This window comes from Pygocentrus nattereri, chromosome 4 (genome assembly GCF_015220715.1).
Source record: "Pygocentrus nattereri isolate fPygNat1 chromosome 4, fPygNat1.pri, whole genome shotgun sequence".
Lineage (NCBI taxonomy): Eukaryota > Metazoa > Chordata > Actinopteri > Characiformes > Serrasalmidae > Pygocentrus > Pygocentrus nattereri.
The window spans coordinates 42,203,426-42,491,783 of record NC_051214.1 but is presented as its reverse complement, the minus strand read 5'-3'; the positions used below and the strand labels follow the sequence as shown (position 1 = coordinate 42,491,783).

The 288,358-nt window shown below is 39.7% G+C and overlaps 1 protein-coding gene across 1 annotated transcript; it reads left to right on the top strand.

Annotated features, from left to right (window-relative positions):
• The first annotated feature begins 104,860 nt into the window (after positions 1 to 104,860).
• On the top strand, positions 104,861 to 265,419 carry man1a1 (mannosidase, alpha, class 1A, member 1). The gene is made up of 12 exons (XM_017692516.2): positions 104,861 to 105,598; positions 144,146 to 144,242; positions 165,921 to 166,036; positions 177,812 to 177,892; positions 217,145 to 217,239; positions 234,699 to 234,822; positions 236,966 to 237,059; positions 246,262 to 246,377; positions 249,764 to 249,983; positions 253,082 to 253,254; positions 256,235 to 256,350; positions 262,546 to 265,419. Exons 1-12 carry the CDS (start codon positions 105,086 to 105,088, stop codon positions 262,667 to 262,669), a joined length of 1,869 nt encoding a protein of 622 aa, XP_017548005.1. The 5' UTR covers positions 104,861 to 105,085; the 3' UTR covers positions 262,670 to 265,419.
• The last annotated feature ends 22,939 nt before the right edge of the window (positions 265,420 to 288,358 follow it).

Genomic DNA, 288,358 nt, shown 5'->3' with positions numbered 1-288,358 from the left:
AGAGGAAAAAGTACAGAAAACTAGGAAATAAAACAATTCCCAACAAGGGTTAAAGTCAGGACATGTTAAATCTCAACACATTGTGCACCATTTTGCTACGGTTTCCAGGTTAAATGACGTTTCACCAAAACAATGCAAAACAGTGTGCAACAGGCTTTGCGGTGTCACCCAATCAGCTGTGCCGTGTATATAAACCCCACTGTATTACAAAGGCAGTACACACAGTGGATTCTAATAAAGTCCTCTACAAATGTGGCCGCTGCAGTTTGGTGTACGCAACAATCAAAAATGTCAGAAGGCGCATTTTGTAGCATTAAAAACGTACGTAAACCCATTTCATCAGGCTCCAAAAATCCCACAAGATACCCATGAATGACCTTCTTAGCTGCTATAGTTGCAATGCTTGCGTAACACAAGACAGTGTTCAACGCATGACCATTTCTGTTTAAACACACATTTGGCTATGTTTTGTTTTGGCTGAATGCAGCCCACGGAAGGAACAGGACAAACACAAGAGGTATAAATACTGGAGGAAACAAGCAAGGAACATCTAGGAACCATTACAAGGCTGGACAATGGACCAAAACAAAAACAGAAGCACATGGCTAGAGACAGGGAAGGTAAACAAGAAGGGAAATCAGACAAAGATAAGCACAAGGCCAGACAGGCTGTTACATTACTACATTTAAGTGAATATGGAAATTATGTAGTTGTGAGAGTGAGGAGTTAAGAAGTTTTGGGGGTTAATTTATCGTATTTATTGTTGCTAGTTTAATTTTTTGTTTGCACACGATGTCTGCACGCTCACACACTGTACTTTGTGTTCCTTGTTGCACCGTGTTGTTCCTGGAGGAACGTAATTTCACTCCAATGTGTACTTGTACATAGATGGAATGACAATAAAAGCCTCCTGACTTGCAGTTTTTTGTGCAGTTTTTATTTATTTATTTATTTTTTATTGCCAGTTATATTTACCAGTCTGTCACTAAGCCATGATAAATCGCCTGATGTTTAAAAGCATGCTGCTGGAGCGCACCACGCTGAGAGGAATTGAACTAAGTCTATTCCTGTTGATGTACAGTTTTTCTCATGACTCATTTTTCCCACTGCCTCGCCAAGCTGCCCACCTACACATGTTCAGTGATGACGGCTTCCCCTCTCTGCCACAAAGAAATGACGGAGTGATGGCTCTGAGCCATCAAACGCCTCAATTACAATTAAGAGAAGCCGCGTTAGAGAGATGTACAATGTGTGGCAACCAGTAGACTAGAGCACTAGTTGAACTTTATCTCAACAACTTTGAGTAGTTCTACCATAGCGAATGATGAGAACTTATGTAATCAACAATACCATAATCAGTATTCTTCCCTGCCTCTGATAGCGCACTTAATCAGCACTGTTGCTCTCTCATTAGTTCTCAGAAGCTTGAAGAGTCTGCACTCCCACTCCAGCTCCACAAACGCTCCATCTTCATCTTCACTGCCTGTGTTTCTCCAAGGCTGAGTACAAATCAGAGGAGCAGAAATGTCCTCAAAACTTGCACTAAAGCTGTTTTTTTTCTTAGAGCTGTTCTGTATTAGCCATATTCACACAACATGTTAGGTCATGCTCAGTGAGGGACTGCAGATTGAAGGTGCTAAATTGTCTTGAAACATTAAAATTCACAGGCTAACACAAATACAATCTAACTATTTTGGCAAGCTACTTGACTAAGTCAACTCTCGTAGAGTTCACTCAGTTGCTATAAGCTCTTGGACAAAAAGTTAGTCACCTTCTGTGTCTAAGGTGAGAGTAACTTCAGTCTTCTGCTTTTCGTTGCACAATAATCATCAGGCCGCACCAGCGGGGTGAGCAACAGGATTCATAGATTGAAAGGAGGTGGTACAGTGCAGTAATTGTCTCATTCAATGCGTGAAAAATGGATTGCAAAGCAGATGGTAACCATTGGCAAAAAGGAGTGATTGCATTTGGGCAAATGCAAACCTAACCTTTGTCTACTGACACTAAAATCCAACGACTTTTCGTCTGCATAATTCAAGGATTAAACAAAGTTTAATGTAAAATGGTAGAGAAACTTCACAATTTCTTTACAGTGGTTGTGGAACCAGGGGTTCCATGTAATGCAAATAGAAGACTGAATTCAGACAGATACATTTATTATACAGTTTTAAAAGCATAATGCTCAATTTTAGTTATTTGCAAGGCCTCTTTCTGATATGCAGACACTGGCAGGTAATGATTATTTATTACTTTGTTGTGTAGTCCTAACAGTTGCAGCCTTTGTCTTTCTGTTGCAATCTACAAGCTGGTGGCTGTGGACTCTTAATTTATTCTTTGCTGACTTTTACTTGGCAGGGTCATTCCCCTGATTGATTTTACAGTGGATGTGATTCATTTGTAATGACAGAGTTAATTCACAGTGAATTTGGCAAAAGACTGACTCCAGCAAACCAAACTATTGCATCTACTCGTATCATACATCTTTGTTGATTTTCATGCACTAGAAAGCAAACTGGATGCACATCATACACAGATTCTTCAAATCCAATAAATAATTCTAAATGTGATATATGAGATTCCACTTGCGCTGGACTATTGATTAAGCACCAAATGGACCACAGCATCAGCGCGGAAAAGTTCTTGAAATAAAATTTGAGGCATCAGGCAAGAAGGATTGGTTACCCTCAGAAAGCTGCAAAAGATTTCTTATGCCTTTCTATGTGGTAGGAAAAAGCCAAGAGTGCTTAAAAGCAGAGAGAAGAAAGCCTTCAGCTTCCAATCTGCTTCACAGCCACCTGGGAGAAGAGCATCGTACAAAGGGAGCAAAGACGTCAAAAATTTAGGTCAACATTTTTAGCAAATCGCTCTATAAAAACAGCTTGATGCAAACTCTGAATGTGCCCCGTGTAAAAAGACATGAAAAAAGTGATTTGCGTGGTTATAATTACCAAAATATTTGGTGGCACTGCAGACTGATTTATGCCCTTTTTTCCCCTGATAGTCAGAGCACTAAATCAAACTGTGTGTCTGGCTGCTTCTGTCTTGTTGTACATAGTAAAAGGGTGACAAAGTGCCAGAGTTGCTGAGAGATTTCTGGCTCCTGGGCCACTGAGCTGTGCCACTGTGTGGCTGAACCAAATTACACTAGCAGCTCCATTTATCGTACCAACACAGACATCAGGCTGAGAGATTACCCAGAGATAGCTCTGTTCTCTCTGCTTTGTGGCCTGGTGGCTTCACTAATCCCCTGTTCATCCTGCTGTTATTAAGTTGTCCTTGCGGTATGCTTGGTGGCATCCTCCTGATATTCAGCTATACCGTATATTTTAATATATGCCCATGCAGATTTTTCTTGGTCTAAAAGTTCTTAAACTACAAGTTCAATTTTATTCCTACTGTAAGTGCAATAATTTGCAACTATTACAATAATTGTTAGTGTGAATAGGCTGTGAATGTTTTAGTCACTAAGGCTGCTGTTAAATGCAGAAAGTTATCAGTGTGAGGTATGTGAAGGGGGTGGAGTTAAAAAAGGGAGGAATTATGTGGAAGAAGCAGCCGAGAGTTGTTATAGTTTTCTCTCAGTCCTGCAGCAATGAGTATCCATGACTCAAAAGGAGAAACTCCCTGTGAGCATGAGGAAGAGCCACTTAGAAGAACCAAGATTTAGCAAAAACATTTCATAAGAGCACGAGGAAGAACCAGAACTTGAAGAAGAAGAAGAACTTGAGTGCACAAAAAAGAACCAAAGAGAGGAACCAGTACTCGAAAGGGAAACCTCCCTAAGAGTGTGAAGAACAACCTCAAAGGAACCAAGATGCAAAATAAAATAAAAAAATACTCCCAAAAAAGCATGAAGAAGAAACATACAGAGGAACCAAGACTCAAAATGAGAACCTCCTTATAGGCACGAGGAAGGAACACTGAGAAGAACCGAGTTCTCAAAAGAAAAAAATCCATAAGACCAAGTGGAAGACCCACTGAGATGATCCAGAAATCATAAGGAGGACCTTTGATATGAGGCAAGATTACAGATTCCATAAAAATAGACAAAAGCACAAACGTGTTAAACCAAAGAAGCAAACTTCAGTCATCAAACTTGTCTTGACTGATCAACTTAATTCAGGGTAAGGGGTAAACTGTGTAATTGCAATGCTGGGCCAAGCTGTCGCTTAGAGTGATGAGTGTCAATGGTGTTGGGTGCAGTGAGTTAACTATGATGTGGAAGTCTGGGAGCCTGGGTGGCACAGGAGAGTGAAAAAATGTGGGGCAAGGCGGGTAAAACAGGAGTGATTAGAACTGCCACATCAATAGGAAGTGGCAGAGGGCCTATAGGTTTCCAGCCCTTCGTTCTCAGCCTCATTAGCACTGCAGCAGTGAGCCTTTAGCTCCAACATTCTGCTGGAGCTTCACACTCCCTTCACATTCCGATCTAGCAGCTTTAGAAAATGAGGTAATGTAACTTTAAACACCATTTAAACAACATCAGATAACTGCAGGCTTCTTATGCTTGTTCCTGCACCACTTTATGCATTTGTTAGATAACAGTGTATAGCGTCAGAAACCATACAGGCAAGTCTATCTGAGATTACTTAACAACTCAACATACTGAGGCAAGTGTCTGATGATTTAGGAATGCGCTTTGCGCGGTATTCGGATAAAAGCTTCCATGACTTGTTACCTACCTTAGCCTTGTAGCCCCAGTGTAAAACCCAAGAAGCAAACTTCAGACACCAAACCTGTCTTAGCGTGCTTTTATTAACCCAACCATCACTATAATTTGCAGCCTTTCCATCTTTCGTAATCTCTGTTGATAAACTCTCTTTATAGTTGGCTATAGAAGTGGCTCAGAAATTAATCTCTGGCCATTGTCTGCTGTTGTATCTAAAACACTGACAAAAAATTCTGAAATGTCATATGACTAATGAAAAAAAATCATTTTGTTCAGTTTAGCTCTGATGCTCTTGTGGCAGCATTTAGGTTTGTATGATTAAGAACGTAAATTCTCATGATAATCTTCAGAGTAGTTCACCTCTAAAGCATTTATGGTCTTTAAACCTTGAACATCATACGCTGCTTATTTTGGCAGAAATGCATCTCTCAGTGTGTGTAGCTTTTACAGTCTGACAGTAATAATTGTGGAGTGATTTTAACCCAGTATGAATCTGCAGTGTGCATAGTTTCTATTGTCTTATAGTAATAGCTGTGGAGTATGTCACGATTGGCCCCTCCCAGAGTGTCCAGTCTGGAGTTTACAGAGTTTTTGCAGTCTGACAGGAATTATTGTGGATAGTGAAGGGCCAGCTCTTTCAGTAATATTAGTCCTCTTCCAATCCATCTCATGCTAATGTAATAAAAGAGTGTGCTGATAGACACAGACATACACTGTGTTGTAACAGTCATTGAGAACGTCTTGTAGTGTTACACTGAAGTAAACATTCTGGATTTCAGTTGGAATCTGGATAAATTACACAAATATTTCATCCCAAACCAAGCAGTCAGTTAATGCAATAATCATGTTACAGATTGTCAACTGGTAAACTAAATCCAGCTCAAAGTTTGTTTTAGCTATCACAGCAAACATTTGCAGCTTCAGTGAAAGTTTCAAACTCCCAAAAAGAGCTCTCTTCTACTTCACTCTGTATGCAGTAAAATCTGCAGTGTTAAATAAGGAAACTACAGAGCTAATTTGCACCCACTCACCTCAGAATGTAGATTTTAGCGTGTACTGCTTTAAATAATAAATGAATCCACATGATACTGATCCTCTCCAAACAGCTTATTAGTTTGAGCCATTTCTGAGGCCTCTTTTGCACAGCGTGTTACATAAAACTCCACCCAGCACTGACATTTATATCACACTGCTGAGGCAAAATATTATAGTCCACGAAGAGTAAACAGATACATTTTACAGTATCAATATCCACTACCACTCTTCCACACTCCCTCTTCCAGCACCACTTCCTCATTGAGAGTTCAGAGACAGTAAGAGAGCGAGCATGAGGCAGAACTGATAGCGTGCTGCCTGTAATCTGTATTCCGTAGACTGCTGGAGAATGAGGAGTGTGTTCCTCAGATTGAAACAGTGTAGATAAATCTCAGTGGATTCTCCAGCAGAGTGTGTCAGTCTCTCAGCACGACTCCCTCTGTCTCTGGAATGCAAGCAGCTTTCACTCATACACTGCACCTGCTTTTCAGCTGTAAGCAGCCTGCAATCAATGTCACCCCAGCAATCTTCAGAACGTAGAGAGCACACGGGGTGAAAAAAAGTGATATAAAAGCATAGCGTAATTTGTTATTACAACCTCAGTTCCAAAAACGTTGGGACAGTGTGTGAAATGCAGATAAAAACAGAAAACAGTCGTTAGCAAATTTTGCTTGACCTGTATTAAATTGAAAACAGTACAAAAGCACAGTGTTTTGTTTCACCTCATGAGCTTAATTGTTCCTTGTAAGTACGCACTCATTTCAAATTTGGGACCGAAGCATGTTTACCAATGTGTTACATCACCTTTCCTTTTATCAGCACTTAATTGTTTTGGGAACTAAATAAACCAACTGATCCAATTTTAGAAGTCTCGAGCTGTGCCAAAAGGGACTTTCCCAAACTGTTCCCACACAGTGGGAAGCACACAATTGTCCAAAATGTTCTGGTCTGCTGAAGCATTAAGATTTCCCTTCACTGGAACTGAGGGGCTGAGGCCAACCCCTGAAAAACAGCCCCATAGTATTATCCCTCCTCCACTAAACTTTACAGTTGGTAAAATGCAGTGAGGCAGGTAATGTTCTTCTGGCATTCATCAAACCCAGACTCATCCATCAGACTACCAGATAGAGAAGTGTGAGTCGTCCCTACACAGAATACGTTTCCACTGCTCCAGAGTCCAGTGGTGGCGTGCTCCATCTGACACTTTGTGCTTGGTGATGTAAGGTTTCATGCAGCTGCTCAGCCATGGAAATCCATGCCATGAAGCTCCAGGAGCATAGTTTGTGTGCTGATGTAAATGCCAGAGGAGGTTTACTGAGTTAGCAGAACATGACCTGCTCTGTAACTTTACATGGTCTGACACTTCGTGGTGGAGTTTCTATTTTCCCTACATGCTTTCACTTTTCAATAATAGCACTCACAGTTAATTGTAGAAGATCTAGGAGGGAGGAAATTTTGCAAACTGAATTGCTGAAATGGCGGCATCCTAGCACCATTGAATTCAGTGAGCTCTTTAGAACAACACATTCTTTCACAAATGTTTGTAAAGGCAGACTGCAGGGCTAGGTGCTTAATTATTTTCACCTGTGCCAATGGAAACATGATATTATTGGTTAATAATGTTTTTTCTCCCTGATGCAGTCATGTAATCATTGTTTTAGACACATGTTACAAGGTTACTATGCAAGATTACAGGGAAAAACAAGATATTTTTTCTAATGATTTGATTAATTATGTTTGGTATGTTCAGCAACATGAACTGACAGGGTCCATGTTGACTTCAAATAAATATTTCACACAGTATATCACAAAACAACAATAATAGCTACTGTTAGGGTTAATGTCTGACTTCTGATGATTAATCTGTTGTTTTAAGCATTTCATAATCATTACATGATTTATGAGATCATTCACCCCTTGATACATGAATCAAATGAACCAAAAGAATCCCGGTTGTATTAAAATGACTCCTAATAGGACATTGTGTCATTGTGTTTCACCACAATTCAACCCTGCATTTCTACTCACAGCAAACTTGTTTACTTCCTCATCCATCATGCTTTTGTTGAGGAATGGCTGCAGGAGTTGTCTGGCTCTTTGCTGCATTGATTGAACACAGTGGGAGCAGCTGCAGGCCGTACAATCTGACAGGCGGAAACAGTGTTCTGCCGTTAAAGACAACCTCTGCTTCTCTGCTTCCGGTCAGAGCGTGGGATCAACATACTGTCCATGGCCTCAGCGGTCTCAATAGCTTGTCATAGCACAACACAGTGGATGCCCACCCAAGAAAAAAAAAAAAAAAAAAGACATTTTGTACTCTTCTCCTCACAATAAAATCATTAGTCTCACTAGCTTCTCCAAGCGAAGCCCCTTGCGCTGCTGGGCTGTCTGATGCAATACACTGGACGTCCAAGACGAGAGAAAATGTTTTTTCTCTCTCTGCTTCACTTTCTTTCTCACAAATATATATTATATTATTTTCTCTGAAAAAATATATTATAACAAAAGTGGAGGTGAGTTAGTATGTTTAAAAGCAGTAATATAAGAAAACACTTTATTGTTGTCATCTGAGGTTCACTTATAACATTTAGTCCAGTATGAATCTGCAGTGTGTGTAATTTCTATTGTGTCAGTAATAGTTGTGGAGTGATTGTAATCCAGTATGAATCTGCAGTGTGTGTAGTTTCTATTGTGTCATAGTAATAATTGTGGAGTGATTGTAATCCGGTATGAATCTGCAGTGTGTGTAGTTTCTATTGTGTCAGTAATAGTTGTGGAGTGATTGTAATCCAGTATGAATCTGCAGTGTGTGTAGTTTCTATTGTGTCATAGTAATAATTGTGGAGTGATTGTAATCCGGTATGAATCTGCAGTGTGTGTAGTTTCTATTGTCTCATAGTAGTAGTTGTGGAGTGATTGTAATCCAGTATGAATCTGCAGTGTGTGTAGTTTCTATTGTGTCAGTAATAGTTGTGGAGTGAATGTAATCCGGTATGAATCTGCAGTGTGTGAAGTTTCTATTGTCTCATAGTAATAATTGTGGAGTGAATGTAATCCGGTATGAATCTGCAGTGTGTGTAGTTTCTATTGTCTCATAGTAATAGTTGTGGAGTGAATGTAATCCAGTATGAATCTGCAGTGTGTGTAGTTTCTATTGTGTCAGTAATAGTTGTGGAGTGATTGTAATCCAGTATGAATCTGCAGTGTGTGTAGTTTCTATTGTGTCAGTAATAGTTGTGGAGTGATTGTAATCCAGTATGAATCTGCAGTGTGTGTAGTTTCTATTGTCTCATAGTAATAGTTGTGGAGTGATTGTAATCCGGTATGAATCTGCAGTGTGTGTAGTTTCTATTGTGTCAGTAATGGTTGTGGAGTGATTGTAATCCAGTATGAATCTGCAGTGTGTGTAGTTTCTATTGTCTCATAGTAATAGTTGTGGAGTGATTGTAATCCAGTATGAATATGCAGTGTGTGTAGTTTTTACAGTCTCACAGTAATAATTGTGGAGTGATTTTAATCTAGTATGACATATATAATCTAATCTAGTATGTAATCTAGTATGATATAATTTATATAATATAAATAATATAATATAAAAATACACTTTATTATCAAATTCAAAATTGTTGTCATTTGAAGTTCCCTCATAACGTTTATGTGGGTTTATGCATCAAAAAGTCATACTGCACCTTTACATGACAATTTTCCAACTGTTTTTCTTCCTTAGTATTAAACAGGCTACTTAAGTTGCTGTACATTTAAGACTGATATATGTAAATGACCTCTGGTCTGATTAGTTGCTCCATCTGAGCTGAAGCAATCCTTATAACATCAGTGTGACTGGGTGGTGCTAAACTGCTATAGGCTTAATAGGCAGATATATGTAAATGTGTTGGCTTTCATGATATCATTGAAACAGTGAATTCAAAATGGGCTGTTTTAGCAGCTTAGTTCCAGTATATGGACTGGGGAGTGAATGATATGTTTTCAAACTTTTTCAATGTTTACATACTTAATCAAACCCTTTTATTTCAAGAAAATGAAGGAAATTCATTTTCCATGATATAGCCCCTTTAATTACTAGTACTAGTCAGTTCAGATGGCTGAAAAGACGTAAAAAATATTTTAAAAAGTGATTTTGTATTTAGCTTATTGCCATGTTGCTTCATTAACTAATCATAGAAATACCCATACATTTTAAGAAATACATTAGGTAAAACAGCAGTTTTACAAGTGCAGTGAAATTGCACTTTAAAAACATTTTAAAATTCCTGACAAAGAAATCATCTTTATTTAAAAGCTAATAGTCTCAGGTAATAATACAGTTCAGTTTTAAGCTAAATGGTTTATGAAGGGATTCATTAAAAAACTGCCAATCACAAGGTAAAAGTAGGCTGCATGTATTAAACTCAGCATGGGAAAGCGAATGTATACCACTGTTAGCGCGATGCTAACATAACACTGCAAATCCCATAGTAACTTAATTCACAAAACTAGTTGAAATTTCCAGCAGTGCTAAATTCTTACAAAGAAAAGTTTGTTCAGTAAAGTCTGCTCTATAATGGCATTTAAGACAAATAAACCCAAACTTACTAAACTTCCATACTTTATTTATGCAGAGTGTTCTAAGTACGCTAGCATGCTAGCTATGCTAATGTTAACTGACTTAACCAGTACGTGAGTATAAGCTTGTGGCATTTATTCTGGTTTACAGATATTAATGCAGCTCAGTATCTCTTTAATCATTGAATTAATTGAAAACTAATGAACAAAATGAAACACCGGTGAACACGATGATCCTCTGCTGCTTCAGAACAGCATTTCTGCTGTGTAGTTTTACAGTAAAGCTGACAATACTGTAAGTTCTGATGTATTATTACAATATTGCAACAGTTATATAGTAGCAGCCATACAACAAGGTTTTTCCTACAGTATAATCTCTACTGAATTCAACCCAGGATACTGCATTAAACTGTGAAATACATTTAAAGTATCGTATTTGTTTTATAGTATAAATTACAGAAATTCTAGTATCTAAAGGCTTGAAATTTTGTGGCTTGAAAAAAGATCATGTTTAAAATAGTAAATACATTATATATAAAAAAGATATTCAAATTATTTGGGCAAGCATTGGAAAATATGACTTTGTTTTTACAAAAGATTACTTGTGTCAATATAGTGTGAGCTGGCCAGAGCAACACAGACGCTTATCCAAAAAGAGGAAAAAACTTTTCGAAAAATGTTTCAACTTTTTTCTCACTTAAAAGTAAAGAGAATAACAGCAGTGAAGGCTGGTTAGGATGCTTGAACAGCCTTTCAAGAGTAATACTGAGCAGCAATCAGTTCACATATATGAAATGTTCTTGAGCAAAACAGCTGAATTGGTTATGTACAATGTTACACTGCATTCAACCAAAGAATGTGTTTCAGTACTCAGAGCAGTGACTCATCCAGTGACACCTTTGGATACAGACTAGAAAAAGAAGCAAAATCGTTTGCCATTGCCTCTAAGGAACTGATTGTGTATGCTATTTACCTCCTTCTGTTGCAGTGTACAGCTTTCTATAGGTGCATGTAAAAGCACCCTTGTAAAGATGAGACTTCTTTCTTTTTCCGTTTCTCTTTTGCATCAAAGAAAGACTCTGATTAAACTGCAGAATGTGCAGGAGCCCACCCCCCCCCTCCCCCTTTACCGCGTGCAAACTAATTAATCTTTTTGCTAGCTGGTCACCCAAGGCCATGCACTACATTAAATATGACTAGAGAAGAAGGTAGTGAGCAGGAAAGGAAGAAACTGACTAATTATGGTAAATTCTCTTCTACACTGAATGATTCGTGGTCTGGGGCTGCAGAGAAATAAGCTGGTTCCCACTTTGTTTCCACATAACGGAATGTATGTGACACGTCTCCGTCTTACTGCTATGAAAATGTGCCACTTCTAATAAAAACAAAAAAGGTCTTGCTGAAAGGAATTTCTTGAAATGCGAATCAACACATAACCAAGCAAAGTCATTCTGAGTGCTCCAGGGGTTTCATTTTCTAAATCCCCACCGAGAACTCATTAATCCAACACGCAAGTCCAAATGGCTCAAAGCAACCAGCTTCATGCTAACATGAAATTTGAACATGTGCACCTGAAAAGCGACATTTTCAAGGCTTGTGTGAGTTGTAGTAGGACTGTTGTGACATCCTGCGCTTCCCTCGTTTACCTTCCATTGTGTCTGTGGCCATGTGTTTTTGTTTTGGTTTTCCTGCTCCACCCATCTACCTTCTCCAGCGCCGGTGTCTTGTCTGCCCCAACTTCTAATTATTTCCATATGTTTCTTGTTCGTTTTCCCTATCGTTTTATTTATTTATTTATTTATTTGATGGGGACAGTGCACATAAACATTGTTACATAAAATGTCATGTATATATGGCTTGTAGCTGAAGCTAAGCCTGTGCCTAGTCATTGTCTTAACTAGTGTAGTGTGCTTGTTTACCTGGCTCTTCTACGTTCGCACGTCCATGTTATGTTCGGTTTTCTTGTTGTGCTAGTCTCTTAGCTTAGCCTGATCTAATGATGGGAGAAATATGGCTTTCTGAAGCTTTGAACCAATTGAACCAATCAATTCTAAGAATGATTCGTTGTTTCAACATTTGTATATGTAAGCTGTGTCTTCAAATGGATGCTGCAAAGTGTTTGTAGGACTGGGGCCTTTTAGAGGTTTTGTTGATTTGTTTGTTTGTTTGTTTATAATATATATTGATGAGAGAGCAGTTTCTTTTCTTTGTCAGTGCACTCCCATTTCTTTGTTTGTTCCTTGTCAAAAATTATTCTCACTGTTTGAGCTGTGATAAATCAAACCTCTTGCACTTGTATCTTCTGTATGCTCTATGGTCCTAAAGAAGATGGTTCTTCAAGCATTCTTTAGTAAAGAAAGTGGTTCTATATAGAACACCCGAAAAACCATTTGCATGATTAAAGGGCTCTCTGCTTTATGACAAGGTTCTTTACATTGATGCGCGTGTTTTGTGTATGGTTCTGTATACAACCTTTTTGAGAAGGGCTTTATGTAGCACAAAAGGGGTTTTACTATTGTTACAATGTCAAGCTTGACACAAAAGAAAAACCTGTTTTGGAGCTATACAGAACCCGTTTCAAAAAGGTTGAATATAGAACCATCTACAAAACATTCTCCATCGATCTGCAGAACCCTTTAATGATGCAAAGAAGCTTTTATTCATACAAAGGGTCCTTTAAGCGTTCAGAGCTCTATATAGAACCATTTTCTTTACTAAAGAACCCTCAAAGAACCATCTTTTTATTGCTAAATTTCCTTCTGGATCAATAAAGTATCTATCTATCTATCTACCTATCTATCTATCTATCTATCTATCTGTCTATCTGTCTGTCTGTCTGTCTGTCTGTCTGTATGTCTGTCTGTCTATCTATCTATCTATCTATCTATCTATCTATCTATCTATCTATCTATCTATCTATCTATCTATCTATCATGTTCATGTAATTTCATGTTTTCATAATTCTTATTTCTTGTTTAAGTATTGTGTTTTTAAACCAGTTTTTATTAATTATGGTCATGTATACCATGACAAGTAACTGTAAAAAGTTTTACTGGATTAAATGAAATATTACCTAAATAATGTCTGAGGGTGTAGTCAATTAAATGATGATATTGGCAGATATTTGCTTTGAAAATGTCTAGCATCGGACAGATATTTAGATCTTACCGTTTCAGGTTGTTTTTTGTTGATGATGATACTGGGCTAATATATTAAAATATCTGCAATGTATTAATTTTACTGTGTTTGTAATCTTACAGAAACAAATGTATTATTTCTCTGTAACACTAATCCGAGTAGACTTAATCCTAATGTTAATGTACCGGTATATGCAGATATTTATGTGAAAAATACTGAACCTTGACATCGGCCGACAATTCCTATACAGTATATCCCTAATTTCAATCTGCTTCTATAATCTGTATATACATGCATTTGTATCCAGCGTATTGTCCAGTTTCTTTCTTTTTTTATTTGACAAGTACCTCTAAGTACAGTCAATTGAGAGAGTGCATGCATTTTTATGTAATTTCAGTGGGTGGGATTTTTTTCTTAGATTTTTTACTGAAATAACATCACTAGTATATTCATTGCAAGATGTATGCTGTGAGATGTGCTGGAGTTGGAGCGGAGGTCAGGTTTGGCTAAGTCCAATCATTCTTCAGGATTCATATAGTGTCCTGCCCTTCAGTCCATGACCACATGTGCATCCTACGCTGTCTGAGCATGATCCTCAAAGCCATGTTCCATGATCCAGCCTACTTATAGCCTAATCTTCCACAGATAAGGTGCCAGTGGAAAAGCTTTAGAAATAAGCTATATGGTTGATTTCCATTATAAATAAATCCACAAAAAAATAGAAATACGTTGCATTCACATTCTGACACGTTATACCTGAGGTATGTTTATTTCTGTGTTCTTCTTTATTCCTCCCACTCTGGTGGAAATGGGGAGAGAAGGATAATCAGAGCAGAAGAGGTTGCCAGACTAGGAATTAAAGCAGATTGGACTCTGGTGGCATAGGACCCTCAACAATGGAGCACGTAGAGAACCGCACTCCCACTTTTATTGAGGAGGGAAGAAATTAAATCTAGTGTGTATTCTTTATTTTGGCAAAATAGTCATAACCATTAGTGTTAGATTGTTTTGGCCGTAAACAATTACAGGAGTTAAGTCAGTAAGCTATCTAGTCATTGTTGAGATAATGTTAGGTAAAGGTGAAGGCCTTCAATACCTGGATCACTACCTGGACCAGGTGTGTTAGACTAGTTTTGGAGCTAAACTCTGCAGAGTGGTGGATCTCCAGGACCAGGACTGAAAATCTCTGATCTGATGGTAACGTGAGCTACCCCACCATCACTTTCTTGCTGGAAAAAAACAACTGAAATTGTTTTATGCTGGTCTACATGGTATTATGTTGGTTTATCTGGCCTTGTGCTGGTTTAGCTAGTCACCCAGCATGCTACCAACATATCATCACTGTAAAAAAAAAAATCGAAATATCTTCAAAACGACAAAAACATCCTCACTTTAAACATGAGTAGATGTAAAGAGACTTTATTCCAAACACTTCTGTTTTTTTTTGTTGTTGTTGAATTGCTATGCTGGTCTGTGGCTGGTTTTTCTAGCAGGGTTGCTCACTAGCTAGTTGGTTAACAGTCATCCAGTCTGTGGCATTTCTACTCAAGCTTTGCCCAGTCTAGCAATTGCAGCTGTTCCCCTGGATGCCACTGCCATTAGAGGATAGTGTACCATGTTTATTACAATACTGTCCAAACAAATCAAACCATGTCGTTTAAATACACTGATTAATCAGCTGAGCAGGTAAATGTGCATAATTTGCTGATTTGCACGTGTGAACAAACATCCATGGAAATATTGTACAAAATATCATTCAATCCATAAGCTTCTTATGGGGAAACATTACCATTGGAGAGGTTCAGGTGTTTGATTTATTTATTTTTTTGTTATGTTATGAATCGCTATGGCTATATTTAAGTGAAGTAACTGTGCAGTCTTGCCTCATATCATGTAAATGGTAAAACATGCCGGTAATCCTTGTCTATGAATGAGCGTTATATGAGTGTTATTTGTTTGTTTTCAATGGGGCCCTGTTGGCAACATCCTGTATAAATAAAAATAATGCATAGCCACAACTTAGCAAGGTGTGAGAACAAGATGATTAAGTCATAGCCATGATTTAGTGAGACGTGGGAATGAAATCTTAATGCAGGGCCATGACTTAGTAAGGTATGGGACTGAGATACTTAAGCCTTGACCACAGCTAAGTAAGGCATGATCTCATTTCCATGCCTTACTAATTTGTGCCCATTAGGATAACATTTCCATACGTTAATACGTCGTGACTGCATATTATATTTATTTATACAGGATTTCACCAGCAGAGCTCCATAGTTTTCCATTGATTACTATTGGCTCACATTTCCAGGCTTCCTGGGGTAAAGTTGGCCTATATGAGGTGATTATACGTTAATATTAGATGTGTTTTGATAGATGTGAAGCCAAGCTCAATATGTAATACACTGTATGCATTTGCAGTGGCACAGAGAGGTATAGCCTGTACAGTGTGACTCTATTTACCCCTCTGGCACCCTCTTCATACAGAACAATCACTGTATCACAATAAATGAAGCAAGCAGCTGACAATCCTCCAAGATAGTGGCTGCACTGTCATTTTGTAGTGATATATTTTTCCCCACTTCCTCCATCGCTGTCATTCCTTGGGAAATCAAACAGAGATGCAGGGGTGTCGTCAGAGTTATTGGTGCGTCTGCATTCGACTCAGGCTGTTTATGGATCAGCTTACAGCAGACAGAGGGCAGCTGTCACACAGCCATGCAGAGTGATGAGCCGTTCATGCTAAGCTGGCCGTCCTCTGTACCAGTAGTTTGCAAATGAAGAAAATAATGAATTCCATTAGGATTTTTAAATGGCTTTTCAGCAGGCGGTGGGTGTACGTGCACCGATGCACATTCCTGGCTTTTAATTAAAACTCAGTGATTATGTCCACAGAACCAAACCAATGCCAAAATGTTTACCCTTATATTTTAAATCCAAAAGATGTCTAATAGAAGCAAGGTCACACCAGGGATAGAGTCCCATGCCTCTTTCTGAATCCTGTCACACTTAACCGGCTTTAAGCAAGAGCCCATCTCCTAAGCAGGCCACAAATTTCAGCTCATCATGCCTTCTTGGCCCTAAATTGGCCAGAAGGCACGTGCGCTCCCTCATATTATTTTCGAAAATTTCATGGTCTCATTTTGGATGCTAATATTGTTGAACGGTGTCAAAGCAGAAAATTATAAGAATAATGATGATCATACTGCTAAGTCACTTACCTCTGACACAGCATTAGTCAGATCCATTTAATCTATGCTGGATTTTAAAGTCATAGTTTATGCTGAACTTAAATGTTACAACTGCTTTACAAACCACTTTGCTGTCCTCAGTCAGTTTGCTTTGTCAGACTCATCAATATTGAGCTCTCTGAAAAACTATGGCAAAATATGCCAGATGCCTTTAATAATCCAGCTGTGGTTTCATGAATGCAACATACAAAATGAAGACAAATACAACCAATTTCTAATATTAAGCAAGTTTTTAGTCACATACATTTAATTTATGACCATTCATGGCCAAATGTATGTAGACATCCATTCTCATCAGTGGGCTCAGCTATTTTAGCATGCCACTGCTGTCAGAACAGAACCTTGTATCTTCAAAATGCAAAAAAACTTTACAGGAGAAGCAAAAAACATACTTTACTTTTAATGAAACCTATGTTAACTAAAACAATTGTTCATCAGGAGCTTCATGGATTGGGTTTCTATGGCACAGCAGCAGTAAGCATGTCTAATATCCCTGTGCCAAGCATCGGCTGGAGGAGCACACCACCACTGGAGATTGCAGAGTGCCAACAGTAAAGTTTGGCAGAGGAGGAATAATTGCCTAGGACTGTTTTTCATTGGAACACGGACTATGAGCCAGGCCTTAACCTAATCTCACTAATGCTCTTGTGGCTGAGGCTTGCCCAGTTGCATTCTCTTGAGTGATGGCTCTCCATCCAATACCTTTGGGAGGAGTTGGAGTGAAGTTGATGATCCAGAACTAATCATTGAACATTAGTAACTGACCTCACTAATCACATCCCCAGAGCTATGTTCTAAAATCTAGGATAAAGACTTTTAGAAAGAGAGAAGGCTGTTACTGCAGCAGTGGGAGGGGGGCATACTCTACATTAATGCCCATGATTTTGGAATGAGATGCTGAATTTTTTGACGTCATTTGAAAATGCATATTGGCCTTTATATTGTGTGTAAATTTCATGAAGGATGGACCAAAATAAATGGCCAAAAATTACTTGAAAAGAAGTCTGGTTCCATTGACTTCTCCTTCTCCTGTAAAACTACCATTTTGGAGATACAAGGTTTTGTTCTGGCAGCAGTGATATAGTTATTATCAACAACATATTAATCCTCTAAGTAGTAACTTTACAGGAGAAGCAAAAAACATTCAAAACTGTCATTGGAAGGTAAATGGATTTTATTCCAGGCAGTTTTGGACCATTTCAGTTGGTCCATTCATCATGATATGTTCTTACAATGTACAGGGAAGTTGGTATTTTCAAGCACTTTAATAAAAAAAATGAAAAATAAAAAAAAAGATACAAGGTTTTGTCCTGACAGCGATGCTATGTGGACGTAATACTTGTGTGTCCACATACTTTCTTTACCATATGTTGTGTTTTATGATCCTAAAAGTTACAACAAACCTTTTTGAACAGAAATTTCAGAAAAATATATTTACAAGGTAACACTGTGGAGCAGTAGGCCTACTCTGTACTAAAACATGGTACTCAATGGTAAAGCAAGAAATCTTTTTCACCTCATCTCCTACAGAAAAGGCTCACCATCTGACACAAAGCACTATCAGGGCCAAATGCTGCCTGAAAGGGAATTACAGTGAAGACGAGTGACAACAGGGAGAGAGCTGGGCTATAATGAAATTTCAAATGGAGCATTGTCCCTTTCAGGGCAGTCAGAGTCAGAGCTGAGATTGAAAGGCAGTTTGTGTTTAGAGTGTTTTGGTAGAAATCTCCATCTCTTCCTCTGTGTCCTGCTGTGCTAAAAACAAGTGTGTTGACCTCAGGCCCCTTGAGTGTGATTCCTCCTGATGTGACATGCCTGTCACTCTGCATTTACTCCTCTGTCTGCCTTGCTAAACATCCCTCTTGCATATCTCTGTTTGACTGACACCTTCCAGGTTCACAGACGTGGTGTGATAGATTGATTTCTGAGCTTGTCCTCACCAAGGCCAGTTGTTTGACCTTCTGTTTAAGTTATCTTATGATGATAGTTTTGCAGTGCTGTTACTAAAATGACAAAACAATGTCAAGAAAGGTTAAGGTTGGGGTTTAGGGCCAAGTCCTTCCTTCCTTACCCTTTTTCTGCTTTTAAAAATCAAGCATGAAGTCATGCAGTCTCTACAGATAAACACAGGCAGTACAATAGGTTGTATTGAGGAGTCCTATGACTTCCATAATACTGCCAGAGGATACAATTTGTCCAACAAGTCAATTTGTCACATTTCTGCCATGCTAAAGCTGCCCTGGTCAACTGTAAGTGCAGTTGTTGTGACCTGGAATCATATAGGAGCAAAGAAAGTCCTGCTGTGAAGTGGTGGGCTCTCTTAACTGGGCCACAACATGTAAAGCAGGGGTTCCCACATATTTTGCTTTTGGGGGTCAAGTGCAATGTTTTCTGGTTAAACAATATACAACTGAAGAAATTATATTGTTTTCAAACTGAGATTTTATTAATGTATTTAATAACATTTCACTATATTTTGTTACTAAAATACCTTAAAAGTACGGAGCCCTGATGATGACATCCTGTATAAATAAAAATAATGTGTGGCCACGACTTATCAATGCCTGGGAACAAGATGCTAATGTATGGCCGTGACTTAGTAAGGCATGGGAATGAGATGATTCAGTCGTGGCCATGACTTAGTAAGGCGTAGGAACGAGATCACGGCTTACTAAGTCATGGCCACGCATTAGGATATCGTTCCAACTCACTCGTAGCCACAACTTAATTATCTCATTCCCAAGCCATACTAAGTTGTGTCCACGCATTATTTTTATTCATACAGGATGTCACCAGCGGGGCTCCATACACTTACAGTTTACAATTACAAGTACAATTTTAAAGGAAAATGAGTTTAAGAAATCATACATAGTATAAAGTAATGTTTTGTATGTCTTTAAGGTAAATTTTTAGACCTAGGCAAATCCCCTCAATGATTGATTTTGGGCAGCCCTAAAGTAAAAGGGAATGCCTGAGACAGATTTGGTCTAAATTTACTTTTTTAATCAATTCATGGCTAAGGGATACGTTTAGGGTACTGTAGAGCAAAACAGTCCCACAGCAAACTTTTTTACAAGACATTTGGGGCAGTCATGGGCTGGAGGTTAGGGAACCAGCCTTGTGGCCTGAAGGTTGCCGATTCGATCCCCAGAGCCAACAGCACATGACTTAGGTGTCGTTGAGCAAGACACCTAACCCCCAACTGCTCCCTGGGCACTGTGGATTGGGCCTCCGGCAAGTGTGCTCACTGCCCCCTAGTGTGTGAGTGCTCACTATAGTGTATGTGGTGTCTCACTTCATGGATGGGTTAAATGCGGAGGTGAAATTTCCCTGCTGTGGGACTAATACGGGTCTCTTAATTAATTTACACCTTTTAGACGATCATAAACAATTACATATAAAAACACAGGAGAGGATAGCATCACTGGTCAATTTGGATAGTAAATAAACTGACTATATTTGTGTTGTAGACATGGTGGCTCTTGAAAAGAAACCACAGTAAAGAAATGTGAGTCTTTAAGTTTCTCTACAATTAACCATATACATCAAATTACATTATTTACTTATCTTCACCACTAGGTTACATAGTAACTCTGCAGTTATCTTTACATTTGTATAAAACTTTACATTATTTGAAGGTTCTTTAGGCCTTTCAAAGGTTCTTCACACTCACAAACCTTTTTTTCAAACATTTTTCCTTAAAAAACTGACAGTGGTTGTTTTGTGTGGTGTGCAGTGGTTCAAAGAACACTGTGGTTTGTTCACCATGTTTTCTTTATTCTTTGACAAGAAAACAGATTTAAATCTGCTAATACATAATGTTAGCCAAATTTAAAGGTAATAAATGTAATTTGTTACATAACTGTGTAATTACATGTGCAATTATTACATAATGTACATCAAGTGCATATTACTAGACTTGTAAGGGCTACAATGCACATAATTATCTCAACATCAATGCTAAATATGCCTGAAACAGGCAGTACGGTGCTATATTGTGATGAAGATACCTATTTCCAGGCACATTGTTCCTCTTTTGCAAATGGCAGAGCAAAAATGAGTAGGAGGATTAGAGACAGGCTGTAATATGAAGAGTTTAACAGGGTGATGATGACAATGGTTTAATTTCTAGCCCAGCACAGCACTCACTTCCAAGGGGAAATTAGATGCCTCTTTATTCCACTCAGAAGCTCAGACAGCCTTTTTGTTTTCCTCAAATTTCCTCAAACTGTCAAATTTACATTTAAAGTCAAACACTTAGAGAAGACTTTCTGTTGTGTTTAAAACGCTTCCTTATATCTCCGACTGATTTGGTGGAAATATCAGCACTGCCTGGAAAAAGGACAAAGCTTGACTTTGAATATTTCATGTCTTGCTGGGGGTTTGCCCACTGGCACTTCTTTAGACATTTATCAATTTTGTTCTGTTGATGAGTTCATTTAAACAGAAAATGGAAATCAGCATGTCACTGATAATCCCCGAGGTAGTGCGCCATCAAATGCTCGAGCAATTAAAATAAATGGAATTCGGACTGGCCAGGAAGCTGAGGCTGTGCAGTGATAATTAGACTGATTGAAGGTGAATTTTTTTATGAAAATAAGCCTCTGGAAGTGATAAAGGCACTCTGCTAAATCTGCTGACGCCACTGCATTAGGAAGCTTCATTTTGATTGTATGCTTTTACAGGAATATGCTGTTTTTAATAGTTGTTTTCTTCAGGCTTTAGTGTTTCATCTTTTAGTGGTCAGAAAATTAATATTCAGCAGAGGTAGACTTACAAAGTGTGAAAGATTTACACACAACTTTCTCCTTCTCTTTGTGTCCCTAATGACAAAGTAATAGGCCACATTACAGAAGCTAAAGGCATCAATGAATTTCCCCCATCTAAATATCTCAGTCTATTACAAAATGCATGCAATTTAGTCTTATCTGTAACTTGGTTTGAGTTCAGAAGAAGCAAAAATGATTAAGAATCTTTTAGCACCTCATTCGCTCCATTCAGTGGGCCTATATTACCACCACCCCCCTCCCCCCACTGGCTAAATGAAGTTAAGGCATACCTCATATAGCAGCCTGTCAATTACAGTCAAGGCAGCACACTAAGTATCTACCTCACATTCAGCTGCTACAGCCTGAGCAGACATCAAACATTCATGTGCATTGCAGGGCAGACTAATGAATATATACATCATCAAAGGTGCCCATTTCTACAATTTAAAGGGGAATTCCACCAATTTCTGCATAACTCAGAAGAGTCATTCAGAGTGGTTTGAGGTGAAATGGTTTATTGTAGAGAAGCTTAGAGGCTCAGCACAAATATAGTCATTCTTTTCATATTCCAGCACCACTAGTGAACCTGAAATTGTCTTCTGAGCTTTCATATATAATGTTGATGATGGTAAATAGTCTATTCCACATTTCTAAGATATTTGTAAGTAGAAGAAAAGTTATTTTACTTCTAAATTTGAATTTGTGTGGGAGGAGTGGCCATGTGGGTACCACTGCGGCAGCAGTGAGAGACTTAAAAGCATAAGTAGTTGTGACTGTGGGGACATATATATATATATATATATATATATATATATATATATATATATATATATATATATATATGTGAGTGTGTGTGTGTGTGTGTTGTTGGTGATGTTCTGTGCAGGGTGTAGCTGATGGGTTTAATGGTCATCATGGACAGGACATGTGTGGTTACCCTGTTCATGGCTGTTCAGTAGCACTTAGGGGCAGGTTTCCCCTGCTGCTGTGTTAATAAAAGGGCACTTGTTGGAAGCGTTATCTTTCCCACGTCTGCTTCTGCTACACTGAAGCCACAGTATGTAAGAATGAAATGTACGCTTGTATTTAAAGTTTGCATTTTGCTTAAAGGTATAACTATTCAGAGTAGGTTAAATTACATTTATGGCATTTACACGTGCTGTAAATCGAGGCTGTAATCAAACCACAGTAGAATAAACATTCTGCCTAATTAGCTTTTACATTCGCATGCCAGGGAGCAGGGCATCAGTTGGCACGTTCTGTGTGTTAGCTCACTCTAGTCATAGATACAAAGGTATGTTTTTCTAACAACCTCAATACAGACAATTATTTCCAGAGGTTGCAAGTAGGTTGTGGAACAGGGGAACAACATACGAAACATATGTTGATTCATTCATGATTTTGAGTGTGTTGTGTTTTCATCATACAGAGCAGCAGATGGTGAAGCGGCTGGTGAGAACGCAAATAAGCATCTGTTTGTTTCCTCACAGATTCAGACAAGAATTAGTGTGTATGAGCTCAGAGTGTTGCAAAATTACAGTACATCTAAAGAAGGTCACACAACTGTATGAGAAATCCAAAGCAGTACAAGTACAAGGTGTGTTTCTAAAAAGGCGGCTAGTGAGAGGAAGAACAAGGTAGGTGTTTCTAGTAAATTGGCCAGTGAGTTGAAGTAAAATGTGAGTGAGTTGGCCAGTGAATTGAAATACAAGTTGTTTCTAATAAAGTGGTCAGTGAGTGAAAGTACAAGTAGCAGGGATGGGTCGAGGTTCACTACTTTGTGAACAATTGCGTGAGCAAATAGTCCAACAGTTTAAGAACAACGTTTCTCAACATGCAATTGCAAGGAATTTAGGGATTTCATCATCTACAGTCCATAATATCATCAAAAGATTCAGAGAATCTGGAGAAATCTCTGCAAGTAAGCGGCAAGGCAGAAAACCAACATTGAGTGCCCGTGACCTTCGATCCCTCAGGCGGTACTGCATTAAAAAACGACATCATTCTGTAACGGATATTATCATATGGGCTCAGGAACACTTCAGAAAACACAGTTCGTCGCTCCATCTACAAGTGCAAGTTAAAACTTCATTGGAATTGGGGTTGTATTGTGATATTACATTTATCACCCACCCTTATTCCACACTCTAAGAGTTCAGGTAAATGATCTCTGCAGGCAAAGAACATTCACCCTCCAGAACATTCACACGCTGCTCTACTTATACGATCAGTGTGGATCCTAAAGGTGCAGTCAGAGTGTAAAACAACATAAGGTCAGTAATAATAGCCCAATAATGGGGAGAAATCAGCAGTGTACCACTTTAAGTCAAGGTTGTTATAAGTTTCCTGTGGAGCACATGAGGATGCAACCCCTGCTGTCTGTATGTAGCACAGTCGTTACCTGACCATTCCAGCTCAAAAAAAGAAACCTCCTGCAGCTGCTGAAGTTACCGAAAAGAGGCCCACAATGCATTCTGAGTCCTATTCAGGTGTCTCCTCTGAATATAAACAAGCGTATCTAGACACACTTGAGCAGCCACACACTTCTCCTGTCAAAGCCTACACCTTCGCTTTTGCTTATTTTGGTTTGTCTCATGAAGATATCTCCCCCAGCGAGGGCCTGCACTGTTTCCCCCTAATGAAGATGGCCTCTTCATCACCATGTGTGATTGCTCTATGGTGCATTCTGCCTGATTGGTAATGGAATTGACTGTGACAGCATTTTGACTGGCCGGATAATTACGGCGCTCAGCACTCTACGCACGGAATCCAGTCCCTTCACGCTGGCCTAGCCGCCTCCAGTCTCACACGCCACAGTGCCCTGGACGAGCTTAAGGCAGCATGAGAGTCCCCTAGACACAGCTCCAAGGGCCGTGTAATTGATTGGCCACAGCTTTATCAAACATTAATAATTCCAGTGATTCATTCTATTAGCGGTGCAGATGCTCGCTATAATAGCAGCAGACGTTTTCACAGCCAGGCAGGAGACTTCAACCCAACATGCCTTTACCCAGGAGAGGTAAACGTGCTTTTGTGAACATGTGGTCATGAGAGGGATGGGGCCTTTATGTATTGATACTCCCTTAGACTTGTGTTTATGTAATATAGAGTCTGAAAATCTTAAATGCTCCACTTTAGAAACAGTTAAAGACTGTCGTATATCTGTTGATGCACATTTTGTCTTAATCCTCCTCTAGCCCTTCGTCGGTGGTCAGTTTCTGACCACAGAGCCACTCCATTTGGGCAAAAGTCAGGCTGATAAATTCAAGCAACAGATAAATGCAGCAACCAAAAGTTTACAATCAGTAATCAAAGCATGCAGTTTAAATAGTTATTATGCAGTTTAAATTAGCTACTGCTAGGATGTTGCTATATGCTATGGTGTTTCAGTTGGATGCCAGGGGATTGTTAAGTGGTTGCTATGGTTTCAGGTGGTTGCAAAGGTGTTTTTGTGCAGCCTTTTTCATATTCTGCATGGTTGCTAGGTTGTTTTATAGCAGCTGCTGTAGTATCTCAGGTGGTTGCTAGGGTCTTGGTAGGGGATTGCTGTAACATTTTAGGTAGTTGCTAGATAGCTGTTTCCGTTGTTTGCCGAGGTGGTGCTACACAGTTGCTATGGTAGTTTAGATGGTTGCTAGGGTGTTGCTAAGTGTCTGATATGGTCTTTCTTTACTTTTGACTACATACTGTACTAGGGGTGCAACGATTATTCTACTTAGTCAACTAAAATCGACGTCCAAATTAGTTGGCGACTAATTAGGCAGTCGATTTGCTAATGACGTCATGACGCGTCCTTCTGGCGCTCACTGGAGCGTTAACAACAGCGCGATGGCAGCCTCAAGAACAAAATCCTCAAAAGTGCGGGAGCTAAACTCAGAAAAAAAAGGTTGTAGTGGTTCTGTCTGGAGAGCCGAGCTTAGCTGACACGGAGCACATCCTCCACGACGGAGCGTCCGAAGAGGAAACTTGTCTCACTAGGATGCCCCGCGTCCCAAACCGCATACTAGCTCACTAAATCGTGTGTAAACCAGCGCACATACCATTAGGAGTGCACTCGTTAGTGTAGTATGTGAAGTACAGAAGTGTGTGGTTTGGGACGCGGCGATAATTGTGCTAGCGAGCTAGTTCGCTAATGCTAATGTTAACTTCCGTCCTGCTTCGTGTTCTGAGCTGTAACGTTTGTAAATGCTGATCTCTGGGATCGTTAATGGAGCTGGAACAGAGACGCAAGTGGCTGTTTCACAGCGACCCTGTTCACTTTCCAGATAACGTTTAGTATTAAACACTGCAGCGGCGTCTTAAAGCCGAGGCCGTTTGGCTCCATTCGCTAACCGTTTGAAGAAAGTAGTCCGTGAACGCTCAGTGTAGCTGGACCAAGGGTTACCGCTGAAAGTAAGTGTTTACAGAAAATCGTTCAGAACGGTTCATAGAGAAGTTGGCCTCAAACATTCGCCGCTTTCCCCTCCGCTATCAGAGACTCTCACAGGAGCACAGAGATGCTGCCTTACCACCGTCTCATTAAAGACCTGTGACTGTAGGGTTTCAGCAGTGTAGACAGACGGCAGACTGCACTGACTGCACTGTTTACATTTAACATTTAAATTAACATTTAGATCGATTTTTTTATTTACTCGGTTAAAGGAAAACTGGTTTAGTTTTGTTATATTTTTTGCTGATACTTTGCACATCCTTGGTATTAAATTTTGACAGGAAAAATATATTGTAGTTTATTTTTTTTGTCTTTTGTATTGGCAGGAAAGTTTATTAAAACAGTGAATTCTTGAATGTTATTCATCTTTATTGTCTTCATGGTTTGGTCGTCAACAAATGCATGAAACAACCTCAAGCTAAATGTAAAAAGCTGATAGCTACACAAAAGTATTTTGGTAATGTAGTCATTAATCGGAATAATCGATTATTCGCTTCAGTAATCGACAGATTATTCGACCAACAAATTAGTTGTTTGTTGCAGCCCTATACTGTACAATGACTGACATTTATATAAGAAGAATAGTTTGAATAATTTGAATAGGCGCCGTACTGAAACCATACTTCCAATCGCAATTAGTCTGAACGTTTGGGTGCTTGTTCAGTGTCAATATTGAATGGGTTGGCAGACAAATATTTCGCAAGAAAAATAATAAGAAGAAGTATATTTATAGATATCAACAGGTTCCACATTACGCAATAACTAACAAATATCACCTACAATGTACATATATGGCAGGTGTACCTAATAAACTGGCAGCCCATCGTATGGTGTTACATGAAGCCAACTCAAGATTGTATGTCCAACTTGTTCATCCAGCATTTTGCTTCTGAAATCAAGGGTTTAATAGGGAGTTTGCCCGCTTTTGCTGCAGTAACAGCCTCTCCTCTTCTGGGAAGGCTTCACATTAGATTGGAACATTGGTGTGAGGATTTCATTGCATTCAGCCACAAGAGCATTGGTAAGGTCAGGTACTGATGTTGAATTATTAGTTCCGGATGACTCCAACTCATCCCAAAGGTATTGGATGGACCTCTGTCACTTCAGAGAATGCAGGTCCACTGTTCAACAGTCCAGTGTCTATCATCATGAGCTAAGCCTCATGTGTGGCTGCTCTAGAGGGGCTTATTCTATTGGTCAGTGCTTTTCTATGGAGATTATACAAGTTGTGTGTGCAATTGTGTCAGCAGTGGGTCCACCTGAAAGTAGCTGAATTCACTAAAAAGAACTTCTGGACCTCCCATGTATATTCCTAGAAGTCATTTCTGAACTTTGGAAACTAACAAAAGCCTGTGTTGCTGAGAGTCCTCAAAACAAAAGGCAGAAAAAAGAGAGAATGCAGGGTGCAGCATGAGCCGATTGTACCTCTGTCAGTCTCTGATCGCAAGAGGAGGGCCTGTGTGAGCTCAAAGGCCCTGTCTTTTTCCACCATGTCTGCTGTGTCATTAAAGTCTGTGCAGAGTGACAGAAGGAATCAGCGCCTCTGCAGTCCCGTGACATATACAGCTTATTGTTCCACAGCACTTCTCTGCGTGAAGTCCTTGCCTTGAAAAAAACTTCAAGATGTCCCAAAACTTTGTGACTGATACACAGTGATCTGCTCCTACCACACAGTGACTGCTCAATAAGTCTAGACAGATAGCGGTGACAGAAACTAGCCAAGTCTTCCTCCTATAGAACATCACAGACAAGCTGATCATGAATACATGAACACTCAGAAAAACAGCTTTTGTTTTTATTTAGTATTTTTGCTGTTTAATTTCAAGAACTTGTCAGTCACTCATAGCTTATCTGAGCTACACTACACCCTTATAATGGTTCCTTTTTGATTCTTAGATTTAATAAATGGTTGTTGGGGGAAAAAACTATCCATCCATCCATCCATCCATCCATCCATCCATTTTCTAAGCCATTTCTCCCATAGGGTCACGGGGGGGAGCTGGAGCCTATTCCAGCAGTCATTGGGCAGAAGGCAGGATACACCCTGGACAGGTTGCCAGTCCATCGCAGGGCAGACAGTCACTCACACACTCACACCTAGGGGCAATTTAGCATGTCCAATTGGCCTGACTGCATGTCTTTGGACTGTGGGAGGAAACTGGAGAACCCGGAGGAAACCCACGCAGACACGGGGAGAACATGCAAACTCCACACAGAGAGGACCCCGGTCACCCGGCAGGGGAATCGAACCCAGGCCCTCCTCGAGGCGACAGTGCTACCCACTGCGCCACCGTGCCGCCCCTAGGGAGGGGGAGGGGAAAAAAAAAAAAAAAAACAACCTATAACTTATATTGAAGTTCTTTAAACTTTAAAAAGGTTCTTCACAATTAATGTTTCTCTTAGGAACTATCCACTGAAAGGTTCTAGAAGGTACCAAAGGTTGTTCTATGACATCCAAAGAACCCTAGCACCTTTTTTAAGCATATACGCATAAAAAGTACAGATTCAAGAAGATCTTCCTTCCACTGCAAGTGTAAACATCGCTATCTGTGGTAAACGTACCTACTCTCCTTCACACTTAAAAAGGGTGGTTCTTCAAGGGCTCTTTAGTGAAGGCAATAGTTTTATTTAGAACCGTAAGTTCTATATAGAACCGTTTCATGCTTGAATGGCTTGACATTGTAACCATATATTTTTGGTGCTAGCACCACATACATACAGCACTAAAGAACCATTTCATTTCAGCATGAAATGGTTCTATGTAGACCTCATATTCTAAAAAGGACCCTTGCATTCACCAAAGAATCCATCTTTGTTAAGTGAGTCCAGTGGCACTGCAGTAGTCTCTAAAGTAAAATGTTCCAGTTTAAAGACCAGAAAAACACTTCTGATGATGTCACTTGAGAGGGAAAGGATCTTTTGAAAAAATACAACTACTCTGGGTGGGTTTTTTGTTGGTGGGCTGTTTTAATATATTGTTTTTATTTTTTACCATTTGTTGAAGGCAAATGATTCCCCAGCCAGGTGACCGGGGTTCTTTCTGTGTGGAGTTTGCATGTTTTCCTCATGTCTACATGGGTTCATCTGGGTGTTCTGGTTTCCTCCCACACTCCAAAGGTATGCATTCAGGTGAACTTGAGATGCTAAATTGCCCCTAGGTGTGAGTATCTCTGTGAATGCCCTGTAGTGGACAGGTGACCTTGTCCAGGGTTTTTCCTGCTGTCCACCCAATGAGCGCTGGGATAGGCTGTAGCTCCACCCTGCGACCCAAGAGAATAAGCAGCTTAGATAATGTGCATGTGTGAGTGCAAATGATAGCCAGAAAGCTATAATAATGATCTTATACCATCTTACGTTAAATATATTACATCATGTGTCTTCTTATTGCAGTCAGACTGTGGCAACTGTCTTCAAATTATCATTAAAATGGCAAAAATGTCATGTGAGGAGAACAACAGCTAAAAGCTAAAGTTATCCAGGTAGCTATCTGGCCATCTAGATATCTTACCTCAGTTTCTTTCCTCTGGCTGAAAAGGTAAAAACTTTTCTCTGGTATCTCTTTTGTGCTGAATAAAAAGACACATTTATTTTCTTTAAAGGTTTGTTCTACAGCTGGGGTAGGGGCCACACTGATGCGAGCTTGGTTGTAGACATTAGCCTACAGCTCTGTGGCTGGGCCAGTCAGCACTGGTCGACATGTTAGCTGTTCCAATAGTTGTGTGATGTACTTGCTTAAGGCACGCTGGATATTGTAGCGAGAAAAAACTGATGAATGAAAACATGAAAACTAAATAAAATCAGTCAAGTTCAGTCAAACTCCTGAGCAACAAGCAAAACAACACAACATACTTAGTGATGTCTGGTTTAACCAAAGCAGCTTGTTCTAAACTCCTTAACAATCAGTTAAGAGTCTACATTAATAAACATTTAACAGTCTGTTTTCAAACCTTTGATCTTTTACTGTATTTTGCTCTCTTTTAAAAGTTCTCCCCTTTTGTCCTACTTGTGCTGGAGAGCGGGACCCTCACCAGCTAAAAACACTAAAAAAAAAAAAAACCTCTAAGCCAGCCGGGCGCGGTCCAAGGTGCCGAACACTCTGTACGTAGTGCTGTAAGGTGGTATTAAAATGGCTTATTAACTCCCTTGTTTTGACATTCTATTAGATGACTAACACAACTGTCTAAAGATTTCCCCACTGTATCCTCTCTCTTTGGCTGAGATCTCTTCATCACCCCATTGCCCTGTGAGACAGGCTCCATTGCTGTCATGATTTACTTCCCTCATGGGAAATCCTTCATCAGCCTCAAGACACACAGCTTTACTCTGCAAGTGGAGACTGAAACTGAATGTACATGGTCAATCTTGTAACAGAAGTTTGTTTTTAAGTGCTTTTGTGAGCCAGAATGTTTTGCTGCTTTGATGGTTCTTAGTGTAAGTCAAGGCTTTTCAATTTTTGATTTATTGTGCATGAAAGTGCAGACTATATAGAATGTATAGTATATAGACGTTACATTCGGTTTGTTTTGTTGTTCTCATAACATGACCTTTTTACTAGTTTTTTGATAATCTTGATAATCAAATGAGCAATCAGGCTGTTACTCTGCTTGTATCCTTCTCCTGATATATCACTAGAACAGCCTTCCTGCATCTCTGCAATATCGCTAAATTAAGAAATGCATTATCCCTACAGGACGCAGAAAAGCTAGTTCATGCATTTATCACTTCAAGGCTAGATTATTGTAATGTCCTGCTGCCTGGATGTCCCAGCAAAAGCCTTAACAAGCTTCAGCTAGTCCAGAACGCTGCAGCCAGAGTCCTCACAAGAACCAGAAAGTTCCACCATATTAGTCCAGTTTTATCAACCCTACACTGGTTTCCAATTAAATTTCACATTGATTATAAAATTCTATTACTGACCTATAAAGCTCTAAACGGACTCAGTACCTGAGTGACCTTCTCTCCTACTATGAACCATCACGCCTACTTAGATCACAAGGTGCTGCTCACTACTGGTACCTAGAATTAATAAAGTTACATCAGGGGGGAGAGCTTTCTCATACCAAGCCCCCCAGCTCTGGAATTATCTTCCTGTTAATGTTCGGGACTCAGACACAGCCTCAGTCTTTAAGTCTAGGCTAAAAACTTACTTGTACAGTCAAGCCTTTGGTGATCAGTCTTCCCTGTCAGGTCTAGACCTGCTGGAGTCTCTGCTGCTCTGTTTTACTGTAATCTGTGGTCAGCCACTCTTTACAGAACTGACTCTGTTTTTCTTTCCTTTCTCTGCCGAGCTGATCAGCTGCCCATCCTGTGCGTCTGATGCTGTTGCCTCTTCTGCCTTGATTGGTGCCGCTGCTCACCAGCCTTCTGGACCGGTTTGACCACCACTGAGCTTCTTGCTTTACAGCGCTGTGCAGTCCTCACCCTCAGATCTTCTCTTTCCCACTTTACTATAAAACTTCATACTAATAATGTTTGCTGTCCGGTGTCGACCTTAGGAGGATGGGTTCCCCTTCTGAGTCTTGGTTCCTCTCAAGGTTTCTTCCTCTTTTAGGGAGTTTTTCCACCGTCACCGCTGGCTTGCTCATGGGGGCTCGGACCCGGATTTTCTTTTCTTTTCTTTTCTCTTCTCCCTGTAATACTGATTGTTCTGTAAAGCTGCTTTGTGACAACACCTGTTGTAAAAAGCGCTATGTAAATAAATTTTGCTTGCTTTTTGCTTGCTTGCTCCTGCTGCCCCCTGTTAGCGATTCTGCCAGCAGAATGGTAATATCTCTACATATGTTAATATAATAAAATCAAACTGTTTTTAAACTTATTTCTGTTATCAGGTTAACTAGGACACTGTTGTCTCTCTGTGTGTGAAATGTTGTGATTCTATGTTGAGCTGCTAGTGAGCAACGATGGGGTCGAAGGGGGAGCGATGAAAACACCCTGCTGTGAAAAAAAAATTCTCCACATAGACGCCCATGCTGAGATAAAATGAAGAACTGCAGCTTTCTTTTTTATTGTTTAACTGCCACAATTAAAACAAAAGCATTTAAACACAATAGAAACACTTTTGTAGATTCTACAAAGACTAAAAAAATCCAGCCCTTTTTAGGTTTTGTAAATCATAATACATTTCCATTAAAATATACTCCATCAACATTAGGAAGACCGAATGTATAATTCAGCTGAGGGGCCTCCAAAACAAGCAGAAAACAAGCACTGCCTATTAAATGTGACTCTCTGGAGGATATAGAGTGAAACTCTGGATCTGTGTTCTCTGAAGTGATGGCGCGCAATTCGATACCTTAAAGTGATCCAGAATTAATCATGCAAAATCAGTACCTGACCTCACTAATGCACTTGTGCCTCAACATGATCAAATTCTCACAGCAATGTATTAAAAAAAACTTAATGCAAAGCCTTCTCAGAAGAGTTAAGGCTGATACTGCAGCAAAAAGGGGACCATATTAATACCCTTGATTTCAGCAGAACAGTTGGATGAGCTGGTTTCCGCAAACGTTTGGACATTATATATATACATTAATAAGCTACAATTAACAACTCATACGAGTGCCATACCCACTATCGTGTCTGCTACCCCTGTTTGGCTGCTTTATATAAGACTTGTTTTGAAGCCTAACCTGAAATAACCCAACGAACAGGCTGAAAAAATGATCCAGTTAACTTTGCAATTATCTTATTTATATAAACAGATTGCTGTTTACTTTAAGACCTCATATATATGCAGAAACAAACCAGCATTAATAAGCATAGGGAGGTATCTGACCTTCTTCTGGGCATCCTGTCCGCATGCTAAATGCCTCTGGGCGTGTATCTGCGGTAAAGGTCATTCCTCCCAACCCATTTTGTGATCAGCCTTAAAAGCAGAGGCTCTCTCCCCGGATGTGCGGGACAGGACATCTCTCTTATCAGAGTGAGATGGCATGTGCCAAAGGTGCTGACCTTTGGCGAGAGCTAAATGGCTCAATCCAGTCCCCAATTAGAGAAGCAGAGAGAGAACAGGGAGTGTGTGCAAAGCCATCTCAGCAATCTAATCAATGGACTCCAGCAGCTTGTATGCTTCTCCCCTGAGGTGGGCAATATAAAGACATGATATCGACTCTTTTCTGAGCAAATCATAGATTTTGTCAATGCTTAAATAATAGAACACTAAAAAAGTGCATGTTGCATTGAAAAGTAGGGCTGGCCTAAATAATTTGAATATTGAATAAAGTGTTTGTTTTTTACATTGGTATGCATTTCCCTATGTAGTATTTTAAAGCTTTGTATTTAAAAAAAAATACATCACTGAAAGCCTAAACTATAACATATTTTATCAACAAAAGCTTTCAAATTACACTTTACCTTAAATAATTTTTAGCTTGTTTGGTTGAATTTGTTATAAATTCATGAGTGCATCTTCGCATCATTCCTGAATGTGTGAGAAATAGTCCAATTGATCCTGAGCTGTGCCTTATTTTCTCAGTTCACTCCAATCACTACTGAGCAATCATGGCTATCTGCTATTTCCTCTAGCCTTCGGTTTTTCAGTGCCAGTGTTTGAATTAGAAGCTCCAGCGGCAGTCAAGACATGTGCCTTGGGCTCATTTAAAAATGTAATGCAGTTTCTGATAGAGTGCACACTTACAAAAGATGGTTCTTCTAGGGGTATTTAGTAAACATACCAGTTCTATCTAGAACCATTACCATTCAAAGAACTCATTGCATAATTAAAGGGTTCTTTGCATCATGAAAGAGTTCTTCAGATGGCAGACTACAGAGTGCTGTAGTCTGCTGTGGTTCTATGTAGAACATTTTTTAAAAGAGTTCTATAAAGCACCAAAAAGGGTTCTGCAATTTTTATGATGTCAAGCTTGTTACAAAAGAAGTACCCTTTTTGATGCTTCATAGAACCCTTGTCATCAATCTGAAGAAAGATTTCACCAATCAAAGAACCCTTTAATCATGTAAAGGGTTCTTTAAATGTTCATGGTTCTACATAGAATCATTTTCATTACTTAAGAAATCTTGAAAACCCTTTTTAAGTATGCAGAGTATGTCATTTTCTACCCATTTCTAAAGTCTGCAAATTTGGTACTGTTTTACATCCATCCATCCATTTTCTAAGCCGCTTCTCCCTCAGGGTCGCGGGGGGAGCTGGAGCCTATCCCAGCAGTCACCGGGCGGAAGGCAGGATACACCCTGGACAGGTCGCCAGTGCGTCGCAGGGCAGACAGACACTCACACCTAGGGGCAATTTAGCATGTCCAATTGGCCTGACTGCATGTCTTTGGACTGTGGGAGGAAACCGGAGAACCCGGAGGAAACCCACGCAGACACGGGGAGAACATGCAAACTCCACACAGAGAGGACCCCGGTCACCCGGCAGGGGAATCAAACCCAGACCCTCCTCGCTGTGAGGCGACAGCGCTACCCACCACGCCACCGTGCCACCCTACTCTTTTACAACAAAAGCTAAAATAGGCTGTCAAAATATTAAAGCAAGGTCCAATCTGATGCATCAAAGGCATCATCAAAGGTAAGACTCAAATGGTCCGTAAACGTTTTTCATTCTCCTCATGGATAATTAGGCTTAGTTTTATCATTTTGCTCAGGTGTCAGATTTTAACTTGGTTATTTCTCATTTATAGGCCGAAAGCTGTGACTGTGCTGAGAAAATGCAAGATTTATAGTGAAGGATGATGCAGTGCTACCTTCAAGTCAATCCTACATGCTTTTTGAGACGTATACAGTGTTGCTATCATTTTGTATCATCATAGGATGGAAGCATTGGATTAGATATGAAGATGAATGCACAGCTGTCAGCAGTAGGCTACAACCTGATATCATGGCATTGCAGGACATGGAAGTGCATTTGGAAACTGCATATACCAAGCTGTTCTAGGCACTTTTCACCGGCATATGCAAAAATGTATTTCTGCCAATGCTACTGCTTACCAAAGCTGATTTTCAGCTCATTTGCATTATCACCGGGTATATTCTATTAATACGTTGTTGCTGCCTACTGTATATTCAAAAGGACCCACTCTTATTTTTATTCATGGTACAGAGGTTGGATGTGTTAATGGTTTTAGATACCTAGGTATTGAGATATCACAGGATTTGTTATGATTTAATAAATAATAATACTGTTCTATTTAAAAAACAGCAACAATTTTGATTTTTTTTTAAAGTTCGCTATGGAGTTAACTTTCATGCTTTGAGCATTATATCAGATCCAAGACATCCAGCAAATTGTTTGTCCCTTTATGGACAGATTTTCAGTGTAATAGACTTTGAGGAGGCTGTGCAGGAGTTCTTAACCAAGTACAGTACACATTCTTAATAATGCAGCTGCAAAGCAATGGGTTACAGCATAACCCTTTCAGTATGCTTTTTAAGGAGCCTGCTAATTTGCTCCATATCCCATTAGGGTTTGTAATGTTGTTTAAGTGCTAAGCTAGCAGTGGAGCATTGTACAGTCTATGGTAGCTCTTAAGTAACTATGGATATCTTTTTTGTCATTAAATTGGGATTGATTGATTCCTCTGTCCATTCCTAATAACGTTGTTAGTAATCTAAGGTTTAAGGCCTTCACTTCAACTCCTGAAAGCCTAAGCAAAGGGGGAGCATGCTTGGCTGTATGTATCCAGATACCACTGACAAAAAACCTTATTTGGACTATTTTCAAACGAGCAGTTCAAAATTTTAAGATTATAATAGATTGAATGCAAGAATAATGAATTTTATTCATTATTTGAAATTACAAAAGTATTTTTAAATTTCTCTGTAGGCCTAATAGTCCCTGAGGATCTCTCTGGTGAAAATTCTTCAGGTATTGTGACATTTATTCGTTTGTCAAACCACCACCACTTCTGGCTCTGAACATTGAGGGTGTAGTTTTCTTTTCTTCTCTTCTCAGTCTTCACCATCTTTTCTCCTCACTCTAATTTATGTTAGAATGGCACAGTCTTCCACCCGGGTGATGGTAATGAGCAAGCCTTAGGGATAGAAGGGCAAATTGCTGTGGCCTGGCAGACGTGATGTAATCACTTGAAGCTCTTGAGGGTGGAGAAGATGCGTAATGGATTGTCATATACAGGATTGTGGGACATACATGTCTTTCAAAGGTCATTAATTTCTTTTCACTGTGTCATAAATGATTAATCAAACACAATGTGTCATCTCTACAGACATTTCTTCTTTTATCAAATATTTGTTGTCCTTTTAATGAATGTCAAAACAAATGCAATCCAAACAGTGAAATAACATACAACCCCAACTCCAAAAATTTGTAATGCTGTGTAAAATGTGAAAATGTAAATAAAACCAGAATGCCATGATTTGCAAATCTCATAGGCCCATATTTTATTCACAATAGACCATAGAACACATATCAGGTATTGAAAGTGAGACATTTTACTATTACATAAAAAACATTAACTCATTTAGAATGTGAGGGCAGCAGTGCATCTCTACAAAGTTGGGACAGGGGCAACAAAAGGCTGGAAAAGCAAGTGGTACTAATAAACAACAGCTGGAGGAGTAGTGTGCAACTCACTCATATGACTGGGTATAAAAGAGCGTTTTAAAGAGTCTCAGAAGCAAAGATGGGCAGAGTTTCACGAATCTGCAAAAATCATGTCTAAAAATTATGGAACAATTTCAGAAAAATGTTCTTCAATGTAAAATTACAAAGACTTTGGATTTTCCACCATCTACAGTACATAACAGCTTCAGGTCAGTATGTAATCCACATAGGAAAGTTAAATCTTTATGGTGCAAAGAAGAAACCATATGTCAACACAATCCAGAAACGCTGCTGGCCTCTCTGGACCAAAGCTCATTTAAAATGGACTGAGGCAAAATAGAAAACTGTCCTGTGGTCAGATGAATCAAATTTTGAAATTCTTTTTGGAAACCACAGATGCTGTGTCCTGCAGTCTCAAGAGGAGAGGGACCATCCAGCTTGTTGTCAGTGCACGGTTCAAAGGCTTGCATCTCTGATACTATAGGGTTGCATTAGTGCTTATGGCATGGGCAGCTTACATGTCTGGAAAGTCACCAGCAATGCTGATCAGTGTGTAGAGGTTTCAGAAAAACATATGCTCCCATTCAGACAACATCTCTTTCAAGAAAGGACTTGCATATTTCAGCAAAACAATGCTTAATCTCATACTGTATCCATCACAACAGCATTTCTTCACAGAAGAAGAGTCCGGGTGCTGAAGAAAGACCCAGGATTGTTGTACAGCTAGAATCCTACATCAGGCAAGAACAGGACAACATTCCTCTCCCAAAACTCCAGCAACTGGTCTCCTCACTTCCTAGACGTTTACATAGCGTTGTTATAAGAAGAGCAGATGCTATACAATGGTAGACATGGCCCTGTCCCAACTTTTTTGAGATGTGTTGCTGCCATCAAGTTGTAAATGAGTTAATGTTTTCCATGAAATAGTAAAATATCTCACTTTCAATATCTGATATGTGTTCTATGTTCTATTGTGAGTAAAATATGGGTCTATGGCATTTGTAAATCATTGCATTGTTTTTATTTACATTTTACACAGCATCCCTTTTTTGCAATTGGAGTTGTAACAGCAATTACAAAAGTAGCAAATATACAAACAAAAAAATCTAATCACAGGGATTGGGATGGCTATGAGTTTTTAAGTTGTGAATCATTATATTAGGGCAGCAGTAGTGGACACAGATGTCTGCTCTATTGTAGGATGTTCTATGGAAAACAAATTGCATAATAGGCTTTTCAGAACAGTTGTAATACCAGCAAATAGCAGCCTGTGCTGAACAAATTTAAAGGTTAATACAGAGGTTAATGGCTGAGTAGTTTAAATTGAATTTAATTTAATTGATATTCAGAAAATACAGTGATGCACTAGGATCACATTTTTGAGTAAGACTTAATGCATTTTATAATACATGTAAGGTGTGCCCTGAGACACATGCATGATTCTATAAGCAATGAAGTGATACAGTTGGAAAAGAAATACTTTTTCATTAATATAAAACTACTTTTGTTGCAGATACACACATAATTGTTCTATCAACATGCTGCCAGTCTCACTTTATTCTTTTATACTAATTTGCAGGAAACTGTAAATAAAAGTAAATAAAGGTTATATGTGTTCAGAAAGATTAATAGACCTGCAGATTATTTCAAAATTTACCCAATTTTCTGCTTTCTTTTAGACGACCAGCTCAAACATATTTGTATTCCGAATTTGTCCTTATTTAGTTTAGAACTGGAGCTGTGAGGCAAACTTTGATGACATACTCTAGAAGCCAAGTCTCCCAAATAGCCCAAATTATTTCATCAAAAATTTTCATTCCCAAAATGTCTCTCAACCCACTCAAATTGCATTCAGGTCTTCATTAAGGTCTGGCAGACAATGTGGTTTAGAGAACAGTATGACTTACAGTGAACTATAAAGATCAACAAAACTTCACTGCTACAGGCAGCTATTTCAGATAAGACCAGAGTGGCTATTCAGAAAGCAAACCAGATCTTAGATCAGATCCCTCCACATTTATGATGCCCATTGTCACAAATACAGATTCTAGATCAGCACTCCTGCTCCTGAGTTGCATTGTGTTGCCTAGTTTGCAGTCATACTGTGCTCTAAAACATACCAAGTCTGTAAGACCTTAAAGAAGACATGGTTGCACTATGAGTTGGTTCAGAAATGTTTTTGGGGGCTGTATTCACAGAATAGATTTTGGTTATTTGGGTGACTATTGAGTTCTAGGGTTTGTTAGCAGTGGTAGCCTCACTGCTCCAGATCTAAACTAAAAAAAAGTTAGATTTAGACTGCAAACATGTCAAAGCTGATCAAACACATCTTGGGCAAGAAGAAAAGTGTGCAAAATACTGTATCACTGCTTTAACCACTTAAATGGCCATAGCCCACCAGCAGGCCTAAAGTTTTATTACACAATTCTATAACCTGAGAATAGCAGAAGCAGTCCCTGTAGTTACTGGAGAATAAGCCTTAGTATGTAATAAGCCTAGGATTTTAAGAGGTTAATACACTATTTCAACTCAGTATGGATTTGTTAATTAAATGTTTAGTTTGATCTGATGTGTTACAGTCAAGTCAGAGATCACAAGTTTAATCCCAGCAATGCCATATTCATCTGTGATTGGAAGTCCAAGGAAGGATAATTGGTGTTGCTCTGTCTGGGTGGGTAGGATGGTCTGCCTCCTCCATCACTCCAAACTTGGATGTTTGTTAGCTGATGCAACAGATTTGGCAGTTAGTGTTCTCCTCCAAGTGCAGAGATCTATACAATGATGTTGCATTAGCAGCAGTTTGTAAAGACACACTAGCCCTCACTCTCCCTGTTTGGTAGCATCGTATGATAGCAGGAAAGCTGGGGTACTCCAGAACCAAGGTTGAGACCTGCTGTTGTATGGCATCACTCTAAAGAACCCTTTTTTGTGTCTCTACTGTTAATTCAATTCAATTCAACTTTATTGTCATTATACAATACAGGGTAGTACAGTATAACAAAACACTATCGGGCTACTTTTCCAGTGCAGTAATAAAAGATGCACAGTAAACAGTGCAAAGACAAAAGACAGTAAAAGACAGACAAAATGTGCAGTCAGTAGGTACAGGTGTCAAACGTAGACAACATGTGCATAGGCAAGTGTTATAGGTGTATTGGACATATAGACAGTTAGCGCATAGTCAGATATTCAAGTGTATCAGGTATATAGACAGAAATGTGCTGGTGAATTGCAGTACAGTACAGTAAATGCAGAAGTACTATTTGTAAAGAGATGTAAACAGTGATCTGTATATAAAGTGTACATTGCAGGTAGAGAGTAGCAGTATAATGTCCAGGTAACATCTTAAATAAACAGTAACAGTATAAATATATAAATATACTAGAGATAAGGTTTAGTCAGAGGTGAAGTACACAGCATACAGTCCTCTGAGCTACTGGAGCTCAGTGTGTAGTGTGCTGGGTGATCAGGCTGATCATTAACAGACTGTAGTGTTGTTGTTAAGCACAGGTTGATGCTGCCAGTGTGACCAGTTTGACAGTTAACCATATACAGTCAATTTTCAATGCAGAAAACACATCTGCCCTGTTAGCAAATAGTATTTATTCCATTATGGTGTGGCCGGATGCAGCACATTTCTCCAGAACATTATGAATGGATGATCATAAAAACGGAAGAAGAGCCTGACGAGCCAATATGTGACAATCAAGAGTACTGATGGAATGTAGAGGAGAAGAAGCTGGTGCCACATATCTCCAGCAAGCTTGCAAAAGTGTGACATGTCTCTGATAAGGTGTGTGCAATGTGTGAGGGGGAGCTAAAGCATCACACAAAGCTGGTAATAAGCTACAAATATTGGTAGAACGACAGCTGGGTAGCATCTGCACAAGGATACAGCTGCATGAGGCTACAGTAAAAGCCCTTTCCTTCAGCTCTGCTTGTGTTCTTTCCTTTAGATCTGAATTTGAACAGCAGGTGAAAAATCTACTCATCAATCAGTTTTCATGCACTTGTGAAGAGACGTAACTGTGGCATCCTTCTTGTTTTCCACCAATCAGCAAACTTCTTCACTTGTACATAACCACAGGCACTTAAGACCTTGCTCAAAAGAGACCACCTGCCTATATATTTAGCATCCCTTTGATGGTGAGCACAGATTTGGTCTGACATAGTAATGAAAGAGAAACATGGGGATCATCATAAAGAGGAACCAAAGGCATATTTTAACAACGTTAGTCAATGCCATATGGTCCCTGTTTCCATCCAATTAGTTGGATGCAGTGGTAAAAGGAACTTCCATATGTGGCAATTACTGAGATTTCAATGGGTCTCAGAGCAGTGGCTTATGCAAATCTAGCCAGAGATAAGACATTACAAACCCAGTCCCAGGCTCTGTACTGTGCTCTCTTTATTAAGTCATACAAAGCATCTGAGCTCAGACTAGTTTAGGTGACTCACTGGATGTGGTCCTACTTTGGCTAGTAAAATCCACTGATCTCAGATTAATAGAACTGTTGCAGACACTGTGGCCTAATACAGGGTAACGTGTAACATGCATTTAGTTAAACAGGTTTAAGTACAGCATGCTTCTGATCAGTTTTTCATGTTACCAGAGCCATGTGCTTTATAAATCTTGACAGAAACCTGACAGACATTTCTCAAGATTTACACTGGAAACTGTTTTTGTACAATAAAAACCATATAAGTTACAGAATGCAAACTTATATTTTAATCACTCACTTGTCTGTAACATTTTGACAGTTATAATCAACCCACAGCAAGAACGGCTCCCAAGTGGTACAGCTAAAGAGAGTTCGATCCCCAGCTTTGCCATATCTATCTTTGGCCAGGAGTCCAAGAGAGCATAACTGGTTCTTGCCAGTTAGCCCCCCAGCTTGGCAGCATCGTATGATGCGGGTGACACCTAGCTAGCAGGTGTAAATTGGCCACATCTAAATTGGAAGGAAAAATGGGTGAAATGGAGCAAGAACAAGCCAGGCTAAAGCACAGCATCCATATGGTGGGGTTAGTTGTAACAACTAAAGGCCTATTTAATCCTGGCAACTGTTTACTCTGAAGGTTGGAGTGCATAGCAATGCAGACAACAATCTCACCTAGCTTGTAGCTAATGAAAAGGCAAAGAGAAAGACTTAAAACAAACATCGGTAAGTTACAGACACTTATCTGTGTTTAGAACCTCTCCAGCTGGTTTCCTCATACGTTTGTTCTGCAACAAGAAACTGTCAAACACAAAAAAAATAGTTTGCATTATATTTTAGCCTATATTAGCACATTAGCACATACTGAGACATTTACAGCTAAGGTGGTAAAAAGGACATAAAATGTCTCCCAAGGTGGTCTGATTTTTGTTAAAAGCACAAAATGACTCTTCTTCCTATTTGGGTTGCCAAATCCTGGTATTGGAAATGGTACCTATGTAATTTTCCCCAAACAATAAAAATAAATGTCTAGTTTCCATTTCTAGAGTTAATAGTATTACACTAATAAAGTGGGCTCATTCAGTTTAACAATGCCACCCAATAGGACAATAATTGCTCTGCTTTCTGAAAGATCTCTTCAGATATTCCATTCCCCTTCTAATGAACCACTTCATTTTCCAGCTCAAACAGAACTTAGCAAAGTAAACAATGAGATCTGTCCATACTCCCTTCCCCACCCCCAAATGAATTCAGAGTAGTTTTCAGAGTTGTTTATTACTAGAAGGAACATTGTAGTTGCACTCTAGATGTGATTTTAATTAAACAGCTATATTATGATGTTTGCTGTTCTATGCTGTAGCAGTGTGTGAAGTAACTGTGTTTACATCAATTTGTCAGGCTGTCTTACAACTAGCCCCTCAGGTAAAATGTCACATGTAAACTTTCAGCAGAATCTTTTACAAACAATAGGTGCTCAAAAACAAGGTTTTTGATTCTATTTGTAGTGTAGATACCAGCAGATACCACACAAGAACTGGTGCTGTTTAGCAATCACTGATGATTTTCACATTCAGCAATTCTTCAGTAGTCCACTGACGACTTGCATGCCAGGATATTTCGTTTTAATTAGGTTCCTGTTTGGTTTAGTTTAACTTCATTTGCTCATCAGTTATTGGCAAAGTTTCCACTAAATTGTTTTCAATGAAACTGCATGTATTTTGTCAGTTTTAAGTGTTTTAATGTGGCCAACTGCTAGGCTAGGCTATTAAAATTCATGGCAAGTTAGCTCATATTCCATCAGTTATGCAGTTATTAAAAGTTATCCTCAAATGCCGTTCATATAACCTTTATTTGATTATTTACAAGTGGTAACTTATATTCATAATGATTTAAAGGTCAGGACATATATTGCTTGTCATCCGTTGCTGAAGCCCAAGGATCCTGAATAATTCAAAGCCTCTGATTGGCCAATTTTGAAATTACATTCATTTATTTCCCCTTAACTCACTACACAAACTACACAAACACTACACATAAATATCTCTATATGCATGTCATTTCAACCAGTAACTGATGATTGGCATATTTATTCAAAACATCAGTTCTGATGCTGTTTGGTGGCTGAATTAAATGCATTTGACTTACTTAACCAGGTATTTACAGCAAGATATGTGAGGGCAGAGCTCTAAACAAAATACTCAAAAAGCAAGGAAATAACAAATTAACAAATTCCCATTTTTTTTTTTGATTTGTCACATTTAGTATCAGTAAATTTACTCTTCACAAACTGTTTTCAGCTAAAAAAATGCGAGGTGAGATATGACTAGGCTGGTAATGCAAGCTAAGGTGAAAAAGACAATGTCCACTTTAAATGAACTGCTGTAGCGTAAATGTCAAGCCTTGACTGACTGCAGCTTTTAGTGGTCTGGTTCTGGGTTTAACCTAAAGCAGTAATGAAGAGATGATGAATGGCAGTGCAGGAAATTGCTGCCTGGTGATGGTGGCGTGTGCAGTTCAAGGTTTTAATTTTTAATTATTTTTTGGATGCTGTGTGTCATTCAGTGTGCAGTAACATTAAGCATGTGTTCTGCTGTTTATAGTCATGCTTACTAGATCTAGAGTAATTTGTCCAGATCAGTCAGGAGGGAATTCAGTTATGTTGAGTTGTACTGATTATATTGATTTTTACCTACACCCATAGGGCCCATGACCACCTGTAGCCTCAGGGCCCACCAGCAGGTTAAAGCACCCCTGATTGTGATAAAACCCAGAAACTGGCATCTCTCAGCTTTGCTGCTCCAGCTGTGGTGCTCTGGTTTATGTTGAAAAACAGGATACATGGCTTGAAGTTAAGTGAAAAAAACATGCTGTTTGCAGCCATCCTATTTTATTTAAGGCTATTTGAGAATATGTGCTAGGTATGCACATATGCCATGCACGGCACCAGAAATTTCTAGCAGAAACATCTTGCCCTATGTTCAAGTTTTCATAAACAACCCAGGACTCCTTCAGCAATTGTAGTCCTGTTTAAATAGACCTCACTGTAATGCAGGGATGTGGGAGTAGCTAAGTAGCGTGCTACTTATGGTTGCTAACTGCAATTTTTGTAGCTTATAATTTTATGAAATGTAACTAATAGCTTTAGTGCATACAAATTTTTGTGTAGCTATAGACTAAAGGCAATCCACACAAAATATGAACCATACAAGATGGTCATTAACTGGGCTGGTGGTGATTGTGCAATCCTGACTGAGCCAAGGACAGCTTGAGCAAACAGACACATGCTGATAACCCCTTACCAGTTGGCTTAGCTCAGGGGTCGCAACTGAAATGTTATGAAGAGCCATTTTGTCCTTTCAACAAAAATGAAACCATCTTGTGGGTTGGGATAGTGTAGCAGGTAACACCTCTGCCTTCTACGCTGTAGGCTGGGGTTCAATTCCATTGCTTGGACAAGCCCCCTACATTATACCAATAAGAGTCCTTGGGCAAGACTCCTAACACCGCCTTTGCCTACCTGTGTAAAATGATCAAATTGTAAGTCGCTCTGGATAAGAACGTCAGCCAAATGCCATAAATATAAATCTTGGGACCCACAACATTTTATGTCCATTTCAGCACGTTGGCCTTAAATATGTCTCAGTGTGTGTTACTGTACTTGTTCAGGCTACAAATATAATATAAACAGAAACACAAACAAGCTTTAAGCTTTAGCTCAGCTGTAGCCTCTTTTCTCACACATCAGGAAAGCTTCTGGTTGACTTGTCACGTTCCACCTTAAATGGTGCCTGAGGCACCTGATTGTACTGCTGCGCCATTTAAGGTAGAATGGGAGAACAGTAATGAGAAGCCGTTGAAAGAGAAGTGACTGCAGCCTTGGTGAGTTGTTGCAGATTAAGCATATCAGTAAACCAGCTGAGTGCTTATAAATGCAAATAAGTCCATTCATGTCCAAATTATTGATGTTCATCTTAAATCTTTCTTTTTGCTGTTTCGTTATCTACATTGCTGTGTGTCCAGCAGTCTGTGCATCAGTCTTCAGCATTGAAGGTTGGTGAACTAGCAGTTGCCTCCAGTGTAAACTGTGTTAAAACTGTGTGTTATAATGATTTTACAGCAAAGGAGGAATATTTTCCCTAACAATCTAGATCTGCTGTGGAGCTGCAACAGCTCCAAGGTCACTGATGAGAATTTTGAGGCTAAAGTGTTGCTTGTGTTTAATGAAGGACTCTGAATGTCATGTCTGTACAGATCTTGCTGAAATGTATAAATTGGAGCAGATTTATTTCAGCAGTTGACAACGCTTTGCACAAAATTTTTTGTTTGTATACTGTTATTTTTGTAGATTTTTGCTAAGAGAAACTTGGAATGATTGGCTTTGCCTTCACTTAGCCTAATTGTACGTTGGATATCACGCCTTTGGTTGTGTAAGTTTGATTGTTGATTAAGTGAAGTGAAACTTTATTAATCCAACAAACAGGGAAATTCCACCTCTGCGTTTAACCCATCCGTGAAGTGAAACATCACATATAGACTAGTGAATAGACACACACACTAGAGGGCAGCAAGCACACTTGCCCAGAGCGGTGGGCAGCCCTCTCCACGGTGGCCGGGGAGCAATTGGGGGTGAGGTGTCTTGTTCAGTCATGGCCTGTCAGCCAAGGGGATCGAACCGGCAACCTTCCAGTCACAGGGCCAGTTCCCTAACCTCTAGCCCTCTAACACTTTTTTGGTGATCTTTAAATATATTTGCAGCTTTTCAATTGTATGTCTTGTTCACACCATCAGTTGGGCTTGTCAGGTGAAGATTCACAAACATTCCGACAATTGCACTTTGAAAGGAGCTAAATAGCACACTGCTTTTCAAAAACTAGATAAAAAGTACAACCCCAATTCCAATGAAGTTGGGATGTTGTGTAAAACAGAATACGATGATTTGCAAATCCTTTTCAACCTGTATTCAATTGAATACACTATAAAGACAAGATATTTAATGTTCAAACGGATAAACTTTATTGTTTTTTGCAAATATTCACTCATTTTGAATTTGATGCCTGCAACATATTCCAAAGAAGTTGGGACAGGGGCAACAAAAGACTGGGAAAGTTGAGGAATGCTCAAAAAACACCTGTTTGGAACATTCCACAGGTGAACAGGTTAAATGGAAACAGGTGAGTGTCATGATTGGGTATAAAGGGAGCATCCCTGAAAGGCTCAGGCGTTCGCAAGCAAGGACGGGGCGAGGTTCACCACTTGTGAACAACTGCGTGAGCAAATAATCCAACAGTTTAAGAACAACGTTTCTCAACGTGCAATTGCAAGGAATTTAGGGATTTCATCATCTACAGTCCATAATATCATCAAAAGATTCAGAGAATCTGGAGAAATCTCTGCAAGTAAGCGGCAAGGCAGAAAACCAACATTGAATGCCCGTGACCTTTGATCCCTCAGGCGGTACTGCATTAAAAACTGACATCATGTAACGGATATTCCCACATGGGCTCAGGAACACTTCAGAAAACCATTGTCAGTGAACACAGTTCGTCGCTCCATCTACAAGTGCAAGTTAAAACTCTGCCATGCAAAGCGAAAGCCATATATCAACAACACCCAGAAACGCTGCTGGCTTCTCTGGGCCCGAGCTCATCTGAGATGGACTGACGCAAAGTGGAAAAGTGTCCTGTGGTCTGACGAGTCCACATTTCAAATTGTTTTTGGAAATCATGGACGTCGTGTCCTCCGGGCCAAAGAGGAGAAGGACTGTCTGGATTGTTATCACCGCAAAGTTCAAAAGCCAGCATCTCTGATGGTGTGGGGGTGTGTTAGTGCCCATGGCATGGGTAACCTGCACATCTGTGAAGGCACCATCAATGCTGAAAGGTACATACAGGTTTTGGGGCAACATATGCTGCCATCCAAGCAACGTCTTTTTCAGGGACGTCCTGCTTATTTCAGCAAGACAATGCCAAGCCACATTCTGCACGTGTTACAACAGCGTGGCTTCATAGTAAAAGAGTGCGGGTACTAGACTGGCCTGCCTGTAGTCCAGACCTGTCTCCCATTGAAAATGTGTGGCGCATTATGAAGCGCAAAATATGACAACGGAGACCCCGGACTGTTGAGCAACTGAAGTTATACATCGAGCAAGAATGAGAAAGAATTCCACCTACAAAGCTTCAACAATTACTGTCCTCAGGTCCCAAATGCTTATTGAGTGTTGTTAAAAGGAAAGGTGACGTAACACAGTGGTAAACATGCCCCTGTCCCAACTTCTTTGGAACTTGTTGCAGGCATCAAATTCAAAATGAGTAAATATTTGCAAAAAACAATAAAGTTTATCTGTTTGAACATTAAATATCTTGTCTTAGTAGTGTATTCAATTGAATATAGGTTGAAAATGATTTACAAATCATCATATTCTGTTTTTATTTATGTTTTACACAACGTCCCAACTTCATCAGAATTGGGGTTGTAGACACTTTTTGAAAAGTACAACTTTTTCTGGAAAAGTAGCTAAATTGTAGCTAGATATAAAATTTGGGAAAGTAGCTAACTACTAATTTTTCAGCAGCTTACTGCTAATATGGCACTCAAATTAACACAATGCCTAAATACTCACGTTCATAACAATGAGCTTCAACAAACACTAAAATGACACGTAAAGTCTGTTGAATTTAGGCTTTTTGGGTAGACGATGGGAATGACGGAACAGCTCTGTGTGGGCCAGTTAAGGCACTGAGTGCTGCAGCGCTTGCCAGCTTTACTCTGTGAGTTTGCGTGGTCTACCGCTTCATGGCTGAGCTGTTATTTTTCTGAGGTGCTTCCATTTCACAATAATAGCACAAGCAGTTAACAGGAGCAAATCTATCAGGACAAAATTTCACAAACTGACTTGTGGCAGAGGTGGCATCCTATGACAGTGTCATGTTTAAAGTCACTGAGCTCCTCAGTACGACACATTCTACTGCCAGTGTTTGTATATCGAGATTACATAATTACAGGCATAATTTTATCCACCTGTTAGCAATAGGTGTAGTTGAAACACCTGAACTCAATAATTAGGAGGGATGACCCGATACTTTTGTCCATATTTAGTATGTAAACCTCTGCTTGAGGATGTTTCGATCTGGACTATCTGAAGTAATTTGGGGAAGATTACTCAAGTCCTTTATCCCGTACAACTTGGCCAGTCAAATCACACACAGATTACATTACCAGACCTCCTCTGGTAGAAATAATCCAGCTCAAATAGGGCTTCAGTGTGATTGTATAAAATAAGGTGATGACAGATCAGGTAGAAGAATCAAGCACCTGGTCTATGCTTGCAAATGGACCTGATCTAGACTGACTGTTTTATCTCCCCTGCTGTCATGCTTCAGAGCAATGTGCATGGTCTAAAAGCACTGAAGAGGGCAATAAACAGGCAGCACCTGCACTCTGCTGAGTTTCAACTCTAAACGCAAGTGAGCTTGAGGATCATTTCATGCTATTCACAGCGATAAGTGATCAGCCAACAGCCCTCTTCACTGCAGCCAGGCTGAGTTTCAACGAAGCTAACAAATCAGTGAGACTGTCTACACCATTGCATCTAGGAATTTATTCGTATTGGAAAACAAATCCCTAAAGAACAGAGGCATGACCTGAAAAAACAGGATGAGCCCTGCAGCTGTGATTCATAACCATGACCTGCCATCGCGGACGTGTCCTCCACTGGCGTTCTCCCCTCCCCTGTGTACAAACACCTGCTTCTAATCAGGACCATGGCTGCATTCCAATCTGCATACTCTAGTCTGCCTTTGCTGATGTGCTCCAAATCATTTTGCATCAATTCATGAATTCAAATCAGGTGGATGGCAGCAAAATTATAGTGGGCAAAAATGCCCACTTGGCTCAATTTTTCATTCCTAGAATTCCATTTGCCATCAAGTGGAGGAAAATAGTAGCTGTGCTTGCTCAAATGTTCAATGTTTAATGTAATACACCACTCTGAGTGCTAATAGCACCCCCTTGTGGGAAACTTTCAGATTGCTAAACATGAGTGTTGCAACTCAGGTTCATGAGGGGCTTTCTACGTATTGTAGAGACCTGCACTTCCATTTCCTCTGAAATTAACAGTATTAAAAGCTAGTTTGTCCCTCTTTTCTGTCTCTACTCTTCTGAGAAGGCTTTACACTAGATGCTGCAACATTGCTGTGGGGATTTGATTGCATTTAGCCACAAGAACATTAGTGAGGTCAGTCACTGGTCCTGGATAATTAGTTCTTCATCACAAAGGCCACTCCAGCTTATCCCAAAGGTATTGGGTGGAGCTCCATCACTCCAAAGAACACAGTTCCACTGCTCTACAGCCCAGTGCCTGGAGGCTTTATACTCTTCTACCCCCCTAGCTCTGGGCACGGTGGGCTCATGTGCAGCATCTCCAGAGCATCCCATTCTATTGGCAATTCTTTTCTGTGGAGATTATATAATATGCTTGTGCAATACATTTCCTGAGTATGATTCTTAGGTTAATCCCAGAGACTACCAGTAGCCTGAACTGAAACTTTGACAAGCATAGCAACAGTAACAAACATACACTGGACTTGCAAACTTTCCACAATTTCCAGCTGGCAAAATCTTTTTCAAAAAACAGAGTCACAGAAATACGGTTATTGCTCCCATTTGGGTTGTGGGAACATGTTTCACACAAGTGCCAGTTTATTTTCATCCAGCAAATTAAATAAACTATGAGACATGACAAGACAGGATTTAGTGCCTTTTTCATTTTCACATGCTGCATGCAACCAGACACAGTACAAATTGTACCAAATCCATCAATCATTGCGAAACATACAACAGCTGGGACTTGTCAAGACTATCAACCACACTGTGTGTTGTTTCTCATGAAGAGAGGACCCTTTTGGAGAGATGTCAAAACGACAATATAAGAATTCAAAAGGTTGCTCCCAGGGGGCCACAGTTCGTGTGTGCTATAATGTAAATTTTAAAGGAGCTTACTTACTGAACTATTTCCCCACTGAGAAACCACATATTAGAATTGCACTGCTGTTCATGTGTGGCAAGACGTTGGCAAAAGCAGAAGGGTTTATTTCTCAAACTGACTAACTATCCATCTATCTATCTATCTATCTATCTATCTATCTATCTATCTATCTATCTATCTATCTATCTATCTATCTATCTATCTATCTACATGGTCAAAAGTATGTTTACACCCCTTCTAATTAGTAGGTTTGTCTATTCGGCCAGATCTTTTGCTAACAAGTGCATAAAATCAAGAATACAGCTGTGCTACCTCCAAATTCAAACACTGACAGTAGAATAGGTCCTACTGAGGGGCTCAATAACTCTCAGCCTGGCATTGTCAAGGAATGAGTGTGTCAGGTTTCTGTCGTGCTAGAGTTACCCAGATATAATCTAAGTTCTAATCTAAATCTAAGTGGAAACATCTAGGACAGGCATGTCTTACTGGGGGCCTTCTGGGCCAAAGTGCTTTGGAGATTAGCATTTACCCTCATCTAACACTCTGATTTCAGTTCATGAAGGCCTTGCTAATGAGCTGAATCAGGTGTGTTTAATGAGGTGGTGTTCTAAAGCTTGCAGTGTTTTGGCCTGCGAGGACTGGATCCTTACACATGGGATCAAGGAGTAGCAACAGCTCAGTCTAGCCACACAAGCTCATAGAGCCAAGTGATGAAGCATGTAGTGCAAAAAATGATCTGTCCTTGGTTGAAATGTTCAATACTGAGTTCCAAATTACTTCTGGAAGCAATGCCAGCATAAGAATTGTTCATTGTGAGCTTCATGGATTAGATTTCCATGGAAGAGCAGCCACACAAGCTTAATATTACCATGCCGAACTAGAGTCGCAAGGCTGTATAAATAAGGAGCAATATAAATGTGTTCTCTGGAATGATGAATTACACTTCACTATCTGACAGTCTGTCAGACTTATCTGAGTTTGGCAGATGCCTGAAAAACATTATCTGACTGATTGCAGTGCCAGCTGTAAAAGTTTAGTGGAGGAGGAATAATGGTTGAGGGCTGTTTTTCATGATTTTGATCTAGTGAAGAGAAATCTGAATGTTACCTCATACTGTAACATCCTGTCACTCTCTGTTTCTGCCTTTGTTTTCTCGCCATGTGCCTTTGTTTTCTTGTTTACCTGTGCCATGTGCTTTTGTTTATGTCTACTATGTGCCTTTGTTTTCTAGTGCCATGTGCTTTTGTGTTTGCTCCTCCACTGTTCTGCCCTGGCTTCAGCCTTCATCTGTCCCTTGTTTCCTGGGCCCGCCCTCTCATAAGTATCAGGTGTTCCTTGTCTTCTGTGTTAGTATATACATCCCTGTATTTCCTTTGTTCCCCAGCCAGCAATGTTGCATGTTCCTGGTTTATGTTTAGCATCTCAGTGTTATTGTTTCCCTGCTTGTGCTTTCTTTGTGTTAGTCTAGACTGTTTCATAGTTTATGTTCATGTTCATGTTCTTAGTAGTTCCCTTTGTTAGTGTGTTTTGGTGTGTTGTCCATGGATCCCAGTACAAGTTATCTGCCTGATTTTTATCTGGATTATCCATGTAAGGACTTTATAGTATCAAAACAAAGCTGTAGCAATAAACCCTTTCAAAACAGATATGTTAAAAGCTACACTTACTGTCTTATTCTTCAATACAGTTTATGTTCCAATGGCTGCCAATTCATGGCTACCAATTCACTCATTTTGGTCTGGTTTGGTTTTACCCGAAAACTATTTTGGGCCTACTGGCTGAGGAATGTTACACCACAACTAACAGTATGCCTCCACTTGCAACTTCACTTTGCCGCATCCCATTAATTTCAATGAACTGCCCTGCTGCCTCACACAGCTCATGATGAGTTGTGAAGCAGTATAATGTATGACCTAAAGATTTCAACTTAATGCAAAGGAGTGAGGACACTGCCGATCAGGCAAGAGGCAAGATACACTAGACTTCGTCATGGACAGCAAACATAAAACTTTCTCAAAGAGTAGTGAGTAGATGTTTGATTGAATTGTTTCTCAAGGTTACTACTCATGCATAAATCTCTGTGGCATGGCCATCAGTCACAGGTGTGTTCTTTGGATCCATGACAGTTTTACATAATGATGAAAGTGTCTGGTTTTATACTTATTCATTGACAGTGAAGATCTGGAGGGAATACATTTCTCTGGATGTAGTTTACATGGTTTCAGCAGGAAAGCAAAATTGAAATCAAACAGATCTCATAGCTTTCTGAGCTTGACTGAGCTGACTTTCTAGCTTGTGCAGACAACTGACACATTCTGAAATTCCTAAAAACACTAAAACGTCTGTTTCAGTGCAACAGCAAGCAGCGTATTAGATGTTTACTGCCCTACATATGATCAAGACAGTTTAATCCTTTCCATAACTGTACAGAAACTGCCACCAGTGGCAAGCAGAGAGATCTGTCTGACCAAAAAAAAAAAAAGTGCAAGTGGACATGGAGTATTAGAGGTTTTTTAATCCTTAGACCACACCTAAAGAGTTTTCCCAGGGCCACCAGCCGGGTTGCTTTACACTTTGGCTAAGGAATCTTCCCAGGCCTGCAGGTGAGAGCCTTATACTGTGACTGATGAGTATGTCTATTAGTAAAGAGTCTATTGTATTAGTGTAAAGAAGACACAGCCAAGTTCACAGAGTACATGTTTTACTACAGTCTGTTTTTTTTTTTTAATGGACGCTGGGCAGCAGTTGCCCACTGCTGTGTGTCCTCTATACTTGAGTTGATGTTTGATTTAATTGTTTCTCAAGGTTACTACTCATGTGTAAATCTCTGTGGCATGGCCATCAGTCACAGGTGTGTTTAGGTGAGTGGTCAGAAAGGTGCTGAGAGTAATGCAGCTGGGAGCAGAAACCCTGTCCTGATCCAGAGAGCTGAAGCAGGAACGATGGCCAACTGCGTATAAAGATGAGTGATGTGTGGAGCAGACGCGGGTGTTTTACTGCCTGTACCAGCACTCCATTTAAGTGCACATCAAATTCACTGCCAGCTATAACTGACCCCTGTAACCACCACAGTACACTCTGCTGTTTGCCTGCACTGCAGAAAGAATAGACTCAGGTTAAAGTACACAAAACTGACACTTTTTTATAACATGCATCTTTAGTCAATCACTTAGAGGAATCACACAAACACATTTTATAGTTTTACAGTGATTTCATTGTCTTTTCACATAAAAGCAGCTGCTTTATGGAAATGGTTCTCAACCCAGTTCTCATTGTCCCAGGCCAATGCATGTTTACACTGACAATGCACTGTAACACAGGGGAGCGATGATGAGGCGGACGCATGTGCGAAGAGAAGCAAGATGTATTATGGGCAAATCCAAACTCGGAGTCCAAACATAAATAAACAAGATAATACAGGATAGAACAAAGACCACAAGACAATACACAACATGAGAATACAAAGATCAGCAAACTCACAGGGGAAAACACAAGGCTTGAATACAGGTTAACGAGACACAGGTGAAAATAATCGAGGGTGGAGTTTGAAAACAAGAGGGCAGGACCCGGAAGAACTCAATGAAAACAAAAGCACATGGACAGGACTGGGAGGGGCCAATCCTAATCATGGTACAATTCTACAAACTCAAAAGTCTTCTTAAAGAAAACAAGCATTTTAAATGTTATTTGTCATTTGTCAACGTTGCATTCCTATTTTTGGTGTTTTCATTTATCTATGTTCTCTAATTTCAATACCCAGCATACATTATGTCATAGAACCATGCCCCCCCCACACACAGAGCAATAAAGAAAACCGCTAATGTGGAGTCTAACAAATAGAGCTACTTCCCAGTGATAAATCAATTTGTTTGGTTTTCTTTGCTATAGCCAGCTAGTAAGGGAAAAAGTTTTTAAAAACAGTTACTCCCACCTTCAAAATACATCATCAGAGGCGTCTCCCCTAGTTTTTTGAAAATCTTGTTGAAAATCTTGTTGAAAATCTTGTTGAAAAGACTATTGCCGCACCGCTGTAGGAGGAAAGTAGGTATATTTACAACAGAAATAGCAATGGTTACATTTTTCATTTTGGCTAGTGTGGACCAAAAATGTGGACCATCTAGGGGACCCTGAGTTAAGGTTTGAGAATCTCTGATTTGGTGTCTGTGGTTTCCATAAAATTTTGATTTATCTGACCACAGAACAGTTTTCCATTTTGTCTGAGTCTGTTTTAAATGAGATTTGGCCCAGAGAAGATGCCATTGTTTCTGGATTGTGTTGACATATGGCTTCTTCTTTGCATGATACAGCTTTAACTTGCCTTTGTGGATTACACGCCGACCTGTGTTCACAGACAGTGATTTCTGGAATTGTTTCTGAGCTCATGCAGACTCCAGTACAGAATGATGCCTGTTTTAAATGCAGTGCCACCTGAGGGATTGCGAGCATCTAATATTGACTGTCAGCCCTGTCCTTCACGTACAGGGTTTCTCCAGATTCTCTGAATCTTTTGATGATGTTATGTAGTGTAGATTGTGGCATATCCAAAGTCTTTGTAATTTTATACTGAGGAAGAATTTTCTGAATTGTTCCACAATTTTTAGATGCAGTTTTTCACAGGTTGGTGAACATCTGTCCAGCTTTGCTTCTGAAAGACTCTGCCTCTAAAATGTTCTTTTTATACCCAGTCATTTGAGTTAGTTGCAAATTGCTCCTCCAGCTGTTTTTTATTACCACTTTTCCAGTTTTTATTGATTTTTTTTCTACCAAGTGGTGAATGCACACTGATTGTTATTATAATCAATATTAAAATGGATCCCACCATCAGCCACTTTAGATCAATGGTAGCAACTGATGTTTTCTCATCAGGCTACCAAAATAAGCTTCCAATAAAAGTTTCAGTTTCTCTTCTTTGTTTTGACACATGCTCGGTGCTGCTGTAGGGTTCAGAGCCTGTTGTAGCTGCTCTCGCGGCGATGTTTGATATTGTTTCTGGAAAAGGTGCATTTATATGTACTTAGTAGGTTCTCTTTTGTCTGTGCTGTGATCTGTCGAGCAGAGTATCATTAATAAAACATCAGCTCGCTCCATTACTTCAGCATGACAGAAGAGAGTGTAGCTATTGATCTATGTTTAGGATGAGTGACATTTCTTGAAGGATCCACATCTCTGTCTGCCTCTCACTGCTCGTATCTTTTTCAGCTTTGCTGCTCACTAAACTGTTCTCTCTCTTTCTGCTGTAGAACACGCAAAGCAAACTATAAATGTTACATCAAAGTGCATATCTGTAGTAATTTAGGGGTTAACCAGGAGAACCACCTCAAGTCGCGCAGCCCTGGTTTGCATCTTATTCTCATTTCCTGGATGTAACTGTTACATTCAGGTGCCAGTGCAGGTGTTTGCACGTAACTGCTGCACTATTTATGGTGGAATGGGGAGTCGAATTGAAGCTAACATCAGACTTGAGAGATTAACATATCAAATTCAGTGCAATGGTGTGAATCTGGTGCTGGCTGACACTACAGGCTGAGCTCATTACTGTTTTGCATTACTGATGTGGCACTTTTTCATACATGATTCTTCTGAAGATGGACAGCAGGAACGGCAAAAAACCTAAGCAGAACTGAGATTTTACAAACAGACATGATTCTCTAGTGGAGAATCACTGCATGGGCTCAGGAACACCTTGAAAACCACTGTCTGTGTACACTGTACATCAGTGCATCCACAAATGCAGGTTAAAACTCTACCATGCAAAGAAGAGACCATATATAAACAGAATCCAGAAACACAGCTGCTTTCTCTGGTCCTGAGCTCATTTAAAATGGACTGAGGCAAAGTGGTCCAATGAATCAAAATTTGAACTGTTCTTTGGAAATCATGGACACCACATCCTCCAAGCTAAAGAGTTTTGTTATCAGTGATGGTATGGAGGTACATGAGTGTACGTAGCATGGGTGAGTTACACATTACCATTAGTGCTGAATGATATATACAGGTTTTGGAGTGACATATGCTGCCATTCAAATGACGTCTTCTTCAGTAGAGGCCTTAGTTCTTTCAGCAAGACAATTTTTCCTTCATTACAACAGCATGGCTCACAGTGGCGTCAGGTTCGATAGACATTCAAACGACAAACCCTTCATTATAGAAAAACCTTTAGTCTGATGGACAGGAAACAAAAATTCACTACTAATGACTCAAGATTCATAGCTCAGTAACTTGAGGTTCGACTTAAACTCGCTCCCTAGAGACTCAAGAGTGGATTCCGATTCACACTTCAGAGACTCAAGACTGAATTCAGACTATGACCCCAGAAACTCGAGACTTGACTGTGACTCAAACTTCAGAGACTGGAGAGTCAACTCAGACTTGAACCCCAGAGACTTAAGTCTTGTCTTCACCTCAAACCTCTGAGTCTCAAGACTTGAATCAAACTCAAATCCCAGATACTCGAGACTCACACCCAAGTGAATTGAGACTCGACTGAGACTCAAACCTTTAGAGACTCACCCCTTGACTCAGACTCACTCCCCAGAGACTTGACTTGATTCAGACTCAATCCCTGAGATTCAAGACTCGAGGCTAGACTTGCACCCCAGTGACTTGAATTCAGACCTCAGAGACTTGAGATACGACTCAACCTTAGAAACCAGCAGCAGACCCAAAGTTTTATTACACTCTTCTATAACTTAAGAATAGCTTAGCAAGTTTGCATTTAAATCTCCATGTTGAGCCTTAGTATGTAATAAGCCTGGGATTTTAAGGGATTAAACCTCAGTGACTCAAGACTTGATTTAGACCTTCACCCCAGAGTCTTGAGAAGGGTTTCAAACCTGCTCTCAGCTACCCAAGACTCGACTGATTTGCACCTCTGAGAATTGAGACTAGACTCACAGCCACATGAAGTGACTTGGGAATGTCTATGATGTGTCCAGGATAATGAACTGAGCTGTAATGATGTGCTAAAATGATGGAAAAAGCTGTAGAGCATCATTAACAAAGTTAATGAAAAATGAATACTCAGATTGCCTCATATACCTTGTCAAAAGAAGATAACGCAATCTATTTACAGCCGAGTGCATATGATTAAGGAACTTCCTAATGCTCCCACAATATTTATTCAGCATATTGAAAAAAGCTCTAATATCTTTTGATGTGCAGTTTGTACTCATTCACATTGCTTAAAATATTATTTCTTTTTTATTCTCAGATAATTTATTAATAGCTGACAAAAAAATCAATATCTGAGAATGACAAAAATGTGTAAAACTAACCAGAATGACTTTTAATTGAAATGTGTTATCACTGAGAAGTAACTGAAGTGAAAGAGCAAAAAAGTAGAAATAAAAGTAAGGGCATGCAGGGCTTTTAATTACACTTAAAAGTCTGAGTTTATGTTGCTTTGCTAATGAGCATGGGCACTAGGCCTGACTTAATATACAGTTAATGTAGACATTGATGCAAGCAGGAGCAGAGATGTCATATGTGTTGTTTTGTGCATCGCACAACTCACACCCACCAAATGAGTCACTCAGACCTAAATTCTATTAAATTCTATTACCTGCCTGCTCTTCCAGCAGCTTCTCTCTGTGCTTCTGTGGAAGTCTGTCAACAACTGGATTCTCTGTAACTCCACAGTCTGAAAATAAACACATTTCAGGCATTTTCAGTCCTGTTCAGAAATCCATGCAGCAAATACAAAGAGCTTTCAATAAGAGGAGAAACTAATGATTATTTTAGAAGGGATTCATCTATCAACTATTTCCTGATTAATCGACTAATAGAATCTTTATGGCTTATGCAGATGTCTCTCACTTCACCCTATCAGAGCACCATTATTCAAAGTTCTGTCTGTGCCACAGGCTACTTTATAGTTTAACAAAGCAATATAACCCATTTCCCTCTACACTTCCTTTAGTGCACTGTAATCTGTCAGATCACTGTTGTCCTCATATCTCCGAAATGGTAACTTTAACTTTACAGGAGATGGAAAAAACCTACTCTAATTCTAATGTAAGTCAATGGAATCAGACTTTATTTCTAAGTCATTTTGGGCCGTTTCTTTTGGTCCATTCATGATGACATTTGTACACAATGTAAAGGAAAATCTGTAATTTTCAAATTATGTCAAAAATTGAGATACAAGGTCTTCTTCTGACAACAGCGATACCATCAGACATCAAGGATTTAATAGTATCAGGTATACTAGAACATTATAGTGTATAGTAGAATAATTAGACCTTGTGGCAGGAAGCCTCCACCCCAGACAAGGGGCAAAAGGCCTCCATGATCATGCTACCCCAAAATATTATTAAGTTAGATCATAATTAAAACAAAGTTCACTGAAGGTATTTGCTGATGCAGATCTAAGACCACATGCCAGACTGTTTAGAATGAAAAAGAAAACAATTAGAACAAGAATTAGACCAAGAACTTTCAAATCTGATCTAAATAACGCAGGAACCAGAACAGTCCTTTTAAAATAGGGCTCATATGTGCTCCCTTGTTTTTACTAGATATGTGCTGCTACATTTCATACAAGTTAATGTGCCTCAACCCAATCTTCATAACATCACTGCCATTTTCGACATGATTTTGCAGCAAACGCAATGGTGGACACGAACGAGAATAAATCATTAGATGATAGAGTTTCCAGTGGGTCACGTGGTCTAGCCTTAGCTTGTATAGGGAACAAAACTCCAGTTTAGCCTCTGAATTTCAGTTTACCTGGTAACATGATGTGCCCTTCAGTACGAATGTTTGAATCAGTTTTTGGTTAAGCTTTTGAAAAATAATGCAGTTTATAGGCTACATGGGTGACATTTAAAATTAAAGCACAAATTAAAGAGCTTTCTGACCTTAATCACACAAATGATATAAAACTGATATGAAGGAGAGGTCATGTTACATAGATGTCTCTGATTGGTCTATATAATATAGCCACTTAACACAAATTAACACTGTGTTTCTATGCTCTTTGTTTATTTGATCAGCTCTACTTACTATACAGGAGCACTTTGTAGTTCTACAATTACAGACTGTAGTCCATCTGTTTCTCTGCATACACTCAAGGGGTCACACTGTTTTACTGTACACTCTCTCTTAGCCCCCTTTTACCCTGTTCTTTAATGGCCAAGACCCCCACAGGACTACCATAGAGCAGGTACTATTTGGGTGGTGGATCATTCTCAGCACTGCAGTAACACTGATGTGGTGGTGGTGGTGTGTTAGTGTGTGTTGTTCTGATATAAGTGGATCAGACACTGCACTGCAGTGTCCACTCACTGTTCACTCTATTAGACACTCCTACCTTGTTGGTCCACCTTGTAGATGTAAAGTCAGAGATGATAGCTCATCTGCTGCTGCACAGTTTGTGTTGGTCATCCTGTAGTTCTTCATCAGTGTTCACAGGACGCTGTACACAAGAAGTTGTTGGCTTAATTTTTGGTTGGTGGACTATACTCAGTCCAGCAGTGACACTGAGGTGTTGTTATTCAATGCCTGTGCATCTCTTATGAAGGCCCTATGCAAATTAAGTTACAGAGTCTAAACTAGTTAGCACTAACAGACATTACAAGATAGATTAACTGCCCATCAATCAAGGAACATATATGACTATGTTTTATTGGCATCATAAATTTGATACGATTGAATGCTTAGAAAGCTCTGCTTTTATATGTAATGAGAAACTCTTTAACTTAAATTCTTTCCATTACTCTGTGCACCAGAATAATTAAAGAAATAAATCAAAATGAAAACTGATGCAGCTGGGTGTCTGTGCATCTGCACCATGTATGCCCCCCTGTATAAAAACAAGTCATTTTAAGAGCATTCTGTTCACAGTTTGCTTGTTCAAACAGCTGTATTTAATTACAGAAAGGCAAAATCTTCACAGCTGAAACAGAAAAAAAGAACAGAAAAAATTACATATGAAATGAAGCGACTGGTACTGTATAATGTGGCTGATTCATGAGCGTCTCTGAGCATAACGTAATTTGTAGTTTTATTAGTCCCAGCTGCCTCTGGATTGCTCTCCTGCTGTTTCAAGGCTGCAAATCAGAAGAGACGACGGCATTGAGCTGCGGCGTATGACATGGGGTCACACTGTTTTACTGTACACTCTCTCTTGCTCTCTCCTTCTCTCTCTCTCTCTCCCTGTCTCTCTGTGCCTCTGCCTCCCACTGCAGACAATCCATCGCAGCTCTGACAAGAAAATTATTTCTAGTTATTTTCATCCTTTTGGGGAAAATGTCTCCTACTGATGCGCCTAGGCAATTCATGAGGAGATCACATTTTATGCCCAATGTTTCGCAACGGGTTCTGACTGCATCGTGCAGGCTTTCCACTGTGTTCTATGCCCAGCGGCACACACTCTTTCATAGCTGAGTGAATGTGGCTTAAAGATTTGGCTGATGTACCTGTTGGCAGTAGGGGGTGATGATGTCGTCATAGCTGGCACTGTCAGAGAAAGTAAGAGATAGAGAGATCATGAGGTTAGGTTCAGCAGACTGAACCTCATAGCCTCTGGGACTGCAAGGAGGAAGAGCAGCTGATGATCAAGACAGAAAGCAGATTGGGGCAGAGCAGAGCCTGACCGCACCACTAGAGCTGGGGAAGGGAGTTGGGCAGCTGGACACAAGCAGCCTTCAGCCAAGGCTGCAGACCAGAGGTTCCTGCCATCTGTTCGCAGCAATGTGGGTCACTTCAGTCCCTGTATTCAAAGATGGACTTGGCAGCATGAAACACACAGGAGACCTCAAGTGGGCCTGGACTCGAACCTTTCAGTACACCAATATGTCGACTCAGGGACGCCATCCACTCAAACTTGGCCTAAAAGAATTTCATGAGCCCTTAAGTGGACCTAGATGAAGCCATCTAGGACATAGTCTTTTTGGGAACCACCAGAAAGTCCTAATTTTTACTTGCTATGCCAGACATGCCTCAGCAATGTCATGAAAAACTAAAATTCACACTTGCGGTTTTGTGTACTCATATGCCTGTTCGTGTGCTTTCCAAGTGTGCCCCATTTCTCAAATGTACAAAAGTGTGGTGTGCATTGTAATGGTATTGGACTAAATACATAGTCTACAGTTCAACATGTTGGCTATGTGGTGACATTGTTACAGAAATTTTATAGAAAGACATCAGCAAATGCCTGTTCCAGAAATATATGTATCGCCACACTTGTGGTCTTAATTTGGCCTAAAAAAGAAAAAGTACACCAGGAAACCTCAAACAGACCTATATGGGAACCTTATGGAACTCAGGCAAACCATCCACAATACAAGCTCTCATACTTGGCTCAAAATAAGTAATAATGAGAGAACCTAAATGGACCTAGACAACGCCATCTACAACAGGGTTTCCAATTCTCTCATATTGACGGTGACATGTGGGTGCGCTCATGTACTTTCCAGTAAGTGTCCAAGTGTGTGTAGCATTTCTCAAATGTGGAAAAAAGAATGCATTAAACATGGTCTTTCCTCAGCACCTCATTGAAGCAGTACTGGACTACACAAATATCCCACTGTTGAACATATCGGTGACATTTGAACACATTTAGTCAGAAATCTTGGGAAAGAACATTTAGCAGCTGCCTGTCCTACAAAGATACTGTACATATCAGCATATTCACAGTATTAACAAATGCTGTGGGAAATTTGGAAATATGCCACATTAGTGTATGCTAAGAGGGGAATGACTTTTCAAAATGTCTGCATAATTCAACAGCAGAGATATGAACAAAGTCAAGTGGTGCACTGCAGAGAAACTTACCCTCTCAGACTTCTTTATAATGGTGCAGATAAGAACCAGGCCTCAATATCTGCAACCAAATACATCAGATTATTTACCATTGAAAATGATCTGCAAGCCTATATGTGCCTTCTGAGCTTTTATATATAATGTAGATAATGGTAAAATAGTGGTAAATCTGAAAAAAAAATGATTTGGGATTATTTTACCTTTCATCACTCTGCTGTACGTCTCCGCCATTAAACGATTTTTTAAATAGAATTTTTGATACAAACCGAATGGCAAACATAGCATTAAATACTTCAGGCTTAAGGCACTGTAGTCATCATGATTTCATGTAGTAACTTTCTTTGAGGGAGGTTTTAGAGGCAGTAAGCTTCAGATAGGTGATTTCTACCATTTCACATCAAACTACTCTGACCATACACTTTGTGTACAACTTAAGTTAATTATGCAGAAATTTAACCAGAACCACAAGAAACTGGAACAGAACAAAGTGATCAAGTTGAGGTCCTTGATTACTGGAAATCTTTGATCTACAAGAGAAAAGCCCAGAACCTCAATTGGACTTAGACTGGAATCTAATATTGTTCCATTTTGAGACGCCATATACAGCAAGAGAGTCTTAACTTGACCCAGAAGTAACACTACAGAATAGCCTGTTGCAAAGTCTGCCGAAGCTTTGCTCTCATTTCTTTCTGGCCGCCAGTTTAGTTTGGAGCCAGTGCTCACCTTCATGAGCCAAAACTCAGCTTTAGCCCAAGCAGCCTGCTGATTTCTGCCTCCATTCAATTAGCCTCATTTCAGCTCATCAGTCAAAATGGCCTCAGAGATCCAACCTGCTGTCACTGCCAGCCTCCTTCTACAGCACTGACCCAGTCATATCAGAGGAGAGCACTAAGACGGACGCTGCCCCCGTTTCAGAAACAATTTATAAAGTAAACTTTGTATTCTCTAATGGATGATAAACAAAACTTTGTAGGTCTTCCTCAGTGTCTACAAGTGTGCCACATACAGTCAGCTCCATAGTTATTTTCACCCTTGTTGAAGGTGGCTAAAAAAGGTCATAAAAATGTGGTTAATAAGCTCTGACACTGACAGGATAGGGAAATCTAAACTTTGATTGAAGTCAGTTTGGTATAAGAAAACCAAAACCCTTATCAAATCAAGAGTGATTAGGGACTCTTAAATGGTCATCTATGACTTTCAGGTATGAATATGAAGTTCCACAGGGGGCAAAAGTGTTAAGTTGGTTATCAGGCTAGCTAAAAAAATGTAAGTTAATTAAACATCTATTAGCACATTAACAGATCAAGAATTTGTGCCTTATGTTCTGTCAACCTATTTGAACTTCAATTAGTTGAGTAAGGCAGCCTAATAACTAGCATTTCAAGTCAAAACCTGAAAATTGTTTCACAGTATGTTTAGGATCAGAGAATTGGCAAATTTAATTGGCCTTCATGAGTCAATGGGAACGGTGATGTCACGATTGGCCCCTCCCAGTCCTGTCCATGTGCTCATGTTGTGTTTACTTCCCAGTCCTGTCCTTGTGCTTTGTTTTGGTTTTCAGTCCTGCCCTCTTGTTTCATGACTCCACCCCTGATTGTCTCCACCTGTTTCCACCTGTCCCTCATTTACTCTCATGTATTTAAGCCCTGTGTTGTCCCCTGTCTGGTTGCAGGTCTTTGTTTGAATTGTTGTTTGTTGATGTATGTATTGTTTGATGTGCTGTTTGGGATGTTTGTATGTACTGTTTGAAGTTTTACATTTTGGCATTGTTTTGATTCTGTGTTTCTGTTCGTCATGTCTGACTTTTGAACTCTCCGTGTTGGCCACCTGACCCTGGACTGTCATGACCATGGATTTGCCCTCAATAAAAGCCACTTATCTCAGCATATGCATCTGCCTCCTTGCTCCCCGGCGTTACAGGCTAAAAAAATATTTAATATATATTTTTTTTTTTTCGATTTTTTTTTTTTTTTCGATTTCAAAATCAGGTAAAAGATACATGCATGAAAATGTCCAGATTCACTGTTGGGGCATTACTTAACCATTTTAAAACAGCCAGAATTGTAATGCACCTCGCTGAATGATGATGCATGTTATTTTACCACCACACACAGCGAGGGGGATGGTTAGAGGCAGAGGTTATTCCTAGGATCATGGTTGGAGATTTGAAAAAAATGGTAGCATTTTGGGGCCTCCAAAATTACAGTTATCCATGCCAACAAGCTTCTTGGCAAGCATGCCTGTAGAACAACTTTTCTTTCATAAATATAAACATTAGCACCTGGGGTTTGCTAGACACTAATGGAAATTTCATTGGAACTGGTATCTGTGGTTAGATGAAAAGTAGAGCTTTTTGGCAGCAAACTCTCAAGGTAGATTTGGTGTGAAAAGAAACGGTTATACAAAAATGAACCTCATCCCCACTGTTAAGTTTGGTGGAGGATCTGTGATGTTTTCTACCAAAAGGCCCTGAAAACTTTGAGCTCATTCATCAATAGCTTCCTAAGTTTTTTCTTGAGAAAGAGCCCAAGAAAAAGTCTACATCAGATTCATGATGCGTTCTTAAACTGCAGAGTTGCTCTCATCTTTGTGCTCTTGAGTGTGTGTAGATTCTGCTCCTACCTAAGAACAAATCCTAACTAAGAAAACTTTGGTAAATGTCAGAATCTTCATAAAACTGCATAAGTGGGTTTTAAGAAGAAATGTCTTCTTAAGAATGGTTGGTGAATGAGGCTCATTGTTAGGATACACAGCAACATGGACTCCATACCAGGAGATTTTAAATTTAAATCTAGCTACCAAATAGGTGAAACTGGGTTCTGTGGTTGGATCATCTGACAAATACATCCACACAAAAATGGCGCAGGTGACCACAAAATCAAACTTTTGACATGGCCTCTCCAGTCCACTGACTTCTACCCTTTTGAATATGATGGTGAGCAGAAGAGGACAGTCCTAAAGAGAAGACCTAGGACCCTGTAGGATCTGTAGATGTCTGAATTTCAGACATTTGTTACTCCACACTCAGGAGAAGATTCTGTTATATTTGCACAAAGTAAAAGATGCAGGAGTGGCACCAATTCTGTCAAACAAAGTTTTTGATTTTGTAAATTCTATTTATTTCAAATGAAGTATACATTTTGAGATTGAGATTGAGCTAATTAACCACGTGAACATTGTTATAACATATTTTCTTCCATCTTTACCAAAGGTTAAAATACTTCTGGAGCCCAGGTGACCTTTTAAACACTGGGCTTATTGCATACCTTATGCTTAAGAAAGCCTGAGCTGAAGCTTCAAAATGAAAAACAAGTAATTCTTAATTCTGCAAATAACCAGAAATATAGCCAAAAATACAGTGAACTAAATACAAACACTGATATTTACACAAAACACTTCAGTGATTTTTCTTCATAAAGACCCGTTGGGCGTGCTGTCTAGACCCAGAATGCTCTCTATCACTGTCTCATTACAGAACCAGGGAAGAAACGCAGTTCAGTCCTGCCATCACTTTATTATTGGATTATATTGGAAAATCCCTGACTAGACTGTCGAAAAGAAGATTATTCACACATGATTCAGAACAATGATGAGTGAATCAGAGCATTGTGCCGATGACAGAGATTTATGACACACCAGGATCCCCCTGTGATCACAGTAGTCTATAATAATGTTGAGTTAGCAATGACTGGTCCCAATAAACCCCACTGAGACAGATGATTTTCTCTTGAGTAAACCCTGCGGAGTTCCTCGTCAATCTTAGTTTGACCGGTGGTGACAGATAGAGTTGACAGCACTGCTCTGTCAACAGCTTCACACATGTTGCTTAGAATATCTGAACACTGTGTCTTCAATTCTCATAGAAGCTCCCAAGAGCTTTGGTTAAGCAAGGTAGAACCGATTACTGCATATTCACCTCCAAGTCCAAGCTCACAGTGTTTAATCCTTCAGCTCAGCTTTAAGAGATATTACATCTTTGCTTCTAAAGCCTCTAGTACAGACATGCGGATTCTGTTTATCTGCCATTAGAGACTAAAACTGTGTTACAGTCTATGATTCTCCAATAAAACAGCAATATTTATTGCGAGACAATAATGTGAAGGAGCAGCGGCAACAGCTGGGTCCAGGCGTAACCCAAACACATTCTGAGGGGAAAAAGATTGTGTCGGCCATCCATGAAATCCAATCTGAAAGGTGTTTTTTTTCGTGGAGGACAAGATAAAAAGGTGATCTTAACTCTGTAAATGCATCCCCAATGGTGTTCGGTGCACAAATAGCACACTGGTTTATAAACAAAGGACAACACAAGGGTATGGGCACCAAACAAAGCTGACAGCAAAACATCCACAGCCTTGCTTTATTCAGTAGGGCTTTCAGTGGCTGCTTCATGAATCTTCTATTTTGTACCCATTCAAAATGCAGTCATATGATGCTGTCCATGGTGCTGAAGAAGCCCTTCATTCAATTTTCATAGCGACCTTCGAGCTATAGGGAAGCAGTGGCTTAAACTGTGCAGTATTAGGGACTCTCCTGAATGTTGCATTGTTCAAATGATAGAAACAGCAGGGCACTGTTAGACTAAGAAGACTAATTTGTTATGCTTTAGAATTTTAGATGTAAGTGCAGTTCTGCAATTAAAAGCACTCAAGATGGTTCCACTTACAAAAAAGTATACTTGAAGTTCATTTAATTAAGCAAACTTCAAGTATATTGAAGTATATACTATACGCAGTAAGTATACTTATAGCAGTGTTCTAGTAGTATACCTAAAAGTGTACAAATTGAACCCACTGACCCACTTTTTAGTTTACTTTAGGTGTAAAAGTAGTAAACTTTGAGAGCACAAAAGTTTACTACTTTGAAGTTTCATTTTGCACTTCAACTATACTATGAAATGCACTATAGGTGAAATTAAATGTACTAGTTATATACTTCTGGCCTGGCCCACTTTTTAGTTTATGAACGTATGTTGTATATTACATATTTTATATTATATTGCATAAACATAAGTACAGGCCACAAGTATGTGTGTATACAAGTGTATCGCTGTTGTCGGAAGAAAAGCTTGCACCTCCGAAACGGTAACTTTACAGGACAAGGGAAAACCCTACTTTAGTCATTTAGTCATTTTAGGTCATTTGTTTTTAATCCATTCATCGTGAAATTTACACACAATGTAAAGGGCAACAGATATATTCTAATTATATCAAAAACTGAAAAAAGGCAAAAATGGAGATATGAGGTTTTCTTCCAAAAACAGCGATATGTAAAAGTATAGGCCAAATATACTTTCTTTTACTTTTTCTACTTTTATATTTTATACTTCTTATACTTTTTCTGCATACATGTCAGTATAAGCCAAGTATATTTCCATATATTTTTGTGTAATATACCTTTGATAAATCTAAAAAAGATATATACTGATTGCACGCTTGAATAAACTTGTTTTTTGTGAGGGTCAGCAGTTCTTAAAAGTCTTGCTGTGTGAATGAAAGTGCTACAAACAGGTTTCAAAGTGGTTTTGTCACAGACAAACCACTTTTGATTCCCTAAGGAATCTTTCAGTTAATGTTTTTTTTTTAAAGCTCAGTTGAAAGGTATGCATAATTCCATTGTTGCCATAAAAATGGCATAAATAATGTTATTCAGGATGGTTTGATGTTGAGAAACTTACAGACTCAGATCGGTCCACTCAGAGGTGGTGATAGGATGCCTACAACACAAATGTAGCCATTTTATTTGTTGTCTAAAACCACCAGTGAACCTATATGTGTGTTCTTAGATGTTTATTCGTATCTCCATTTTTTGTGATTCTTACTTTTTTACATCATTTGAGCATGGCAGCTGTTCTTTATATGTGTGGAACTTTCACGAGGAGTGGACCAATAGAAATGCTCCAGAACTACTTCGAAAAAACATTTTGCCCTCTCCTGTAAAGTTAGTATTTTGGAGGTACTTGTTTTTCTATGGATAGTGATGATAAGTAATATAGATGACAGTAAAATTGTGGTAACATAAAATTCTTTAGAAATCGTTTTGCCTTACAATGCCTCACATGTACCCCTCCACCATGAATGTGTTTCGGAAAAGCACGGTTTAATCAAAACCTTATCCTAAAGCTATTCTAAAACAGTGTCTCAGGCACCAGGCAGTGTATTCATTCATCACCATTTCACATTATAACTTTCTGTGAGGCAGCTTTTAGAATCATTAACCCCTTCAGACGTCTGGTTCCTATCACCAACACTGTTTCTTTCTTGAACAGAGCATTTCACCTCAAACCACACTGAATGAGTTTGGAGGAATTTCCCTTTAATGATACCAAGCAACCTATGGATTAAACTTCTTTAAACATGTCAGCAGCAGCAGCCTCAATTCATGAACCTATTGCTCCATTTGCTGGGTGTTTGTTTTCTTCTTTTACATTAAGGGCCAGCCTTTTGGAGAAAATATTATAAATAACACTTTCCACTATCAGATTAGTGCACTCGCATGTTCTGTTAACCTGAAATGACCTGCATTTCAGACACAGAAAACTATAAAGTGAAAAGAAGCCCAGACTCATTTATCCATGCTGAATCTCTTATCTCTAAGGCAGGTAGAGTATATGTGATTATCTCTTATAACCTTTGTCTGTTGGTCTCACTGAAAAGCTGCTTAAGTTTGCAGAAACATTGTTTTCTTCTCAGCCACTCTGGATTTGTCTGATTCTTCTACTGTTCGCTAATCTTCTGTTGAGATTTGGCTTAGTTTAGCTGAGCTATTTAAGTTTCAGTTCTCAGAATAGTTATTCCCCCGCAGGCCTGCAGTCTTTCAGCTTGGCATGCTCAGGTGATGAATGCTATCTGCTCTTCAATCCCACGTTCTCCCACTCCCTCACTCGCCATCTCTCCACCTCCCTCCCACTCCATCACACTGGAGTCAACCTGCCCCACTCCAATGTCTCCATCTCCATTAATTCAAGAATGGTAAAGTGACCTTTTCCACATGTGCTTCACTGTCTGTTTCAGTTATACACGCATAACATGTTGAAAAGAAGTGACCCTTAAAGTGACTGCTCAGCCTAAAATTAAATTTACTCAAATATAGTCATTCAGCTAAGACATGGCTGGTGTTTGAAGTTTGCTTCTTTAGTGTTATGGTTAAGCTAGGAGGCTAACAGATAGAGCTTTTAGACTATAGACTGTGGAGTCAGCACCCCTTTGGCATTTAAAAGCCTTTTTAGGGATGCATATTGTTGTTAGATATCTGTTTGTATTTTTATCATGTTTGTTTTTATCATTGATGTTTGCACTTCTCTCTATATTCATTATTTTTAGTGTGTTTGTTTTTATAATGGATGTTTACATTTGTCTCTATATTGTTTGTGTTTCCTATTGTGGTGGTTTTGTTTGTTTTGAGTGAGGATGTTCACTTGTCTCCATTTGGTTTGTTACTATTGTTTTTAGCTTTGTGAAGTAAGATTGTACATTTTTATAGACGGCGATTTCATGCAGTGTCAGACACCATATAAGCATTCATGCAATGTGTGATCAATTAAGTAAAATGTCATTTTTTTTTAAATTGATGAACTTTAAAAATAGTAAGAATTTGTAATTATGGCATGTGCAAAATTTTCACATTTTTCCAGTTGTTAGTCAACTTCACCTTAATTGACTCATTAGCACTGGTTAGGCAGATCAAAAATTTGATTGTTCCGTCTGTAGAGGCAAGAAGTCTTGGTGTGACTCTGGATGGCCAGTTATCGTTTTCGACTCACATCGCGAACCTAACTCGGTCATGCAGGTATCTCCTGTACAACATCCATAGGATCCGACCCTTCCTCACCTGAGAGGCTGCCCAGGTGCTAATGCAGTCTCCTTTCATCTCAAGGCTTGACTACTGCTACTCGCTCTTGACTGGTCTTCCCATGCAGACCATCAAGCCTCTGCAACTCATCCAGAATGCGGCAGCACGACTCGTCTTCAATCTCCCCAAGTTCAGCCACGTCACCCCACTGCTGCGCTCCCTTCACTGGCTTCCTGTAGCAGCACGCATCAGATTTAAAACCCTAATGCTGACCAGCCCCTACCTACTTGATGGAAATGGTGAAATCTCGAACTGTACCACGAGCCCTTCGAGCTTCGAGTACAGCTCGGCTTGACCCGCCATCCTTCAAGGCACGTGGAAGACAAGCATCGAGAATGTTCTCTGCACTGGCACCCAGGTGGTGGAATGAACTCCCACTGGCTGTCCGAACAGCAGAGTCTCTCGCTGTCTTCAAACACAGACTGAAGACTCATCTCTTTACACAGCACTTAAATGAGCATTGAATTAAGTATTGATTGCAATATATTGTGCTGCACTTATATATTATATTTTATTGTATTGCACTGTGTATTGTAGTTTATTGTACTGTATTGCATTGAATGGCACAGAGTTCTGTGTTCAACTCTGTTCCTTTGTTCTGGGTATCAACAGTGACTTTTTGTTTCTAGCAGTATCTGAGCTCAGGGCTGTCTTTCTCTCTAACTTATTGGTTACTAGCAAAGATACTTTCTCTACATAGACAAAGCACTTCTTGTAAGTCGTTCTGGATAAGAGCGTCTGCTAAATGCTGTAAATGTAAATGTAAATCAAAAACATTAGGAATTGTCAGATAATGACAATTTCAAAGCACAATACATTAGCACAAAAATGAATTCTGTGACTCTTCAAACTGACAACTGATGCCTACAAAGCAGGGAAAATCTATAAAAAGATAGCAAAGTGTGTAAGTTTCACAATGTCATTAAGAAATGCCAGGTAAGGGGAGCTGTGGAAGTCAAGCCAATGACTGGAAGACCAAGACAACTGTCAGAAAGAACTGCTTGTATGCTGGCCAGAAAAGCTAAGCAAAACCCCCAAGTGACAACAAAGAAATACAATACCTAAATAAGTCAGAGGCATTTTGGAAAAAAAGTTTTGTGGACTGATAAAGTAAGAATGAAAGTTTTTGGTCATAATCACCAAAGAACCTGCAATTTGTCGCAATTGGCCCATGTGCGTCTTCCATGTGCATTTGTTTACTTGTCCATTTGATTTTGTTTTGCTTCCTTCCCAGTCCTGCCCCCTTGTTTCTAGATCCTGCCCTTAATTGTACCACCTGTGTTTATCACCTGTGTCCTATTAACCCTTGTTGTCTCTGTATTTAAGCCCTGTGTTTTTCCCTAGTTGCTTGCTGGTCTTTACATTGTTTGAAGTGTTTGAATTGTTTGATGTTTGTTTCCTCTGGCTTCTGTTGTGTTTTTCCTGTGTTCCTTTGTTGTCATGTACTGTATGTACCCAAATCTCTCCGTGTTGGCTCTTTGACCCTGGACCGTCTTAACCATGATTTTGGATTTGTCCCCAATAAATCTCACTTGTCTCCGCATATGCGTCCATCTCATCGCTCCCCCATGTTAGACAATTGATGAAAAGCTAATTGTTAAACTCGGGAGTGGGTGTATATTATGCTTTGGGGTTGCATGGCGGACATGGCCACAGGAAATACTGTATGGGTAGATCTAAATAGCAAAGGCTGGAAGCAGGTGTGACATAGTCAAGAAACTGAGACTATAAAGAGGCTGACTTCTACAATAGGACAACGATACAAAACATACCTCAAAATTCACCATGAACTATTTCAAGAAATGAAAGCTCAAGCTGTAGCTTTTGAAATAGCTTCCAGACTTCCCTGTCTTGAACATCCCTGAAAACCTATAGGTAAATCTCAAACATGCTCTGCATGCAAGACAGCCCAGAACTAAGCTTTGAAAAGTGTAGAAAAATATCCCTGTAGATTTCTTTAAACTCTGAAAGTGAGTCTCCTGAACAGACTGGAAACTCTAAGAAAGATAAAGAGTGGACACATTAAATACTGACAAACTTTGGAGTTATGATTGATTCTCCAGGCTTATGTTTTATTTTCTGTAAAATATTTGTTTTCAGATTTTTTATGACAGTAAAACATTAAAAATGTGTACCTAATGTTCCTTTTGACTGGACTTCCAGAAGTTTAACAAATTGTCCCCAGACCTGTATTCTTGTTATGTCACACATGGCCCTGCGAGACTAGAACAAATTTGGATTTTCTCAAAACAAGGTCACTGTGTCCTAATGAGTCTTGGTAAATGTTTAGGCAATAGAGTACAGTGAGCATTCATAGAGGGTTACTGATTCATGGGTTCCAGTCATGGGCCTCCTTTCCTAGGCGTGTGCTGGGAATGAAGGTTAACGGTAAAGAGACAGCAAGCGCGTCTGTCAGCCTGAGTGAACAGACAGGGGCTTCTCTCCTCCAGCAGCTGGTGGAGGGTGGAGTGTGTGAAGAGAGGGCGCAGACAGTGTGTTATCTTTTCCATAGTCAGAGTGCTGACAGCCCCTCCTCTCAGCGCCCTGTCTGGTACAGAGCCGAGCATGTCTCTAAACCCGCCCCCCCCCAACATCTCCAGTCTACATGACAGCAGGGACTGAGGGAGCAGCCATCCATTCCAGCGCTCAAAAGCAAGAGCAGCGCACATTAGGCCTGGTATGAGCCTCACACCGAAGGCATGCAAATGAGGAGATTCTTAATAGGTTTCAGTTTCATTCAGGCTCTATGCATAGATTTGTATTGCAGAGTTTGCATTGTGAGTAGCCTGGTTATATTTAGACAGTGCTGAAGTAGATGTGGATGTAAATAGGCTGTGGGTGTCATAATGTCTATAGGGAGCACATCCCATCAGATAACAGCGCAGGGAAAGTAAACACGGTGATGGTTTTAAACAGCTGTCAAAAAAACTGGGCCTGCTGTCAGATCAGTGTGTGTGTGTGTGTGTGTGTGTGTGTGTGTGTGTGTGTGTGTGTATGTGTGTGTGTGTGTGTGTGTGTGTTTGTTATTGTGTATTTTCAGCATAAATAAAAGATGGTAAATTACAGTGTCAGGCCAAAAATGATTCTGATTTTGAAAAATGCTTTATATAAAAGCTCTGAATCCTTTTTGGTTACTGAGGTTAAGTGTAGGGTTAGGTTCAGAAAATGTGTGTATGTATGTAAACATATGTAACATGTCATTACATATAGGAGCATATTGAAATGTGTTATATCTATCATATCATTGCTTTCAGTGTATTCTTTTTTTCATTATTTTTCTGCACCACTTGAGCACTGCAGCTATCTTTTACATTGTGTCAAAATTTCCTGATGAGTGGACCAATAGAAATGAATTAGAAATTCTTTATATTAACTCACACTCAAAATAAACAACATTTTCACCAATTCTACCATTTTGCTGATGCATTTTTTTTTGTTTTGGACAGTAACGGTGTGTAAGTACCTATATGTAATTAAAATATGTCTCAAATTTGTCTCCGTGTATATCGCTGCTGTTCAAACAAAACCTTGTATCTCCATTTTTGACACTTTTCACTTTTTGATATTTACATTTACAGCATTTGGCTGACGCTCTTATCCAGAGCGACTTACAATTTGATCAGTTTACACAGGTAGGCGAGGTAGTGTTAGGAGTCTTGCCTAAGGACTCTTATTGGTATAGTGTAGGGTGCTTGCCCTGGTAGGGGATTGAACCTTAGTCTACAGTGTAAAAGGCAGAGGTGTTACCCACTACACTAACCAACCAAATGATATAATTTGAAAATGTCGGTTCTTCTTTACATTGTGTGTAAATTTCATGATGAATGGACCAAAAGGACTTAAATTGCCTGGGAAAAAGTCTGGTTCTTTTGACTTACATTAAAAGTAAAGTATGTTTTTCCTTCTCCTGTAAAGTTCTCATTTTGGAGATACGAGGTTTTGTTCCAACAACAGCAATACACTGTATATACATTATTATGGACATTAATCTGTAGTTATGTCCCTATGTGGCTATAACAGTTTCACTGTTGTCACTGTCACTGGAGTTCTTATATATAAGACTACTTATATTTAATACATATGGGCATCTATGGTGTCTAAGGCTACGTTTACACAGCAGGTAAAAGTGGCCCAAATCCAATCCAATCCGTATCCGATCTGTGGCAATGCGACTCAGTCTAAACAGCCAGAATCGGAACATTCATCATAATATCGCACAGCTGATGTTTCCATACCAAAAAATTTGAAGAGTCTGATCCAAAACACCTCAGTGTTTGATGAGGTTTCGAACGAAACAGCCAAACACGGCCAGAGGAGATCGAGGCTGCAGTGTCAAAAACAGTTTAAAGAATCCGAGGACACGAACCACAGAAGTGACCGTGTCCTTTTATGGCGAACTCAAACACATTCTGGGTGACAAGCCCAGCTGTCGACCATTGGAACGTCATAATCGGTCCTGTGATGCTTGCGGAGACGAAACCGAAGCTCCAGGAGCGACTGGCATCCGCTGGGCATCATGATTATTTAGCTCTGGACGATTGCTCTTTAGCACATGCGGGCCGGTTTAGGAGCATGATCTGTTCAGACTGATGTCGCGTACAGATCACATTTAAAAGATAATGTGAACAGCTAAACAAAAATATCGGATTTGGTGAGAAAATCAGATTTGGGCACTTTTACCTGCTGTGTAAATGTAGCCTAATTATTAAATAGCTCTATCTGTATACAGAAGGTAGAGAACCTTCACTCTGAACATCCTCCCAGCAACTGGGCAGAAGAGGCAAGTAAGCTATATTTACTCTGTGATCACATTCCATGTAGAAGAATTTGTAGTTTTCTTTGTATTTGTCATCTTTTAAGACTTCAACCCAACAATAAACTCATACATCTTTGAAATGTTCCCCACCTCTAGCTGATATTCCTGAAGATTATTGTTTGTGTTTGATTTAATCATGTTTTGCTGTAAACTGTACCCACATTGTCAGTCACTTTTTCATCTTTTAACAAGCAGCTTTGCCAACAGGCTAAAATACTTGATGAAATAAGTTGCATCTAAGGGCAGCTCACAAGCTTACAAACCCAATTTGTGTGCCTGTAACACAATGTGGTCATTTCAGGAGGACAAAACAATGAACTTAACCACTTGGTGGTCATGTGACCTGGAGCAATAAGGCACATGGTAAGTGATATTCCATAGTAATGGGATACATGTAATGGAGTTATGTAATCAGAACACAAAAAAAACAGTAGCTGTGGTTTGTTACAGAAGATCGTATTATACATACATTACAAGCAGTAAAGAGTAATTACCAGCAAGATTACATTCAAATAACACACGTGTTTTGTTGAAATTCGCCACATTCATTGACTTTAATGTAGTACTCCTTTGGATCAGCTTACAGATTACCTTTTTTTAGGTAATCACTAATCTCTTCCAGCATGCATTTTTAAAGTAACTCCCCAACACTGTACTGTATTTTATAGACTGATTTGAAGAGTGATATTCAAGTTTAGTATGCAGTATACAGTTTATACTGGTGCAGTGCGCAGTGCACAGTATGCTATTTTGAAAACAGTTTGTGCCTCTGAGCAGATCATTCATAGACCCTCTCGTTTGTGACTGGTATGCTTTGGCTCCAGCTCCATCCTGAATCCACCCGCTTATTATTACTGTACACACCTGTGGCCCATTTCTGAGACTGATTAAGTGTTTGGCCTCTCTGTGTGAAGTCTTGCAGTTTTCCAATGCATTTCTGAGCCACGTTCCAGGCTCCTGTTTTGTAATCTCTTGTGTTTTGTCCATTTTTCTGCTTTTTTACACTGTGTGGGGATTTATCTTGTGTGTGCCTGCCAGGGGTTAGACCTCTGCCTGTTTTGATGATTGTGAATGTTGAATTGCCTTCAATAAAAGTATTTAATGCTTGTTTACACCCTGTTTATTAAACAGGACATTTTCTGCCATTTTTGACAGATCATAGGCTCATTCTGAAGTTACTTCTGCTTGAGATTCTGCAAGTTTTGTTTTTTTGGGTTTTTTGTTTTTTGTATGGCAGGTACTTTTTTTTTGTATTTCAGACTTTCACATGGATTTTACTGTTCTCCCAGTGTACACAGCAGAATTTCTTAAATTGTACTTGGCATTCTAGGAAACATCTCTAATGAGGATAAAACCTTTAGATCATCAAAGGGTTCTTTACACTTTAAGTTAAGTTAAGTGATACTTTTTTAATCCCACATACGGGGAAATTCCACCTCCGCATTTAACCCATCCGTGAAGTGAAACACCACATACACACTAGTGAAAACACACACACTAGGGGGCAGTGAGCACACTTGCCCGGAGTGGTGGGCAGCCCAATCCACGGCGCCCAGGGAGCAATTGGGGGTTAGGTGTCTTGCTCAAGGACACCTCAGTCATGGACTGTTGGCACTGGGGATTGAACCCGTGACCTTCCGGTCACAGTTCCCTAACCTCCAGCCCACGACTGCCCCCCACTTTATAGAGGTTCTTCACAGTTCTACCTCATTGTGTGTCTCTTCTCAAATGAACTAAATGTACCTGAAAGAGCTAAGGGAACACTATGTTACTATGTAATCCTGTATTCACCAAGCTTTATGGGGCACTGTGGCCGGCATAGTGTCTCATAATACCTGGCATAGGGTTCGTCAGTTATAAGATTGTTATGAAACATGTTCTCTGCTAGTAGTAAATAACATAATACGTAGTAAATAACATAATATACGTTTTATGTGTGTATTTATGTATGCACATATTTATTTATTTATTGTTTACTGGGAACCATCATATTCAGACATAGGCACATGAAATATGAGTTTTTGAAAAATGAATATATTTATTATAATCAATATAAAAAGACATAAAGCAAGAATTGAACTTTTACCTGTGTTTACTGGATTTACAGTTGCCTAAAATGTACTGTGAATTTCATAAAACGTATTTTGTCATAATTATATATCATAACTATACAGATATTATAATGCATTATGGAACCTCATATACTTTTGCTTTTAAAATGTTACCCATGTAGTTATACCTACTTAAGAACAACTAAAAAAAGTATTTACCAGATATTGTAAGGAGTTATATATGCCATATTATGCCTTAGACATGAATTTATAAGGCATTACAAATATACGAGTCCCAGGAAACATTACGAGAGCCAGCTACTGAAAGTTCTTCATGGAATCAGATGTAGTTTTTCTGGGCTCCCATAGGCACAATGGGATAAGTTTTGGCCCTGTTGTCAGAAGACTGCACTATTCATCCTTAGCCATCTATGGTTAGGATTCCAGTTGGCCTTACTCTCTGGATGGCCTTCCTGATCAGCATGATACAAGCTAATCCTGACATCTGTTAGCTTATGTAACAGAATTTGCAGTCTCCTCTGAGCATGTTGAACCTTCTAATAAGTTTGAAGTTTGAACAGCTGTGGTGACATTTCATGTCTCAGAAGAAGCTCATGGTAGACCTTGCCTTCTCAGCATCATAGCATTTTGTGTGTTAGGGGTAGATCTAGCTACCTGATAGAATTGGCCACAACCAAATTGTGGAGAAAACGGACTCTTTTTAAGGGCTCATCTACAAGGTTTGGATGCAGACTGCTTAAACCTTTTCTTTAGTTTGGTCTGTCCACCACACACAGGCCACAGCTCACAGCTTAGCATCACAATTCAGAGACAGTGCAAAGCATTGTTTTGCTACATAGAAAGCATTGCAGTGAGAGCGCTAATAAACATTAGTTCTACTCATTTAAATGTAATGAATTAAAACGTTCAGTGTCGTCGTGTTTGGTTTCAGTTTATCATCTCTTTGCTTGTGTGAAACTGGCTCTTTTCAATCTAAAAGGTAGGAGGCGAAAAGGCTAAAGGCGAAAAGGCTACAAACATTAGCTGAGGTAACTTACCATTTGCATTTGTCTATATACCTAAGAGATTGACTGACATTCTCTCTGCAAAGTCTAAGCCACATTTGATCTACAGTGGTTTCCTGCAGTCTCAATATAGCTGTGATTGTAAAGGCCAAATGCTGCAACACACTGAGCAGCACCTTGGGTTGGCAAATGCCAGTGTGTGCACCTTCATTAAAAACAACAGTTTCAAATATTTGGATGCTGCATGACATAGCGCTGCATTGTGAAGCTGACTTCATGCAACAAAGGCAGCAACATTGCAGCATCAATGATATTTAGATTGAGACTTTAAAGAAGCCAAAAGATCGCATTGAAAATGTACTGATGGCTTTACTGGAAAGTGTTTTTATGTGGTCAGAAGGTCCTAGTGGAGAGTTTTGACCGCTACTCTTGCCTGATGTTACCGCAGCCGGTTTGTTGAGATAAATGAACATGACAGCAAGCCCACTCTCATTACACAGTTTGCAGAATAGCTTCGGGCACCTCAAGTGTTCATTTATTGAAATGTCATCTGGCTCAGAAGATTTGTGAGACGTTGACGGCTCACAGTGACTCTAAATTCTAAACATGACAAACATTTCAATTAGTTATTGTTGGCTCTGGTGAACAGCTTCGCCTGTATAACGCAAGGCTTATGAAGCATTAGACATATTTCAGTTTACATTAAAACCCATCATATCTTAACCTACTTTGCTATTATTTTCCAGCGTGGTTCCACTAAGAGCAGCCCTACTTTGGCTCCATCCTCAAACAACAATGTGTATGGTTTTCTGTGCATGGCATCTGGAGGAAAGGCTAAATATCTTCAGCATTGTCGGGCTGTGAAAGCCAACTATGCTGCTGTTGTCTGCCGTGACAGATCTATGGGCTCCAGCTGAATTGTTAACGATGCTCTTTGCAATGCTGAGAGAACAGCCAGCCTTTTGTCTTCAGTCTTAACATGTGGCCTCTATAAATAAAATGATCAATATCAATATGTCACTCAGTGTAAAGGCCAGTCAGGAATCTCAAAGAATGCGTCTTTCCACAGAACACGGGCTGACAAATGGCTTTAGTAGAGCATAAAATGGATGCCCGCCACTCAGTGTGTGCTTTTGATAGGCCGTGACTTATGACACGAGACATTTCCTCTTTCACAAGGTGGATAAAGTGGACATGTGCTTGAGCTAGCCTCTTTGCTGTTCATCACAGTATGCTCAATTTGTCCCAAGCACATATAAATGGACATGTTTTGTGCTGGACATGATCCATCAGTCTTAGTATAGCTGAATCGGTGAAAGTGATTCGTTCAGATAAAAATCAAATACATACAATGTGTTTTTGCTAACAGTGTAAAAAGTGTTTGCCCCCTTCACAGGTTCTTCTATTTTTGCATATTTGTCACATTTGAATGTTTCAGATCATTAAACTTTACACTATTAAACAAAAAAAAAACCCCAAGTAAAACAAAATGCTGTTCAGCTCTGCCTGGCTCTATGTGAAAATGTAACTGCCCCCTTAGCTTCTAAATCAAACACTTACACACAATACTCACAATACAGTGGACTATTGGGTATAGTTTCTATAGCCACACCCAGGTATGATTACTGCCAGAAATGTTGAATGTAAGCATCTCTTACATAGAATCTGTCTGCCAATGTGAAGCAGAATGGTAGGTCTCAAAAAGCAGCACATGATAACACAAAAGCAGCACATTCTCGTTTTTAAATACGAGAAACATTACTGAAATCTACTGAAATCTACTGAAAACTAACTCTGGAAAGGGTTACAAAGCCATTGGGACTCCAGTGAACCACAGTGAGAACCATTATTTGCAAATACAGAAAACTTGGAACAGTGGTAAACCAAGTGTCAAACATGGTGGTGGTAGTATGATCCCATTGAGATGCTGTGGTGAGACTTTAACCAGGCAGTGCATGCTTGAAAACCCTCGACTGTAACCAAATTAAAACATTTCTGCAAAGAAGAGTGGGGCACAGTTCTTCCATATTAATGTAAAAGACTCATAGCAAGTTATCATAAACATTTGATTGTGGTTGCTACTGCCAAGAGTGGTACAACCAGTTGTTGGGTTTAGGTGGGCAATTACATTTTCACATGAGTGATATAGGTTTTGAATGGTCATTTAAAAGCTGCATTTAGTCTTGTGATCTTTATATTAAAATTATTTGGATGGTCTGAAATATTTACACGACCAAATGACAAATTAGCAATAATGAAAGAAATTGGGTGAGGGACAAATACTTTTTCACAGCATCGTGTATGTATCTTGTGCTTCTTTACTCTGTATGGTCAGTACCTCAATGATTTTCTTTTTTATAAAGACCAGTGAGGAATGCTTAGGGCCTTCTAAACCTTTAGGGAAGGTCTGATTATTTCAGGGAACTAAAACGTGCACGTCTGTAATTTTATTTCAGTTTCATTCAGTAAAATCTTCATGCTTGTTATATTTTATATTTATATTTTATATTTATATTTTAAGACTCATACATCCATGTTAAGTTTTGGTTGAAAACAATCATTTTCAAGAACCAAAAGGTCTTGAAACATCCAATGGAAAATGATCCAGTTGTGTTTTTCCTCCATGGTATCTAACCAAGTGAGCTGTCCCACTGGTTAAGACTTCAGGCCTTAGATTAGCTAGTGACATAGTTAGGAAGTAACAGTGGAATCAACCAATCACATTTTGGTTTACAATGGGTGGAACCAATTTTATGAGATAAATAGTCACTAGAGCTTTCGAGATACATCCAAACCCAAGCGACCTTGGGTTTTGTGTAAAGGCGCTATATAAGTTCAACTTATTATTATTATTATTATTATTTCATCACTGACTGTGTATATGAGCATAGTACAATCAGTCTGTTAGAAATGGAAAACAGTAGCAGCTCTATGCCAGGACTCTTTATTGAAAGATTACTGTTCACGTCTGTTACAAGCTTCAAATAAAACATATGAATGTTTATTATGTTAATATGTTATATATTTATGTGCACCAGTGTTAGCCTAGTGCTAACCGGCTATTAGACCTCTAATAGGGTTCTTGAAAATGGATTTATTTTCTTTTTTTTTCTCATTTATTTATTGGAAATTTATGGCCCAAATTGAAGGCCACGCTCCACAGAAAAAAATCAAGCTGCTGCTAGACTTTTAATGATATTTGTATTTTTCACAATACATACAGTTTTAGTTCCTATGTTTAAAAAAATGATTTTATAGATTTCAAACTAAACCCATATATGGCCAGAACATGCCAGTAAGTCCAAGCTTTTATTCCACTGTGACGCCTCTCCCTTACTGCTCCGCTAAAACTTCTGCTCCTCACTCTGTTGAGAACTCTAACTCCCAGAATCCTCTAGGAGGTCACATGACTCTGGACTCTGTACAACCAACTTGTTCCTGTTCAGCTTCTCCTGATTACTGACTGCTTTCGCCTGTTTCCCTTGTCATGTGTTTCATTATAGTTAGTATAATGCCTGGGCTCGTAGACTAGGTTTTGTTGACGTACTGTTTCAGTCTGTGATGTGTGTAAAGTACTGTTATTTTGATATTATTAGAAAAATCTTCTTTTGTACTGCTCCCTTTCAGAAAGATTTCTTACACTGCAACCATGACGTGAAAAGACTGGTAGATCAGCGTGTTATTATTTTATTACATATCTTATTTACACATTCATTATTATTAATGAATATTAAGGATTGGCGTTTGCAATGAGATTCAGGTCCTGACCCCTTCAAGCTTTCACATTATGCATAGATAGTTCACTCATGTTGATAAATAGGGTGGTAAATGATTCAGGAGGAGCCTTGATGAATGTTACCTTGCTATGTCAGTGCTGAGGCTATAGTAATGCTTTTGCATAATCTATTTGTATAATCTAACCAATAAATGTTTATATATATATATATATATATATATATATATATATATATTACTGCAATGTAATAAGAGAGATGAAGCTAATTATATCATGTGGCATGGGTGAATACTCAACAAGCCAATAGACTGTAAAGCAAATTGTGTTTAAATTAGTGTAGCAGTGTTTTACTTTGGTACTGATAATATAGGCCTTGTCAGAGCAGGCTGTACACGCTAAACCTCCTGCTTCTCTGTGATTTCAGAGTTTAACAAGTTCAGAACAAACCATCTAAAGCATTACCATTGCTTTGCTATACGTTTGAATTAATATCTTAATGCATTACAGAGTAACTACATGGTAATAGCATAGTTGATTGACATTCTGTATTGTTAGCTTTCAAGAAATGGCAAAACCAAGACTGCATAGCAACAACTTTACATTAAATTCAAATCATTAAAAATATCTCTTCTTTTACTTACACATTTCAAAAAGCTCCAAACAGAAACATCCATCCATTTTCTAAGCCGCTTCTCCCTCAGGGTCACGGGGGGGGTGCTGGAGCCTATCCCAGCGGTCATCGGGCGGAAGGCAGGATACACCCTGGACAGGTCGCCAGTCCATCGCAGACAAACAGAAACAATTCATCTAAAATATAAAAGTTTTAATGTTATCACTGACAGTTAACGGTATTGTGATCCATTCTGAAAATCTGGCGATAGAATCTTAAGCCTCTTTTGAATGTGGTGTCCGAGGAGTTTCGGCACGTGAGCCTCCCTGTGGAACGTTCATATTGTAAGATATTAGCATGTAGAATCAGAGCTGTGTGCTAACGTGATGTGTGTCACTGTAAAAGATGCATGAGGATTCCACTGTTGGATGCACTCTGAGTCCACAAGCCCATTCAAAGCACCCTTTGGATCAGTATTATACTCTTACTGTCTCACATCTCAACACTGCTTCTTTGAAAGTGCAGCTTGATGCAAGCCTAATTACTATTAATTATGGCCCCAAGCCTGTTTCCGATGTAAAAGACCCTTACCCCCCCTTACTCTAAATGTCTATTAGAGTTCCCCACTGTCTCACTCCTCTTTCATATTAATATGTCCATGTTAACTGTTCACAGTGTGGTCAGTCTTACCTGTTCAAACAAACCTTAAAATAATGAATAGCGTTCTAGTATATTCTAATACAGCACTGTGAACCACTGAAGCCCAGAACATTCAGTAAACAAAGCTGAAGAACCAGGCAAGACATTAAAAATTGAAAGTAAATTTGATTAATTAGTGTTTATTCATTAGTAAAATTACCATTTTTGATGGAAACATTTATTTGAAAATTGAATCACACCACCTATTCTGTGCAACCCTTAAGCTTCCACTTTGTGGCTACTTTATTAGAAACCCCTAGCTTGTACATCCACTCACTGGCCATGTCATTAAAAACACTACCTTATATTTTCATTCACTGGCCACTTTATTAGAAACACCTAACTTGTATTACCAGTTGCTGGCCACATTGTTATATACACCTACCCTAGACTTCCACTACTTGGCCACTTCATTAGAAACTCCTACCTTGTACTTCCACTCACTGGCCACTATATTAGAAACACCCACTTTGTACTTACACTCACTGGCCACTTTATTAAAAACACCCACCTTGTACTTACACTCATGGTTCATTTCCAGCTCCACTTACTTAAGTCTACTATATAGGTGCACAGTTACAGACTGTATCCCTGTGTTGCACAATTTATCAGCCCCCCTCTACCCCATTTAACATTGGTCAGTGGCCACAAGACCACTTTTAAGTATTAACCTCTTAGACCTTAAGGGTCTGTATGTTCCCACACTTCAGTTCCAAACTGTCTGAGTTACAGAACTGACATATTAGTTGCACAGTAATTACAGACAAATCCATATGAATTATTAAATGCATTCTCAGGAAATAAAAGCACTAAACTGGGGCAATACCCCTCTTGTCACTGAGGTGGTACCCTCAAGAATACATCTCAGTACCTTTAGTCATCAAACATAACTGTACCATAATCCACTCATCCCGTCTCCTCTCCAGGCATTTTATTTTATTGTTCTTGTTACGACCCAGTCTAGGGTCAGGCCATAACAGACAATGAGAGTGGGCTCTCTCCCCAGACCTGCTGCCAGACCAAGCACTGGACACCATTTAAACCAAAAAATGACAGGTGTCTTCTTCTTCTTCTTTCAGCTGCTCCCTTTAGGGGTCGCCACAGCGGATCATCTGCCTCCATCTTGCCCTATCCACTGCCTCCTCTACTTTTACACCAACCATCTCCATGTCCACCTTCACTACATCCATAAACTTTCTCTGAGGTCTACCTCTTCTCCTTCTACCCGGCAGCTCCATCTCCAACAATCTTTGACCAATATATCCACTATTCCTCCTCAACACATATCCAAACCATCTCAACCTGGCCTCTCTGGCTTTATCTCCAAACTGCTCCACCTTCACTGTCCCTCTGATCTGCTCATTTCTAATCTTGTCCAGCCTTGTCACTCCCAACGAAAATCTCAGCATCTTCATCTCCGCCACCTCCAGCTCAGCCTCCTGTCTTTTAGACAGAGCTACAGTCTCCAAACCATACATCATAGCAGGACGCACTACTGTCTTGTAAACCTTCCCTTTCGCTCTTGCTGCTATCCTTCTGTCACACATCAGCCCTGACACCCATCTCCACCCACTCCATCCTGCCTGCACCCTCTTCTTCACCTCTTTTCTATGCTGTCCATTGCTCTGGATGGTTGACCCAAGATATTTGAAGTCATCCACCTTTGCAACCTCTACTCCTTGCATCTTCACCTTTCCACCTGCCTCGCTCTCATTCACACACATGTATTCTGTCTTATCTCTACTGACCTTCATTCCTCTCCTCTCCAGTGCAAACCTCCACCTCTCCAGATTCTCTTCCACCCGCTCTCTACTCTCACCACAGATTACAATGTTAGGTGTATTTTCCTCAAAAGCCAAACAAGTTGAGGTGTTGGCTTCAGGGACGAGCTATTGCCAAAATAATAAACAAACACAACTAACGATTTCAAATCCAGCTAAACTAAAAACAAAAGAAAACAAATACATATGGTCACTCTAACTCCCTTCCTTAAAACAGGAGAAAAAAAGGTAGCCAAAACTAAATGGCACCCATCCCCTACTTTCCCCAAGCTCTCAGCATAATCACAAAGCAAAGCAGACAGAGGTGAAGAGTGCCGGGCTGGTCTGGACAGGTGTTCTTCCAGGTCAATTCAGAGGGGAGAAAGCCTTAAACATCTCCCAAGATGGTGGCTCAGCGACCTCTTATACCCCTGTGCGCCCCCATCTGACCGATCATGTACCTGCACGTAAGGGGAAACACAACAGGGAAAACACAAAATGCCAGCACAAGTACACAAAAGGTATAATACGCCCAGGGGTCATAACAGATCTGTTATAAAACATTAGGTTATGAAAAGGTCTATATATGCACTTTGAACCTGGAATAATGTATTCAAGGTACACAGTTGGACCTTAAAACCACTGTTGTACCTTTGAGGGTATATTTACACTGTTCGTATCTTGATAAACAAAAAAATGTACCTGCACAGCATCTTTATCTCTAACAGTGTAATAAGCCTTGAGATTAATAACTGATTAATAAGCCTAGGGATTTAAGGGGTTAACTTTGGCTGCAGAAGTGAGTGAAATCCATCCAGAGTCCACATCCCTGAATCCCTACAGAGTAAAGTGATTTTAATAGGCATCATTCGGAGATGTAGCTTGTTTATTGGTGAGGGTATTTGTAAACAGCTAAACATTTAAAAGGCAAATTTTACTCTTTTATTCTGTATCAAACGTAGTTCAAAATCTGACAGGCTCAAGTTCAATATATCCAAAAATAATATTATTTTTGATCATTCCGAACAATTTAACAAAACTATTTTTTTCTCCCAAACGTGTTCACACCTGTCCCTCTCTGTACCTTTGTGCCTTTTGATGCTCAGCTGGCGTTCAGCATCATTCCGACCCGTCTGTTTCTGCTCTGTCTTGTTGCTATTCACGCCACGGTCCCTTTTCCGTGCTAAATAAATAAACTGTGTCTGCTTTTAGCAACATGGAACAAGCCCACTCATCAGGCAGAAGCTCATTTTGTGCTATCATGAAGAAAAATCTCAAGCACACTCTCCCTCGCTCTCTCTCTCTCTCCCTCTCTGCTGAGCCATTGGCAGCGGAGGGGAAGCAGAAGCTGTTGAATAAAGAAAAGTGACAACTCCATGAAACGGGGACGGCACGTCTAATAAAGAGCAGACACGCTCCCCGAGGAGAGAGTAACTGTGTGTCATGCTGGCAACTTCCACGCCTGTGAACATTGCTTTCAAAAAGCAAAGGAGGGACACTCTGGAGGACAAAAACACGTTTTACTGCGTAAACCTCAAATGACAAGAGCGAAACACAACAACTTACAATGGAAGTCTATCACAAACAGAAAATGAGAAACCTTTTGTGTTGACAGGATCAACACACACATAAGGAAACATCCTGAGATCACATTTTTTTCTTATATAAAGTGACATGCAAAATTTCAGGCACTCTCGATGAAATGATGTGTTTTGTTTATTTTTTCTAAGAGAAAATAAGTAAACACATCTTCTACAGAGAGCACACCTCTGCACATTTGAATGTACACTTGGTGTTTATTCACGGAATTGAACATACTGGGATAGAAGAAAATATAAAACGTGGCATGTACAAAGATGATGGCCATATGTTATATGTTCCAATATGTTAAACTCAAACATAAACAGGACGTTTCCGTGTGGGGGTATGGGTGAATTTTCACTTAGAAAACCTACAAAATGACATTTGACTGTGAATGCTCAAAATTTGACTCTCATTTTATTTGGATGGTCCACTATAGTCCCCTATAGATTATCTACAGATGTTCAAAGTGTTAACAAACTATTTGTTGAAACTCTGTTGATTCTAAACAGTGGTGGGGTTATGGATAGGATTTGGAACAGGGTTAGGCCTAGGACGAGAGTGGGTTTAGGGTTTGGCTTGGGTCAGTTTAGTAGATATTTAGTTGAATGTAACTCTAAAGTAAATTAAATAGCTACAAAGCATCTAAATGAAGTGCTACCAAATTTTCCAGATGACTCTGTGTATATTGATTAACGTTTAATGTTTAATCTTCCGCTTGTGACATCACAACCATGATGTTTGCTTTTGCAGCTTAGTTTAGACCATATGGACTGGAGAGTAAATGTTTTTGAAACTTTTACAGTGCATACAGTACATTAAGCTCAAGAAAAACAAGGGAACTTAGGCCGCCTGTAGTATGAACCCGTTAAGACTAATTTCTAAATTCATAAAGAAGTTTGACAACTTTGAGCTCGGTCTAAGGGCTGCAGTCCAGCTGGAAGGCAGTTGTTTACCATTCTGTGTGCATGTCCACCTGAAAGGACGTTTGCTGATGCTTAACAAAGAGCTTTCCTTGTTGCCAGACAACAGCTCTCTCATTGTTAGAAGCATACGCACATGGCACTACTGCTAATTAACAGCTATGGTTTGAGTAGGTCTGAGATTAGAATGTTAAAACACCCTCTCACTTGGCCTGAGACATAAGCAGGGGAATATGTGTTGTTCTAAATACTCCACTATATGCTAGTCATATTTAATAACTAATGTAGAGCATGTAGAGATTTGCATTCAGGTTTGATTTCCAGAAGCATTCGACCCAGCCAAGTAAGATGATGCGTGTTCTGATTGAGAGTGAATGTGACTCTTTTTAAATTAGAATATCTGTTTCAAACATGCCTCACACAGCAGATAGCGGCGTCTGTTTATGATGGTCAGAATATAGATATATTATTAATGTATTGATAACTGGTCAGTATATTGACAGTTAGGAAAAATATGAATCATTGGTGAGTATATTGATAATGAGTCAGTGCATTGGTAATTGGTCAATATATTAATGACTGGTCAGTAAATTAATAATTGGTCAACATAATAATAACTGGTCAGTATATCAATAATTGGTGAGTTTTTCAACAATTGGTCAATATATTATTCATTTGTCAGTACCTGAACAATTAGTCGATATGTTGATGGTCAGTGTGTTGATAAATGGTCAGTATAATAACAGATCAGGACATGAATTACTGATCAATAAGATCATAATTGGTCAGTATATAGAAGAGTGGTCAGTTTTACAACAATTGATCAGTATAATAATTTGTCAGTATATCAACAATTGGTGAATGTATTGTTAATTGCTCAGTACATGAATAACATATTTATAATTGGTGAAGATACTGTTAATTGGTCAATATATTACTTATTGGGGAGTATATTAGCAAGTGGTATACTGATGTTTGCTCAGTACATTAAATAATGGCCAATATACTGATTTTGGTCATTATATTAATTATATATAATTAATAAATGGTCAATATAACAATACTTGTTTAGTGCATCAACAATTGGTCAATATATTCATAGTTGGTGAGTATACTGCTAATTGAATAACATATTACTTATTGCTGAATATATCAATAAATGGTCAATATACTGATTGTTGGTCAATATATTCATAATTGTTCAGTACATTGATAATGGGTCATTGTTTCAATAATGGGTCAATATATAAATGACTGGTCAGTACATGAATAATTGGTCAATGTAATAACAATTGTTCAGTATATATAAGTGGTAAGTTTTTCAACAATTGATCAATATATTAATAATTTGTCATAATATCAACAATTGGTCAATGCAATGTTAATTTATGTTAATTAAATAATTTGAAAATACATTAAAAATTGGTCAGTATACAGATAATTTGTCAATACCTTCAAAAGTGGTCAGGCTACAGATAATTTGGTCAGTACTGATAACTTGTCAGTACATTAATAACTGGTCAATATGTTGAATATGTTGAATGCCCCCTTGAAATAAAGACCTTTTAATAACGCTTTTCACTTTCACTTCAGTTCCCAGAATGACCTGCATGCATTAACATTAAGTCTGTGTGCTATTAAACACAAAGCCTGTAGAGGATCAGCTCTGCTTTCAGTACGCACGTCTGATCAGCTGGGAGTCTCCTACCCTTTTGTTAAATTGATCCACAAAAAATGTCAGACATCATTGCTCTAATTAATAGAGAAATGATCTCTGTGTGTCATAGGGCGGTGTTTAGGGCTTTAATGTAGATTACATGACTCAAACCCAGATATTGTTTCTAAATTGGTTATTAATTGATTGCACTGTTGATAAATGGGGGTGAAACATTTCAGTTCTGCAGTTCCACAGTGTTTGCTGGGCTAATCACTGAGTGAACAATGATTAACCCAGCCCAAACATGGATGTTTTCCTGTAAGCGTAAGATAAAATTGAGTTCAAAATTGCCTCCAGTAGACTACGATGGGTCAGTTTGAGTCAATACGCAGACCTGCAGAGGGGTCTGCACTGATTGTGCTGACTAAGATGCTGCAGGGTTTCTTAGTAAATGTTTATTGAGTAAACTCTGCTGAGTTTGCATTAGCCAGTACTACCACAGAGCACATGCTGGGCAATGGATTTCTGCCTTAAAGTATTTACTTAATTGGCAAATACCCAATAACTACCTTTGTACAGTCAGTTCAGGAATTTTACGATTATGGATGTCAACTTGCACAATTAGAGGAACAAAAGGTCAAATAAGGGGCCTGGTTGCTATGGGCTGCAGTATGATAGACCTATAGACAGTCTCTGAGAGACCAAGATAGTCTCTTGGGTGTGAACCCGAGTCAGATCTCGAGTTTGTGTGTGTGAGTTTGAGTTGAGTGTTTAGTAGGGAAGTTGAGTTTAGTATAATCCCTGCTATAAAGACCAGCACAGATCAGCATGAATTCAATTCATTTAGCTGGTCACCCACCATGGTTATGCTGGTGGACCAGCATACCAATATGCAAAATACAACATAAGCTGGTTTATAAAAAAGGCATAAAATTGGTGATGTTTATCTTATTTTCTAAGAGGATGAGAGCATATGATATTTTTCTCCATTCAAATGGAAAAGGCTGTTTTGTGCTGACACAAATTCTTCAAACCAATCCATGTCAAGTATAGGGAGATTGTAGGTGATGATGACAGGGCATAGGTATTCTTCAGTGCACTTCAAAACTAATGTATACAATGTAACAAAAGCATAATCCTTGGTAGGAAAATCTGACCTGTCATTTACTGCCTGGCTAGTTTTGATTAGTTACAACAACAAAGAGTCGTTGTGCGCTACCATTGCTCATTTGGTTTAATAAGATTTTTGTCAATGTTATGCAACACTTGTTAAACCAAGCAAGAGAATGAACACATGCGTGGGTGGACCACTGATAGGTCAGTTGCCCCACCATCATCGCCGGCAGTTATGCCACTGCCTCTACAGGTTGTACGTGATCGTAAGTGATCTCCAACAGCTCTTGTGAAAATATTCCTGAGCAAAGGACAAAAATCCGCCTGCCTTCATCTTTTCAGCGTCGCCCTAGAGATTTGTTTTGTTTACTTCCAGCATCTGAAAACATCTCAGCTACAGGATAGTGCCAAAATGCATGTAATCAGCACTTTGGGCTTTGGATGGACATTCATATTTCATGTGCATCAGGCAGTAGATTACACAGTACTCAAAGCCCCCTCAATTTTGCTGCATGGCTGGTCATGCCTGGAGCCATGAGAGTGAAGTTCACTGAGTCAGAAGGAGGAAGAGGGATGGAGAGAGATGGAGAAAGAGAGAGCAAAGGGCTAAAAAGCACAATAAGTTGAACCAAATTTAATGTGATATCTAATTAAGTTGCATGTGGCCTCATTCTCACACTGATTTACATTCTGTATGTACACTAGATGTCCAAAAGTTTATATACACCTGTTCTTTCCTCTGAAAAAATCAAGGGTATTATTAGAGAGTTTGGCCTCCTTTGCTGTAGTAACAGCCTTTATTCCGGTGGGAATTCTCTTACACTAGATGCTGGAACACTGCTGTAAGAATTTGATTGTTTCATTTCAGAACATTAATGAGGTCAGGTACTGATGTTGGATGATTAGGTAACACAGTTCCACATGTTGGATGATTAGGCAATGCAGTTTCACTGTTCCATAGTGCTGGGGGCTTTATGCCCTTCTAGCTGATGCTTGGCTTTGGGCATGGTGACCTCATATGCACCTGCTCCAGAGTGTCCCATTCAACTGGTCAAAGCTTTTCTATTGTGAGTATACAAGCTGTGTTTGTGCAATTAAACACCTGCGACACTTAGTACAGGGGTGTCCAATCTTATCTGCAAAGGCCCGGTGTGGGTGCAGGATGTCTTTCCAAACAAGAAGAGCGCACCTGATTCCACTTGTTTAATCAGTCAGTCTCAGTCTGTAAACAACCGACCAGATATGCTCCTGTTTTGTTATGATGAAAACTTGCAGCCACACCAGCCCTCTGCAGATAAGATTGGACACCTGCCTTAGTAGCCAAATCACTAACTAGAAGGGGTGTCCAGACATTTTGGACCTATAGTGTATGTAGAAGTCTCTATTACAACTTACCAGAACTGATTTCTGTTGGAATTGTGCTGTCATTTCCCACTTTTTCTCTTAATTACTCATTTTTTACTGTATAAATAAAACTCTAACATGCATTAATAATACAATATTCTATCTCTCATTTTGTCCTGCCAGCACTTATCTTCTTGTTATTCAGGACCCAGCAGACTTTCTTCATTTCCCTCTTATGAAAAGCTAAATATTTACATGCTCAGCTGTTCTGAGTAGGTAAGCGGAGAGCGATAGAAATGCTGTTTGAATAATAAATGAATGTGGACTCCTCTGCTTATGGCTCTACTGTCTCTTAGTAGTCCATTGACCTCAGTCAAGCCATATCAAAAGCTTACGTCTGTTCTACAAGAAGCTTCTCCCCAGCAGTTGATAATAGCATGTGAAGTGTAAATGGGGAATGATGGGGTTTAATTGGTGATGATAAATCAGCCGGAGCAGAGCTGGGAGCTGACAGCGCGGCAGGTGGGGCTCTGCTGCAGGTGCTTCTGCTGAGTGGATGTCATGCAGAGCACACACCTACACACACACAAAGGCAAACTTACTTTAGATATGCTGCTATTGTTGTGAGCTTTTTCTTGAATAAACTGAGCAGTAGGGAAACTGGAAACCTTTGATAAGCATGGCTGTATTGTAATGTACGCTAATGAAGTGGCTGTTAGTTTTATAGTACTGTATTGCAGTTGGGTCAATGACATCATGTGCATTATTGGGAACGCTAAGGGTCTTCTAGGCCCTCTTCAGAGAATATTTTTTGTTCACTTTTATCTGAAATAGTCATCATGTTTATTGTCTTTAAACTCTGCAAGTCTTGTGGTAATACCCTCGTTTCACTGTTATGTTTTGGTTGGAAATGAAAGGATTAGGTTCTTGAAATGGCTACTAGAAAACTGTCCAATTAGAATGTGTGTATTTAGGATAGAAACAGACAAGCAAGCTCTCCAATCGGTTGGGTCTTCAGCTGAACTGAAGGCCTTACACATTTGATTAACTACCAACATAATTCAGAAGTGACAAACAAAATCAAACTGCCACATTTAGATTATATTAGACACATTAGACAATAGGTGAGAGCAATTTTGTGACAAAAATCTCATCATTCCAGGCCAGTGGCTCCCAAGCTGTCTATGAATACTGAAATTAATCAACAATGCCAGTTGCCAGTACTGTCGCGTATGCATGAGTCATGAGTGAGTGGGATATTTATGACTTCCAGCACACAGTAAACCAGTACTCTAAAAACTGCTCTTTATAATGTTCATTCCAAATATGGTGCCTACACTGCGTTGCAAAAAAGCTGGGACAGGAGGATATTTACCACTGTGTTACATTACCTTTCCTTTTTGACTTTTTTCTGTTATACAAATTGCTACCTTGCAGCTGTACAGGTCCTTTGTTATGCTGATGCGATGCAGAGAAACCTGCCCATAAATTTGTCACAAGGAGAGTTTATTACTGTAATGTTTTTTTACTGGGCTTCCTAGAAAAACAATCCATCCTCTACAAAATGCAGCAGCATGCATCGTAATAAAAAAAGAGATCTCACTCCCCTTTTCCAAAAAAACTGCACTGGCTGTCTGTATCTTTCGGGATAGATTTAAGTTCTGCCACTAGCTTTTAAGGCTATAAATGACTTTAAAGCACCGCTTACATCACTGAATGTCTTGTTGTTGTGACATGCAGAATATGACTTGCCATTGTCATGTTGAAATAGCTTGGATGTCTCTGATATGACGTCACCTAGAAAACAAAATATGTTCCAAAATATGTTCAGTTTTAACATACATACTAACAGCCTCTATACCACGACAGATCATTTATGCTGGTAATTGTCTGAATGGTTCTTTCCTTCATTGACCCTTGAAACATGATGTCCCCTATTTCCATAAATGATATCAAATATTGACTAATAAGATTACAATGTACGTTTCCACTGTGCATCAGTCCTTTTCAGATAAGCTCGAGCCCAGGGAAGTCGGCAGCGTTTCTGCATGTTGCTGATATATGACTTCAACTACTACATACACCTCAATGCATAGTGCTGTCTTTTCCTGATGCTGGAGTGATGGACAGTGTTTATTGCTCTCAATGTTTTGGAAAGTGTTGTGGGCATCAATTTCAGAATGATACTATAACATACTTTTTACAAAAAAAAGTTGATAAGATAATTGATGAGATAAAACACTATGCATCTCAACTTTGTGCTGTTCTTGTTTAAATACAGGTAGTAGATTTAAGAAGAATAATAAATCACTGCTTTCTCACTACTCTCTCAACTTCTTTGGAACTGGGTCTGTAATATTATTTGTGTAAACGGCTGTGTTGGAGACGAAAACAGGTTCCTTCTCCGGTTTTCTGGTTCTTCTGCATATCGTGCATTCTGGAGTAACTACAGTTCAACTACAGGCCTGAATTATCCTTGTTAGTTATTCGAGTTTCACAGACATGGTTTACCTTGTGGTTGTAGTGAGCTATTCATTTGTAGCCTGCCATGATTAGCACTTGGCTCTTAGCATCTTGGATACATGTTTGTAGAGGTTCTTTGTGCCGTGGTGCTGTTGAATACTGAACTGATGATGCTACTGTGCTGATCTGTGGCTCGTGTTTATAAGCGTTTTATTATTTGCCACTCATTTTAGAGCCGCAGACTCACTCACATGCATTTGTGCCCTTATATAGGCAGTTGTGGGCTGGAGGTTAGGGAACCAGCTCTGTGACTGGAAGGTTGCTGGTTCAATCCCCTCGAATGACAGTCCATGACTGAAGTGCCTTTGAGCAAGGCACCTAACTCCCAATTGCTCCCGGGTGGCATGGATAGGGCTGCCCACTGCTCCGGGCAAGTGTGCTCACTGCCCCCATCGTGTACGTTCACTAGTGTGCATGTATGTGGGTGTTTCACTGCACAGATGGGTTAAATGCAGAGGTCTAATTTCACAGCGTGCAAACACAGAGACAAATGGTTGTTAATTCATTCATTCATTCATGCCACTGTCTGTGCAGCTGTTTATGAAGAGAGTTCATTCCTCTTCTCACCTCTGTGTGCTACAAAGTAACCTTATATTTGTTACCTGTGAGCACCTTGAGCACCTTTCTCTCTCTCTCTCTCTCTCTCTCTCTCTCTCATTAGTTCTCTTTTCTCTCCTCTTTTCTGCACCAGTCGGTCTATCTTTCACCTTATACGTGGATCGGGGTGTCATTTATCATCACGCAGGTAGTCTGAGTGCCTAGACACACTAGTATAGAGGTGGGTACCACCACCTGTACTTTTGGACTAGTTTAGCTTAGAGAAGCAGTCAGCTCTTTACGAGATACAAAAAGCAATGTCATGCTGGGAGGCATCTGGAGTCACAAAAGCATCTGGATTCTCAAAAGCAGAGATATCTGATGCACAAGAAGTCAAAGGAACTTGCCAGCACCCCTTCAACAAGTCTAATTTACTCACAAATTGTACTGATCCCACATTATCAATACAGTCATCAGTCTTAGGCAAAGGATAAGAGTCAGAGACTGTGACAGAATTAACACGCCTATAATCAATTCAAAGACGAACTGAACCATCAGGTTTGGGAACAAGCAGGCAGGGCGAACACGGACTACAACTAGGCTTTGCTAAACCACATTCCAACAAGTAGTCTACTTCCTTTTTCACGGCTGCTCTTTTAGTAGAGTTAAGGCGATAGGCATGCTGCTTAAGTGGTGTTGCTGTAGTTACCTGTATATCATGCCTCAAAACATTTGTCTGGGAAGGTATATCTTTGAGAATAGAAGGAAAACTTTTTATTAACCTTTCAATGTCTGTTCTTTGTTGATCTGGCAAGTGAGTCAAAAGACTAGACAGATCCTGTAATGTCTCTGAATTCAGAAGTCTGCAAGAAGCTTGTGGAAACGATCATAATTTTAATCCATCCACATCAATGTCACTAGTACCAGTAGTCACTATACCAATCAAGGACAACACTTTACCTTTGGGTTGTTCATCCCATAATGCATTTTCTGCTTTACGAGTGTGATAAGTCTTCAGCAGCATGATATGACAAACACGTCTCTAACGTTTACGATCAGGAGTGCGGATGATGTAATCTGCGTCACTGAGCTTTTCTTCAACGGTATATGGACCAATAAACTTGGCTGAAAGTGATGGACCAGGAACAGGGAGTAAAACCATGACTTTATCACCTGACTGAAACTGTCTGGCAACTACACGCTTGTCAAAAGACAAGAGACACTTCTTGAGAGACATTCAAAGTCTCATGAGCTAATGAACAAGCATTATGCAAACGCCCACGAAGAGTACTGACATAATCCAGAATGTTCTGCGGTTAACATTTGTCACTTAAAAATGTCTCTTTAAGGACTTTCAATGGGCCACACACTGAATGTGCAAAAACTAACTGAGCAGGGCTGAATCCTAAGGATTGTTGAACAGCGTCATGCACAGCAAAGAGCACAAGGGGCACTACCTCATCGCAATCTTTCCCAGTATCTAAGCAATATTTGCAAAGCATAGATTTTAAAGACTTGTGAAATCGTTCTAATGCGCCCTGTGACTCAAGATGATATGGACTTGAGACTCGATGAGTGATGTTTAGAGATACCATAACCTGCGAGAACAGCTTGGATAAAAAATGTGTACCCTGAGAAGTCTGTACAATTTTTGGCATGCCAAAAGTAGTAAAGAATTTGATCAGAGCTCTGATTACAACTGGGGTTATAATCTTTCGCAAAGGGATAGCTTCAGGGAAACGAGATGCAGCACATATAACCGTTAACAAGTACTGATTTCCAGATCTGGTTTTAGGCAATGGACCCATACAATCAATCAACACCCTTTCAAAAGGTTCTCCAATAACAGGACTAGGACAAAGTGGAGCAGGAGGAATAACCTGATTGAGCTTTCCTGTACACTGACAAACATGACAAGAATGACATAATTCAACTACGTCCTTTCTAAGACCAGGCCAGAAGAAATGTTTTAGAACAAAGCAATATGTCTTGCTAATACCTAGATGACCGAGGATGGCCATGTGCTAGTAATAGTACATGTTGTCTGAACAGAGTAGGTATCACAATCTGATAAACGCTTTTTGCCTCTGCATTAACATGAGGAGACCATTTTCGCATCAACACGGCCTGATCAAGGAAGAATGCAACTTGTTTATCACTGAGACTGTCTTTACTGCTTAACCCAGAGAAATATTTACTTAGATAAGAATCTGCCTTCTGAGATTCTATAAGTTGATCTTGGCTGATGGCCAACTTACCAGCTTACATATCTCCTATATCTTTATTTTGTTTACAGTCTTTTGAAGAAACAAATGGAGGTGTTGACAGGGCAGGATCTGGCAAACTGCCCTTAGCTAAGAATGAATCAGACAAATCAACTACATCTTCTAGAAGTTGAGCTCTAGCACGAGTGACAAAACATGCTGGAAACACAATAGAATGATTTGATGATTCATCTGGCAAACTACAAGTCTTAGGACTATCCAGAAACTCTAATGCTGGGAGGACTTTGCCCCCAGCAATGTCATTCCCCATAATAAATGTAACACCTTCAACAGGCAAAGAAGGACACACTCCAACTCTGTACAATCCAGTGGCTAGACTTAAGGACAACAAAACACGATGCAAAGGAACTTTAAAATATTTCATTGCAATGCCACGGCAGAACACATGTGAACCACAGAATGTTTGTTCAGAAAAGGGCAACAACCCAGCTAAAACAAATGACTGAGTTGCACCAGTATCACGCAAAATTGTCAGAGGACATTGAAGCTGCTCACTCCCTTCAAGAGAAATAGTGCCCTGAGTAATAAAAGGCTGGTAGCTTGGGTCAGGAGTACCAGTTAAAGCTGTGGGGTTAACTGAGAGACGCCTGTCTACCAAAGCAATGCTCTTGTTTGGACCAGTGCTTTGCTTTTCCTGCTTACGTTTCAGAACTGGGCAATCTGCAATCAGACTGGGACGGTTTAGGCCGTTGTTCAGGCAACATGGGCGAGTCTACCTTAGCAGTCTTATAAACAGGCTTATACTCGTCAGCCAACACTGCTGCTTCAGAAAGAGATGAAAGCTTGCGCTCATGAAGATAGATGACTACACGCTCAGGCAAGCAATTTTTGAACTCTTCTAGAAAAATTTGTTCACGCAGTGAAGCAAAGTCAGAGACTTTACACGCAGTGCACCATTTATCCAGTAGGGTCTCTTTCTCCCTGGCAAACTCAACAAAAGTCTGAGATGAGCTTTTCTTATGTGGTCGAGGTTTTTGTCTCTATGCCTCTGGAACTAACTCATTTGCATGCAGTGTGGCAGCTTTAACCAAGTCATGTTGCAAACTATCATGCAACGGCAATGACGAACAAACCTCTTGAGCCTTACCTACTAATTTACATTGCAGCAAGAGAGACCTACTCACGTCAAACGCAGGTGGATTAATAGCTGAAGGAACAGGAGCAGATGCCACCAGAGTAGCTGCTGGAGAAGACCATGGGGAAGAAGGAGGAGGAAGAACAGTTTAGACCATGCACGCACTTACACTGCCACACACAGGTAGTCTGAGGGTCTAGACACACTAGTTTAGAGGCAGGTACCACCCCCTGTACTTTTGGTCTTGTTTAGCTTAGAGTAGCAGTCAGCTCTTTTATTTTGTTAGTTAGACAAGATACACAAATGCAGGCTAGTGTAGTTCTTTTGTTATTTTCTTTTCTTTGGTGCCATCTGCCCAGGCTGGTCCAGTTCTTCAACATCCTAGTGTTTGTTGTCTTGGTGTTTTGTAAACATTTGTGTCCATTGTATACTGTTTATGACCGTGGATGTCCTTGAATTAATCTGTTTCTGTATACTCCGGTTTCCTCACTGGTTGGCCCTCTCCACCTTCTCACACCGCACATGTTACTGTCCCCACACTCTCCCCTGGACTGTAGCCTTTTGTGGGAACGTAACATTAATACATCTGTAATACATACATAACATTATTTATTTAGTATTGTTCAATATATCTGCTTTGATGTGTCACTGCATTGTAAACGTGCTTGATCATTTAAATGAGATTGATTCCACAAGGTTAAATATGTTAAATATGGATCAAGGCAATATGTGCATGTGTGTGTAATGAGTGTAGGGGTGTGCAACAGGATGGTCAATGTCTGTGTAGGCTACAGGACTGTAAAACGTTTAAGAACTACTGCTCTAGGGCTTCTGGTAGTCCTAGATACATTACTAACTGCGAATACGAGTGATAGCTGCCCTACTAATGCATTGCAATCAGTTACTAGAAATGGAAAATAGTTGCAGCTCTATGCCAGGGCTCTTTACTGAGTCAGTGTTAAATTGCTAAAACACATGAGATGCCTTTTACAAGATTCACACATCATCATTAGCTTAGTGCTAACATAGTATAGGATAGTAGGTAGAATCCCATAGTGGCGCTAGCAGAAATCAGCATTATATACAAGAAGGTTTTCGACCTGAAGAGTTTAGAAATCATATATTGCACTCTTCTACAGTACTTTCTTTATGTGAATATATTTTCAGTATATTAAAATAATATACATTTTAGGCATTTATCCCTCCCACAATGTCAGATGGTGTGACCGTCCAGCCATATAGGCAGATAAAGTAAACTATTTTAAAGGTCATTTAGTTACGCAACGTTCTAAATAAAAGAATTTGGAACTTTTAAAATCAAAATATGTTGCAAAGTAGGCCAACATCAAATGTATTCAACACATTCTGCTTTCCTCAAATGTCATGCGGCACGACCGACAGCAAAGGACTTCAATTCTAAAAGGCTTTTAATTAAGAGTGGGTAAGACTTTGCATCATAAAGACGGCTCTTAAAGAATGTCAGGGTTAGTAACCTTGCCATAAATACTGAAGTCAGGTGGTGTGACCCTAGATCAATCACAAACATGTGTTATTATAGTAGTAATGATGTTTATTTATTTGAAAAAAGTATAGCCTTGACCTCAAGGACAATGTTTATATAGACCATAGACCATGACCATGTCATCCACATTTTGAGTAGTCATAAATAACTTAAGAATATCATTTTTTTAATGATTGTGTGGTTGTGCTGCCTGACATTTTGGGCTGCTAAAATCGATCCTGTTTAAAAACGAATTAATACTATATAAAAGATGTTAATACATTGAATAGATTCTTGCAGATACTAAAATGCATAACGGGAATGTTTGAATCCCTTTAAACAGCAGGCTTAATTACTTTAGTTACTGAAAGAGAATTGTATTAAATGTTCTAAATATCTGTAATTAAATCACTAAGATGTGAACAAAGTCATTGAGAGTGGTTTAATGTGAAATGCTTCATTCTAGAGATGCTTTCAGTCAGAATTGTTCTCAGTGGTGGTTATAGTAACCAGATGTCTGAGGTGTTTAAAGCTTCTAACAGCTCCCTCACAGGTAGTTATTACATGATATGTTTATGAACCTTATGCCTGAGACATTGTATTATTAAAGATTAAAGATAACATTTATATTAATACCTAAACCTATATATTTTTAATCCATGGTGGAAAGATATATGCCGGGCATTGGAAGGCAAAATAGTCCCCAAAGAACACTTATTTTTTGGGATTTACCACTATTTTACCATCATCGACTCACATAACCTCAAAAGTCATGTATAGCTTCACTGATCATTTTGGATAGCAAATTAAATGCCTGTATTTGGCGTGTAGACATTGCGACCCTCAGTTCTAATCTGAACCAGTAAATTTCTCTCAAGTAAAGAACTTCACACCTCTCCGAATGACTTTATAGACCCCTTAATGGTTGGATTATGCAGCAATTTTGAAAAATTGGAATAATTTACCTTTATTATATAATGTAGATAGCCTGGGCTGAATTGAAGTGAGGGCCCACATACATGCCCCTGTAGTTTAAGGGGAAAAAATGTTTTGAGAGAAATATCACCAAGAAAACCCCTCTTTTCATCATACTGTGCTTTTCTTGCCCTGCTTTCTGAATAGATTCCTGCACAGAGCTATGTGAGTCAGACATTTGTTATTGTTCCACTGTTGCCAGGCTCAGGGTCACCATGAAAGTCAGCACACAACCATAATGGCCTCCATTCAACGTCCATTTGTTCAGTTATGTAGCAATTTTCTTATTTCAGCTTGAATCAGTTTGTTTCATTGATCGTTTTATTTATGTGAATTCTCTTAATGTCCTTGCGCTGGAGGAAAACGATTGCGAGAGGGATTCCATGACACCCTCATTTCACTGCAAAGCAAAGAGCAGAGCACGAAAACAGCACATAATCCATTTCACGCAGTAATTGACCATTCACAAAGGACGACACAATTACAATAACGGCGGCCAGCAAAGGGAAGAGGTGCTCCTGTGGTGTAAAGAGAAGAACGCTGCTATGGAATACGGTAGGTGGGCAACAGAGGATCAAGGATGTGAGTTCACAAACCCAAAAAACATACACATCGAAGGAGCTGAATAGCTGAATCACACACCTTTCTTTGCATTCTCGCTTTCATAACATATCTGACAGGACAACCGGAAGGCATCTGGTACTTTCATGCTGAAAGACTGCTCTTATGGGAAGGCTTTATACTAGATGTTGGAACATTGCTGTGAGGATTGCATTCAGCCACAACAGCATTAATGAGGTCAGGTACTGATGTCGGATGATCAGTTCTGGATGACTCCGACTCATCTTAGTTGTGTTAGAAGGACCTCCATCACTCCAAATATCACAGTTTGACTGCTCCACAGCACAATGCTGGGGGCTTTATACCCCTCTGGCTGATGTTTGGCCTTGGGCACGGTGACCTTAGGCTCATATGAGGCTGCTCCAGAACACCCGATTGTATTTGAGTACCCTAACACAGAACTTAATTCACTAATTAGAGGAGGTGTCAAACAGTAGTAGGCAAAGGTTTGGGAACTCCTGGCTAATTTATACCGTTTGTTGATTTTTGGATTGAAATAAAGTAAACACAATCAGCAAAGGATTTAAAATAACTATGTTTTCTTGCAAATGTTAATTAGAAATACTTAGAAAATAAATAGTAACTGTTGAATGTGAAAATGTCTGGACACCCTACTAAGTCAGTACTCAGGTGGACTCCTTTTGGCAGATAGCACAGCTTGCAAAGGCCTTTTCCAGCCAGCTTGAAGTCTTTCTATTCTTGTTTTAGGAATATTCACCCACCATTTTCTTGCAGAACTTGTCTAGCTCTGTGAGACTCTTGGGATGCCTTGCATGCACAGTGATGTAATGCACATGTAACTAAGTATACAATGGAGAAAGAAGTGTGTTGAAACTGTATTCAATATAGTTTTTATCCAGACATAAAAGAACAGTTTTCAACTGCAAATTTGACTGTAAAGAGGGTGAGTTTCAGTGAATAAATAAGTACATGTAATGTCAATATATGAAATGCGTGCACAAGTTCAGTACAACGTCAGTGCTAAGCTTATCGCTCACAAGCATGTCCACCACTGAGGATACAAAAGAGCTCAGTAATTCTGAGATAAAGAACTGGCTTATCACATTGATTTATTAGTCTACTCCTGCTTCACTGTTTGCAACGGGGCTGTTTATTAAGTTTCTCTTTAGAGCTGATTTTAAAAGAGTTAATAAACAACTATTTATGCTGTTTCTTTTACATGTTGTGTTTTATAATGTAGCGAATAGGTGTTTTAAAAGTATTCTCCCACAAATATAAAACATAACTGAATACTGCCATTTCAAAGTGTAGTGTGGACTGAAAACAGATTGTCACGATTGGCCCCTCCCAGTCCTGTCCATATATTCCTGTTGTGTTTTGATCTTCCATGTGCATTTGTTTTGGTCTCCTAGTCCGGCCCCTTGTTTTGGTGACTCCTCCCCTGATTATTCTCACCTGTGTTTCCACCTGTGTCTTGTGAACCCTCGTTAGCCCTCTTGTATTTAAGCCCTGTGTTTTCTTTAGTCTAGTGCTGGTCTTTGGCTGATTTGTACTGTTTGATGCTTGTGCAAGCCTGTTTGATTGGTCTGTTGGAAGTGTTTGGTCTTTGTACTGTGTTTGGACGTACTGTTCGTCATGTCTGTCCCGCAATCCGTCCGTGTTGGCCATCTGACTTTGGACCGTTATGACCCTGATTTTGGATTTGCTCTTAATAAATCTCGCTTGTCTCCGCGCATGTGTCCGCCTCCTCGCTCCCCGTTACACAGATGTTTAATTATTGTATGCTGAATATATATTCCAAAAATGTGTGTCTCTAGTTCAGTTGATATTCTACGTTCTTTGAACGTTCAGTTGATATTCTAAGTGTAAAAATAAGGGCAATACATCCTCTAAAGAGAGCAAACTTCTGCTCAATTTAATATACAATTACTGTGCGTTTGCTGAGCAGTTTGAAAGAAAAATAAACCTGAAAATGTGGTCTTAAAGGGTTCTCTGTAGAGGATGTGTTAATATGTATTTTAATTTTCTAAAGTGTTTAAACTTTTATATATACCTATAATGGACCCAATAAGAAATGCAATGGTCTAGTTTCTTAAAACTTAAAGTAATGATTAAAGTTCTGTCCTTTAATGACACCTTTGTTTATTGGTAATAATAAATTACAAAAGAGCGAACAGACTGTTCAGCAACTATTGTGACAATGTTTTGTTAGTGTGTAAATAATGAGTGCTGAAGTGAAGTGTGGAGCCATATTCAGGACCCTGCTGCTGAACCCTTGAATGGTGTTAAGGTCTGTGGGACCCATTTTCAATGTTTCCCAAAAGAAAAAAATATTAAATATAATAGTAAATATAAAGTAACACATTTTCAGTGACTTCCCACTGTACACCTCTCACATGTGTTGTTGGGGTGAACCCGCAGGAAATAAAAGTGTGTAGGTGCGGGGTCCCTTCACTGTTTTCTTCTCCTACATGGCCAGTTGTGTGTGTGTGTGTGTGTGTGTGAGGGTGGGCAACATGGACAGGCTGCTGACTGGCTACAGCTGCTAAAGGAGAACCCTATACTGACCACTTGTGATATTTTAAACATCTGGTATTTTTACACAAATTGTTATGGCTGTATTGATTTAAAAAAAAAAAAATAATGTGGTGGGTCCACCAGACCCACTGAGTAAGGGTTAGATTACATTGTTTTGGTAGAAATATCAGCAAGAGGACTGTCTCAAGGTATCATACAATGACTTTCCCACCTCGCTCTCTGAATATCTGATTTGTCCATGAAGCTGCATGAGTCAGGCATTTGTTATTATTCCTCAACTGCTGGCAGTTTCAGAGAGTGAACAGTTGAGTCCAAAATGCAGATGTGTTAAGCAAGAGGTGATTAAAGTCCACAATTATCACATGTTGACCTAGGACAAGCTGAGTGGATACGTATAGCAAATATTGCATAGAATGGCCAGTTTAAAAGCCCAAAACATAGAAAAGCATCTAATATGTTATTTGTCATTTTTCAAAAGTTCTTTCCACCTTCAAGATACATCATTAGAAGGGGGTTTTCAGGACTAATATTGCCCCAGTGTAGGAGGAAAATAGACATATATACAATTGCCCAAGATACAATGACGGTTACATTTTTCATTTTGGTTGGTGTGCACCTTTAATTATCAATAACAATGATCAATAGCTCACAAAGTGCTTGGAAGACATATGTAACCAATGTTAAAAAGCACAACTGCAGGTGTAATGAGTGCCCACATTAAAAGCCAATGTAATGCCTGGGTTCAGGATCACTCCCTGTTACAGAACTGTGCTTTATATTGTGAGTCAGCCATGTGAACCAGTTCACTATCCAGCACTGTAGTGTACAAATCACTATTTGTGAAATTACACTTTCTCACAAAGGCATTTGCTGGCATAAGGAATTGGCTCAACAGGCCTTCATGAAACAACAACAAAATAATAATTATTACTAATTAACTGAGTAATGACTAATTAACCCTAACTTTTCTGCTAATGTGTCACATAATGACTTACAGTATCTTTTAAAGTTTGTGAAGAGTTTGCCACTCATTTTCAAAATAACAGCCCTTATAAGACAGAACGTAGCTCAGCCAACTGAAACAAACTCCTATAAACTTTCCTGATAAGCCACCCATGTCAGTGATACCATTTTCTCTGTTATGAATGATCAATAGCTTACAACCATATAAACAAATTAAACCACCTCTTTTACTGAAAAACAGTAGCATCGATCCTTCTGTACTAAATCATTTTAGACCTGTGTTATTTTAAGTAAAGTCTTAGAAAAGTTGTTTTCAAGTAATTATATGTGTATCTAATATCACACAAGTGTCAATCAGGTTTTTGATCTAAACATAGCACTGAGTCAGCATTGGTTTGTGTTGTCAGTGACCTTACTTAGCAATGATGCACAAAATTCACAAAATTCTCACCCACTGTATTGAATATTGGTCAGGCTTCTCGAGCAGATCTGTTCATGTTCCAGCATGTGATCTTAGATCTGCAGATAGTGGCTTTCTGCAAATACCTTCTGTAAAATACAGAAAACACAGAAGAGCCTTATTCAGTTATTATACTTCTAAACTGTGGAACTCAACTCCACCTTTTATCAGACAGTCAAGCTCAGTGCTTACTTTTAAGAAAGATTTGAAGACGGATCTCTTTAACTTAGCATTGAATTAAAATTCTACATCTCTTTGGTATTTATTAATTTGCTCTGTCACTGTCTTAGATGAGTTTAAATCAATACTCATAGTTTTCTCTATTATTGTTAAGCTTTATCACCTGTCTGTGAAGCACTTTGAGCTGCCGTCGGTGTAAAACATGCTCTATGAATAATAATAATTATTATAATTATTATAATTATTATTATCCTAAATCAATAAACAACCGAAAAATCTTTTTAAATTAGAAAAGATTAATAGTCCAAGCTGATTTGTGAGTAAATAACTGCCCTGTACCCTCTCCAACTTTCCCTAATCTCTAATCTCCTAATGGCCAATAAAGAGCGGCCAATCCATCACGTTCTCCATAAAGACACGCCCACAATTGTATTAGGCGACTGTGAGAGCTGTGATTGGTCAGAGCGGCTGTCAATCTCACGCGGCTGCTGCATAATCTGTCGTTCAGGGAGACTTTTTTTCTTTCTCTTTCCTCTCTCTTCTTTTCCTCCTATGTGTGTTCGGCAATGATCAGCTGAAGCGGCAGCGTGCGTGGAGGGCTCACACGGAGTGGCGTCCTAACTTCCCGATATACCTCCACATATTCGACTAACATATGCTCTTATAAACCTCGCAGTACGGACGCGGATTAATATATTCTCTGAGAATTGTTTAGTGTCTCTAGAAGAAGAAACAAATACAAAAAATGCCTGTAGCGACTCTCCTGCCTTTCACGGCGACTCCGAATAGGAAGTCTGTGAGCCCGACCTCCTTCAGACTGACGGAGAAATTCATTCTTCTTCTGGTTTTCAGCGCTTTTATAACGCTCTGCTTCGGCGCAATATTCTTCTTGCCGGACTCCTCCAAGCTGCTCAGCGGAGTTTTCTTCCGCTCCGCACCGGCCGAGAGCGACCCTCGCCCGGGCACTGACGGGGACTTCGCCGGCGCCACTGGCAGGGACGAGAAAATACTGGCCAAGATCAGGAAAGATCACGAAAAGGCACTGCTGGAAGCCAAAGACACGCTGCAGAAACGAGCCGAAGAGATAAAGCAGGACATTAAAAGCGAGAAGGAGAAAGTTGCCCGAGACGGCCAGGGCAGAGGTGGCGGGGGAAAGGACGACACTCTGCCGGAGATCGAGTATGTGCGGCCGCCTGGAGCAACAGGGCACGACCCGTCAGACCCAGACGCCAAGGAGAAAAGAGCGAAAATTAAAGAGGTACTTGAACCTTGGGCTTTATCTTTAGCAGTGTCGAGTTGTTGATACATAGTGGGGCAAACACTTTAAGACTGTTGGTTAACGTTGTCTAGGTGTAAAAAGAAAACCGGCCTGACGTTTGTTTTGTTGCTGTTCAAGCGACTAAGTTAACGGGCTAAGGCTATTTAGTCACAGTCTGGTGAAACCGATCTATATTTACCATAACCACACACTTAAATGCGGTCATATCACCTGGAAAACAAGGCTGCACTACAGCCCGGGTGTCTGTAGGTTGCAGTTGGCCAACTTCCATTAAGTTGGCTTCCTATTTGCCAACGACTTGTTTCGAATTTTCCAGTTCCACCTTAAATAGTGCGGCAGTTACGTTCTGGCACCTGGGGCGCCAGTAGGTAACTGCTGCACGTTTTAAGGTGGAACGGGAGAGTTCGAACAAGACGCTGGCGAGTAGGAAGCTGACTCGTGTTTCGTACAACTGGCTTACGTCGCTAGTTTACCTGAAGCGCTTGGTGTAACAGGATTAGCCGAGTAGCTAGCTGCTTGGTGTGCTCGGTTTTTTTCGTGGCTTTTTTAAAACCACCCCGTTGTCACCTGAACAGCAATAACAATGGGCTTAGAAAAATAGCTTGGGTTCCCTTTTGTTCCCCAGCTAGTCCCAGGTAGTCGAGCTTATCACACGCTTGTCCGTGTCAGTGTCACGTTGGCGTTGTAAGTTTCGTTCTCCAACAGTAACAAGGCAGCTGTTAGTTTTTTAGTAGAACTACAGCCTTTCAGACGGGTGAATGTTTAATCTCAGCTGTTTTGTGAGCTGTCTTTGCTTGCTTGAACAGTTCGTCTACGTCTGTGAGTAACGTTACTTGTCAGAACCTTTTGAGTGGCGGCTCTATAGAGCACCAAAAAGGGGTTTGGCTGTAATTACAGGTCTTTTTGATGCTGTATCGAAGCATTTCTGTAACAACAGTGGGTCCTTTTGGTGCTATGCAGAGCAGTTCTATATAAAGTAGTTCCAGAAAGAACCATATACAACTGGTTTTACCATATACACTCATTAGGGTTTGTTCTTTAAAGGTTCTGTAGTAAAAACAGTCGTTCTGCGTGGAGCCATGAACACTGAAACATATGCATGCTTTAATTTTTTCTTGCAAGGTAAGTTGGTACTTGTATATGGTTCTGTGTAGCACCACATAGGGGTTTTATATTGTTACAGGCCTAATGTTGTAACAGTAGCAGAGCCCTGTTTGGGTGCTAAATCAAATCTTTTTGAAAACGGTTCTATACAGAACCATATACAACACATTCTTCACCAGTCATTTCACTTCACCATGCAGATGGTTCTTTGGGAGTTGATGGTTCTATATAGTCACTGTCTCTACTAAAGAACCACTGAAGAGCCATCTAACCATTTACAGAGCTATTTATACATTGTCTTTTGTGTAACAGTTGGTTGTACAAAAGAACCACTTTTTTGTTCTTGGGGTTTCTGACCAGCCCATGGGTCAGTCCCTGATGTTTGATCATGTTTGGACTTTTTTTTTTTTTTTTTGGACTTTTGTTGGTCTGAAAGCTGCAATATGTAAATTCAGTAGTATGAGTTTCCATGTCACCTGGATTGGTCAGAGTTTGGAGCATCTAAGTGCCTGAGGCAAAACGTAACATGCATGCAACGTTTAGCTCTTTTGGAATATCTGTTGGCTTCCCAACACTGAAGCAGACGGGACACTTGGGTTTCAAATGAGCGCCCTGATTCTGTCACTTGGACTATATGATGCTGAATATCTTTTCTTCAGGTCTCAGATAAACAACAGAACCTCTGACAATGTGCCGCAGCTCCTTTAACAGTGTTTCTTTGCCTGTAATGTAACTCACCTCTCCGTCCAGCTCCGTCTGATAGGGCTGTTTAGAGGGACACTACTTCACAGCATGCTAGTTTTAGGTTGGGGTGGCAAACTCGACCCATAAAAGGGCCATATTTATAAAAAAAAAAAAAAAAAAAAAACTCGCCAAATCTGTGGGCCAGAGAACATCTAAGTTTTGTTTAATTTTTTTGTTAACGTTTTACTATAAATCGATCTGACCATTGTTTATTCAAAGTATGCAGAAGCATGAACAGTAAAGTGTAGGAACTCGTAGTAGACCTTGAAATATTACATGAATACTTGAAATGTTCAAAATTTAAATGTCCCCAGGAGCTAGGTCTTTTAAACCTACCTATTTGCTTGAGCTATACCCCTGGCATCTTTACTTTGCTGCAAGTTCATTAAGACTTGAGCTCAATTCCTGAGATGCTGAGCTAGCATTGTGTTTATTTTGGCAAATCTGCAGTTGTTTAGTGATATGACTGGTGTGGAACTGTGTAGAACTGAGTTGTAACCTCTATCCCAAAGACTTTGGGGTAGTAGAGCTGGAGTGCACCTTATGTAGCAGTGCATGCTGAGGACTGTAGTGCAGCGCATTGTGAAACAAGCTAATATTAATAGAAAATTAAAATACTCTTTGCAAGGCCAGATAGAATTGTGCAGCAGGCCAGATGTGGCCGGCTTGCTTGTGCTTGACACGTGGGTTTTAGGTCTTCGAGTTAACACTGGTGTTTCTCTTGGCTGTAACCAGTCTCTTATGAGTAACAGATACAAGCAGTATTTCCCTGGCTGTAATAGGTGCGTATCAGCTGTTGAGTGCTATAATTGGAACTTTCATCCATGTTAATGCTGCCAAAAACCTCTCGAGATAAAATTATTGCCACCGTTATGCTTTTGTGCATTTCATACTGCTGACCAGCAGCAACCTGTAGGTTGGAGATCCATTTTAAAACTTCAGATAAGGAGTTCCAAACATGCAGCCTAAACGCTTCTTTCAGTGGTTTTCAGACGGGTCCAGGGGGCCACCCAGAAATGGGTCCATATTATTGCTTGATCCCAGCTTCCAACCCTCAGAGGATTCAGAACCTCTGCTCTACTTTGCTGTTGTAAATATTTCGCATTCGGGTTTTGAAACCCCATTGAAAAGTCTTTTGGAGATGTAATGATACTCAAACATGTTTTTAAGATTCATGATGTATTGTGGTATTTTGATTTAGGTAATTTGGAGCAGGCACAGTTCACCAGTAGTAAGCAGGTGTTGCCACATGAAGAAAAAAAAGTTATCAAAAACTTTGATATACTTGTAACATGTTGCCTACTAAAGATGCATTGATCGTGGATTTTGATGGCTGATTTGTTTACAGCCAAATTTAACGATAGATATTTTGGCCAATTTTTGTTAGCCTTATTTGTTAAACCCGAAGCACACACTGTGTGGTGAATAGAACACATGACACACATTTTCCAGTACTTTCAATTGTCCAAATACCGCATAAATAACATGAAATGGCATTTTAAATGTAAAAGGCTCACATTCAGATAATTCGAATCAGGTAAAGTGCTACATCTAAAATAAGAGACAACGGGCTATTTAGCATAATGAGTAACGTGTTATAAATTTACAACATTTTTGCTATCAGTCTAGCAGCAGCGTTCAAATAAACAATGAGTGCACTTACCTGCCTCAATGCTATTTACCTCATAAAAATAAGATGGATCGGCCAAAATAAAACAATAAACTGGCGGAAAGCAGTCATCATATGTTATGTGAAGTGAGCCTTTCTTTATTTACAGCAGTATAAGAAATGTTAACTGTTAAAAAGGGACAAAATATACTTGTAGCAGAAGTAAAACCAGCAGCATTTGTTGACTGGAAGACTCCAAGCTGTTTCACCCAGCACATTTAGGCACAGAGGCCTGAACACTCAGAACCCTTTACAAGAAAGAACAAGGTTCTTTGTATTGTGAAGGTCTTCAGATTGATGAAGAATGTGCTGTCGATAATTCAATAAAACCTTTTTGAGAAGGGTTCCATATAGCACCAAAAAGATCTACTATTGTTACGACGTCAAGCTTGTAATTATAGAAGAACCCTTTTTGGTGCTACATAGAACCCTTTTCACAAAATGTTATGTATATAGAACCATATTCAGTACGTTCTCCATCAGTCTGAAGAACCTTTTGATGAGGCAAAGAACCCTTTAATCATGCAAAGGGTTTTTTGCCTGTTAATGAATCTATGTAGAGCTATTTTCTTTACTAAAGAACCCTTGAAGAACCATCATTTTTAAGTGTGTATGATGAAGTCTTTAAAACTTGCACCACAGAAATGGAAGACAGAAGCTCTATTGTTAGAAAAGATTGAACTGGCCCTGTCAGAGGGCATTTTGAGCGTAGTCCACGTGTGATGAAACACTGCTACATGCCTCTCACTCCAGGATATACAAATAAGAATGAATTGAGCCAGTTGGTGTAGTTTCTGAAACAGTTCCAGACAGGTTTCAGGTAGTGGCAGGCTTATGCCTCAGGCTGTTCTTTGAGGGTCTGCTCCGTGTCTCTGTGCAGGTCATGCCAAGGGTGAACCTTTTGCATTTTCTAATGAGATGCAAATCAGTTCCTAGCTTCAGCCTGACAGGCCTGACCCCTTATCAGTATTCACTGTGTATTCTGAATGGCACCTGGTTAATACTTGTCAGACTGCTCTCCCATCTTGTTCCCTCAAAGCACAATAGTGAGTCGCCTCTGTCTCTGTTAGTGTGTTCATAAACTGTATCATTGTGTCTATACTAACTTATCAAACCCCTGAGAAACTGATCATGATGTGTATCATGTATTGTGTGTCCTGATGTTTTTGCCATATTGCCCACCCTTACCTGGAGCAAACCATTTTCAATGGGATTTCAAACACAGCTGAATCAGTACGGTTTAACTTGTAGTATTGTGCAGAAGTCTTATGCCATCTGAGCTATTTATCTAGACAGTTATTGTTATATACGAACAAATAAAGAATATTTTAAAGCCCAGTGTTTACAATTACCGTGGAAAACCTAGTTTATCTCATTTTTCATTAATTTAGATCGGGTGGTTGAATTGAACAAATCCATATGTTGGCTGGAGTGCAGTTAGTAGTTTGATCTTCTAACTGTATTCTAACCAGCATATTAAAATCCATACTGCCAACAAAACATTCGTTATGTCTTACTGTATTTCTGGTTATTTGTATTTGTTCTATGATTCTATGATTTATTTTTTTTTATTCAAACTGGCGTAGTTTTAAACAATCTTCTTGCCTGCCCGAAGCTTTAACTCTGCACAGTTGTGGACCTCAGAAATGTGAGCCAAAAGAAAACAAGAGGGCAAGCTGTGGTATCTTCCTTCCTCAGGCAGCTTTGAGTCTAGTTTAGGGGTCGACAACCCAAATGTTAAGCCATTTTGTCCTTTGTCAAACCACCTTGGGAGCCACATTTTATGTCCATTTTATTATGTTGGCTGTAAATTTGTCTCAGTATGTGCTAAAGTGTTAGAATAGGCTGAAAATGTAATATAAATGAAAATGCTGACTTGCTGTGCTCTTCAAGCTTCACGTCAGCTATCCTTTCTCACATGTCAGGATACTTTTCCCCAAACATAGAATAGTTTCTTGTAAAATGTCTCTCAATTTTTGACTTTTCGTGAGGCTGAAGTCGCTTCTCATTCAGCAGCTTCTCATTCAAATTTTTCATGTTCCATCTTAAATGGTGCCTGAGCTACCAGAATGTAACTGCTGCACCATTTAAGGTGGAACAGGAAAATTCAAACAAGAAGCTGGTGAACTAGAAGCTGACTTCAGCTTCATGACTTATTTTATTTTTATCTACTAATCTGTGTTTCCTCATACTCGCCAGATCTTTGCTCCACCTCAGTGAAGAAAGCAGCAAGGTGACTGTTCAGTACCATTGCAGCTTAAGACTTTTGCACTTTTTGTAGCTGTTGAGAAAAAGTCAGTCATCAGACATACTGTCAGAAAAATCCTGAAGCCCCATGTCTCCCTCTGTCTACCACAACCTTGTGCTATTTTATTTTTCTAAATCTCAGTCATTTGCCCAGAGCTTAGAATATGCCTACTATTTCCAAAGCTCATCACCTTGTTGAGTCCTTGGAATCTCTTAAATCTATTTTTCACCCTTCAGATTGAACATTTAGCCCTGTGGAAAAACTGTCTGAAGTGAAAAGTAGATACTGCATATTTTGGTTTCTGCTCACTAACTTCTGCACTCAGGAACCAGATTATTGGGAAACGAAAAAGGCTTTCTTCTCGCAATTCCTTTTTGATCAAATTGACAGTCCTTTTATCAAGTGACTTGGCTAATCTATATTAAATGGATATTTGAGTGAGTTCCAAAGCATGGAGCAGAGAGCGTTTCACGTCTCGCTGCTTGAGCTCAAAGACCACCAGTAAGAAACTGCTAGCAAGAGAGTTCCTCACGGTTAATATTGAGCCCACTGGCAGGGCTTGAATCCTAATACCAGGATTAAGCTGTGTCACATACGTAATCATATTAGTGCATGCTGAGGCCTCTCCCCTTCTCTTTCCGCCCCTTCTGCCTCGCATCGATAACGGCTCCAAGATCGGTGAAGGCTTGGTGCACTTTTTCTTGGAGTGCTTCCTGGCTGAGTAGTTGGAGATGGACATTTTAACCGTTTTTCCCATTTGAAAGTCCACTTTTTAAAAAGAAATATATTTTCACAAGCACATTTACCTTTTTCCCCACTCGTGACAGTTGTGGAATGCTGTTATAAATCACATCTTGTAAACTTGTCATTTAGAATCCTCTGTTTATCATATTATCTTGGGGGCAGTCATGGGTTAGGGAACCAGCCTTGTGACCGGAAGGTCGCCGGTTCGTGACTGAGGTGTCCTTGGGCAAGACACTTAACCCTCAACTGCTCCCCAGGTGCTGCGGATTGGGCTGCCCACTGCTCCAGGCAAGTGTGCTCACTGCCCCCTAGTGTGTGTGTGTGCTCATTAGAGTGTATGTGGTGTTTCACTTCACGGATGGGTTAAATGCGGAGGTGAAATTTCACCACTGTGGGACTAATAAGGGTCACTTAATCTTAATTATATGTGACCTCATCAGCTGTTTTAGTGCAGTGTACAAGTGGGAAAGTTGATATTTTCCATTTTCCGACATTAAACTCAGCCATAGAAAATTTTTTAGAGAGGAGTTTATGCCTGATGTACTTTTGTTTTTTTTTTTGTTTTTTTTTTTTTGACAACAGGTTTACAGTGTCGTATTATGGAATGTGCCATCACATTTCTATATATAAAAAAGCTATTTTTAACTCTAAGCTTAATCTGAAATATTTTTAAACAGTAAAAACAAAACTGAACAATATATAGATAAATCTGTCAGTGTTGCTTTAACACTCCGAGAGCCCAGCAAAAACAGTGGCAGATGTTGTTTCATGTCGGAGTTTCTACTTATCTGAAGTTCTTATTTGCTAGCTTCTTGTTTTGTTGAATTATCTGTTCCACCTTAAATCGAGCAACAGTCTGTACAGGCACTTGAAAGTAACTGCTGCGTCACTTAAGGTGGAAAAGGGAGTTCAAATAAGAAACCAGCTTCAGCTTTAAAGTAATTTATCTTGTGTGCGTCTCATACATTTTTGCCTCCTGCTGAAATTTGGGTAAAAAATTAGCCATTGATCCTGTACCAGCGGGTCCATGGCTTACTGCACAGACAAAGCCCCAAGGCTCTGATGCAGCTGACCGAGTTAGGTGGTTCCTCGGGTGGTACTAGAGGAAAGAAGTGGGGCACTCGCTCTGTGCCCATGTTAGGTTATGGCTAAAAGAGGTGATTTGAGGGTAATTTTCAATTTTATTTGGAACATGACACGTGCATGAATCAGCTATTCAGCTGAACATGTGAACTTTAGCGTGGTTTATCCTGTTTGTCATTGTTTCTGCATGTATTTGTGGCATAACAGAATAACGGTTATAACCCAGATCATAGAATCGTAATATATTGCCCACTGCTAACAGTTAGGTACTAAATTTATGCGCAGTGTTAGTATAAATTCAGTCTCTGACCAGTTCTGTCAGTGATGTTAGTTAAGACCAGCTTTGCAACAGCACCTAGATTGTTAACTTGAACTTGTACAACTTCATGCGTGTTTTTTTTTTTTTTTTTGTTTGGGGGGGGGGGGGGTATTTCTGAATGTAACTCTGCTTGGATGTCACTATGTGCACATCTTATCAGTCAAAAAGCATCTAAAACGGAAAAGATAAAACTGAACTTCATTCATTTTTTTTCTGTACTGTGTACTTAATGCAAATACCCAGTCCAGTAAAACAATGCAAAAATGACGTTGTATATCTGTGTAATTTGAATAACCGTACATATTGACGACAGCAGCAGCAGCAGCCCTGTTTGACATTGGTGATAATTCAGACGGTGGAAAATGGAATCTAATCCCACTGATCAGAAGCAAGACAGAAACAAACAGCCCCGGCGGGACTCCACAGGGACCCCTCGCTCTCTGTGTCCAGACACCATTCACAGCTTTCTCCCTCTCCCCGTGAGCTTCCCTGACCTTTAGTGATAATTGTTCTGTGAAAAGGAAATTGATGTCAAGATCGTTCCTGGAGTGAACTGTTAGTGTGTAGCTTTTGTTGACTGTAAGCCAATAAACACCTGCCCAGCACTGAATCTGGCATTTAAAGTTTGACTTTTAGCACAGGTTTGTGCTTTTAAATAAGCTTTATTGATGACCTTTATTGAATAAAAACAAAAAGGTTTAGTAAAGCCATGATACTTTAAAACGGTCACAAATGCTTGATTAAAAGACTCATTCCTTTAAAGGGGACCTGGTATGCTTTTCTGGTTTTTCCCTTTCCTATAGCGTGTGTGTGCGTGTGTGTGTGTGTGCGTGTGTGATGGCATTTCAGAGTTACTAAGCTCAAAAGTGCGTTGCAGAAGAACTAACTCTCTCCAACATAAAGCACTTTTCTCAGCTGCCTGAAATGCCTTGTTGGATTTCCAGCCCTTTGGTTTTGTTACAAGGTGACAGTCTCGTAACTCTTTTCTTATTGCGGTAAGCTTGGCACGCCCTCGTGCAACGAACAGTACCAACCGGAGGCCAGGAAGTGTTTGTTCAGCTTTGTAGCCACGTCGAGAGGACGCTGACCTGACCTTCAGGATTGGACTCAAACTGGGTTCAAACTGATACTGGAAAAATAGCCACAGTGGTGTTTACAGCTGCTCAGGAGAGAAGAGTCTGTCTGCAGACTGTAAGACAGGGGTGGACGATGTAGAGGTGGAACCACTGTGGTGGTTGGCCAATCAGAAAGAGTGCGTGAGCTGACCAATCAGAGCTCATTGAGGAGAGATTAAAGGCACAAGAGCCCTAATAGGGTATTTGAGAGGTGTACAGTATGAGAAAAATGTGTTTTTTGGAACACATGAAGCACAAATCTGTTCTAGTAGAAAAATAAAAAGATAAGCCTGTGTAACTCCGTGAAATGGGTCTCCTTCAATCTTCATTTTTTCCCCTTGAGGTCCACTTATAATGTTTGTGTGGTTTCCTGTACCAACAGTAGTCATTGTTTGTTTCCATGACTGTTTTCCAACCTCTTGTTATCCTTTAAAAATAAACATGCTGTTTTTGTTACTGTGCCTTTAAGATTGCTGTGTATAAATGACTTCTGTGCTGATGGGATGCTTTGTGGTTCATTCCAAAAGTCTAAAACACTCCTTATAAGTTCAACGTCAATAGAAGGAGCTAAACTGCTGTGTACAGAGTAGGTGCATGTAAATGTCTTTGGTTTTGTAATATCACAGAAACCATGAATCCTCACAGGGTGTTTTTGCAGCTTAAAAAAAATTAATATATAAATGATGTCTGTCTATTTTATTTTTTATATATATATATATAACTATGTGTGTGTGTAATATGTAAAATGTTCTGTAATATTTTATATATTTTTAATGATCTTGCTTGTTTCACATTAACAAATGTTCTGGACACACCCAACTATATGCAGTTCTGCAGTATTATTTTTACATCACTATTTGTTCACAGAATTGTATATATTAGTTTTAGTGTATATTCTTAATTGAAGTCTTTTTGAAAGCTTCTTTGTCTTTTTCCAGCAACGCATTGAGGAATGTGAGGATGTGCATGGTTTGCTTGGTCCCCTTTTAAAAGCTGAGATTACTCAATTAATCATCAGGGATTTATAGTTTGGTCATTTATTAATATAATCAAATCGGCCAGCTGTATATAATCTTTTTTGGGTGATTTTTATTAGTTTTATTCTCAACCACTAAATGGAATGGTCAGTGTGACTGGAAGATCTTGCACGGTAGTTTGAATAGATTAACTGAATGGGTTTGCAGTTTTTCCACCTCCTGATGTGTTTGGTTGAGGATGTTGATTGCTGAGGGCTTCAAGTGTGAAACCTCTGGCTCTGCACTGCACCCATTTGGGCCATCTGATCCGCTCATTCATTATAAATGAGTGAACTTTCCACTCGTTCACACATCATTCCTCTCCCCATTAATTATGCAACATTTAAGCTAATGAGGGAAATTCATTTCCATCCTGATGATCATTGGCTGTCAGCGAGGAGTAACAAAAACTTATTGGAAGGAATTCAAGTTTTGGGCACAGCATAGGCTATCTTGCCTTGCTATGTCCTGTTCTTCTGGATGTTTTATGTATGTATTATTTATTTATTTTTATTTATCTGTGTTCTGTAGCCCAGCAAAAAAGCTTTCATGAAGAACAATGATAGAATAATAATAGAGGTTTATACGCTCAGTCACAGTAGGTCATTGCTAAGTCCAGTGTGCAGCTTGCTGTATGGAGCAGGGAAACATAGTGCTGGACAAAGGGCTACAGTAGGGAGTAGTCATTTGGTCAGAAAGAAAGCAGAGGGAACCATTTGCTGGACGCTGTTAGAACAATACGCCACAGCCGTGTTCTCTCACTAGGAGCTTTTGAATCTAGTGCACTCCCAAAGCTTATACAGGGTCAGACTAGAGGTTCCAAATGTTTGAAGACTCTAAGGGAGTAGCATAGGGCTTAGAAATAACTTTTTAGTTTGATTTGAATTAGTTCAGTAGATATATGGGGGGGGGGTGGGGGGGGAGAAAGGACTGCAGCTTTCTGTTCCATGTGTTATTGTAGGGTTGTTCTAATCTGATCCAGTGGATTGGAGCCAATCCAGGCACGTCAGTGGATTGGGTGTCACCCCGTCCTTTTATTTCTTTTTTTGATCTCCCTTTTCCCCACTGTGGAACGTGTGCCGTAAGCAGACATTATCCACAACCTGCTGCACTGAGGCTTTTTCACAATTAAAGTAGCCCAAATGTCTACAGTTTAGAACTATTTTAAAGTGGAAAATGAGCCTGTACTATCTGACGGTGTTTCAACTGCTTGTTTGAACTAGCTGCCTTCCTTCAAAACTAGGTCAATATACAAGGTCAAAAATATAAGTGCTTTAAGTCTTATTGTGCTGCTTACTATAAGTGTTGTACCAACAGAAGTATGGACAAAATAAACTGCCATCACGCTTTTCACTCTCAAATCTCAACCGTGGCCGTGCCACTCTGCTTTAAAACTGCTGTTAGCAGCAACATTGCGTTTAACATTGAAATCACTTTTTGAACACATTTGGAAGACATCCTTTGATCTCCCATTAGGTCGTTGTGGTCATAACTAAGGCGTGATAGTTAGAGCCAAGGTGGCAAAGAGCTGTCAGATCTCCATTTTCACTATTAATAGCTATTGCACTGGGGTTAGGATTCATCAAGGCACGACGGAAACCCAGGCTGAGCCTACTTGTGTCCTGGTCAGCCTGGTTCCTGACCTGAGGCATACACAGCTGTAATGGATTGCCCCCAGCAACTGCAGACATTGCTTGGAGGTTTCAGTCAGTCTCCTCTCTTTTTCTCAAGAGGCTCTTACATCTCGGTGCATATTCAAAAAGGCTGGAATACACTTTATCTTACTGGAGTGTTTTTATTAAGGATCAAGGTGATGGTAAGGCATTTAAAGACGCAGGCCGTGAAAATTCATGGGACATTTCAACTCTCTTAGAGAGGGAGAAATGATGACTTTAAAAAAATGGAGTCTCTTATGCAGGTGAGCTCTTGGGCTTCATTCTGTGCAGACAAAGGCTTTGCTGAAATACTAATAGCAATAAAGGAAAGGCCTTATTTGGTGACTATAGAAGATTCATTTTGTCTTTTTTTTTTGTGAGGAGCCTTTTTGTTTCCTCATTCACTGCTAGTTCAGAGCCAGAAGATGTGAATGGGGAGGCTGATGTGGGCTGAGGTGATAACACAGAGGCTTCTCCCTCAGTGAGCTTTCCAGGCGCTGATTAATTGCATGGACAAAGACACCTGACACAGTAGGACACATTGATTTAAAGGTGTGAACCAAGCTGTTTGTGTACTGTGCGTCTGGGGTCATGACCTCTTACGTGGACTGGAGTCTGTTTTGGATTCAATTGGAAGAGACATGACTGCATGATGGTTTGTGTCCATGTCGTAAAAAGCAAAGGGAAAAAATCCATCTTGTCCCTAACAAAGCACTAAGTGATGCAGAATGTAAACCATGGATGTATGAACTTGTAGAGCTCATATTTAGGCTTGTCACAACTAAAACCATTGGCAGGGCTTGGTTTCCCAAAAGCATGTTGGCAGAAAGGTGATTGAACACTCTCTACCAGTTAAGATCTTAACTTTCAGTTGGTTTTAGGAAATTGAGTTCAATCTGTTAATAGCCTTCACCATCATATGTTTACATCACAGCAATCAGAATATGAATAGGTGACGTTTTCATCTGTAGGATTGAGGCAAAAGTTTGTTTAATTGTAGCTTGTGCTGTGTCTGTCGTCAGGAGCTACTAAGTATGGACAGCTAGGAGGCAAGTATGGACAACTAAAACGGCTACACAACCAGTTTGGTCACTTTAGGTTTCTATTCTTTATAGTGCCTATGAACAAACAGGCCATCTATGTTGTTGGTCACAACCATTTTTGGCAATTTTCAGCTGAATTTTTATGATCGTGGAAGGCCAGCTGGTGATTTCCTAATGGCAGGGCAAACATCTGACTTTTGGGCCTTGTGGTAACCTGGTCTGCTTTTTTTTTAGCCAAAATAATGAGCTTTTGTTGGATTTTATGAATACCGTGGCTTGATTCCTTTATTAAAACGGAAACAAGTCAGGTTGCTCGCAGCGTGCAAGTTGTAATAGGTTACTAGTTATGCTGATTTGCATATTGCAGCCTTCTGCAGTATCACTGTTGCAGAGGTCAGTAAAATGATACCATTTACAAAGTAATATATTGTGCAGCCCTGTAATCCAGTGCTAGAGGCACAGAGGGAGGTTGAGTAGAAGTTCTAATATCTGCACACTTGCCCTGTATGCTACCTTAGTCTTAGCGGTGAAGAGAAGAAAATAAATCAGTTTGCTTTTGATAATGTTCTCATTGGCTATGTTTACATGCAAAGATTTTTGGGAATCTGATTAATCCATTCCGATTACAGATTCAGACTGAGGTGTTTATATGCGCACACTATTCAACAGTCTGATGGAAAATCTTTGTTTACATGCTCACAAGTAATCTGATGCAAATTAGAATCCTTTATTGATCCTAGAGGGAAATTGCAGTGAGGCGTATGCATGGAGAAGCACTTGGAGTAAACGTTACCATGACCGTGAACTTTACATGAGGTCCAGTCAGAGTGAGATGAGTTTCCAGTTGGTGCGCCTGTGTTTTTATCTGAAACACAAGTTGGACGTCCATCCCACCACCGTCTTTTAAAGATCAGAGCATGAACTTTGTCTCCTCTGCAGACCGGTTTCTGCTCCGCCATGTTGAACGGTATAAACTTTTGCCAGAGCCGGTTTAGGAGTTCTCTGTTTTTGCTGTGACGTGAACGCACTTGCGCAGATTTGGGCGTTTATATGCCTGTTATTCTTCTATTTGACGTATTATTAACAGGATTACCCGCCTCTCTCAATTGGACATAAACTGTATTCCGAATGGCCTCAGTCGATCTAGACTTTTCTGATTGAAGTGTTTTACATGGACATATTCTATTCTAATTGCGCTATTAGTTGGATTATTAACAGATTATTAGGTTGCATGTAAACGTGACTAATGTGTCAACATGTTCATCTTAAATTGAATATCTCTAATGAAAAGATCGTGCTATGCTTGAAAGCAGCGCGATTTGAGGCTTTTGTTTAGTTTTGATGAGAAAGCCGTACAAATGTCTTTTTGAAGATCCTTTAGGCTTGACAGAGACACATGAATGTCATTTGATACCTCTCACTGCTCTACTCTAGCTCTCATGGCTCCAGTAAAATCCAAAACATCAGGCCTGCTGAGAGCAGGCAGACTTGCTCATGCGGGTTAAAGCTGAAACAGCTTACAGATTTTATAAAACTTTCAAAATCCTGGCCTTTTTTCTATTATACCCAGAACCAGATGCTTAGAGCTAAAAACTCCTTCTGCTGTGAGTTTTTGGGACTTGTCTCTTTAATACCTCTGTTACGGGTTTTAGCCGGTTTATGCTGCAGTGTAAATTTCAACAGAGAAATCTTATCTATGCAGCCTTCAGAATAGGAGCTCATTTTCATAGGCTAATGTTAATGTATCAGCTTGTGCACATGGGTTACATGGAAAATCTACGATTATACAAAACCCAGTGTGTGAAATAAATAGCTGGAATCGAAATTGGATATGATTTGTATGTTCGTCTAACTACAAAGCGCTGGCTCAAGCATCCATGTTCACACGCTCTGGTGGTGCATCTTACTTAGAAGCACAATGATCCATTGATTTCCTGACTAATGCATCTCATGCTAAAGGAGCACTGATGCAGTTGGAGATTTATGAGGAAGTCAGTAGCATGGAGAGAAGCTCCTTGATTTACGCTGTGCCACTGCTTTTTCTGGAAGCGGTATAATGATCCAGTCTGCTTCTAATGGCCTGCTCACTTTCTGCGTTCACAGTAGATCAGCCATCCTCTGCTCTGGTCCTGGAGGGACACATGCACATTTTAGTGTTTTCCCCTGCTTTCAAAACATGTAACAGGTGAATTAACCAGTCAGCAAGTTATTTAGCCCTTCCGGAGTTGAAGTGGATATATTGGCGCATATTAAAACGTGCAGGGCAGGCGACCTGCAAAAGGTTGAACTACTGCCGTAAAAAAGCAGTCTCATTTACAAAGAGACCCTCACGCACAGTCTGCGTGCGAGTGTCAAACATCATTGCTGTCGGAACAAAATCTTATATCTTGTAAACAAGATATGCTATCTTCAAAAATGCTGGCTTGTTTTCAGGATTCATTTCAGGAAGAATGGACCAATAACAAACAGGACAAAATGATTTGCAAACAGCAATTGTTGCGTTGACTTCCATTGAAGTTAAGAATGTTCTAATGATTTTGGAGAGAATGTTCAGACAGTGGTAATATATTAAACATCATATAAAAAAAGGAAAATGAGATATAAAAGAACTCTGAACTGTTCCCTGTAGAGAATGTTAGCTGATTTTCTCTAAGAGGCAGCAGCCAAACTTCTGTGTACTACTGTATATGAATTATAAGGTGAAGCTCTTTTTAAATAAATTAAAAAAAACGGTCAGTTTTTGTAATTTACATCAGCCACAACAAGGTATGTAATTATTGATGATTGCTATCAGTACAGAAATTCTAAATCGGTGCACCCCTAGCTTGTTCACGTACTATTTTATTTGAGTCAAGGAGGTTCTGCGTCTTTGGATAAGTTCGTTTCTGAGGACGATGGAGGCCTTATGGCACTCGATGGCCCGCAGCCACCACACCACTCTCATTTGGGGTTGCAAGCAAATGGCTGTAACTTTACTCGGCCCCCCGTGTTCAGCTGTGGGACTGGGCTGTCTCTGGAGAGCTTGCGCTTGGCAGCAGATCAATGAAACTCTGTCCTAGAGAGAGTGTGTGTGGATGGTCTGCCAAGCTGGACGTGCACCTCGTGCCAGCAAGGCGCATGCCCCCCTCTTGAGCTGCACCTGTTCTCCAGGCGCCTATCCACAGGTGTTTCCTGAGGCACGCCGGGGGAGGAGAGCGGCTCAGTATCCGTGTCATCACTGCCGTTGTCGCTGTGTAATTTCTCTTACCAAGAGAATTCCTGCATTCAGGATAACCACAGACACAGTCACTTGCCGAAGCAGCAGGGTCTCATATGAGCAAGAAAATGTAGGAGTGCAGTTTGCAAAAGTCAGTTATTGATTACGCAACAAGGAAACTTGTAGACAATGGTGCTGACTGAATGCTGAACAGCTCATAGGTCCAGCCACAATCAGAATGTCAAACCAGAGATTCATCTGTCCTTCAGTAGTGAAGCTGTAGACTCTAGAAAGTCCCTTCTGATGATGTACATTTGAAGGTTCAAATGACATTAGAAACATTTAAAGAATGTGGTTGGGCTGTTTGTTTATTCATTTCTCCTGTCTATAGCTGGGTCTCTAACTAAATAGGGATGTGCACAGATGTAATGTAACAGTTGCTGAAAGATGTTCGCCCATCATATGTCGTGGGGAGAAGTCCTTCTGTAGAAGAGGAGTCCTCCTCAGCATGCATTGTCCTACCAGTCAGTTGTAGTAGCTCATTAGCTGATCTTGATAGCCTGCAGGACCGCCTCTGGCACACAAACTTAGATTTCCTTGGCTGTTGTTTCCTTGGATATTCTTGAATGTCCACTTGTGAGATGCTAGGTTTTTGTGCAGTTTGGGGTTCTCACACCAGTGGAATCACTTAAAGTAAGCCTGCTGTACCAAATTGCAAAAAAGGACAAAAATCATATAAATCACATAAATGTTTTGTATAATGCATGATGCTGGGTATTGTAGTGAATATTGGTGGTCAAAAACACAACAAAATTGTGAGTTGTCAAAGATGATGAGGCTGAAGATTGATACTATACATACTATATAAAGACACAAAGATATGATATTATTAAAAGACACTATGCAGCACAATAAGCAGGGAAAGACAGAAATAACAGTTTGTGCTGGCCAATTTGTGGCCTGAAGTATAGAAACTTGTTTATGGTGTTTTACATTGTATTTTCAAGCATAACAAGCATACTTCAGCAGTAAAGGTTAGTCATGTGTTGCTTATATTAAATATAAGAATATTAAAAGAACTTTGCAGTCAATTGTAGCAAATTCTGAAAGTCTGATTTGATGCAGTTAGTACTGTCTTTCAAACAGGGTTGCTGGATGGTGAAAAGCAGTCATTTTTATAAATGGTTGATGTTTGGGAACATGTAAAGTGAAAATGTGACTAGTCTGGCGGATCGTTCAAAAGAGAAAACTGCAGGGTCACTGGCAACAGGCAGTGTCAACTCCTGCAATGAGTAACATATTAGTGGTTAGTTTTATGCCATCATGCTCTTTAATAGAAGTCACACACTCTGAAAACAGAACCTCTGAAAACAGGAAGAGAGATTCTTTCTATCGCCTATGCAGTTTCTTAGTGTGATCATTTCGGATGATATGATCTAGGCGCTGATCCGCTGTGTGGGAGCTAAACTCCGTCTCCATCGCCTCTGTCAGTCAGCAAGCTTTCTCTTCATTAGACCTGTGGAGATCCCTTCCCTGCTCTCATTAGGGCCACACTGCTGTAATGTGACATTAAAGGATTCCTGTAAAGGATGTAATCTCTTACCCCAGGAGCTCATCCTCCCCTCTTGCAGGTAATTGATTTCTGAAAGTGCTGCGGGTTACCCAAATGACACCATTACACAGTTTCATCTCCTCCCAATTCTGAAACTGCTATGAACGTTAGTGGTTTCAGTCGAAAGTAAGTTAAGGACTCTTCATTTATCTGCCAAACCATTAACCAGAGCGGACTTGGTGCAGCACTTTGGATAGTGACAGTATTTTGTTTTCTTTCTGTGGTTTAGCATGTTGCGAAATGAACCGACGACTGATGTTAAAGTGAACTCTTCATGGGAATATACTGTAGGTCTATATTTACTGAAGCGTGCAGAGTTCAGTCCTGTTTTTCACGTAGCCCCTTCATTTTGTGGGGCTGAGTGGAATACTAAATTTGCCTTTTTCGGTTGTTTCTGGCCAGCTGTGTGCTGTTGCATAACTGCTTCATGCAAAACAGCTAACAAAAAAAGGTCTACTGTCGTGGCATTTGCATCTAGGGTCATTTGGTTTAAAACATGATCAAAGAAGTATCAGTGATGGTAAAGCAAGTGTCTGAAGAGGCTTGGGCAACTAATTTAAGGCTCAGTTCAATTTTATTAATGTGATAAAAAAAATGCTGCTTTTTCTGCAGAGGATTAAACCTTATCAAAGTGATGGAAAGACAAGTGTAAAGAACCAGCTGTGATTCAGTGTTTTCCTCTGACTGTGTATGGCTATATATGTATGAAGGGAACTAGCACCCTTGTAACAATATTGTGCCTATTAACAGCAGCATTCGGATGAATTGAAGCATCTTAACTGCTCATTCGGCTGAATACCTTAAGACTCACTAGATGGCAGATCAGCTTCTAGCAGAGCAGTGATCTGAAACATTATTGAAGCTACTCTGGAGTTCTTCAGGGTCAAAGTAGAAAGCACTTGACTGGCCAAGTCAGTCGACTGACCTGAGCCCTAAAAGACAAAGCTGAAGGCAAAATGCTGGACCTAGGCAAGAACTTAAAAAGGCCACATTGTAGGTCACCGTTTTGTTTTTGTTTTTTTTTTTTTTTTTAAACATTCTTGTTAAAACTCTGTCTTTTCTGGAATTCTGTGAAGCTGCTTTGTGACATCCATTGTAAAAAGTGCTATACAAATAAATTTGATTTGATAGGTCTGCTGAACCTTCACCATAGAAGATGCTCAGTATCTGGTAAAGTCTATGGACTACAGACTTCAAGCAGTCATGAACTGCAAAGGATTTACAACTGAAAACTAAACACAGCCATTTCGTGTAGTGCTCCGTTAATCTGCCCAGTTCACTTTGGCCCTCTGAAATGACATTTATAAAAAATAAATAAATATAAATATAAAAAAAAAATATATATATATATACACACACACACACACACACACACACACACACACATATATATATATATATATATATATATATATATATATATATATATATATATATATATATATATATATATATATATATATATATATATATATATATATACAATTTTCTTCCAAAGTGAACTGGGCAGATTAACAGTGCAATAAATTAAATGGTTGTGTTATGATTCACTTTCATCATATGAAGATGCAGTCTCACATGGCCAGACGTTCTTTTCTGCACATCTTTAGTTCTGGGAACAGCTCCGCTAGTCCATGCTCTTTTAACATCCAGAGCACAGTTTTCCCGAAAATAGCAACCAGTTCATTTTATATTACATTTATCCATGATGTGTTGTCACAACTGTAAATGACTAAGGCCACATACAGCCACTGGTAACCCATCATCTTTTATCACTATCTCAGTGGTGTCTTCTAAAGCTGAAGTTGTTTAACTGAAGTTTTTTTTTTTTTTTTTCTTCTTCTTTTTTTTTCTTGCAAGAAGTTATTTTTACTGTATGTAATGTGTTCTTTTGAACATGAGACTCTCGTCTACATGCTTAACTGTAGTTTCTGGGGGGACTTTTCAGCCATGCTAACTTACGTGACATGCACGTGGTAACGACAGGCTTTTTGTTAGTCAGTGTTGACAAGCGGGCCTTTTGTTTCCTGCTTTCATCTCCACCCTCGTGAGGGGTTGGGTTAGTTTTGAAATTTGTCTGTTTGTTCCCATGCTAATAATTACATTCCCACCCACATTTAGACCTAGAATTTCTCATGGCTTTCCCCAGATGTTCTTGTTATGACATCTAACCTGGCCCAGCAAGGCTAAATAACCCTGAATTAAACACCTGACATTTGCCTTTTATCTTTTTTTCTTTTAAATCCTGCGTGCAGGTCATGACCCCAAAAAATGACAGTCACGTTAGTTCCAGCTGGGCTGTGTTCTGAATGAAAACTGAGCTTCTGAATAAATAGCCTAGTATAAAACTGTTAGGGGACGGGGCTGTGAGTAATCTAGTGCATTAACAGCTGAACTTGCAGATATTGTACGCCATCATAAAAACAAACTGTCACAATCGTAAATTATCATAAAAACAAGAATCACACTTGCATTTAAATTCTAAGTTTGAGAAATTAAGATGAGGAAGAATATTCATGTATGAATTTTAGATCAAAAAAGTGCCACTTTGCAGTAAAACCATGTTTGTAAAGTATGAATGAATTGTTTAACATTTTGTATTAATAATTATTAATGGGCCATAAACATCTTAAAATAATCCATAAGTAAATTTAAACTAATAAAAAGGGCAACAGTGAGCTGGTACATCTGATTTAAAATGAAATGTGATCAAGCTAACGGGGTTTATTTCTGTCTGAGTGAAAAGACAAAGTAGGATTACCAACAGCAAACATTTGAGGTTAACAGTGTAGATTAAATTGAGCTCCTGCTTAAACAAGCAACAGGTCACCGTTCCCTTTATTTATGCATTGTAACACCTTACTATTGATTTTAAGTGCTGATGACCCAACTAATAACCATTAATAAACTTTAAACTACTCAAACTGCTCATATGGATAGTCTTATTGTAAAGTGATATTGAAAACATTTTCAGAACTCTAACTTTGTTCAAATGATTATGCTGTAGTTGTTGAGCTTGCTAAATGTAACTTGGTTTCCATAATTTATAACTTTATCCTATGGTCACTGTTCCTAAGCTCTGTAGTGTTATTTCTTTCTGTTTTGGAGGCCAAAGTTAAAAGTCTATATTTCAGTTGTTTGTTTTTTTCTTTCCCTGAAGAGAAGTGTAGTTGCAGGCATGGCAGGATCAGAGCTGTTGCTAATGAAAGCATCTGGAAATCCCCCACTCTTGCATCTGCACCAAAACAGAGCAGCATAAACCAAGCATCACGAAAACCTTCTGTTTGAGCTACTAAAGATGCAAAAACAGGGAAGTGGTGAGGCATTACGTATGAAGGCGCACATCAGCCTTTCACCAGCCACGAACTGCTACCGCAAGATATTGATTGCATGGGACCTTGGTTTGCCCATTTGACTGGTCTTATTTGATTTGATTTACGCTTTTTGAAGCTCCATTACTTCATGCCTTGACATGAGCGCTCTTGTGAACAGCACGCCCTGCAGAACAACTTCGTCCCCCCACTAATGCACTTTCATTTTGGACTTCCTGTTCTGATGAAAAGCCCTGCTAAGGCTGGGACATGCATACATGTCACAGTGCACTTGAACGGACAAGTCAACTCGAAATAAATTTAGTTTTGCTGAATCTTTTTTTTTTTTTTTTTTTTTTTTTCAATCCCCTTCCTCGGGGCATTTCCTTTGCAGTGATGTCTACTGAACATTCAGGCATCAGCAGTGGAGTTTTTACTAGTACTGACCAGTGCTGACTGTGTATGTGTGTGTGTTTTCTTTAGGAAGCAGAAAAAGAGTTATTCTTTTGCTGAGTGATTTATGGTAGGAGAATGAGTGTAATGTGTATATAGTTCTTCAGATTTATCCATCAGCTGATGGCTGAGTTTACTGGCTCTGCTTTTCTTCTCTATCGGTACAGAAGAAAACGTAAGTGTGCATGCGCTACTGTTAAAGTTTAGAATCACCATCACAGGGTTCATTAATGAAAACCATCTCTGTGATTTTATATACAGTAACAACCTGATGTATAGGATTTAAACATATTTCTAAATGATGCACAATATGAATTTATTGACTTTTCTAATTGAAAATAAGGTAACTGGGATAACATAATAGATCTTTTACAGAGAACGCACATCTGCACAATTTAAGACAGAATTTGTTTATTTTGTATAACATGTTGGAAAAAAAGTAAGTCATGATTCATTTAATCTGTGCAAAAGAGATGGCACATATATACGTGTGTGTGTGTGTGTGTGTGTGTGTGTGTGTGTGTGTGTGTGTGTGTGTGTGTGTATGTATATATATATATATATATATATATATATATATATATATATATATATATATATATATATATATATATATATATATATATAATTTTTTTTTCCTCTTTCTAGTGTTTTAAATAGGAAAAAAACATGCACTTTGACTGGGGTGTTCAGACTTTTGCTTGCGATTTTTCCATTTTACACTGTTGTGTACCTTACCTGAAATACAAAGCTTTGTGGATATTCATTTCATTGGATCTTTTATTCTTGATGCTGTGCAGATCTGCGTTCATCATTTTAGATTTATGAACATTTTTCAAATTTGCATAAAATTGCACAGAGCCACCATTTATATGATCAACAGCCGATTGGTTTCATATTATTGAAAATGCTGATTCCAAACTTTTTATCAGTGTATGTATTATTTATTATGATCCACGAGACACACACAGTGAAGAAGGGCATGGCTACGGTCCAGGAGCCGCCAGGGTTACTGACCTGACATTGTTCCAGCAGCTCTGAGTTGATCTCCCTTATGGTACAGTTGCATGATGACTGTTTTACTTCACCTGACTGATATTTCAGTTTAAGGATGCTGGAACCTGACATGCTTGTGCTCAGTGTGGCGTGAAAGCGGTAGTGCTGACATTGCAGTTGTGCAATGCTGCCTGTCTTTTCTTTATGGGTATACGGTCCTGCATACTGAACTGAAGAGCCAGGACACCACCCCTTTCAAACTCTGTAATGCAAAGAAAGTAAAGCTCTTCTGTTTGAGTAATGTGATTTTATCAATGTTGTCGTTTCAGTTGTTTTGGTATGTGAAGTCTATAGTACAGCTTATTGTGTGTCCCGAACTACAGTTTAGAGCAGTGGATAGGTGTTTGTTTACACTTCATATACGGTTTCCTCTGTCATTAACTCAGGTGCCATCCAGCTTGGATGAGATACAGATGTTAGGATGTAGCTAGAATGCTGTTTCCTTCCTAGAGTTTGTTTTTACCTGGTGGGATTTGCATTTTTGGTGAAAATAATGTATTCTCTATAATATAATGTAATAATATTCAAATGTGAAGGTGCACAAATTTCAGATCCCAAGTCCAGGATGGATCCAATCATTGATATAGCAGGGTGACGGCCAAAGGCTTTAGCCTTTTCATGATGAATTTGGTCTCTGGAAAATATGGCAGAAACATAACGTCCTGATACTTCAAGAAATATTCATGATACACATGTCAGGAAAGAATGGATATCAACCCGTTCTGAGACTAAACACAAAGCTTATATTGACTTTATTGAAATATGCTGATGTTCCCCTCAAAGGGAGATAATAAAAGGTGTGAAAATCAAGCATATTCACTGTTTTATTGAAAACTGTCAGCCATAAAATATATATTTTAAATGTGCTTCCAGATTTATTTATTTTTTTCCCCCTTTACTATTCTAATCACATACTACCCACTGTTTTAGGTTTCTCTGCATCTTATTAAAACACCCTTTTAATATTTTAATGAATATTGGCTATGCTTGCTCTCTGCTTTTGTTTTTGGGGATGAAGCATGTTTATCTTTTTATTTATTTATTTATTTTATTCTAATTTTATATCAGACAGGCCCCTCTCAGGGCATCTTATGAAGCCCAGTAATTACCTCCCCTGTTAACATGCAGGTCAGATTCTCCTTGATTTTAAAAGCTCTCCTCCTCACTTTTTCCTGCAAATAATTGCACATTTTCACAAGTAGCCTACATTATGATCACACTGGGGGGAAAGAAGAAACCACACGCTGACCAGTTTAATCAGAATTGAATAGCTCAGTACATCATTTCAGACGTAGAACTGAGGCTGAAATGAAGCCACGTTTTAACTGAGCGTGGACAGGTGCCTGTGTTCCTTAGCCAAACGTGCACTTACCCTTCATATCCAGTGCACATCAACCAGTCACTTATTAGGCCTTGAGTAGCACTGCTTTTTAGTAGACTGTGTTTTATGTGCTCACTAAAAGGCCACATTTCAGGTCTTAGAACTAAAAGAATTAAAGCTTCTAATAATGTTTGTTTGCTAGCTTGTTGTGCCATTTTTTTTTTTTTTCTGTCTGCACGATTATGATGGATATGGCACCGATTTGATTAGGGATTGAAACAGAAGCCACAGACTTTGTAATAAAGTTTTCAAACGACTGCGCCAAATTGTGAAATAATATATGTAATAATAATGGCATTCATTGCCTTAAATCATCTGTTCTCTGTTTTCGTGACACGGTCTATGTACTGTAATTCTTTTTAGCGAGTTTTGTTTTATTTTATGTTCATTTTAACTTATCAACTCTGTTTCATTATTTTGAAATTGCTTTCATCAAAAAAGTGATTTTTCATTACCTTAGTTTTACGTTTAGTATGTTTATTCAAAGATGTGAAAAAATGGCGACTAGAACATAGACCTTTTTTTTTGGTTTTGGTTTTTGGCCAGGTGTGTCTTAAATTTTGTTTTCAGTTTTGACCAGGGATTTTCATTTTGGTGCACTGCTAGATCCAATGCCAGGTTTTGGTATCGAGCCAGTATCTGCAGAGAATGAGGAGGAGATACTGGATGGAAAGATCGAATTGGTATCGGTGTCTACCAGTACTCAAACTTCCATAATGGATAGCCATTTTTGCATTGCTCATTGTGATGATTTGTAGTTTTTTCTGAAGTTTGTGAACAAGTTAGAATGTCTAAAATTTACCTGCAGAGCGGGAGGGTTAAGATTAAAAAAAGACTTTGAACACAGAGAACAATTTTGTGCATTTTTGATTTTGTTTAATTAAGTAAAAATAGATAGTTTATAAAGAGGAAAGAGATGGCTCTAATACGGTCAAACAGTGGGATAAACTGCATTAAGAGTCTTACTGACTGTGGATATCGTCAGTTACTTATTCTGTAGCCTATGCAATTACTATAGGGCAATACGGTGACACTGTGGGTAGAGCTGTCACCTCATAGCAAGAAAGAGCCTGGGCTTGTTTTCCCCGGCCAGGTGACCAGGGTCCCTTATGTGTGGAGTCAGGCCAATTAGACACACTCAATTGCCTGTGAATGTGTGAGTGATTGTATGTGTCTGTCTGTCGGTCTGCCTTGTGATGTGTTGGTGACCTGTCCAGGGTACATCGTGCCTTCTGCCCAATGACTGCTGGAATAGGTGACCCAGAAGAAGTGTTTTAGAAAATGTGTGGGTGTGCGCAGTTACTCTAAGCTTGTTGTTTACAGGCTCTCTATTGGACTAAATTTGCAATGCAATTGTTCAGGAATCTAGAAACAGTCAAAATATACTCTGAATAGAGTATTGTGACAATTTACCACAATAATTATAAATCATCATCATATTGTCTGCCCCTATTCTGTGTTTACTTTTTTATTTCTCACTTTTTTGTTTGTTATTCAGAGGATTGTTCCACCAACCCTGTTTTCGTATTTCAAGCATTTTGACAGGTTTTGCTTGGCTCGGGTCCTGCGGGAGGTACTAGGCAAATTCTGGCTTTCTTCCTTGTTATTCTTCAAGACTGTTATTGAGCATGTTTCACTGAGGCAGATGAGTAATATGTAATGTGAGCTGGGCCACTCTCACTGCACTGCTGTGCTTCTGAGAGATATTTGTATGTAGATGCAGGTGTGACAAGTCACAGTGGAGCACAGAATGACGGGCTGAAGGGTGATGTTGGCCAGTTCAGAAGCTGCTGCTCCTCTGCTCTTTTGCTGACAGGGAGAGATTGCTCTTTAAGAGTTGTAGTTGTAGTTGTAGTTGTAGTTGTAGTTGTAGTTGTAGTTGTTGTTGTTGTTGTTGTTGTTGTTGTTGTTGTTGTTGTTGTTGTTGTTGTTGTTGTTGTTGTTGTTGTTGTTGCGTATAAAGTCCAGCTTTTCATACTTAAAGCACTACTTGGCCTCATCTCTGTTTGTTGGCTTGTTGTCAGTGGCGTTCAGCTTAACGACAGAGTAAGACACGTTCATTCAGTCAGTTAACAGTTGTCTTTAATGGGCAGTAGAGCCGGCTGCCTGCTGTGAGCAGATTGTACGTGTTCAGGAATAGAATGAGGAGCTTATGGGCTTCTACACAGCTGAAGATTCTGCTACTCTGTAAAATCGTGCGCAACCTGGCTGAAGAGGCTGACTGAACAACATGGCCAAAATATGGAGTCGCTTTGCTGCATTTTATGAGGGTAATGCATTTAAAACCATACTGGTGAACCATAAACTATTCATGTCCATATCTGAAATGTTCCATATAGTCTGAGCTTGCAGGGATTTAAACTTATAATTTTTTTTTTATATGAGGGATCAAAAATGAGTTTTTACTCTCCTAATTTATCAATTTATCATATTAAATTTGCCTATTGTTCACAGGACTGCTGATTTTCTAGCAAAGCAATTAAAAATCCCAAATTGTATAGAAGAGTTTTCAGAGTTTTTATGGAATCCGAATGTTCGTGAACAGGTACTGGATTCATGATGCAAATTATCTTACTGTAAAACTTGTTTAACGCTTTTTAGTCTCTAATTAATAAAGCTATGCTTTGGAATATGGAACACATCCTAGTAGTATTAGTGACTTCTTAAAAGCTTATTGGCCTTGATGTCATAAGCTCTGGCAATATAATAAGAATAAATTATATGAACTAATAATAATAATAAATAGTAAATTACATTTATATATCGGCTTTCACAAACCCAAGGTCGCTTCACGTGGCATGGGGAGGAAAAAAAAACCAAAACAACAAAACCTAAAGTAAGTAATCATGCTAGTAATTTGCGTAACAAGGTAACAGGAAGGTACCAATAAGACTCTATTTTTATATATATATATATATATATATATATATATATATATATATATATATATATATATATATATATATATATATATATATATATATATACATACACACACACACACACACACACACACACACACACACACACACACACACACCAGTAATGAGTAAAGATAAATGCATAGTGAATAAACCATCAGTGTGGACTTTATTGAACAATGAGAAATACATTAATAAATCCCCTAATATGTATTCCTTAAAATTAAATGGTACATCTACTCCACAAAAAAAATTCGCTATTAAGTCCTATTTAGACAGGGTTGTTTTACATGAGGAGGTGGGGTGATGTAAACTTTACTGATGTTTTTCAGATGGTCACATCCAATTCTCGGTCATTTTAATCAGCTATGTGCTCACGCTTCAGTAAAGATCCCTTGTCTCTTACCTTCTGTGAAAAGAGCCATAGAAATAATGTTATATTACTCCAGTGTGAATTGTTGTGTCAGGAAAAAATGCTGTCGTGTACTGTAGGAAAGGCGTTGGCCAAGTATGGAGGCGCTAAATGAGGTGCTTACTTTTGTTCTGTGTTTCTAAAATTAAGCTGATGTGTAATGTTTCTGTCAACGACAGGAAAAAAGATTGATTTTATTCTGTATTGTTGATTGCTATGAATTCCCGAGCTAATGGTGATGCTAATGACTTACTGTAGTCACGTAAGACAGTAAGTTAAATGGTTAGGGTATATGAAATTAAAGTTAAATGTTTTGATGTTGTTTTTTTTTTTTTTTTTTTTTTCTTTCTACTCATTTCAGGAGTAAAGACGGTGCGTAAATAAAGCTGCCACTCTGTCACTTGTACCAAAAATTCTTATCCCGAATTGGTAATAAGCATTAGGCATCCTGTGGTAAACTGGCATTACCCTCACCAATCTCATCCGAAGAAGGCTTTAGATGCTTATCCAAGATATCACCATACAAACCAAAAGTGGTCACCATCCTCCTGGAATCTTCTTTTCCTGCAGAGTTCAACTAGCGTTTAACATGCTGCTGCTTCACTTACGTAATGCTAACACATCTAAACCAGCCAGTCAGGCACTTCTTCAGAAGTTTAGTCGGAACAGTTGTGGTAGATTGTGAATGGACCTGGACTCTCCAGGAATGGAACATCTTTCCTGGACCAGGGTTGGTGACCACTGATCTAGACGATTCAGAGCAAATTTGATTGCATTTCTTTATTATACTAACTTTAGTTGCTGGACATGAATGGGTTAATGACTGCTCTGTGTCATATTGAACAAGATTTGTTTGTTGGATGATGGGACATCTTGATTAATCCAAAACACCCACAGAAACTCATCCTGGATGTGTTAGAATTGGACATAATAAAACATTCAGTAATTTGTTCAAGAACTTATTTACATATTGCAAGTCCTGACAATATCCCTGTTGCTAAGGCCAATAATGTTGTAATGATTAACAAATTATCTGTTTTGCAGCCCTGCTGAGGAGGAGACGGGGAGAATGTTAATAATCACTCTTTTCTCTGGAGCGCTTCTGTCCTAGAATAAACAATATAGATGCAGCTGACAGTTTAGTGGCTTTTCAGGCACTACAAGAGGAAATGAGCTTAACAGTCATTTCCATGTTAAGCTAAGGCCAACTTTAAAAGACCGACTATTACTTTGTGTTCGCTGATTAGATATAAAAGTGGTCTATTTCAGATTCAATGGAGTGCACAGCAAGAGCTGATTGAGGGCCTGCAGCTTGTCTTATCATCTGTGCTTGTTTGGGGTATACTGGTATAACGGTTTAACATATCTCACACCTGAGTGAGAGAGTGAGAGAGATTGATTCAACCAGTATACAGTCATTGACTAAATAGTGTCATCTGCTATAGCACTTTATGATCTGCTACTGGATTCAATTCAATGTAGTAATAGAGATGCTGAGTTCAGAGACATTAAGCATTAAGTTGCTGACTGTGTGCACCTTTTAGCTGGATACTGTTTGTTGTCACTGACATGCCAAGGTGAGCTAAATATTAGAGATGCACGATACCACTTTTCCCTTCTGATTCCGATACATAATCCTTAAGCGTCAGGCAATACCGTTAGTAACTCTGCCGAACCTTTAAGTCCTGGTATTTATACAATTTACATTTTTAGAATGCTTTTATGTTCTGTGCCACATGTAAAACATACTTGTGTGGGCATATAAGTGTGTTGTGTTGTGTTGTGTTGTGTTGTGTTGTGTTGTGTTGTGTTGTGTGTGTGTTTTTTTTTTTTTTTTTTTTTTTTTTTTTTTTTACTATTATAGAATTAGTAACAGAAGCATAATTAACAACTTAAGTAAATGTAAAATATGTTTATTGTGCACAGTGGTACAAACAGAACTGACATATGTAGGTAGACCAGTGTTGAGTACTTGTAAGCACCCAACAGCTTCTCTGGATCAGCAAAAACGGTGTTAAGTGTTGTTTCACATCCGAATTTCTCAAAGTCGTTTGACTCGTAAATGTTCCTTGTTTATTTGCGCATACGTCACTGAGCATCAGAGACTGCTGGAGTTTAGTAATATTGAGTGCCAGTACTGATACAGATACGGTATCAGTGCAACATTACCAATGATCAAATTTGACTGAAATGCCCATCCTTAATATTTGAGCAGACTTTGTTATGAAAATAAGGCAGCTTTGCAGCCTGGTGGAAGCGATTAGATTTTTATGGTAAACTAAATTTGCATAATGTACTTGGTGATTGTGAGAGCACCTTGATGAAGACAGATGCCCGAGTGTCACATGGCAAAATGAAAGGAAATCCATCTTCCTGCCAGTCATCTGTCACATGCTTCCTGCCACAGCCTTCTCTGTACACGTTTCCACTCTTGTGCTCTCGTATGTGGAGATGAAGATGGGTGACTTTTCAGTGGTTGGTGTTTTGCACTCATCTGCTCTTGTTCAACCGTCTGAGGCACTTACGGACTGTAAGAGAGCTCCAGCAGATTTTCCATTTCTGCTCAGTGATGTTTAAGAATGTTAACGAGGCCTGCTGCAGTGTTGATTCGACCAGGCATGTTTATACACACATCCTGCAGACCTGAGCTGTTTTTGTAGCGCATAGATCACTGCCTAAAGACCTGTAGGCTGGTTTTGCATCTACAGTAACATGAAAATGTTTTGGTGGATGGGGAAACGATACATGGCCCGGTATTCTTCCAGCTTTCATTTGTTAATTTCACACTAAATGTTGATCCTTTCAGAAGTTGTAATGATATCTGGCTCACGATACGTAAGGGGGTTTTGACGGCTTCCTGTTTTTCTGAATTTTCCTGTACCACCTTAAATGTTGCAGTAGTGACATTCTGAAGCCTGAGGGTGCCTGCGCACTAGAGCCCATGTGTCAATTACTAGGCCTGTGGGCCAAGTTAGGCCCGTGACATAGTCCTATTCATCATGCAAAATTATTTGAAATCTGTGTTGTTATTATTAGCCTGTTTCACTCTGAGGTGCACTACAGTCCTCACCATGCACTGCAGCACAGTGTGGTTTCTGACCCTAACCAACAATCTCTGAGTCAGTGGTTACACAAAAAGAAAATATGGCTGGTGTCTAGTCCAAGCAAAAAAAAAAAAACAAAAAAAAAAACAAAGTACCCAAAACAATGTGTTTTTGTTTTTGAATAACCTTTGAATATGTAATTAGTGCCGATTTTGCAGTTTGGGCATTTTTTAATAAACAGTGGTCTGTCTGGATCATGGCAAAATGTTAAGTGAAAATGAAATAAAAACACAGGTGGTCAACAGATTTGCAGAGATTTTTTTAATCTTTTAGTGGCTGAATTTGACATGCATGAGCGGCTGAGGCAGCCTCAGTCTCCCAATTTATTTCAGTTAGTACTCTGTCGGACTGTAAATGTCTGCATGCAGTGAAAAGACATTTTGTGAAGTGTCGAAAAAGTGCAAACCAATTCAACTTTTGCTGCAATAGATTCTGATGTGGAGGCACGTCAACCAATAGAAACATGCAGGCAGAAGACGGATGAAAATCCAAGATGGGGAAGAGTAGCAGTGCTGTGTACTGTTATTTCAATTCTTTGCCTTCATGGCTGTTGGCTGCTCGGCTCTGTATAAGGTTATCGCCAACGTCTTTTTTTCATTGGCCCATGTTTCTTTGTTTCTGGTTCCAAATTAGTTTCCCATTGGACTTCAAACGATACAAACTCCACCCTGCTCCAGCCACATACACGCCGCCTAGACAAAGGCGATCTGCATGCATATGCGTCTACACTTCTGTCCTTGAGTTGTCTAGTGTGTAGGCACCCTGAGGCACGCGAAGGTAATTGCTGCACTATTTAAGGTGGAATAGTAAAAAAATCCGACAAAGCTGAATCCAGCTTCTTCTGTGTTCTGTTCTCCACTGCCACAGTGTTACCTGAAGGTATTCCAGAACAGCGCGCCCGTTTAGAGGAGAGCACAAAGTCGATTGACTGCCATTGGAGTGAAAGCTGAAATCGAGCGTGTCCTATAGTGTGTGCAGAGTGTGCACTTCTGACGCTGATTTTTGCCGCCACCTGTCATTGAGCTCCCACATCACCATTCAGTGAGCTCTCTAAAATATAAATGGGTGGATATGTTTGTTTATCCATTCAGACGTGAAATAGAAATGTGATGCATCAAAATCTTGAAATACCATCATTTTCAAATACAGGTTTAAATCTTTTTAATTACCATGGTATACCATAATACCATCACACTGTCCATGAGTCAGCATTCCAAATGTTAGGAAGAGCCATTTTGTCCTTTAAAATAAATAAATTAAATAAATAAATAATTCCGGCCGCTTTGGGCAGCTATGATACTTTGTCCATTGTATTAATGTTTTCCTATATTGGCTGTAAATATGTCTCAGTATGTGCTAGTACAGGCTAAAAGTATAAAAGTAAACTTTAGCTAAGTGATGGCCACTTTTCTTGCATCTCCAGCAGGAAACCTTTTCCCAAAAGTCGAATTCTTGTTTGAATTCTGCCATTCCATCTTAGATAATGCCAGAGGTGCCAGAATGTAACTGCTGCACCATTTAAGGTGGAACAGGAAAATTTGTGCTTGCAACTGAGAAACTGACTACAGCCTTGTGACTTCTTAGCATTTGACAGTTTCTCTTTGAAGATTAAACGGATCAGGAAACCGGCTGGAGAGCTTTATAGATGCAAATAAGTCCATTTGTCTCTATTATCGATGTAAGGAGGATTATTTTATTTTTACCTCAAAATTTAATTCTGCTGAGGAGCCACAACAGGGCAATAAAAGCCGCATGGAGCTCCAGAGCCGCATGTTGCCGACCCCTGGCCTAGATGATGCTGAAGTTGGAGCTTCTTTTAATGCAGTTGTGTAAAGGATGGGCCCTTCAGATGCCATCACAGACAACTGCAGTTGTGATATTGGTCAATGAAGTAAATTCTCTTTGTCTTTGATGCTCGCGCATGAATCTTCATCATTATACGAAGTCTGCAACCCTTGATTATGACCACTTGAAATGAAAACAGTTTTGGGAATTTACTTACCACTTATCTTATTCACAGATGCTCATGCACGCATGTGCGTGCTTCACTGGCCCATAGTGTCTGTGCTTCAGCATGGTGCTCATCTGACCAGCAGCATGTGAGGTGGAGAGGTTAAAAGCTTAGGATGAGCTCAGGAGTGAAGGACATAGTGTTGCAGAGGAGGAGAGTAGAAAGAGGGAGTGAGACTCAGGAGTGTGAGATGGAGCTGAAATGAAGGGAAGAGGAGAAAATGGACCTGAGGAAGGGGACAGACTGACAGAGTGCCAGAAACGGATCCATGGCTGAATAAAGAGGATGGGTCTGGACGCGCAGTTTGCTGGCTGATAAAGTTTGGAGTGAATGAAAGCAGACGTGCAGTCTGTTAACACATCTTGTGGTTTTAGTTTTCGTTCTGCTTGTCCGTCTGTACTCGGTCCAAACTGAGAAGATATAAAGCAGTTTTCCCAGCACGGCCAATAATAACGCCACAAAGTCTGATAACTCTCTCTCTCTCTCTCTCTCTCTCTCTCTCTCTCTCTCTCTCTCTCTCTCTCTCTCTCTCTCTCTCTCTCTCTCGTATTTTTCTGTCTGTTTCCCTCGCCCTCTCTGATTTCTCCTTCTCCTGTCTTCTCTTTTTCTTTTGCTTTCTTTTCTCTCTCTCTCACTTTATGTACCTGCTGCCTTTCATTATTGCTCTCACTCTACAAAGCATTTATTATTTATTTTTTTTAATCCTTTCTGAGAATTCAAGCCGTGTACAGCCTCTTACTCCACTTTGCCAAACCCGTCTTTGCTCTCGTTGCTGATTCCACACCAAACCTGTAGCAATTCCCTCTCCGCGTGGGGAACAGATTGCCCACAACAAAAGAAAGTGGAAAATGAGGGCTGCTGAGACTGAGAGATTGGAGCAGATAGAGATTGTGACAGACACCGCTTAGAGACAATTTGTCTCCGCTGGCCTCCTTGTCATTTCATGTATTTGTGTTCAGCATTAGCTATGGAGAATGGCACATTGATTACTTCATTGAATATTGTGCCGTTTCCAGCAGCTAGACTTGATTTGCTTTTCACATGGCCAAATGTTCGGTTTGCTTGAGTTTGCTCAGAAGATTTTCTAAGCAGCCACTGTAGGCTTAAAATTTCAGCTTTAAAGGATGCTGCTGTCAGTCTGCCATTACTCAGTGCAGCCCTGCAGGAGCAAGCAGAAGCTCCGGAGCCTGTTATCCCTGCACGGGCCGTCTGATCTCCGTCAGTCCGCACAGCTGATTGTCAGGCAGCGTGTGTAAGCAGCCTCTTCCTCTAGTCTCTGGGGACAGCGACCGATGGAGGCAAGCATGAGAAGAGCTCATGAACCTCAGCCCCAGCAGCAGCCCGCTAAGTCTGCGCAAAACAGTTATACCGATAGAGATCAAAATCAAACGTTTTAAAGGTAATGTATACCTTTTATTCACTAGACAGGGAGGGAGAAGTCTAGCCATTTATTATACATCTGTGGTTTGCCTGCAGTGTTTGCTAGGAAGAGTGTTAAAAAAAAAAGTCTGAGTTTGAAGTAAAACTTTTTTGAAACCAGAGGGAATTATTTATTGTATTTTTATAAAATTTTACAAAAAAAAAAGATTTTACAATATAAATAAACTTTTTTTTCTTTCCCTGTTTTAATTCTAAATTCTATTTTTTTTTCTTATTCTTACTTTCTGTGGCTACTTTATTCAGTTTATTTTTGTAAATTTTAAAGTTTTAGTGTTTTTAAATTTTCTTTCGCATCATGAGAACTTGTTCTGCAGACTGCTCTGTATCTTGTCTGAAAATACAAAAACTGAACATTACGAAATACTCTGGTTTTCCAGGGATTAATCAATCTACTGATCGGTGCTTTTCTATGGAGATTATATAGATTGTGCCTGTGTGATATGAAAAACCTGTGTCTGCGCCTGAAATTTTGCAAATTCATGTGAAATGCTTGGACGGGCCCAGTTTCGTGGATTTTGTGGGTTGCCGGTGGTGAATCGCAGTTGGAGGTATTCTTGGTCTCCGTTTAGGCTTAATCTGGCTAAATTGGCCATTGGTGAAATAAATTGGTGAAATAATTATCAATAATTGCTGATGGTCTCGGGTAAAAATATTTGACTGAGATTTTTGATCCTGCTGCCCAGCTCCAGCGCTCTCACTCTTTTTTTTTTCTGCTTGTGTTTGTTCAGCAGAGTGTTGTCAGAGACCCTTTTTAGAATGTTCCTCACTGACCCACACGTCTGTGTCATCACGGTAATCACACGTGGGCCATGACCTCGTCTGTATCTGACGTCACCGGTGCCTGCTGCTGTCTGAAAGACGAGAACCACTCAGACCAGCGACAGACACGTCAGTGATAAGATTACCCTCTGTGGATTGAAGTAGGCAGGTTTTAATATTCTCTGTGCAGAAGCAATTACAACCCTTGTGAAGGAGCAGCTTTGGTTTGGCCTCAAAGCCGCCTTTCATGTCGGTTTGTTCAGTCGTTCAGGGTGAGTAGCTGGACCGCTTTGTGTCCAGAGCTGTGGGCACTGTGTGCCCTCCTGTATAGATGCTGAGCAGGGGAAGGCTGTGTTACTTTGTATTGCTAGCATCCTCCTGGTGCTGATTAAGAAACAATATGGTTCTGTGTTCTTCTCTTTCCATCAGCCGGGGCTGCACGATTATGGGGAAAATACTCGCGTTATATGATTGTAGCGTACTATGAATGCCTTGCAGAACATACCTAGATTCTTTTGTGCACAGGCTCAGTCATGCAAGACAGGCCCTCCCCAAACTGTTGCCATAAAGTTGGAAGCACGTAGTTGTCTAAAAGACCATTATCCATTCCTTCTCCAACAAACTTTACTGTTGGCACTGCCTTCTGATAAGCAGTGCATTCCTGGCATCCACCAAACCCATTTCACAATAATAGCACTTACAGTTGCCTGGGGCAGATCTAGCAGGGCAGAAATTTCACAAATTGATTTGACTAATTGATATAAACTCCTGTCTGTGGCGATTGCATGGCTGAATGCTGAATGATTTTCTAGACCAAATAACAATAGATATGGCTGAAACCTGAGCTCAGTAAACATAGTTTTGGCCAAAAAGTATACATAATAGTTTCACAGTTGTTACTAATATTTTATCAAATTTAAATTTCCAGTGAGTCATCAATGCTTAGTTGCCAGTTTGCTCGATTATTATGCAGGTTTTAAATTCTTCTACTTCTGCCCTTACGATCTAAGTCTTTTAAAAAGGAATTTTATTGTTTCACCTGGCTTAAAAACTTGATAAATCACCACAATAATTAGTAGATTGCTTGATTACTGTGTGTATATAAAGTGACTGCTCTAATTTGGTTATATGAATATGTTGACTTCTCACCCACTGAAACACCAGGAACATTGTTGAAATTCAATACTTTCATGGTACTAACTGAATTACTTTAACATTACAGAGTATCAAAAAAAGTAGTAATGTCCAGTCTTAACCCGAAAGTGACTTATAATGCTCAATCAGTAAAAACATTGTGACTAGTTAAAGGGCCTATCGACATTAGCATTGAAAAGGCAGATATCATTCTACCGTTTAACACACAGCGTGTTGTGCAGCTCTTCTCTGTGCTTTTTCAGTTCAACTGCTGTAATAAGGAGCCTAGACTTGAAAACCTCCAGCTTCAGTTGGACTAACTGAGTGTCTGGAGCTTGTGTTCTCTCAGGAGCTCAATTTTGTACCTCATTTTGTGCTCTTAAGTTCCTTTCCACTCCCCCCACCTTTTGGAGGAGTGTGTTTGGAGTTGAGCGAGGGCCGCTTGAAAGCAGAGGAAGGTCCTTGATTAGGCCGCACTGTGAATTAGGCTAGCAGTCGATAAACTGATCTAATTTCAGTGGAGCCTGTCGGCTGGTTTTTTTTCTTTTGAAGCCCATGCTGCGCTGCAAATGACTTCACATAGACAGAAGCAGCAGGGGGCCCTCGTGGTGAGATGTGTGAAGAGCTTTTCTCCTAAGTGCTGTCGGCGGATCTCTAGAGGCGATGCAGGTCAGTTTGCTTTGGGTTATAAGCACACGATCTCGGAGAATGAGGAGGGTTCTGGTCTGGAAATGTCAGAACTTCACTGTTTTCCTGTAGGACTGAAGTTCAGGGTAGTGCTGAATGTTCTGCCTGGTGCATAATCACCCGTCTTCCCACCGCAAAATCCGAGGACTCAATGTTGGCTCGTTCCTGCCTGCTGTACAAGGACATGCATCATTAATTCACGCGTTTCACTTTCTTTCCCAATTTTGCCTCTGTTTTGTGAAACTTGGTGCATAGAAGTTTCTCAGGATTAGGAGTTCATTGCCAATGCTTTTTTTTTTTTTTTTTTTTTTTTGAAAAAAGCAAAAAAAAAAAAAAAAACAAACAAACAAATGTTTCCTTATAAATTTGGACTTCTGGACCCGAGTACAGGGGCCATGGTACCATGGTGTCCAGGTTTGCGTTGAGATGTGAATGACTAATTTCTTCATTTATTATTTTTTATTTTCCAGGACCTTCTATTAATCCCAAAAATGGAATTTGTCAGCACAAACGTTTTTTTTTAAGCTTGTAGATGCACTACATATATTAGTTTGAAATAAGTTAAATGTGAAGTGAATAATTTAGTGTTTACAGAACTGTAACTGCATTTTAAAATGAATGAATAACTATAAAAAGTCAAGGGTTACAGAGATGAAACCTTTGGGACCCATATGTTGCTGCACACCTCAGTTCCTTACTTTCATAACTTCAGAATTTACTTAGCAGAGTTATGATAGGAAATTTTGATACCGGTCACAGTGTCCAGGAACACTTCAGTTTCCCAGACAAATGAATAAAACTTCCTGTCATAGTGGTTGTTGTGCTGTAAACCTGCAGATGTTACAAGCTAGTTATCCATCATACTTTCATATATTTTTGGCTTGTGCACTTTCTGTGTATTACAGCTGCTGCTGAATAAGTGTTTCTTGGGGGCTTGAGATGAGCTTGAGATTTAACTTTCTCAACAGCAAACTTGAGATGCTCCACAACAGTGTGGTGGATAAGAAGCAGAAAGCTTTGATCAGTCTTATCATTTAGAAGTCTCTGGCTACATCATACATCTTCGTTTAGTAACATCACACGGACAAGCTCAACAAGAACGTCTGCCTTGATGTTTAGGTCTCAGATGCAAAATCAACGTTATACCGACGAAGATATGATAATAGTCGATAACTTGCTCACATCTTCAGGAAAATCGCAATCTCACAATCGTCTGATTCGTCCCCCTGGGGAAACACAGCCCATGTTACATGTTCCTCTGCTGTCCATCAGGGAGGTTTCCAGAGTTTAGTGTAGCTTTAATTCATTTTGATTGAAGTCCTTGTATTTCTTCTCAAAATCCTGGCATTACAGCAATTTTCTACTGCTTAACTCAGGCGTGACGTCTTTCCACACCACGTTGCTTGCTTTTAGTTAAGCTCCACCTACTAGTGTGCATGCAAGCCTCACTCGGTGGCATGCGTGTACGCCAGGAATTACTTCACTTTATTACCTGTATTTAAGTGCCAGTATCAGTGCCAATACTGATGCAGTACTGGTGAAACACTACTGGTCAAATACGGAAACCCTCTTTTCCTTAGGTTACTCGCACAGTAATTACAGAATAATTTGCAGTAGTGACTGAATATTAGCCTACAGTTCAAGAGGTTAAGTAACTAATGATTTCCTTGAAATCTACTGGTGTCTTCATTTAGTGCATGTAACACTATGTGTATCTGGAGTTCTGGCTTCTCTGGTGCTGGGAGAAGACTTCTCAGCCACGATTCTGTGGATGTTTATCAGGATTAAATGTCGGAATAACAGAATAGAATGGAGAGTTTCTTGGAGCAATAGTTGATAAGTGCAATAAGTTTGAGCTGTTGTTGGTAATAGCCTTAAAACTACTCTAGTAAAGGAGATTTTACCAAGAGACATTGCCCTTGAGGATTACATAGCTATTTGGACCTGAAGTCCAAAACCAAGAGAATGTTAGGAGTTTTCTTGTAAGGCTCCCGCTTGGGGGACTCATTTAAGCGGAGTAACTACACCTCACAGCACATCTACCAATTGTGGAATCCTGTTGGGCCAGAACCATGTTGTACTATCCTGACACGTCTTTCCCATCTGACACTTCAACGATTGTGTTCATTCAACTCTTTTCTAGTCAGTATGCAGTTGTTTAAAAAAACATTCTGTGAAAATTATTCTAAGCATTTTTAGAAATAATTGAGTTCTTATGTTCTTTTTTTAAATGGTCTTAAAAAAAAAAACTCGACTGAAAGCTAAAAGAAATCCGAGTCAACCTTGTTTCTCTCTGACTTTCTCCTCAGATGATGCAGTTTGCTTGGGACAATTACAAGCACTATGCCTGGGGCTCCAATGAGCTGCGGCCCGTCTCCAAGCAAGGCCACTCCAGTAATCTGTTTGGTGAGTATCTGTGCTGTGTCTCTTTCTGGCCACAAGATTGTGATTTATTTTCCTACAGCAGCTCTTGGTCATGTCCCTCAGACCAGCAGCAAATTGGTACGCGGTCAAAGCCGCCAATCAATATCAGTATCCACCCTGCTAGAGTCTTTTGAGTTCATTTGTGCCCCTGAAACATCTTAACAGGACCCTGCTGGATTTTACAAACCATGACTCACCATTATAAGCTTTTGTTGCTGCTTTTTTTATTGATCTGACTTGTCTGAAATGTTGAAAACTTCCAAAACATGAGTATCTTTTCAGGAAAACTTTTTTTTTTTTTTCCTTGGTTGCTGTCCTGCCACCACTGGGAATGACGGCCTGTATGTTGCTAGAGAATTGAGCTGTAGTACAGCTGCTATAGTGGGGCACAATAGCTGTTTCCATCCGCTTTCTGTGCAAATTGTCAGAGAGGAAATGTGTCCCATGACACTACATTTTTGCATGATTGCATCATTTTTGCATTATTAAAAAATGCTTCCATTGGGCTATTTGCAACATTTCAGGAGTTAATGAACAATTTTCTGATAATTTGAGAATTTCAGTCTCCATCCATATTTTTTGAAGCATTACCGTGGTTTTTGCAAATAATTATTTGGATGGAAATTAATCTGTAGACAATTGGTTTCAGTCGAAGGTGTTAATCGAGTTTATTTGCAAGTCCACACAACCACACTCAGTGTGATTTTCAGTATTTAGGATTAACACATACCATGGTGATGTGTTAATGTCAGTATTGATGCATTTAGTATTAAAGGGTTAGAATTGGTACCAATATCAGTCTGTTGTATTGAATCAGTGCCTCACTAGTGATGTACTTGAATTTTCTTATAACTGCTGCTTTTAATATTGTCAAATAAGGTTAACTATAAATAAATATAAAAGGTTGAATAGTCATCAAATACACTGGTTAAAAATTGGTTGTTAGGAAAAAAATCCATTTTAATGTTTGTTTACAGCCTCTGTTGTGGTTCCTAGTGTGTTTTTATTTACTAACATCGCAAACAATGGGCACTCTCAGACAAAAAGGTAGGACACTGTCACTGGGGCAGTACCCCTCTTGTCACTGTGGTGGTACTCTCAGGGGTACATCACAGTACCTTTAGTCAGGGAACATAATTGTACCAGAATCCATTGAAATTATATTTAAGTTGTATTGACTCCACACCCCGTCTCATCTCCAGGCTTTTTATTTTAATGATTTAAAACATTTGGTTATGAAAAGGTACAAATATCTACTTTTCCACTAGGAAAAGCTCATGTAAGGTCCACCACTGGACCTTAAAACCACTGTGTAACAAGGAGCGAGGAGGCAGATGCATACGCTGAGATAAGCGAGATTTATTAAGGGCCAATCCAGGGTCATAGTTGAGACAGTCCAGGTTCCAATAATCTACACAGAGTTCAGGATGGACAGACATAACTGAGAACTTAAAACAAACCACAATGACCGTACAAACAGAGTAAAGACAGACCAATACAAAGACCAGCAAAGACCAAGTGCAAACACAGGGCTCAAATACAACAGGGAAAATGAGGGACAGGTGGAAAACAGGAGGAGACAATCAGGGGTGGAGTCATGAAATGAGGGGGCTGGACCAAAACAAACACACATGGGTAAAACAAAACAACACGAACACATCGACTGCACTGGGAGGGGCCAATCTTGACGCACTGCTGTACCTTTTGAGGGTACATTTACATAGTTTGTACCTTGATGAATGAATCATGTACCTGCATAGTATGTTTATTTCTAACAGTGTGAAGAACATGTCATTGCTGATGATAAATGTACAAAACATCAGTTTATTTGGACTTAATTGGCTTTGTCTGGGGTTTTACATACGCTGGGGGTAGACGTGGATGATGTGACGAGGATATTGTGATGGCTTAAGAAATTTAGTTGAGTTGGAACTGAGTTGGAACTGAGAGAAAAAGAACCAGTAGTGCTACATTTTAAAAAGATACTGTCAAAAACTGAATACAATGATTTTTATTTAATATTTGGCGTACCGTGTTGTTAAATGGAATTAATTTGCTCTCTTTATAATGAAACGACTAGCTGGCCAGTGTTCTATTAGTACTGACCGTGTAGTTATATAATTTATCACCATAATGATGTTGTCCTATTGCCCAGCTTTTCTGTGGTTTACAAGCCTTTTTTTTTTTTTTTTTTTTTTTAAAGCAGCAGTCACTCTGAATGAGCTGATATGCTTACTTGGTGAACTGAATAACGCTGATGGGCAGAAACGTTCTCATGTGTGCTAACTGAATGGTCAGCCTCAGATGGCAGACTTATAGCAACATAATAATCATGTGATATAAGGTGCACTGTTTAAAAAAAAATATCTATTATATAGTGCTGTTTAATTTACTGGTCAATAACCATTTGTAAACCATACATATACTGTATTGTAACATTACTGTTGCTAATTTACAGAAATGCAATTTATTTCAGAGACATTTGTGTTTATTGTAATGGTTGTTCCTGTACTAGTAATGTACTGTATCAGGATAACTTGTTGAACTACTGATAGACAGTATTTCTAAGATATTAAATGACTAAAGTTTTACAGATTTTTACCATTATTTATAAAAACATACTTTCAGTGTAAATTAACAGGTTTTGTCTGGCACCCAAATTTTTACTTTTTTTTTTTTTTTACATTTTAATTTTTACTTTTAATAATTGTTTTTTTTTTTTTCTTTAGTGTAGTCAATTAAGCTGTTAGTTCATCTGTGGCTACTATAGATGTGCCCACCAGTTACGCCTTCAGCACAGCCACTCACTTTAGCTTATAATGAGAGCTGTAGATCACTGGCTTGGGGTGTAATGGAAACATTATTCTCAAAAGTAAGTCAGAGTAGGTCTGTTTTTTCTTGGTTTTGAATGTTTTGATTATGCTGAGTGCACCCTTTTTGATTTATGAGACACTTATGTATCTTATCTATTTTCTTTGCAAAATAACGTGTTGAATTTGGACAAACAAACGAAGGGAAAACTTGACTTTGATTTATGATCCTGTCTGACAGCTCTTCTGTCAAGTTGGTCCAGTTAAACCGAGTTTGTGACTTTCTTGATTTAAATGTGTTTGCTGTCATAGAAAATGTCGTCATCGTCGTCGTCAACTGGCTCTTAAGAACGTGAGCCCTTTGAACTTGTTTTCCTGCTGCTTTCTGCTCTGACTTCCCTGAGTCACTTCAAAGGATTTATCTAGCATTCCATCTTTTTTATGCACTCTGATTCCTTCAGGTCATCTGCTGAATCACTTTCTCTGAATCACTTTTTCCTCCCCTCATCAGTGTGCAAAGGGCTTTGGTCAAAGGTGAGAATAGAAAATGGACTTTATGAAACATTCATCAGACTGCTTGAGCATTGCTGTACGCAGTAAAAAGCTCCAGGCCTCCTCCATCAATCCTTTCACCCAATCAGAGCTTGGCCACAGGATGGGGACAGGGATTTACAGCTCAAATTTGATTAACCTCCTTCATTTAGCCTGAGAGTGAAACCAGTAATATGGACCGACAGTGGCATTCATTCAAGTCGGACAGGCACTCGCACAGTCAGAATGGCACAGTGGGGCTGATGATGATGATCCGAGTAACACAATCACTGTCTACCCAATGCATGAACACAGACATGCTATGAAGGATCTTTGACATTAGTCATTGCTACCAAGGTCATGCACAGCGCTTTGAGGGCTGGGAGCATTCCTAGCAGCCTTGCGAGCCAGTCATTTACTTGAATGGTGTGGATCGCCCTATGGGGGGGGTGAGGGGTTTATCAAAGGCCATCAAGCATTCACAAATATAAATAGACATGCACATACACGTGTATTTCCAGAGCAAGCCAAGGGTAACTTTCCTCAGTCTCCTATTAATAAAGAAATATTGGACCTGCATTATTAATTCATGAGGGTATTTGGTTAATGGGGTCTTGCCTTTTGAATAAACCATGACCTGATGAACGCTGGCCGCTTCTCAGAACCGACCCAGGTATCAGGCTTCCTTTCGCCTGTCCGAGTTCAGCCTTTGTTCCCAGGCGAGTGTATGTGTGTGTTCCAAGATACCTGCCATATGGAACACTCTCACAACATCTGGGAGCAGGAGCAGAACACAAGAGAGCCAGGAAAACACACACTGAGACACACACACAGTCTGCAAAGCTACAGCGGCAAGGGTGGTCTTCTCAGCACAGTAGCTCTTTATTCACAAAGCAGCAGAAAAGCTGTTTAGTACTTTCCTTCAACATCCAAGGAACTGTGCTATTACACACCATAGTAAAGGTACACCTAGCATGCATGGAGGGTGCTCCAGAACCAAGTACTTAAAGATACAGTACTGTACAAAAGTCAGAGACCGCTTGTCATTTTGTTGTATTTCCAGTTAAAAACATCCGTTAAGTACAAGTTATTAATTTCTCAGTGTGAGGGATGAAAATACAGAACACATTGTTTGACAGTTACACAGAGGCCTCAACTAAACGCATTTAATGTTACACACCTCTAAAGCTCGGTCTTGGATGTTGGTTGCATTCTCTGATTCTCACAGTTGAAGTAATCAAAAATGTATTCAGTGATATTTACGTCTGGACTCTGGGGTGGTCAGTGTGGTGGTCTCAGAACTCCATCAGCTTCTTTGATCTCCTTTTCTCAGTAAAGGTGTGTTGACGGCTACTCATCCTTTCAGACTGTGAAAGGATTGTTGTTGTCTTTTCACAGTGGAAGGATGGACAGAAACACCTGTGTTTTTTTCTTTCAGATCTGAAGCAACTTGATTTTCTCCTGGCTTTCAGGTCTTCTTTTTTCCCTCTATTTTCCTTTGACTTTCTTGTATTTACCAGAAACTGAACAGAAATGAAATAAATCAAGACTGCTTTCTGATTTTTGCCCAGAGCTGTATGTAGTTTTGGAGGTAGATTTTACAAATATTGCCCTTCTGATGTCCTCCATCCCATCCCATCCCATCACATCACGGTTGTCCAGTATGATCAACAAAGGTTCAGTGTGACTGCCGAATTTCCGTTCCAAACGGGCAGAAGCACACATGATTTTGCTTGTTTTAGTCAGTTGGTCCCAGTCTTTTAACAATTGACCATGTTTGCTCCTGCTTGGTTGGAATAGAAGTCTGCAATATCACTTACCTTTGTGGGCAAGATCAGAAACCTCTGCATTATATTAATGACACACACTTTTATCTAGAGTGACTTATTGATCATGTTACAGATGTGGATGAATGTAACATTACGAGTCTTGGCCATAGACAGTGTACTTGCCTCGGTGGGGAGTCAAACCTTAGACTGCTGCATGGAGGGCAGCATTGTTAACCCACTATGCTATTCCAACATACTAGTGAACTGTGTTAAACATGTTTTCAGTTTTGGTTAATAATTTCTGCATTTAAAGTAATTGCTTCAAGTAATGTTTTGCTTTATTAGTTTAGTGCTCAAGCTGTGAGTCTGTCATACTGCACTCTAAACAGTTTCGACAAGTCTGTGCACCCTTAATGAAGAGCTATGCAGTTTGAGTGGGTTGAGGGGTTTTGGGAGTGTATTTTCAGATAAGATTTGGGTGACTAAGTTCTAGTGTGACCAGCATTAGTCTCAAATGAAGCAAAAATTTGACATCCAATGTGTCTTAGATGATCGAATACATCTTGGGTAAGTGGAAAATTGTAAATTTGATTTGCTTTGCCAAAATATTCATTTAAATATTCATTCCAGCAGTAGGAAACTGGCGCTCAAAGCGTCCGTCATTATGATCTGGACAGCACTGTATTCTTTCAGCATTTCCTGATTTCAGTTGCTAAAATGAAGTGTTTTAGTGAACTCCCGGAAACCAGGTACAATCAGTAATCGTGGCTGTGTAAGTGGAGAATATCTTCTGTCTTCTCACTGAGAGGTGTATTTATACGTTGCTCTACGCAGTTGAGTGATAAAAGAACCTTGTGTTCTGAAGCCTCCTGATTGTTCATTTGAAGTGTCCTCCGGGACTGTTGGCACAGTGCACTAGAAAAACTGGAGGAATAGCTTTCTGAATGAAAATAGACGAGTGCCGACAGCACAGTCTAGCAGGCACAAGCTCACTGAAGACACAGAAGGAGCTCTTAGTTTATATAGATATTGAAAGCATAAGCAACACATGCACTCACCTCCCACTCCCCACTTTCTCCTCAACCCTGGCCAACTGCTCTTTTAAAATCTCAATAGAATTGTATTTTTCTGTCTCTGTTTAGCTCATGCTCTGAGTTTAAAGTAGCCACTGCTCCTCTTGTGGATGAAAGTGTTCTGCACTGGTGCAGGTTTTGAGTTGCTGCACAGTGAAAAATTCCTCACACTTTTGACAGTGGAGAAGAATGCAGGAGTGAGTGAGTGAGGAAAAGAGAGAGGGAGAAGCTCTAGCTCGAAGCCCCTGTGAGCTCATTTAGCAGTGGGACTGCTGAAGCGTGCCTGGGCATCAGTATCTGGAGCTGCGTGTTTGCAGTAATGACCCAACAGAAGCTCACGCTGGGAGCGGACGAGTGAGCGGCCGGACAGGAGCCGCGTGAGACGTGTTTGTGAAGATGTGCTCCATTTTTAACTTAAAAGCTCGTCTGCTGCTGAAAGCGCTGGAGATGACTCTAATTTGCTGGCGAGGCATGCGTCGTTCAGTACGAGCTGCTGGTAGGAGCAGACTTAGCTGTGCCTGGTGAGGCGAGCACGCTGCTGAAGTGGGCCTTCTCGTACGAATGCTAATGACTGCTGCATTTGCTGATTTTCTTTCCAGCTGTCTGTAAGCTGAGAAACAAGAGCTAAAGCAGTTTACAAATGAAATCATTAGATGCATTGCAGGATCTGGTACTCACTCCCATTGCTTTCATATATTTTCATCTATTGATGCTCACTGATGATTATAAACTGTCTGCTGTGACACATGGGCTATCTGCTTTTACGTTGTCTTCACTGAGCTAAACTTTTAGATGTGATCAGAATGATGAACAGAGCTTGACGATTCTAAAATAAGCACGAAGCTGTGTATCATCAGTCATGAAGTTCTAATAAAATCCAGAATAAATCATATTTAAAAAGTGATAAACAAAACAATGTTTTGAACAAGACAAAAAAATCTTTACAGATACATAATGGCTGATTTATAGGGTGTTATTTATCAATTAAAAAGTTCCTGTTGCCACAAAATTCTTGAAATATTAGGAGTGGGTAATATGGGGGGGGGGGGTCACAATACATATCGCAACAATGCTTTGACATACATTGTACTAGTAGTGTCATATTTAAAAATGATAAACAATAAATACACATTTCACATACTGTCTGATGTCTAATTAAACAAGATTGTTTAATATTATTATTGTATATTAAATTTCAAATCGCGGTTGTCTGATCAAAACCTTGTGTCTTTACATGGGAAGAAAAAAAATACTTTTAATGCAACTCAGTTGAATCCCCCCAAAGTCATTTTAGGTCATTTCTTTTCCTCCAGTCATCATGAAATGTGCCTACAATGTAAAGGGTTGTAAGTTTACGTCAAAAAGGACAAAAATGGAGATACAAGGTTTTGTTTTGACAACAGCTAAATATTCATGTGTGCCTGTGTGGGTTTGTGTGTCCTTGTGCTTTTACCTCCCGGCAGAGTTGAGGCTCAGGACTTTTCACTGGCTGCTCTGTTGAGATGTGCTTACTAGCAGCTTCTGGCTGAGCGAGACGAGCTTTTCTGCTTCAGCTGAAATCACCAGCCTAATCGCTTCCAGAGGAAGCTGTCGATGCCCTGAAGGGAAGAACGACTGAGGAAACCGAAGAGAGGAAGAGGGGCTGGAGAGATTACGCTAGTCCCGGGAGTTCACTGATAAAGCTCGTGCTGTAGATGCCATGCCTTCTCATAGTAGGCTCTGTTCTTTTACCACTCTGTCCCCCTCATTGTCTTTCCGCATGGTTGAAATCACTAAAGTGGAGCTTGTTTAGCTATAAGGCTCAATAGATAATTTCAGCAGAAGTTTGGATCAAGATGTGGTGGGCCCAGGAACAATTCCTCATGCCTGAAAAATTGATTTAAAAGCATTGCTGCAGAGTGTATAACATGATGCCTAATAGTGTTTTCACGTCCAACATGGACATTATTGTCATGCCTGTATTAGTAAACGTTCAGACTTTGTGCCATTCAAATTTGTAGTCATCAAATGTTATTTTATTGTGGTGCATGCATTAATGTTTGCCAAGTCCCATTGCTCCAGGATGTGACTGTAGAACAAATACAGTGAATGTGATGGCTCCTTCGTTTCGAAATCGCTCCAGGTTTTTAGATATTTCTTCAGTTCTTTGTACAATTTAGTTTTCCTTCTCCTGTGGCCTCCATGGAAGCCCATTCCTACAAAGTATAGGGGGAAAAAGCCATATCCATTTTTCCATTTGCCTCAGGCAGCAATACCTCAAACGTCTGTCTTGATGTCGTGTGTGTGTGTGTGTGTGTGTGTGTGTGTGTGTGTGTGTGTGTGTGTGTGTGTGTGTGTGTGTGTGTGTGTTTTTACCTAAGAATGAATCCCAACTAAGAAAACATTGGTGAACTTCAGAATGTTCTTACCGTGTAAGATGGTTTCTTCTTAAGAACAGTTGGTAAATGAGGCGCAAAGATTTTTTTCTAAATAATGACTTACCATGTTGAAATATTTACATAGCATCTCTAATACTTAGTAAGTTAGTATTTCAATATACTATGTCATTACGTTTTGTCTAATATCATTCTGTGGTAAAATAATGATCTCAATATTTTTGACTCATTTTCAAAATAATGACTTTTTAATTTTTACTTTTACTTTAAATTTTTACTTATTCTCTTAGAATTTAATAACTTATTTTGACGTAGTATTTTGGAATTTTATCTTAACTCATTTGTTTTAAGATACAATGTGAAATATTTTTATTTTAATGAAATGTTTGCCTTTTTTAAATACTGCTGCCAGTCCCATGTGTGGCTTCGCAATGCTGACGTTTTAATTTGCTTTCCTTGGAGTGTCAACATGTAGTGTAGTTACACAACCTAGGTGTGATCCTCTTTCTAGTAATGCACCAAGCTCTGTTGACTCATTAGCCCTCCTGATGAGTTCTCAAGAATTGTTCCAGGCCACATCCTGGTTGATTTGCCACATCAGAATTTTGGTAATTATCCCTTTTTGGATAATTGCCAGTGAATTCCGACACAAGTTCAAAAGTTGTTTTGGTTGTCAAGCGGGCCATTGAGAATGCGCTACTAGAACATGTGTATCAAGAGGTGTTCAAGTGATGTAGCTGGCAGTGGCTAACGTTCATAGAAAATGTGATGTATATAAGGGGAAAAAAATCATAATAAATTTTCTGATGTGCACAGCAGGAGAAAAGGTGCTGTTTGCACAGAGCTGCCAACAGCACTCTCAGTTCATGCAAGCATGTGCCGTTCTCCAAATGCTCAATATGGCGCTATCTTGCATGATCTTGGCAGGGACACTTCCTGACAGATATTTCTGAAAGTTAACTGGCACAGGGACTTTCCAGGTTCTACAAGATTCTCTTATGATGCCTGTCTTTCAGAAGCTAAAATGAGCTGCCATCTGTCACACTGGCTTGACTGGCTCCACTCAGGATGCAGTCTGATTTGGTGCTGTGATGGGCAGAGGATTTGGTCAATAATTCAGACGCTCATGGTTGTTTGCTTGCATCTGCCGTGGACAGTGGACAGTGTTTCAGCCTTATGCCTTATGGTCACGATTGAATTATCAGTCTCGAACACCCTCTACCAAGGACACTGCAGTCTTTATTGACTACACACATCATGTTAATGGCTTGGGTCCAAGTATCCATAAATCATGGAGCAAATTAATGGTAATGGTGGATGCAAGGAAAAAAAGGATTTCCACAGGAATAGGCTACTGAATTAGCCTAGAACACTGCAGCTCCTTTCTGTCTGGAGAAGTTTCAACATGCTTCTCAATGCTTGTGCTTGGTCTGTTTTGTTGCTTTGCTATGTGCAGTAGATTCTGCGTATCGCCTGTTGCCGTGGGCCGTTGAGCACGTTTCACGTTTTGCCACCGAAAATCCAGAGCCTGTGGCCTGAAAGGTTTTTTCAAGATATCAAGATTTCAAGATATTTTTGCCTTTTTTTTCCTCTTATAAAGTGTCTGTTTAGGTCTAACATGGAAGTAACTAAATCAAATTCAACTTTGTCAAAATTTGTCAAAAATGTAAACACTTAATGTAATGAGAGGTAGGAATCACAGGGCATCTCGTTATATTATATCACGATACATTGCCTATGATGATATCACAATACTGTGATTCTGTGAAGCTCAATGTATGGCAATGTATGTGCTTTATTTTAATGAGACAATTCTTTTTTTTTTAAATTACTTTAGTTTTTAACAAATTTCCTTTTTCAAAACAATACCTGGCTGGTTTTTGGTATTAAAACATGCTTAGAAATTGTACATACAGTATGTTACATATATACTAATCATGCTTCTGCTTTTTGGCCACATGATTGGCGTGAATGGCCAGTGCAAATTTTTAAAACTGTCTGCCCCTGTAAACAAGGATTTAAGATCTTGGACGGTTGGAAATGCTGGTAAGTTCAGTTTTGTGATTTATATTTTTGTGTGTTATACTGTATGGTATATCATATATATTAAAAACAAATTAGTAGGTCCTTGATTTATCCAAGTTAAAGACTGGATCATACAGAATCCATGCCCCTCAGAAGCTGGCCTGTACACACAGTGAAACAGTGACTGTTAAAAGGTTCAGTTGCATATTGGGGGTTTAAGTGTAATGCAAAGCCTGACTTCAGCAGTGCACAAGATATTGGTTTGTTAATTATTGTGATGTTCTCCTATAGATATCCCAGTAGGTCAGATGTCATAGGTCTTTTAAAATCATTTAGTATTTGCTGCATTAGGGGCTGTTGATGGATTGGTGATGTGCATTCCTAGCCCGTCATATGTAAGGACTATATTTGGTCATTTAGGTCTCTGCCCTTTACACAAAGTGCTTGGAGATCATCTTCCACACTCTGACCTGGATATGAAGCCTTCAATGGGTCTAAGAAAGAGCATGATCATTCACATTACAGTTACCCTGAATGGAGATGAAAAGGAATGCGTCAAACATCAAAGTGCATCTCTTTGTGTATTCTGTTAGCCACCAACTGTGTGACCGAAAGGCTGCATAAGAAACTTCCACAGTAGATCGTGTGACTAATCTGGGTGGGGGGGTAATGTTTCCTGCCTGTTGGAAACATTCCTATGGCATTTCCAAAGTCGAAATATGGTTGTGGTTTGAGGCAGTTAGAAGTTAAGTCAGCAAGATGTCCTTGCATTTTTGAGGGCTTATACCATTTTATTTATTTATCCCATGGCTTTGTTTTTGCGTTTAACAACACATCACACAAAAACAGTCTGCAATTTGGTCTGGAGGCCCTTTTCTGATAAAAAACTATCTACAAAACATATCTAACTATGTCTAGAGTGACAAACCTAAAGCCCCCCCTCCCGTCCCTCATACTTTTAAGCAGTTTTCAAAGCTCAACTAATGGTGGAAGTATCTAAGACTGCTCTTTAAAGGTTTATAGCTCATGAGAGCCGTTTTGTCCCCCCAGTCTTTCGGCAATAAAGTTTCAATCACCGTTGTTTCACTTCACTAAATGTTTTATTAACTTATGAAGCATTTTCCTTGTATTTGCATCCTACTGGGGTGTCATAACATGATGCTTAAAAAATAAATAAAATTCTGATTAGGCTATTCAAACAAGAAGGGAACTTTGTGTAATAAATCATTTGGAAAGGAAAAGGAAGCAAAGAAGGGAAGATATTGTTGCCTGTGCACAGCCCATCTAATTTAAAATAAATGAATACAGCATTTATTCTTGAGTATTGTTTCCTGCACTGTGCAGAACTGCTTTAATATATAACAGGGCTCTTTTGTGTTTTTGGTGTAGTCCAGAAAGAGTTTAGTTTATTGATGTTAAACAAAGCATTATATCTCTCCAGTTTAATTTTGCATTGACTCATTTGGCTATTAAGGAACTAGATAATAGTTATTGATGAAGACAAGAGTTCTTCTAATGTTCTTTCCTTTGCATTTCTGCTTGCTTGGTTTCCTCAGAGATCTACGGCTGTTGGAACATTAGATCTGTTTCCTTGGAGCAGCTGCAGTGCCCCCCATCCCACCCCCCCCCACCCCTCTCCCGTTTTGGCTTCTCTTGCTTGTTTCACTCATTTTAGACTTGTCATCTCACTCTGATCTGAAAATAGGCTTTTCTTCTGCAAGCCTACGGCAGAAGGAGCACGGCCCGCATTGTTAGTTGTTGCCAACTTGCCTGTGGTTTAGAAAGCTCACTCAGCAGTGAGATCAACTCTCGTGTAACATGGGGGAGCGTACATCTGTGGGGTGGAGATACACGCGCACAAAGAGGCTTTGGCGTTTCCTTGCAGTTTCTCTCTTGTGGTCATTCTGGCCAGGAGCACTTCTGTTTATGACCTTTTGTTTTTTTTATCATGTTTATCAGTCATTGTAATTCTTCCCAACAGGCTCGTCGTTTTTGCTCGATCTGCTGCTTCTATGCTAGTAAGTCTTTAAAGAGCTGAATGAGACTTGGCTCAGCAGCAGGTGTTCCTTCATCTGCCAATAGCTTCGTATTCTGGGATTTCCTCTACCACCCCAACAGTGTCGTCTCTTTCCTGTGTTTGTCTAGGGAACGAGTGATAAAGGGCTTTAGACTCCAGAGTGACGTATAGGCTGGCGTAGACACCCACGCTTGAGCTTTGAGGTTCATTTAATGTGAACAAATCAAAAGATTCACAGATTGTTCTTTTCAAGTTTTGAGGTTAAGGGGCACAGAAAATATCTGAATTAGGGCCATTGCTACTGATTATATTAGTAATCCAGAGATCTTTCTTAATCAAGTAAATCATGTGCTCATGTATTTACAGACCAAAGTGGCAATGCGGGTCTTCGCAGGTGTGAAGTCGAAATCTGAGCCCATCCTTACCTGTGACTTTAGACAGTACAATACATTTTCAAGAAAATTTTTAATGCTGTTTTTGACAAATTTTGACAAACTTAAATCTGGAATCTCAACACATTTCAGACTGATTTGGACTTTGAATGATCCTACCCCTAAATTATGCTTATTTTTATTAAAATAATTGATCAAACGTTCCATTTTGTCACTACCAATACAATCATAACACCACTGAAACTTTACCAAATGTTTTGGTACTGACAGTTTTGGTAGTGACCATTTTAGCTAATTTTGAACGTAACTTAATGTTAGGCAGTTCATGACCAGCGAACACAGCTTTGAAACTTTGAAAGTTGTGTACAGTCTTATTTAATAAAAAAAAAAGTATTTTAGAAAATGTTTAATGTTTATGATATTGACATTCAATATTACACACAGATTTAGGACCTATTCACTTCAAAACAATGAGATCTCACTGCTCACCTTGTGGCTGTAAGAGATGGGCAGTGTGTCCCAATTCAGGGGCTGGATCCTTGGAAGGATGCTGTCAACAAAGGCGTGTCTCTTGTAGGCTGCTTAGACCTGCGAAGACCGAAATGAGGCGGTTTGCCCTACAGCGGATTTTCTGTTTGCGTCACGGCTGCTGTTAACACCGTTGCACCATGAAACACTGCTCTTGTCAAGTTATTTTAAAGTTCTTTAAAGATGGAACCAGAAACTTTGATTATAGTTTTTTTTTTACAGCTGGCGATGCTTTGCCACCGGCTACGGCTACTGATGAGATTATGTTTGTGGTTTGTTTGTTTGTTTGTTTGTTCATTTATTTATTTATTTACATTTGTATCGTTAGCCATTCACCTCAGTTGAAACCCTATACTTCTATTTAAAAACTCTTCAACCGTTGCTGCCTTGTTCTCGAATCCTTGCTGGCACACAGTGAACCTTGGGAAATGTTGGCTGGCGGAGGATCTACCCATTGGACACATTTGCAGGAGCCTTCATAAAGGGACGGCCTAGTCACGCCACTATGATGCATTCAGCCTTCAAATGCAGCCTCTGAAGGACACAGCCCCTGAATTGGGACACACTGGGGGATGCAGTCTCACTTCCTGCTCTAAAATGCAGGGCGGTGGCTAAAATAAGGCTCTGCATATGGACTATAACCCCTTGTTTCGCCAGTAACATGAAAATGGGACAAATATTTTGATTTAAAGTTTTTGTACTTAAATGTTAAGCTCATGCTAAATCTTATTCTTTGTACTTCACATTGTTATACATATAGTATAAAGTAGCTGTCCAAAAAAAAAATCTCATAGTAGCTTTCAAGGAGATGGTATAAATGAACTTTTATTGGAGCTAATGAAAAAATGATTTTACTAAATCTGAAGTAATTTCGTAGCAGTCCTGTTGGTCTGTTCACATTCATCATTAAAGCCAGTTGCTATGATCAAATAATGCAGGAAAATTAAACATTTTTGGCACCAACTCTACACTTTTATTTATGTATTCTTTTTTTTTTTTTTCGTTATTTTGAACAAGCTTTCATTTACAAGGCCAACTACTCTGCTCTTGTTTTTTTTTTTGTTCTGTCTCTTTTGTCAATAGCTGAACGTCCAAGTCCTTTTGGGAGTTAGTTTAGTGCTATTTGGTGGTCTGTATTCAGAAGGTGGGATATCTGTATTAGTTGGTGGTTTCTGGCAATAAAGTGCTTACTCTCTGGAGTAAGGCACACCAAAGTAAAACTGTGTCTAATGCACCTACAGGGAGGCTGCTGATGGATGGACTGTCATGAACACGCACATTTCACAACATGTTTGGTGACCTTCAGCTTGACTTTAACAATTTCCACTCTCCAGACATGCTCCTGTTGCCTTTGGCTTGTGGATCAGGTTTAACTGTTGGCAAGTCAGGCAGTAAAAGTGCATTAACGCATTGTGATGCGTTGATCTGAAGGTGATTTATCTGCATCGATTTCAATATTAATTAGGAATTTTTAGAAGATAGTTGGAGAAAAGCCCCTAATAGACCCATATACCATGTCCAAATGCCTTTTTGTTGTAAACACACCTTTGTTATTGTGTGTTTTGAGCAATATTTTATTTATATTTTTTTATTCATGATATATTACTGTGAATGTGGTGGGAGTATCCTAAACACGTAGTGAAATCATCCTGAAAACTTTAAAACATGGCCCTTGAAAGAGGAGAAATTCTACATTCTGGGGAAGATGCAAGATAAATGTTAAGTATTTACAAAATATAGACATTAATTCACTCATTAATCAACTAAATTAATAGCAAACTGGACAGTTTGGGTTATTACATAAAAATAACAAGCTATTTGTATTCTATATTCTAGGCTATATTTTTATTTTAGCAGTTATTTACAAGTTGGACTTGTACGCTGTCATTACTAAACCTTACAGATATGCTGGTTCTACATGAGGAAAAATAATCACATGGAACAATGATTAAAATCAATGCATATCTCATTGTTGTGTTTCCACTGTTGGCAGTCTATGGAATGCCTAAGTATGTTGTTGAATGTTTTGTGTTAAATTATTGAAAATGCTGTCTGCTTTACACTGCAGGCTTCGGTGAACCCATCAATCCTTTAGTGAACCCATTTGTCAATAGGGTTTAAATGGAAGCGTGCAATCTGGTGAAAAAGAATCACAGATTTTACTTTTGGGTAAATTCAACAAATGACAGAATATGAAATATGAGTAGTGTGAATGGCTACTTTTCAGCACATCAGCACTTCGCTGGCTTCATCATAAAAACCTGTTTGCATGAGTTTACATTCCACCTTCTTTGAGTCCTCCGTACAAACTTCATCGTGTAGCTATGTTAAGGGTTTTTCATGCTGTGTCTGCTTTGCACTTCAGTACCAAACATATGACGCAGCAATTCTTAAGCTTTCCTTGCTGTTTTCCAACCTTCGGTTTAGTTATTTACTGCTTATTGAAACATAAACAAATAATTTAATACATGAATAATAAAATAAGTGCAGATTAGTCAGTTAGTCGACTAGTCGATGGAGCACCCCGAGCTTAAGGACAGTGTTAAAATTGATATAAATAATAATATAATTTTTTTTTATATTCCTTTTAAAACTTTATAACTCCTTTTTAAAAGAGCATTTCTGTTGTTAAGCTTGTTGATCATATTCTTTATAAAGTAATAATTATTCTGCAAGACACACTGACTGGGCAGCTTAAATAGTACATTTAAATAAGTCATATAACACGATCATTACAAAGAGACTAATCTTTCAGTTCATTATAAAATCTCAATTAAACTTATTATTAAATAATACTACTACTAATAATAATAATAATAATAATAAAAATGAAACTGGGCTTATTAAATGTAACCGGTGTGATGTCAGATTTGTACCCATGTTATATCCAGCTCCTGTACATGAATCGGTGCACAGCGTGGTGTGAAGGCCCTGAGGCAACGAACAGTGAGTTTCAGAAAACCGCCCCAGTCACCTCTTACTGGCCCAGAAGAGTCATGAAAAACAGGAAGCGGAAAGTGCTGACAAATGGACACTCCAATAAAGTGTGCAGTCTGTCCTCTGTTGACCTCACTACAGCTGCATCTATGCAGGGTCCTGAGTGACACTTACTCTGCCATTGTTTCCACTGGAAGAGTGATGTTCTACATTTATACTCTGTCTGCACTGAAGCTGTAATCTTGTTTTGAGACATGCACAGAATATGCCACTAAAAGTGCTTCCATTACCGGCCATTGGCATTTGGGCTGGATGTTTTAGAAATATAATTTTCATTTATTTATTGGGAGAATGAATGAGGCTCTAAATTGCAACCAGGTTTGCTTCCCTGATGTTTTCCCTACTACCTCAAACAAGGCGCAGACTGCCAGATGATCAGATAGCTGATTGGCAATGCTTCACTTCTCTAAGCAACTGGCAAGCAATGCAGGGTTTTTATAATTAAAGCACAAAAAGCTTTGAAGCCCACCTGCTGTGGCTGTAATCAGTACCGATGAATAGTACTGCTCATCCTGTTTTAATGTAGCTGATAAATGTGTCCTCTCTAACCATCTGTTGAGTTTGTGCTCTTTTTTTTTTTTCTCCCCTCCACTACATGCTTTACAACATCTGCACCTCCATTAGCTGCCTCAGTTTCCACAGCTGCCTTATGTCACCTCAGTACTTGGTATTGGTTAGTGCTGCTAGTCCTGCAGCGCTGGCTTTTTGCTTCTGGTGTTGAGGGGTTTAACAGGCAGGTAAGGTGTGCGTTGTGTTTAAGTACTAAATTTGTCTTTCTATATTAACGGTGATCCATCAATCAAGACATGATTGGTGTCCCTGGCTAATGACAGCTTATTCCTCACCAATTAGCATTGTGCAGACTGCATGTCTAACACGCTTGCCTAAAAATGATTACGTAATGGTCTAATTGCGATCGTTTGAGCTAAATGCATGTATTTAAGCTGACCGCCATAGTTATTCACTTGTTTCTGTAACACATTTAAACATTTGGTTGCTAGGAATTTTACATTTTAATTGAATTAGTTATTTATATATACAGATGTGTGAAAAGAAAATGCATTCATTGTTAATTTTATTTCATTTAATGCTTCCAGTGGTGTCTCCAGTGCTCAGAGGGGTGAACGCGTAGTGAAAGAATCTGTCAAAAATATAAAAGTTCACTGCAAACCACAGAACTGTTTGATATCTTCAGATTTAACTTCATTAAGCTGCCTTCTGTTGTTTTTGATGCTCCAGAAGAGTGGAGTATTGTTCTTTTTGTGAAGACCTCCGGGGAGTGATCTGCATTTAACAAGTTGCTAATGTTTGAGTGAAAATTTGTTTTCTGAGGAAATCAACCTGAGTAAACTGTTAAAATGTTGGGAAACACATCGTTTATGGTTTATATGGCAGATTTTGGGTGCAAGTTGCCCAAGAAGCTAGGCTGTATGAATTTTGTATGTAGACTGTGAATCTGTAGCTGGTTATGTGTACATAATGTACATGGGGGGCTATTTTGAATGTAATTTTGGAACGTGGAGAACGCGCAGATAATAGAATAGCAATACTTATGCATTGCGCTACTGTTGTATGCACTGCAGATTGGTTTTCTGTATGGTTCAACCTTGATGGTGGGTCAGTCCCACTGATCCCCAGTGGAGTCCCACTGGAACACTTTTCCAGCCAGAACAGGCAGAACTTTGGAACTTTTGACAGTGAATTGTTGATCCTAACTGGATACAGATAAGCATGAACATGCATTTGCTACCAGGGTAGTTGCAGGTCCATATTTTATTTTCAGTACTAATTTTATTCAAAAGCTCTTTTTTTTTTTTTTTTTTTTTTTTTTTTTTTTCTTTTAAATGGACATTCTGTAGTTATTTGGTCCCAGAGTAACCCCTACTTTGCTTTCACAATCATGAATCAAACAGAATATGAGATTAATTTTTAATTGTGGCATTGAGGCACACATGTGACTAAAAGAAAAAGTAGGAACTACATTTGTTGAGAAACATCATGGGTCTTACAGAAACATCAAAAGTTCTGACTGAGGCTGTAGCACCTGTAGGGGCCAGCAGTGAGTAATGTCCGTTTGCACTTAGGCTGTGTCTGCCATCAGTATTGATGATGGGAAGAAAAGGCCAATTTGACCTCTTTACTTGTCAATTTAATTGTTAACAGTTATTAATTAATTAGTTATTTAGTTTTTTATCATTATTTATCAGCTAAAATTTCATGACTGTTGTAAATTCCAAAAAATTGACAAAAATACTTAACTTAGCTGCTACTACTGTTGCTAGCCATACTGGTCTTAAAAGTCAGTGTGTTTGGATGGTTGTACTGCCAAATGTTTGGAGGTGGATAATGGCTTTCTGCACTGCTTAGTCCCACCTCACTATATACACTTGGGGCAATTTGAAGTAATGTTTAGTGACAGTCCAGGCGCTCAGCCAACAGCACTGCATTTGTTCTTGCAAAGAGACAAAAAACATAATGAAAGAACTCTCTGGAGTGATTTATTACTTTGAGAGGGTGTAATTAGGTAGAGGTTTGATGTTGATAATACAAATGTGTTGTGCAGTTCTGTGTGCCTCTAATATTCACCTTGTACACTAAAAGCTAATTTGGCTCTTTGATTGTAGATCTTCAAATATAGCAGATACATCTATACTGAGTGCAAACACCCCAATTCAGTTGTGTTTAAAATGAAGTTGTGCTTTCATGGATAATAAAGCTGCACAATTTAAGTAAGATGATTGATTATCTGATGATAAATGATAAAATCATTTTTAGAGTGTGCATAATGTGACGTTCTGAATTGATTTGTTTAGGCATTTTTTTTTTTATTGTTTTATGGATTGGCTTAAGATCCATTGACTTATTTCAGGCCTGTCAAATTGGGGGCCTTCCAGGTCAAAGTGCTACTAAGATTGGCATTTACCCTCGTCTAATGCTCTGAATTCGGGTTCATCTCAAAAGTCTACAGTCTTTTGGCCTGCGAGGTCCAGAGCCTGACACATGTGAGTTACTTGATTTAGCTGCTGGTTTCTTTAATACGCTGCATTGAAGTCATTTCAGTTTTAGTATATGTATAGTAGGATACAGAGATGGCTCGATCCTGCCTTTTCTGTTCCGATACTGATACAGGTATGTTGGGTTTGCCAATAAAGATACTGGTCTGATGTTTGTAGTAATATGTTTACTGTTTTGGTAATTACCTGCTTCATCCCCAAATGTTCTCACTGTCCTCACCCCTTGCCTCACTGGCTGAATCCTGGAGTTTACAACATTGCGAGAACAATTTGTGTATTGCCTCTCAATGTAAGCTACAAATATAATTGGGATTATTATTACATTACTATTTCTGCGTTTACTTCTTTATGAATTTATTTGGCGTTTTATTAAGAATTACATCAAGGTGTTCAAGGTGTTCATCAAGGTGTTCTACATGTTACCTGCACTACAGACATACACCAGGCTACCTGTGCTGCTTGTTCTCATACTCATGCAACCTGTTTTTAAAATGAGCTAGCTAGTCTTATGATGCCATTACATATATTAATGGTGTAATTGTAACTAGGCATTCTTCAATTAATAGAACAAAATTCTAAGGAGACAACTTTGATAGCTAAAATCTTGGCGAGTTAGCAAGCTAGATGCACATTCATCAGTTTTTATTTAGCTTATTTATACAGTGTGAAGTTTACTAGCTAGTCATTAACATTCATGAAGTCAGCAGAAAATAGGAATGCTTTACTTTGCCCCATCTGCTCCTTCTTCACATCGTCTTTCGCTCTGTTTGTAAGGTTTCTGCTGCTCTCCTTGCTCTCATGTTCCCTAAACTTCATTCACATTACAGCCAAGGTGTGTTGTTTTTCTGATAATGGATTAATAAATTAAATACGAATAAATGTTAGAGTAAGATGAAATGTCACAAATTTACAGTCCGAATAAGAGTAGATTTGAGTTGAGAATAGGAGCTAAATAAAGAATACACTTTATTCATGGAAAAAAGTTGTCAGCTAATGTCTACATAGTGATAAAATGATGGCTAGGTGAAAATTACTATAATGAAAAAGCTAGGTTAGCCATGTTGGCTGGAGATGTTAAAACAGCCTGCTGTCAATAAATTAGATGGCAAAAATGTAAATTGGTACACGTACTGGCAGGGACAGTGATCCAGAGACATTTTCCACATCACCGGCTCCAGCGAGTGGCAAGCTTATTCACTGCCGGGCACCTGCTCTCTCAAATGCGGCAGCTTTTGCGGGATCAACAAAAACTATTACGCTGAAAGTGGCTGGAAACAGCACAAACTGGTGAAATGGTACTTTCCCTCTGCCTACAATTTTATTCTTTCTTCCCACCTAATTTTCCCTTTGCTTATCAGCTAAGAAACCATCAAAACCAAGATAAAGTTGTTGTTTGAGTTGGTGTAACCCAGCTATGACCGCTTACAACAGAAAAACCTCGGAATGAGGGGGGAAAGAAAGCAAAGCGGAATGTTGTCATGACTTGTGAGTGTATTTTGTACATAATTGTGATGGAATGGCGCTCTTGCTAAGTGGCAGAAAGTAAACCTTGAAGTGTAATAGCTTCATGCTCACAGTTTGGGTCCCAGTGTTGAGATGAATTATTGCTCAAATACCATAGAGTGGTGTCTGACTTCATTCACAAAGGCTGTAGGTTTTTATTCCAATCAAACTGGACCACACCTGATTCCCCTCTTCAAACAGTTGATCGTGTGAGCTGCTGCATCGTTAGAATGAAAACAAAAGCCTTTTGTGAGGAAGTCTGGATATCCCTGTCTTAAAGTTTCAAGATGGACACTTCTAAAGCAAAATACACATTTTATTTATTCTCTTCTTATTCGCTTTGTGTAATTCTGCTCTTTTCCTTTGGAAATAGCTTTAGGTAATGTGAGAAAGAGATGCTCTTCAGACCCCTTTGATTTCTTTCAGAAGCTGTGTAAACTACAGCCTTGTCTTTGCAGCCAGAGTTTACTTGCCCTCTGAAGAGGATTTCCAGAGAGATGAGCCTCAGTGACTACAGCTCTCCACCCCCCGAGCTGTTATCATCCAGCAGCCCCAGTTTCTGCCCAGCAAGTTCTCCATAGAGGCGTTCACTGTTTTCTCACTGTGTTTCTGCTCTTCATTCACAGGCAGTCTCAAAGGAGCCACCATCGTGGATGCTCTGGACACTCTCTACATCATGGAGATGTATGATGAGTTTGAAGCTGCCACGGAGTGGGTGGAGAAAAATCTTGACTTTAACATGGTAAGAGTGGCACTCAAGTCCTGTGACTCACCCATAGACATCAAGAAGTGTAGGAATATTTTAGAGCCTCGCTCTCTGTGTAAGTATTTTCAGAAGTGAGAGACTTGCAGTGTTTTAGAAGTTGAACAGCAGTTGGGAGAGCTGTGAAACTGGTAATTTGATTCAATTCAGGGTGCAAAGATGTGATTATGAAAAGAATTTTTGATGCATCTCCATTGTTTGATTTTCTCCTGTTTGTCAATCAATACTATTGTTAGTTTAGCTGAATTTTTATGTAGCTGAAAGTCTGGATGCTAGTTAAGTCAACATCTTGTCTAGCTGCATTTATTTGGTCTTTTCTTTGATTTGTTCAACTTTTGATTCTTTGTGTCACATTGTATAAAGCTCATAACTTTTTTTAAAACTATTCGACCTGTCAGTCTTTAAGTGACGCACATAGAAGCAGCGTGTGTGCTAATGCCTCCCTATGCTGGAGAAACATTAGACAAACATGTGCTTAAGTACATGAAAGAGTACCAAAACGACAACCTTGTGCTTTCCAACTTAAAAAAGAGGTGATAGTTTTTGGCGTTACACTGGAGTTGCTCTTGAATTCAGCTATAGATGCATGTGGGAAACAATGGCGCACTACATTTTCATAATTTACCAATCAGGGCACTTATAGAAAAGGCTTTGAATTTTCCTTAAAGGGTGTATTTTACATTCTGATTTTCTACATTGTATGTGTCAGTTTTTATAGCTCTGAAAATACTGAAATAGATGGTTAGCCATTTAGCATCTCCTGAGCTGCTTGGTAATATATAATATTTTATGTAGTATAGCTTTACTATAGTTTTGGGCATTTTACTTCATCTACATTAAATTTAAGACAAATTTGTGACTGTATGTGTGCGTAAAAGAGGACCTGTATTTTAGTTCCATCAAGCCAGGCTGTGCCAAAGTATTCTACTTTCTAAAGGGTCTGGGTGCACATGGAGACTGAGCACATCTAGGCCAGGCATCATTGCACTTTCTGTTGATTTGCATTGGGGGCTTCTTTGTATTGGCATCAAACGAAACTTGCAAATGTGCCAAAAAGCTGCTGCATGGTGGGTTGCAGGACAAATAAGATTAAAAACCTGATTTTTATGTTTTACACGATTCCAAGATGCAAAACAGAGCCAAAAAGATGGTCATAGTAGATTAAAGCTGTTAACAGGCAGGTGGGCTGTGTAACCACAGGAAATTTATTGGATCCTGATAGGATCAACATCTGCGTGTGCAGCAGATTGAAAATGTAATTTTCTATCTGAGAATTTGTTAAAAATGGTATCCAATTCCCAAGATACATTAGTTTAGCTCGTAGGTTAGCTTGTTTGCTACCTATTTTGCTAGCTTACCATGAGGGTAATAATAGTAGTTGGTGACTACTAATATGTGATGGTACAGCTGCTCTTATAAGACAATGGCAAGATGACCAGCTCATACAGATTTGATTCAGATTGATACAGGACGAGCAGGATGTTGATAATGGTGCAGCCTAATCTTAGACTATAGATTTGAGCATGTTGATCACAACTTTAGCTAACATTAGGTATACAGATGACCGTATTGACTAGATTACCCTTCCTAGTGATTGTTAGGTGATGGTAGAAATCGGAATAAGCGAGGGCTGGGCTCCCTCTAAGATCAGGCAGAAGTGTATTTAAATAGGCTGGTGTTGATCTTTTTATTTTAAAGCTGTTTCAAGACAGTGTCCAACTATTTCAGATTAACTCTTTTAAACTTTGTGTTAATGGCCCATAATACTATTAAAAAAAACAGTTAAACACTATAAACGTCACCGTTTTGCACTAGTCACTCACTCAGTGTGGTTTGATGTGAAATGCTCAATTTCAGTGAAGCTGTTTGCAGTGGTGGTGATGGGAACCAGACATCCAGAGAGTTGAATGCCTCTAAAAGCCCCCTCACAGGACATTCTTATTACACAGAAAAGTTATGAACACACTGCCTGAAGCTGCCAGAGACTTTTTATACTTCTGATCAATTTTGGATTTGAAAAGAAAGGCTTTTATTTTCATAGTAGATATCATGACCCCTGGTTCCTCTAATCATCCCTGTAAATGAATCAGAGTCAGTGTGTTTCTCTACAGTGACCATTATTTTACATCCAAACACTGATTTTTTTTTATTTTTTTTTTATTTTTTTATTTTTTTTTTAATATTTCAGTGCTTGTCATTTGCAGAAATGTATAATAATTACTGGAAATCAGTCTTTAACATGGATAGAAGTCTAAGACATGTCCATTAAACACATTGTAACACTGATAAATGTGGAGCGACATTGTGGAGAGTTCCACCTAACTAGCAGGTGGAATTGGACACGATTAAATTGTGGAGAAAATTAGGTAAAAATAAATAAAAAAGGAGACCCTTGGATTAAGAGGCGTAATTGCGACAGTTTTAGATTTTGATGGACTCTTGAGTGTCTTCAGGTCAAAATTAAATATAGCAATTATTCTTAGGTGCTGTTGTAGTTAAAATTTGATCCACATTTAATTCCAGCTTACCAGTCCAGTTGTTAGGTGTTTGGGATGGTTTTATTTTGGACTTCAGCATCACTTTTACTTCTTACTCTCGGTTTCAAATCAGCAGATAAGTTAGTTAGTAAGTTTGGCCAACATGTGTTGCTTGTTTGCGTGCTCTGTCTCAACTGATTAGCAAAAATTAATGTAAATGATGTTGGCATTCATAGTGCCCCCTGAAAGGTTGTTTGAGCACCTAGCAACGAAGCAGGAGCGACATCTTCCCCTATGCTGGGCTGCACTCTTTCAGGTGGGCCATTTCACTGATTCAGACAAGTAAAGAAAGTCCTTTATTTGCGACTTTTCCACACTCAAGGTGACCTTGGCATTTTCAGCAGCGCCCATAAGTAAGAATAATGTCATTTTGATGAACTGCTGAGAAACACGGCTCTATTCACGCAGTGATGTCAGAATGAGGCGACCTTCAGCACCCCGGGTGGGTGGGAGCACTTAACGCTGCCTCTTTCCAATCAGCCAGCATGACTCTGACTCATCAGTCTGAGGCTAATGCACGAGGAAACACTCAGCATCTGAGCCAACAATACCACCCTTCAAATCTCTCTCTTGAAATGTTAAAAGCACCACCATTAAGAGGGCTGCTTCTTCATGCCAGTGTTTTTCCAGCATTGCGTTTTTTACCTAAATATTTCCATTTTAGTCAGATGGGCTCTCTGAATAGCTCTCAATGTATGTGTAAGATTTTAGCCAACAAAACACGCCACACAAAGGATTCGGATTTGCTTACTCCAGTTTTTTGGGCTGGACCGAGCATCCATGGCAAATCATAGTGATGATGGAGTGAAAGCTGAGCTTTATTCCTCTGTGATTTCCATTGCAGCTTATGGCTGGCTCTCTGCCCTTCAGCCTTTTTCGTAAGGCTGACCAGTAGTTAATGTGATTTAAATATGAGAATCACTGGAGCATTTCTTATGGTCAGAAATGCACTCTAAAGGAGCCATGGTGCGACTGAGATAGGCAGCAAGGGAGAAGTGCAGGAAAGCTTAAAGTGCCCAAATGAAATCTGATGAGTCATGCTAATCAGCCAGAGCCGACTTCAAGTTGAGGCAGTGCCTCAAATTAGAAATGGCATACTGGATAAAGTAGCGCTACATATATATTTGTTTTCATTGCAGTGTTCTCTCGCTTTTCCTAGTTACCCTCCGTGTCGCAAAACATTTTCAATTATTTATTCTTTAGCTGATCTTCTGCTGGCTGGGGATCTGAAGTGCCTGTCCAGCCCTCGAGTTCTTTGCTTTGAGAAAGTGGGAGATAGATACTGCACTGTATGCGCTTTAATGAAGAGTATTAACAAACTTTTTAATTGAAAGGCTTTTGCTTCTGCCCTCCAGCGATTCCAACAATAAAAGCGTCTACGAAAGCCCTGGCGAATCAGCCATTAATATTCAAGATGTCTCTGGAATACTAAACAATTGGGTTCTGATGTCTGAAACCCCTTTCTTTGCAGAATAATCTTAAGCCTCACCAATGGAGTTTTACTCTTCTGTTTGACCTGCGCCTCTATCAGTGTGCCCGAGAGCAGCTTTAGAGTGGCGTTTGTGAAAGGCTGTGAGAAGAATACAGAACGCAGAGTGCATACTCACACCAGACCTCGGAGCTTCTCTCTCAGAATATCATTTAAAGGAATAGTTTGAGCAGCCAAGACGAGTGATGTCTGAAGTTTGCTTGAATAGACAAATGTACATCACTGGGCTGTAATAGAGACCACCTTTGATGGGACCAGTACGAGTCTAAAACAGTGACAAGCTGAGACTGAGCCAAGACCGAGACCCAAAAACAAAAGCTTAACCTTCTAAAGCCAATGCAAAATGTGGTTATTTCTGCTGCCTTGCTCTTCTTCATAAGTCACAGGACTTCTCAGTGCTGTTAGATTTGTCTGTGATCGACTAAGCTGACAATTCAAAAACATTTATGTGGTTTGTTTCTTTTTGATCAAGAGTGAAACATGGAATAAATATGAAATGAAAACATGGAATGAATAGGAATATGTCACACCTGTCAGGTGTTATTTCGATTGGGAGTAAAAATAAATAAATTAAAAAATAAAAATAATAATAGGGCGGCACGGTGGCGTGGTGCGTAGCGCTGTCGCCTCACAGCGAGGGGGGCCTGGGTTCGATTCCCTGGCCGGGCGGCCAGGGTCCTCTCTGTGTGGAGTTTGCATGTTCTCCCCGTGTCTGCGTGGGTTTCTTCCGGGTTCTCCGGTTTCCTCCCACAGTCCAAAGACATGCAGTCAGGCCAATTGGACATGCTAAATTGCCCCTAGGTGTGAGTGTGTGAGTGACTGTCTGCCCTGCGATGGACTGGCGACCTGTCCAGGGTGTATCCTGCCTTCCGCCCGAAGACAGCTGGGATAGACTCCAGCATCCCCCCACGACCCTGACGGAGAAGCGGCTTAGAAAATGGATGGATGGAAATAATAATAATGCAAAACATAGTAGATTTTGAGTTTGAGCTGCTTGAGTAGGAGTCTGTGTGTGTTGGCAGCTGTTAAGCACTGAAGGGTTATATTAGATTCAGACCAAGGTGAGGAAAGAAGGGGAAAATGCATTTTTTGCTGAGCTATTAAGTATTGACATCTAAACTGGTGTCAGTGTTTTTTCTTTCTTGTGGGCACTTCAGTCCTGCTTGATGAACAACACTGAGATAGTCAATTGCTTGGTAAATCAATGTGGGAGGACAAAGGATCCTGTTGTATTGATATATGGCCTTAAACAGGAGTCTGGCTCGCTTTCCTTAGTAAGGTAGTAAATGTCTTGATGAGTGGTCCAGGCTGGACCTTGTCCTTCTGTCAGCCTTCACATATCAAAACTTTAAATTTGATTCATATCAAGTGGGACATGCTGATGGGCAGCGTGGTCTTTTGCCCATGGAGACAGCAACAGGATCTACACTGATCAAAGCTGACACATCAGACTTTTATCAGACTGACCTGGACCTGGAATCAAGCTTATGTTTGTTTCACCCAGTCAGCAGCCTCTGAGGAAAGTCTCATCTAGGCCTCTGGCTCTGTGGTCTCCTTCTGAAAGGCCAGAGGAGGAACAAAAGCTGAATGTATTACCTAAACTCAGTCACTGTCAGAGCAAAGGCCACTGTGCTGTAATGAGTGCACACAGCGACTCGACACAAACCTGAGAGAGAGAATGTTTCAGAGCTACAGCACTGAGACATTTTTGCTGCCAGCAGGCCAAGCAACCTGCTCACAAAGGGATATAAATAGTAAATTCCATCCCTTTTCATGAAGATGCCTTGCTGGGGGGGGGACTTGGACTAGAAAGCGAAGGCCAGCGAGGTTCCTTTCTGCTTTTCAGCCGAAGCCTCATTTGTGTACTGATGTTCTTGCAGATGACTTTACTTTTTTGTGTTGCACCACATTCACGTCTGTAGTTGTTGAGCTTATGTTTCTGATGGGCCCAAGTCAGACAGGTGTGTGCGTGCGCACGCCTTTGTTCTCGCTCGGAGCCATGATTAGTTTTTGCATTGCTATTCAAGCAGTGGCCCAGCTGTGCAGTTAAATAAATAATTACATCTTTGCAGAATTCGTCCGAGCTCCACGGCCCTGCTTTAGCTTCTTCTGGATTCTCCACATCTTCTCTGCTGACCTCTTTCATTCTTTAACATGGCAGACAGCTTGTCAACATTCTAGCCAGTAGAGTACATCTCCCTTTCTTCCAAATGGAGAAGGCCCTTGGGACTTTTACTTAAACACATGTACTTTTTATCCAGGCTGCACAATATAGATACTATATACATACTGTTGTTTCACTTTAATTACTAAAAATGTAACTTTTTTTCCCCATTTTATTTCAGTAGCACAATACACAGGCAGCTGTTTTTTTTACTTACCACATCATTTTGTTGTTTTGGTTTACCTCCTTAGAGCTTACCAGCAAACCATTGAAAAGATTCAACATTTAAATGTATTGCAAACCCCCCCCTTTTTTTTCCTTCTTAAAAAAAAAAAACAAAAAAATAAAATGGTAAATATTGGTAATGAAAAACAATAGGTGGACATGAGGCTTATCTGTGGTAATTAGGTTCCCAACCCCTCAAAAAAGCCTTTAAATGTGAAAAAATAAATACATAAAATGATTGCTGTGCCTAATGGAGTTCTAAATTATCTACTCTATTATTTGCATATCTGTGTAACCGTTATGAAGCTCTTATTTATGGACATACTTTGAGGCATTTTGGTAAGAAGGACTCCAGAACAGATCGGGTCACACTGTAACTTATAAAAAGCCGCTGAACTTTTATAAGGATTGTGCAAGTTGTTTTTCTGTATCAGTGGTCACCAAGTCTCGATCTTTAGATCTAGCTTCCAATAGAGTGAAGTTTAACTACATTTTCTCACACTAGATCAGACGCATTAGGTTGCCAAAGTCCAACATCTGTCTGTCTGTCTGTCTTATCTCAACACTTTACATATGAGAGGGAGGCAGGTGGAAAGGTGAAGATGCAAGGAGTAGAGGTCGTAAAGGTGGATGACTTCAAATATCTTGGGTCAACCATCCAGAGCAATGGACAGTGTAGAAAAGAGGTGAAGAAGAGGGTGCAGGCAGGATGGAGTGGGTGGAGACGGGTGTCAGGGCTGATGTGTGACAGAAGGATAGCAGCAAGAGTGAAAGGGAAGGTTTACAAGACAGTAGTGTGTCCTGCTATGATGTATGGTTTGGAGACTGTGGCTCTGTGTAAAAGACAGGAGGCTGAGCTGGAGGTGGCGGAGATGAAGATGCTGAGATTTTCGTTGGGAGTGACAAGGCTGGACAAGATTAGAAATGAGCAGATCAGAGGGACAGTGAAGGTGGAGCAGTTTGGAGATAAAGCCAGAGAGGCCAGGTTGAGATGGTTTGGACATGTGTTGAGGAGGAATAGTGGATATATTGGGCAAAGAATGTTGGAGATGGAGCTGCCGGGTAGAAGGAGAAGAGGTAGACCTCAGAGAAGGTTTATGGATGTAGTGAAGGTGGACGAGGACATGGTTGGTGTAAAAGTAGAGGAGGCAGTTGATCCACTGTGGCGACCCCTAAAGGGAACAGCCGAAAGAAGATGAGTTGAAAAATTATGAAAATGTAACACTACATAATTTCACACTGAATTCCAAAGTGACTGTGCTATAATAAGTACACTGCTCAAAAAAATAAAGGGAACACTTAAACAACACAATATAACTCCAAGTAAATCAAACTTCTGTGAAATCAAACCGTCCATTTAGGAAGCAACACTGATTGACAATCAATTTCACTGCTGTTGTGCAAATGGAATAGACAACAGGTGGAAATTATTGGCAATTAGCAAGACACACTCAATAAAGGAGTGGTTTATAGGAGCCACTGGCGTCCTGTGCTCTTCACAGATGAAAGCAGGTTCACACTGAGCACATGTGACAGACGTGACAGAGTCTGGAGACGCCGTGGGGAGCGATCTGCTGCCTGCAACATCCTTCAGCATGACTGATTTGGCAGTGGGGTGGCATTTCTTTGGAGGGCCGCACAGCCCTCCATGTGCTCGCCAGAAGTAGCCTGACTGCCATTAGGTACCGAGATGAGATCCTCTGACCCCTTGTGAGACCATATGCTGGTGCGGTTGGCCCTGGGTTCCTCCTAATGCAGGACAGTGCTAGACCCCAGACGTTGTAGGGAGGTCATACAGGCACGTGGAGGACACACAATACTGAGCCTCGTTTTGACTTGTTTTAAGGACATTACATCAAAGTTGGATCAGCCTGTCGTGTGTTTTTCCACTTTAATTTTGTGTGTGACTCCGAATCCAGGCCTCCATTGATTAATAAATTTGATTTCCATTGATGATTTTTGTGTGATTTTGTTGTCAGCACATTCAACTTTGTACAGAACAAAGTATTCAATGAGTATTTCATTCATTCAGATCTAGGAGGTGTTATTTGTGTGTTCCCTTTTTTTTTGAGCAGTGTATATAAATGCATACACTTGTGCATGTGGCTGTGGAACTCATTGGAACATGTTTAGCAGTCTGAAGTTGCTATTGTGTGCATTATTTTGAAGCCAAAACAAGAAGTGAAATAACTTTGTTACTGGAATGTGCTGTCACTTTATTAGATCAGTTAATGCTTAAAGCTTGTAATGTGAAGATAAGAATAGGTCAAGTATGCAAACAGTATACAGCAAAAATACATATAATCAGACTTGCTTTCTCACTCTGAGACCAGTTATTAAGAGTTTATTGTAGGAGAGCAGGACACAGCCTAACACATTGTTTTTTGTTGAATAACTTTCTAGGTATTTAAGCTGGAATAATCAGATTTTTACACAAGCATTACACGCATCTCTGCTACAAACAAACTCTTGAACTTTCTTTCTAGCACCAACCGTTCATGTACAATAACACACTGAATATGATGGGAAGAACAGTGTTAGTTACCCCATGGGTGGGTTCATTGTTACAGACAGAGGCTCAGTTTAACACCTCCCAGAAACGTCTGATGAAGGAATGCTAAGTTAATTCATTATAATTCTGTTATAACTGTTATAAGTTTCCCATCAAACTGTATTTTATATTATCTTTAAGACGGACAGATACACAGATCAATTTATTTATAAAAACTGACAAGACTGTGTGTCAAACAATGACAAATGTACTTTTTGTTCATGGAAGGACAAAAAGCTAACAAGACATCACACATCAGTAAAATATGGCATGTTGTTTTTAAATAACTACAGCTTCACCAAATGTCCATTTTAGTGATTAACTTATTTAAAACTGATATACTAATATCTGTAAGATACTAATAAAGGAGAAGAAAATCCCTGTTTTCAGATATTTTCTCTTTTTTCTTTTAAAAATGTGTGTAAACAAATTTACTGTCTTTGTTTACTAAATTTGGCTTAGTTGTAACACTATTATACACTATTATAACTACCCCCCAGTATGGATGCTGTAAGCCTAACCAGCACTTGTACAGCACAATTGTAAGCCACATGCTTCAAAGTGGTGCTACATTGTAGGCAACGAGATGGTGATTAAAGTAATATAAGGTTGGATTTTGTTATTACCACGAACAGCTCAGTAACGGCTAGGAAATGTGGCCAGAAGCGCATGCTGCTTGACCTTCCTTAACAAGTCCGTGTTAATTTAATTAACCCACGTTAAGTTGTTCCTTGCGCTCCTATAGTCCTGATTTTCATCTGACAGCACACCACTAACGTGACGTCAGCATCCCAAACCAAAATGCTCATCTTCATTGATCTGAGCTAAGCTGCATATCAAAGCCAAAAGTTGAGCAAAGAGAAAATTCCCTGCTGTATTAGTCTTTGTTTTCACTGCTGGTGACTTGACCCTCTATCAGCTGTTCTAGCATAAAATATTCATATTTACAGGTGATTTGATAGCACATCAGGTATGTCAGCATATTAGAAAATATCAACCACATGGGTTAAACAGTTTTATTTCATATGTAAATACCGTGCTTCTGCCGAGTGGGTATAATTTGATGGACCAGAAAGGCTTTGGCGATGTCACAGTGTAGGTAAAGTGTCTACTCACTGGTTTCTGGGTAAATATTTGTGTGTTTCATCTACCCATAATAACAGTTGCGAGTGAGCAGGTGCTTCTGTTGTCCCAAGTGACTCCGGAGCTTGTCATTAGAATCCCTGTGTGAGCAGTGAAGTCACCTGTCAAAACATCTTTACTGCACCGAGCTTGTGAAGTGCTTGCGTGAAGCTGCTAACTGCTCCATCTGAAGAGCGACAAAGGCTGAAATCGTGCCTTAATTGTTTTTTCACAAATAAAAGCAACTCCTCCAAATTCAGCTTCTTGGCTTTTCCTCTTGAAATCTTGAACCATGGCCTCCCTTAATGTGTGTTGAATTTCAAGCCAGCGGTCCTCACATCATACCCTGCTGCACTCAGGGGGAGGACCTTAGGGATTCTCTGTAATGCAAATCTAGGCAATGGAACTTGCACTTGGCCTTCACCTTGGGTTAAACAGTGGGATAACAGAGCTGTGATGGTGTTGAGATTCTCCGTCTCAGTGAAAGTCAGCTTTAAGGACGTTGCATAATAGTTTGGACTATTTTCCTGGTTTAGTTGACAAAGGTTTAAAAGTTTGCATCAAGATTTGAAGGAATCAAGTTTATAACCTAATAGATAATTTTCATTTTTGTAGTAATGTTGCTGGAATTGAGTGGCTGCACAACAAGGAAGTAGGTATATGAAGTGGCTAGGGATGTGTCTGGGAACTTGAATGCTCGGTAACTGTTTGATGTGATGGTGCTCATATACTGAAATCACTACTCGGGTATCTGATTATTTGAGAAAATAAACAGGCTAACAGTTCGTGGAAATGGCCGACTTCTTTTAACAGAACTGTAAAACTTAAAATTTGAGAGTATGTATGTTGTGCTTTGGAGTAGTAAAGTATAAGTGCCCTGATGTGGAGTTGCCAAGGACCTGCTTTTAACGGTAAAAGAAATCTAGGCTGATTTGTTAACATTTAGATCTAGAAATTGTTAAAATGTATGGCAATTTAACATGTTGGCACATAGTCCACTAAAGAGGAAGAAATGCATGTCAAGGACTCCATTAGCATCCAGTGTTACCGGTTAACTTCCATTATTTTACTCGTCCGAAAGAAAACCTACTGATTTCTTTTGGTTATTTTTGTCCAACACCAGTGCTGGCATCTAAAACACTCACAGCTCTACAGCTTTTTTTTGCCCCCCCCCCCCCCTCCAATTCTCAAATATCAAAATTAGTCAAAATGCACATCCCTTGTGGTAGGAATAATGTACTTGGAACAGAGAAGTTTGTTCTTTTTTTTTGTTTTTGTTTGTTTTATTTCTCCACCCTGTTGTAGCTCCACTCTGTGTGAGTTCCGCTGTGTGTTTTGTATGTATGCTCTTTAGGGAACCTCTTTAACCATTGATGATGATTTCACAGGTTCTCAGGAAATATCCTAACTGGAGTCTGGCTTTGTGCCGGGAGTTTGTTTGTGTATATGATCTTTCCCTGAAGAGCTCCATCTGCTCTCTGCTCTTGTTGCTTTATGTTCTTGAAAACACTACATTTGAACCCCAACACATGCACACATGCTCATATCTTGTGCCAGCTGCAGTTTATAGTGACTTAGTGGCAGCATTTCTATATAAGCTTAGATAATCACCTTTGTTTTTGTCTTTCTCTTTCTCTCCCTTTCTTTTTGCTTTTATTCCTCTCAGAATGCAGAAATCTCGGTCTTTGAAGTGAACATCCGCTTCGTCGGAGGATTGCTGTCCGCCTATTATCTCTCAGGCAAAGAGGTATGTAAATGCACGAGTACATACAGTGGTTGGCTTTGGATTTGTTGGATCAGAACGCGTACACTGATCGTCTAAGATGTGATATGTAAATTGAATAGAAGCTGGCATAATGGCTCTGGGAGGCTGGAACAAGCCTTGTGGGTTTTGTAGGGATTGACTAGGGATTGGCCAGTAATATCGTCTCTTGCTGAGGTACCACAGCTTTATCAGTACTGATAAAAATCCCACCAATGTAGCATCTATATTTTCTGGCTTGTTTAAGTTTGTAGTACACAGACGCCTTTCTCTGATGTGCACTAATTAATAGAAGCCCACAAAACTGCTAGGAATTTTAGGAAACTCTTTGTCATGTTACACTGTTTATACTGTTAGATAAGAGAGAATAATTTTGACCATGCATAGTCTGCAACTGCAAATCAGTTTAACTTTTGATCAAGTTATGTGGGTTAATATTAATCTAGCATTCAAAGGTTTGGAATCATTATTTATATCAGTTTTTATTATTTTTCTGTACAGCTGTAAGTTATGATGTAGATTTAAACATTATAAAATAGATAACAAAAGGGGTGTGTGTGTGTGTGTGTGTGTGTGTGTGTGTGTGTACACTATATTGCCAAAAGTATTTGCTCGTTTGCCTTCACATGTATACAAACTTGAGTGACATCCCATTCTTGATCCGTAGTGCATAACATGATAGCAGCCCACTCTTTGCAGCTGTAACAGCTTCAACTCTACTGGGAAGGCTTTTCATAAATCTGTCTGTTTATGGGAATTTTTGACCATTTTTCCAGAAGCGCATTTGTGAGGTCCGACACTGATGTTGGACAAGAAGGCCTGGCTCTCCACTCTAGTGCATCCCAGAGGTGTTCTTATAAGGTTGAGGTCAGGGCCAGGAAGGGGCCAGCCCCAGATTCTTCCCACAAAGTTGGGAGCATGAAATTGTTCAAAATCTCTTGGTCTGCTGAAGCATTAAGAACAACACCACACCATAATCCCCCCTCCACCAAACTTTACATTTGGTACAATGCAGTCAGAGAAGTACCGTTCTCCTGGCAACCGCCAAACCCACACTCATCCATTAGATTGCCAGATGGAGAAAGAAAAGCATTATTCGTCACGCCAGAGAACACGTCTCCACTGCTCTGGAGTCCAGTGGTGGCGCTTTACACCACTGCATTCAACGCTTTGCATTGTGCTTGGTGATGTAAGGCTTGAATGCAGCTGCTCGGCCATGGAAACCCATTCCATGAAGCTCTCTACGCTGTTCTTGAGTTAATCTGAAGGGCACAAGAAGTTCTGCAGGTCTGTAGTGATTGACTCTGCAGAAAGTTGGTGACCTCTGCACGCTATGCACCTCAGCATCCACTGACCCTGCTCAATCCAAATGACCCTGTAATTTTACTTGGCCTACCACTTCATGGCTGAATTGCTGTCGTTCCCAATCGCTTCCACTTTGTTATAATCCCACTGACAGTTGACTGTGGAATATTTAGTAGTGAGAATTTCACGACTGGACTTGTTGTACATGTGGCATCTATCACGGTACCACGCTGGAATTCACTGAGCTCCTGAGATCGACCCATTCTTTCACAAATGTTTGTAGAAGCAGTCTGTCTGCCCAGGTGCTTGTTTTTCTATGCCAGTGGCCATGGAAGTGATTGGAACACCTGATTTCAGTGATTTTGATGGGTGAGTGAATACTTATTAGCTTGTGGTTAGCATGGTATTTTGGGGTTTAGCATATTGGCTTGTGGCTAGAAAGTTGCATCAAAACAGTGTAAAGCATAATTTTTGTTTAAGATATTGTGCTTATATATTGCTGAATGTTGCAATAAACTGAAAATGGAAACATTAACATCTTACCATCATGCACATTTTCAGCCACTCTGCATCAAAAATTGTGTGGAAATGAATTATTGAAAATGAATTATTTTTTTAATGAATTGTTACAGCCCTAATATACTCACTGGCCACTTTATTAGGTACCTTGCTAGTAAAAGATTGGACCCCCTTTTGCCTTCAGAACTGCCTTAATTCTTCATGACAGACTTTCAACAAGCTGTTGGAAACATTCCTCAGAGATTTTGGTTGGTTATTTGAGTTCCTGTTGCCTTTCTATCATCTCGAACCAGTCTGCCCATTCTCCTCTGACCTCTCACATCAACAAGGCATTTTCCGTCCACACAACTGACCGCTCACTGGATATTTTCTCTTTTGTGGACCGTTCTCTGTAAACCCTAGAGATGGTTGCGTGTGAAAATCCCAGTAGGTCAGCAGTTTCTGAAATACTCAGACCAGCCCGTCTGGCACCAACAACCACGCCACGTTCAAAGTCACTTAAATCCCCTTTCTTCCCTGTTCTGATGCTCGGTCTGCAATTCAGCAAGTTGCCTTGACCACCTCTACATGCCTAAATGCATAGGCACTGTGGAAAGTAAATCATTATGGTTTAATTCTTGGTATAATTAATCTTTCTTAGGGTCCTCCATGAGAAGTTGGACAGGACTCGTTCATTAGAATCCTTTTGTACACGAATCTACAACAAAATCTATTTACTTAGACGTACGTTCATTATAAACATTTGAATAGTGATTTCGAACTTTTTCATGGCTTTATTTTAAATCCTTAAAATCAGTGTTGGTCTCCATTTTAATATCGGCTGCCCGCCCCCCCCTTCTTCAGCTGCAGACATGACTGCCTTGGATGTAGTGTTTCTCTAAGCCCTGTGTGGTAGTGTCTGTTAATCAGTGGGTGACATTTTAGAATTGGCAAGACACAATGCACCTCTTAGATGAGGCTTAGAGGCCCAGGGTCCTTCTACTGCTGGCAGTCCGGCTGTCTGCCCTGATGCTGAGCCAAACTAAACAAGCCCCCACTCACACATGCCGCCGAGGCCCCCCCCACCTTTTCAGTGTTAGCATATTCCAGTGGCTGGCATGCACAGAGAGTGCTCTGTGCCTGCTCTGGTATATTAAAAAGCCAAACGATGGCGCAAGCTTGTCTTTGACTTCAAGCTCTTGGGCAAACACCTATCACTGGTTCTCAGTGGCTAATAACAGTCCTATTCCCACTGGTGTATCTGCCTTATGCTGTTTAGTATTAATTAAATGGTCTTACTGAAACAAATAAAGTGCTGTCTGCCACTGATGAAACGATCCAGTTCCACTCTGTATGTCTGTTGTAAAGGCTCCAGTGGGGAGCGAAGCACAGTGTAAAGGATTATGCTTATGCAGTCTTGAAATTGCATTTCAGTGGAAGTGAGGCCACCCTTCAGTAGCAGCCCATGGCCATCCATCAGGTTTTTGAGAGGCCATACAGAAGGAGGATGCTGCTTAGGTGCTGTAGTTCTGCCTAAGCATCCCGGGGATGGTCCCCATGGGTAGACATTTTCTCTCTCCGCTACAACTGCAGCATACTTTTAATTGACTCTTTAATCACAAGCTTACAGTTGAAGCTGGTTGAAATTCTAGGGCACAGATGCGTAATTGCAGCCCTGTATCTTCTTAATGTCCAGAGTTTCGCTCGTCAAATACTTTTAAGAATTTCTGAAGCAAAGAAAATGCTCATGCTTGGACAATAGACGAAGGTCATTAAATTGAGTTACAGGTGACCTATGTACCGGAAGAAAGACATCACTTCCTTTCTGGCAGCCTGATTTATAAGACATTTCCTGGTTGTGATGGTGGGCCATACTGTTTCACTGCAGAAGCTGGTGCAGTCAGTTTCCTGTTTGCCAAATGTTTTCTTCCCTTACACCATTAGTCTGTAACCCTGCTGAAGTTTGCAGATTTATATCTTATTTATTGTATTATGTTCCTAGAAAATGGGGTTCATGTAGTCTTTCTGACTATAAATCATTGGTGTAAATATCAGAACAACCATGTATAGGTGGGTATGGGATTTGTCTTGGGCACTGTTTGAGGTTGCCTTCATGTCTCTTGTTTGCTGTGAACACTTTGCTCATAGTTGCTTGTGCACCAACAACTGGACCACTAGTGGTGGATGATATCTAAATATCATTATCATGAACAATAACATCACATTGTCAGTTCGCTTTTCTGAGTAGTGAGTGTATCATGAATAACATCAGTACCTAAACACTGACCAGCTGTGTGTTTCATTACAAAAGTGTGTGAATACTCCTGTTTATTAAACCTTATCATCATAGTTTCATGATATTATATAACAGAAACATAAGTCTCTGTCCAAGTGGACTCGTTCAGTTTGCTTCTGGTAGGAACTTTTTTACAGTGGTCCATGCCAAAACGAGGGACTGCAGCGTGGTTTTCTCTTCTTGTAGGAGCACGTCGGCGCTGTACTTCCTCTTTTTACCCTTCTCTCTTTACAGATGATATTAATATTGCAGCATGAGCTGCTGCTGCTACTAATGTCAGATGAGCAGTAGTGAAGCATTTGACTTTGACTGTGAAAGTACCAGGGCGTTTGTATCCCCGGCGGATTCCTGCCCATGTGTGTAATTTGGTGCACTTTAGCCATTCCAACCAACTGAATCAAATGAAAAAGACCCACAATGTCATAAAACCCCAACTGTGGCGCAGACGTTAGCAAACAAACTAGGTGTGAAAGCAGCCCAAATCAGTCTGAATAGTGACACTGTGTTTTTATTCATGAAAGTGTTCTGAACTGGTTGAGGTGTAGTAGAAAATTTCAAGGAACATGGCTTAGGAATTCTTACAGTTTGCGGAGAGTACAGAATGGAACGCTGCACAAAAATGTTCACTTCATGTGAAGTTAGGGATGTAAAAAAGCATCGTACACTGTGAATGTTAATAATATTCAGGAAAATATCTGCTTACTTTTTGGCCAACATGAAATTCATTGCTTCTTTTTTTGTAAAATGTGTTTTTATTGTTTATATTTCACTAATGTATAAATATAAATAGTATTTTTCTGTCACATTTTGTGTATTCAGTGTTTTTTTTTAATATTGTAAAGCTTACCAGAATAAACACATCATGATCAATTTGAGACATCATGCTGCATTAAATTAAGCTCATTCCTAAAGAATCATTATTGAGTCAAATTATTGTACTGAGGGATCACTCACTTTTTTCCATTGTGAGTAGTAGTGCAGTAACACGGAGCTGCAGCCAAGGGCTGGGGGTCTCTAGAGGTCCACAGCTGCCCACACACCACCAAAGTAAACTTTCAGACATCACTGTTATGTTAATGCATGTTACACATTAGGGGTGTGACAATGCATCGTGACGTCATCATAATCTGAAGCACCATTACTTGGCCAACCAAAGATTTCCATTATTTTTAGCTTCTCCAAGGACTGGGAACCAAGAGGTAATGCTTATCTGCTACTGATAGAATTACTTCTGTAGTCCTGAGTGTGGAAATATTGTTATTTCATATCAAAATTCAACACCCAGGTCAGTCTGATCAGCATCAGTGAGCCCATAGATATGCTTTTAAAATCTCTTTGGTGATTTGATGTTAAAATTACATTCTGTGTGCGTGTTGTCAGCATTTCTTGATTAGTGCACAGTCGTATGGGGTCAGTAACATCCAGCACATCACACTAATTTCCGATTTAAGCTGCACCCACTATCTGTTGATTTAAAAAAGGATCACAGGCATCAGTAACAAAATCAATGTATTGGAATCTAAATTAGAGACTAGAGCCTGACTGCTGTAGGATTTTTAAGACCAATTTCAATATTTTGAGGATTTAAAAATCGGATATATTTTTTTCTTCTTCAGAAGTACATAAACAAATATTTTCCATAACATTTATCTCTGGTTATTTGAGTCATCACCAAGATAATGTGACCTAATTCAGTAAACTTGCAAGGTGTTTCGCACTGGAATGTAATGGATTGCATGTGGCAAATATGAACTTGCCATGAATGCTGATGACCTCTTTTCCGTGGAGAACCTGTTTTGGACTCTTGGGACAGCTGATTGTTGTGATTTGTGGCGTTCCAACTTGTCTGTTGCAAACAGAGATGTTGCAGAGCACTCTCTGATGGACCGCAACGACCACACTCATAACACAGTTCAAGGATTTGACTTCTGCCTCAGTTTCAGTTGTTTATTGGTCGTTATGAATGCAGATACTGATTTATCTGAATCTAGCTCTACTTTATGTTTCATGCACTAGGAACACTTGAACGAAGTTCAACCCAGCACTATCCCCATCTGTTTGCCCCTGTTTGGTGTGCATTGTAGGAGAAAAATGTACTTTATCAGCCGCTTTCAACAAACTTGAATGTTTGTTTTCTGTAGAGCTTCGGATCAGTCAGTTAAATCTTAGTTAAGGGTGTACAATACATTAGCATCTGATATATTTTTAATAGATTCTAATAATTATTATTGCTAAAATATTGCACTTACCACTTACCAGTTGCAACATGTGTAATCACTAGTGATTGAAATCACACCACTGTATATAAGAAGCACACAATAAATCCAGAACCAAAATAAGAGTCCCTGTGCACGACTCCCAGTGCTACATTCACTTACTGTTGTCAATGACTTTAGACAAATAAAGATAGAAGTGTTATTAGAAGTGGGATTAAGAACCATTGTTTCAGTGGAGTGGACCATTCCAGCTCTCTATACTCATTATTTGATGTTTGTGTACATTCAAAAGTTTTTTGGGCGTTTCCAGCCTCAATCCCGAATGCCACCGCAATTTTAAACCAGATTTTGCTGTTGCAGGCAAATTTTTGGGATCCCCGTCAAAGCTCCCGAGTTGACCGATTGCTGCGTGCACCTACTAAGACCACCTGTGTAGTGTGAATGACTCAGACACAATGAGCAGAAGCCCTCATGTTTTCAAGTGCTTTTTGACAGCGTGAAAGTGTGTGGGCCTGAGGCAGAAACAACCAGAACAAAACCAGCCATGGTGAATGAGTTATTGGAGGAATGTGCTTCCAATATGGCTTGAGAGGCTGCTGCTAGACATTTTTATTTTCAGAACCTGTCACGCTTTAGTTAAAGTGGGTTTAACCTGACTTCAGGAGAGCCCAGCTGAACAAGACGAGACATTATTTTAAAGGTTAAATAATTTAAAGGTGTAGATTTTTCAGGCTTTGTACGCTCTCCATTACTATCAACCTGTTCTGCCCTTTTTATTTTATTCTTGTCGTAGGTTTTTCATGGCTGACATGATGATGAATAGCTGCTTAATCTGTTAGCCGTTCTAGACTGGATTGTCAGTTTATTAGGTTACATGTAGTGTAATTTATTTTGGCTTTCAGACAGCATAAATTTACCTGGATATGGCTTCTATAAGATGCTAGAGAAATGCTGTGCCATGCCGAAGTGCCTGATTTTATATAGTTGCCGCAGATTGGATGGCTGTGCGGTTTTACTGTGAATAACCTTTTCCCAAAAATGTATGATGGGGTTTAGATCCAGGAACTCTAGTCCACTAATGCAATGAAAACTTGCAGTCATGTCTCTGGGACCCCTTTTTTGAACATGTGTGCCTTTTTAACGTGGCACATTTTATGCTGGAAGAGTCCATGTTGGTGTGCATGAGCTGTGGCCATGAAGAGATGAACTTGGTCAGCAATGATGCACTGAGGCAATCCACTGTTTTTCAGCAGGTGTCACGTGTGCTAGTGCTGGGAAAACATTTTCATCCCATTTCCAAGACCAGCCTGTTGATGGCACACGAAATGGCTACATGGGTTTGTGTTGCTTGCACCAAATTCTTATGCTTTTATCAACATGATGCAAAGGACTGAATTTGTCAGTTCAGGCAACTTTAGTTTTGGTCGTTTGGGTTTTTTTTTTTTTCTTCTTCTTTCGGCTTGTACTTGCTGCAGATGTACTTTCTTGTTATTGTCTGCTAGCACCTGCATCTGCCGTGGTCTTTAGCTATGGCTCTGGTACAAAATCTAATAGATCTGAGTTCTGAGATTTATTCTTCACACCAATATTGAATTCAGATGTGATTTGCCAGGTTGTAGCCTGTCTGTTTGTCTGTTTGCTTGCACAGTGCTCACCATTCTTCTTTTAGCTCTGTGATCCACAAGCTGTTTTCAACCACCAATCTATTATATTTACTGCTGTTTTTTTTTTTTTTCTTCACACGTTCTTTATAAATCCTTGAAAAAATGATGTGAAAAGCCCAGGATGACATCCCTTTCAGTCATTGTGGAGCCAGCACGCCTAACAGCGACTATCAGGGCACATTCAGACTAACTAAGGTCACTTGTTTTGCCCATTCATATTCTGAATTGAACACCAACTGATGCAAGAGATTTTGGTCTGCCTGGTTTATACCACACATCCTAGTTTTGTTAAATTGTACAATTTTTGTGAAGATGAAAGGTTGTGTTTTAATAAGCTTTAGATAAACTGCATATTGCATACTGTGCAAAAGTCAGAGACCACAGAATTTTCCAAAACTGAAAAATGATGAACTAACAATCATGCAAGGTCTGGTAGATGACCAACACCTTTCCCTTCAGATAAATAGAGCGTAAATCTTTCATCTTTGAGACAGCGGAGAAAATCAAGCTCCATTTTTGCTTCAGATCTGAAAAAAAAAAACACATTTGTTTCTGCCCTTCCATCCACTGAGAGAAGACAACTGAACACCTACAGGATGAAAGCATGTGTAGCGGTCAATGAGCCCCCACTGAGAAAAGGAAGCAGAAGAAAATGTGCATTAGAACACAAAGTGGACATCTAAGATGTGGTTTAATAGACTGATAAAAGAAAAATATTTCCTAAAAAAAAAAAAATGGACAACTTCTACTTAATGGCCATTTTCCCTGGAAAGTCAGTCATTTTTGTTCTCAGGGCAAACCCAAAAAGACATTTTCAGCAAAGCTGAAATGAATTTCACAGTGAGCACTCCCGAGACTCTTCTAATGTCTTTGCTGGTGGTGTTCTTATCTGTGATGTAGGCCTGCTTAACAAAGTGGAGAAAATGCAGGTTGTGTAAACATGGAGTTGATGCTGATCACTCGACCAGGCTGCCCGTGGTGCATTAGCATGCTTCATCATGGTGATAAATGCACAAAAGGCTCCTAGGTTTCTTTCTCGGGTATTATTCATTTATCTCCACAGTGGATGCGGCCACCTTCCCCTCAGCAGAATTGTTCCGTATAGAAGTCACGTTTTTCGAGGAGAAGAGAAGACCTGTTTTGAGCATGATTTTTTTTTTCTTTCTTTGGCTTTTAAAGCGGGCTGTGTCTTTGAAAAGTCCTGTATTCAAGCTGAATACGCTAGATCAGAGTGCTGTAAGGCTGCATTAAGCTGAAAGGCACGGAGAAAATGCTGGGCTGGTGCTGGATGCCTGAGACGGACATTTGAAAGGAATGCATTTGAGCTTCTGATGCTAAGCGCTTGAACTAAACTGAAAGGTGGTAAACTGGTAGTAGTGAAGAGCGAAGTTTAATCGTTGAGGCATTGTTCATCTTTCTAGTAGATCTAGATGTGTTTACTACAACACTTGTAATCCTATTATGGTGCTGCGTCAGCATATGTGCTCTGTGGGCCGATCAAGAACATCAGCTGCAGAACTCTCCTTCAAATATACTGCAAGTTGCAGATATGGCCAGTGCTAACAAAAGCATGGTGTTATTGTATATTAAGTCTCACTTATTGCTCATTAAAACAGACTGTAATCTTTCCATCCATAGCAATCAGTCCAATTGTGTTTGCAAACAGGAGATGTTTTATTGTGATTTGATTCAGAGGTAGAGTTGCTGGTGTGTATACAGCTTTGTTTTGTAGAAACAAACATCATTTCCATGTATTGCCACACTTAAACAAGCATTAAATCATTATTATGCAGTTTAACTAATTGTGTATTTATCTAATTGTGTTTGAAGAATGCAATAAAGAAGCCATATATTTTAGCAAATATTAAGCATATTGTGTAAAGTTTCTATATAAGAGATGAATCCAGTTCATATTTGTTGCCATTCTCCTGTCATGCCTCTGTATACATCACGTCTTGCGAGGCGCCCAGCCGCTGCACATCAGTAAAGGCCATTGGTTGGCTAGTTGAATATGGGAATTTACTGGTAGACTGAATGTGCTTTTGTGAGATCTTCCTGGTTTGGGTTTCTGCTGGTTTTGTCTCTTTGACTGATGACGCACGGTGGTAGTGATAATAGAACAAAGATTCTGTAGTCTGTTAACTGTGAGTAAAGAAACACACGTGAGTTCTGGGAAGGGTTACATTAAAAAATGTATTCAGTCGATTACTGATTACCTGTTAAATGTAACTAACCTAATCCGAAGCATTACTGTATCAAAGTAATGTAATCTCATTACTTTATACAATGATTGCGTTTGTTACGTTTGGATTGCTTGTCTTTTTCAACGTGAATAGTTCAATAATGGCAAGATGGCGCCTGTTAGCTGACGTAACAGATCTGGCGGTTGCGCTTTCCTCCGAGCGCCTTCAGTTGTCCAATGGCGTTGCGGTTTGAAAAGATGCAGCTGCCGCCTTCACAGGTCTCGTGCCACATCCTCTCGTGCCGCCCAGTCAGGGTTTCTCTCAGAAATTGTCTGTTACTGAGAAAATTAGAGCTCATTAGCAGTCAGTGGACTGAAAGCCGCTCACTACTGTTTACTGCTGCTTCTACTCATGTGATTATAAATGTAGGCTATTTCAGTTGTTTACGGAGGAAATTAATCATTGTTGCCCCAGGTCCACAGTCATTTGTTTGTCATAAGGCATATTTACTGTAAACAAAAACACTCGCTCACATTCCCAATTAGACGATACACTGAAAAACTGTGCATCTTTAATGACTGCACGCTGCGAAGAGTGACAGGCCTTGTTTGGCATTTAGACAGTGCGGATGGCATTCTTCCCGTAACAAAGGGAGTCGGATGAGGGGTTAAATATGGCGCTGTAGATTAGGTTAATCTGTTCTGTGGGCATGCGTTTCACTGTCTTGTAGGTTTGGCTGAAATGTAAGACACCATCATTACCAAACCAGCTGTGTTCAGCTAGAGTGGAATAACAAAAGACACATAATGGCTTAGAACTGTGTGTTTGTGTTAGAATTTTTGGTCCTTCCACTTGTAAGTAACTAGCTTGTGTGCTGGATGTTTATGCTCAGCCAGCTGGTTCAGGTGCTGCTGTGGTACAGTCTTTCTTCATTTACATTGACAAGTAATTAGCTCTCTTCTTTTCCTCACCCTAGGACCTGGAAGAGACCCCTGCATGTTAATGTGACCCCTCAGTAGAAGAAGCCTCAGCTTGTATTTAGTCAGCATTTGCATAAACGTTTGTTTGTGTATTTTTTTTTTTTTTAATTCACCCTGATAATGTAGCTAATATAACATCTCTAACAGGAAGAAAAGATCCCTCTCTCTGTTATTCGCTCTCGCTCCCCCCCCCCCCCCCCTCTCTCTCTTCCTCCTTCTCTGACTGACAGGCTGTATTAGAGCAGAGTAAAGCTGGTAGATGTGCTCCTCAGCAGACGCTGCTGCACAAGCTCTGAGGTTCAGTTACTCTGTGAAAGCTTCTTTCCTCTTCATGTATCATGTGTCTGCAGACAGTAAAGACCCATGACAAGAAATAGTTTAATAGAAAATACCTCACTGTGCTGTTACTGCAATATATGTTGTTTATTCCCATTCGAAACTGAAGAATAGAAATTGAAGAGTCAAGTAGCAGCTACCTCTGAGGCATATACAACACATGATGTTCCCAATCCATGCAGCCCATTTACTTATTCAACAGTAATTTCCTGGATTATGAGCATTTGTTCACTGTAATGCTACAAAAGTAATTATTGGTGTTTCCTCTACTGGTATTTTAAAGCAGGCATGTCAAACTGAGGACCTTCAGGGTCAAAGTGTTGTGGAGATTAGCATTTACACTCATCTAGCGCACTGAATTTAGTGCATGAAGTCTTTGCTTATCAGCTGATTAGCTGAATCAGGTGTGTTTAATGAGGCAGTGTGTTTTGGCCCGCAAGGACTGAAGCCTGATATGTCTGAAAGGGTCCATGTCATGGAACACAGACTTTTTTTTAAAGAAAATAACTTGTCAAAAGTTTTAAAACGTACTTTAAACTCCCCTGTATGTCTCCCATTAATCAGATCTCAAGTTCAGTCCCTGGTGAAGCTACATTCATCTGTTGCCCAAAGTCTAAGATGGCACAATTGGCCTTGCTCTCCCTGGATAGGTAGGTTGCCCCCCGCTGTCGATAACTGACATAACAGAACTTGCGGTTGGCGCTTTCCTCCGAGCGCGTTCAGCCATCCAATGATGTTGCATTAACGACAGTTTAAAGATACAGTGGTACGTTGCAGGTCTCTGAAGAAGCCTGCACTCGCTTTCTCCTTCCTGGACCTCATGGTATCATTTGATTGGAGGAGACTGCTTGTTTGAAATCCATTGTTTCTGTGATCTCATGTGAACTTATTTACACCCAATCAGAGTAGAGATTATTTATGCATTTTTACATAATGATATATAAGGCTTAAAAATGCAGTAATAGAAACAGCCTGTTTAATTCTAAGGTATTGCAAATGTTAGTAAATTGTCATGTCGAAATAAATTGTTTGATGTAAAATGTTAGAAAAATATAGTAAGTCCGGCTCTTTGGTCACATTTTTCATTATTAAGATGTTTTACTTTAATATTTATCCCATGTTTTCCTCACACAGGCCTGCTATCTTATATACGGTTCTTTTGTAATAGTGGCTTTTGTAATATTTTGGGGTTGAGCTGAGTAAAGCTGAGGGCCCCGCTTGTGTTTGTGTGCCAGACTGTGTGGTGAGACAGCTCAGCCCTGTTCGACCTTATCCCCTCCGCCATCATGAGCCCGCTCCGGCTAGCAATCATTTGAAAATGTCAAGGTCTTTGCCCTGCTAGCAGTCCGCTCTGTCCTACTGCGCTGATGTGTTCAATAACAAAGGCATGTTTGGCTGTCAGTGAATGGAGCGCCGTGGCATTACAATGAAGGAAAGATCCGAGCCAAGTCAAACCAAAGAAACGTCCTCTAGCCACACTTTTCAAAGGGAAATATTAAAGCGGTTATTTGATTGTTATATTAATACCTCAGTAATTAGTCATGGTTGTGCAGCTACCTGTCATTTGAGTAGAAGTCGTTGAGTGACTGGCGGGTTATTTCACAATGCAAGATTTAGGAGTTAGCCAGAGCCCAAAGCCAAACCTGTCTAGTGGGACGTTGTAATTGGGCAGTCCTTTGGCTTTAAATGAAAACTTTGGTATTTTTAAACCTGATCTCTGTTTACAACATCACTATGGTGTGGTTAGTTACCAGAAACAATAGTTGAAAACAGAAAACCTCTTTAATATTAACATACTTATCAGAGGGCACAAGCCACAGCACTACAAAACAGAAGCAGCAGATAGATATGAGGTTGAAATATACTGACTCGTGTTATCCACTTTCACTGAAAAGGCCTGCCCAAAACAACTTTCAGTTCAGCAACATAACACAACTCACTTTTACATGGAAACCTGGTTTGGTTTTAGGTCTAGCTGGCTCTGCTGGTTCCTCTGCTAGTTAAAGCAAAAGCCAGAATCACTTCTCTGCCCCTCCTTAATGCCTTTCTTCTAAATATGCAAGACATTTTGAAAATGTTAATTCTGAAGACACATTGGTTTCATTTAGCTCAGTATATTGCACAATTACGACCAGAAGCCTAGACAGGAAAGGTGGGCGATTGGAACAATGCTAAACAGGAGTGAGAGAAGAGCTGCAAGTCTCTGCAGGTGATTTCTCAAAGGCTTCACCATATTTATGCCTCTCTCTCTGGCGCTCACAGAAGCAGTGCTGTCAGAAATATGTGCCGAGACCAGGTGCCGACTAAAGCAGCTCATCTTTACCTCCCTGGTGGACTTCCAAAGCTTCCAGACACACCATGTTTCCTTACAGCTAGTCGGTCATGGGAATTCCTAATTACGTTATCTGTCATTGCTAATTAGCATTGATATTAGACCTAGGATTTTTCATGAATTACACACCTGCCATACCCATCAAAGGAATTTTTTCCCATGATATGTGGACCTTTACTATCTTCATGTTTTTTGGATTTGGATTGTAAGCACTACTTGGAGAATGTACTTGACTAAGGATTTTACTGTACTAATCATTTCCTACCCAAGTTATCCACATCCCTATCCATGGCACCAAGTTTTGAATTGGAAGACTGCAGTCTGACAACTGTTTATACATGCACATCCATCGTTTTCAGTAACAGGGAATGGCCGGTCATCCAAAGCAATGAGATCTTTCGCTTTTAGTTGTACTTTGCTCTTTGTCTGCCCTTAGTGGTGTGTGGGGGTGTGTGTGGGGGTGTGTGTGGGGGTGTGTGTGGGGGTGTATATGTGTGTGGGTGTATATGTGTGTGTGTGTGTATATGTATGTGTGTGTATATGTGTGTGTGTGTGTGTATATGTATGTGTGTGTATGTATATATGCATGTGTGTGTATGTATATATGTATGTGTGTGTGTGTGTGTGTGTGTGTGTGTGTGTGTGTGTGTGTGTGTATGTATGTGTATATATGTGTGTGTGTGTGTGTGTATGTATGTGTATATATGTGTGTGTGTGTGTGTGTGTGTGTGTGTGTGTGTGTATATATATATATATATATATATATATATATATATATATATATATATATATATATATATATATATATATATATATATATATGAAATGTGTAGAAGCTCTTAGACATTTTACATCCTCTTGATGCTTAACATGAGCAGAAAATCACTTACAGTAAGTAACGTCCTTATTCGAATCTATGACCACAGTTGACATTTTCAGTGTTGACCTGCTGCCATGTCTGTGCTGACTGGCACAGGAGAATGAAGATAATTTTTGAATCACTGTTTCTTCTTTTTAGTACCAAATTATTTGGAGTCTTAGAAACTTGCCACTTCATTTTAAGCTTATTTAATCTGTTTTTTTCTTCTTTTTTGACAATTTTCAGCCAGTTTTCCACTTTTAACTGAAAACTGTACACAAATAAGTAAAATTGGTGATGCTTCTGAGAACTAGTTGCCTTTTGAGGTGCTGGTCCATGCAAAGGGATGAAGGGGAGAGAACTTTCTTCGCTTGTAATCTCAAAGGCAGCAGCATAGGTAGTAGTCAGTATGAGAACACATACATCACAGTGAATGCATTAATGGTAACAATAGTAAGATCAACTAAAGTGGGGTAAATGCAGGACAGCTATACCAGCTTTTAGTCATGAGCTGTACGCTGAGACCTCCACAGGGCGAATCACTGAATCTGAGCTGTGCTGATGAAAGCTGGCTCTAGGGGAAATAGCAGGTGCTTGTGGCACATTAATTACCCATATTACCTAGTAATTAGGGAGAAATTTATTGACTGATACAAGAGGAAGAAAAACGACCCTGTTCCACAAATACCTATGAGGAGCGTTATGAATAATGTACGTTGCTTTATTGAAAAGAAATAATCCATTATAGTGACAAATGAAGCTGCTTTCTGAGAGCAGTTATTAAAACAGAAATGCTTCATCTGCACTCTGGTTATTCCATTCCAAGCAGTTTTAATAAATGGCTGAGATCTTTTATTTACTCTTTTCACATGAGGCTTGTCCGTCATGTCGGCTGACCCCCGAGTCCTCATTCTAATAAGGGCAAAATTAGCATGGGCTAATCCGGTCTCTCAAATCCAGCCTCTGGGTGCTCAGTATGCTGAGAAATATAGCAGAGCTTTATGGTTCACGCCAATCAGTGACCTAATTGCTGCGGTCAAGTTTCCAATTGTATGCATTCCTCAGCCAGTGCAGTCAGCTGGGTGTAAATGTGTTTGGACAGCAGTTACTCTGATGTTCAACATGCTGTATTGTTATTGTGGCTGGGCTGCCGGCAGTGCGGTCACATCCAACTGAGAGCTTGAGCATGATGGAGGACCATAGATGCCAGAGTGCTGCTGGACAGGCCTGGACTGTGCCTGCTGTACTGTAGCAGCAAGAGCAGCAGAAATGCCTCACTGGATTTCCAAAGATGCTGCTTAGCTGTTAAGTCATGTTTTATTTTCTCAGAGTATGATTAAAGTCAACCTGAAATCATGTGCCTGCTCATAAGCAGTAATACCATTTTAAAACATTTTCCCCAGCTGAATGACTATTGCGTCATCTGCCCTGATCGGGTGCCCACTGCTTGTCAGCCTTCTGGACTAGTTTGACCACCATGGACTTTCTGCTATATAATGCTGTGCAAAACTCACCTGCATGCCCAACCCCTCCTCCTAAAACGTCTACATTTTGATTACATCACCTTACACCAGTGGGTGGGGAAAAATATTGCCCAGTAAACTCTCAGCTAGATCAGAGACCCTGCCTGATATGGTGTTTACCTCACAAATTCATTACAGTACAGGAGGAAAAGGTGTCATTTCAGTTTCACATTGATTTTAATGTAGTGTTGTCCCAGTTAAAAATATAAACAGAGAAATAAAAGTATGCCTGCAGTAGACGTCTCTAGTCAGCGTCATGCCCATATTACAAACTCTGAATCGAAGCTGGATTTCTTGAAAACCACCACTGTCATGCCCAGTGGTTAACAAGGTTCAAAACTTGATAGGTCACTCTAAATGTCACTGAATCCTCCACATTTTGAGGTTGTTAAGCAGCCAGATTATGCCTTTGGCTGCATGCGAACTAACACTAACATGCTATGTACTGAATTACCATCATAGGACAGGCAGGCACAGAAGATTCTCCAGCAAGCTTTTTTTTTAGGTGTGGTAGTTACATTTGGCAGTAATAGAAAAACATTAGGTGGTTTTGTAAAATAGTGTTTAAAAGTTTGATAGCAGACTTACTTTTATGCGCAGTCACTTGAATATACATTTACATTTAGGGCATTTGGCTGACGCTCTTATCCAGAGCGACTTAAATGACTGATCATTTTTACACAGGTAGGCAAAGGCAGTGTTAGGAATATTGCCCAAGGACTCTTATTGGTATAGTGTACAGTGTTTTACCCAGCAGGGAATTGAACCCCAGTCTACAGCATAGAAGGCAGAGGTGTTACCTGCTACCCTACACAACCACCAATATGCAGAAGTGAATATACAGAAGTGTTAGCTTCCTGTTAGCTCTGATGTAGCGATGTTTATATTTGGACTCCTAAATGACCTCATAATTCAGAGGATCCAGTGACATTCAGCTGGGATTTTACGTTAACGTTTCAGGTTTGGAACCTCTTCTGTACCATGGATGCTATCGATTTTCAAAAATCTCACTCATTCTTGCCAAAGAGAAATCCAGCTTAGTCCCAGAGTAGCTTATATGGCCATAACACACTACTTCAGACTTCGTTACTGCATATTTGAGATGAAATTAGATTGGATTCATATCCGATGCAAAGAATTTTTTTCCCTTAAAGAGAATGGTCAAATTGGAATTTATGTTGTTTTTTTTCCTTGTTCTCTAACAAGTAAAGTAAAAAGCATCTAGTCTATTTTTACCTTTTGTCTCTTTCTTACAGCTGAAAGCTGCTAGTTAGGACATTTGATGGTGTTAGGGCTGACGTGGTTCACACACACAACCTTATTGATTTAGAATGAGCGCATCAGTCATTTCAGGGCACAAGTTCACATGAATTATAGATACGAGTCGCTTCGAAACACGAATGTGAGCCATCAAGGCAGAAAGAATCCTCAAAAAAATCTGAATTGAACGGTATAGCTTATACCATGAACGCAGCCGTAATGTACACTGTAGGGATTTAATTAATGACTCTTAATTATGTAGCATGTCTTGCCTGTCATCCACTATAAAAGCACTCCCATGTAATATTCTTCAGCTGAGACTAGACCTTAACCATTATCCAGTGGTTGAAAGCAGCCCCAGCCGATCTCAGTCCAAACGCACAGCCCCAGGGTGCCCTGCTAAAGCGAGTATGAACATGGAGCGGTTTTGACGTTCTAGATGTGCCTTATATCTTATTGAGCAGGTATTTGAAGTGGACGTTAGCTGTTGTTCACTGAGCCAAAGGAGGTGGCCTGCACAGGATAAATTTGGCTTCCTTCTATAGGGAGCTTTCTGCTTTTGTTGATTCTGTCTGCCTCTTATCGCCTTTTATCTGTGACTCAATGCTTTGAAGATTGTTTTTCTGCCACATTTGTCACTGCGGCATGATGGGTCTGTTGGGGTGTTTTTGTTTGGCTCCGGCTAAGCGATTTCCCCAAATCCATTTCCATGGAAACAAATTCGAATGTCAAATGGCACTACGTTTCATCCTTCTAAGACAAAGATGACTGTTCACAGCAGACTTCGTTGAGTTATAACCCCCACCTTCTCAGCAGTGCATCATAAAGAAATCGGGAAGTAGAAGGGGTGTAAAGCTGATTGGATTACAGAATAATTGAATTGGTAGTGAAATCACATTTCACCGTAATTTATTATTTTGGTAGAATAGATTCAAATTAAATTAAATACATGAATGTTATTAAAGTAGCACTTGCTTGGGACTGACATTAGACTGATGTTTGATAACTGTTGTACTCAGGAGGAGCAGTAAATTAAGGTGCCTGTGGGCTACTATGCTAAAATATTAGCAATGGATTTATTTTCTAGGTGTTGCCTTTTCCATATTTTAGAAATGTTTGTATTAGCAGGTATGTAAAAGGAAAAAAAATAATACCTGGTCTATGCATATGCCCGTAATTCCCGTAATTGGTGCATCCATGTTTAGCAGGCTGAGGATTCTGAAGGGGTATTTTGTTGCATCACTGAGAAGAAACCAACACCAGCAGGATCTCACAAGTGTGTGTTTTGTGTCAATTCCATTGTCGTTTTCGTGATGGGAGTGTAAGAAACCCCATGAACTTCGTTTTGTAGGTGTATTGGATAAATGCTAGATATCTTCGGCCCACAGAGTCCTGTCTGTGTGTTTGCATAGTGCAATATAGACCATTGAAATGAGAGCTTTTCTGTTTTTCTGTATTTTTACATTGGAAAATAGCCTGAGGAAACAGAGTGGCTAAAATTCTAAAATAGAATTATGCACTGAATATTAATGCAAGAGTAACTGCAAAATCAGTGCATTTGATTTGCCACCTTTATGTGATTAAGATTAACTTAATCAAGTGGTTCTCAGACTGGTGCTCAATCCCCTTACAGCAGAAATATGGACCACCTTCAGGTCCCTGAAGACTGGTTTAAGCAGCACTACATTAAGAAATCCCCACTGTTACTTTTTCTCTATTACTTTAGCCATTAGTATCTAGTCCCCACAAACTGAAGTAATTGGATTAGTTAAGCCAGGCAGTGTAAAGCCATGAGCGTAATCTGCAGTGTTAATAGACCTTGGTATTTTCAGCCTCACCGTGCTGTATTTGGGTTAAGAACAATTAGCAATCTGATCATCATAAACCCGTAGACCCAGACAGGCCTACACACACCCCACATCCCTTCACTGCTGAGTGTGGCTTATCTCGCAAGCCTCAAGTAATTGCAATGTGTTTATTCTATTACAGGAACATGAGTGTGTACATGTGAATGTGTATTTGTTGCCATCTCTCTTAACTTCTTTCCACAACGTGCAACACTTTGACAGGGAGGAAATTGGTTTAGGCAGCAGGGTCAAACATTGGCTGTAGCTTGCCATGGATTAGTGCAGCTCTATTGGTTAAGAAACTAAGATTCTCTGAAATTCAGAGGGTTCTTCTCTGAACCACTGGTCTTGGGTAACACTACCACTCCATATTAGGGGGAATTAACTAATGCTGTCATCTAAATTCTTTCTGACAGTGTCCACATGCAGGGATTTTTTTGTTCTTAACCACATTAACTCTTTAATTAGCACTAGCCACAGTGTCTTTCTCTGGACTGTCATCTGCCACTCAAGGTTTAATTGATTCCTTGGATAGAATTATAATGCGGATATACACTGCTCAAAAAATAAAGGGAACACTCAAATAACACATCCTATTGAATGAATGAAATATTCTCATTGAATACTTTGTTCTGTACAAAGTTGAATGTGCTGACAACAAAATCACACAAAAATCATCAATGGAAATCAAATTTATTAACCAATGGAGGCCTGGATTTGGAGTCACACACAAAATTAAAGTGGAAAAACACACGACAGGCTGATCCAACTTTGATGTAATGTCCTTAAAACAAGTCAAAATGAGGCTCAGTATTGTGTGTGGCCTCCATGTGCCTGTATGACCTCCCTACGATGCCTGGCCATGCTCCTGATGAGGTGGCGGATGGTCTCCTGAGGGATCTCCTCCCAGACCTGGACTAAAGCATCCACCAACTCCTGGTCAGTCTGTGGTGCAACAAGACATTGGTGGATGGAGCGAGACATGATGTCCCAGATGTGCTCAATCGGATTCAGGTCTGGGGAACGGGCGGGTCAGTCCATAGCTTCAATGCCTTCATCTTGCAGGAACTGCTGACACACTCCAGCCACATGAGGTCTAGCACTGTCTTGCATTAGGAGGAACCCAGGGCCAACTGCACCAGCATATGGTCTCACAAGGATCTCATCTTGGTACCTAATGGCAGTCAGGCTACCTCTGGCGAGCACATGGAGGGCTGTGCGGCCCTCCAAAGAAATGCCACCCCACACCATTACTGACCCACTGTCAAACCGGTCATGCTGAAGGATGTTGCAGGCAGCAGATCGCTCTCCACAGCGTCTTCAGACTCTGTCACGTCTGTCACATGTGCTCAGTGTGAACCTGCTTTCATCTGTGAAGAGCACAGGGGGCCAGTGGCGAATTTGCCAATCCTGGTGTTCTGTGGCCAATGCCAAGCGTCCTGCACGGTGTTGGGCTGTGAGCACAACCCCCATCTGTGGACGTCTGGCCCTCATACCATCCTCATGGAGTCGGTTTCTAACCGTTTGTGCAGACACATGCACATTTGTGGCCTGCTGGAGGTCATTTTGCAGGGCTCTGGCAGTGCTCCTCCTGTTCCTCCTTGCACAAAGGCGGAGGTAGTGGTCCTGCTGCTGGGTTGTTGCCCTCCTACAGCCTCCTCCACGTCTCCTGGTGTACTGGCCTGTCTCCTGGTAGCGCCTCCAGCCTCTGGACACTACGCTGACACACACAGCAAACCTTCTTGCCACAGCTCGCATTGATGTGCCATCCTGGATGAGCTGCACTACCTGAGCCACTTGTGTGGGTTGTAGAGTCCGTCTCATGCTACCACGAGTGTGTAAGCACCACCAACATTCACAAATGACCAAAACATCAGCCAGAAAGCAAAGGTACTGAGAAGTGGTCTGTGGTCCCCACCTGCTGAACCACTCCTTTATTGAGTGTGTCTTGCTAATTGCCAGTGATTTCCACCTGTTGTCTGTTCCATTTGCACAACAGCAGTGAAATTGATTGTCAATCAGTGTTGCTTCCTAAGTGGACAGTTTGATTTCACAGAAGTTTGATTTACTTGGAGTTATGTGTTGTTTAAGTGTTCCCTTTATTTTTTTGAGCAGTGTATGTTATGGTCTTTCATGCATTTCTGACACCAGGTGTTTGGGTACAGATACACCCTCAGCTTCCACTGTCCATTAAACAGTGTTGACCAATAGACTCTGGAGTAGCCGCACATAAGCTTAAGGTCAGCATGCCCAGCGCTAAGAGTCATGTATAAGGCCCCCCAGTGATGGGCTGTGGGTCTCTGGAGTTGATACAGCTCTGTCCAGTTGTATGCAGATCTTAATGTGCTTTCTGTGCCTCTTGTTAGAACTTGGTGTGATGGCTGCTGATGAAAGCAATAAGTGTTAAATATAAGTGTTAAAATGTGTTAACTCAGTTCCCATATAGGAAATGAGGAGGGGGAGGGTCAGTTAGATCTTCTTCAGACGTCATGTGTTGTGGTGAGATGTTATCACACAGCCTTGCTGTGCTGAGTGGGATCCAGTTGAAATACTGCACTCACTTGTTGTCCCTGTTGAATTGGTGATCTTTTGGATGGTGCTTATCAGGCTCAACTGCCCTTGCTGATAACAAGCTGTGGTTGAACACGTTCTTGAGCAGTTCAAAAACTTGCTACATACACAGTAGTAATAATGATGGCGAAAAAGTATGAGATAATGATAGTGATGCGTGGGAATGGAATGAAGTGGGGAAAGGGTTTTTTGGGGGGTCATTTGGTGACGGAGTCTCCAGATGAGAACTTAATCTGGGAACTTTCTTTTTGTTTTGCTATGTTCTTTAGATCAAGCAAGATGCCACGTTTTCAAGTGAAATCAAGCCTGTAATGTAATGCAGATGTTAAGCATCGCACCCTCTCTTGATACTCTACATAATCAGAGGTTTTAAATCACTTGACTGATTTCACTCTTAGACATTGTAAAATGGTTCTGTGTGGTTGTCACTATTGATATGGAACTGCTCAAGACTCCTTTATCCCTGTCAGCTGTGATAATCGAAAGAGCAGACTGTTTACATAAGTGCACATGGTAACATGTATACCCGTTGTGCAGTATTGGGGTAGTTGAAAGAATTGTGGAATTTTTTGATGGTGTACAGTGTCTTGTAAGGTGTTTGTTTGTAATCATTTGTGAAAGTAACCCCATCGCCCCCCCCTCCCACCCCCCAATGGAGCTGCTGTGATGCAAGACAAATTTCAAAGATATCTGACTATAATGTGTATCACATTGTTTGAAAAGAAGGCATTTTTTTGTTCAAACAAATTGCTGTGAGTTCAATTTTAACACACATTTCACATTTGGAGTGCATTGTTAAACAAATTCCATCATAAGTGAAGCCCAAGCTTCCTAAAGAACCACTAGAGACGCTTATCCCATGAGCTTGCTGGCTGCTGAAAAATACCTGTTGGTGTGGGCATTCCAAAATTGTTTTCACATTTGAAAAATGTTGGTTTGTTTGTATTTTATTTTACAATTTTAAGCATTTCTTAGACTATGAATAACTTGTATTTAATCAGATGTGTGGTTTAGAGATTCATTGTGCTTTACATTAGGCATACATGTACATGTATAGAGCAAGCGCCAAAAAAGACCACAAGAAAGGCTGTTCAAAATATACGTCACCTGCAGGCCGCTGGTTAATATTTACGCATAGCTCTAAACTATTTTCTTTGAACAAAGCCTCGCCTTGCCTCCCAATTACATCAGCTGCTGTCATCTTTCTGCCTGGAGTGTGTATGGAGTGGTGTGCTTCAATCCCCCCAGGTTTTGGAATCTACTGAGGTTTCTCAAAAGAGTGTTTTTGTCTCAAACAAAGCACTGATGCTGCAGAGATCTGAAGGCTGCTGCCTGACAACTTGCTTTGTTTAGAGTTTGGACATGGCTCCTGCCTTGCTCCTCTGTGTCAGATTCTTTTGAAAGGTCACTTTGGATATTTAAGCTTTCCTCCTGTATCCCTGCGATTTTGCCTAAGCACCAGGTTGGAGTAGACGGAATGGATGTCTTAAGGTGGAAAATGGTTGGTGTAGTGTAGTGGGTCACACCTCTGCCTTCTACACTGTAGACTGGGCTTCAATCCCCTGCTTGGGCAAGCACCCTACACTATACCAATAAGAGTTCTTAGGCAAGACTCCTAACATTACCTTGGCCTACCTGTGTAAAATGATCAAATTACAAGTCGCTCTGGATAAGAGCGTCAGCCAAATGCTGTAAATATAAAAAAGGTCCCCAAGTCGAACTACCCATATCTGCAGTAACATTGATATAGTATTTCTATGGAATGTGGGTAGGTAGGTATGTAGGTAGGTATGTATGATTCACAATACTGAAAGCAAACTAGATTTTCGTGTTTGAGCAAGCAAGTCAAGTTTTATAAAAGTGTTGTTGGGTTTAAAGACTTTTTATTATGGCAATACAGATGATTAGCAGAAGTGTAATCAGCTGTGTTGGAGCAGGCAAATGACCGATGCTAGACCTCCAGGACTGGAGTTGTGCACCCCTGAGTTAGCATTTGTTGGGTTATGCATTATTCTGTAACCAAGCATTCCATCCATCAGTTTCTTTGCTTTGATTATTTCTCTAACCACGGTACCCAGTATGCATTACACAATTTCCTCATACAGTCCTACATTTAATGAAATTCTGACTGCTAGCATAGCTACTGATGTAGAGGCTAATAAATACAGATATTTGACTTTCTAGCAGTAGCATTAGCTGTTAACTGCAAGCTAGATGGAAAAAAGTTTTTCCAAGCGACTCACCCCCCAAAAATCCACCCCAAAGCAGCAGTTATCATTATCAGGCAGGAGTTTTGACTGTCGTTGGTTGTTCTGTTTGTTTGATGTTTTTATTTTGTGCATAACGCCGATGTTACACAACCAGCTGTTTGCAGTGGAAGGGAAGGAAGCGACAGTGAGCCACAGATTATTCAAATGGAATGCGATTACGCTCATTAAGTTAGTGTCAGTGAGCTAATCAGCTATCAGTGCAGCTTTGGCCTGGCTATAATGTGGTTGTGGTTGTTGTTGTTGTCTAGCCTTTAGCATGCTAATGAGTGTTGAACTTGTGTCAGCAGTGATGTCAGACATCACAGATGCCATAGTTTGTAACTTAAAGCCCAGCTAATCCAGTGTTATAGTTTTGAATGGGTAAGCAGCTTAAGGTAGTTTGTTGTTATGGCTTGTAAACTTTATGTACTTTCAGATTTGCATAGGGAAATGCATCAGGACGCAGTGATTTCTGGGCAAGTTCTCAGAGGGCTCATCGACCACCAACCAATTAAGCTAATAAAGTCACGGAACAGCCCTTAAGATGGCTCTCGGGATTCCCCCAGGGGCGAGGCCAAGTGAACATGGGCTTGTGAAACCAGTATTGAAACGAGAGGCCCATCTTTAAACAGGAGAATCTAGCTCTAGAAGCTTGTGGCATGACTGTAGGAGGGGAAGTAGGCATGTTTACAGGAGATGTAGTAATGGCATTTTTTTTTTGTGCCAGCGTGGCCAGTCAAGCTAGCCAGCTTTAGTGAGAACAGTTACTACTCACATGCACAATATAAGTGTTTGAATATTGCACAGTAACATTGCGTTCAAAGCTGACAAAGGTGTGGCCTACTTTATGTACTTAGTTAGACAAACTTGAAAAAAAGAAAAGTCCTTTAAACGTGGGCAGAGAGTTTTTGTATATCCCTACTGGATAGGTTAATTGTGATTCCAAATTAAGCCTTGACCAGGCATTCTGAAAATACCTGGACAGCTTAATGGCAGGCTTTGGTTGTGTTTGTGGTTAAACGCAGGCCACAAAAGGCATCTTGACAGTCAACTGGAATGTCTTGAATTCTTTGTAGAGTTGCAGTCGGAGGCAGCTAGTGCCGTTGTTTTCTGTGCATGTGCAAATGAGGTTTTTCTTTTTTCACAGGTAGGCTGATTGCAGGTTTTCTGCTGTGTCAGCTTGTGTGGATTCCTGAAAGGAGAATGCGTGTGCTAATTACAGCAAAAAGCCTCTGCATAGATGAGCAGGCCAAGGTCATCTTCTCATTACCATGCATAAAAGGTTTTTTTCTGAGAAAGCTGCATGAGCTTTAGTTTTCACAGACTCTGAGGTAGCTATGCAAGACGGCGCTGTTGGGTGGGCCAGAGTGAAGGAAGAGAATGATGGATTCTAGTTGCAGACTGTGATGGATATGGTCAGCACAGAGCTGAAGTGCTCTGTAGAATGGTACCAATCTGTTGCATTAGCTTATGTCCACCAAGTCCTTGTTGGTAATGCTGCTGTTGGCCAGAGGTGCTGTTGCTGTTGTGAATTATTCTCCACTGTGACAGGATAATTAATGTCTTCTTTGTCCATGCGCCAAGATCTGTCTTCATTAAATTCCTTGCTCAGAGCGAAGACGAGGGTTGGGTGAGGTGTTTGTGAGCTGACATCCCCTCACACAGCTTGCTTTAGTGATGTTATGACAGGCATGTTAGAGCCTAGAGCTTCCCTGTATTTCTGTTTCTCTTTGCGTCTGATCTCAGGACTTGATTGGCTTGCTGCAACTGAGTCTCCTTCTCTTAAGTTATTGTGGCTTTGTTTGAGAATATTCTGGGCAGAATAACTGAATAATTACACTGCCTGTCAAAGATTTAGGGACTTCTGTGATCTCAGTTTTGTCACTGTTACTTCTCATTCAAGTATGAAAAATAAAAAAAAAAAACTTTACAGTTTTGATGTTGAGCCAGATCTGATAGAGGTGTTTTTTTTTTTTTTTTTTGTTTTGTTTTGTTTTTTTTCCCCCACCATAGATGGTAATGATATACAATTCCGGTAAGAGATTCTACAAATTAGCTCTCAAGTAGTGTTGCTTTGTTTTTAGTTTGCATGTACAATGTAGAATTATGCAAATAATGCACATTATTTGTCTTTTATTGATGTGTCTAATATTTTGGTACTTTGAAATGACGTAAGTTTATGGTTCAGTTTAATTTAGCTGCCTGTTAATGTGAAATAACCCTTTTCGTAGTGGTGTGTGTGTGTGTTATTCAGTCCAAGTTGTTTTGAGGCCTTGGAATATGTGTAAAATAGTGTCTAGGACTCGTGAATGTATGCATGAAAATCTAAACAAAAGCTTTTCAGTTTCTTCTCCTATTAGTTGAACACAGTGTTAAAATACAGCGTATAGATTTATTGTTAAGTAATGCAGAGTATATTCTCCCTCATATCCGGACTGTTCCCAGATCAGCATTGTTCCATCATTGTTAACAGCTGGCTCCCAAAGGGGCAAAGAGCTTTCTCTACTCAGACACTAAAAGCCCTCTCTCCATCTACATCTCCTTTCTACACATCCACCGTTTCTCTCCGCCGAACCTCATTTCCATCTGAATGGCTAAGGTACGGCAGAATTCCAATTCAAGCAAACGTTCAAAACACAAGTAAGGATGGCAGCGACGGTCACAGACGTGGTTGAATGCAGGTTCTGCGTAGAGAATGGAGAACCACTGATGGCTGGTTTGTTTTGAGTGTTGAAGCTTGTGTTCTTACTCCTCTCTCTGATATGACTTGTCAGCATTGAGTTACTGTGGTTCAACCCGGACAGAGTCTCTGTGTACTGCTGAAGCAAGCTGCAACCGGATCTGCCACAGATAAAACCTGCCACCCATTCCGCCTGCCTGATCATTTATCTGAATTTGTCATGAACACAATGGCCCCATGTTGCTGTATAAATCTGCCCCATAATACATCTGCTCGACTTTTGAGGAAATCAATTATTCCTCAGCCGTCTGTCTTGCTGCTCTTCATGTCTGCAGGAGTGACCTTGCCATTAGTAGAAAATTAATACATTGGCTACCACAGGCGCAATTATCTTGGCAAGTCACAGTTCCACTTCTGCCAAATTCATTTTAAAGTCCCTCTAAACAAATAAGTATGAGGAGATAATGAGCTGTGCCTTTCCTCTTGCTCTGCCTGCTCTGCAACGTCAGTGTGATTGATGTGGGACTCGGCAGAAAGTGGCATGTGTGTCATTTATCCGGAATCGTCCTCTTTCTAATACCAGCAAACTTTCTGCGTACTAACATGTTGTGAAACACTGTAGAAGTGCTTCAGAGCTGGCTTTGGTATGAGCTTTTCTTCTCAGCAGCTGCATGTAATTTACAAGTAATGTCCTTCGTTCTCACATTCTGCTTTCAGAGCTTCATGTGTGCTGAAGGTTTTCTCCTAGCACCAGCGTCTCCTTTGTTTGTTCACAAGGTCCCAAAGGAGTCCACATCTTGAACACAATAGAGCTGAGCTCCAGATTACTTAGGCTGATTGAAAGGAAGATTCATTCTTATGTGTAGGACGTTTGATAGTTGTGCTATCAAATGAGTTTCTTAGATAATGATGCATATAGAAAAGTTTGGTAGCACTTCATAAATAAATGTAGGAACACAGCTTTATAATACATTCATAAGGTATGATCAATTTGCATTATGCTTTGTATCCTTTATGAATTTTTAACACAGTGCAGTAGTGTTCATAAAGTTAGTCAGTGACACAGTCCCAGTTTGCAGTGTTATAATGTAATGCTTTAAATAAAGTGGTGTGTGTGTGTGTGTGTGTGTGTGTGTGTGTGTGTGTGTGTGTGTAATACACACACATACACAATTGTTATAACCACATTATAAGAACCTCTATATTGTGAACTGTTACCAAGCACAAATTAGACTAAGTGAAAGTTTATGTAAGCCTGTGATGACATGGTTCATGTGTTTGACAAGGCAGGCCATAATGCGCTATATAGTCTGGGAGTTATATATTAGTTATATAGTGTAAAACATTATGAAACATTATGAATGTGTTCGTCCTGTCTTATAGATCTGGTTTTCATATCGTTTGTATTGCATCATAAAGTGTGTATATATATATATATATATATATATATATATATATATATATATATATATATATATATATATATATATATATAGATATATAGATAGATATATAGATAGATATATATATATATATATATATATATATATATAGATATATATATAGATATATAGATATATATATATATAGAGAGAGAGAGAGAGAGAGAGAGATTCTGTATTCTGCTACAGTGAAATAAACTCACATGCAGCCATAGAATTTACAAAGTATGATATATCTTAGTACAGCCCAGCTTGGAAGAAGAAAGAAAATCTCACTAATACACACATTTGCAGTCAAAAGTTGGTCACACATTGTGTGTCTATAAGGTAAAGGTCCACAGTAAACATGACCATAAATAAGAACATAGCTGCTTCTAATCTTCAGTTAGAATTAAGGTTTGAAAAAATAAGGTTTACATCTGAAGCTGCAGCACACAAACTGAATTTTTCAGAAAGTTTCCCAGCATGCAATAACTGTATCTGAAATATGAGCTATATGTGCAACAAAAAATAAATAATAAATTAAACTGTAGTTAAATGATGAAATGAGAAGTGAGTTTAGAGACTATTCAAATATACTAATTGTGTTTGTCAATGACAAATACAGGAGAAAATAATAGTATTTGCTTTAAAAATCAAAAATGAAGATGTACCAACCCTCAAAATCAAGATGTGAGGAGATATTTCCAGACCTAGTGTCCAATTAAAGTGTCAAACTAATTAAAATTATACACTGTGGAAAAATAGGGTACTGTGCAGGTACATCTTTCATTCATGAAGGTACAGACAATGTAAATGTGCCCTCAAAGGTACAACAGTGGTTTTAAGGTCCAGTTGTGTAACTTAAATATGTTTTTCCAGGTGAAAAGTTCTTATTTTTGCCTTTTCATAAGCTCATGTTTTAAAACGGAACAATAAAATAAAAAGCCTGGAGACGAGACAGGGTGTGGAGTCAATACAGCGTAGAAAATATCATTTCAGTGCATTATGGTACAGTTCTGTTCTCTGACTAAAGATACTGAGATGTACCCTTGAGAGTACCAGTGCAGTGACAATAGGGGTACTGCGCCAGTGACAGTTTTGTACCGTTTTTCAGCCTTTAAACCTGTGTCTGCCTTGATTTACTTGATAGAAATGCTCAAAAAACTAGAAAGTGCAGTGGGAGCGGCTTTGTCTCCTGCAGTCTTTCTATTTGTGCCATGCCAGAAGAGAAGACCCAGGCTTCCAAAGATTTGTACAGGGTGGCCTGGCAGAATCTGAGAAGCTCCAGGCACTTAGCTTCTCTGAATGGATGTCATTGTGTGGCTCCTGTAGTTCTTGCCCAGCCTGTCTCCCATTAGTGGTCTGGCAGTCATGAAGAAACCTTCTGCCTACTCGTTTGGGAGCATGCCACAGCTTCCTTGGACTTGCGCTTCCCAAACATCTCAAGAAAGAGCATTTACTATTGCAGTGTTTCACAATCCAAGGCCTTGGCTACCGCTTCCCTGCATTTGTGAGTCTGTTTGCAGTTTCCCTGCTCCAACACCTCCACTTCAACTCAGGAAAGGGCTAGTTAGTTTGACGCAGGTAAAACACTGGGGAGCACTGTATGCGCTCGTTGTCCTCGCTCTCTAGTGTTCTGGTTAAGACTGTTTTGTGCTTTCGTGCTGGACCTGCCCCCAAACTCTGCACCCCTGCCTGTGTTATTCTTCAGTCTGCTTCCCAGTTGAATGCCTTTCCTTCTCCTCAATAAATGCTGTGGCAAAGTCTGGGTTATGTTATTAGACCTTGGTGATCTTGCTTTGCTGACTTAATAAATAAAAGCAATTACTCTGCTCATTTGCAAGGACTTAAGTGCCCTTTTCAAAACTCTCCTGCTAGCTGTGGGATGTAATCTGTTGTGCTAGTCCTTTAAATTTGGAGCAGTCGTTATGCTATTAAGTAAACATAAGTGATGCTCACTGATGGCACAGGGGTTGGAACAATTAGGCAGGTACAGCAGTTGTAATAACGGTTACAGTCTCCTGCAGTTAGGCTTTATGACTCAACTTTATCGTCCATTACAAGGAAGGCTTGACTGATCATTTCAGGCCAAATAAGCTCTCTATGTAAGGAGCCTGTTGGTAGCAGACATATCCAAAGAGTGTCAAGACACCCATTGGGGGATCTGCAGACCCCTTTTTGTTCTCCTGATAGCATAAATATGCATTAATTGCTTTCATTTGCTTACCATTTTGGACGTTATGCTTTAACTGGTGTCTCTCTCTCTCAAAGCAGAATTCTACCAGTTTGGCAAATTTCTGCATAGTTCAGAATCAGAGTATTTTGATACTTTTCTCTGCATTGTAGAGAAAACAGGCTTTTCTTTACGGTGGTGCTGACAGGAGCTGTGGATTGCAATGTCTACTCGAAAGACGCGCCTTTACTTATTATCCAGAATGACCAGTGAAACTACATGTATCTCCTGAGTTTTTATATGTAATGTTGTTGAAGGTACAGCAATGGTAAAAAAATAAGTAAATAAATAAATAAATGATAAAACAATGTTTCAGGAATTATTTGTAACTGTTCCACACTCAGAAATAAAGGTACTAAACTGTCACTGGGGCAGTACCCCTCTCGTCACTGGGGTGGTACCCTCAAAGGTACATCTCAGTACCTTTAGTCAAGGAACATAATTGTTCCGTAATCTATTGACATGATATTTTCTAAGATGCACTGACTCCGCACACTTCATCTCGTCTCCAGGCTTTTTATTATATTGTTCTGTTTTAAAACATTAGGTTATGAAAAGGTACAAATATAAACATTTTGCCTGGGAAAAATGTATTTAAGGTTCATAATTGGACCTTAAAACCACTGTTGTACCTTTTACGGTACATTTACATTGTTTGCACCTTGATGAATGAAAAATGTACCTGCACTGTACCTTTTATTTCTAACAGTGCATGTAATAACTTTGTGTGTAGGAGCTTTTAAATGCATTAAGCTCTTTATACGTCTAGCGTCACCAATGTAAACAATTCTGACTATAGAACAGAGCTTTCTGAATGACTTGTTTGATTTATGCAGAAATTTTGAAGCCAACAGGATCTGTGCTGTGCATGCTTGACGTTGTCTGCTTTTAGCTTTCATTTAGTAATGTAGCCTGACCTTGCTCCATATGCATGATGCTCTTTCCTGTTTACCTCTGTTTGATCTGATAATAGGTTCCATTTTTCTGCAGTTAATCTTTCAGAGCAGAATCAGCGCTCTGAGTATCTGTAGAACTGGCACTCTGTTTGATGAAATTTTTAAAGCATTGCTTCCATTTTGATCACTGTCATTCATCAGTGATTTTCTTCAGGCCTGTAGCGTGTGCACAAAGGTGCTTAAGCCATAATTACTTATTTGTGTTTCTAGTTGGGGAAGTCAGTTGTGATTAATTTTTTTTCCCCTCCATAATTTTTGTTATAAAAAGCTCCAGTGATGTGACATGACCCTTTTTTCCCCCAGCTTCCCTACCATGTAGCCTGAACGTCTACTGTTCCAAACTGCATTAACACGGTCTCTGAAAAATGTTTGCTTTGAAAAATGTTTTTTAAATGTAAATAAGCATGCATAGATAAGTCTTTTATAAGACTAAATATTCTTAAACTAAAAGCTGTTGTCATCATCGTCGTTCTTTTTCTTCTTGTTCTTCTTCTTTGTACTAGTAGTGGTAGTAGTGGTATTGTAGTATTGTGTAGACTACATCATTATATATATTTACTCGTGTTGTAACAAAACACACACGCGTACACGCACACAGTTTTCTAAGCCGCTTCTCGCTCAGGGTCGTAGGGGGGTGCTGGAGCCTATCCCAGTGGTCATCGGGTGGAAGGCAGGATACACCCTGGACAGGTCACCAGTCCATCGCAGGGCAGACAGACAGGCATACATAAAGTGGTTGGATAGTGTAGTGGTTAACAGCTCTGCCTTCTACACTGTTGACTGGGGTTCAATCCCCACCTGGGCAAACACCCTACACTATATACCAATAAGAGTCCTTGGGCAAGACTCCTAACACCGCCTTGGACATATTTTTATGTAAAAATAATCAAATTGTAAGTCGCTCTGGATAAGAGCGTCAGCCAAATGCTATAAATGTAATACACAATCACTCATACACACACACACCTAGGGGCAATGTAACATGTCCAACGGGCCTGACTGCATGTCTTTGGACTGCGGGAGGACACTTGAGAACCCGGGGGAAACCCACGCAGACACGGGGAGAACATGCAAGCTCCATACAGAAAGGACCCCAGTCACCTGGCCGGGGATGTAACAACACAGAAGTTGTTAATGCACTTTGTCCTTTACATTTTCAAAGAATTTTTCTGTAGTCATTTTACATTAGAGAGAAGGGGCGGGGGCTGCTTAGAAGCCAGTGTTGAAAAAAGATTTTATGAGGGGAATATAGTTTTTGCTCCGTTTCTTCAAGTTCTCCAGCTACACCGACAGTTACAATCACATCTTGTGCTAGGGTACCTGCACGCAGCATAATTGCTTAGAGTTAACTCCTTGTACAGTTGGCTTACCTGCAGTGAGGGCGTATTTTCATGGAAAAGCAAATTATGGCTATATTAGGTATGTTTGTTCACTGTCAAAAGTACTCAATCGCTGAACATCAGCATGCTCGAATGAATATTTTACTTTCCCCAAGCACTCAGGCGGTCGTTAGTGTTAAACTTTCTTTCCTCTCACTGGAATAGTAGACCTTGCTTTGGAATTCTCATCATGCCCTATAGAGTATGTGAAGACTCATCCTCCAGTCTCTTCTAGGCTACTCAGGCTGCTGTCTGTGGGATGGCAGCAGGGTTGAGCGTTTCTCCGGTTGCAGAGGTGGATCTCTGGTGGGTTCTTCTGTGTGACCTGATCCCTCTAGATTTGGATAGTGATTTGGAAGAAGGATCTTTAAGTTCTGTGGTCAGCCTGCTCTGGCATATTCATTCCTCATACAGACAGTGAGCTTCTGCTGGCAGCCCCATCTTAGGCTCAGGAAATCACGCAAACACACAGGTCTTTACCGGAGTTTCTCTTCTTCTGCTCCACTGCTGAAAACTCGAGCTATTAAAACATGCCTAGCTCATGGTTGAGACCATTTAATTAAACATGAACATGTTTTTCCCCTGTAATTTTCTACAGGTCGTTTTTCCTCTGCAGAACTGTTGATAACCTCTCATTAAAATCAGGTCATGGTTTACCACAGAAATGAAATTAAGGGCTGGTTTACCAGATCCTAATTAAGCCTTAGCCTGGATTAAAAAGGATTTTCATGGTGACTCACCATTGGCATTGTAATGCTCAGCATAAATTAGGATGAAGAACTCCCAAAACCTGATGTTTCCAGGTTTGTATGAGGAAATTAAGCCTTTGAAACTTGACGGTTTGTTCATCCTATTCCAGAAACACTGAAAGTTCAAGTTTTATGTTTTGGATCCCAACGGAATCTCTACTCTGTGGAAAATGAGGGGGTGTTAAGAGAGGAGAACATGAGTAATTTAGCTATGTGAATCACAATATGACAAAGTAGGAACAAAGGTGCCACAAGCAGCCGTTTAAACGGCTGTTGCCATCAGCTGGCTAGTAAAGCCATCTTGTTACAGAAACGTTAACTTTGAGAAACTTGTCTTTTGTTGTCTCAGGAAACTGTCAAAATGAAAAACTGCCGACTTTGGTCAGGAGGATCACCTTCTTAAACAGCAGTAAACCATCTGTTTTTCTTGTTTATGTTGTCATTGACCCGAAATCAGAACTTGGGTAATTTAAACAGTTGCAGGATGCTTTACATCAAACAACTCAAGTGAAATTTAGTTTTATGTGATTAACTGAGTTTGCATACATTTTTCACAAAGCCAGCCTTGGATGTTTTTGTATTAGAGCCCAAGGAACCATTTAGTGCTTGCTAGAACCATTTAAATTGTTCAGCTCAGAAGGTTTTTTCCTGGTATTGGGAGGGAAAAGTGCCTATAGCAGAAAGAACAATGTGAAGAATTCTTTCTGAAACTTAAGCTTTTAGCAGCTCAGTAAGAGACATTGTACAGGATCCGTTAAACCTGGTTTAAGTCGTGAGCTTTGTCCTTTTATCAGTTCAGAGCTGATTCCATCTGTCCTTTCGCAGAGACAGGTTGTTGAAAGCATAGGTGCAAACGTTTCAATAACTGAAGTCATATTGAAAGCTCTAGCTTCACATAGACCCGCATTCTGTTTTGCCTTTGTAGACAGTGCATTAAGAGCCCAGTAGACCTAATTAGAGCAACTCTTTTACTTATAACATGGTTAACCTCAATAGGGTATGCGCTCAATCATATGTTCCAATTATTGGGGTATTTTTGACACCTCTCTGCTTTCTGTTCTCTTCTTTGTCATCAGTGCTGCGTGATCTTATGAGCTTCCCAATCACTGTTGGCAGTTTGGATGATGGCTTTGGTGAGAGCCGGTTTTATTCATTCAGAGGCAGAGTTTACTCAGAGGCATTGAGGCTTTATTATAGACATTAATCAGAGAGATCCAGAACAGCTCCTCATAATCGTGAAAAATTAATGCGCTGCTAGTGTAATATGGGATGTCTGCTAGGCCTGGGCGATGTCTAAAAATAATGAGCACGATATTTTCTTTTTTTTCTTTTTTTTTTTAAAAAAATCAATATTACATCCCCTCCTCCCCATGGCTCGTAAACACACACAGACCGCTACAGCTTAGACCTACTTTCTGTGCTGTCTTTAGCTTCTTTTTAGTAGTGTTTGATTTAATGGAAACTTTAATGAAACATCACCTGTCCTTCTGACAGTTGTGACTGCAAACACAGATCCTGCTGGTGTGGATTCATGGTTGTTTCTTTTTTCAAACAATGCACACAAACGTGACAGTACCTCCACCAAAAAAGTGGCACTTTGTTTGGACTTTGAATTCTGTGCTACTGTAAGTAATGAGCAGTAAAATATGTAATGTAATGTAATAAACATGTAGATTAACATTATAGCTCTACAGGCTGCAGCAATGTGTAACCGCTTTGTCATTTGAACATGTTTCTATGTTTAAAAATTAGTCATCTTTAAAACTAATCAGTTTTATGTTGTTAGCCAGCTAATGTCTGTAACACTATGACCAGATGAGCTGCTGAATTCAATTTTATTTATTTATTTATTTATTTATTTATTTAAAATAGCTGCTAAATATTACTGAGAGACAGAAACTGATACAGCTTAGAATACTCCAGTGACTGATGACTGATGTTAGTAATGTGACCTGAGATGTAACGAGTAACGTTTGCTTCCATTGCGTTCCATTGACGTACATCAAAACTGTTTTTTCCTTCTCCTGTAAAGTTACCATTTGGAGATATGAGGTCTTGTTCTGACAGCAGTGATATATCGTGACTACTTTATCTTAGTTATCTACATTTATCTACTCACATAGGTATGACACTAAGTAAAGTACTGACCTCTTGAGGATACGTCATTAATTAATTTTAGGTTGGACAGCACTTTAAAAATGTTATCAAAAAAAAAGACAACAGAATATCAGTACTGTTTGTGTATGATCAATATTATTGGTAATGTGGATCATTGTTTCAGCCGTACACTGATAAAAGAAAAGTGGCTTAAAGGTTGCTTTTAAATGTAACATTTGCATGTGGAGCCCATGCACACATCTGAATCAATTACATCAACATAATTAAGTACATTACATATAGTAATTATCATAGTTAAGTTGATGTAATATAGTTCATTTCAAACCTGTGTACATATTTGAATAATTTACATTCAACCATTTTTTTTTTTTTTTTAGTGCCCTTGGAATCATCATGCACTTCAATCCTCGTTGATATCAGATTATATTGCCTCAGTGCACAGGCCTAATGGTAGCTCATGAGCACATGTGGCTTTCTGAAAGTGGTCATGGTCATCAGTAGCAGCACCACTGCTGTGCCTGAGAACAGCAGACACTGATGGCGTCTGGAGGAGCAGAACAGTGGCCTAGTTTAACTCCAGCGTGGAGATTGAGCCAGGCTGGGAATACTGCTCTGAATTTAGTGCCACGGGTTAACAGATGACCTCGCGTTGATGCTCCAAGGACAAGCACACCGAGCTCCATCTGTACATGTCTGCAATGTCTTTAAACACCAGACTGTGATGTAGCCTGGCTCAGTGGGATGCTCCAATGAAAGGATGAGCTGCAGTGTGAATAGAGTCAGTAATTCAGTGAGGTGAAAACTTGGCTGTTCTGGTGCCTCTTCATGAACATTTACTGCTTAATGCGCTTGTGAAGGACCGTCACAATGTCTCTGCTCTCCATCTCCAGCCAGTTAGCTTTTTTTACCCAGCTCTGAATTTCAGCTTGCTGTCGAACAGCAGGCTTCGGTCCTCTCCTGCCTTCAGATTTTGTAAGTGTTGCTCACTATTCTGAGGCGGTGCTGAAGGAGCTCCATTTCTGACTCGTTTGGATTGGATTATGTGAGGCAAATCTTGGTTCTCTTGAGAGCAATTTGCATGCAGCTTTGTGGACCCTCCATAGCTGCTCTCCTGACAAACCTGATTGGTGCTGCTCTAAAATGATTGGCTGAGTGAAGGACCTAAGAAGCCTGTTGTTGCATTTGAAGAAGCTGATCTTCAGGGTACTAAAGAAGTGAGAACCGTTTCAGAGCTTGCAAACGTTTTGGGTTCATCTGGGCGATGATGAAATCTTACCTAGACTATTTCTGGCTTTGGCAGCATGTTAGGAAATGATTGTCACGAGCAGAAACTTGTCCTGCTCTGACAGTTACTGTCTCAAACCCGTCGCTGTTCAGCTGTTGATCAGATCTCGGGCAGAATTTGAAGGGTCGGACTGAAAGTTCAGTTTTTAGTGCCAGTGCTGCAGTAATGAGGTGCATTTTCAGAACATACTAAATGGTTTGAATGTCTGCTGTTTTGGAAAAGCTTTAGGGTGGAAAATAAAAACAAAAGTCACTTAGTTAAAGAGCTTGTAACATGGGGGAAAAAAATTAATTTGCCTCACTTAAAAATGTAGCATCACCTTTTAACCAAATTCAGTGCAGATTCTCAGGTATGGCACAGTCATTCCCACTTTTGAAGTTTGAAAATATGCGGTTGACTCCCCAGTCCATACAGTCCATTTATAGAAACTTGGCTGTAAAAACAACAAGTTTAGAATTATTTTGTGATTTTGTGACACATTTATCTGCCTATTCAACCTACGGCGGTTAAGCCACCGGCTATTTACAGTGCAGGTGTGAGGAGTGCTTCAACCTTGACTGCTTTTTGAGTGAGATGCAGTGCAGCATTTAAAGGCACAATAACAAAAATGGCCTGTTTAATTCTAGGAAATTATTTAATACAAGAATTTGGTAAAAATTAATTACAACAGTTTCTGATGCATAGTGTCAAGTGGACTATTACGACTTTTTCCACCAGGCGGTGCAGTATATTTACAAATTCATGATCACAGATGTTTCCACTTCCAATTGAGCTGTACTACACCTGAGTAGGTGTACAGAATTGGTGAATGGCTCAGATGTGGTCATCATAGAATTGTCAGATACAGGACTTAAATGACAGTTTTCACACACACACAGACACACACACACACAAATACACACACACACACTCTCACACACACTCTCACACACACACTTACATACATGTATGTAAATAAAGAATAATGATTAGCCAGTCTGTGACCTTTTTAAAAAACCAAGCTCAGAGTAAAAGCAAAATCAAAGTTTGAACCTCCTCTGTTGTTGCTACTGTTGTTTGTTTTTACTGTTAATGCCGGACTTGCTTGAGAAAACATGTGACCATACATGCTAAAGAGAACTCCACAGACTCTCATGGTTGTGTAATGCAATGGGAAACAGACACAAGTACTTGACCAACCCGTGCTGTACTGACCAGTGGAAAAATATCATTAGAGAAGCAAAAGTTGATGAAACGTTGTTGAAACATATTACTGGCTCACATTATTTTTAATAATTAAAATTAGAAATTTTATAAAAAAGTCACTACGCTTCAAAGATTAGAGACTTTTTTTGTCTTTTCATTGACATGATATGAAATGATCAAATTAAATGTATTTAGTATGATCCTTTCCGTATTTCAGGTAAGCATGTGCCCAGGTACTTGGTTAACTGCTTGAATCATTGTTAGATACTTGATTTATCAGTGAATGGAGAAAAGATGCACACCAACAATTTAGTGAAACATCAGATTTGCTTTCGGTCAGATGGGGGAAAAAGAGTTTTAATGGAAGTTCATATTAAATTTCAATTCCAACGAATTTGTACGATTTCTGTTTGTCAGTTGATCATTACTGTTGAATTTAAAGTCCAGCTCAAATGATGTAAAATAAATAAATTAATAACGACAGCAGAATTAAATATACAGATCCATGGTTTTGTTCCATCAGCTGTGACCATATATCATCTAAATTGGATTGACTTTACTAGCTTTAATGTACTTAGCTGTGAAAGTAGAATTGGAGCGCACTCCGTATCTGCAGAACCTTGACTGGGATCGGCGCCAAAAACGGACAAAACTAACAACCCTGAATCGGGTCATCCCCATTCATGAGGAGGGAACGGGGGCTGGATGAAAGAGAGGCTGTGAGAGGCTATGATGGGCAGACAGCAGGTTAAGAGCAGGCCGAGGCCCTCACAGAGCTTTATCTGATCTGTTCTTATCTGCCTGCTGCAGGATCCTAGTCTTCACATGCATCTGCAGCCTCTGTGTCCGTCGGTCTGCCTGTGTGCTGGACTGAAGCCACCCAAGAGTAACAGAATGAGAACAGGGGCGCACGGAAGGTTTAGTACAGGTAGCAGAACCGTATGCTGCGTGCTGTAGTGCTGCAGTGTCAGTGGGGAAGGGGGGACCTGACAGCACTTGACAGCAGCTTTACTAGAAGACTGATGAGTCTCTCTCTCTCTCTCTCTCTCTCTCTCTCTCTCTCTCTTTCTCTCTTTTTTCTTTGCACTTTCCCTCTCTCTTGCTCCCAGGTGTTCAGAAGGAAAGCTATAGAGCTGGGAGAGAAGCTGCTGCCTGCATTCAAGACACCCACCGGCATTCCCTGGGCTCTACTCAATCTGAAGAGGTCAGTCAGTCTCTTCTCACTCTCCCGCTCTCTCACTCTCTGACTCCCTCACTCTCTCTTGCCCTGCCTTTTTCTCTGGCTCTCGGTCATTTTTTTTCCTTCTCTCCTTGCACCCCTTTCTTTCTTTCTCTCCCTTTTTCTTTGTTGCTTCACTTTTTTTTTTTCTTTCTCTTGCCACTCTTTTCTTTCTTTTTCTTTCACACTGTCGCTTTTTCATATTTCTCTATTTTCTTTTCTCTTTACTCTTCTTTGTTTGTTTCTTTATGCCTCCTCTCTCTCTCTCTCTCTCTCTCTCTCTCTCTCTCTCTCTCTCTCTCTCTCTCTCTCTCTCTCTCTCTCTCTCTCTCTCTCTCTCTCTCACTGTCTTCATTCTTTTATTCCTCTTTCTTGCTCCCTCTTTCTTTGTTCCTTGTCTTGAAGTTTCTTTTTTTCTCATCTTGCACTCTCCATCTCTTCTGTCTTTTTCTCTCATGTTTTTGCTGTTTTCTCTTTTTCTTGCTCTTCTTTCTTTCTTTCTTTGGTTCTTTCTTTCTTCATTCATTATTTTTTTCTTACTCAGTTGTGCCACTTAGAAGCCTCATTTATTTGACAGTGTTCTGTAAGAATGCATAGAATTTTCACCATAATCTCAGTCAAAACTCTGGATGCCGTTTTAAAGTGTTGAAAATGGAAAAATCTATGCAAAGCTATTTGTAGAAATACACAAGCACAAAGATGACAAATTTGTAAAGTTGTGCAGTTTCAAATGCGTTATGCAAGAAACACCTTTTCCTGATTTTTATGTATAACAATATAAAATGTCCTCTGTGGGCTATTTTCAATCATAATTATTTAAGTGTGACATTTTGAAGAGCAGAATGATTTAACATACCCTGATGAAGCTGAAGATGGTCTTTTTAAGTTTAATGTTACTTCTGCTGATGTCTCATTCCTTTCAGAAGTTCTTTGAAAACATAATCCACACAAGCTATTAGCTAAGCATTTAACTTATGATTGTACTAGCAGGACATTGACTTGACTAACTAGCCATCAGCCCATCTTACTCGTCATGTTCTGGTTTGTTACAAAAACATAAGGGTTTACTTTATGGATCAGAAGAATATGATTATGTAAATAATTAAACATGCAATATAGCCTGCAGCCATTTCTATTACAGTACTGCCTTTAAAAAAACAGACCAACCTCCACATGAAGGAGAATACTCAGTACGGATCTGTGATGTCAGGCTGGGTTGTGCTGATGAACACTGATTTACTCTGAGTATAGCCAGTGCAACACACACTCTGCTTATGCTTGGGAGTATCACTGAAGGTGCCACATTCCTCTTCGATGAGTGTGTAGACTGTCACCGCCTTCAAAGACACCAGCAAAATTATTCTGTCAAGTGTTTCAGCAGCACTAAGCTTTCAGTAGACACTGCAGAGGAGAGACTGATCCTTATGTTCTATTTCTTCCCCTCATGAGCTTATGAGCACACATTACACAACACTGTTCAGATTTATTATACTATCAGGGACAGAGACAGATTTAAAAAAAAAAAAAAAAAAACTGGACTGGCCACTTGGGATACCTTTATACAAGGTCCACTGGACAAAATATTTATATATATATGTGTGTGTGTGTGTGTGTGTGTGTGTATGTGTGTGTATATATATATATATATATATATATATATATATATATATATATATATATATATATATATATATATATATATATATATATATACACACTCATACTCACTCACTGGCCACTATTAGGTAGTAAAAGGTTGGACCCCTTTTTGCCTTCAGAACTGCCTTAATTCTTCATGACAGACTTTCAACAGGGTGTTGGAAACATTCCTCAGACATTTTGGTTGGTTATTTGAGTTCCTGTTGCCTTTCTATCATCTGGAACCAGTCTGCCCATTCTCCTCTGACCTCTCACATCAACAAGGTATTTTCTTCCACACGACTGACCGCTCACTGGATATTCTCTCTCTTTCAGACCATTCTCTGTAAACCCTAGAGATGGTTGTGCGTGAAAATCCCAGTAGATCAGCAGTTTCTGAAATACTCAGACCAGCCCGTCTGGCACCAACAACCACGCCACGTTCATAATATCTTAAATCACCTTTCTTCTTCATTCTGATGCTCGGTCTGCACTGTCTTGACCACCTCTACATGCCTAAATGCATTTAGTGTGTGTGTGTGTGTGTGTGTGTGTGTGTGTGTGTGTGTGTGTGTGTGTGTGTATATATGTGTGTATATATATATATATATATTTTTTTTTTTTTTTTTTTTTTTTGTATGTGAAAATAAGTTATACCATCCTTTACAGAAATCACACTTAAACATGGCATATTGGGGGGAAATGAGTATAAAATGTGCCATAGCTTTTGCACAGCCACATGTTTTGTTTATTTGTTGAGCAAATAACATTAAAGTGTGCAGAAGTGTGTTCTCTGTAGAGGACATGTAACTTATTTTCACGTAAAGAATCAACAAACCATGTAATTCAACCAGGGGAGCCACACCCTTTGCATATGGCTGTGTATCAGTATTCAGAGTCTGTGGTTGTCCAAAACCTACAGAGGACTCCTCAAAAGAGACGTATCCCGTCACTGGGTCAGGCTCAGGCAGCATTTCAGTCACTTTATCTGGATGTTTGCACAACAAATTTGAATAGAGAATTGTTTTTATGTGCAGGAGTTTTTTTCCATTGAATCTAGTGAAATGAAGACTGTTTGTCCTATATAGTATCTGGCTAACCTTGGAAAGTTTGGGTTCTCTTTAGAGTTAGATCTGAAAAGTTAACAGAATGTTCTTGGAGAGAAAAGGCGAGAGTGTGTGAGTAGAAGACGTTATTTTTCTGTTGGGAGGGTATATCGGTTCAAAGCTGTGTTTTGGGCGTTTTGTGGGAGTGCGTTTTTGTTCGAGTGCTCTTCAGACAGGGACAGAGCTTCAGAGCTGATAAATTTGGAGTGATGGCTGATCTGGAGCTGGCCCTGCATGTCCTGTTCTGTGATGGAGTGTCTATTCTGGCTGCCCTTAGCTTCAGTAGAGAGGGCAGTCCCAGCCACAGCCTGGAGGACACAGGGTTAGCCAGCACTCTGGAGAATAGAAACTTGATATATGGTTTGCTTGGCAAGAGCACTGCTCTGTGAAAGCTCTGCACAAGTACTTGTTTCGTTCACTGCTAGGCGCTGATAGAGGGGCCTGGGCAGCAGCCAGAGACAGTGGCCACATGATTTAGCAGCTTCTTGTGATTGTTGATATGTGTGCCTGTGATGTTTTGTTTTTTTTTGTATGTGTAAGCTAGATTTGGTATGATACATTTTCCTGGAGCGATATCAAAATAAAAGACCACTAAGCTTCAAACTGCACTGTTTTTAGTTGAAGCTAAAAGTAGGCTGTCCTACTCAAACTACTCGAGAGGAAATCAAGCTTCAGATCTGAAAAACGCACAGGTGTTTCTGTCCATCCTTCCGCTGTGAGGAGACAACTCTGGGCTATGAGTCTGAAAGGATGTGTAGCAGTCAAAATGTTCTTTTTCCATTTTATGAAATGCATCAAAGAAGCTGCTGGTGTTCTCAGAACAAAACACTGACCACCTCAGTGTCAATGAATGAGTCTAAGGTCACATGGATTGTGAGAACTAGAAAATGCAACCAGCTTCTAAGACTGAACTTTGGAGGTGTGGAAAAACATCCCTGCAGATTTCTGAAAGCAAGCCTCTGATGTGTATGGGAGCTGTAATGAGGGCAATGAATAGAAAGAATAAATAGTGAAAAATTGTATATTTAGCTGTTGAGGCTTTTGTGTAATTTTGTTACATATATTGTTGCATTGGGACACGGGGACACACACACACACACACACACACACATACTTTCTAAACAGCTTATCATTCTGGGTGGAAGCAGGCAGGATACACCCTGGATAAAACCATCTATCCCAAATTTTGTTTTTTATTTTGTGACATAATTTGCCAGGCACTCTTTACATTGTCAAATTTTCATGATGAGTAGATCAAAAGAAATGGTCCAGAGTTGCTTGGAATTAGTAATCTTTCCATTAATTTCCATTAAAAGTTTAGAACATTCTTTCTTCACCTTTTAAAGTTAACTTTTTGTAGATTTGAGAGAAATCTGCACACAACATATAATTAAACACTGATGTGCAAACGGGTAATGTGTTCGTCATACCATTTTATGATATAAATATTATATATTAGAAAATATATTGACAGAAATGAGTCAAAGGATATTTTGTAAGACTTCAAAAATTAGTCAACAGAATCTGCTATGTTTATAATGGAGGGGAAAAATGCTCTATAATGCTATAAAATGTTCGAGTGATGCTCAGTTGACAGATAGCAGTACACTACAGGAATCACTGGGGGCTTCCGGCCATAGGAGAGGAAATGCAGGGAACCTATTAGTTATTTGATTTTTGGAGTGATAGAACAAAAAACATCAAGGCTGCAACTAAATTATTTCTTTTATCAATGAATCTATTGTGATTATCTGATAAAAAGAGAAGTAGGCATTTTGGGGGTTAAATAGAGGAGTCAAGCACTGGCCTGTTAATGGCACTGCTGTCACTAAAGAACTTTTCTGCCCTTGCTGCCGGCCCTCACAAGGAACTGACCCCATAGTGCCCGGTTCACTGCCCGCCTCAGTGCCGGAGACATTTTACGCCAGGTCCACCCCCCCCCCCTTCTCTCTCTCTCTCTCTCTCTCTCTCTCTCTCTCTCTCTCTCTCTCTCTCTCTCTCTCTCTCTCTCTCTCTCTCTCTCTCTCTCTCTCTCTCTCTCTCTGTCTGTCTGTCTGTCTGTCTGTCTGTCTGTCTGTCTCTCTCTCTCTCTCTCTCTCTCTCTCTCTCTCTCTCTCTCTCTCTCTCTCTCTCTCTCTCTCTCTCTCTCTCTCTCTCTCTCTGTCTGTCTGTCTGTCTGTCTGTCTGTCTGTCTGTCTCTCTCTCTCTCTCTGTCTCTGTCTCTGTCTCTGTCTCTGTCTCTCTCTCTCTCTCTCTCTCTCTCTCTCTCTCTCTCTGTCTCTCTCTCTCTCTCTCTCTCTCTCTCTGTCTCTCTCTCTGTCTGTCTGTCTGTCTCTCTCTCTCTCTCTCTCTCTCTCTCTCTCTCTCTCTCTCTCTCTCTCTCTCTCTCTCTCTCTCTCTCTGTCTCTGTCTCTGTCTCTCTCTCTCTCTGTCTCTCTGTCTCTCTCTCTGTCTCTGTCTCTCTCTCTGTCTCTCTCTCTCTCTCTCTCTCTCTCTCTCTCTCTCTCTCTCTCTCTCTCTCTCTGTCTCTCTGTCTCTCTCTCTCTCTCTGTCTGTCTGTCTCTGTCTCTCTCTCTCTCTCTCTCTCTCTCTGTCTCTCTCTCTCTCTCTCTCTCTCTCTCTCTCTCTCTCTCTCTCTCTCTCTCTCTCTCTCTCTCTCTCTCTCTCTCTCTCTCTCTCTCTCTCTCTCTCTCTGTGTGTGTGTGTGTGTGTGTGTGTGTGTGTGTGTGTGTGTGTGTGTGCTTTTGCTTCCATGGAGCAAGACAGTCTCCAAATTATTAATTAAATCCCATGTTGTCATGGCGATGGCCGCACCACTGAGTGTAACAAATGAATTTGGGAGAATGAAAGGGGTTTACTGCGGTTATCATTGCTGAAATGCTTGGTCCCCTGCAGCCAGCGGCGGCGCGGCTCAAACAGCAGCTGCAGTCAGACAAGTGGAAGAGAGCAGTTCAATCCGGTGGCCCAGACGCAGCACTACATCTTCATCAGTACATTCTGCGCCCTTCTGTGTTTGTTTTAATTAGACATCCAGTAGAACAACGGGACTTGGACTAAGTGTTATCATGAGCAGTGCACTTTTGGCCTTAACTAACTTCAGTGAATATTTGTATCAATCTACATTTGTGATTCGTGCATCAGCCAAACTGGGCAACCTGTCCGTCAGTCTATCGATGGAGTGTGGAAGTAAACACTTTCTTCATATCCAGATTCAGCACCATGGAAGTCGTCATAGTAGGGAAAACATTACAGTAGTGATGGTGTTGATGAACCTCATTAAGGTATTCACCTATTATTTCTATGAAAGATGTTTGTTTGATGGAGCAGCTGACAAGCTATACGTACTTGCATGAGGATATTAAAACTCTTGTGACAAGTTATCCATCAAAGTTAGCTAAAGTTAACTGGCTGTTAACTTTACTAGTAAATAGTCAGTGTTGCGCATAATATGACCAAAAGACAATGACGTGTAACTGATCACGTTAACTTCATCGTGCATGTAATTCTGATGAAATTAACTTCATCATGCATGAAGAAGCTGGTCAAAGTTGCTGTACCAAAGGAACGCTTTGTGGAAAAATGAGATGAATCACTTAATGTCCATGTAAGAATATGCAGGTTCTATTTGAAGGTTCATGCAACTTGTTGCCAGACTCCACACTGTACCTCCATGCATGGCTTAAAAAACAAAGCAGCGAGGCCCAAAAAGAAAGCTCACACAAACCCACAGTTTAGTAAACACAGCCACCACTATATGGCAATAACAAACAGCAACAATCCCGGTGATCAAAGGATTTATGAGCTTGTAGTGCACAAAGGCCCTTAACTTCAATGCCTGCATAGTACTGAAAAACAAATTAGCTTTCTCATACAGGCATGTCTCATAAAAGCTATAATCCAGCAAAATAACAACTAGCCAAGCCAATATAAAGGTGTCCAATCTATAGACGTGAAACAACCAGTCAAAAGGCTGAAGGTTATGCAGGCAGTTGATCATTTAAGATGCAAATACATTGCATGGAATTTAAAGAATGAACAACTGCAAATGTTAGTTGAACTGAAGCACTGAAGTTTTGGCAAAAAGAAGCAAAAGTTCTGAAAATATTGGCAAGGGAAAAATGTTTAGTAGGTCTGCAATGATGTGTCAAATTCAACCCTTAAGAAATATTACTAATGATAATGAAAATGAGAGATGGTGATTTAAAAATACTTTGTTTCCTCTGCCTCTGTTTGCTGTCCTGCATCTGTCAGTGCATGTGTTGATATACACACTCATAGACATTTGATTGTTCTCATTGCTGGGCTCTAAGTGCTTAATATTGCACCACCATTAACAATAAGCTGAATCAGAATTAGTTTGTCTGGCCAAAAATGCTTTGTTTGTAGAGAACTATTGCAAGTAATCAGTGCCTTTATAGTCATTTTACCATTCGTTGCTGACCTAGTAAAAATCATCCTCAGTGTTAAGATTCAGGTTGTTTTTTAGAACCAGGCTAACTGGTGATGCCTCATATCTAAAGCAGGGAAAGGGCAAACCAAATCTGTAAAGCAGAGCAAACTAGCAGCTATCAGCATTCAGCAAGGGGTTTAACCTCACTAGAGAACCTTTAGAAGTAGCAGCCAACACCTCATAATAAAAAGGCCCAAATGTCTCTCTATTGAAATGGAAAAGTTTGAACACTCTGTGTCATCAGGACTTTGGCCCACTTTTATGGTAAGCTCTCCCAATTTGATCATTTTGCAAAGATATTAGCATTAACCCAGTTTCTGAAAGCCAGAAGCCGCTACCTGCCTCACACCAACCGAGATTTGATTTTGTATGTCTGATGTGGACTCTCATTATGCCCCTCCTCTGTCACAGTCCCATGAGTTGCAGGCAGTGGATTGGACCAGAAGACTGAAAGAGAAAACCTCATAATTTCATAGCAGTGCAGAACAGGACAACCTTGACCCACATTTCTTTGGGGCGAGACTGTGGGCCCCAGTGGGAATCTTTTTTAATCCCTTACCTCCTGACAGAGCCTGAAAATCTGTCGCATATGCACAGACACTCGTGTTAGAGCTTTAATCAGACTTGAAATTTCGGTCTAAACCCAAATAAGAGCCCTAGAGCATTCTACCAGAGTTTAACCCAACCGACAAGTTTAATATAAAAAAAGTTTAATAAGAAAAAAAAAAAACAACCAACCCTGTTTTACTCTTATTCATTCTATCACACACAGATATGACTTATGGACATCAGAACCAAATGGCAATTTAATAAGGATGCACAATGTGGTTTCTTTTTTTTGTTTGTTTTTGGGTTTTTTTGTATTTGTTTATTTATTTATTTATTTTTGAAGATTCAAAGACTAAATGTGTGCTAATAGTAGAGTAGCCCCTTGTGGACAATCTCCAATCTGCTAAAGTTAAGTGAGTTACAAACCAGGTCCCAATTAGTTTCTTCAGCCAGGTTTCTCCTTGAGATATGAACCCATGACCTTGACGATGTTTGTACCGTACTTTAGCAAATGAGCCACTGGGCCAATAACAAACATAATAAGAATAAGTTAAAGCAGAAGTTAATGAAGACTAAAATCTCTTATGTAGGAGTTGGGCTATGAAAAACCCAGACTTGAAGTTTTAACTGTACATGAGCGTGATGCATATTTAGGGCTAGTCGACCACTGTTAAGAAATCTGAAGAGAATAGCATGTCCCTGCAAAGTTATTCCCGAATTGTGTTTGAAACCATAAGGAGCAAGTAACGAGAGATCCTTGTGTGTTTGCTGGACAGTACTTCAAGTTGAAGGGAAATAGCCCTTTCCTCTCAGAGGCAGCGTTTTTTGGATCCTGCTCATTCTGACTTGAGCCTGTATTTCACCACAGTCTTACTCAGCTTGCAGTGGAATTGGGTTCATTTTGTGTAGTTTTTCCACACTAATGAAGTACTTTGGGCCTTGTGTTTAGCAGATAAGCTGTTCTCTCCTGTCTGTTCACTGCAGTTTTTATCACTGCTGTATTAATAATAATGTAATATCTTTTATTTATAGAACATGTTTAATCTTATTGGCTTTATAGACAGATGATGATGCTTAACAGTAATAAATTATGAGTATTAATTTAAAGTCACACAAGACAATGACACCGATCAAATTAATGGGTGATGAAGCTTAACACTAATTTGTAATTGAGTGTTAATTTAAATCATATAAAACAATTCCAGAATAAATTAAAAATATAAATACCAAAGAAATTAAGAATTATTATTTAGCACCAAGTTAGACTCTTAAAGTATGAAGGCTTAAACATGAGCACTGAGCTTGACTGTCTAATAAAAGGTGAATTTCCACAGTTAAGAAGCAGAATAACTGAGTCTCTCCATGTTTTCTGTATATTACTGAAGGTATTTGCAGTGGGCTAGTGTCTGCAGACCTAAGATCACATGCTAGAACGTAAATAACACTGTTTCATTCTGTGATGTAAGCAGTGCTTTGAGATCATTTAGAGCTACTGAGCTAAATGAGTACTCCGTACTACATTTAGGGGAGGGGGGGGTTAGTTGTAGAAAATTTTGTGACCTACCACAGGGAAATATCTGATGACACAGCTGGTACATTAGTCTTTATCATCAGAAGGAATGGATATGTATGATTGTGTGTCATCAGAATAGCTTTGAACATTATGCTTCTTAAAGACACAACCTAGAGGTAATATGTACAAAGAAAAAATGCAAAGGCCCTAAAACTGAACCTTGTGGGACTCCACAAGAAATGTGAAAAATCAAAATCTTGAAACCAAACTGTCTATGCATTTATTGATTTGGGCCATTATAAGGCTGTGCCTGAGAGGCCTACCCAGTAATATGTCAGGCACTGTCCTCATTTAGTCAATTGTTGCCTATAGAGCCAACTAGTGGATTTAATAGTTGGCTGGTGTGTGTGGTCCCTAGCGTACCCGTAAGTACACATAATGCTTGAGAATGAATACTTCAGTGCAAAGGTTGAATTACACACCACCCTGAACAACATAAGCCAGCAACTAGCTAGTGTTTGGAAATCATTTGTTGGAAGGAGGCTGGTGTTCCGAAGCAGTTTGTTGATGTAAGGGATGGAAGGAAGGACGTAAATTGTGTAGATTAGTGCTCAGTCTGTTGACGTTCCAAAAAGGAAGGGGCATGTTACTAAAGGCAAGTCCAGTGTAATTTTTATTGTATTTTGACACACTGAAATTCTTGTTCTCTCTTTCCATTTGTTTCTATCCATCAATGTTTTGCTGAACAAATGTCCTGCTTCTTCTCATCTGTCTTTAGATCAGAAGGTCCACTCGTCTGGCAGGCAGCTGAGTCCATGTGTTTTTTTTTGTTTGTTTTTTTTCCCCTTTTCTTAAGTGTCACCTGTTCTTAAAAGAGCACCACTAAAAGTTACTGCAACTTGACACTTTGAGAATAGCAGAAAGTTCAACAAATTCCACTGTTGGTACTAGTTAACTGTTCAGTGAGGGGGAAAAGTTTTCCTCATGCATAAACATAAATGCCTTTGCTGCACTTTATTCCCATCAAGCAGCCTGCAGCATTTTTTTATGCGTTTGTAAAGCTTCATACAGAGACAGTGAGGAAGTGTTGAAGCAGGAAGTTTTCCTGTTCATCTTCCACATTTAACCCCTTATCTTCACACCATCCAGTCATTGCTGAACTCTGCTGCTGTTGAGAGATCCTTCCCTTTGTTCTGTGGAACTATTTCTTGGGTCATTTTCTTCACTGGCTTATCTTCTGCCAACATCCCCTCCTGCAGACTTTTATTGGGTTTTTGTAAGGCAGATAAAGGATTCCAGAATTAGATTTACCATACTGCTAGCGCCTGACTTGGCTCAGCTTAACCTGCTTCACTTCAATGAAACTGGACCCTCTTATTGCGTGGTGTGTGGAGTGGGAGTTGGACTTGGGGTTGGTGAGAGAGGTCAGGTTGGGGTAATGCAGGGACGATGAGACCTTATGATCAAATGATTCTGTTGCTTTTGGCTGATGTAGTTCTTCCCTTCTACATGTGGGAGTTTCACAAACTGGGTTTCTTGGTATTGCAGTGGTTTCATCACTCAACATAGCCGAGAACGGACGACTTTGATGGGCCATTTGACTGATATGCAAAGTGAAGCTTGAAGATTCATCATTTTCACCCAGATCAATGCTTATATCGTTGTTGTATGACACGTTCCGGGATCAATCATTTTACCTAACATTGTGACTGATGTATCTGAGGCTGAGCCTGTAGAGCTAGATTTCCTTCTCCACTGTTTAGGCTGCTGAGGAAGTATCACACCCCGGCATCTCCACTTCATGATGAGCACTGGATTGTGAATAATCCAATGCAAATCCTAGAGTAAAGTTTTGTTATATCGTTAGAAGTTTGGAAGCTCAAAATGGGGTTAGTAGCGAGAGCTGAAATCCTGCTGCATAAAGTAATTGTTGAAGATCCTTTATCCAGCAGGAAAGAAGTCTGAGCATTTATGAAACTGCGCAAGAAACAGACATGCTTTCCCATCTCTGGAGTCTTTTGATAAAGTGCAAGCTATCTTGGCTTCCATGCTTGCTTTGCTATCCCTCATCACAAAGCTTCTCAAAATGAAAGGAAAAACTGTTAATCTTTTTTTTATTTCTTTTCCTGTAACTTTAGCCTGAGTGCACATGAACAACAGCTTGAGTATTATTGCAGCTAATTTAATGTAGTTTAGGTATGCACTACTAGATTTAACCGAGTTACTTTTCTGTCCTAGTCGCCCAGAATCAAGGCAGACTATATTCCAGCAGAACTTCTTTTAGGGTTGGATGATGAACAGAACACCAGCCTCTCAAATCTTTAAAAATAAATATATGACCCTGGCTTTGACACCATAGCCACAGAGTGGTAGCATCTTTCAGATACAACAAATTGCCTATTAGCTAGCTAGTCTGTATCTGCATTTGAAAGGGAACAGACCCTAGTCATTATAAGTGCAATGCTGTGTCACCCAAGTGGCAGCAGAGAGGCGGTAGGAGTGTAGGGAGGGGGGAATAGACACTACTTAGGCAACATGCATTTGGAGCAAAGCGGATTTCTATAGCAGTGGTTAAATGGGTCTTTCATATAATGCATGCCTCTCACTATAATAGCTTGATGCCTGCACCTAGCTGTGATATTCATGCTTAGTTCAAGAAGTCAGCTTCCTAATGGTGTTTGAGAATAGGCCTCATGCTGCATGCTGTTTCCACATTGTTTTCTTTTGGAAATAAACTGTGTACTAAGCAGCTTTAACAAGAATTCATATCTGTTCTAGCCGTTCCAGTATTGTAAGGTTGGGTAGTCTGCGGGGTTCTGCTGATGGAGCTTTTGAAGCATGCAAGAAAACATGGGAATGGTGAGATAACGGCTGCAGTTTTAACCCCCATTGTGAGACATTAAACTCTCTTTTCTGGTTACTCCACAAATGTGAGGAGTCTCTTCAGCCTCTTCAGCTTCTAATGAAAGAGAGATGGAAACTTATTCCTTCATATGAGAACTTGACATGCATCTAATTGCGCTAATTACCGACAATCAACAGACAATTTGTGCTGGTGGGGTGGCCAATTTAGCAGGGTCTCTAGTAGCAACTTTCATGCAAATGATCATTTTAGCATATGACCAGCGTCCTTTTAGTATGGAGCCCGGTTTCTGCCAGTTAGAAAAATAGTTTGTTTGGAATTATTAACCCCCCCTCAGTGATTTTCATATTTTACTCATCTCAAATTAATGATTTGTTTTCTCAATGTTTTGACTTAATAAGTGGAAATAATGACATGTCAAAACAAATAATGTGTAACTACTATTAGAAAGAAAGTATCATTGTTTTAAGAAAATACATTGTTATTTTGAGCCATTATTTTAGCATGCTACATCTAAATACAAGCCAAATTTTGACAGACTTATGCTTTGTGCTATGAGAGATACCATAAAAGCATATGCAATGAGGCAAAATGACAAAGCAGTGACCTTTCACTATGATGGGCACTGAAGAGCTGTTGAGGTTAGTGGCACCACAACGTGTACATTTGAGCCCTGGAGTATAGCCTGATTCTCCAAACCATAAAATCCGAGAAAGAAAAATGACCGTGGAGCTTTTGTGAATTTTGAGTTTGTGTTCAGTTTTGTGTTATCTATCTAATCTGGTGAAGGCCTTGGAGTAATTTGCTTATGATCGGAGTGGCCTAATTACAAGAGCCATTAATGCTTTCCACACCACTGATTGTAGTCCTTTACCGTTATTTTCACCGACAGCATGCTCAACTGGCTGCGACCAAGCATAACCTGCCTCTGCTAGTGATTTATAGTGCACAGAGTGAAACTTGGGACCTTGTTGTTTTCTGCAGGTCTGTGTTTTTGAGGGATGTACCTATTCATTAACCATTTGGAGTTTTTTTGTGAAATGTGCTGGAAGCCAGGCTTCCAGAGCCTCAGACTCCCTCTTTTCCCAGGCTGAGAGAGTAGAAGGGAAGAGGACAGAGCTGTTGGCTAAAACAGAGCATGGAGGCAGGTATTTAACTGGTGATGCAAAGAGCTTGGCTCAGTGCAGGAGTGTGTACATCATGCTAGCTCCCATCATTAATTCCAGAAGCTGCTGGAGTTTTCTCAGATGTCTGTCAGACACTTGGTTATGAAGCAGCACAGCACATTATTCAATGGCAGCTTCAGGCTCTGCCACTCCAGACTCGCAGAGACTAATTCTAAGGTGCCTATTGTACTCTTATGGCTTCTGAAAGTGCTTAGACACTGTCTTAGCTTGTGCACAAGCAGCAGATCACCCTGATCTTGTCTGTGGGAAGAGGTCACTGAACCATAGTAGTTAGGGTTTGGGTAGTGGCTGGACAATATGGGCAAAGTTCACATACAGTACTGTGCAAAATTCAGGCCATCCTTCATTTATTAAATATACAGTCAAAAATGGAGAACCAGTAATTTTCTAGTTACTCAGTTTTTAAAAAATGGGATTTCTAACAGCAGTACAAGACCTGGTAGACCCCCAACATTGCCCCCATCAGATAAACAGCACTTAAAGCTTTCATATTTGAGAGGAGAAAATCAAGCTTTACTCTTCTCCAGATCTGAAACAATCCACAGGCTTTTCTGTCCATCCTTCCACTGTGCTATGAGTCTGAAAGGATGTGTAGCTGACAAGAAGCTCTTAATGAGAAAAGGCAATTTTTAAATCAAGCTAAAAATCTCCTTGTGTTCTAAGAGTAATGGACTGTACACGCCTCAGCCCAAACCTCAACATCTAGGACCCCACAATCTCATGTTCCGAGATGTTTTCCTTGGTCCTCAACTGTTCTGCTGGTGTGTGCTGTTGCGAGTGAACAGCTAGACTTCTTCTCCAGCTTTATTTAGTGAGTATAGGACGCACAGCGCTACCTGGTGTGCTAAAGCAGTAACTGTTCTAAGTTTAAGTTTTTGTAGATGATACCAGTTTGAGGAATGGATTGAGATAATGATTATAGAATGATGATAAAAATACCTCAAATGTGTGTCAGCGTTGAAACATGCTTATTGTTTTGCTGCCAAGGCCTAGAAGGCAGCATTTTGTTTAGGCCTCTGTATTGTTTGTCAGTCCATTTGACAATTTCAGCTTTTCTCATCCTGAAGTGAAAATAATAAAATACAGTTCATGCATCCTCCACCCTGCAGACACACCTGCAAACTCCCAGCACTGACTTTCTCACAGTTTGCCTGGCCATAATCTGCTTTAAGCTTTCAGCAGATCACAGCGTTTTCCTGAACTGCATTGTTTTCCCAAAGCGATGCAGTTGTTTGTTTGTTTGATTGCTTTCTTTTTGTTTCCCTTTTTTGTCATTTTACAGATTTGTGTAGCACACAATCAGCTTTGTAATGCAAAAACAATTTGGTTTGACACAGCATGTAGATATCTGTCTGTAAAGCATGGCATTGTTATTCTCAGCCATGCTCCTGTTTTTGATGCTTCCACCACCACATGTATGGGCTCTACAGTCCACAGACAACAGGCCTACTGGAGGCAGAGCAGCATAGCTGCAGGCTGATCAGCCCAGCTGAATAAATGCAGGCATTGGTAACGGCCCACAGAGTACTGTTTACATATGTTTTATGTGTGTGTGGAAGTCTACTCTGCTGGATTGTACAGAAATTGATATGCAGAGCCAATAGCATAACAGCATCTACACTGACCATCAGAAGTTTGGTGACATCTTTTCAATAGGCTTATAATAAAAATAAGCATGTTCTCGTTGGTGGTTTGCAGTACCATAACATATTAAGGGCTAAAGATTTATTTATGTATGAATGTATTTATTTAGTTATGGAGGAAGACAATGTGTTAATATTTCTGACTGTGCTAGTGTGGAAATAAAACCAAAGCTTATGTTTTAATATCTTGTAATATCAGCACTCAGCGCTATTCCTAAAAATAAACCTATTACATGTCATTACTATATTATTACAATTTTGACAAACTCCATATGAATAAATTGTAGTACGTATTTTCCAAACAATTTTGCAAATGCATAATTATTACAAAACTGCACTGTTTTTTTTTTAGCAAACGTTAACTGTTCAAAAACCATACTTTTCAAACTAGTCTCTGGATTTTCATCAGAACTTTTTAAAATTTGTCTAGAATAACTCTGGGGCATCTCTAGGTAAATAATTATTGAAAACGTTGACTTTTCTACTCAGGGTCATGTGGATCAGTCAATTAATTACTGCGGTCATGGCATTGCTAACTTCATGTGCTGTAACTCAACATTCATTGACCAGATCATCTCCAAACTTTAAGCATGGTTACATACTGAGACTATAAGGGTGTTTGCCACTTTGGGTCTAGATTGGTCTTTAGGGGGCACTTCAGCACCCAAAAATGCTAAAAATTAAATTTTTTTTTTTACATTTTATTTTTTTTTAATTAACAATTAAATTGCTATTACAATGTTATTACAAGGTTGTTTGATAAACAATCAGGGCCATACGACTCAGGTAACTCACCTGAACAAGTTTCTTATTGCATGTCATGTCAAAAATTGTATTGCTTGTCTGGTATTTTGGCTTATTTGTTCAAAGATTTCACTATAGAAAGGCTTATTATACAAATGTCAAAACCTTTCTGACCAAAACCTGGTGAATGTCTGTGGTTTTAGTCCTTGATCAGTACAGATGTCATATTGAGGCCACTGGACTAATTCTGACCCTCTTTCACTGAGCTTCTCTACACCTAAAGGGCCCCTTATGAGTGCATTAGGCCTCACTTTGGCCTACATCATATCAATGGGTTAAATATACAACCAATCCACTGTGCAAGTGCTATGTGAGAAATGCTGCCATTAGTCATGTAGTTCTGTCATCTATGTTGACAACATCTTGGATGTTCTACAAACCAGTGTAGCTCAGTACATATGAATGGAAAGTTGTGTGTATAAAGACCTCTGCTCCTTGTTTATGGCAACTGAAGGCCTTTGGATGAACTGACATCATTTCAGTTCTATTCACTCTGCCTATGAATAAGATCCAAACAGCTTGAGGCCTTTTTAGGCTGAATGAATTAAACCTGCAGAAGGGCCCGAGCTGCTGGTGCATGCTTGAACCCGCTCATCGCCGCTTGCGGCTATATTTCATATTGTTATTACTTTGATGGAGAAGTACTATTATGTTAGACAGTGTGGCTGCAAATATGAAAAACAGTTGGAACTTAAAAATGAGGCCGTTATCCAGCCCCCAAGAAAGTTCCATTACTTGGAAAATGATGCTTAATTGCAGTGTTATAAACAGCTCAAATTTGTCACTTTAGTGTAAGAGCCCTTATAACAGTACAATGGCATTTACCTCATTAAAGATCTTTTATCATCTTGGGGTTAAGGGCATGAGCTGTTAATATTAAAGGATTGCTTTATAAATGTTATTCATTTATGCCTGTACATGTGTTATGAAGTCCCATCATAGGTAGCCTTCAAAGAAAGTAACAAACTATCATAAAAAAGGCAAAGCAGAATACAGTCTCTCTCTCTCTCTCTCTCTCTCTCTCTCTCTCTCTCTCTCTCTCTCTCTCACTGCTATGTATTAATTTCAGGATTGAGCTGCCAGTTCTTTGCATAATGTGTCCCAGTGGTGCTCTTAGAACCCAGTATTATTTTGACTGATTTAGATTCTTAATGACAAACCCCCTCGCTGCCCCTCCAGTCTGTCAAAATGAAGTTGTAAAACTTTTAGTGAATAGCTGCGCTCTTTCAGTATGCTTTTATTATGCATCATTAGTGGGAGACAAGCAGTAATTTGTCTTTCAGAGGTCCAGTAAGAGCAGTTTGCTTAATAATGATGTCATGGTCGCTGCATCAGGTCGAGAAGCAGGGTGGCCTCGTTGAGTGTTCAGAGGTCAGCCGAAGTCAACAATCGGTTTCAGATTTAGCAGATGCACTTCTTGTCAGAGAGAGAATATATGATGTGACCAGTTGAAGTCAATAGCACAGAAGAGGGAGATGTTTGCTTCAAGGTTGTGCGGTGATTGATGCTGGGATGGATTGTGCTCAGACATTAATAATCGCTTGTCAGACTGAGAGGAACAGGATACTGTGTAAAGTGGCACTTAAGCTTGTGCATTACACCCTCAGCAGAGGAGAGACTGTTTCATGAACCGTCATCAAAAAGGGCTTGTTCAAAACTAACAGCATCGTTTGTGTGTGTTCTCTCTACAGTGGTATAGGCAGGAACTGGCCGTGGGCGTCTGGAGGCAGCAGTATTTTGGCAGAGTACGGCACGCTGCATTTGGAGTTCATGCACCTGAGCAGACTGTCTGGGAAGCCTGTGTTTGCTGAGAAGGTGAGCACTTTGGCTGCATTTAATTTTAGTACATTTTCACCTTAAAGTGAATGTTTGGCGTAAAAACAAGCAGTAACCCTGAAGGGCAGCATGACATAAAGGGTTATTCCGATAAGTGTCAGTAGTCTACCCTTGTCAGTTTGTCACTTCACCTCAGTACCTGTTAGGGCAACTGCTGCTTGTTGGAATAACCCTTTATAAATGTCTGGGTAGGTTTGTCAGTTGACATGAAAGAGGTGTGGATTTTGGGTAGCCTTATGGACACTGCTCTACAGTGCCCAAAGAAAGTGCACAATTTTCTGACTACCCTATCATCCAAAAATATGAATGTCTAGATCCAATTTCTGAATTTCAGTACTTTAAGCTCTTTTTTGTTTTCAAAGATAATACAGCAACACAATTAGGGTAAAATATCGTCGCTGTCAGAGCAAAACCACAAAAACAAAAAAAAAATCTTTTTTTTTTTTCTTCAGTTTCATTTTTTTTCCATTTTTTAATGAAATATCTGTACAGTGTAAAAAGCCATGGGTGTTTTCTTTTTAAAAACCTTTTTTTAAAACTAATGACTTTTTGTTTAATAGTAGCTTATAAGACAATTTGACTGGCCTCCCTGATGATCTGCTCTGTACACTCAACTGAGTTTCGTGCAGAAATGCACATTTTATTGTGACATGAATACACTGCAATTTCATATTACTTCACAGTGTGCTTTAAAACTTAGTCTGCTGCTTTCTCTCAATTTTAAACATGCTGTTAGTGTTAACTGCAGTTTTAAACTAATAGCAGTCCGGCACAGCCGCCAGGAGAACAGAACCTTTCCCAATGAAGTTTAACTTTTAAACCATCACAACTCGTGAGTAAAAGCACGGCGGTATATCATTGTAAACCGAAACAAAAAGTACAGCAGTGAATACCAAGTCTTATTGTACTGTGACAGAAACCGTCTTCAGGTGACAAAAATGCAAAGATATATTCTTTGCACCTCACAAAAAGTTTAAATTATAGCATTAAATGGGCTTCTTAAGGTGCACAGCAATGTTGTCAAATTGGAGTCAAATTTGTATTAAAACCTGTTGAACCAAGCCAGACCTCCTTTTGCAACATTTCTTCAGGATGTGTCATTTGGTAGCTGCCACACATCAGATAAAACATTAGGTGAGTTAGAAAATGTTCGGTTCAGTTATTTGTTAGTATTTATTTGGCAATTATAAAATCAAGTAAAATTGGTAGGTAGTATTGATGATTTGTATTATATTTATTTGCACTCTAAATTATCTGGTTGGCAAAATCTTGTGGGCCGTTGGGGGGTTTGGGAGTCTCTGCATTGGGCCAAATTGGGACATTGCTCGCAAAGATATGTATGGTCTGCTGTGGATGTACAGAGCTAATGTAGCTAGCAAGTAGTGGAAGCTTGTGGTTTATGACAATGTGTGACATAAGTATGCACAAAAGTCCTTCTAGATGGCTTTTAGTAGTTTTTTTTGAAAGATAATGTACTTCTGTCCATGTATGTTGATACAGTGTCATGTGAGACAGCCTATTTGAGATCACTTAGTAACTTGATACAATTTCACAATTCCTTTTTTTGTGGTAATTAAGACATGCAATTTACACAGTCCTTGAAACTAAAGAAGCAGATCTCAAATGCTGAACCTCTTCTTGGTTGATCAACTGCATTTGCAGAAAGGCAGAAAACGGTGTGTATTAGATTTTTCAGAACAGTCTTTTTAAGTAGACACACTGTGAAAGCTGTGATAGTACAGCTCATAGTTATAGATCAATGGGAATATTCAGTTTCTGCAGTTGTTCCGGGTCACTGCTCTTTAGATAAACCATCACTCTGGTGCTCTCTTTGCTGACGTCCTCCCAAAGCCCAGAACACAGTCCCTAGCCTCATCCAGGACCAGGCCTGACCTGCTCCAGTGCAGACGCTGATAGATGATACCATTACAAAACCCTGAATGAGGCTGTACTTAACTGTGAAAGTGACCTGGACTCTATAGATTGATGACTGCAATCTCCACCAGAAAACATCTCTTGCATTTCAAGCAAGTTCTAAGTTTACTGCACCTTTCACTGGAGCTAAAGCACTGAGCCGTGGCATCTATTAAACTGGAAGCTTCTTTTTGTCTTTTTTTTACAGGTCATGAACATCCGAAAGGTGCTGAATCGCTTGGACAAGCCACAAGGGCTGTACCCCAACTATCTGAACCCCAATAGTGGACAGTGGGGACAACGTAAGTCTGACTTAATTTTTTTTTCTCACGCTATCTCAGACTTTCATATTGAACTAGGCACTTTAATGGCTCCTGGCTTGGACATGGTATAGAGCTTTTACATTAGAGTTAATGGTGTAACAGTTCATTCTCTGTCTTGATGCACCAATTATAATTTCTCCCAATGCAACATCAATCAAAAAAATGAAATAAATAAAATGGACTTCTTTGTTTTCCAAGCTAGAAAAAGAACAAACCAACAGCTTTTTCTATAAAGGCTACAAAACCAAATCATTTTAATTAACTTATAGCATAATGGCACTTACAGCTGTGTTCAAAGTACTGATGTTTGGCGAAACAGGCCTTAATGCAGTCATAGGAATATCAGTGCTTCTCGAGATACTTTTACACCTGTTCTTGTGTGTGTGTGTGTGTGTGTGTGTGTGTGTGTGTGTGTGTACATATATGTATGTGTGTTTTATTTGGTTGCAGCTGTGTTATGAGATTTACAAAAAACAAAAAAAAAACAACTGTGTGTGGTTGATTAATTTGCATGTTAGCCAAGCTGCTCTGTTCTGTCAGAGTATGTAGTTCTTGGCCACATTAAGAGATGAAATGAACCAGACTTGGCAGAATAGGCAGACGTCACCTACTGAAATCATTGAAGAATTCCTTGCATTTTAACTCAGAACATGATTGTAAATATGTCCAAAAACAAAAATAGGGTGCCAAATCATATGTTATATTCAGCAATAATTTCAGTTAGACCAATAATAATTACAGTTTCTCATTTATAGACAAATTATATATGGCCTGCTGATATATCAGGCACTGATACTCTCTTGTCCTATTCCAGGATAATAATTCAGCAAGGAAAATCAATGCATGAAGCATAGTCCACCCTTCATTTGTTTACATTTCAGTCAAAATGGCCCTTAAGGGTAAAGTTACTTCTTATATACCATCAGGGGTAAAAGCAGAAAACACATCTTTAACAGAGAATGACACACAAGCTTAGTCAACCAGATCACATTTTTTCAGTATTTACTGTGTCCATACTTCACGTTTATTGCACTTTCCATTCTTGTTTGCTTTGTTTTCCCGAGAAATCTGCAGGGAGTTCAGTCATAGAAGTTGGTTGTATTTTTTTTGCTTTTTATGATCCTAAAACATAAGCGCATTCAGTGATTTTGAGACCTGGACTCTTTGTAGTCAGAACACCAGCAACTTCTTTGTTTGATTTCTATCTGTCTATCTATCCTACTCAGTAACAGCTTTTTGATGGCAATCTGAACTTGTACTTAATGGGTGTTTTCACTGAAGAATGAATAAATGAAAGGTGGTCTTTGACTTTTGCAACACTGCAGGTCATTAAAGAAACTTTTGTAACTAAAAGGTTGATATAATCATAATTAAATGATGGGAAAGCATCCTGGCCTCACAGGTCACTTACTGCTCCTTGGTCTCTTACTGGACTAAGAAACCGTGTTAGTACACAGTGCACAGCCTCTCAGTGTAGTTCCTCTGTGCTTTGTGCTGACGACGTTAGATCCATACAAAATTCACATCAATTCATAGCAGCCAACATAAACTTAAAGAGCAGTGTGTGTGTCTCTCGCCCTCTCCCTCTCCCAGAGGCGCTCACATGGTGCCTCTGAAAGGTCAATAAGATGAGTGCAGTAGCAGGTCAGCCTGTAGTGAAGTGTGTTTTGCACACATATGAGCACACATCCATACAGCCTGTTCTTATTGACTTAGGAAGAGGCTCTGGGCCTTTTTAAAGAGTTTTTTTTATTTATTTTATTTTTTTTGTATGAATTCACAAATGAATTAATGAGTCTAAGGCTTATTTATGGAGCTTCAGGATAATCACAGTCTTAAAATGCTTCTCAAAAACACCTATTTTCTACTTTCCAGCTTATATTTGAGCTTGGTGTTGATTTGCTTCAGACCCAAATCTTTCTTTGAACAGTCTTCCTTTTATCACAGAACGATTTGCTCTTTGAAGGGATTTATTGTGATAAAGCAAAAGTCTGTGCCTTCAAAGTCTGTTATGACCTATTATGTTACATTGTGCAGTCTGATGAGCTGCATCTGTTGGATGAGACCCTGCTTTTATTTAGTTATTAGGATGGGTTAGTGCTGTAGTTGTAATGAGCCCCACGCAGTAATAATCTGCAGAAAAGGTCTTTCTTATGAGCAGTGTTGCATCCTGCAGTGCCGGTTGAAGTTTGAATCTCAGCTGTGCTTTGTGCCAGCTGTAGCAAGTCATATGCAGTCCCCGCATATGTCCGTTATTGCCTTATTGCTGTACTTTCATAGCTAATGGCTCACCAATGTAAACAACTAATTGCAACCGCTCCTCGCTGCAGTTCCTCCGCTCAGTGACTCACCCGGTAATTCAGTCACGGTTCTGATTCACTTAGGCCCCTAGCTAACTCTGTAATAACTTGTCAGTGTTATTTCCGTGAGGGTGAGATTGGGCTTCAGTGGGCACCCTGCTGCTGTCTCTTTTTGAATACTGCTATATTACCTCTGGGACGATGAGACTAAAATTATTCTGGTAATAATCATTATCTTTTTGTTGAAGATGTGAAGCATCTCATGGACCTGGCTTGTTACTCACTCACTTGTGCTGGGCAGGTTTCTCCACAAAGGGGTGCAATTCTGAAGTAGCTTTAGGGAATTCACAAAAGTGGTGCTGAACATGAATGACATTGAGTGTCATTGTGTTTGAAGTGTTTTTGATCAAATGATTAAGGTTTTCCATTCTGATATTAGATTAAGTTTTGTGCTTCTCTTGATGGAGAAAAAGTCTAGCCATTCACTTACAGCAGCAAAAAGCAGGGGGCTGGGGTTTGGCTAGTCAAGTGTTCCTGTTGGCTAAATGGTAACAGTGGTAAGCAAACATTTCACAGTAAAATTACATGTTTTGTTGAGTTTTTAAATGAAAATAACATTCTCTTAAGGGAATAAACATTTCAATGACATTTTTCCAACACATTTTGGTGAGCATTTGTTCCCTGAGTTTAACATATCTATAGGCACTGAATACTTTTTCAGAACTTATTCTAAATAAAAATAAATTGTTTATTTAACTGCCTATTTATATGCTTGAACTAGACACCAGGCATCTTTTCTTTTTGTGTAACCGCTGATTTATAGATTTTTGTTGGGGAAAGAGGTTCAGAATGCACATTGTGTTGCAAAGCATTCTGGGGACTGTAGTGCATCTCAGGGTAAAACAGGTTAACAAGAATAGAAAATTTCAATAATTTTGCAGGCTGAATAGGGCTGTGTCACAGGCCTGACTTATACATTTACACCAAAGGGGTCTCCAAATCCCCAAATCCCCTTAAATAGTGTAGCTTTAAGAGTGTAAATTATGTATGGTTAAAAAGGCAGTTTGAGGGAAAACCTCTCAGAACAAGCAGAGATAGCAACCAAGAAAGATAGCATCTTTTGCAACAGCTTGTGTTTATTCCTATATTTGTTTACAATTTTAAAATGTATCATGTTCCTCAATGTGCTTTTGTTTTTTAGTGATTCATTTTTTTTGTAATTACTCATCGTATGCTCTGAATTCATGATAAACATGTTTTGTATGTTCGTCATAGACGTTGTTCATTAAGACGTGATGGTTATCAATAATCATCCATATCAAATGACATTCTGATGAGATTTGTTGCCCATATCGCTCAGCCCTACTCTAAGGGCTCCTCTGCTGCAGTTAGACAGCAGTTTTATCAGCTTCAGGCTGTGGAGCTAAAGGAGACATCAGATCATTGCTGGTGGCCTTCAGTGCAGAGCCATCAGGCAGACTTGAAGCAGAACTCTGGCGTCGAGCTCCGAGCAGGACGAGGCATCAGTGCTTTGATGAAATGGAAGTTTTCTGTCTGAGTAAGCTTTTGTTGCTCTCTCTCTTTGCCAGCTCTTTTGTTCAGCTGAAATAAACAAAAATAATATGAGAAGGCCGCTTGCCGTAGGGAGAGGAGGCCCATAATGTGGTCCTGCATTAAAAATAGCCAGCTATCTCCTGGCTTCACACAAGAGGCAGTTTTTGTCCTGAGGGGACGAATTTCATACAGGTCAGTTAGGCCATTGACTTGAGCTGCGGCCTGTAGGAGCGGTACCTCTTTCTGTCTGTCTTTGTCTTTCTTTCTGTATTTTTGTCTTTCTCTCTTTCTTTCTGTATTTTTCTGTCCGTCTTTCTTTCTTTCTGTATTTTTGTCTGTCTTTCTGTATGTTTGTCTCTTTCTTTGTCTTTTTGTCTTTCTTTATATCTTTCCTTCTGTCTTTGTGTCTTTCTCCTTCTTTATGTCTTTTGATCTTTCTGTCTTTCTCTCCATCTTTTCTCTCTATCTTAGTTTCTTTGTCTTTCTGTCTGACTTTCTGCAAATTTCAGTGCACATTTATTCTCTGAGTCTTTGAGTTTAACATACTAAAAAACAACAAGCATAACCTGCCATACATTTTGCACAATACGTTAAATTCAGTTAATAAGCAGTCATTGTCCTTTAAAATGTGCAGAAGTGTGTTCTCTGTAGAGGATGTCTTATTTTTACTTAGAAAATCAACAAAACGTTAAACTAGGGGCACCCAAACTTTGCATACTACTGTATCTTCCTACCTCTCTCTCTCTCTCTCACTTGTTTATTTCTCTCTCTCTCTCTCTCTCTCTCTCTCTCTCTCTCTCTCTCTCTCTCTCTCTCTCTCTCTCTCTCTCTCTCTCTCTCTCTCACTTGTTTATTTCTCTCTCTCTCGCTCGCTCGCTCGCTCGCTCGCTCCTCTCTCCCTCTCTCTCGCTCTCTCTCTCCCCTCTCCCTCTCTCTCCCCCTCTCTCTCGCTCTCTCTCTTCCTCTCTCTCGCTCTCTCTCTCGCTCTCTCTCGCTCTCTCTCTCGCTCTCTCTCTCGCTCTCTCTCGCTCTCTCTCTCGCGCTCTCTCTCGCTCTCGCTCTCTCTCTCTCCCTCTCTCTCTCCCTCTCGCTCTCTCTCTCGCTCTCTCTCTTCCTCTCTCTCTTCCTCTCTCTCTTCCTCTCTCTTCCTCTCTCTCGCTCTCTCTCTCGCTCTTTCTCTCTCCCTCTCGCTCTCGCTCTCTCTCTCTCTCTCTCTCCCTCTCTCTCGCTCTCTCTCGCTCTCTCTCTCGTCCTTCAGAAGTGACTGGTTGTTTTCCTTGAGTGTTGGTGAGGAGTAGCCAGTAGATGTTCAGCATGTGGCTCACGGTGCTGCTGTGGACACTCGAGTGTGTTAAACGGAGTGGGGTGTGTGGGCGTGCTGAGAGGCTCTCTTTGTCTTTCAGCAGCCACAGAGAGCTAACAGCAGTAGCCATGTTCCTACTGACAGCCTGTTACAGCACTGAGTCTCTCTCTCTCTCTCTCTCTCTCTCTCTCTCTCTCTCTCTCTCTCTCTCTCTCTCTCTCTCTCTCTCTCTCTCTCTCTCTCTCTCTCTCTCTCTCTCGATGGATGCTTCTCTCCCTCTCAATGGGGTCTATTTTGTTTGATTTTTAGCCCATTCTGTTATATTGGTTTTCTGTTCCTTTATCAATAACTGTGTAGAAGAGGCTTTTGAGCGTAGATCGTTTCCCTTTTCCCCTCTTAGTGTTGATATCATGAACTGAAAATTTAAATAAATTTGAAATTTACTACAGATATTTTGTCCTGAAAAGTCAGGAAACACCCAAAAGTCCACAAGACAATATCATATTGATATAGCCTCTGTGTATGTTTATATTTTACCAAGATATCAAGCTTCCAGTGATTTGTAAAAACTCTGGTATTAAAAAAAAAAAAAAAAAAAAAAAAATTTATCAGTGCAGCCTTCTAGAGGCTCCAGAGTGAATGAGGTTTTAGGTTTTCATCTGAACTTAAGTGTTTTCTATACAGAAGACATAAAAAAGATTGCACTTTATTTGGATGATGCCCTATAGATGCTCTATAGATGCTCTACAGATACCTCAATCACGAAGAAACTTTCTGCTGATATTCAGTTGATTTTCAACAGCGTTATGGTTCAGGTTAGGAGTAAGTGTAGGTTTAGGGTTTTTTTAGCCTTGAGGTTAAGGTTTGAGGTTAGATTTAACAAAATCTTTCATCCTGAACTTGAAGTTCAGTAACATGTAATACATATTTAGTTGAATGTTACTTAAAGTCAGATTGAGCATTTACAAAACATGTACAGTGGAGCATCCAAATAAAGTGTTACTACAAAAAAATTCAAACACTGTACAGAGCAGCCTACAAGACCAGAGATTGTTTACATATATCAGTCTTAATGGCACAGTAACTAACAACTTGCTTTGCTCTGAGGGATAGAGAGTGGTTGAAAATAGTCATGTAAAAAATTAATTGTGATTGTTTTGGTGCATAAAACCCACACAAATGTTATACAAACGAAAATGACAAGAAAATGTAGAACACAGGCCGTTTAAGGCTCATATTGAAGCATGTTCCCTGATTACTTCTGACATCTATGTGGCATAAACACTGCCCAGTGGTTAATGAGGTGTATATATTTATGAGCATGACAGAATGACACACACACACACACACACACACACACACACACACAGACAGCGCTTACAGAGCCTACATACTCATCTCTTGCACAGAGTGAGGTAGACAGCATGGAATGCTATAGCCCTCTGACCACATACATTCATGCAGTCTACATGGGATATACATATATCATATAATTTTAGAGTGTGTGTATATTACACAGTATACCATACAAGAAGTAAAATCACTGCCCTCTGTCTATCACTCCCAGCCTGGTACACCAAACTCCACCCAATAGCGTGACTCAGATAGTCTCTACATATAAAGGTGGTGAGCGTAGACTACTGTACAACTCAGTGCTGTTCCTGTAGCTCACTAAATACACTATCCAGCTTTTATGTGGTCGTTCTCATGTACTTTATCGTTGTGTGTGCACCCTGGGAATGCTGCCATGGTCAGTCGAACGAATAAACAGAAAGCAGGCAGACCAAACAGCTAGTTTTGTTCAGTTTTGGTCAATAGCTTTCGCTTGGTGGGTAGAACTTGCAGTTTTTGGGCATTCACCAAAATATCACAGCTTTTCTATTGCTTCATAAACTTGTTGTACTACAAAGAGAATATACTACATCCACACACATACATTTCACAGAGTTGCTGGTTAAGGTTGACACTTCCAGCTTTGATGTTACCCTTACAGACAGGCACGATCCATCAGCCAAGGGGCTTTGACCCTTTTCACTGATTTATTGTGAAGGATCTAAAGCCAAATCATGGGCCTTCAGTGTCAGTTATGACCGCTTATGTTAAAGTTGTCTTTTACAAACTGTTATGACCTGCCTCTGTTGGATGAAGTTGTCATTACATTTAGTCACCCATTGGAATGAGAGTGTACTAGAATTGTAACTTAACACTTGATGTGGCTTTTGCAAAAGCATGGTGTAATTTGAAGTCTGATACCTGATTATTTCTTTTCAAATCAAAGGAATTAAGTGTTTGTCCCCCTTTGCTGCAGAAACAGCCTCTACATTACCTTTACATTAGATGTTAGAACATCGTTCCACTCCAACTCTCTCCAAAGGTGTTGAATGCAGCTCCATCACTCCAGACAGTCCCATGTGGTGTCCTGCTCCAGGTGCATTCTTAGCTAAGTAGGGATGCACAAAAGTGCCCCAAATATCCATATTACGACTGTGGTGTAGCTCACGGTATATTAAAACACTTAAATTCTTGTAGTGCTCAGGGGTTTTATTCTCTGATATGGACATTGAAAACTGGTCCAAAACTGATCCAATTTTTCTTCCTTAAAAACGTATATTTTAAAACTAGAACTGAAGTGCTTCATATAAGCAGAGCATCAGAAAGTAGGTTATCGTGCTTTAACTACTCAAACATTCTGTTTCCCTACAGGAAGAACATCACATCACTAACATCACATCACATGGTGCAAGTGCTGTTTGAGAATAGATTTGTTACACAATCGGATCACATTCATTCTTTTATCCTTCTGATATCCGATCCAGCATTTTCTGCTGAAATAGGCTGGATAACGACATCCGACACCAAGTTGGTGACATGTCTAATACACAATATTTATAACACCTCTGTAATAAATGTGTCAAATCTTAATTATATCCCAACCACTGTTCTTTGTTTACTGAATGATTTTTAAGTTCTTACACTTAACCAACGCAGTACGCTGTTCTCTGCGTTTACTGCAGCTAAAACGTCAATCATTCAATCATGCTAGTTCTAGGTTTTTGTCATTTTAATATACCGAGGTTTTTGATTTTCACACCTAATAGGAATGTGACCCTTGAAGGGTTGATGGCAGGGCCTAGGAAAGCTCAGTCAAAGACAGTTCAGGCTTGGCCTCAAATGGCATCTGCTTTTGGAGATTTTGTGTAGACTAGTTCACTGTACATTGCACATTGGATCCATTTGCATATTGTAGCCTATATTATATTGCAATATAATATAGAATTCACAGTATTGCACAGTTAGGCGTTTTACTGTCTGAAGTGAACTCAAACTGCTGAGTCATGGTTTTTTTATGTGTATGTAAACATGCCAGATGATTTCAGACCCCTCTAAACAGCCCCAAAAACAAACCGAACTGAGACCACCTCTTTGCTTGTAGTATGTTTTGTCGTTGGAGTGGTTTGTGTATTGGGAAAGCAAAACGGCCCCAGTCTAATTTTTGCTTTGCTTTATGGTGAAGACCTCGAGGCTCACCAGACACACAGCCGCAGTCTTCAGCACTTCAGTGGGAAACAGACCACAAAGGATCATTTATAAGGTTCTACTCAGGATAAATCCTGTCAGTGATCTGCAACAAGACAGCAGCCCTGACATATTAAAGCATGGTGGAAAGCAGAACCCACTGCAGCAGGCACACAGGGTCATTTTTCCAGTTTTGTGCGATGTATTTTGGCCAATCGTTCCAGCACAGCCAATAAGAGAGCAGCAGGCAGGTCTGGTAGTTTCTCTCCCAGTGCTTTGCAAGCACTGCGCACACTGACTTGGTGTGAAAGGAGTCTTCTTTCTAGTTGACTTACATTGTGAACGCCGGAAGACGTCATTTGCGGTTGGTTCCCTATCAGGTTCACTTTAACAAAGCTCAGTTTGGTTAATTTAAGAATAACTATATGTGAAAACACCCAAACAGTTAACAAGCAATGCATCACGCACACCTAACATCTTTCCTGACATCCTGCCTTTTTTTCTGCAGATCATGTGTCGGTGGGAGGTCTTGGAGACAGTTTCTATGAGTACCTGCTCAAAGCCTGGCTGATGTCCGACAAGAGAGATGAGGAGGGCAAAAAACTGTACTACGATGCTCTGAAGGTAAAAGCTGTCTGTCTGCTCACTCATCCTGGAGCTCACAGCATTCAAGTAAACACAAAACAAGAAGTGAAAATGTCAGTTGTGTTGTAGGATGTGATTTGTTTACCACATTACACTCTGTCACACTGAGGGAAGTGATGACGTTAGACATCGTGCTGTTTAACCTTGAAGAGAAGAGCAGATCTGGACTGTTCTGATTGTTCCACATAGCTTGTTAATATTCAAGGACTGCTTTATAAATGTTATCCATTGCTTATGCATTAAATTATTGTGTTATTAAATCCCATTATAGGTAGCCTTCAAGGAAAGTAACAAAATTATAATAAAAAAGTAGAGTAGAAAGTACTGTGTGTGTTCTCTCTCTCTCTCTCTCTCTCTCTCTCTCTCTCTCTCTCTCTCTCTCTCTCTCTCTCTCTCTCTCTCTCTCTCTCTCTCTCTCTCTCTCTCTCTCTCTCTCTCTCTCTCTCTCTCTCTCTCTCTCTCTCTCTCTCTCTCTCTCTCTCTCTCTCTCTCCCCCCTCCTCCTCCAATGTACACGTAATCCAGTGGCTCATCATCAAAGGCGAGAGACATTATTGTAGGCTGTTGTCACAGAGGTCCTGCTGCATGTCTTCTGCCTGGTCTGGTCATTGCAGCCTTTACAGAAGCCTCTTCATCAAACCCTTTACACCCTTAATCCCCAGATATGACCTCGGTTTTCACGGCCTGGTTTCCTCACGTTTATTTCAGGCGTCCCTAAATGGGTCCTTGAGTCCGCTATTTTTAGCTGTTTGACTTATTAGCACCAATAGAGAAAATCATCAGACTGTATCAAGGCCACTTAGAGCTCTGAGTGTTGACGTGTCTTAATAGTGCAACAGATTTATTAAAGAAGCCAACAAAAGGAGTAAGACTTTACTGGAAAAGGGGCAGAAGGTCTAATGCGCCTGCATCCATGCTTGAAATAGTTTGTGTAGAAAAAAAGCAGACGCTGACTGAAATTAAGGCTTTGTGACTGATTCAGATTTTAAGGAGGTAAGAATTATATGATAGATGATATCGGATGATTATAGTTACATTTTAATTTTATACTTATTAGTAATAATAATTTGATTAACTGTGCTTTGCTGCCTTAATTTCAGTAGAGATATGTGAGAAATGATTCTCAGTTCTCAGCTGGTGCATTTCTTAACCTTATCCTACCTAACCTCTCACTGGTGTTGCATTCAGAGTCTTTTATCAAGCCAAGATTTATGCTTATAGCTCTTTTTTATAAAGGGCAGTGTCACAAAGCAGCTTTATGTAAATCTACATCCAAGCCCAAGTAAGCAAGACAAGGGCAACTGTGGCAATGCTGCCTTTATAGCTGGATGCACTGTGATATCAGATTGGTTAGATCATATTCTTTACATAACACATTCATGTACTTAACATATTCACTCCCCAGTCCATACAGTCCATATATATGGAAAATAAGGTTTCTGTGTCCACAAGAATAAACTCCTTTACATTATACTGTTGTGTATGTTTACATGCAAAGATTTAGAGTGAACGTTACGTTATGACAGCGAACATCACGTGAGTCCAGTCAGAGTGAGAGGAGTTTCCAGTTGGCGTGCTTGTTTTTAATTACTTTAAAACGTTGTCAGACTCAGAACAGTGTACCTCACATGTACTTATTAAAGAAGGCCGAGAGGAAGTCGTCATGTTCTGAGACACATAAGCTCGATGACCGTCCCACCGCTGTCTTATAAAGCTCAGAGCAGAGCTCTGCAGACCAGTTTCTGCTCCCACCATGTTGAACGGTAGGAGTTCTCTACCTTTGCTGTGACGTGAACGCACAGGCGCAGAACGTACTTACACATTCCGATTGGAAATGTAATCGGATTCAGGTGTTTATCCAGCTATTATTCTTCTATATTGGATTATTTACAGGCTTACCCACAATATTGTATTCCGAATGAGGTGTATACATGGACATTCTATTCCGATTGAGCCATTAGTTGAATTATTTCCTCATTATTAAGCTGCATGTAAATGTGGCTAGTGTACAGTAGTTCAGCCCCACCCATTTATATTGAAGTTCTAGGGAGTGATTTTTGAATTAGCTCATAATATGACCGCCAATCAGGACAGAGCTCGTTTGTCTTATATAAATCAAGGCACAAAACTGCTTGTTTAACTATAAGGGATAAAGAGAGGTTGTGTAAAGGATGGTCATGTTTAAATGAAATATATCCAGTGTTTGTATGTTGCTCCCAAGCTTTATTAGCTGTCTGTAAAACACTTTGAGCTGGCACCAGTATGAAGTGTGTTCTGTTTAATGGATGTGATTGTGCATTATTATTGTAGAACCACACAAATGTAATAAGTAGACAGAAAAAAAGTAATAAGTGAAAAGAAATATGTGGGATGTGGGACCTTTTAAGTAAACCGTACAATAGCATTTAAAAAATCATCTTATATACTTTAAAAGCCAGAAAAGGCTGTTGTTTCCTCCCAGAATTGGAGTTTTGGTTTCTGTTAATTCCATCCCATTTATTCTCATTTTGCATCAGCTATCTTCAAAGAAAAAAGTGCTATTCATCACTACTGAAGGCTAATACCGCGGTGTCACACCAATACTGGCATACTAATATAGAAGATATGTATCGTCCAGCACTAGATCAAACCAATTCATCTGTAGGCGACTGGACATTTTTTATCTGTGTCTGACATCCTGACCCTCAGTGGAGTTAGTCATACAGTGTGGGCAGAACTTTGTGCTTATTTGTCCATCAGAAAAAGTGTTTTCAAGGCTGCAGGATGATCTCACAGGTAATAAGCAGACTCTGAATAGCACGGAGCCTGAGCGATCACACAGCAAAGTTCATGGTCACAGCTGTGTGCCAGTGCTAGGTATTTCCAGAGGCATCATAAAACGACAGAAAATTCCAATCTATTCTGCCTCAATCACTCAGAGAGCTCTTGGATGGAAATATCCTCCTGCTGGAGCAAGGACAGCAAATCACACTGCATAAACAACTTCCTTTGTCCTCTGACACTCCTTCATACACAGACACAAACACAATATATTTCGGGGCCCCGCCAATGTACTGAACGGCTGATGCTGAGGACCCACAGACTTGTAAAACTTGGTGAAGTTACAGGTTGTAAAGCTGCATTACTTAGTCATTTGCTTAATCTGAGAAGAGTTGAGAGTTACTTCTAGTATGCCAGCCTCTGTTGTAGCAAGACAGGCTGAACTGGTACATTTGGACAAAATGTATATTATTATGGTTAAAATAAAGCGAGCAAATTATCCCAATTTAAACAAGTTGTGTCAGATTTCTAAGACGTTCTTTTAACCAGAGCACCAGCATTGGTTCATTAACTTTAACAGTGTTTCTTTTTATCCCCCATCTCCAGGCCATTGAGACAAACCTGATTCGGAAGTCCAGTGGTGGTCTAACCTACATCGCAGAGTGGAAGGGAGGTCTTCTGGAACATAAGATGGGTCACCTGACTTGCTTCGCGGGAGGAATGATTGCGCTGGGGGCCGACGGGGCACCAGACGACAAGACGGGTCACCAGATGGAGCTGGCAGCCGAAATTGCCAGAACATGCCATGAGTCCTACGCCCGAACCAGTGAGCACAGCTTATTTATCATCACACATTACGCAAATGGCTGAAATTGGGCCAAATCAGCATTTAGAGTCCAGTTTTATGCTGCGTGAGAGTCAAGTAGGGCTACCCAGAATACAAAGGTCAGACCAGACAGTGGCTGGACCATCGATTTTCAGTTTTATTTAATTAAATAAAATTTTATTTGTATTATAATACATTGTATTTATTTTACTTATTTAACCAGCCAGCATACCTCAGTTTCCTAGGACCAAATCAAACTGAATGTTGAAAATGATATAAATAAATAAATACTTAAATAATTTAATTCAGTTTGATTGAACTGAAATTGAATTTGTTGCTAAATGGAGGTATACATTTAAAAGTTTTCTATTTAAAAATGTATTTCATATTAGTTTATTTATTTAAGATTCATTTTATTTGTATTTTGTTTTGCATGCAGTGCAATGCATGCCTCAGTTTGCTAGTGATGTGTGACCTAATATTTTCTCTCTACCTTTTTTCTATATTCCGTTCAAAGAAATGACACAAAATATCAAATTATAACAAACCGTATTTCATTTTATTATTTTGATTTTGGTAGTTGAGAGAACCATGTCAGAGGGTGCAGTACTTGATCTAGTGACACAGGTTAACATGAGCTGCAGTTAAATGTTTGGCCCTAGTCAGTGCAGCGTGGCTGATGAAGGGTCAGTTCCGAGCAGGCTTCAGTGGCGCTCCTGCTCAGTCCAATATGGAGCTACTGGTGGGAGCTAACAGATCAATAGCTGGCTGTGTGACAGCGCTGAGAGATAAAGAGCTTCACATTGAGCGCCATGGCCCGACTGTGTTCTGCCCCGAAAGGTCAGCAGCAGTGCATGCTGTCTGCAGTGTGGAGACGTGTCTGTCTGTACTATCAACACTGCAGCCTCCATCTAATGCTAGATTATCCTCAAATCCACTGCTGTTAACCCTCTACACACTCACACAAATCCCCCAGACTCCCCTTGTGACTCTCTGGACCCACTTTTACACCCACACACGTATACAAACAGGACTATACTCAAACACACACAGCTTTAACCTTTTTTTATTATTATTATTTGTCATGCTATGCTGTTCTTATCCAAAGCAGCATCACTGACACACAACTGAGGTGAGGCACCTAATCCTCCAGTAATCTGGCATTATTTTATCATTCCCTTATGAACAAATAGAACCAAAGGTAAGGTTAATCTCTCCTTTTGTATCTGTCTAAGTCTCAGTGCTGTGCTGAAGCATCATTGAAACTAAGGGTGCTTTCATGCCTACCTAGTTTGGTGCAGAACAATCCTTTTTTTTGTTATATATTTTTATATATATATATATATATATATATATATATATATATATATATATATATATATATATATATATATATATATATATATATATATATATAAATAAAACAACAAAGTTCAGTCCATTTGTAAACAGTGCACTTATACTTGGTGTGCTAAGGTCTACCAAAACTGAACCTGGTGCTCTTTTAGCAAAAAAGACCAGACGAGAACAAATAAGTGGTTCTCAAAACGGTCCTCAGGGACCACTAGATGATTTAGATTTTTTTTGCTCCAACTTAACTTGCATCGCACAGCGATAGAGCAAAATTCTGGACTGCCTGGTTTTCCCTGAGAACAGCCAATATCAAATATTGATATATTTACATAAATATTAATACAAGTTATTCATTTTTCAGGTAATTACATATTAGATAATCCACTTGCACAAGGAAGGAGAAAGTTAAAGAACAATAAATGGTGTGGGGGGGGAAGAGTTTACAAAATGATTAAAAGATAGACAAAATGAGGCTTTAACGTTTCTTGGTAGACCACCAAAATTGTCCCCATCTTTTGTGACCGAGGAGAAGGGATTCTTGGCAGCTACACATCTTTTTAGGCTCATATTGCTGAGTTGTCGATATGACAGCTTGATTTTCTCCTCTCTCAAAGAAGAAGAAAGCTTTAAGTGCTGTCTATGTGGTGGTGACAGTGTTGGTGCTCGGCCAGATCTTACACGGTTATCAGGAGGCCAGTTTTGGAAACATTTTATTTTCTGCTCATTTCCTTTTGATCTACCTCATGCAAGTGTATTGTCTTCTATCTAAACTTTTTAAAAAAGTATCTTTTGAAAAATGAATGTAATGGCTGAAAAAATGCATTTTCTGAACTATATAGACACAAATGGATGATTTAGGTGACATTAAAAGCAGATCAGGCCATCGTTGCTGCAATGAGAGAGAGCTTCCTTGTGCATGATTTGAAGACACTTGTTTAAGTTACAAGACACAAGTGTTTTAAGTTACACAAATATTTCAGGATTAGCAGCGAAGCACGTCCTTTCATTGAGAGACTGTGGAGACTCTGTTGGCTCATTCAGCTAGAAAAACAACCTAGAATGAGATCTGGATCTCACTACTTTTATCAGCATCGTGATCATGTGGTGCTTAGTTTCATCAACATAACCTTTTTCTGGAAAGTATCATCACATTGTTAAAGTGCAGAATCACAACTGTGACTTTTTTTGTAGATGTCTTCATTTATGGTCAGTTAGATCTTTGCTGGAATGTCAAAAGCAGGCAACGGGATAATTACCAATGTCAAACAGCTCCTGTAATTAAAATTTGCACAGGTTTCAGTTGTACTCAAAAGAATGCCATTACTGTTGAAGTGATGACTATTTTTTGCCTAATAACCCTAGTTGGTGCTGTATTGAATTAGTGGTGAAGGCAATGCTAGTGCACAAAAGATGTCATTCATTTTTGAAAATTAATGCATGAGCCCTGTCTAAAAAGTCAAATTTAGATGTTATCGGTCTGCAGAGTTTTGCAGTTTGGTTTTCAAAGCCTTTTGCCCAACTTTTACTTAATTTCTACCTTATATTGTGAGGGTCATAGTGATAAGTGTGTGTGTGAGGGGGAAAAATCTGAAATTCTGAATTGTTTCTGTTTTCATTTGGTTTCTTCCATGACCTGATCAGCTATATCTCCTAAAGAACTAAATGTGTTCACCCAGTTTTTCAAATGAGAGATCCTAAAGAACTAAATGTGCAGTGCTAAAGTGTTTATGTTTGTGTGTTTTCAGATTTGAAGCTTGGTCCTGAGGCATTCAGGTTCGACGGCGGCGTGGAAGCCATCGCTACGCGGCAGAATGAAAAATACTTCATCCTGCGGCCTGAGGTCATAGAGACCTACATGTACATGTGGAGGTTCACTCATGACCCCAAATACAGGCAGTGGGGCTGGGAAGCCGTACAGGTGAGATTTACAGCAACATTAACTCTACAAATACTATGTTTGAGCCTGTGGTGTTTCATCACAACGTGGTTAAGCTAGACAAAAACGGATTAGGATAAACTAATCCATGACGTGGAGAACAGAGAGATATATGACCCTTACTTTAAAGCTGTTTACAGTGAAAGTACTAGACATTAAAATTGCTTGCTATTGCATGCCCTGTGCTGCCCTGGGCTCAAGAAAGATGCTGTAGGCATGGTTGAAGGTTGCAGCAGCTGTTTTCTCCTTGTTTTTCACACCAAACAAACACAAATTCTCACCAAGTCAAAGCTGGCACTTTTCCATGGCTTCAAATTGAGACTTTTCAGTCAGCTCATCAGTCTGTTGCTACTAGTGCTGCTCGTCACCCTCTCTCTCTCTTTGTTCCCTCTCTGTTCTTTTTGAAGCAGCACCTGAGCTAAGAGAGAAAGAAAGCTTGTTGCTCCTCCTCCTTCACTCCTTCACTGTGTCACAGCTGTCACGAGGGCCGGGATGGGTGCATGCTACACTTGCATATAGATTTTCAGTTTCAGTAAACTGTAGATCAGTTTTTGTATGATCATAATCTTAGAATAAATATGTTATTAAAAAAATAATAATTATCGACAATGAAACAGTCGGATAGGTGCGGAAATACACCGAAGGTCATGCTATACCATAAAATGTTGCCACTGGCATTGTGGGGTGCTGATTGATTCAGGCTTCGGCCTTGTGACTATGATCACAGCACACCAGCACTAATATCTCACCATGTAGGGCTCTTTGTTGTCCATCATTGCAGAAGTACATTTTATATTGGATGTGTGTGCAAGCTTCAGGAATTGTGATCTGAACCCACATATAGCCCAACATAGTTCTGTTTGAACCTAGGTCAACCCAAAGCACCCAACTTAGAATCTGTATCTGACCAATAAAAATTTTCTGACTGAGCCCAACCAGCACCATCTGGAGACGGTTTCTGAAGCAGGTAATTACATTTCTGGTCTAAGCATAACAGATACAACAGTCAACAGCACAGCAGAAGAAGTGCCTGTGTTTTTGCAACCAACATTAATGATTCGATGATACCCCAACACGTTGGTACATATTTAACCAAGGAGAAAAGAGAGTCACCTATACAACTGTTATCTCTGGCTTAAACGCATCTGAAAAAGCAGTCCTCCTCCCTTGCTACTGCCTGCTCCTCATCAGACAGAACTTGCCAAGGTAACCTATAGCTTTAAAATATAGGACCTGATATTCATATTTAGATAATGTTACATTTCCTATTTTGCACATGTAATACAGTTCACACAGTTTGCCTTGAGTAACAGTCTACTTCTCAAATCACCCAAATTCATAAAATACTAATACTATAATATGGGCAAATACTTCAGGCTCTAGTGCGCAAAGCGTCATCACACCGCAGTTATACAGCAATGCCTGGGCAATAAAATAAGAGCCATAATTATCAGTATCGAACATTTTTCTGTTTTAGCTATTGACAAAAATGATTGTTCTGTTCAAGTCTATGTTGGCAGCAAAGGCTTTGAACAGTTGGCACTTCTGTGCACTAAATAAGTGTACACCTTTAATTCACTAGATAGGGAAGAAGTCTTGCCATTCACTTAACAGCACAAGCCACAGGACAGTTATCAGAGGTTGCTCTAGCTGGCTCTAATGATGGAGAGTAAATGTTTGGCTTGAAAAAATGTCTCACAAAATATGTGTAGCAATTAGTGTTAAATGTTGAATGATATGGAATAATACACTGTAATAAGATTTTACCATATCCCATTTACCATAACCTTTATTGCTGTGGTGTGTGCGTGTGTTTGGCGGACAGAAGAGGGTGCTGGAGGCGGAGTGTGTTCCTCTTGTGGTTCTGCTCTGGCCTCCAGTACTGCAGGGCTCTATTGGATGCAGATTGGCAGGATTTTGCAGGCATGTAATTGTGTAGTAATGACATGAGATTGCCTCCAGTACCCTCACTGCTGTAGGAGCTATAATTCACCCACCTCATGTACCTTATGTATCTGTCTCTCCCGTTCTTTCTTCCCTTATCTTCCTCTCTTCCTTATTTGTTACTCTGGTCCTCCTCTCCCACTTCCCATTTTTTCCATCTGTCTCCCATTTTCTCCTTTTTTATTTACCTGTATTTTTCTCTTTCCCTATGCTCACCTTTCTCTGCCCCCCCTCTCACCCTTTCTTCTCTCACCCTTCTTCTCTCTCTCTCTCTCTCTCTCTCTCTCTCTCTCTCTCTCTCTCTCTCTCTCTCTCTCTCTCTCTCTCTCTCTCTCTCTCTCTCTCTCTCTCTGTGTGTATAAAATGTGCTGGCTCATCTCTGTGTTAGAATGATGGAATTGTTCCTCAGTTCAGCATTTCCATCCTTTACTTCCACTGCCATCTCTCTCCCCCTTCTGCCCTCTCTCCCCTTCACTCAGTTAATTATCTTCTGCCTTATTTCCTGTCATGTGGAGTTGACTCTGAATAGCCCATTTATGTATGGATGGTTATTAAGGGATCTGAAAATGCATTGATCTGAAGGCGGTGATTTCAGCTGCATCTATATTTGAACACTAGAATTAACCAGTTAAATGTATCTATAACCAATTATAACCAATGAACAGTATATTGAACAAAGTATGCTCCTAATTCTCAGCCTATTAAAGGCTTAAAGTCAAAAAGTATGAAGACAAAAAGTATGAAAGTAATTGAATCAAATTTTGTAATGCATCCAATTATTAATCCTAACCAGAAAAAAAAAGACTGTTCTGATTGGCTGTGCCAGGTGTAAAAGTATTTCGAGAAGCACTGATATGCCTATGACTGCATTAAGGCCTGTTTCAACAAACGTCAGTACTTTGAACACAGCTGTAAGTGCCATTATGCTATGAGCTAACTTAAGGGCAGTTTTGTTCTGACGGGATTTTCTGAGCTACATTTGTGTTCAGATCATAATATTAAAGGTTTTGTGTTCCAGGCTCTGGAGCAGCACTGTAGGGTGGAGGGTGGCTACAGCGGAGTCAGAGATGTTTACGCCAGCAGCCCCAACCATGATGACGTCCAGCAGAGCTTCTACTTGGCCGAGACCCTGAAGTAAGTCTCACATAGTAAACGCCACACACATCCACAGTGAGCAGTCTGATGGTTCACTGTTTGTTTTGTCTCCCAATCTGTTTGTCTTTTTTTAACTGTTCATAACTTGCCGTGTGCCTGAAATCCAAGCCAAATTCTTCTCTACCCTGCTAAGCTGCACGGCTATTTTCAGCTGGTACTATACTACACCATTTATAGTCTGATCTTAACCCTGATTTGCTCCTTTCGACAAATTTTCACAGTCTCAAGTGATTTTCTAGGATTGGAGCTTGATCAGAAGTGACTGAGAGCACAGACGATCAGAGAGAGAGAGTGAGAGAGAGTGAGAGAGAGTGAGAGAGAGTGAGAGAGAGTGAGAGAGAGTGAGAGAGAGTGAGAGAGAGTGAGAGAGAGTGAGAGTGAGAGAGAGTGAGAGAGAGTGAGAGTGAGTGAGAGTGAGTGAGAGAGAGAGTGAGTGAGAGAGAGAGAGGGAGAGAGGACACTGTACTGAGAGAGAGAATATCTTTATCCCTCATATTTAACTCCGGAATTATTTGATGATCTTTTTTGATATTTTCAAGCCTGTTTAATGAGATCCATTTCTGAGCTTGAAACATTGAAACTTCATTTTGGATAGCTGATTAGACTTTTAGTTGTTTTGTTTAGCAATTATCTGATGGCTGCTAGGGCCTGGTATTGGCAGCAGTTTTACAGCATGCACTGTATGACTATGAGATACAATTCAACCCAAATGCGTGCTCGTCACTACATGCATAAAAGAACAAACAGGTCCCAGTCCAGTTTAGCCTTTTTGTGTAACATGATAGTGGAAAGAGTTGGGATTTTGAGTGCTAGAAACTAGTGACTTGTTACAAAGTCATCAAATTGATGTTTTGATGATTTTCTATGTAATAATAAGTTAACAAATCCTTATCAGGGAACTTAAATATGCACATTTTCTGAAACTTTTAACAAACAATTTCTATTAATTTGCTGAGTTTAACATATTGATAAAAAGAAAACGAGCTGTAATGTTTGCATGGGCCATATTTACTTATTTTCACTTAGAAAATTAACAAAATGTAGTTTGATGAGGGACTCCCAACATTTTGCCTATGATTGTATGCTCTTTTTTGCTGTATTATCTAGTGTGCTCATCCTAATGGCAAAACGACAAGGAATTCTGTGAAAGATTGACCTTAAGGATTTAGAATATAGAAATCCATGTTGTGTACACCCGCCTTTACATTTGTACTGTATGTAAAGACAGACCTTCTCAGTCCTCTCCTCACTGACAACAGACAATATCCACTTGTTTCCAGTGCTTGTGAAATGTAGAGCTCCTGCAGTTTGTGGAATTGGCTGCATGCAGAGCATAGCACAGCATGAGTGAACACACAACTTTGTTGCTTCTTCCTCTGAGAAACCTCAGTATTGGTTGAAAGTTATTGGGCAGGTAGGAGCTCCTGCTCATCTGTACAGTTTAATTACTCTGATACGACTCTGCTTTAGTTGTTTCTTATTTATTTAGCTCTTTTAGCCCATTTATGTTACTTTTAGTCAACTGTGTTATAGTGAACTGCATTTAACGCCAAATTCACCTATTTTTCATCACTCGAGAATGTGTGAGAGAGAGTTCATACATTTTGTTTGTGCTTTAGTGGATGGAACATAGTTGAATGTATGTATACATCTGTATATTTGAGAGACAGACTGGTCTGGTTACAGGTTAGGAGGCCCAGACAGGAAGCTTTGCATCACTGTGGTGAAACTGACAACCACCAGTTAGCCACGTGCCTACATCATTGTAGGTTCTGTAACCAGAGAAACAAACCATAACAAAAATAAATAAATAAATTTGAAACATAACACACAATTACTGGCCCTGCATTCAACTAAAGGACAAGTAACTAGAGCCCTGCACTTTACAGCACTATTGTACTTGTCTAGGGCGAATGCTTTGCTAGTTGCCCAGCTCACTAGATTACTATCTAGGAAGCCTACACTAGGAACGAGCACAGCTCAGCTTAGTTTCCACAGTCTGCAGAAACATTACAGCAAGTTAATGCTGTATTTACATTGTTCCATGCCTTGTTGCAGAGTTGGTTTATAACTGGAACTTGCCATGACAGCCTGCAATGTAAACATTGACCTAAGGCTCCAACAAATATTTGAAAATTCTACAATTTTAATAAACTCAATAAAGTTAAGAAAGTGAAAAAGCACTTTGAATAACTAGGACTTTTACTTTCATCAAACAGGCACATGCTTTAGTGCATCAGTTCTCATCAGTCCGACAGGAAACAGTGGGTGTATTTACAAGCACTTTATAACGTGTTTTTGTCAGTAGTCCAGTCAACTCGTTTGCATGCGCTTGGTAATCAGATAATGAGAACATGAGTGAGACAATAATCAGATCTCTGCTTTGTAACCAGCCAGTAAACTTCCAGAAGTAGACATGATGTAAACATAATGTAAAAAAGTCAAGCTTCATGTATTATGCCACTAACTGAAAATATGAACATCTTCACCTAGAAGATAAAAACATATTTAAATCCTTCAAGCTATCATGCATGTAGCATGCTTTGCTAAACACTGCTTGTTTTTTAACCGTACTGCGGTCTATTTTCGCTCATGCATAGACTGAGAAATCCAAAAGGAATCTGAGTAAGAGTTTACACGGTTTTCTCTGTTCTCCTGGACCGCTCATCAATGACATGTATTTTTTTATTTTTTTTAGTCAACACCAATGTAGCTGTAGCTGAAAATCCTAGGACTAGTGCTACTAAAATCCAGAAGAGTCAGCTCTTATTGGAGAGCTGAGCCAATTGATCTGACTCAGTAAAAAGAGCTGGAATGTCCGTCACTAGTTCAAATGCTCTCTGCAACTTTGGCGGGTTGCCTGATAGAGGCCAGGATAAACACATATCTAGAGCATTACTTATTCTTACAGAATTTAAGAATATTTGAAGTACTATACTATTCGATAGAATATTTGATAATTGCAGTTTTGGCCGTCACTTTGTTACTCACTCACTCAGTGAGGAAAGTTCTCCACGAGGGGGTGCTTTTTACACTCAAGTAGCTTTTGATGCTACATAAGAGTGGTGCTTCGTATCAGTGAAACTGTGTCCTCCATTTTAAACAGTGAGAATTGTGGTAGGGCCTGACTTCCCAAGGCCCCCCATAGCTGTGCCCATGTAACAAGTGTATGTGTGCGTGTGTGTCTTTTCCCATGCTGGTTGGGTAAAGAGTGAGAAAGAAGTGCTGCTGTTAGCAGTGTTAGCTGAGCAGTACTTTGCTCTAACTCACACTGAGCTAATATGCTGCTCTGCACTGTGACACTCTGTCTTTACCATCTCGCGACTGTCCTCCCCTCTGCAGACTAATGGAAATAGAATCCCCAGGCCAGCATCTACTCTCGTAGCACACAGCTGCATGTCCACATGTCTGCAGCATTGCAGCTGCTGGCTTTTGGCCTACAGAAAAAAAAACAGAAAAGCCTTCATTCATTTTTCTGAACAGCTCATGTCTAAAAACACTCATTAAGCTGTAATGATCCATCTGTAGAGCGAGTGCGTCTGATTGGTGGGTGTGTGGCTTCTGGTGGCTGGGAGAGATGCTCCTGGTGTGTTTGAATTCCTGACTGAATGCAGTAACCACAGTATCACACACACCACGCCTGCAGCGCCGTCCAAAGCTCGATCCACCACATCCCACCTCTCTGTTCTGTTCACTGCGTTTCCTGTCTGAAGCTCTTTGAGAAGTTACAGAGGGAGCTGGACACAGAAAATTCAGCTTCAGGGCACATTTCTGTCTCAGTCCTGTAAAGAGCTCAGCAGCTTTATTTTAGAATCGGAGAGAGCAGTGAGAATGAAAAACGCTGCTGTTATCTGCATCACTAATTAAAGCACTAAATCTGCTCACTTTCATTAGCAGACTGCACTACACCTTCCATTATCTGTCTACACTCACCTGCTGGTGCACCGCTGCTGGAGGTGGAGCAGAAAGCCCTGCAGCTGCAGCACACTAGGATGAGTCTGCAGGTTCATAGTCACGAAGGTTTACAGTTTTAGAATAGTAAATAAAAGAGAGAAATCTGACTTCACAAAGATCAGATTAGCTCCATCATTTACCTTTTTAAACAGTAAACTTTGTTTCAGCATGATTTGAATTGACTGTTTTTCTATGATTTTCAATTAATTTAAAAAAATAAACTAAATGCACAGATGACTGTTATATAGTAGTACAATAAAGACAATACAGCTTTTTTTGGGGGGAGGGGGGGATTTTCACTGAATATAGCTATGGATGGATGGACGCATAGATGGGTGGATGGATGGACGCATAGATGGGTGGATGGATGGACGCATAGATGGGTGGATGGATGGACGCATAGATGGGTGGATGGATGGACGAATAGATGGGAGGATGGATGGAAGTACGAATAGATGGGAGGATGGATGGAAGTACGAATAGATGGGAGAATGGATGGAAGTACGAATAGATGGGAGGATGGATGGAAGTACGAATAGATGGGAGGATGGATGGAAGTACGAATAGCTGGAAGGATGGATGGACGAATAGATTGATTGATGGATGGATAGAGTGACACTCGAACAGACTACCAGAGTTAAACACAAAAATGGATAGATCAACAGATATAGATAGGGACTTCATTGATTGCATGTTAATTGATTATAATATCAATGATCAAATGATCAAATTTTTAAAATTATGTTGTAACAATGACAAAATTAATAAAATGATAAAGCCATAACAGTGATACAATAAAATAAACCTTAGAAATGAAGATATAAACGTGAGGTGAGCTTTTCTCACAGGCTGAAATTGCTGGTGTGCTCTGTAGCTATTCATATTACAGTATTAGTCTAAGGGAATGAAAATGGGGGGAGTAGCAGTTTTACAGGTTTTTTCCCCCTCTTTACTGGTGGATGACGTGCCATTGCTCACCTCATCCTTGAGCGCTGTGTTGTGGTGTAGTGTGAGCAAGGATGCAGTGTTGGACTCAGTGGGCTCAGTGAGGAGTCGAGGTTAACAGGTTCCTGCTGAGAGAAAACTCGTAGACCCAGCAGGATGATCAGACACACACTTTCATCTCCACCGCCCGCCTACTACTGCAGGTCCACAGCATTCCCACAGGGAGAGGGAGAGAATGAGGGAGTGGGGGAAAGAGGGGGAGAGGAACATGGAAATTGAGAGAGGAATACAAATAGCCTAAGAATCGCATCTGGGAGGTCAAATGTGCACTGGCCCCTCCGTTTATACACTGTAAATTTACCCAGTGTCTCACAGCTGCCTGCTTTCGATTCAACTGTTGATTTGTGAGTCCTGCTTCTGAAGCCTCACTTCATCAGGTGACAGCCCTAGACACCTATACACATGGCACACTGTTGTCAGCCAAAGGAAACATAAATTGTTTAGAACTTCTGAGATGTTTATTCAGCTGCCTGACCTGCAGTGCTGGCAGAGTTTCTTGGTTGACTGAGAGCATGTTGGTATGAAAAGGCATGGATGGAATGTTTTTTGTTTTTGTTTTTGTTTGCTTTTGATTTTATTATTTGGAACTTGATGTAGATTTATTTCTTTTTTCACTGGACAATGTTCTCTGACCCTGAACACAGTAACACTGAAATGGTTTTGTTTGTTTTTGTCACTTCACTGTCTGTGATCCGCAGAGAGTGGATCCTGCTTGTTTTATCACAAGGAAGGTGTGGGGTTTCCTTAAAGTTTACTAAAAATATTTAGTTTTCCCCTGAAATTACAAAGGGCAGAAATATGTTTTATTTACAGACTCACAGATAGATAGACAGACGAACAAATAGATGAACCAACAGGTAGATGGGGATAGACAGGCAGACAGAGATAGCTGCATAGACAGATAAGACGGAGACAAAGAGGTTGATCATGTGATGTTAAGTGAGCTGATGTGGGTTAAGTTGATTATATGATGTTGACTTGTGATGTTGATGGTGATGCTAATGTATTAGATAGCAAAGCACAATGCAGCTGATATCTCCATGATGCATTCTGTTACATTTTAGCACTGTATCATACACAAAGTACATATTTAAATGTACACACACTGCAAGACATCAGTACATAACAATGTGCAGAACACAATAACACCTGCATAAGCAATTTTACCTATACTTTATTAGCACCAACCGGATTAACTGATTGTTTCTCCCTCAGGTATCTGTACCTGCTGTTTTCGGACGATGACCACTTGTCATTTGAGCACTGGGTCTTCAACACTGAGGCTCACCCGCTGCCTGTGATAAAGCGAGAGAGTGCTGACCGGTCTAACCAGCTGTAGTAGCTCTGACCTTTCCCCCAAAGCCCTGCAGGCCTCCTCAAGCACTGGCCTGTTCTGCGGATGCCCTCTGGCTGTGGAGGCCTCTTCTCCAGGGCTTTGACCGATGCTGGACAACCATCAGCTGGGGCTTCCTGGCCCATGGCTCAGCGTCCTCTGCGCCATTATTAGAGATAGCAGTCTGCATGCTGCCCCTTCCCTGACCTTTGACTTCATCATTTTGGACCTCTCTCTGAGCCTCTGAGGCCCAAAGGACCTTCTTCTCTCCTCTGTGAGGAGACCAGATGATTTCCACTCAACCGTCTAAACTCTCATACGCACTTCGGGGACAAAAAAAAAAGCCATACTGCAGTCAACAGCTATCATGTTTTGTTTTAAAGTTGTGTGTGTTTGTTGAAACATTGTATTCAAGAAATCCACTCACCTTGCAACTGATTGCAACTAGTTGAATCAATCAGAAAATTCATATTTAGCAGCTTTTGTTGTTTTCCTTTTCTCTGAGTCACAACTGCAAGGTAGTGATGTGGAGTTAACTAGTGCCTTTTTTAGCTTATTGACTAATGGTCCTGGTATTTAAAGTGAGATATTTAACTGGCAAAGATTCTATCAGCTTCGACTCAGCCATCGATTGTGTGGGGTTTTTTTTTTTGTGTGTTTTTTTTTTTTTTTTTTTAAACACACATCTCATTTTCTTGGTCATTCCTGGTTCGAAACTTTCCTACACTGGAGTTGGAGTTGGGGTTACAAGGAAAGACAAATTTATAGCTCATACTGGAATACAACTGGTGTGGACAGTAGTAATTAATCTGGTACATCATAATATCCTACTGCGTAATTCAGTGCTTCCTTTCCCCCCAGCCAGTCAGCTTCTTACGTTCCAGTTACACAGACTAGATGTGTACATTTGTTGATTGTTTACTTAATCAGGTGTTGGAGAGACTTTTCGTCCTTGATATGTAAAATATGAAACTTTGTGTTAATTTATTACTTGTGACTTAGAAAGGTTTTTCTTTCAGTGCCAGGGTGTTCCTTGGATATAGTTGGCACACTGATGAAGTAACTGTCTTATCTAAAGAAATCAATATCCAGTGGGAAAAAGTCAGGAAGACAAGACAAGGGCAGTTGTCAATCAAATAATGAATTATTATGTATGAATGTACCACCAAATGTGAAGTGAACATTACGTTGCCTAGTTGTGTTCATATCTTTGGTTGTTTTAATGTTTCTTTCTTAGTGGAAGCACAAAAAAGCTGGAGAAAGGAACTGGGTGAATCCTACTGGTATAGAACAGAGAAAGCACAAGCAAGGAATCACGATGCAAAGATGCAAGGAAAGCAGAGACAAACACCCAGAACTGTATACTACACTGGATAAAACATATCTGTCCACATTCATACATACCATTTGAAAAGAGTGCTGGGAACAGCCTTATGTTGGCCACCCGCATTTAGGGCCAGTTTTCTTGCACATAGATTAAGCTTAATCTTTAATATAAAGACTCAACTAAATTACAGTGCTAAGGATGAATCTTTTTAGTAAGGACGAAGCTTAATCTGGGTTTGGAAAACTAACCCTTTTTTTTTTTTTGGGACCAGAAGTGATCTTTTTTTTTGGACAGTTTACTAAACTTGTAGCGTTCCAGCAAAGTCCTCCTCAGTACTTGATCCCGAATTCCTCTAGTGCGTAATCGGTATGGAGTACCACTGACAAAACAGTGTCAACAAGCTAGCTAAGCTTCTTTTGAGTGAGAATTCTTATTTTTAACCATGTTCTCTGGACCTGTAATAAGCGTTTAATTGGAGTTTTGGGCAGGACTTTTCAGCTGTGCTGACTTTCCATTACATCCCTGGACTGACGACAGGTTTGAGGTCAGTCAGGTAATGTTGATGACTACTTTGAGCTCCAACTTGGATTGGTTTTGAAATTAGTTTGTTCCCACTAATAAGTCTACATCCCCACTGACATCAAGCCAATTTCTCATGGTTGTCCCCAGACGTTCTCGTTATGACAACACGCCTGGCCCCATAAGACCAGCCTAGTTCTAGACTATATTTTCCTTGTAATGGAGAATCTCTGTTCAGAATGTTGTGCAATCCAAGACTTAGCCTAATTTCTGTCCAGGAAACTTACTCTTAATGCATATAGATGGAGGTTAGGACCAAACCCCAAATACCCAAAAAAATGATTACACAAGAAAGGTTAGAGATTAAATGGGACAGATCAGCTGGATCACTGACTCTGTGTGGTCTGTCTGCCTCTGGGCAAGGCTGCTGCATACTGCCGTCTTAGGCTGGCTTTACATGGTGAAACGTTGGCATGACCGTTTCCTTGAATCCTACGTGATCAGTTAAGTTGCATTATTTAGAGCAAGTTGCAGCTCATTTGGAAACTCAAAACTCAACTTTGTGGGCAGTGTTTCATAAAACAGCTAATCAGTGCACAGAAAACAGCACAGGTTGAACATCTTTACCTTTTGATTTAGACAGTAGGTTCAGCTACAGCAATAATGTGGCTAATTTGCTATTAAGTAGCTAGTTAGCTTACTAAATAATGCTAACATCTGTTTGAATGGGACTTTTGGCAGCTTTTGTTCTGCTTTGTTAACGTGTTGTATTGTGATTTATGTAGCCAAGTTATTGATTTTTTTCCTCTCAACATAAAAAGATATTCAGATGGACATCACCGCTGTCAGAACAAAACCTGCGTCTCAAAAATGGTAACTTTTACAGGAGAAGAAAAAAAACATGCTTTTAGTGTAAATCAATGGAACCAGATGTTTTCCCCCAGTAATTTTCAGCCATTCATCATATTTTGACACAATGTAAAGAACAATAAGTACTTTAAAATGTTCAAAAACTGAAAAATGACAAAAATGGAGATTTTGTTCCAACAGCAGCAATTTGTAGGCTAAATAAAACATTGCAGAAGATTACTAATTGAGAATTGAATTGAAGCAGAATTGAATGTGTTGAATTCAGCTTTCTTCATATAACTAACATTTGTATGGATGTTTTACAGTGTGAAGCTGGCGTCAAGATCCATACTATTCCCCACGACCCTTATACCGCACGTTTTGTACTGGAATAGAGCAGAACTAATATTGAGCTGGATCCAAAGAGCAGCAGGTTCATTGTACAGTTATATATTGACCAAAGGGAAATTTTCACCATAAACCTGCTGTAAGATTGTAATTAATGACCTTCTAACTAACCAGTCCTTGTAATAGTAATTCTAAAAGGTAACTGTTTTAGTGCTGCTTTCTGAACAGTGGACAGTAACCATGGTCTCAAACTGCTGGCTTGATAAATCAACGAAAAATACATGCTAGAAACTCTGACTAAGCAATTGACTTCTCTTAAACTAACCCTTCATTTGACACTGTGAGACTGTATATAAGACATTTGAAATTTACTGTACTCTCACTGACATTTAACATTGCTGCTCCAACCCAAGGCCTTTAATTCACGAGCAGTTTGCTAGCATAACTCACTAAGTAGCAAGTTGGCTTGTAATATCTGAGAAGCCGCGGGTTGCGGGTTACAGTCTGAGATGGATATTTCCTTGCATCTTGTTTCAATATGCAGATAAGAAAATGTGCTGTTAAGTTTTGTTTGCTTTTTTTTCTGTTTTTGTCTTCTTGATTATTTTATTTAATTTTTTTTCTTGATTTAATTGAATTGTGGTGGAAACATTGTGTTGACTATCTTGCGTAATAATGCCTTTTTAATTTGTGAATCTGTTTGTTCTTCTGTTGTGAATCAACCTAAGAAAAGTAACTGTACAATATTGCTGATAATCATTCCTTTGCACATAGGGTAATTTTTATTTTTCTTCATGCAGTTGATTTTGTGGGAACTTGTTCTGTCTGGTTTTGTGTTATCCTTCTTTTTCTCGTTATTATAATGTACATATTCCATTCTGGCAATCTGCCACTAAACATTTATATAAATCTTATGATCTTAGGGAATAAATTATATTAATGAGCAGCAGAATTTTTTGATAAACTATATTTGTTACACTTCTATTGTGAATAAAACAATCTTTTAATATAAAGTTGTGGAATTTTTTTATTTTTAGTGTTTTGTAATGTAGTCTGTTGATCTGACAGCACAAGTGATCACAGGTACTGCACGTATACCGTGTCTTGAATACTGGTGAATAATCCATGTCCAGTAGTGTTTCACTCACGGATGTTATAAAATAGGTTTTTAATAATATAAACTTTAAAAATATGAAATTATTCTATGCAAAGATCTTTTTGAACTGTTGCTGATACCTCAGTGCACTTGGAGGAGAACACAAACTGCCCATTCTTTTACATCAACTAACAGGCACCCGTGTTGTTTAGCATAAAGCTGAGGGATGGAGGGAGAGGGAGGACCATCCAGAGGGAGCAGGTCGCATTACCCAGGATGGAACTTGCAGTCTCCTGTCGTTATGGCCAATGTTGTGGGTAACACATTACAAAGTAACATGTTACAGCAATGTTACTACTTTTCCTGTAACACAATAGTTGGTAACACTTTGTTTGGATGGTCCATTGTAGATGCTTTGTGAATGCTCGGTCTATCTTTATGTAACATTCAACTAGATTTCCATGAAATGCAACTGAAATTCACTGTGAAAGATTTTATTAAATCTATCCCTGAACCTAAACTTAAACCTAGCTTCAAGGCAAAACCTATATTTACTCTTAACCCTGCCCATATGTTGTAACCATTGTTCATAATGAACCAATATCACCATAAAGTGTGTTAAAGATTTAATAATCTGTAGAGCATCTATAGGTGACCATCCAAATTCAGTGTGACCAAATAATTTAACGCATTGCGATTACACAAGAATTTCCTTACTTGCATAACTCGTATGTCTCAATATAGATCATATTAGTGGCACAAGATGCATTTAAAATGTAAATCTCCATATAGATTATCTGACTGTTTTTGTATGCACGCTCATGTCAGAGAAGTGAAGCATCTAATCAAGCTAATATGAAAATGATGCACAAAGATCCTAATGTTGAAGAGTTCCAGCTGCAGCCAAATAGACCATTTTTCCCTCAGGACTAAAAACTTTTTGTTTTGTTTTTTTTCCTGGTAGATTTATTTCAAGCCAGCTGTTTTTGGACCAGACGTCTGTACAATCTTAATTATTAATGCCCGCATTGGCCCGTTTTGACCACCAAAACGTTTTGATCAACATGAGCACACAAAATCCACTGTCACTCCTGCCCATACCCACCCACTCCTGCCCCCTTCAGCCACCCTTTACACCCACACCCACCCACATGCTTTGCTTTGGTCAGTGGTCCTTGTGGGCACCCGTAAACGTTTGGCCTTTATGCAGCATGCCCACGCAACACAGTGGGACACCCTCCAGACCCATTGTACCTCGACACTCTGAGCTGCAAAAATAATGGTCATACACTTGCAGCTTCTGTGTTGCCTGCCAGCTTCCACAAGCAGCCAGTAATTGTCCATGCCCACCCCTCTTAGCAAGCGGTAATGCCCACCTGCACATGCTGTTAGCTGTTTCCCTGCTGTTTTCCTTCATATTTTCCTGTTGACCTGGATTTCTGCAGGTTTTAGGGAGTAACCTAGAAGTACAGGAAGTAGTGAGTGAAGTATTCCCAGTACAGATTGAAAGAAGCAAGTACTAATTTGGAATAGATTACCTTTGAGCAACTACCCCAATATTGGATCGGGTCAATGCATAATGGTTGCACAACCTGTGAGTCCCTATATAAAGATTTTAAAGCACTTGCACACACCTACTAAAAATAAGTGTCTTACTTACTGGTGTGAGATCATTGCTTGGTGCTCAGAGTACAAACCACTGATTTGTTGGGGGGCGGCTTGCAGTTGGATTGGCGCATCCCTATTCTGGACCTTTGTCACTATGTAAAGAATTTGTTTGCTGTTTGTTTCATCCACTCCCAGCTGCACTGATGTCTGGAAGTTTCTATGATGAAAGCCAGTCAGATTGTTTGCCCGCACTTGGTGTGAAGGACAAAGGCAGGTAAATCACAGCTTGTCAAATCTCTGTGGTCTTGTGTTTTGCTGCACGTCAGCTCCCCGCAGTAAATTTGAAGGCTGTGGACTATCATTAGGCCATATACATGTATTTCTTTGAAAATAAAGAAATGCTTTAAGACACCTCAGACTTCAAGTTTTGATCACAAACAAATTAGAGCTTTATAACACGTTTCTTGTATATCCAGAGCTCTAGTTATAAATCTGAAGGAGGGCACTAAATACTAAAGTCCTCTCTCAGCTTTGTAGGAAATCAAGTGGCTGCATGACAGCTTAGTCCCAAAGTCCAGACAGCAGCTTGAAGACAACAGAAATGTCACAAAATGACACTTCAGGAGTGCCTTGGTTGTTCTGTGTCTATATAGAACTTTGCCTTAAGTCATATATAACAGCAGCCAAGGGAGTGAACTGCATGTACATTTCCTAAACAGAACGCAGACGTATGCATAAATCTGTCCTTGCTCAAATATAAAGCTATCAATATGCTAATCTCCTCCAGCGACCTGTACTACTGCCTCTCAGCCTTCCATGCGCTCATCTACAGCTGTGTTTCATAGGCACACTGACTAGTTTGATATATGTCACGAGTTTGAACCTGCAAGATACTGTGCAAAATTCCAGACTACCCTTTATTAAATTGATTTCCAGCCAAAACAGCAAGGAAGTTGAAGAAACATGTTCTTTTTCAAAATTTCTGCTCCACCGTAATTGGTGCAGCAGTCTGCTGCAGGCACCGAAATGTAACCATTTAAGGGGGAACGGAAAATTCAAATTAGAAGCTGGTAAAAAAAAAAAAAAGTCAACCGCAGCTTCATACGTTCACTTCATACAATCATTTTGCTCTTTTGTGTAAACTTTGTTCAGCTCAGCTTGGTGGTTTTGGTTTTGGTTGTCGTCTAAATTTAATTCAAACAAGCCGTTGTTTTTAGTTGGCTAAGCTAGATTTAGTACTTTAGTTTTAATCGTAATTTTAATCCTGCATGCCCAAAGTTCCCAAGAATCATCATACATTATCTTCAAATTCTTTTCATGTGCAGTGCACTACTCTGTGTATACAGTGTGCCTGCCATGGTTGTCTGTGTACCTGGATTTTGTATTTTAGTTGGAAGGATTAAAAAATAAATAAATAAATAAATAAATACACTGATCAGGCATAACATTATGACCACCTCCTTGTTTCTGCGCTCATTGTCCATTTTATCAGCTCCACTTACTATATAGGTGCACTTTGTAGTTCTACAACTACAACAAGGAGGTGGTCATAAGTTTATACCTGATTGGTGTAAATAATATAAGCATTTATAGTACTGTTACTATTACTCAATATTATGGCCTTAAATTAGCTGAAGAATGCATGCTGACTTGTTTATGACTTGAAGTTTAGGACCACTGACTTGGAGCTCAACGTGAGACTCTCCTGTACTTACTTGACTCGGGACTTGACTTAGCACTTGACTCGGGACTTGAGTGTGAAGACTTGAAACTTACTTGTTACCTGCAACTTGATGACTTGTTCCCACCTGTGGAAATTAGTAAAAGAAAAAAAACAGGAGTTTCCAAAACTGGAGTTCATGCACTCATATAGAGAAAATGGGACTCCTAACACAACCGTGCAAAACTGGTAGACCACCAAAACGGTCCCCATCAGATAAACAGCACTTAAAGCTTGTCTTATATCTAATCTTCTGTCAGCTGTCACTGACCTGTGATTGGACTTTTGGAAACCAAGTGCACAGCAGCCCTTCTTGTTACAGAAACTTCCTATCCTAAGATTAAGATCTAACAGGTCAAGATCAGACTTTTCACAAATTTATAGTACAGAAGCAAATCTTATCTTGATTTAGAAATGTTATCATACATCTTATGTCAAGTTAGGAATCTTAACTTACTCGATCAAAGTCAGCAATAAACTGTCATGTCTGTTACCTATCAACTGACCATATGTGCACAGCTAAAATGTAAACACATAATCAAGTTAGTTAGCCAGACAGCTACTGTCACTGCTGTCCAGTTTCAGTTTCCCAAACGCTTTACACTGTGTGCACAATTATTAGGCAAGCCTTATTTTTGAGGATTATTTTTATTAATGACCAACTCCAGTGCTCTCGGTTAATCGAAAATGTTAATAAACCTCAAACATGAATGTTTAAGAAAGTAAAAGTGAGGTTTTGGCTTTCTTAGGAGAATATCTATATGTGCAGAATTATTACGTGGCTAAATGAAAAACACATTTTCCCATCTCACTTTTTTATTTTCATCTGTTCAGGTGAGAATTATAAACAAACAACTCAAAGCTTTCCAATAAACATTTCTGAGAAATAAAAAAAAAAATCATTGAGCAATACAGCCCCCCTTCTTTTCAATAACAGTGATAAGCCTTCCATTTATGGAGTCTGTCAGTTTGTTGATCTGTTGACGATCAACTTTTTGTGCAGCAGCAGCCGCAGCCTCCCAGACGCTGTTCAGAGAGGTGTCCTGTTTTCCTTCACTGTAAATCTCCCGTTTAAGAATTGCCCACAAGTTCTCAGTTGGGTTCAGATCAGGTGAGGAAGGGGGCCATATCATAAGTTTTTCATCTTTAATGCCTTTACTGGCGAGCCATGCAGAGGAGTACTTGGATGCATGTGATGGAGCATGTCCTGCAGAAAAATCATCGTCTTTTTGAAAGATGCAGATTCTTCCTTAACCACTGCTTAAAGAAAGTGCCTTTTAAAAACTGTCAGTGGGCTTGGGAGTTGATTTTGAGCCCATCTTCAACCTGAAATGGTCCAACCAGCTCATATTTAATAATACCAGCCCATACCAGTACCCCACCTCCACCTTGCTGGCATCTGACTCGAAGTGGAGCTCTGTCCCGTTACTGATCCAGCCACAGGCCCATCCATCTGGTCCGTCAAGAGTCACTCTCATTTAATCAGGCCATAAATCCTCTGAAAAATCTGTCTTCAGATTCTTCTTGGACCAGTCTAGACACTTCAGCTTAAGTGTCTTGTTCAGTGGTGGTCAGGTTTCAGCCTTCCTCACCTTGGCCTCGTCTCTGAGCGTTGAACATCTTGTACTTCTTGATACTCCAGCTAGGTTGCAGTTCTGGAATATGACAGAACTGGAAGATAATGGGTTCCTGGTAGCTTCATGCTTGATTCTTCTCAAATCCTTGGCAGTTAATTTACATCTTTTTTTCTCAGCACGTTTCTTGCGAACCTGTTGACTATTTGCAACAAAACATTTGATGGTTCTGTGATCACGCCCCAAAATCTTAGCAATTTCAAGAGTTCTGCATCCCTCTGAGAGACTTTTGGTAATTTTTGACTTTTCAGAGTCAGTTTAATCTCTTTTTTGGCCCATTTTGCCTGAAGAAAAAAGCTGCCTAATAATTATGCACACCTGATATAGGGTGTTGACCTCTTTAGGCCACACCCTCCCTCATTACACAGATACACATCACCTGCTATGCTTAAATCCATTAAGCAATCAAGTTTATCCTGCTTGGAGTTAGAAAATATGCCTAAAAATCATATTATGGTCAAAATACTCACTTGCCTAGTAATTGTGCACACAATGTAGTCATCCACATTATTAATAAATAGACACAAGTTCAGCTCTGTCTCCTCATTATTCACCACCATCACTGTAATTTATCTGATGAGTTTTCCTTAACATTACACAGGAAGGTAATAAGAGGGATGGTGGAGATCATGTCTGCAGTGTCTGGGATATTTTAATTTATTTATAGACAACTATGCTGCCTGTCACTGCACAAAACAATAGAAACAGACAGTTAAAACAGAAGTTAAAACACCTCTGAGGCCTAATTAATTAAATACAAGTGTTACCTGAAGGCAACATAATGTTCATTTTTAAAGCTCATTATCAAAAATCACTCAAACATTTTAAGCCATTTATGACTGGTCAGTACTGACAGAGGCATCCAGTGCTGAGCAGTGCCTTAGAGGGTAGATCATCTTTGTCATGATTCAGTTTTAAGTTATGGGTCTCCATCCACAAAGACTTATACAGCCAGATATCTTCTTTGAGTACAGAAAGTGAGAAGTACAGCTGGGTGCCAACACCATAGCAGCGATAAGTCAACAGAGTGAGCTTATCACTGATCCCAGTGATTTTGTGTACAAGAAGAACAGAAGAGGGCTGAGAACCAACTCCTGGGGAACTCCAGCAGTGAGGTTGTAGGAGACTAAGAGAGAGTTTTTCCAGACTACCTTGCATCGATTTTGAAGATAAGATGAGAAACAACCTAGAGCAGTGCTGCCGATGGCCATGTCTGAAACTACCTCGAAGAACGTGTGCGTGAAGGTTTATCTGAGCTGGTTGGTGTCAAGGAGGTTGTTCACTCTATAAAAAAATAGCTGCATCTGGACAATGTGATTTATGGTTGTGGACAACAGAAAATACATGTAAAATCACACAAGTGTTAAAAACAGCTCTTGTATTTCAAATAAACATAAACAAATACAGAAAATATGGCCTGTATACTGAACATATAAGAGAAGCAAGAAACATCAATAACCTTTGATGAGAGGATGGCAGCCCTCACAGAGAAACAGAGTGAAACTACAGCTCAGTATGAAGAAAACAAATGTTATGACAATGTGAAAGACTTTAAATTTTTCTAATGATGGAGAAGATGTAGGAGTGGTGGACAGCTTTTGCTCACCTGAAACAATTATTAGCCACAAGGTATCCAGCATTAAGAAATACAACACAGGTTGGCACTCAGCAGACCAAGGATAAAGGAGCCTAAACAGATTTTCAAATGTAATAATGTGTCCAGGCTATCCAGTCTTATAGATGTGAAAACTGGACAATAAAAGTCATGGGTTAGAAGTTAGGGAACCAGCCTTGTGACCGGAAGGTCGCCAGTTCAATCCCCAGAGCCAACAGTACATGACTGAGGTGTCCTTGAGCAAAGCACCTAACCCCCAAACTGCTCCCCTGTCCCTGCAGCTAGGGCTGCCCGCTGCTCTGGGCAAGCGTGCTCACTACTGTGTATGTGGTGTTTCACTTTACAGATGGGTTAAATGTGGAGGTGAAATTTCCCCATTGTGGGACTAATAAGGGTCACTTAATCACTTAAAAAAAATAGGCCAGGAAAAGTATTGATGCTATCTAACCACATTAGATGCTATCTCAGCAGAAGTGCAAAATACAGTAATATTTGCCAAAAACTGTAAGAAAGATACAGGTACAGAGTGGTAAAAAAATATATATGTTGCAAGTATAAATATAATATACATATACACAGAGCGAGTGGAGAGGATGTAAGAATGTTGGTAGTATGGGTACCTGTGATGTGTTGGGCAGTTTTCACCATTCACTGGAGCACTTAGTGGTCAGATGCAGAGCAGTTGCCGTACCACACTGATACAGTTTGTGAGTATGCTGTCAATGGTACAGCAGTAAATGTTCACCAGTATCCCAGGACGCAGGTGAGCTTTCTTGAGGCTCTGTAGGAAGTAAAGACACTGTTGGGCCTTTTGGACCATGATTGTGGAGTTTAGGGCCCAGGTGAGATCTTGGGAGATGTAAATGCCATGGAACTTGAAGCCAAACATGCACTCTACCTCAGCTCTGCTGATGTAGATGGGGGAGTGTGCCTTGCTCCTGACCTCCTTGGTTTTCTGGGTGTTGAGCGCCAGATTGTTGTCCTCACACCATACAGCCAGGTGCTGCACCTGGTCTCTGTAGGCTGTCTCATCGTCACCTCTCATAAGACATAAAGATCACAGTGATGTCATCCACGAATTGATTATGGAATTAGAGCCGTAAACAGGAACAATGTCATCGGTGCACAAGGAGAATAGAAGAGGGTTCAGCATACAGCCTTGTGGCACACCAAATTTCAGAGTAATGGAGGAGAAGAGTTATTCTGCCTGAAGTCTGTCAGTCAGGAAGTCCAGGATCCAATTGCAAATCAAGCCAGATCTCTCATTTGAAGCATAGAAAACCAAACTGAAGCTCTTATTCTGGACATATGAGAAGACCCAGTGTTTATGGTTATGTTTTAAGAGTGTAAAAGATTAAAGGATGGCCTGCGACATGATTGATGGATACCTGAACAGAAACACCTTGTCCCACCATTTGCCACAATAAACAATGTCATTCTCGTCCCCTCACTCACTTTCCATTGAGGTGCTTCTACTCAATGTGCTGTGGTACAGTAGCTGCAGGGCTTTCTGCTCCACCTCCAGCAGCGGTGCGCCAGCAGGTGAGTGTAAACAAATAATGGAAGGTGTAGTGTAGGCTGCTAATGAGATTGAGCAGACTTAGTGCTTTAATTAGTGATGCAGATAACAGCAGCGTTTTTCATTCTCACTGCTCTCTAAGATTCTAAAATGAAGCTGCTGAGCTCTTTACAGGACTGAGACAGAAATGTGCCCTGAAGCTGAATTTTCTGTGTCCAGCTCCCTCTGTAACTTCAGAGGGCTTCAGACAGGAAACACAGTGAACAGAACAGAGAGGTGGGATGTGGTGGATCGAGCTTTGGACGGCGCTGCAGGCGTGGTGTGTGTGATATTGTGGTTACTGCATTCAGTCAGGAATTCAAACACACCAGGAGCATCTCTCCCAGCCAACAGAAGCCACACACCCACCAATCAGACGCACTCGCTCTACAGACGGATCATTACAGCACAGTGAGTGATTTTAGCCACAAGCTGTTCAGGAGAATGAATGAAAGCTTTTTTGCCTTCTGTGCCCTGTTCTGTTTTTGTGTGTTGAGGTCATGCAAAGAATACACCATTTTGTTTGAGTCTGAGAAACATGTGAATGGGAATTATGTGTGTCTGGACCTTGAGTTTGCAGCTATGCCAAAGCTAAACACTCAACAAGCATCGGGAACTTGGAAAACACACATGAACAAGGAAGTTATTCTCGTCATGCTGTTGCTTTCAGCTTTCTACAGTAGAGGTTCCCCTTTAGGACCACCAATATGAACTTAGATTGTAAGCCTGTGAAAATCAAGAAGTAGAATGAAACTGAATGAAAAATATGGCCCAAAAATAGTAAGATTGGTGGAAGAAACATCAAAAACCTTTGACATAAAAACGACATGACACTCAAAGTGGAATATAAGGAAGATCTAAAGGCCCTTCAGAAGTGCACCTTATCTGGAGACTGAAACAAGACTGGATCCACCCTCCTCCGAGGCTGAGACAAGACTGACTCCACTGGTTCCACCTTAAACTGCAGCAATAACGTAAATTCTGGCAGCTCGTGCACCACTTAAGGAGAAACAGGACAATTTGAACATTTCATAAAACTGTAGCGGCTACAGCGTCTAGCTACTAATATTTGTATCTAACTTCAAAAATCCCTGCTGTTAAATAATGTTTTTTAACACACTGTTCTGAAGTACTGCAAAACAAGGTTATTATGCTTCTTGTCTGGTGAGTCGATTCTGTCATTTGAGTAACTAAGTAATCCATTCTCTCCATCATAAAGATGATTGTAATGATGGCTATATGGCTGCAACAAGATACTTAGCTTCCTAGCAGTAATATTCAGTAGCAGTTATTTGCCTTCATTTTGAAAGTTGATCTCACATTGAAGATAATCAGAAAGGGCAGTTTCTAGGCCAGAAAATCTCACTTTAAGGGCTACCACATCACTGCTGTAGGGTACAAGTAGGCATGTTTGTAAGAGATGCCCCAGTGGTTTAGTTTTTAATTCTGGCTGGACTGTCCCTTTAAAACTGGTATTGGTGATGACATTTCCACATCAGCCAACTTGTACTGTGATGCACTCACTCCAACTGCATGAAACTCAGCAAACTGTTACTGTTTTGTTTCATGGAATCTGCACAAGTCACTATTGTGGAGTTATTGAAGTATACCAAATAATGTGATAAGCCAGAAATAAGAGGAAGGACGAGTTAGAGAGTGATGATTATCATTCTGCACGCGTTCTGCACTATCGGCTTGTGTATCAGCAGATCAGCAGTTTGAGTGGGGCTTTTTCTATGCAGATTTCCAAATCCCTGCAGCCATATAATTATATAGTAATGACATCAGATTGCCTTCAATAGGCATTGTGCTGGGTGAGCAGTATATCAGAGCCTTTGGATTTAGTATTCCCTAAACACACGCTCTCCTGAGAAGGTAGAAAATGCTGGTTCAACATTACAATCACAAATGTGTCTCACCACACTTTCATTTCTTCAAGTTAAATTTTTTGCTGTAGGAAGAAGTTTAGCGTGTCCACTTATTTACCTTCATTACAGCTTCCGTTCTTTTCAGGAGACTTTTTTACAGTTTTTTAAAGCAACGTTAAGGCTTACTAGTTGGCTACATTTTCTGCTTCTCACAAACCAAATAGCCATAAACACATTCAGCATTGAGGTTTTGGACTCTGGGGTGGTCAGTCCATTGTTCTGTGAACACCAGCAGCTTCTTTGTTTGATTTGCAAATGTTCTTCTAATTCGTCTAGTTCCTTTTCTCAGAAATGGCTTCTTGATAGCTACACATCCTTTTAGACCCACAGCACCAAGTTGTCTTCTCACAGAGAAAGGATGGACAGAATAAACTGTGAATTTTTTCAGATCTGAAGCAAGAGTGAAGCTTGATTTTCTCCTCCCTTTTAAAGATGAAAGCTTTAATTTTGTCTTGGTCTGGTTGGTTTATCTGATAGGAACAATTTTGGTGGTCTACCAGGTCTTGCATGGTTGAAAGGAGTCCCATTTTCTCTGTAGCCTGAACTCTGGAGGTGCATAAAAATAGCTCTACAGATTTCTTTGAGAGGTCTGGACACACTAAATATCGAACAGTTGTTGAGGTTTCTGTGTAATTTTCTGTCAAATATTTGTTCTGTTTTTTTCAGCTTTCAGTCTTCAGGGGAAAGCTTTCCACAAGATTCTGGAGTGTGTCTGTGGGAATTTGTGTCTATTCAAAGGGCATTTGCAAGGTCAGGCACTGATGTTGGGCAAGAAAGCCTGGCTCAGAATTGATGTATAAATTCTTCCCAAAGGTGTTCAGTGGGGTTGAGGTCAGGGCTCTGTGTAGATCACTGGAGATCCACTTTGCCAAACCATCTCTTCACGGTCCTGACTTTGTGCACAGGGGCATAGTCATGCTGGAGCAGAAATTGTCTAAAATGTCTTTGTATGCTGTACCATCTACATTACACTTCACTGGAACCATGGGGCCAAACTCAAACCCTAAAGCCCCAGACTATTATCCCTCCTCTACCAAACTTTTCATTCTGAGAGGCAGCATTTATCAGGTTGTCAGATGCAGCCATGGTAACCCATTTTGTGAAGCTCCTGACATACAGTTCTTGTGCTGATGTTGCTCTCAGAGGCAGTTTGTATTGAAAAGAAAATATGCCGTTTTCACATGTACTGCACTTTGGCACATGGCAGCCCCACTCTGTAATGGTTTCATGCTCTACTGCTTTGTGGCTGAGCTGTTAGTGCACCTAAAAGCATTCATTTCATAGTAATAGCACTTGCAGTTGACCAGGGTTGATCTAGCAGGGCAGACATTTCACAAAACTGCCAGCTTTACTGAGCTTCAGTATAACCCAGATTGCAAGGATATGTGCTTGACTTTATACACCTGGTAGCAATAAATGCAGTTGAAACACCAGAAACTTAATAATTAGGAGAGGTGTCTACATACTTTTGGCCATATGGTGCATCCGTTGAGCCCCAGTGTATAGACTGAAAAACTCAAGCCAGTTTCGTGGTTGATGAACCGCTAGAGCACTCTTAACACAGCACGGCTGCTATTTGTAGCAGTGTGTAACACAGAACACAAACACACACATACAGCGCTGCCAGCTATTGATCTGTGAGTATCCACCACTTTTTCTCTGGCTGGAGCACAAGAGCCACTGAATCCTGCGCATCCTCAAAACTGACCCATCAGCCACGCTAGGTGGATGATTAGGAACATTCGCAGTGCATGAAATTATACAATAAAATTATACACTTTGGTCTAGCTTGCCCCGAATAACACTAGAATAAAATGGCTTTGTATGAATAAATACCAATTTTCCTCTTATGATTAAAGCCTGAAGCTCCAATGCATTCCTAATGCAGCCGTGTGCCGTTTCCATATGCTGCCTGTTGTTATTCTGTGAAAAATAAAGCTTTTAGTCATGAGGCCAAATGCAGTTACTGTGCACTAGTGCACGCCGGATTTCATGAATAGGTTGCCGCCTGAGGTGAGGGTGGTCACATGACCCCGGGCCTCAGCTGCGGGACGAGACTTGGTGTTTCCACCAGTGTCAGAAAGACACAAAATGCCAATCTATTCTGCTTGATGCTCTTCATCTCTCACCTGGATAGCAGACACAGCATTACCATGCACAGCTGGAGCACACTACACTGCAAACCATGTTTTCATGGATACTGTCACAATGATGATCAGTTTCTTATTACCATCATTTGATGGACAAACTGTTCTTATTTGACTCTTTTTGATATTTTGTTTCTTTTGTCCTTTTAAAGTATTCCAAAGCAGCTTCACTTAATAAAAAGCATTATTAAACATTGTAAGATAAGTAGAATGTGACTGAAGGAAATAAACAGAGAAAATAGAGATGTACGAACAAGAAACATTAGACTTGCACTCTTAAAAAAATAAAGAGATAGTTTGGAGTGATCCCACAGAACTAAGTTCTTCAAATCAAATCTAGAGCTTAAATGCTTTGAATATTTCAGGCTGTTTTTACTTTTAGCTCATTTGCAAAAGTCTGTATATATTTTCCCTTGTGTCAATTTATGAGATTTGTGTGAATTTATGTATCAAATCAAATCAAATCAAATCAGATTTATTGTCACATCACGAGTACAGGAGTACAGGTGAGTGAAAAACTTGGGTGCATGTTCCCACTGAATGCAGCGACAGTATTTACAACAGGAAATAGTAATAATAATAAGTAGAAGAAGGAGGGGAAAAAAAAAAATAATATATATATATATATATAGATATGCAATAAACTAACTTAAACAATATACACAGACATATTGCACTGAATGTGAGGTAGAGGGTCATAAAATAAGATACTGCAATGCTGTGTACATGTGCAATAATCTTGTATGTGTGAGAGTGCGGAGATAGTCCAGTAGGTGACTTGGAGTCACTAGAGTAAAGTGCACGGTAGAGAATGAGTCCGAATGTGCAGTGTAAAGTGAAGTAAGTGGAGTGCAGGGTAAAGTGCAGAGTGCATTGAGTTCGTATGGGGTGGCAGTGGGGTGGGTAGGGCAGAACACTGTTCTACTGACTGTTCCACAGTCTGGTCGCCTGGGGGAAGAAGCTGTCTCGGAACCGGTTGGTTCTGGTCTTCTGGAATCAAATCATAATTCATTTTTACAGACCCAATCTCTCTGTATCCCCTTCAGATATAGTGCCTTTAAGCCTTATATTTGATCTGATTGGCTGTGCTGTATTGTGATCAATTCAAACAGCAGTCTGTGTGAAACACTCTTTAATACAAGTAAGAATGACCTGAATAGGTGGACCTATGTAAAGGTGTTGTGACATCACAAAAACTTGAAAATGGAAAATTGAAAATGGGCCGTTTCTATATATGGACTGAGGAGAATGGGGAGTGAACAGCAGGTTTAGAAACTTTATATATATTTACATAGTACATTAGGAAAGGCAAGGAAAATTGTTTTTTTTTGTCATATGGGCTCTTTAACCATAATAGTGTTCTGTATTCTGTATCTGTTCACAGGTCTGTCTTGTATTGCATGAAAAAGGGAAGCAGCTGGTGACTGTTAGTATCCTCCAAAATGATTCTGACATTGCAGGCAAATATTTATTGTAGTAAACTAAGATCTTATAATACCTTACAATGTCCACATCTTATCAGTAATATCCATGGGTTTCAGGCTTTCACACCTACCTAATATATATATATGATTTTTTTCCCTCATCTGGTTCATGTTACACATGTAAGTGTTCTTTGCTTGTTCAGGAAATTAGCAGGGATATCAGCACTCAAAAAAAAAATCTAATTTGCTTTTCAGAGCATAAAATCTACGTTTATCCCTGACATATATTCATGATAAAAATGGATAATCCTAACTGGGGCTTTTATCTTTATTGGGATAAAAACATTATTAAGGGCTACAACAACAGAACAAATTACCTTGCACTTGCAGTGCCAGACTGATGTAATTAGACTGGGGGAACACAGCATTAGAAACACTACACAGGCTTCCCTGAGCTGGGCTTAAACTCTTCTGTCTTACATGGACAGTAACTTAACCACTCAGCCAAAAAGCCAGTTATTAACAAATAAATTCATAGCTCAAAAACGGCTTTATCCTGAACTACTGGCCTGTAAAATGCGTTTACTGTTTTCCCTCAGTATTGTATACAAAATGTACACTGTACAGTAAAACAGGTGTAATGATGACTGTCATAACAAATCTGCATAATCAGGAGCTTTTTAAGTGTATGCATATTTATTCGTGTTTGCAGCCTTAAGTTTTCACACGTCAAAATAGACTAAAGAAAAACTTTCAATAATCCACACCATAGAATGTTTGTGTGTGAAAGCACCTGCTGCATTTTATAATGGTAGATTTAGGTGTTTGCTGGTAGGTGTAACATTTGATGACACTGACAACCATTTTAAGTAATAGCTTTTGGTGAGGTAGCTTTTTTACTTCAGATTTCTGGTTCCTATCACCACCACTGTGAACAATACTGACTTGTTAGGTTTCTCTAGAACAGAGTATTTCCCATCAAACCGCTCTGAATGACTTTGTTGACATCTTAATGATTTAATTATGCAGAAATTCTGAAAAACTGGTAGAATTCGACTTTAACTGCCTGTGTAATCCAGAACTGGAAACAGGATTCGAGGTCCATACAGCATGTATGAATGTAAAGAGCTGCTTTGAAGACCTGCCTATATATATATATATATATATATATATATATATATATATATATATATAATATTATATTATACAATGTTTTTATTCAGAAGGAGTATGGATTACAGTGAATTACAGTGTGTAATAAAGTGCATGTGCAGCACTTTAAAGTCTTAAATCTTTAACTGGTGCAGGAGCCATTCAGAAACTCCTGGAGACTAAAAGCTCTATTGATTAAATCATCCAACTTCAGCTGAACTTCACTTTCACAATGCAAGACTTAATGCAACAAAATCACTCATATGTTATCAGAGGAATGAAGTTCTGAAAGCTGCTGAATCTCCCTGTCCAAGCCGTAATCACACTGCATCTGCTTAGGCCACGCTCACTGTTAACTAGTACACAACTAGCTTGGTCTGTCAGCCAGATATGTACATAACTTAAGACCAAAGTTAAGTGTGTTCAGCAGTAGAAGATGATGCTTTGGGTGATCTTCACTTTTAGGCTTTCAGTTCATGCTTTGATAATTCCCTCTAAAGTATTTTCCATTCCATCTTAAATGGAATGGAACTGGAAATTCAAATAATTCTAGATGAGTAGAGACCTTATCTTTTAAAGACTAATTAAGGATGTTTCTTAGAACTGCACATCCAAGCCAAGGACCATGCAGCAACGCTTATTTCTAAGAGCGTGAGACTGAATGGAAAAAGGCAAACAAGAAATATTAATCATTAGTAAAATGTGAATATTTAAAGCCACATCTGATTTCGAATTCAGCAGACATGTTACGGCATGAATGAGTCGGGAGTGTTACTTAACTGTTAAAAGTTAACTTATAAACTCATTTGAACAACTCAAAGCATTATTTGGACTCCATAACACTGAGCTTTACAATTTTTTCAAATCAGACACTTTATCCAGTCATGCCAGAAAGGGGGCAAGTTTAGATTTCAACTCATTGAATTGGAGAGTCAGATTAGTTTGAACAGTTCAGAAAGTGGAATCTCAAACCTTTACACTACTCTATCCAATATGGACTCTTCACATTATGATAGTCTCAAGCTAACATGGGAGAAAGATCTAGGACTGACGTTTGATGATGATGTCTGGTCAAATATTTGTAATTGGATCTTTCCTAAATGTACTTCTACTAACGTCCATGAACAAAAATGTAACTTTTTCATAGGCTGTATCTTACCCCAGTCCGTCTGCACAGTATGTTCCCTAACACCTCAAACATGTGCTTTACTGGAGGGAGATTAATTTGGCCATACAAGAAATAACTGGCATACAATTTGCTATGTCTCCAGAAGTGTATCTCTTAAATGCTGTGGACCCCTCACTGGACAAGGATACCATTAGTATTTTACATATTTTATTCTATCTCGCTAGAAAGTGTATTCTGTTATTATGGTCAAAAACTGACATTCCATCCAAAAAGATGTGGCTGAAGCAGATTGACAAATGGTTACCTATGGAAAAACTAACTTACGAGTTGCACCAGAACTCAGAAAGATTTATCAGAATTTGGTCCCCTTTACAACTGTATCTGGAAAAGGCCAACTGAAGTTCTTTCTAGGCGCTCATCTGTACAATTGAACATCCTATTATGTTTTGTCTGTCCCTTCTCTGTTCAGACTCAGCACTGGAAGAAAAATAGTTTTTATACTTTCTATATTAAGAGACACAAATTTTATTTTAACTTTATTTTACTGTTTGTATTATACTGTTACCCTGGACTCTGTTTTTTTGTATATTCTTGTATTTTTTATATTATAGCAAATATTGTAAAACCCAATAAACAGTTGAAAAAAAAAAGTTAACTTAACTGAGAAGTTTGCTGATGTTCCACTCCATAAGACTGAAACAGTAATCAAGGTAAATGACGTTATGGACGAGTAGTCAGGTTCTTTTGCGTTTGCAGGCCGAAGAGGATGTCATGTGCTGTATTGTCTGCACTCAGTGAGATGGGCTCGTTTTATGGAGCACACCTGGTGGGGATTAAACAGGTTTTAAAGGCCTGCTGTGTTGTGCACACTCTTCAGCTGGAGACATGCCGTGAAGAGGACTCTGAAGCGCTGATAGTGTCTTCCCAAAGCACAAATGAAGGCTAGCTTCGTGTATGAGAACGAGCAAATTTTTAAAGTTTTAAACAAGAAACCCACAAGAGTACGAAAAGAGAACAAAACATAGGAGCTTTTCCTGTTGAGGGACATGTAGAGCACTTGTATAGATATGATTAAGTTTATCTTTAATGCAATAGCTTGTTTTTCCTCCCCTTCGTCCTTGCTAATTCTGTGCTGTCTATATTTTGTAATAATATCTCATGTGTCTTGCATTTGCAATTAAAAAAGCAGCAGTTCTCAAGCTCCTAATGATTCCAGGTGGTCAATAATTAAGAGTATATATCTGTGTGGGTGATGTGGGCCTTTGGCACAGGCATATCACACTTTGTAAACAAAACCATTAAAATTCTCACTGATGCTGGATAGCATCCCTGAAGTCACTGTAAACCCACAATAAAGTGGAGCATGAGCAGCATTTTCAGTTGGTTCATTATCACTCCGTGAAAAAGATGCTTTAGGGTGTTTGTATGGATCCACTGCTTTTGATTATCAGAGGGCCTGTCTGTATGTGCGTACTTCTCACCAAAGCACCATGGTTGAGTTTTAGTGGCATTTTATAGAAAGGTTTACTGTTTGAATATCCCATAAAAATGTCACTAAAATAAGGTTATAAAGCCTGGGACACTTGAGTCCATTTGACTCTTTAGAAGTTGTGTTGTTCATGCACCAATAGTTTGGCTGATATATACATGCTCTTTTCTAATGAGAAAGAATAGCAGTGCTTGGCATGTACTTGCACCATATATCTTATATCCTATCCTTGTTGGAATAAATTTTTGTCACAGGCCCAGATCATCAAGTTATGGGCCCCTGGGCACAACTGTTTGGTGAGCCCTCCCTGGCTAACTTTTTGGGTGGTCAGTGATTTTTTTTATGATATTACAGTCATTTTAATGAGGCCTATGCAGCTCCACAATGGCAGCGTACTAACTGCAGTGTTGGTGTGTCACAAATATGAGCACATTTTTTTTTTTTTCCAATCCAGACAAAACAGTAGCAGGATTCAGTAGCTTCTGAATAAAGCACACATCCAGGAAATGTACATAAACCACATAAATGTACATGAGATAAAAAAAGTAGCAAATTAAAAAACCCAAACTGTCAAGCAGCCCAGCTTTGTGTTTTTTTCCCCATTTATATCTTATCTCTGATGGCTGCCAACAAGGACAAATCAACTTTTTAAGTTTAAGTAGCAGAAAGTATTTAACAGAGTTAGTAACGGGTTACATTTTATCCCCACATTTAACATCAGTAGTCTAAATGACATAGTTGAAAAAGCATTATACCACCATGGAAGAGGGCAGGTAGATTATGATAACTTGTATCTACTTTCCTGACTATCTATATAGCTAACAAACAGTATTCACCTCTAACGTCCAGCACTCTGGCTGTTTCTCTCCAAATTGTTTACTGGAAGGGGCAAAGAGATCCCTCTCTTCCCCACTTCATGGATTTTAAGTTGAAATTGGAGAGCTATGTGAAACTGAGTTGTGGCATGCACCCGCCCCCGGGCCCCGACGATGACAGCAGCGAGTGCCGGCAGGAAGGCAGAGCCCAAACGCCCAGCGGCGACGAACCTCGGCGAGGACGCCAGGGGGACAGCCGCGATTGTGGAGCGGGCAGAGCGCAAAGCCCGAGCTCCCCTGACGGACACAAGTCACGAGAGTGACGGCGGGAGGAGGAGGACAAGGAGCTGATGCAGGCCACAAGAGGCACCAGAACAAGGAGTTCAAACCAGTACACATTCAAACCAGGCAGACTAGCTGCCAGCTGAGGGCGGTTAGAAGAAGGCAGAGCGGCAAGCTCTCAAGCTCTCGTTCCCTCTCGGCTCCGGAGCTGATGCTGATCTGGCTGGCAGCGTGAGCGCCTTTTAAAAAGAGCTGAGAGAGAGAAAGAGAGACAGATAGGTAGAGGGAGGGAGAGGGGGCGAGGGAGAGAGAGAGAGAGGGAGTGGGAGGGACGAGCAGCAGCAGGAGACAGGGTGAAGAAAGGCCTGAAAAGGCTAGTTAGTGTAAGCCACTGAAAAGTGGCCAGCTTAATGTTGCATTGATTGGTTTTGGTTTGTTTGTGTTCTGTGAATTAAATATGGCTGCTGGAACCCTGCCTCCAGCGTTTTCCTTGAGCCTGGGGTAGCACATGCGGTGCTACAGGAGTGTCCATCAAAAACAGCACATTGCATCACACCGCATTGCAATGCATCACACTCTGCTGCTTGAGGCAGGTGTAGATATCCACATTGATCATAATGGAAGCATTTCAGTTTCGTGGTTCCCGCTTGCGTTGCTTGCTCTTAGGACATGGTGTCAGTTCATTTCTCCTTCTGTGTTGCACGCAGAGTTTTTACAGTTGAAACAGCTGCTCCAATATTCTCATAATTGCTTGTGGGGCCCCCTAGTGGCTCAGCCCCCTGGGTCAATAAAACCATTTGGATGATCCAGGATGTAAAGCTACCCTTTACATTGTGTTAAAATCATAAGATGAAGTTGACCAAACAGACATTTTTAACCTATTGCTGCTTCATAGTTTGTATTAGGCACTGATCTAACATGAGTTAAACACTATCAAATTCACTCACACAGGTACAGATGAAGCCACAATACAGAAGTCAAGCAATACTGTCTCCTCTTTCTCTTAAAACTGCAGTTTCTAAGCATATTATTCAAATACTCAAGCTAAAGATCAGTACATGATTGGAGCTGCAGCTTCAGGCCTGTCAGTCTCATTTAGCTTCTTTCTCTCCATCTCCTGCCTATTTAGTATCAGATTATTTTTTTATAAATTTATAAATTTTTTATACATTTTTTTTTTTTTTTTACAAATTTATAAGATGTAAAGGCTTAATATGAGATCTATTCAGTTTTTAATTTTAACTGACAAAAATCTTATCTGACTACATTGCTGAATATCGACCATTGGAACTGTTAGAAACCTGATGCTTTTGCTACCCAATAGGAATTAGCTCAGTCACATGCATCTAGACTCAGTCAAACATCACCTGTTAAACTATTAGGATCCTTTGTATTTTGATGTCAACCCACCAAGAAAAGCCAAAACAGTCCAAGACCACCAGGAACTAACAGAAACATGTAATGGTTTCTATGTTTCCTACAGCATTGTGGTCTGTGGCAGAGCTGTTGCCTCTCTTAAAGAAATGTCCTATGTCCAGTCAGTATGCATATAAAACTGCATTGTGACCAACACCGTGTGACCTTTTCAGTGACATTATCTTACTGTAAACAGCAGTCTGTGGTCACTACTACTGTGATTGTTTCAAATACTGAAGAGAAATATGAAAAAAAAGAATATAAAAAGCTGTCAGTAACATTATTTCTGTCTATTTTTCTCGTTCACGCTCTCACTATCTGTGTAGTTTCTTAAAATTCATGCTTATGCTAAAACAGCTGGTGAATGTTAATGTTAAACGGCTTTCCTTTTTTATCCTTTTTTATTAAAGTTTGCTAGTTAAGAAGCAGCCGCTAAAAACTCTACAGCTATATTTACCATAATTTGTCATAAATCTATAGGAATTTCACTCTGTGACTACTTGCTGTCTCATGCTATATAAAATTAATTTCATTAAAGCCTAATGTTTACTTCAGTAAGCTTTTAGCTAAAATCCTGTCACTACTTCAGCAGTTACTGACCGACATTAGTTTTCTGAGAAATGAGCACCAGAGCCAGATCTGATTTACTGAGCCAGGGGTTACACTTTTCCCAAAGCTAGCAGAGGAGAATAGCAGTGGATTGACTTCTTATCTCAAGTACTATGACTTAATTCTAGTTTATAAAGTTCATTCTTACCAAAAATGGTTCTATATAGTAGCAAAAAAGGGTTCTTTGGCTTGTAACTATAGTGGAAACCTTTTCAGAGTTATATAGAACCTTCTACGACACATTCTCCGTCAATCTGAAGAACCATTTCATAATGCAAAGATTCCTTTAATCATACAATAGGGTTCTTGTTTTTTTATAGAACCATTTTCTTTACTAAAGAACACTTGAAGAACCATATTTTTAAGAGTGTAACAGAGAAAATCATATGGAAGTACTGTAAAAAAAGTAAGTGTAATTTGTTACTTTCCACTTCTGCTAATCAGCTGTTGAAGACTGAGACCAGCTGATTAAGCAAGAGGAATCCTGAGTGTTGCTTCTTGACTGGAATGAAAACCTGAAGCCACACTGGTCCTTGGATATGGAAGGAGTCCCACTGATGACATTGTGTATTAATAAAAATAATGAGTGGCCATGACTTAGTAAGGCCCACACTTTACCAAGTCATGGCCATGACTTAATCATCTCATTCCCAAACCTTACTAAGTCGTGGTAATTTACACAGGATGTCACCAGCAGGGCTTGGTAGATATTATTAGAGACCCCGGATCTAAATGAATTTGAAAGAGGGCTCCTTACTGGAGAAAGGATGGCAGGAGCTTAAAGGGGAATTCCACTGATTTTTCAAAACGTCTGCATTATTCAGTGGTTGAGATGGAAACAAAGACATTCAGAGTGGTTGGATGTAAAGTGGCTCACTGGTGAGAAACTTCCAGAGGTCACATTGTTCACAGCACAAATATAGCCATTTTATACATTTTTCCAAAACAACTGGTGAACATACAAATGATGTTGAAGACAGTAAAATAGCTGTAGAGCTGAATCAAAGATCTCATTTCTTTGTGTAATATG

Coding starts and splice junctions, on each gene's coding strand:
- man1a1 (XM_017692516.2), top strand. CDS start 105,086: ATGCCTGTAGCGACTCTCCTGCCTTTCACGGCGACTCCGAATAGGAAG. Junction 237,060..246,261: donor TAGTGGACAGTGGGGACAAC/GTAAGTCTGACT, acceptor TTTTTTCTGCAG/ATCATGTGTCGGTGGGAGGT. Junction 249,984..253,081: donor TGAGTCCTACGCCCGAACCA/GTGAGCACAGCT, acceptor GTGTGTTTTCAG/ATTTGAAGCTTGGTCCTGAG.